The 288,358-nt window shown below is 39.0% G+C and overlaps 4 protein-coding genes across 23 annotated transcripts; 3 read left to right on the top strand and 1 right to left on the bottom strand.

Annotated features, from left to right (window-relative positions):
* Positions 1-45,733: 45,733 nt before the first annotated feature.
* On the bottom strand, positions 45,734-136,344 carry AKAP7 (A-kinase anchoring protein 7). 6 transcript variants are annotated; one of them, XM_075035690.1, is made up of 9 exons: positions 135,895-136,343; positions 132,622-132,771; positions 131,419-131,564; positions 125,881-126,017; positions 120,472-120,632; positions 109,867-109,979; positions 98,375-98,519; positions 47,799-47,997; positions 45,734-47,030 (listed from the first exon to the last, which is right to left on the bottom strand). In XM_075035690.1, exons 1-9 carry the CDS (start codon positions 136,085-136,087, stop codon positions 47,018-47,020), a joined length of 1,257 nt encoding a protein of 418 aa, XP_074891791.1. In that variant the 5' UTR covers positions 136,088-136,343; the 3' UTR covers positions 45,734-47,017. The 6 variants fall into 6 exon arrangements, with proteins under 6 accessions (XP_074891791.1, XP_074891793.1, XP_074891792.1 ...); XM_075035692.1 differs by lacking the exon at positions 47,799-47,997 and having other exon boundaries at positions 135,895-136,344; XM_075035691.1 differs by having other exon boundaries at positions 46,892-47,997; positions 135,895-136,342.
* Positions 103,004-105,452, top strand: MSH5 (mutS homolog 5). Its single transcript, XM_075035689.1, has one exon. It carries the CDS (start codon positions 103,004-103,006, stop codon positions 105,437-105,439), a length of 2,436 nt encoding a protein of 811 aa, XP_074891790.1. The 3' UTR covers positions 105,440-105,452.
* A 28,960-nt stretch (positions 136,345-165,304) lies between the features above and the next one.
* EPB41L2 (erythrocyte membrane protein band 4.1 like 2) lies at positions 165,305-285,636 on the top strand. 15 transcript variants are annotated; one of them, XM_075035701.1, is made up of 25 exons: positions 165,329-165,403; positions 166,351-166,420; positions 169,368-169,449; positions 214,484-214,968; positions 216,337-216,549; positions 231,616-231,720; positions 238,144-238,186; positions 245,183-245,258; positions 246,787-247,005; positions 247,464-247,551; positions 249,089-249,241; positions 250,429-250,526; positions 256,060-256,232; positions 258,057-258,238; positions 262,679-262,741; positions 265,545-265,691; positions 267,081-267,182; positions 270,095-270,241; positions 271,339-271,392; positions 271,601-272,161; positions 274,086-274,208; positions 274,718-274,816; positions 276,914-276,994; positions 279,698-279,836; positions 284,383-285,636. In XM_075035701.1, the coding sequence occupies exons 4-24, from the start codon at positions 214,498-214,500 to the stop codon at positions 279,803-279,805; spliced, it is 3,306 nt and encodes a 1,101-aa protein (XP_074891802.1). In that variant the 5' UTR covers positions 165,329-165,403; positions 166,351-166,420; positions 169,368-169,449; positions 214,484-214,497; the 3' UTR covers positions 279,806-279,836; positions 284,383-285,636. The 15 variants fall into 15 exon arrangements, with proteins under 15 accessions (XP_074891801.1, XP_074891802.1, XP_074891798.1 ...); XM_075035697.1 differs by having other exon boundaries at positions 267,078-267,182; XM_075035699.1 differs by having other exon boundaries at positions 165,342-165,403; positions 166,354-166,420; positions 267,078-267,182.
* On the top strand, positions 259,756-260,779 carry LOC142034847 (uncharacterized; the record flags this gene model as incomplete). Its single annotated transcript, XM_075036671.1, has 1 exon — positions 259,756-260,779. A coding segment is annotated over one exon (699 nt), but the record flags the coding sequence as incomplete, so codon positions are not given.
* Positions 285,637-288,358: the final 2,722 nt, after the last annotated feature.

Raw genomic sequence — 288,358 nt, 5'->3', positions numbered from 1 at the left:
TTCCACCTCTGCTACCTGCCTTCTGCGTTTCCTATCTTCTTTCTTTTTCTGAGCCTGTTCTGCCTTCCCTGCCCAATGCCTACACGTTCTCCAGCAGTAAATATCAGCTGCTCTTTGGAAGTCAGTGACGGATTGGGGGGAAAAAAAGCTGAAGGTAAATTTTCTGTAGCTGTCAAAAGGCACTAAATCTGACCCTGGAGACTCACCCGTTTGAAACCGCAGGGCTCTCTTGTCAAAGCTGGGAGCCAGAAAGAAGTGAAGACTTGCTTTGAAAGCAGTCATCCTTCCCTGTAGACAGCCCAAAGGACACACCTCTTTCTCCCTTGGGAGGTGTGTTAGTGAGGGATGGGACCAGGGCTTCCAGCTCTTTTCCCAAGTTTTGCATCAACAATGTGGTCTTATGAAATTTCCTTAGCTCGAGCAATACAGTGTCTGTAATGGGCCTCAGAAGGGCTTTGGGGAGGAGGTTTTGATGGGGATTAAGCTGTGCAGCATGAAGGAATTGCTTTTCACTTTGGCAGCATGGACAACCTCAGTAGGTATTCCACTCAGCAAGTCCTGTTAGCACTTAAGGATTCAGATAGATACGCAATTGAGATTTATTATTTAGTTGAAAGCAGAGACAAAATTAGGAGGGATAAAACAGAATTTACAACAGCTATGTGTAAACAACTATCAAACATGCTTCTTGCTCAGACCTTAACCTACAAACGTGCCATGTAGTCCTCCTTTTATTGCAGAACAAGCGTATGGTAGCTTTATAGTGGTGAGATCTAGCATAAGAATAAATTCTTTTTTGCATTCATCTTCAATCACACTGATGCAAACATGCAGAGGTGTCTGTAACTGTGCTTTAAGTGAAGAGCTAAGAAAACTGCCATGCATATATTTTTTTCTATACTCCCAGGAGCTGTGAGTCAATCACTGCTGAATATGCATAGAAAGTTCCAGATAACCTTGTTGGAATTTCCTTACAGGCACTGTGTAAAAATTGAGTGAAGTGCAGAAGTTCAGGTAGTATATAGAAATCACAATACAATATTTTAAATGTTTAAAAACTGCTGGTAATTGCAAAGGAGTTCCCAAGCCAGCCTTCATGGTTAAGTTTTCTCCTGATAGTACTATAATGTTTTGTTTTTCCATCTTCATTTGCCCTAATTGTTTCGGTCTTAAACACAACACCAGTGTTAGCAAAACTAGTATTCCCTTGCCATCCTAAGGGATAGCAGTGAGTGTGGTCCCTGAGACCTGGCACACATGGGTACATGAGACCGAGGGTCCCTGTGGGCTCCCCTGCCCTTGTGGGTGCTGCTCACCTCCTCTTGCCGAGCTGTGGTGCTGCAGCTCCTCCTGGGCAGCTCTTCCACCTCCCATGATGGAGACACGTGCAAAAACATGTTGCGGCAAGAAATGGGATGGTGTCCTGGTTTCAGCTGGGATAGAATTAACTGTCTTCCTAGTAGCTGGTACAGTGCTATGTTTTGAGTTCAGTATGTGAAGAATGCTGATAACACTGATGTTTTCAGTTGTTGCTCAGTAGTGTTTAGACTATAGTCAAGGATTTTTCAGCTTCTCATGCCCAGCCAGGGCACCTGACCCAAACTGGCCAACAGTGTATTCCATACCATGTGACGTCCCATCTAGTTTAGGAACTAGGAAGGGGGGGGCAGGGATTTTGGCTGCTCGGGGACGGGCTGGGTGTCGGTCGGCGGGTGGTGAGCAATTGCCCTGCGCATCATTTGTACATTTCAATCCTTTTATTACTACTGCTGTCATTTTGTTAGTGTTATCATTATCATTATTAGTTTCTTCTTTTCTGTTCTATTAAACCGTTCTTATCTCAACCCAGGAGTTTTACTTCTTTTCCTGATTTTCTCCCCCATCCCACTGGGTGGGGGGGAGTGAGTGAGCGGCTGCGTGGTGCTTAGTTGCTGGCTGGGGTTAAACCACGACAGATGGCATTAACCAGGATGATGGCTTCACTGTCTGTAGGGTGGAAAGCTGCGCAAGGAAAAAGGCTTGCACCACCAGCTTCCCAAATGGAGCAAGCAGAGAGTAAGCCCCTCGCTCAGCTGCTCTGGAGCTGGGTTAGAAGGCTGCATGGTGGCTTCCCCAAGCTGTAACCAAATGGAAAGGGACTCAGAAATAGTCAGCCTTGCAGGCTGCTTGGATAACTTTCTCTTTTTTGCTTTTCCTTGGTGCTAAGTACCATCCCTAAACAGCTTAATGAAGCAGAGTCCATAAATTCTGCTATTAATTTAGTTGAAAAACATGCCAGCTTGACAAGCCAATAATATATTAATTGAATAAGTTATTTGGACAGCAAGGCATGTGGATAAATAGATTTATTACTGGGCAAGAATTTAGAAGATATGTTATTCATTATGTTCTGTTCATAGATATTTCTCCTAGCTTGTTATCTACATAGGTATATGTATATATAATAGTTAACATCTTATATATTTTGATATTTGTCCACATGCATATACTTTTGGGGGAAAACAAATGTGTGCAATTAGTTTTTAAGATACTAAGTATGCACTCACTGTAGGTGTTCTGCAACACCTTTTCCATCAAAAGTATGGTTATTTTACATGCTCACTACTGGAAAGGCATCAGCATTTGGCCTACAGTTTTCTAGGCTTGAATAGCCTAACCAAAAATGTTGTTCCTGAAGGAATAAATAAAATTTCTCGAGTTTTTTTTGACCATGGAAAAATAAAACCTGAATAACTCCTGTCTTTGTTCTTTTGAACTGGGATACTGAAATTCAAAAGTTGGAAAAGATACTATTTAATTACTTACTGAGGACTGAGGTGTTAAAAATACAGCATCATAATAATATTAGCTCAGACACGTGTTACAACATGCTGTATAGGAAACGATGCAGTGCAAGGCATGGCTTTGATGGGGAAGCTCCATGACTGCGCTCACGTTGCTTGGCTCAAGGTTGTGCTCTGCCATCTCTTAAAGCTGATTTAAGGGTGGGCTAGTGTCAAAAGAGGTGGTTTTATCTTCCCTCAGTCACCTTCCAGCGTGCCACTAGCCACATGTTGTTGTGGTGTCCCTCAAACAGGTACCAGTGTTCACATGGCCGTGCAACGAGCTGGATCCCACAGTTCATCTGGCTCAGAGCTAATCTTTACTTTTGTAACTGTCATTGACAGGTTAATTTTCAGCAGCCGGCTGGGTGAAGGTAGTGTTTGCTCAAGGGAGGCAGTAAGGAGAGTGAGGAGAAGGTATTGAGGTCCACAGGACCAACCATTTTAGTAAAAAACAGTTCACATATTGATTTTAAGTGACTAAGAGACAATAACACTCTTGCAGAGCATGGTTTGCAATAGGTAGTACCATTAAAGGGCATTTCCTCCCCCTCCCCTCCATTAAATTTGCACTTGCAAAATATGTTATTATATAGACAACTAAATATACTATGAAATCATCAAGTCTGTTTTTCTATGCTTCACTGTTCTTTGATTCTTAAATAAAGCACAGAAAAGAAGGCAGTGAGGGAATTAAGGAAAAGAAAGAGAAGATAAGGGAATTTAAAAATGGGTCTTTGACCTGCAAAGCAGTGATGACAAGAGAATTTTCTCTTTAGTTTATGGAAATTACAGTCTGCTGCTTAGATAGAGATAACTCTGCAGTGCAACTTCATTCTTGCTGAGCTTTTCTTTCCTTTAATCCCGCTGACTAGAAACAGTCTATTTCTGTACTGTAAGCATCATCTACTTCAACTGAAAAGCCTTAATTTAATTTTTCTAGACAGGACTGAGATGTTTCTGTCGTTGCTATTATGAACAGAAGAAAGCTAGGTAAAAACTATTTATTTCTCAAATTAAATATAGTGACTGATGATTTAAATCCTATGAAATTGGGCATAACATTTTTGATTTTTCTGTATAATCTTGAGAGATTCATATATGTAACTACTGTTTTCTGGCTCCATATAGAGAATAAAATGTATAAATCAGGCACTGAAGTTCATCTGCATTTCATCTGCTGGGAAAGGGGGAATAAGAGAGGGAGCCCTTGTGGAGATTCATCTGATAACAAAATTATAAATGAGATGCTTGCATGGCAGCAGCAGTTGTGAGATGAGGAGTGCAAGGCGGAGTACAAAAATGCATAGCTAGCTCATGAACTAGTCATAGCTGGCTTAATTTCACTGAAGCTGCTGGAATTGCACTACTCTTTTTCCAGCTGAAGAGCAGAAAAGTGAAGAGCTTTCATCAGAAACAGTGTAAAAATGTATTTTACAGAGACATAAATATTGGGCTGATGGGCATGAAAGAGGCAAAAGACAAGTCTGTAGTTAGTTTTTCTCATTTGGGAGAGAACTACTGACACGGACTGACACACCACAGACGACTGAATTAATCCCCTCAACACTGCTGTAGGAAAAGATGAAGGAATTGCTAGTGATGGTGGAAAGGCTGGCCAGGCAAAACGCTGCGATGCTGCAAGCAGCACTTCATTATGCAGCCCTACTGCCATGGTCATCCACACAAAACTAAAAACAAGTTGGTTATTTTTCTACTGGTACTGTGGATTTGTGAAGGCTCTGACCATGTCTCACTGGTCCACAAATAAGTCCCAGCAGCTGGGCTCTCCCCACTGCAGCTCCCACGGCTGCACTCACTATACATCCATCCCCCCCCAGAAAATGACCCTGCTTCCCCGCTGATATATTTATCAATTTTTAATCTCTGGTGTTAGCTAGAATTTTTCTCAAGTGTCTGCCAAGTTTTGACATGTGTTTTTTGTCATTGTGGTTGTCTTTCCTGTGTTCCTCACACAGAGGCAGAGTCCCTTCACTCTCTGCAGCACCTGGTGCAGTGCTTTCAGAGCACGTAAATCATGGAGATAGTGACCCATTGCAATATCAGTTATGGATGCCATGGATTTGTCAGCAGCAGGTCACATACCTATTTCTATAACATTTGTTGTAAAATATGGACACTGCTCATGCCATCACAGGAGCCTCATATTTTATGTTTGCTGTCAGAGGTTTTTTTATGAGTGAGAAAGCAGAGCAGCCAGCCATGAGCTCCCACCTGTGCCCGCACCACAAAGCGGGGAAACCCCACAGGAGAACTGAAGTGAGCAGAAAATTATGTCCTGTCTTTACATCATTTGTAAACTTCCACATGCAATGAAACAGAAGGTAATGTCTTAAGAGAGGGCATTTGACAAGAAGCGGAGTGTAGCCACAGCAGCAAGATAGGACCCAAACCAAGACATGGGTTTCCATCTCAGGTAAGCTGCTAGTGCATGGCTGAAGTTAGGTGAGAAGCAGTATTTTAGGACCTCCCTCCCCTAGTATTTTTTGGTGGGAAATTAGACCAGTGGTGTCCAAACTTTTTTGATTGTGCAGTAAAAAATTTTTGAGCATGCACCCCCAATGTATGTATATTTATTTATAAAGTACAACTGTACTAATATAGTATGAACGTCATAAAACATACACAAAAATAGAAGTTAAATAGGATGAGATAAAGGTGAAACAAATGCTATCCTTATTTTATTTTAAAATTTAATTAATTAATGGTACAAAAAGTATGTTCTTCCCTCACCCCAATGGCTTGTCTTGCGCAGCCTTGGTGTGTGCACACCCCACTTTGGAGACCACTGGTTTAGACAGCCCCCATACTCCAGGTGCCCTGAAACCCTCTCTGGACAGCAATGTCTCCCCCTTCCCCACAGGAGGCCCTGGGTGATTGCCTTGCATCTGGCCACCTTCTCCTCCCCACCTGCCCAACTCAGCGTAGAGCTGTCTCCACTCCTGCACCTACTGCTACTCCTGGCAAGCATCATCTTTAGAAATGCCCTGCCCTGAGCACCACTGTTAACCACTCTAATGTTGCTTGTATCAGATTAATACAATCACTAAAGCAGCAGGTGCTCAGCTTTTAATTACATCCATGATATGTTCAGCCTGCGCAGCGCACAGATGTGTTATTCTTCTACTCAATATATCCATCAGTTCTAATTATTCTAAACCATTGGAGTCAGAACAGTGCAAAAATGTCAAGGTATACTCTTCTGACTTTTTGTACGACTAACATTCGGGCAATAAATTTTGGTTCCAAAAATACCAGACCTCCTCATCATTCACTTTATCTTGAAGAAGCAGACCCCCAGCTGTCTTCTGGAAATACTTTCCACGTCCTACTCTAAGCCTCATGCCATCGCTAGTCACAGCTCAACTACAGCCTGCAGAGACCTTCCACAAAATCAAGCAATGGAAAGGCCTAGGCTAACACTTCCATGTACCTTCTCCACCCTCTCCAGCCCTAGGAGGAAATTGGTTTGGTCATCTTCCCAGGTGGGGGAAGCAGGCCCTGCCCTGCAAGGTGGGCAAAGCCCTCGGCTCTCATCAACCCTGCCTCTCTTCCTACATCACCTTGCAGCCTTCTGCCATTCTTCCACCTCCTAACCCTAACCCTAAGGTCACACAGAACCTCAACGACAGCCTGGGCAGACCAGACGCCTGACCATGGCCCAGCTTGCAGCATCGTCCACCCTTTTCTTTGCTCTTGGGCGTATTTTTTGCGTAGGCTTCATGGGAAACCTAATGGCGGTTATTACCTCCGCGAGATGCTAAAGGTGTTTGGCTCTGCTCTGTGCTAGGCCTGTCCTCAGACACCGGGCTCTGGAGGAGGCAGCCCCTGCCATGGCTTGGGGGTGCAGTCTCCCACACCCAGGGGGTGGGAAGCAGCCGGTAATCTTAGGGGCGCAAGAGCTGTGCTTTTCTTTCTCAGTAGAGTTTGTGCCAAGTTATCATTTCTGTGAAGGTTATAAAAACATGGCGCAAAGCCCAGAAATTGTTCATGAGTTTAGTAGGACTTTGACCACCACCAGGGGTGCGGCTGATGGTGATAACTGAGGGGTTTTGTTGCATGTGCCTTTGGGCGGGCTGTCATTCAGTTTAGGGCTAGGGTTTTCTGTGGTGGTTGAATCAAGCAATCCAAAGCTTCCAATGCCCCCGCTGGGGACCTCACTATGCAGGAGGCTGAGGTAGGAAGAAGGCTGGCACAGCTTGGGTCCAAAGCATTTTCTCACCTTTTGCAGACTGAGTCCTGTGGTGTGCCTCAGGGATGGTTCTGTAAGCTGATCACAAATTTAGGGTTGAACCCCATGGGAAAAGAGGACTAATTGCCTCACCAAATAGCCACACCTGCACTCTTCATAGTTGCTCGTGTCCTCTAAAATCTGATAACTAACCAAGGATGTTTACTCAAGTCTGCAGCACCTGAGGGGTTATGAAGGCGGCTGCCTTCAATTACAGCCCATCTTTTCTCTTTTCTCAAGTGCCATTCTCCACCTGGATGAACCTAAGGGCAGGGTACTGACTAGTGCTGGAAAATCAATAGCCTCAAGAATGAAAGTCATTGCTGGCATTTAGATAAACTGGAGTTTACAGGAGTAAAGGAGATGGCAGTATTATCTAAGGGTTTTGTTCTCTTCCTTTCTTGCTGTTCCTCAGTGTGTTACTCAGGCTAGGTTAGGTTTTCTTCTAACTGGGAATTAGGAAACCTGCATCCTTGGGAAGCCAGATTGCTCCTGGGCAGGGCTGGCCAGGGGAAGATTCTCCAAGCTACTTGCAGGAGCCAGAATCCTTCGTCTGTTGGAGTAAGGACCAGTTGCCTCATTAATTACTCCAGATTAGTGTTGGAGTTATTTATGTTTTGCCCTAGAGTCAGGCAAACCTGGAAACATTACAGAACACCCAAGTCCTCCGTACGTGACCTCTTTAAAACAATTTCTGTACCAAGATGACGCTAACGGCTGTGTTGCTCAGCCAATTAGAAAACAACAAGGCAAAGCAAGACCACTGCTGTTGAATTTGAGGTTCAGAAAACATACCTTGAAACAATTTTCCAGGAAAGGTTTCCTTTTTTCTTTCTGAAAAGTATTCGTGACAGGAGTTAAATTTGTAAAAAGAAAAACGTTGATCTCTGGCAGAGCTGTATTCTTTCAGTATCTTAGAAAAGTAGTTTTAGGAGAAGACATTTATATAACGAAACAGTTTGTCTGATTACTTTCCTGAGTACTCGTCTTAATTTCTTGGTCTTGATGGTAAAATGATAAACCTTGTCTCTAGTACATAAGAAGCAGGCATGTTTCAGTCTCTTCAGGCTTCTGAAGTAGCTGTAAAAGAGTAAAACTTTCTATGTTTCACAGCTTTTATGGTTGGCCTTATTTTAATAGCTGTATCATTGAAGAGGGTGGGGTTTTTTCTGGTTTCTAGGGGAAAATATCAAACCCTGAAATTCTCTCAGAATGTCCTGTTTGTCCTCTGCTTATAGCATTTTTATGACACACGTTAATAATTCATGAAGAAAAAAATAATCATGGTTAAAATTCTACTCCTAGCTGCATAAAAGCAGCTTATTGACCTTTCTAAAGGCTTTTCTTTCCATCTTTTTATTGGCTTATCCATACGTTTTTTTGAAAGTTGAGCTTCAGAGGTTCCTCATGCAAAGCACAACTTCTTGTTTGTATGACTCTGGATAACCTTGAAGTGCCCTGAGCCAAATGAAAATTCAGGAGGGAGAAAACAGAAATAGCAAATTGAATGGCATATCATTTCTCAGGTGCATAGAATATGCCTGGACCAGCAAGTTGGGCAGTACACAGTGGGGTATGCTCTGCTATCAAGGATGTTTTGGGACAATTTCCATTATGCAGAGGCCTGTCATCAGAAAAAAGGAAGAGCACTGACTGTGAATACTATCAAAAAATATGTTCTCAATGACACATTACATCCAGATGCACAAATACTTTACGTGCTTCTGTTCTTACAATACTACCTTGAAGTAGTAATATTTTACCTAGCTGCACATAAAGATGGGTAAACTGAGGCATCAAAGAGTTTCCTTGGTTTACACTAAAGCCATTGCTCTGAGTGCCCTGCTCCGAATTCCAGTTTTTGCTCACCCCTCCAGATGTCAAAAAGACAAATGGAAAAGACTGCCTGTAGGCACACAAACAGCATCCTGGTTTTGACAACTGCCATGTGCTGCCAGGCATGCAGACTGATGCATTTTCAACCATCTGATGTGCATGACACAATGCCCATTTTGCAGGTCTGCTCCTGAAGTTACAGCACTAGTCTCTGGAGCATTTAAAGTAATGGGTTATTTGTGACAGCACATGGAGACATAAGCACCAGAAATCTCAGTTTCTGAACTTTTTGGGGGGTGGGAGATGGGAAGAAAGTAGAACAAAGTAGTGATAATCTGGAAGATTTTTTTCCCTTGAACTATCCACACCCTGTGTAAAATCTAAGGTCATTTTCAACACTGCAGTGGCTTAGTTTTGTAGATGGTAAACAAGGACATTTGTATCTTTTTTTCTCTTCTTTACTCTGGCCTATGCCTTAAAAATGGAATAGTTTATGGGCTGACTGTAAGGAATTGGAGAACATGAAAAAAATGTGGGTTTTTTTTTCCTAGAAAACTTCTACCTCCACTTCTACATTATCATGCAGCTCTGTGATTGAATCTAGCCTGCAGTAAACAAGAACTTACTGTAATCAATATTCTGTTCTAGCTGGGTCTGGAGGAAGAAAAAGTCATGATGAGCCATTAACATCCATGGTGCCAGCAGAATTTACACTATCTGATGATCTATCTTCTACAGTCTGCTCTCAGCACTGTTTTATTTCTTATGCTTCCTTCCATTTCCTGTGTTATTGAAGCCTTTCTTGGGAGAGGTCCAGCTCTCCCCTGGGAAGTCAGCTTTATGGTACGAGATACACAAACACAGGCATCAGGCTGCTGTGGATTCAAGTTTTGCATGTAATGAAGCCTCTTCCACTGTTGCATTCATAACACATAGTGAGAGATGTCAGTTAACAAGGACCCCACTGGCGATGCTGGCTGCAGGCTGCTCACACCTGGAGAGTAAATAAAAGCACTGTCTGCCTCCCCAGCCTATAGGTACAGCCGGTTGTTTTCATCACATTCAGCATCTCTCATTAAAAAAAAAATCACACACACACTGCCCCAGGGAATTCAGTTTCATTTGTACGTCTGGGGATTAGCCCACTGTAAATACACCAGACACAGCAGTCAAGCTAAATGCTGAAAGGCAATGCTGTACCATCACTGCATTAATTCACCAGGCTCATCAGTATTTTAATCACAAGATCCAGGTGGCTTTTCTGAACCATGGGATTATTAAAGCACAGTGGGATTTCTTATATCTATTCCCACTTTATTCAGGAAGCAAATATTCTGCAGCAACAATAGATTTACTTCCTACTGCTGTCAAACGTTGCCAGCAATACATACTAATGTTTCCAAGGAGGAGCTATTCCTCCTAGCTGGAGCATGTTGGACCCCAGGGCTGAAATTGCAATGGACTTCTCAGATCTGCAGCCTGCTGTCCAGCAAGGCTGAGAAGTAGATTCTGATATTAAGAAATTAAAAACAAAGTCATGTTTCCTTATGGCCTGGGAAAAAAACCTCCATAGTTCAGTTTCAGTTTCAGCCTCCCTTTAAGCTGAACCTGCTAGCTGAAACAGCTGGGTTTAGCCTAGGGACATGGGGAGGAAAGGGACCAGGCCAGGTCTGTGTGCCCAGCTGCTCCCAGCTGCTCTCCAGTGCCTTGGCACTGCTGCATCCAATGGCACGCAGGTACCATCAGACTGAGGAGGAGGACAGAGAGCAGCAAAGATGCCCCAGGGTGCCAACATTACGTGGTGGCTTGTCCACGCCCTGGACTACAGGACCACGGAGGAAAGGTAAAACACATTAATGTAATGCTGCACATCACATGGACAAAGCCATGGGAATAGACAGGGTGCAGTTGAGGGCAAGTGACAAACACCACCACAAAATTTTACCTAGTCCTCTTTAGATTCAGATCATCAATTAACCTGTTGCTGAGAAGGGTTGTGGACTCCCCATCCTTGGAAATATCCACAACTAGACTAGACAAGGCTCTGAACGACCTGATCTAAGTTACGTTGCTCCAGGAAACTCTTCCAACTTAAATTGTTCTATAACCCAATAGCTCAAGATAATAAGTAGAAAGCAGTTAAAAATAGATAAAATATTTGTAAAGAGACATTGTTATGGTCTCTATGGTTATAGATACTGATGTGAGCCCTGAAAGGTGACAGTGTTCTTCCAGAAAGGAGCTGTCAATTAGCAACACCATTAAAAGGAAAGTTTCACCGTATGGCTTTCTAAAAAGACGTATCCCATACTGCATTTTCCTCTAAGAGGAAAAGCTTTTGTTCACATTTTTATGTGTGTATTTTATGGCTCTTCATCGAGATGCAATATTGCATACTATTACACTAGACTGAGTAAACATGAATTAGTAGTTTGGCAAGACAATAGCAAATCAATGGTCTTAGCATTTGGATTTGCTGGAAAAGTCTTTTCTTAGAGGGAAAGCAACAGCTTTACTGAGTCTAATTAAGCAATAGATGTGAACAGACTAGACTTTCACTCATTTTGACAAAAAAAAAAAGTCGTGATTTTCCTTCTGTGCTACTAAGGGCAGTTCACAGCTTGGCAAGCTACACCAGGTTCATGGTGGATTCCTGAAGTACTTTTTTTTATGCGTCAAAGGTTGGGTTACATATGTCATGTATTCCATTTGCCCCTACTGTTCCTCTTTTAGAATATCCATGGAAATTTTTTATTGACTTTGCAGAGAGGAAAATCATTGCGAGTCAATTGCATGATCATGGGCTGAGCTGGTAAGCTGCACTGGTAGGCACAATGCCTTCATGGACAGACGTGTAGGAACAAGCCCTGTGAAGCCAAGACCTAGTATGGGTCCTATTGCTGTTTCTGAAACTCAGATAATCAATGATCAGGTATCTTTTTATATATGAGAAGTATTTTTCCCACCTAAGACATTTGCAGACCTACTCAATTGCACTTTAGAATAGAATGTCACTTTGGTGACATTTCTCACTCCCTTTCAACAAGATGAATGAATGTCTGACCTGCCTAAAAACTAAAAAAACCACCCCAATATTTTCTCCCCTGTCCTGTTCCTGGTATTAAAGTATTCAGTTTTATACACATTTAATATCCAGAAATCTCATTTCCTTCTTTATTGCACATTTTTTGGCTGCCCTGGAATACCTCAAATGACTGGAGTTTGTTTAGAAGTAGAGAAGCTGAAAATTGGTTATTTTATTTCTCTCTTCTGGCACCAAGAATGCCCCCCTAAAATTCTAACTTCTTCATTGCTGTCACATTCATCTGTCTTAGGCTTTAAAGTGATGCAAAGCCAGGTCCATCAGGGCTGTACTCAAAATCTTACTCTGATCCTCAGCATCACACAGTTTCTCCGCAGAGACAGCTGTACTGTGAGAGGACATAGGCAAGCAGTCACAGTGGTGGTCCTTGCATGTAAGGGGAAAGAGAAGCCAAAAGGCAGCAATGACAACTCGGCTTCCAGAAAACACTAATGGGAAGGTGCAGCCAGCAGCAGTGAGTGACAGCTAGGAAGGCTGCTCAAGCATCCAAGCACTGTAAAAGTGCTTTATAGTTATAGTTACAGTATAGAACTATTCATACAGTTCCAACTATACCTTTGAATGTATGCCATGCTTGTTTCTTCCCATCTTCCCATGCCACATGGAAAGCCTTCAGAATCATTCTGCATCCTCTTCTTCATTGCAAGGTTTGTGGTGGCAGCAGCTTGTCAAATCCCCCCAAAAACAAGGCAGAGAAGGGCAGAGGGGAAGGAAAGGAATAAGTAGTACATTATCATCATAGTAAAAAATGTCTAAAACAACAGCAAAATTTTCTTTAAATAAAAACTTTTCTCTGATCGGATCTGTTTAAAAAATAATGGGAATTGAGCTCCTGTTCTTGTTTCTGCTCCACTCTAATCCCTCCAAGTGTTACAGAAGCCTCCACAGTGCATGTGCCAATGTCCCACACACCTGCTTCCAGAGCAAGGCAGGACAAAGAAAGGTAACACCATGGTTCTGCTTTGGCATCTTCCTGCACTGTCAGTTTATGTCAGATCATGAAATTGATTTCTTTTAATGTGGACTTTTCTATTTAGTTAGTGTAGACAAAGCTAAACTGACCTCAGTCTATTCAGTATGCTAATAAAAGCCAACATAATTGTCCTGAGACAGATTGATTAAAGAAGTACCCATAATTGTTTTTAATAAGGTTAGACCTGCTACAGCTTTAGAAAATCCTTCACTGGAATTAAGCTTCTGTAGAAGAGAAACTCATTCTCCCTGTTTCACAGCTGGCACAACCTGCCAAACGATGCCAGGAGTTTAGAAATACCTGACACCCACCCTAAATCACTTCATTGTATGGAAGGGGTTGAAATGAAAAACAAATACTTCAGTCATCATTTTCCACTGCTCTTTTTATTGATATGAGAAGATTAATTAAAATATCAAACTTATTTTAGATTTGTGTTTGTGTTAAAAATCTTGTCAGTGTTAACAATGGAGAGGTTTTTGTTTTCAGTCAAAACATTGTTTTAAAAAAGAAGGAAGCTGTAAGACAGAGAAAACTTCACACAGTGAAGTCACGGTGACTTTCAATCAGGAACATTTTACAGAAGAGTCGTATAATAAGAAAATCTTAGGCATGTTGATAAGACAAAGTTTGTAGGTAGAGTTGATCTTTTTACTGCATGAAGTAGCTTAGCTGGGAAAAAAATGAGGTTTTGGATACATAAACCCTCTTCCCAGTCTCTGAAGGATCTGGAAATTTGAGGATTGTTTAATTTGTTGCTATCTATTATTTTAAGAGACTGTTGTTGGAGAAGGACCCAGTCTGCCTCCTGTCCTTAAGATGCCTCATCTTGAACATTCAGAAACTCATTTGAAAAACTGGGTTGTGGAAGTTGTAAAATAGGCACAGTAAAAGGGATTAGCCATCAAAATAGCTTAGTTAGAAAGACACAGTTAAGCTAAATTGTGTCTTCTTTAATTTCACGGTCCTTATTAACTTCTGAAGGAGCTTGGCAAATATATCCAAGGGCAGCGTTTGGTTTTTGAAGTGTAAATTGACCCCTCCCCATCACAGTTGAAAGCTCTAGTGTATCAATTTGCAAAACCTAAGAGTATTTTTCTCACACTACTTTGCAGTGTGGATACAAATTGTATTCACAGTGGCAGTGTTATTACGGCTTGGGAGGCAGTTGAACACGCAGCCCCTCAGACACCGGTGTGCAAAATTCATCCCAGCCATTGCCGCACTGGAGGTAATACTGATTCCTTTGAAGTCAGTGGAAAAACTTCAGAAATTCACCTTGAATTTCAGTGGAATCTGTGAAAGGTGGGATGAAAAACATCTAGAAAGATCCTTAGTGCCAAAGGGACTAATAAAGTCTGTTGCTTTTGTAATTGCCACTTCATTAGACATGTAATGATTTCATGCCTGGAGAATTTGAAGGAACAACGTAGCAAATACACATGCAAGCACACACTTTCTTTGCTCTCCTCTGCTAAAACTGCATGTTCTGACAGCACTTCTGAACAGCTGGAAGATTAATAATCACTGCTTTAGTTTATTGAAAGAAATTTAACACCTCCACTGCCGAATCTTTTCTCCACAGCAATCTGCGCTTTAAGCTGTGTGGATGAACATGCTCCAGCATTATAATAACTCCATCGCGATCATTTATAAAAAATCCTTCTACGCTCATCTGAAAAAAAGAAGTGGGCAGGAAATGGAGACAAAAAAAGATACATAATCTACCTCTGCTTAATTCTAATCCTGTTAAAAGAAAAGTTCTTTCATAAGGATCACTTATCACTATTTGAAAATACAGGAGTGACTAAAAAGGCAAAGGTTTATATTATTGCCTCTAACAGTGGGAAAAGAAAGACCAAATATCTAAGATGATCATACCTAAAGCTTCAACACCTGCAATTATCTAAGCTTTTGAGACCATCAGTATTCAATAGCTTTGCTTCTCTTTCCCTTTAGCTGCTCTCAGTTCACCAAGGGCCACCAGCTGGTGACAGTCTTTGTCACCTCTAGCTGCCAGCCCATATTTCTCCTCCACCATCCTCTTGCAGCCAGTGGCTCTCCATGAAGTCTGGGCTGGCCAAGGGAGAGGGGAGGGTGCATGAGCAGAAGAGCTCAACCCACAAAGCCCAAACAGTATTTTTGCTGTACAAATCACCAGCAAGGCACACATTCAGCAGCCAGCTCTGCATGTCAGCTCACATCTACTTGGAGCAGCAGGACTGGCAATGCAGGGGGACAAAAGCCATTCAGGAGATTGAAGGGAATACAGTGTACCGTACGGAGCACAGCAGCACTTTTATGTCCTTGGATAAAAGCATAAAACACTTTCTGACACATACAGCATAGGTCAAGGTGGGGTTAGTCTTGTTTCTCAAAAAGACAACTGGTTACATTTTGATCTTGTGAAAGCAACTTTTTAAATTCACAGATTTTTCTGAATACAGACTGCGTCACTGAGCTTTCCTTACTCATTAGTGTTTTTCAGACTAAAACAGTGTCTTATTTGTCTCACTTTTTCTCCCTGAATGAAACCCAAAATAACCTATTATGAATATGCTCCTAATAGGTAGAAAAAACCCCAAACATGCTCAGTGACCCCCTGATTGACTTTCTGGGGAAGCTAGAAGGGAAAAGGTGGGGGTGGAGAGGGGATGCCTTCCCTGCTCCAGGAGTTAGGAAGCAAGGTTCAATTAGAAAATGCTGAAAGCCTCATGGACAACATCTCTGCTGAAGCTGGTGTCAGTGCACAGTAAGTCCCTGAGGCTGGAGCAGAGTAAGGGAGAAGCAAGTCAGGCTGGCTGTTTTTGTCTCCCTGCAACCTAATTGCATGGAAATGTTTTGGGAACACACAGCTGCCGTTACACATGGCACTGGCCCATATTTGAAAGCAGACAGAAATGCCTGTTTAACCAACCCTAGGATTTCTGTGTGGCTGCAGGAATATGTGCTTTTTCTAACCCCGACAGACAAGCCCTTGGCAATTTATCCATCCACAGGAGCCATCTGTTTCAATAAGGATCATCTGCACCCAAGGACAGGTGGGACCCTAAATCTGCATGGCGAAGTTAATGTTTCCTCTGTGTCTCTTAAGACAGAGAGCTGCCAAGTGATACCTCTGCCATCATCAGCCTTTTAATGAAAAGCAGTGATTGCTGGAGGCGCTTTGGGAGCCCAGTTAACATCTGGCCTTTTCTGCCCCCAAACCAGCACCGTTGCTCACCTGCAAAGCTCTGCTGCTTGGTACTTGACCTGCTGTCTTCTCCACTTGTCTGTCCTGCTCCCACCCCAGAAACACTCTCTCTCCACCAGCACTGTGCCACCCGAAGTGCCGGGTGCCCGCCAGCCCCGTGGGCATGCTGCAGCCTCTCCACGCTCCTGCTCTGGGCAGGGAGGGAGCCCAGGGGCTCCAAGCCACTCCTGACCCTTGGCATCTCTTGCTCAGTGGTTCTCCTCTTCAGGGAGAGGTTACTTTGCTTTTTTGGGGGGAGGAGGTGTCTGTTTGTACTTTGCTTGCTTGGAATTTTCCCCATCAACTTCCCACCAAAGCACTTGAGCAGCAATGCCCTTTTCCCACAGCCCACCTGGAAAAGACACTGGAATTAAGGTGGTGAAAACATGGCCCGATTTTCTCCAGCTTGCTAAGCCCACTGTTACTCTGGAGAGACAGAGCAGTCGCTGGCTGCATGCAAATTTAATTGTGAGGCTTTTTAATGGATTTAAATGGGTTTAGCTATTCCAAAGCAGCTTTCATATGCATCTCTCAGCTGCAGAGTGTTTAGACCTCCATGGAGAATTTGACTTTTCACAAACTAGCTTTGTTTGTTTGTTTATGCAAGGATCTAGGCATTTTGGGTGTTAAAGAAGCTTTAAAACACTATTGGCTGCAAAGCAAAAGGACCTGGTTGTCAGCCCAGGGCAAAGGCAATAGCTGATCTGTCTGATAAGAACAGTTTATTCAAAATGAAATCGGTTGTGCTTCAGGCTTACCACAAAAAGTGTTCTTCCTGATCATCTCCTAAATCTAAAGGAAGGCCTGCCGCTCCAGGATAACAAGTCTGCACAGAAATTAAGTACCTTTTATATGGAGGCAGAGAACAGTTAGATCACAGCCTGCCTCAAGATCTTAAACCAGTTTGGTCCCCTAAAGTTTTCAGCAATGACAAGAGCTGCAGGGAAAATGCCCTTCTTGAATTACAGCCGCTGCCTAAGATGTGCACATGCTACTCAGCCCCTATAAATTGCTGTTTCACACTGGCTGCTCCATTTTCTTCCCAGGATAGCATCTCACTGGATTTGCCCGAGAGGATCATATTATCTTTGTATAACTTCAGTAGTTTTTTCATACCAGGCTTATCGCCCACAGCCACATGGAGTCTGGTGGCTGCACTGACCTTTGATACCTCACCACTGAGGTAGCCCTATAAATCTACATAACATTTTACAAACATAAATACATTGTTCCTGTTCCAAGGAAGGACCATATCAGTTTAAAAAGTGCTGTGCCAGGAGAATACTTAGATCAAGGTTAATGAGCTATTCAAGTATGATCAGAGAGAAGCCACACATGTAAGGATGTAGGTGACATTATTGATCTCAGCCCAGCAGAGCTCAAACTAATGCCACTCTCACCTGGTATCACCAGAAACAAAAGCCAGTTCAGCACTCGAAATGGCAATGGTGAAACGTTGGAGCAGCAAAGTATGCAATACCAAGCATTTTTGAGCTCCGTTCTCCTTCCTAAAACTTGGCTTTGCATGGAGGAGGCTGCATGAGAAGTAAAAGCAGCATGGACAGAAACAGTGATGCAGAGAAGCACCTTCCAGAGCATTTGCAGCTGAGAAAATTGGTTGAAATTCTTGTGTTGCTTCAGTTTGTCAGGACACCCAAACACCCACCCATTGCTGCTACCCAGTTTCCTTGCACCACACCTGCTCTCGCAGCAGAATAGGTTTCTCCATCACCCCCCTGGAGGCTGGGGAAGAGGAAAACGCTCAATAGAAAACCTCTCCAATGTCTCCCAGTTGTATGTGGGAGATGCTGAAACCATGCAAATTAGCCTGAGACAGCCCACATGAGAAAAGCTGAATCTATTTTGAACTTTTTTGTCTTTGGAATAATCTTGATGTAAAAAGCTGCTTGGAGCTGCTGGTGCCCATTTAGTCTTCCTCATACCTTTTTCTGAGCAGAAGAATGAGCATCCTTGTCTGAGACCTTTTCATCTTCTATCCAGAGTTCTAGCATTTGCAGGGTTTCACCTCAGGTTTTAGAAACATGCAATTTTTCTGTGAATATTGAACAAACTGTAGTGCACAATTACCTACAAATTGCCATCGGATGGATGTTGATTACAGTAAATAAGAACTGAAGAGATTGTACAGAAGCAACTTGAAAGCAACAAAAATGAAGCTCATTTATGTTTTCTCAGCCTGCCTTCAGTAGCTTTGTTGCATATACACTACATTTTCTACTCTGATTGAAATTCAAATTACTTTCTCTGTGGGAAGGTCTAGTGAGAACTAAGGATACCCTTCATTTGCAGGTTTGGGAATCTCGTATTTAAAATGTGGTATTTAGCCAAAAGGCAGGTTGTCAAGCCAAGCAGCCTGACCTGAGCAAACAAAGGGGAAGTATTTCACTGAAGGGAAACCTTCACTGAAGGGTTTGGGCAGAGTGAGACCCTTGCCCCCACCCCATCTGTTCCTTCACAAAAATCTCTGTGTTAGCGCTGCTGGAATGGATTAGACATGCACTGCAGCAAGGAATTGCGAGGGAAAAGCACAAGAAATGAACCTCATGTTCAGCATGTGTAGCTCAGCAGGCCTCCTATGTGCAATTAGCCCTTTTATAGCATTGCTACTCTGGCACGGCAGGGCCTGCCTATGAACTGAGAGCCATTAATACAATTTTTTCTCAGTTGCTTGCTGTGAAAATGCAGTGACTTGGTATGAGGGAAGGAAAGGGCTGGTGTCACCAATGAAAGCACCAAGATGCTTCTTCAAAAGAGGATGAAATTTTATGCTTCCAAAAGAGAGGAGGCAAGAGATAAAAAAAGCAATGGCTCTCACCACCTGCTCCCATTTCAGTGGTGAGGGATGTCTGGAGTAAGTGGATGCTTTTTAATATTTACAGTGCTGTACGTGGGAGAAGAGAAAGCCCACTAGCACTTTGCTCTGTGTCACACTCCCAGTTAGCACTAGGGGAAACGTGAAGCGCTCTCTGCCTTCTGAAGTCAAGGGATTGTGTTTGAAAAGCCAATCACCCCTGAAGAGTGCTTACACAACGCAAGCTGAGGGCACTGCTTCAGAAAGTACTCCCTCTCGTCTGACATCAGGATGGTCTCTGAGTGCAGTAACCAACTTTTTGGTTCCATCTTGAGTGTTCATTTGTGAGCAGATCACTTGACTCTTGCAGTGAAGGGTTAGGACTTGCAGAGCCATGTCCTGCACTTGGGTCACAACAGCCCCATGCAACGCTTCAGGCTTGGGGAAGAGTGGCTGGAAAGCTGCCTGGCAGAGGAAGACCTGGGGGTGCTGGTTGACAACCGGCTGAATATGAGCCAGCAGTGTGCCCAGGTGGCCAAGAAGGCCAACGGCATCCTGGCCTGTGTCAGAAATAGTGTGGCCAGCAGGAGTAGGGAGGTGATCGTCCCCCTGTACTGGGCACTGGTGAGGCCGCACCTCGAGTCCTGTGTTCAGTTTTGGGCCCCTCACTACAGGAAAGACATTGAGGTGCTGGAGCGTGCCCAGAGGAGGGCAACCAAGTTGGTGAAGGGTCTAGAGCATGAGTTTATGAGGAGCAGCTGAGGGAACTGGGGCTGTTTAGTCTGGATAAAAGGAGGCTGAGGGGAGACCTTACGGCTCTCTACAACTGTCTGAAAGGAGGTCGTAGTGAGGTGGGGATCGGTCTCTTCTCCCAGGTAACAAGGGATAGCAAAGAGGAAGCAGCCTTAAGTTGCACCAGGGAAGGTTAAGATTGCATATTAGGAAAAATTTCCTCACTGAAAGGGTTGTCAAGCATTGGAACAGGCTGCCCAGGGAAGTGGTTGAGTCGCCATCCCTGGAGGTATTTAAGATGTGTAGACATGGTGCTTAGGAACATGGTTTAGTGGTGGACTTGGCCATGTTGGGTTGGCAGTTGGACTTGATGATCTTGAAGGTCTTTTCCAACCTAATGATTCTATGATTCCATATTTTTGTTTTCAGTACATGTTGGCTGTGTTCTCCTTCCAATACAGAACAAATAAAAGCTGTAATTTGTGGTACTCTAGGCAAGGACCAAAAAAAAAAAAAATTTCACAGGTTCTTGTTCCATTGTCTTCCTGCCTCTAGAAAAAAATTCCAGCTAAACCTACACAGTGGATGCAGGAAAACAGCATGATTAGAGAGTAATGGTGAGAGACTGGATCTGTTTAATTCAATACTTTCCAACTTGCAGAAAAAAAGGTGTATTTTTTTCCTCTTTCACCCTTTGATTTTAAATGATTGATGCAATAAATTAGCAGTAATTAGACTCTCTAGGTTTGCATTCCTCAACAGCCTCTAATCAGCGATGTAGCACACTGCACAACCAGCCTGGCCGCTGAGCCCTGTGTGAGATATTGCTCTTCTGGGGTGTGCTGCATCCTCACCATGTGGGTTGTGGCAGCCATGGCTTTCCCTTTGGGAAGAGGGCACGCCACAGAGGCCGCCTCTCCAGAGCCTGAACTGGCCATTCTTTTTGTCAGAGTTTACAGTTGTGTGTCTTGTCCTCAGTCAGGGCACGGAGCTTTCTGGCCGCTGTGGCTCCCCTGGGCCCTGCTCTCTGCCTCCCTCCTCCTCCTCGTTCACAGCTGTCTGCAGCCAGGGTGGTGGTGAGCAGAAATATTGAAAACATGAGGAAATGTAAGACTGTAGCAGACATCCTTGAGCAAAAAGGCCTCAAAAGCTGTAGATGTGTTTTGACAAATGTTAATTCTCTTTACTGATAACTCCAACTTAAAGTGACAGTTTTTAAAACAGCTTCTGGATCTGATTTTCAAGGTGGCGTGAGCCGTAACTTTTTCCTTTGGGCCATGGCGAGGGTAGGAGCAACCTGGTGAATATGAACTTCAATCCTGACACTGACTCCAGAGCATGGTCACAGTAGAAATGAACAATTAACAAAGCTGGAGGTGTTCAAGATGCCTGCCTATAGATATTCCTGCCCTTCTTCTGAAGGTGAATAGAAGATCTTCATGTATATGAATTAGGGATTTCTTTTTTTTATGATCACTTTCCTAGGCCATAAGTGCCCTGGGAATGTGCAGCTTGTGAAGAAAAGACTTCCGTGAACTCTTTTTAAGTAGGATCACTCCTCCCTTTTAGGTTTAGGGTAGAAGAGAGTGGAAGTCAAATCACCCCATACAGAGAGAGCTCTATGCAATATCCTTTTGCATTTTATATTTGCCAGTTTGGTATTTATTATTTTGCTATTTTCACACATGGATTTTATCCTGTGATTATGACCTTTGTCCCCTAGGTACAAAGATACTCTATCTCGGTTGCAGTTCTGATTTCATCCTTGCTACTTCTTCTGTCAGTGTCCTCCTCCAACACTCCTCAATGTTCCCAACATTTGTTCCCAGCTCATGCTCAGTACATGCCCTTCTCCCTTGGATGCTTCTGCTGTTATTAAGCAACAGAGGTTATACTATCCAGCATTAATAGTACTGCAAGTGTTAGGCAGCCACCGCTGGTCCCCGTCACACCTAATGCTAGCAATAAAGTAAGTACTGCAGCAAGGGCCTCCCTCATGCCACTGCAGGAGGATGAAGTGGTACAGTGGCACAAGGGGCTTGAGCAGCCTGGCTGAAAGACCCAGGCCTGCAGTGTGCAGAGGAACAGGGATAACACAACCAGACAGGTCTCTTTTGGGAAGTGTAACCTTGGGTTCATGCTCCAGCATTATGTTGGCATAGTGCACTGAAAAAAGGTAGCAGAAATATCTAATATAAAAGCAGACTGATTCTGAGCACAAGGAGAATCAGCAAAGAGAGAGGAAGCTTTGTAAGGAAGGGCGATATGATAGGCGGCAGTACTCTTTTAAGTCGTAAGCATGACCCATGTAGCCAAGATGTAGGAGCAGTGATGATTTCAAGCTGGATGGACAGTGCTTTCTTGTGCTGCATCAATGAACTAGCAAGGCATCAGCTGGAGTCAGCCAGGGATAGCAAGCCCAGACCTCCCCTGGCTACAGCAGCCACCCTTCTGTAAGAGGTCTCTTTCCACAATTTTTTTTAGGGGTCAACCATGTAATGCTGATAATGACTACATCTGAGTATTGCTTTGTGAATTTCACAGTCTTCAGGCATTGAGAAAAAAGATCCACCCACTCTGCAGGCTCCATGTGAAAACTCCTAGCATGCTTTAAGAGAGGTATGTATTTGATGCAAATGAATGGCGTATTCAGAACTTAAGAGTTCCACCCAGCATTTGGTTTTGCAAATTACCATAATCATAGCTAACCCACACAAAATATTTCTGAGGTGTTGTGACTGATGGGTAAGCTTTAATATCTCATAATCCCAAGGTCAGAGAACAGATCTGCAGCTTAACTACATGTCTTTGGAAAGTAGTACTTGGAAATGCTCTCCAGTTCATGAGAAGCTCCACAGGTGATCAGCAAGCTGTTTACTTATTTGCAATTATTTAGGTAAGGATTTCAGAGTACATAATGCTTTTATGTTAGCATTGCTGTCCCACAGCATTGATCATGTTATTGTTTTCAGGAAATACAGATGAGGCTTTTTCAGTCTAAAGGCATCAATTTTTTTCCTGCAAAATATAAGGTTTGAAGACCAAATGGTCTTCACAGTTAAGTCCCCAAAGGCCAATGCACACCATAATTGTTGTATGACTACATCTTTGCAACATGCAGCATACAGCTGGAGTGTCCAGGAAAAAGATCTGGTCAGCAAATTCAGCCTGGGAGGGGGCCATGGCAGCAGGCTTCAGTATGGTCAAAGGGACAGATCCAACTGGGGTGGGAGGAGACAAGCCCAGGGTGCTGGGCAAAGCCCCCAAACTCCTCAGGAGTGTGCAGGGTCCCAAGGTCAGGTGAATTTTTTTACTTAGGTAAACAAGCACTTTGCCACCTTGGCCCTGTAGCATCCCTTCCAGCCATGTGCACTCTGCCCAGGACAAGGAAGAGAGATTCCTCTGCTCCTGAACCAGGGCATCCCACCACAATCAACTGCCACAGTCTCCTCAGGGCTACCACCAAGGTGGTTTTCTTTACAATAGAAGCCATTGAATTAGTAACAGCAGGAATCCTGTCAGAGCAAACTCTTTTAATTTATATGTTCATGGCACTGTAATGCAGAAAGGCAGAAATAATCTGACCAATCCTTGGCTAATTTAAGCATCTGGAGCGCTTTAGAAAACTGGCCCAACTGATCTAATCATGCTGTGAGAGTAGGCTAATGAACTATCAGAGGTCAACTGAAAAACAGCAACTACATCTCTTTTTCCCACACTCCCACTGTCTAATAGAGATGCTGGATGTGGCTCTTTGCTCCTATTCCTGGCATCCCCTCTCCACTTGCCAAGAAAGCAGGCATCTTTGCTCTGCCTGCTGGATATATGGGACTCTGGTGTGTGTCTTCGCCAGGCTTTGAACATTACACATCTTCCAGAGCTGTAAAAGCTACATATCTGGGAGAATGGACAGCATGGGAGGAGGTTTCTAATAATAGGACTGCTCCTAGGAAGTTCTGAGCATTTTCTATGCCTGTGGTGTCACCTGCTCACAGAAAGAGCTGGGAGCGCTCCTGGCAAAATGTTTTTTCTTTCCATGTTCAGGATAGAAACCATGTTAGTGAAAGATTACAAAAATCTGACTCGTGTATATTTAGAATACATGATAGCCATGACGAGTGAAAAAGCCTTCCCTTCCTGAATATACAGTCTTTATATTACTTGCATGTGCTGTTCAACTATACAATTGTGTAAACATTGGGTAAGCCTTACATAGCTTTTCTAATGTGTAAAACAGATCGGGGGATGGAAGTGGGGGAATCCAAAGGAAGGCATTGCACAGTGTTCCTGAAACTTACTGTGCTTGCAATATTTTCCTTCTGATGCCCAAAGCAATGGTTTGGTCTAACAGATATGCATATTCAAAGATCTGCCTCTCCGTTTATGTTGTTAAATATGATCTTAAAGTATATCAATGAAATTGTTAAAAGCCTGATTGACTTTTACTGCCAATAGGATCTCTTCATTTTTTCAGTCCTCACATTGGGTCCATATTCCTATTATTATTATCAAAGAAATAGGCTGTTAACGAATGATGCAATAACATTCTAGTTTAGATTTTTGCCATTAAAGCCCCAAAAAACCAACTTCAGTCCAGGTAAGTGATTGAAGCAAAACTGAGACAGCATACTGCAGACCTGTGTTAATGGACACATCTGTATTTTTATTTTATGTTCATGCTCTAGACTGGTAGGACACAAGCTACCTCAAGGCCAGAAGCTGCAGAGCTGTGACTGAACAAATGAGCCACCAGACCAAATTTGTTCACATGGTGTCCAGACTGGACTGGCCTTACATTCAGCCAAGCTGGAGTGTTCAGAGTGGGCTGTGTCTGTAAGCGCACACCTCTTTGCATGTTCTTGTGGATGGGGTCCATTAGTTATAAAATAATCTTAATATTTTTGAAGTATTTTTTGTTTTAAAAGAAAATTGATTATAAATGGATTCATTTACTAAATTAAAAATGTATTACAAACATTATACTGTTATTTATTGAAATCAGAGTTTTAGGAAATAGCTCTGCTTGTTGATTTTTTTAATAATATAATTTCTTTCAAACTTTTTTCCTTCCTGCTTTCCTGCCTATTTTCTTTCCTTCCTTTCTCGCTCTATTTTTTTAATTCTTTTTTTTCCCTTCCAGATTTTATTTGGACAAGATGGCACATTTTTTATCCCTTCCCCTGCCATGCACCATAATCAGCTGGCTGGGGCCATCCAGGGATGCTGTCTTCTGGGGGGCAGCCCCGTTGCTGAGCCAGAGAAGCTGTAGGTACCTCCTACGGGGCAGCACTCTCCACTTTGCCGTTGACATACCCTGTAGGGCCAGTGATACACTCTGAAGTGCATCCTTCAGGAGGGCAACTCAAACATTCAGGTTTGGGTTCATAAGGCCCCAGATTTTTCTTCATGGGATTTTCCATGTCTGTTTCTTGAGCATCTGAATGCCACCAACTGCAGCAAGGCTGCACTGCACCTTCTGGTTTGGTGACCTTGCCTTCCTCTGCGTGCAACCAGCTCACGCTTTCTTCTAATGAGATTCCCCCCCCACCCCGCCCTGCCCCTTTTATGCTGTTCTCAAAACATACTTCCCATAGCAACCACCACATCACATCAATAGCTGTGGATATCATCTCACACAGTGCTGCTGGCTATGAGATCTCCCAGAGTGTTTTTCTTGCAGCTAAAAACCAGCAGGCAGTTCTCACTAACAAATGTTTCTTGTGCCATCCTCTCCCCATGGATCATCCCTCTGACATTTGATGCATTCACCGCTGCTGTGCCATACCTAATTGTTGCAAACCAGATTGAGACTGCGATCCACAAGCGTCAGTATTTGGCTCAGCAGTTACAGCAGGACTATTTGGCTGGCAAGGGATGCTGTCCACAGGTCAGCAATGTAAGCCACATCTCCCAGAGGAATGTAGCTGTAAATGAGTTTTTCTCTTTTCTGAGCACATTGTGCTGACGGCCCTTAGGCTCTCTCAGCTGCAGTAGCATCACTTCTGCTTGGTCTCCCATGCGCTGGCTCTGTTGCTCAAAGTGACACAAATACCAGTGATGGCGTTCAATAAAATTAGTGATTTTAAGCTCTCTGTCTGCTTTTAAAATTTCCACCTAATTCCAAAAAGTAGAGGAACTTATTAACAAAAGTGGTTGCACATGCCTGTGAATCCCACTGACAATTAATCAAATGTTTCACTCCATGAATAATTTAAAAATTCTGCATGTTCAATACAGGTTTTGTTCTGTATTTGAAAATAAGTTAAACTACCTGTAGCCTATTAGGATGCCACTAGTAACTCCTAAAGAGGTTAAACAAATTCAGGGAGTAAGTTCAATTCAGTAGATGTAGCCAATCTATTTCCAACTCCTAAAAGATTTTGCTGAGAAGGCTTTTCCCCATTAACAGCACAGAAGTTCCAGATGACATGCAAGAATGATAATTTAGAGCCAATAGTTTTTAAAAGACCATCAGTGTGAAGAATGCAATGTACAGGTATAGCAGCCTGCCACAAACCCTAGGAAAAATAATGATGGAAAACAAAAACAGAGAATCACTGATGATGATTGCCGCGCTTTCCTGTCGCAACAATCTAGGAGAAATGACGCATCGCCAGGGTCTCGCCCTGGGGAGAAACGGACCAACACAGACACTGTGGATCAAGCGATTTCTCTGTTTATTTGCTGCGTAACATTTGGTTATATACCATAGCCATGCGCAAGCCATCTACTGATTGGTTAACATGTGCTGTTCACACGCCTAAAGCAATAGTTCGATTGGATAAGGTCTTCTGATCACGCGAATGATTCCTCCTGTCTTTGTCTTGCCAGGTGTCCTGCTTTCGGTCACGTAGGCCCATCTTGTTTAGCTTTTTGTGCTTATTTCATCAAACTTTGTAGCAACAGTTAGCCTTCGCTGAGTCCTTGAGGCCTGCTGCTTGCAGGTGCCTCTGGCTCAGATTGGACAGCCCCATTGTGTCTCTTGTTCACTATGTGTCTATTTTTCTAATTATCCCACAGATGATAGGGTTTATTCAGTCCATTTCAGTTATCAGGTGATGAACAGTGGCCTGATCGCACCACGTATGTATCTTTCTAGGTGGAAAATAAAAGATACAAAGAACTTCTTTAGTCTATCAGAAAAAATAATTTAAAAACCATCCTGGAAGGTAAATCCAGAGGAATTCAATTAGAAATTAGGATCACATCCCTACCAGTAAGAGCACTTAGTAGGACAAGTTGCTTACAGAAATGAAGGATTTGCCATCTCTTGATGTTTTCCAGAGAAAGCTGGATGCATTTGTAGGGAGCAGCGCTGGGACCCATGGCAGGTGTTGACCATGTAAAATGAACAGGGCTGCATGGGGCAGGGAGGTAGAATCGATGCTGGCAGTCCTGTCGCACCACACCATCAGGCACAGGCACGCCACCCCTCTACTCTTCGGAGAGTGTCCTAAAATCTGATCTGTTGCCTTTCAGTTCAGATGCTTTAGTCCAGACAGTGGCTGAAATGTAAATGCTTTGAGATATCTGCAGGTGGGTATTTTGGTGAGCTGCTGCTTACTTCAGATAAACAATGTCCCCTTTCTCAGGGGAGAAAGGCAGGACATGGACATCCTGGTACCCCTGGCAGTAACAAATGCCCATGCAGAATTGCATTGGTTTTGTCTGGGGGATCTTTCCTGCATGTCAGTATGCCAGGACTCAGTTGCCTGACTGTTCTGGGCTTGGTTCTCATCTTCCTCTTAGGCATGGTCCGTTTTCTGTGATTGTCCAGGAGTTTCATGTAATGTATTCCTTGCAGAAGTGAACTTAAAACATGGACAATGCCTACGATCCACTGCTCTCCTCTCCAGCACGTTATACTTGCTGGTTTTGACCTTTTGCAGCAGGTTTTAAATTTGCTAAAAGGTACTGGGAATGGCTTCAGTAAATGCCCTTTCTAGCCACCCACTACCTGTGCACAAGCTGGTCCCTTTCAGTTCAGCACTCCTACTAAACTAGTGCTTGTGCACAGTGACTGTAGCATCGTGCCTTCACTGTTGTTTCAGCCTGTTAGAAAACAGTTCCCAAGCTGCCTTTCAGTGCTGCCTCCCAAAAGGTGATGATTTGGGTTCTTTGTTTGGTTTAGTTCTGGTTTTGTCATCCCACTTCCAACCGGCTTGTGGACTAAACAGAAGTAGGAAAACATAACCCACACCATCTGTGGCCCCTGAGGGTCTAATGACACCTTACCTCAGAGCCCAGGTGTTCATCCCGTGCCAAATGAGCCCCGGCAATTTCTTCTGCTCAGTTAGCTGCTTCCCAAACCAACTGTGCAACACTAAACGCTCGCTATGTTTAGTGCCAGGTATCTGGCAAGCCAGGAGCCATGCTGCTTTGGCTAGCCTTTGTCCGCTGGGGCTTTGAGCCCTCGTTTTGTGGAGTGAAGTGAGGATGACAAAAACCAGAGGAGCCCTGAGCAGCCCTGTGATGCAGCGCACACAGTCCAGCTCTGGGTTGGGCAGCTAAGGAAAGGGTTAGGGCTGCAAAAACCTGCGCTCTCACAGAGGTAAAGAGCATGCCATTTTTTTCTCTGGATGCCATTAAAACTTCCTCATGCATGCAAGTTGCAGTAGAGATAATTGTATTTGTTTTAAGGATTGGAAATGCTGAGGATCATGTGGCTGTAACCCACCCTGCTTGTGGCCATCACTTGAAAACGTGCATGTATGTATGCCCAGGAGTATCCCCGTGGGGCCCCAGAGACCACCAAGCACTTGGTTTCTTGGGTACTACTGGCATGTCATTTTGAATGCATGGGACAGCACTAAGGGGCTCTGCAGGGAGGTTCGGGGATGGAGGTGGTGGGTCTGCAACAGGGGCAGGGCTGGAGGGCCCTCAGCCACCCTGGAAATGGCTGTGGCTCACACAGGACACTCGATTTCCCCGAAGGAAGATGAAGAACTTGTCCCCAGACAAGTTCAGTGACTTTGTTTCCATGGGAAAGAGCTTTGCACCAAATTAAGCTATTTCTGGCCTAGCCCAGAGCTGAACATGGGGTGTCTTGGCCTGGTGGGAAGTCTCCTGCTTCCGGGCAGCCTGCTGTCCCCCCGGCCCAGCAGCCACTGCCCTCCCGGCATGGCGACCAAGACACCGGTGGTGTGCTGGCAGGGAAAGGAGACATCCAGTGGCACTGGGTCCGGGGGAAGGAGATGCCTCAAGCACGTTGGGCTGCTCCCTTGTGTCACTGGGGCAAAGCCGAGCCAAAAGGGCCAGGTGCTGGGGGCCGTCCCCGAGGTTCCCGCTGTCATGACTGTCAGCAATGACCTTTACAAAACTGAGATGGAGCAGGACTCTCTCCAGGTGTCTGCCACATGACTTGCACCAGGCAATGGTTTCGTCAGTAATGGCAGCAGCAAGAGTTGTTGTTTCTGTCATGACAGACGCTGGCAGGAGGGGTGCTCGGTGCCCCAGCACGCAAAGCACAGCTCTGCCTGCCTGCCTCACCTTGACCCACGTCAGGCAGGAGGGTGCAGAGGAAAGAGAAGAAATTCATGGGAACAAACCCCGTGGACAAATGTGAAGTGCTGGGAGGTGTGGGCAAGATCCAGAAATAAAACACAGATCAACAGTTTCCATCTTGATGTTAAACTCCCAGCGCTATACCTTCATGACACTTGGGACTTCCATGCTGGAACCTGGGACTTTGGCAGGAGGATTTCTCTGCTGGACCAGGGCAGAAACTTGGCTGATGTGTTCCACTAGCATCAAGAAAGGCCTTTGCAATGGAGAACTTCCCTATCAGAGCTTTTTCATGTCTGCCTTATTACTTTTCTGATAAAAAAAAGTTTGTAATAATTTTAAATTTCAGGGTCTGTTCTTTCATACTATAAATCAATGTCAATGCTTATTGCTTATTCATATTTTTTTCTTAAATAACATCTGGCTGAAGTGGAGTCATTCTGGCAGAAGGATTCAGCACTGATGAAGTGGCATGTTGCCACTTCCAATGACTTTCAGTCCTGCTCTTTGGAGGCTGGGGGACATAAAAAAACAGAGACATGGCAGTTTAGCACAGTTTTTCTTTACTAGCAGGCTCAACTGTCCTCTGTCCCTAAATCTTAGTACACCTTTCAAAGTCTATGTTGCGAGTCCCAGTCTTGCTTCTCACCCGAGAGATATTTAAAGTCACTATGAGAATTATGGGTCTCAGTAACTCATTAAAAACAGTAAATTAATAAATCTGTCAAACAGCCTGAAGACCACAATGCTGTCAAACAACTGCAGCCCTTTTATTTGCTGGCAGTTACCAAGCAGTGACATACTACAGCTCCCCGCTGTCTTGTGATGCATCTGTCATATCAGACTGGGGCAACCACCAGTAACCACTGGCCCCACAGTGGTGTCCCTGTAAAACATGTGTCCATCTCGCAGTGGAGACTGGCTGTGTCTGGCAGCAGCAGCAGCTGCAGGACATGTTGGCAACATCCCATAGGTACCAGCTCATCCCTATCTGCAGTACTTGGTGGTGAGTCACCAAATGGGGCATACTGTGTGTACCAAAACATATGTGTATGTATCTTTAGCTCTTTAAAGGTGGTTTAGTACAATAGATCATTCTCTTTCCCCACTGTTCTCTTTCAACACCAGGTCCACCCTGTCTGGTCCTGGTGGGGCCCTTCCTGGGACCCTCAGCCAGAAGTGAGGTGGCCGCAGGCACTGCCTTCTTCCCTGGGGGAAAACAGCTCCCCAGGGACACCTGAAAGAGGCCTCTGAGGCCACATCACCCCCAGAGACCTCTGTCCCTTGCCACTAACACCAGAGAGAGCATGGAGAGGGAAGGACTTGTGTCTGAAAAGTCCAGACTTTGGGGGATCAGCTGCTCTAAGGGGGCAAGTTGGTTCCTCAGTAGCTACATGGATGTTGGGACCATGCTCAGCTTCTACCTTACAGGTGGTCATTGCTCCAGTAACTCACCTAAAGACTCTTAAATCTGAGTATGAACAATTTAAAAATAAAATGTTTAAAAGACATAGTATGAATTTGTTGGGGTTTACTGTACAAAATGTGAAAGAGGTTTTTAATTTTTCCCCTGTCTTAGTGAGCACCTAAACAACATGTTCTCCTAGACCTTTAGTTGTCTAAACTGTTTCAAAAGCTCAAAACCCAACTAAAACCAAACCAAACCAAACCAATCTCAGAAAAACTGTTGAAGTGAATGAGATTTTTAATTTGAAAACTGAAAACAAAAGACCACAGAATTGGAGCAAAATACAAAACACAAGGTGGAGGCATCCCACCATGACCATGGGGAGCCTGGTGCAGCCCCAGCTGCTGTGAGCACATGGTCTCCAAGGTGTGGACTTTCTTCACCGAGCTGGAGAAGCCCTTTTCCCAGGGGTCAGCAAACATCCTAGAAATAGAGAGGAGGCACCAGCTGAAGACATACCTGGGTGGGCATGCTGTGGCTTTATGCCATAAAAGAAAGCTTATGTCTGTATAAAAGACTGTATTTCAAATTAATGTATGATAGTGATCTCATGTAACACCCTCTGGCTAGAACAAGGCAGGTCAGGGTTTACCCATGGCTGCTCTCTCATCTGGCTCCAATGAGGTGGCATGGTAATCATGGATGCTTCTCTGAGATCTTAGAGGCCCCAGTGTCCCAGCTAACAATACCCGCAGTGTGTTAGGGTGCCGTACTTCCCAGCATACGCTGGACAGTAGCCTTACAAGACACGCTACAATATTAGCTCGTGAATCCTTTCAGCTAGGCAAAGGAAAGCCTCCCACTTTCCAGCCCAGTATTCAGTTTAACAGATGCTGGGAGGAAGTCAGGGAGGACAAGTGATTTACTAAGGGTTGAGAGTAAAAGAACTTGCAGGGCCAGGTAAAATTGCCTAAAAGGTTGCTTTAAATAAAATATTAAATAAAAATGTTACTTTAAGTAGAACTAGGCAAGATTGGCATCAAATATCATCAAAATGCCAAAGAAACAGTTAGAAGGTTTTATTATATAGCAAATAGCAAAAGGAAATGTATCTTTCTTTGCACAGCAGGGAGGAAAAAGAACCGATCAATAGGGGACTAATGAAAGCATTGAACAATTAAATTGCCTCTGGCATTGCAACTGAGAGGTGTAGACAAGTGTACGTATAAAATGTGATTTACACGGTCAGAAGAGGTTTCATGCAGCATGCAAAGAACTGGCATCAGATCACACTTAAGAGATTAAGAATATTTTAACTGAAAAAAGACCCCCAGCAGGAAAAACCTATGGGGAACCTATGTTTGTTTCATGGTGGTTTCAGCATTTCTCCAAGGGAAGAGAGTTCATTCCAAGAAAAGAAAGGTGTGAGAAGGTTTTCCTCAAAGGAAGGTTTCTGCTTCAAAGTTTAATTTCAAAATAATAACTGATGACAAACCTTTATGGGATTTTTAAGACTTTTGCTAATTTTTGTTTTTTAATGTTTTGTCCTCTGTTTCACAGATGCTGCTAGGACTGGAACTGCTGCATAGTTGTGTTAAACTGTTCCCAAGGTGTTTTCAGTGCTAACAGAAACAGGAAACCCCAGTAACCATAACAAAAACTTTGTTCTAATCCAGCCACAAGGTTTAGGTGCTTTTCTAGTTGCTTATCTAAACACCTGCTATTATCTCTAAGCGGATTTTCCAGGATTACTTATCAATGGCAGCTGCGATAGCTGGAGGCATGAGACAGTTGCATTTGTTTTAGATTTATTTTAAATATTAAGACGACATATCCTGTGACCAAAGTTCAAATGTTTGTAGTCTTGCAAATGAGCTGTACGGTGTGAACTGTGTCTAAATATACAAGAAAATTTTGTTTGGATAGATCTGTTTCTCTGTCATTGTGGAAAACGTAATCCTAAAGCTACATATTTAGGTAAGTTTATCCTGATGTACAGAATAAAACTCTATTGACATATGACAAAGAACTTCTCCAGTGCTGAGTTTTGCATTTGAAAATTAAGACTTAAATTGCATTCTTGCACCTGTTACTCTTGCCACATCCCTCAGAAGGCTGATGGGACCTTGAGTCTTTCAAGTTTGCTTTCCATAGCACTGAAATAGCAGGCAGTGTTGCCACTATACTTAGGTTCAGAATCAAACCGTGGGGTGAACTCTGGTTCTGTTTCCAGCACTAGCATAATGGAAAGGGCTGTAACAGGCTCCTTGCAAGAATATAATAACTTGCACGTGGAAGAAATGGAATCTCTGAAGAGAAAATCAATCTAGTATTTGAGGCTCAATATTTAGTCTAACTTATGCAATATTATTATTGTAACTGAGTTTTAGAGATCCCTGCAACTAAGATATGAAGCTTACACAAGAATGAAAATATTTCCTGCCTGAAAACTGGAACAGAAGTCCAGATGGTGCGAAATGGCTTTAGCATGACAGAAAATTGAAAGCAGCTTTCTTTTTGAAGGCCAAAAATAAATTTCATTGTATGAAACATTATTAAATTCAGCATGCAGGGTTTTTCTTTTTGTTGAATTATCTCTCTCTCTCTCTCTCAGATCCTTATTTCCTACCCCTCAGATTGTCTAAATCTAAATACAGTCAAAGGGAAATTAGTCTAGACTAAAGCTATTGCAAATGCCTGGAAGATCTCCCATCTTATCCTTCCTACAATGAATGGCTGTCTGAGTTTGTGCTCTAGTTTCACCAACATGAGCCTTGGCAGAAGGATGAAAGGGGAGGCCCATGCAATTTGACCTCCACCAGTATCTCCATTTTCTCCTCTGAGGTGAGCATGGGCTCACCTCACTTGGGAGCTTTCATTAGCTGAAGTATTTATCTGAAAGATAAGAAATACTCTTTTTGGTTGTGAGGCCATGTATGGTCCAAGGTTCTTCTGGTTATTGTTGAATTGAGAAGTAGGTAGTTGCACATGAGCTCAACTACTTCAGCTTCTCACCCAGCAAAATTGACTAATCCATGCCAGTTTTGTTTAACTTGTTATTATAAAGGATCTAACCTGGTTTTCACAGCATATTTTGACACAAGGACCACTAAAACCTTACCATTGGAAGTGCACTGTACACTCAATTAAGGCCACTGGCAAGAGGTGCCTGTTCTTACTACTTTCTGTTGAGCCTTTATAAGTAGTCTAACAATTCCAAAAAGTCCTGGCGTTAAAAGCAATTGATACAAATGAAAGGTGTGCTCATCTGCAGGTGGATGAGGTGCTAAGCCTGCAGCGTGGCACTGCTTTTCCTCTGAAATTTCCCACAACAATGCAGCAAAACAGACATGGTGAAGTCCAGCTACCAGATCATGAGTAATTTCTGCTTGACTCAGCCCTAGGATGGTTTGAAATGACCAAACTGTACCCTGTTGTTTTAAATTACCTCAGATCCCAAAGACCAGAAAATGGTAAATGTGGCATCAATATTTAATAAGACCCCCGGGGAAATTTGGAGAATTGCAGGGAGATAAGTCTGCTTTATATACTGAGCAGATTAACGGCAAAAATATTAAAAAATAGATAAATATTTTATATACACAATGAATCAACATGGTTTTTAGAGCAAAATCTGTTGGAGTTATTTGAAGATATCAACAAACATACAATTAAGGATAAGCTAATCACCAAATCATTTTAACAATGTCTCTCCTCAAAGTGCATTAAAGAAACTAAGTAATCACGAGTACAAAATTAGTAGAGTAATAGGAAACGGAATAGCTATAGAACTCCATAAATGTTTGTAAGTGATCATGGAAAGAACGTGAAGAATTAGGAGACACTTTTTGCTGGTGATATTGAATTTTTCACAGTAGTCAAAGCTAAGTCCATCAAGAGCTGTAAAAAGATTTTGTGAGAATATCAGTAAATAATGCAATGGCTGAAGAAATTCAATACTGAGAAATACAAAATAATGCAAAACCTACCCTAATTACACATTCATAATAATGGTCTCTATATTACCTATTACTACCCAGGAAAAAAGATCTTGCAATCACTGAATATTTCTCTGAAAATTTCAGCTTAGTTCAGGGCAGTGATCAAAAAGTTAAACTAGGAATTGTTAGGAAAAAAATAGAGAATATAAAAGAAGACTTCATTGTGCCAGACTGTATATGCCTCTGGAATGACAATGGTGTGTCTTCAGTTCTAGTCACATCAGTCCAGAGGGCCTGTGCTAGAGCTAGAGAGGTGTAACAATGACCAACAAGGATAAAAATATAGAATGGTTCCCATATGAGAAGAACGCACAATCCCAAATAAAAGAAAAATAGCAAGTAGATTATTTGTGTTAGTAAGGAGCTCTAAATTGAATGAATTGAATGGCCAAGGGACGAAGGAGGATAACTCTCTGTGCCAGTGGTGGGAAAGGTACTGCTAAAGCATGAAAATCCCCTTGGGCTATAAAAGAGCGATCTGCACATCTTATCACCTCCAATAGGCTGTCCTGAATTTACCAAGTCTATGATTATATTTTTATTCATAATCTGATCGCAGCTTGGTAACAATTTTTTTTCCTGTATATGATCAAATATACAGTACAGCAACTTTCCAAAGCCCAGGGAGTAAGGGTAACAAAGCTCACAGCTTTTACAGACTAGCTGAACTAAAAACTTAAATAATTTCATATTTTAAAAGACGGAAATAGTTTTACACCTGGGGCTTTCCTGAAGTGGATATGCTTTCCATATCAATCCACAATGGATTTCCCTTCCAAGTACTCATCCATTCATCCCCCTGAGCCATGTAAAGATTTTCCACTAACAAGATCCTTCTGCAATAGGTTCCACAGGTCGATAATCTGCTGCATGACAAACCCCTTCTGTTTGTTCTGTGTCCTGCCAGGTTCCTCTGAAGGCCCTTACTGCAACACAGTATATTGAAAGGATCCAGACTGTCGAAGCACCAAATAATAATATGCACCCAGCCTGTTGCCATGTATTTCAGAAGAACCATTATTTAAAAGAACATAATAGGAAAAGAGCATAACAGAAAAAGAATACAAATAATACTTTCTCTCCAGTTAGCAGGTTTGGTGCATTAAGAAGAACCAGACTCTTCTGCTGGGTGTGGTAATGCTATTTCACCCCCAAACTGAGTGGAAAAACAAAAGTGCAATTTCAATTGTAATTATTATTCAGGCAACATTTCTCCTGATCTAATAGCACAGTAAGAACATTTTCTTTCAAAATATGTCTTTAATTTCTGCAGCCACAAATCTATCATACATAGCTATTTTGCCTAATGTGTTGCATTTGACCTTCTGGTCTACTTGAAATACATTTGCCCTGGGAGGGTGTAAATTACCCAAATTGTTTACCTGTGAGAAGGAGATCTTGCTAGCGGCATCACGTCCATGCCAGGCAGAACCCCCTGACTGCTCCTCGGCTGGTGGCCACGGCCTCTGGGCCTCCCAGGTGGCAAGGATTTGCAGTGTCCTGTGTGAAAAACAGAGCTGTCCACCAGCTTGTTGCTGGGAACATCCTCCTTAGCACAACATTTCTGATTCAGCACAGCAATAAAAGGACAGCTGTCAATCTCAGTATTTAAGTGCTTTGGGCAAGGCTTGCTACAGGATGCTAAGAGCCATGGTGTAGTATGTGCTTTGCCATCCCGTGGGCACGCTATGGGTACGGATTCATAGCCGATAGTAGTAGGGCATACGAGCAACCCAAGCCACTCAGCGTTTTGCAGCCCACCTCTACTTCTGTGAGAGCTGGGACTATACCACATAATACTCAGTTCATTATTGTTAAATAGAATTTCTCTCCAGCTCATTAATTCACTTATGACTTCAACTGTCTTTTATTATCGTTGTCTTATGTCTCTGTTCTTTGGAAATAATTTTCATTTTTGGTAATCAGGCTGGTAATCAAAGCCTCGAGTTCCAGACACAAGCTCCCACTCACAAAATCCCTGAAGGGTTGATTGCTGGAAACTGGGAGGATATGCCAGGGAGAGAAACACTCAGCTGCCCCTGTTCAAGCAGACACTGCTGGCTGCTCTGACAAGCCAGCAACATGAATCTTTTCTCTAACTCAGTTCTTATGTTCACATGAGTAAAGTAGATGCGGAAAATTTCTGGTTTGAAAAACTATGTTTATTCATGTAAGCTACAGTTTGATATGTGTAATACCTGTTAAGACAGGGGATAGGTTTCATATTCTCATTCGGCTCTGAAATGCTATGGGAAGGGAAACAGTCAAAAACAGAAAAAAAATGTTGAGTTTCTCTAATGTTTTGTTTGTCATAAAAATGGGCTGATTATTCTTGCATAATTTTATACATAATGATTTTTGAGCCCATAAAAAGCAATAACGTGACTTGTGGAATGAATTTGTAAATATGTTCACAGGTTTACTATGCCATTATTTAACTGTGTTTACCCCAGAGGCTCAGAACAAGAGTTTTAAAAGTATTCACTGTTGGCCTAAGTCTATTTTCATTTCTGTTAAAGTAAATGTCCCGTCCTGGGTATGTTTTTCTTGTAGACTGTTAAGTGAATTTGCCTCAGCTGGGTAGCAATGGCATTGTCAGTTTTTAAACACACTCTAAAGTAGTCTGATTAAAAACAGGGCTACTTTACAGATCATGCCAGCAGCCCAGTCTATAAACAACTGCCTAAGAAATATTTACTGGTCCGGGTTTGGGATTCTACTTCTACATCCGCCCTCTCAATACGGAAATCTGGGTGATGAAAGACCCTCCTGAAGGTTACTTTTTGATTTGAAATTGGTTTGTCGAACTGTGGTGTCTCCTAGCCCAGGCTTGCTTAGCTTCTGGGTGTGCCACCACCCTGAGCTTCTTTTTCTCTCCAGTAAAGCACTTTATGGTGCTCACATGTATGGGCAAAACCCTTCTTGCCATACAGGTAACTTACGTGACATGGCCTTCTGCAGCTGCAGTAGGAAGCGGAGGCAATACAAGTGATGATGTGAGCCGAGGCCCACGTGCGACCGTGCAGGAGTCTCAACCGCAGCGACCAGGTGAGACTCTTTGGCCTGTGCTTTGTGCATAACCTAGCATGCCTGCTTGTACAATTAATAAAATGTCTGGATGGCAGCTAACCCACTGGTAAGCTTTTCTCTCTCTGGTTTAAGAAATGGTTTCTTTTGAAAGCTTCTTCATTTATTTGCACGATTTCCAGGGTAAGCGTTGGTAGGATACGAAGTTTCTTTAATATCGGGGAAGTGTAACTCAGCTGCTGCAACATGTTCACACCAGATTATGCTAGGTCTCCGTTGGGCTCGTGTTTGTTTTTAAACTGGCCTTATACAAACCTACGAATCTAAATAACAGAGAATGAAGGGTGAATTACACAAAATGGCCGAATAGGAGCATTTCCACATGGCGTAGTCCCCACCAGAGGAGCACTGCAAGATGACTCCCAGGCAAACCAGAGAAAGGAAAAGACTATGTGCAATATGGAGATTTCATCTGTGTGTTCACTGTCCGTCTCCCCAGGTTTCCATTTGATTTTGGCCATATGCCTCCTGTGCCTCTGTGACTAACCCTCTGGGGCCAGCCATAGCTAAAGCAATCTTCTCTTTGGATTTCTCTAGAGTGAGAAAAGCAGACAGGGTAAGAAAATGCCAAACATTTTGGTGGAGCCAAGTGCTATGGGATTTCTTTCAAGAATAATGATTAACAAATGTTAGCTAACACTTTTCTGAAACCTCCTTTTTCTAATTCTTGCAAGGACCAGCTTGAGTCTGGACTATTAATAGTAACATTAATCCACTCGTGCATAAGCCAACGTAGTATTTGGATGGAAACGTCTGCTGGCATGAAGAACAACTCACACGACAAGCCTGGACGCGGCTAGGTCGCCGGTCGCGTTGTGGCTATGGGGGTGATGTGGTGCAGGAAGGGCCAGCTGAGGCCACGCGGCACGTGCTGTGACCCGCATGCCGGCGCCGACCCTGCCTGCTCGGGGTCCGGGCCGAACACGCGCCGAGGCACGGCTGGCCTTCCTCAGCACCGGTGCTTGCCCCTGCTCCTCCGGGGAGGAACAACGCGGATGTCCAGCTAGGACTTGGCTCTCCTGCCTGGTACAGGCCACCTACAAGCACGTCTTGGCTCCTCTTCCCTTTCTGTGACTTCGCCTCTGGCTCACGGCAAAGCCAGGCCAGCCCCTGTAATGCGTCTCCCTCCAGGTGGGGGTTAGCTGCTCGCCCACCCTGGAGCCAAGGTCCTGCTCTGATCCGGCCCTCCGGCACAACTCTGACTCAGGCTGCTGAGAAAGATGTGAGACACTGCGGCAGGAGGTCAGCCACGCAAAATTGCCATGCCGGGAATCGCTGGGTCACACGGTCGGTGCACCAGCGTCGGTGGAGGGCAGCAGGTCAGCACTGGGGAGGCTGCGGACCAGGGGACTGTGGAGACCGACCCCTCTCCGCCTGTCCGATGCCCACCTGGCCAGCAGAGAGACCCCGGGGTGGGGAGCATGCTAATGCTTAGCTTAGTAGTTTGTCAAATCCCGTTTTTTTAACGCGTGTTATGTAATAAATGACCACTTCATGCTTCTGAGTTGTGCATGTCCTGTTTGCACGATCTCTTTGTGCCCGGTTAAAGATGCCCAAACAAACTGACCCGCAAGAGAGGCCATAAGGCATTTTGAGCTAGGACCTACTTTTGTTCACCTTCCCAGCCCAGGTTTTCCTCTGCTGGTGGGGTACGTTTTCACCCAGCTTGGTAGAGCACATTGCTTTTCTCCACAAAGACGGGAGACTCCCCACACATGGTCTTTTACTCTCTCCTCATGATGCAGGTGACTTCATTGGCTAGAGAGAAGATCCTTCTTCCCTTTGATCCCATGGCCTCCAGCCTCTGTTACTCCATCAGACTCCCTAGTGTAAATTATTAATGTATATAAATTATTAATTTGCATTGATGGCCCAGAAATGCTACACTAGTAAAAACCCCAGAAGCTTAATAAGTAATTATGAAGGATCAGCTCCACAGTTACCACAGATGAAAGTGGTCTTCCAATAGTCTGAAGTAACAGGATAACAAGACAAAATGATGCAAATTGATCTGTGTCTTCTCTGTGCGTGTCTTTTGTGTGACTCACTAAATCCAGTGATTTCCAGTAACATGTGTTTAGTCTGTGTTATTCTGAAAGTAATAAATCCTCATATACTGAAAATCCAAAAAGTGTCTAGTATATAACTAATTAAGTTAATTTTCAGTCTGTCAAAAAAGGCCATAACTTCATTCCCTTTTTTATAATCTTCTTTTAAGGTACAAATTGTGGTGGTACAAAAAAGTGGGTCCCCTCTGTATTTTGGTGCCTTTCCTGTATTTCTAGAAAAATTATTACCATGTCTACATGGAAAACTATAGAATACATGTGTAACAAAAATGCCAGATAATTTACAATAAATGTTAGCTTGGTGAGCAATGAATCTATTTATATATGTCTGCTACATCTACCACTAGAAGCATTTTCAGTTATGTCTCCTTGATTAACATATTATTTTTAGTTCAAGTGTAATGGAGCTATACATATTAAAGACCTGTCCTGCACTTGAAGTTTTGCTGGGAAGGGTGAAGTTAAGAATATCCAATTTACTAAAAAATTCATCCACTTTTTCCTTTTTGCACCTTCACTTTTGAAATGTCTTCCTTACTTTTGAAGTATTATTCATTTAGGATGTTGGTTTAGCCATTCACCACATATTCCCGTGTTATCAATTTTTCTACAAACAAGAGCATCCACCCCAGTTTAGTGATACATCTCATTTTAGAGCATAATGGCAAAGAGGCTTTTAATTTATTTAGTTATCACATTTGCTTGATGATTCTGCCTGGTTTTGCATTGGACCTTTCTTGGTAATTAACCTAAATAAGTTTGTTGATGTTACCTATATGAAGAATAGACAATTCATTTCCTCTTACCCATTATTTGTATTCTAATTTCCTGTACTTTACAAGCATAAAGTAACACAGCCAGCAGCTTGCTGCTGCAGCCATCGCATTCAGCCATTTGCAAGCATTCAGTCATCTACTGGTTTCTGGAGGAAGGAGGGTTTTTCCCACTCTGCTCTGCTGGCTGGCAGCATGCACACCCCAGAATTTAAGATTATTTGCAATTAACTTCTGTAGCTCTCTATGCACATTTAAGGATTTGACTACTTAGTCCACTTTGATTTCTAAACGCAGAAGTTCAGTGGACCTACACAATGCTAAAATGTATTACTAACAGGAGCTTCAAATGCATGCTTTTGTTCCTTTGCTTCTTCCTGCTCCTCTAGAGATCATCTCCCTGAGCTTTGCCTTGCCTTTGCCTTGACTTAGCCTCTATCCTGCAATATTTCTTGTAGCCGTTCACTTCAGTGCTCTGCCAGAGTGGTATTTCACAGCCGCATGCTCGTTCAGTCTTCCCTCTCAGAGGTATTTGATTGGAAAATGTGACTGGGAAATGGGCCATTTGCCTGTACAGCTGAGTGACAAACACAGGTGAGCACCATTTGACTGACCAGATGCAGAGAACACTATCGTTTTGCTTCGTTTCATCCTTTATTCTTCTAAACATTTGGACTTACTACATCTTTTTTACACTGGCAGCTACGTCTGAATTTTAGCAGTAGCTGCTGGCGTTTCTTCTTGGCTTTGTTTTTCTGTTACGTTTTGGTTGTCTGAGATATGACTGAAGTTATATCGTATCAGCATCTTTTCTTCTTCTTCTTTTCTGAATGTTTCAGTGCCTGAAGTTCTCTGTATGGCTGGGGAAAAAAAGAATTAAAAAGGATTCTGAAAGTGCAATGCTTTCCAACTTTTAATTCAAATTGTAATTTTGCTAAAACCCCCCCACCTGAATCTCTAGAGTCAATCCTGACCTCAAAACATCTCTGCCTTTCTTATCTGAAAGAAAAACTCCTTTTATTTCAAGTAAGCTTCTGCTGAAATCCTCATGTGTCATTTCTTAATCAACTCCTTTTAACTACCCTAATTCTGCATTTTTAATTGGTTTAATCCTTAACCACCAGGAGCAAAAGGGCCCTTTATTTTCCATCAATGAGGAGAGTCCCTTGCAAGAAACAGTTCCATGTCCTGGTCTCTGCTAATGCATTTTGCGTCCAAGAGTCACTAAACAAAGCACATAAACAGCAGTGGGAGCAGAGACCAGAATGCAGCAGTCAAACTCCAGCCTCTTGCTGCAGAAGTATTTGCTTATCAATGCCAGAGTGTCCTTTTTGCTATGTCAGGAATGGCAGGCATATCACTTTTTGTTTTCCTATGTACTGTTCTAATTATTGCTCTACTATGAGTGCGTTTTACTTCTCAGCCCAGCCGTCTCTCAGGACTGATTTTCATTCAGTACAAATGTTCACATTATGAAGACTTAACATGAGGAGAATATAAATGAGCAGATGAGCACACGCTAAGAACTTGCTTATACAGAAACTGTATTGATCAAAGGAACAGCAGAGTAAAACATGTCAGCATTAACGTGCTCCTACTTCCAGGGTTCAAACAGTTTTCTTTCCTGTTAGAATGGTGTGACTCCTCGCCTCTGAAACCAGACCAACGTAATGATTTTTTTTAACTGAAAGTCCAAAGCATTTCTATAGAACATTATGTTATGGCACTAATAAGCTCTTGGAAAGCAAATGCACTTTCACCACTTTCCGAGATTACCCCTTATCACTATGTGAAAACTTATGGGAGAATCAAAATTCCAAAAGGTTTTCACAAATTAAATTACTACATGAGGATGACTTAGAACAATTTTCATCAAGTTAAACCAACACTTACTTTATCCAACTGCCCACTAATCATGCAGCTGACCCACTCACCGTCTGGGTTCTCGGAGGGCATGTCCCTCAGGAACTGCTTCTCTCCGGTGGTTTTGGGCCTTGTCCGCTGCCTCCAGATCAGACAGTAGTCGTCTCTAGATGAAGACTTCAGCTAACAGACACACAGGCCCTCCTCTGACCTCTGGCAGTTCGAGGGAGACCAGAGGTGTCTCTGCAAAGACATCAACCTCTTTGGGATTTCAGTGACAACTTCCCCCCTCCTCCAAAGGGATGGAAACAGCTGAAAGATACAGTACCCATTCAGTCCCTCATTTTCGCAGGCCAAGACAATATGCCATTAACAGCTGAACAGAGGCAGAGGGCATTCACAGATAAAAGACTGCTTTGACAAAGATTGTGCAAAACAAAGTCCCAGGCTAGAAGCAGAGTGAAGCAACTCTTGGGTGTCCAGCTACAAGGTTCCACCTGAGGCAAGCGGATTCCCTCCTGGCTTCCAGGGGGCTGCAGCTGGCTCTGCAGGTAGTATTTCATCTGCAGTGAAACAGTTGTGGTTTACACTTCCTTTCATGAGTATATTCCTGGACATAGCTGAATTTAAAAAGTAAACTAGTGTTTTTACTAAACTTCAACTTACAAGCTCTACTGAGCGCAGTGGCTTTACTCTTCTATTTTTCCTGCTTGCTGACTACATAAACATGTAGGATACCTCTCAAGACTTTTATAAAATCAGAATCCTAACAAGAATATGAGTCATCTCTAGACAGACATAAAAATGAAACAGTATCATTCTTGTCACCAGAATGAAGCAGGGCTGACACTCTTTGATCCATGACACATTCACACGGCCTTTTGGCTAAAATAGCACACACAAAAGTATGCACAGTTATAATCAGAAACTCTATAAATAAAGAACATGAAGTCTCTTGAATCCTAACTTCCAGATTGTATAACCTTGCCATGAAGTAGTAGTTTACCACTCAATGCATCATACTTACTTCAGTAAGACCATTAGTAGCATACAGGGTATTATCCAGTGGGCTCTCAGTATTTGTATATCTGGATACAGTGTCTGAATCTGACCTTAAGCTCCGATCCTTTTTAGATTTATATCACCTTCAGTCAACACAGAAAGACTGTTTAGTTTCCTTTTCACGAAGATCTTGATGCATATTCATCTGCTGCATTACAATCTAGCTACCAGACTGAGCATCCTTATGCCATGTTCACCCATGCTTGGAGACATCGGTTTCTACAACAGTCTCTCTTCCTACATCAGAGAATTGGTGTCTGTTGGTCAGGACTTACAAGGATTTACTGATCCCTCTGGTTACTCTGTCAACTCTTGAACACCTCTGATGCACAGCTCAGCAGTGCAAACAATTTATGGCAAGGGCTGCTCAGGTATCAAGTGTACGGCTTTCTGCAACTTTTGTGCCTACGCTTAGACCAACCATAGATGTCAGGAACAGTTTCTCTGCGGGTCACGGCAATCCAAAGACTTCCAGCTGGCCTAGTCCTGGAAGCTGAGCTACTGCTTCTTCACAGACATCTCTACAATCAGCAGTGTAGAAACACTCTTGAGTATGAACAAGCTAAAAGTTAGAACTGAAAACAAAACATGGACAAACTTGCACCCTCTGTTTTGAAATGCTAACGCTTTCCTGAAATAACCTGTGCATCACTACCTCAAAACATCCCCCAACTGAGTCACTTAATTAAAAAACAGAATTGTTGCCTGAAAATGATTTATGAGTGTGAGGAAGGCAACATATTTGTTCTGTTGTGCGCAGCTCAGAGCTTCACACCTGCCTATATTAGGTTCAGTCTCTATGTACCTGCATTCTTCAGTACTCATCTCACAGCTCCATGCAAGAGATTTATCCTTTAATTTGGCAGCCAGGCTTCACTACCACTGGAAAAAAAAAATAAAAAATAGAGAATGCAAGAAGTAGGGTTGTCATAAGAGAATGGATCCAGATGCAGGATTTTTTTTTACCCTATTTTGTTTTCAATTTTGAGTAAATTAATAGTGGTGTCTTGTCAAAACCAGACATAAAGGCTATGGTTAGCATTTAAAAGAATGAGAATGGCTTAGAAACAAAAGCACTGTTGACCTTCATGGGTCAAAACATCTGAAATCCAAAGATGGGTTTTAGCTGCTTAAACATAGGTATCTAGTTCTTTTGAGGCTCTGGGGTATCCTCTCAGCCACAGTTCCTGACCCAGAAGAATGCATGTCTCATGTAGGGTTTGTATCATATTTGCCGGACCCCTGCCAGGCCCACTCTAGAGCATCTCAAATGATACCGGCTGCCTATGTTCAGGCCATTAAGTCCCCTACACTTTATTTTTTCGAGCTGCTATTCTTGATGCCATCCATAAGAACTGTGAATGAGCGGAGTCCCTAATAACCAGGTCACCTATCAAAGTATCTGGACTTAAATTCGGTGATTAATTTCTACAGTTTTACTTGAAACTGAAGAACAGTGACTGTTAACAAGCTGAACGATATAAAAAGGCACTTAATCATGGTAATGACTTGTATGGAGGAAAGGGGAGATTCAGATAGAATACAATAAATGGTTTTCCTGTTTTCATAGCTGATTGTCTGGTTTTGTGTTGTCATCTGCAAGTTGGATTTAAATTGCTAGATACCATAGGAATAGCTATCTCTGAATGAATTAGTACTCAGTAATGTTTGATATGACAAAGAAACTTCTCTCCTCAGAAGTAGGAGAGAAGATTCTCTCCTAAGCCTATGGAATAAGGGAACAAGCTGGGCTCAGAGCGTCACTGTGCAGGGATATATAGATCCACTTATGAAAGTCTGGGGTTGTTGTTATTTCCACAGATGATTGCAGGTTCAGATTAATTTTTTTTATTATTCTAGAGCAATTTTGAGACTATTTATTAAACTCAAACTCAATTTTTGACATTGAAGAGTCAATATGGAACTCTAGGAAGTTGTACCAGTACTTCCTTCTAAATCCACACTGCCCAGAATATAAATTAATCCCTAGAGTTTCAAAGTTTTGCCATTTAAAACAATAATGACTTGGGACTAGCTTATCTACATGAATTTCTTCACATGATTTCAGCACCCAAGCTCTAGATCAGTATCTTGGCACAACACCCGTAGTCAACTTAATGGTGTGATTCATACAAGTACTGTTTCTGTCAACCCTGTTACTTGCAATTTATTAAAGTCCATTTGGAGATGGGTGAAAACGTACATAGAGTGCAAAGGAAAAAATACTTTATTGTGAACATGGCATGTATGAGACGTATTTCAGAATACACTGTTACATATCAAATGAGAAAAAAAAAAAAGTTCTGACACAAGATAAATGACCAGTGCTTGAGACCAATGAAGAATATGCACACAGCTGTTCTAACAGCACAATTCTGATACCAATCACAATACATATTTATATAGCTTTTATGATCAGAGGCAATTTTAAACAATGTTTATAAAAAACGCAAATATTGGAACTACTCCTGCATTGTTGTACATACAAAGCTTCAGTGAATCTTGCAGGTGTGTGGAGGGAAAAAGGAGAGCAAACTGACACCCCACCTGAGGCAGCAGGAGGAAGAGGTGGAGGAAACATCAAAAACAATCAACAAAACCACCGTTCTACAAAAGTAAAAAGGCAAATATTATCCCAAGGAATATTATTATTTTCACAAGAAATCTTAACTGCAGCATCCTGACTCCATTAAAACCAATGACAGTCTGCCATTGAGATCAGTGGAGCCTGAATTTCATTCTGAAATTTAAAACATTCTTGCATTAGTGTAAACATCAGCAGAAACAACATGTCAGCATCTATCCAAGTATTCAAGTGCTGTTTAAAAAAAAAATAAAAACCAGACAGTGCTAACCCAAAATGGCAGTACATATCCAAAAGGCAGATAATTAAAAGAGGTTTTTTTCAAATATACATTTTAAAGTATTTAAAAGCATCCACTTTTTAATATTTGTATATCATTGCTAGGGAAGGGATCTATGAGAAAAATCTGAATTATCTGCAATGACAAAGGAAGGGCACAGTGTCTGCTCAGATTTATTTGAAACCAGCATTTTTCCACTTTGGAGCCATGACATATACCTGCACATACAAGCGTGTTTCAAAGCAGTGCTGAGGAGTGGCTGTACTTCATCATTATGAAATATAATTCTTCTGTGCAAGTATTTCAGCATGATTCCTCATGAGCCATTTACACCCATTCATATTTTCAGTAAAAAAGAAATAGAAAGGAAAATTTCTTGAAAAATTTTTTTTGTCTTTAAACAACCCAATGAGATTTTACATCATGGCAATTGACAATCATGCATTTGGAGATCCAGAGTCAATACAACTTTTCCATTTACTGTTAGAGTTGTGCCTGTCTTCAAACAGTTCTTTGCTAATTTTCATGCGGATCTCGGGACTGGATAACAGCTCCTTTATCTGATTCAGTCTGGATAACAGGGCCTGTGTTTCTCTGTGCAAAGCTTCCTTTACTAAGTCTGCTTCATGGCTCTTTCCTAGAGGAAAAGAACAATATAATACATTTTATAACAACTTAATGTCATTCAGAATCATTAATGTATGGAGATAAAGAGATCGTATCTGGTTTGGATAGTATTAAGTGCTCAGTCTTTTGCCCATATTGATTTTTTATAAAAAGGTACTTTGTCAAAAAAATATAATTTACACCAACAAATGCTACCAAAAAGTAAAGAACAGTACAGTGTCACATTTAAGAAAAACTCCTGCCATATTACATACTGTGTAACAGTATCTGCGATGAGTATCTGTAGTGGTAATTTTTAGCTTGGGGTTGACTGCTGTTGACTAGGAAACAGCATGTGCTCTCACATGGAGTAAGCAGCCCTGCGGCAGTGCCAAACCCTCGGGCAGAGGGCAGCGCTTCCACTTATGGCAAGGCCTCTTCCATGGCCATTCGTGACAATCCGAAAGGCAAACGCAAAGGGTTCAGTTTCTCTTCAAAAGCAAGGAGGGGACTCCTGGTATCAAGAGCCAGTGAAGACGGGAGCCGCCTGCTTCACCATTCTTGTCTTTTTTCCACTGTCCATCCCTCCCAGCATTCAACAGATTTTCAGCAGTGCAAGCACTTATTAAACCAGTAGACAGTGTCCTTCGACTCAGAACAAACTTTTGATAAGAGACTCACAAAGCAGAGTGCCTGTCACCCAGCACCACTTAGCAAATTTCAGCAGGGAGCTGGGACATGTTTTTGTGGTTATTCTTGGTGGGATATTTGCTCCCAGGCTTTTTTGCACAGTGCTCACTTGCTGTTATCATTGTCGCTGTCATTCTTACTGCCGCTTGCTGCTTCTTCAGTTTTCACAGGGCTTCCATCAGTTTGTCTGGCTTTGTTTTGCGTTTCTTCTAAATATTGCTGTACAGCCTTCAGCACTGCGTTCTCCACCAGCCTTTTGCTGAGGCTCACCAGCTCTGCATCGTCTGGCTCTGCTGCATGTTTTTCACCTATGTGTCACAACAGACAAGAGAAGGAATTCATTGCCACGGAAAGATAGTAGCCATAATTGTATCAGGAGCCTCCGTCTGAGCTGGATTTTAAGTTATTAGCTGCCTCTTCCTGACTGTAAAAAACAATTTCCCCCTCCTCAAGGTCTGAATCAAAAGTGTTTCATAAAGATGTATACAGTATATCAGATCAAAAATATTTCACTGCTCATCTTTATTTTAACACTCCAGTAAAAGCCACTGGCTAACAATATGAGCACCCACTTAGCTTAGAAGAGTAAGCATGCAAATTTAATTTCTTCTAGCCAACGATCACCTGTGCCATCTGGGCAAAGATGAAAAAGATGGCACGTGATGAATTTACATTTTAGCAGCATTCTTAAATTTAGCTGCCCCTGTTTTGTGATTTTGCTTAATAAATCTGAAATGTCTACCTATGTATTCATTGCTTGCAATTCAAGAGTTTGTCACGGGAAAAATGAATAAAATAATCTAAGTGGAGGTTAGAAATTTTTTTCTAAACAAAGTGTAAAACTTAGAAAAACCATATATTCCCTCCCTGTCTCTCTTCTGTCTTCTAACTTAAAGCTCTGACATTGAAGGAATGCAAGTTCCAGCAGTCTATTCTTAGATATCTGCTGATAAAAGCAAGAAGCTGGCATTTCCCTGCTTTGTTAAGAGTTCACGTGAATAAACATATACAACGAAATAACTGTATACATAGTGAGGATTCTCATACATCGTTACATTATTTTGAAATTGTACTTTTCATGAATCATTTTCCTATTAAAGTATATAGCCTACTACAGCATCCTCCTTTTATGAAGAATGCAATCCAGGAAAAGCAGATTTTATTGTCCGATTTCCACTGGCCATGTAATTTGTCAGTTTGCAATTTCTTGCACTAGGTAAATAACTGTTTCCCTCCACCTATATTTAAAGGCCATACTTCTAATGTCCTTTTCTGGAGTTAGTGTTCTGCAATCAGTAATAAGAGGCTGCTTAGTCACACACATCTGGTGAAAGAGATACTGTTGTATGCTCTCAGCACAAAGCTCTGTACTGTTCAATTATCTAAATTTGTTCTTTTTCATATATGTAAATTTATTCAAGTTTGCTAGCACATATAGATTATAGTTCTAAAAGACTTTTATTAGTCTTCCTAGGGGATTGCACAATGCAGGAGTGATTTCACTGATAGAACATAATTCATTTGGGGATTCAAGGGGGAGAGGTAAACAAAACTCTTCATTTTCAGAGGCAGTGCTTTTATTAGCTGTTGATATGAGCATCCCACTCTGGAACAGCAAGACAGATGAAACTGTTCCACTTCTGGGCCCCCACAACACTGTTACTGTAGGGAAGGAAGAACTGTGCTCTCCAGCTGAAGAGTCATCAGACTAGACCTGGGTAAAGCATTTCATTACATTTTGGAAAAATTTTTGAAAAATACTCTAAAAAATATTTTAAAAGGCAGCAATGAGAATATTTTTGGTTAAAACAAAATTTTAAAAATAAGAGAAAACATTAAAAATGGGATTAGCATTTCCAAGAAGAAACATTTTAGGTTAATATGCAAATCCAAGGGAGGCACAGGCACTATTCCCAAGACCACTCAAACAGGTACATACTCCACGTTCTCTGGCCTGCTGCTTACCATGCTCCTTCACTATCTCCAAAACCTGGGCTTAAGCCTATCATTTAACTTACTTAGAGGAGCGACTTAACTCAGGCTCTTATCTCTCAGGGGACCCAAGATGTATATGAGCAGCATCTCCTCCCAGCTTTTATGAATTGATCCCACATGCTCCTTTGAATGCAGCCCTTTGATTCCAAGTTTCCTTTGCTTTTATTAAAGATGCTCGACAAAATATTTTGGTTGTTCCAGTCTATTTATTCACTAGAAATAAAAAATAACACTGTGGCTTCCAGTTGGAGAGTTTCTTATTTTTCAGAATTGCTAGTGAATCACAGAAATTGTTACTCATGCAGCTCTAATGATCTGTCCATGCAACTCTGAACAAAATCAACGGAAAATATGGTGCTCAGCCACTCTGACGCTTGACCCTATAGTACTTAATACGCAGAATATGACTAATCAGTCAGAGGCCTCCAGATACCACAAAACAGTAGTGATTATATTTACTCAGAATGTAATTTTACTTGTAGAACATTATATTATTATTCTGACAGTCTAAAAAAGGACAGAGCTCTTCTTTCATAAATATTTTCTGCAAAACAGTTCTCATTTACATACATATGTATAAAAACCATATATCTACTACTGCATTTAAAATTTCAAATTAAGTAGATAGCTCATTGTGTATGTAATTTCTCAAGCATGAAAAAAAATCAGACTACTTAAAATGAGCCTTTAAAAAGTACAGTTTATATAGCTGCAGAAGAATGGTTCAGGGTTTTTTTTGTTATTTGTTTGCTTTTAATATTTTGAGACATTCATGGCTCACCAGCAGTCTGGAGTCAAGTCTATAGTACCTCCTAAGTAAGCTCTGCATTCCCGCTGGGAAGACGTACATGGCATGTGACTGACGTGTGAATGCAAATGTATGCACAATCCTGTATGAAGAGTGCCCTTGGATTTATCTGTCCGGCCACCTTGGTGGACTGGCACATGGGGCTATATGATTCACTCATGCTCTGTTCATATTCTCAGACTCCCTAAGGAGCAGTTGTGTGAGCGCCTGTGCAATGCCGAGGTTCGTTGGCAAGGTAGTTGTATACTATTGTATCATTCCTATTTGTGACTGTTGTCAAAAAGATATAGGTCACATAACAGGTATTGATCATCTATATTTACTTCAATATTTAACGTAGATATATGTCCTGTTTATCTCTCTCTCTCCATGCTGCATCTGCTGCTTGCCTGCTTCTTAGATGTATACAATTCCTTTGCAGTAGCCAAATGCTTCTTTGTGTAGACTGTCTTACGTTATAGGAATTATCAGAATATCAGTAAAAAGCCGTTGCAAATATGAATGTTCTAGATTTAAAAGGGAGGCTTAAAAATTCAGAATTGCTTTGTTTGTAAACTCTGTTCTGAAAAGGGAACAAATATACCACATACCCTGTATTTGCATCTATGCTATGCCTCTCAGTTTGGACTGTGCCACTACTTTATTTCTGCCTGTGAATAAAAAACTTCCACTGCCGTCTCCTGCATGTGGCTCAGAATAAGAATGAAAAAAACCCCCAACCCCCAAAACCCCTTCCATTTTGTTTATCCCAGAATTCTCGTCTATAATTTTCTAAAGATGAAAACAAATTCATACTCTGTGAATGTATCTCAATGCATCCATGTTAAACAGTGCTTTTTATTACTGAAACTGAAGCACACCTATTGTCCTGAAATGCCCACCATTTTTTACAAAAGGGAACTATCAACTGCACAGAATTATTCAAAAGGGCCTTTATGATCCTGCAGCGTGCTGCTAGCAGTTGCAGACATGAACTGGATCCCTGCAACCAAATCCAAGTTTGGATTCAAATTCACTGCTGTATCCCTCTGCTGGACTAGGTTTACTCTCCAAGTCTACAACCCTTTACACTTTTGCAGGACTGTGATCTGGATTTTGAAATACTGCATTGGAACAAAACAGATTTTGTGGTCCTGGTACAGCATTTTCAAGGTCCTGACAGCCTGTTTTAGAGGCCATGTGGGTATCTCAGGTTTGGAGAGAGGCAGGACAGTTACTTAAATCCCTCTCCTGTTTATACTACTAGTCCTTTTTTTGTGAGAGATTTAATTGAAGGAACCAATAGTGGATCCCTTTTACAGGAAAAGCCAGTTTTACAAACTTTTACCAGCTGCACTCCAAGACAACGTTCTGCAATCCTTGCCTCATGACCTCCACACACTGGGTTTTGTTTTTCCTTCCAACAACCTTTCATCACAACAAAATGATGCCAACATGGGGCAAACTATAAAGCAGACCCTTGGTATTTTGAATAGGTGACTGAGACCAGCTGGGAAGCCTGTACTCTGGCAGCAGAGGTTACAGTCTGCATCCTGGGGAGGGCTGTGGTAACAGACATGCCTTTGTCTACCTTTTGGTTCACCAGTTTTCTAACACTGTTTTTACAAACTCTAGAAACAAAAAACCTATGAGGGACTCATGCAATCTTTCACAAACCAAACGTTAAGAAATTCCTTCTGAATGCTGGAAAACTTCATTTTTCTACTTACACTGTGCCTCTTACTGACACCAAGAGGGCGACCCAAGTTGCTCTTGCATACATGCAAAGCTTTCAACACAGGACTCCCTTTCTGTGGTGACTCCTCAGTGGCTCCTACTCATAACAATCCCTCACTATAAGATAATTGATTATTATCAATTATTATATTCTTATATTATATCAATTATCAATTATTATAATCCCCTCCATATAGGGGAAAAAGCTTTGCTGGTGTGCAGTATAGTGCGACAAGAAGGAAGGAGACAACTACCTTAACTATTGATGGACTAAGAAACCTTCAGCAGATAACTATCAATTATTTCTGCATATGGTGGGGTGTGAGAAAACAAAGGAAGGCCAATAAAACAAATACCAGACAGATTTCAGCATGTGAATTCATACAGTTTGCTATGTCAGTGGTTGTGTCTTTATCATGGATCACCATCTCCACGTGAGCAGAAAAAGAGCTAAGACTGAAGACATCATTTATATTCACAACGCCCAGGCAGATGTAGGCTATTGCAAGGCTGCCATGCACAGCTGCAGCCTGTGGAAACATCTAGGTTTTGCTACACTAGACTTTTGTGTCTACAGAATCTGATTCAAAATTAAATTAAATCTCATTGACTTCTGTGGGAATTGGATGGAGTCCCACATCTACATACTGAACTGCAATGTCCTATGCATCAGACCAATGTGTTGAACATTTTCTTTACTGGGGACTTTCAGATAAATTTGGTAGGCCATATATATTAACAGCACTATAGCATTAGAGAAATACCACCCCAGTTCACCCTGCAAAGACAGTGAGTCCACAGTCCATAATAAATTGAATAACAAACTATAACCAAGCATCAGACTGTATGCTTCCCACCCTTGCAAGAGACTGTGAATGAGCCAGCACATTCAAGATCATGGTTTTGAAGTAATGAACACAAACATCGGCATGTGCCCATATCTAATCAACACAATAAGCATAGACAGGAAAGTCACAATTCTGAACATTTCCTCGTTAATTAGGAAGGACTTCCCTGAAATGTCTCGAGTGGTCACTTAAGGAATTGGCACAAATAAGGCATTGAGAGGAAGGGTGAAATTATAATCTCATTATGACATGATGGTGATGACATTTGTTTTGCTGGATGTTCCCACCTGATGTTAAACAGCATGTGCAGTTTAGCTCTCCTCTTGGAAATCTAACAAACTTTAGTTTTATGTATGTTGCTCTGTAAATACAGGACTGTCTAACAAGGCCATAGAGGCAATACCAATCTGTCCTTCATGCTGAATACATGGGTTTCTAGTTTGCTGGAAAGATTTTTTCATTTGATTTGGCCCACTGAGGAACAAACCAAACAGAATTAGTAATTTCTAGTAAAGAGAAAAATAAGGATGTTGCAGCTATTCAAGGAAAATGGTCCTCTTGCCAGTTTCAGTGATGACAGCAGGAATACCTGCAGCTCCCTTTGAGCTGGAGGCTTGGCAAACGTGGCAAAAGTTTGTTTTGTTTCAGACAAAACCCTTTGAAGCTCAGCAATCTAAAATTTCTGACCACCTCTAACTATAACTGGAGAAACAGGATGTGCTCTCCTAAACCTACTCTTCCTTCTATGAGCACTGAAGGATGCGATGCCACAGGCACAAGCCTTCAAAACAAACAACCAAGAAAAGACTCTACTCCTGGCATACCAGGAGTTCTGTTAAATATCTTGGTTTTGTTTTCCTATTAAAAGAGACCTGCTGACAGAGAAATTTCCTGGTTCCTTTAATGTAGTTTAATGCTTAAACTTAATGAATTTATAAGAAGTCTAGTGTAACAGGAAAAAAATATAACACAATGGCTGAAGGAAAGAAGATGGTTTAAAAAGCTGCAAGTTTTACTTGATTTTCTCACCGATACTCAGGTAGAGAAAACAGTCCAAGTTATACAAGTGGTTTTACATAACCACAGGAACATCCACTGTGCACACTGATAATGGGAGAACCAAAACATCCAGGCAGAATTATTCACCCCCTCCTTCACCATCCACAGCACTGCCTGGTGCTAGCAGCTCAAGGGAAACCGTGAACAGGAGCTGCCTGGGCTGGCAGGGCTAGCAGAGAGAGCAGGAGATTTCCTCCCCCCTCCAGGATGCAGCCAAGGGGGAGCTTCCCACTGTTTTCAGAGCCTGAGAGAGATACCAGGCTGAATTCTGGGACAGGACAGTCCCTCATCTTCAATGGCCCTCCAGAAATAATACTGAGAATGTAATGCGCCATGGGAGACAGTGTAGGTTGCTTCCCCATCAACCCGGATCACCAGTGACCACAGACAGAGCTGGATGGTCTTGAAGGCAGAGAATCACCCTGCTAGGTCACTAAGCTGAGGGAGGTATAGGCACAAGAAATGCAGCAGCTAACCAAAACAGGATACATACAGATTTTAATTGCCAAACTCCAAACATGTTGCCAAATCCTACAAGCCCCTGCTTACGGACCAGTCAACCACGAAAATCGTATGTTTGCTCAGAAGCGTGATAAGGGAAGTCATTTAATATACATTCACCTCGTTACTGCTTTCCATCCTTCTTATATTCTTTGCAAATTTCAATTTAATTTCTTTAGGATTCATTTGTTACTATACAGCTTCCAATGGGACACTATTTAGGCTGAGACTTCTTCGTGCTACTGTCAAGTAGACTGAGAAAAGCAACCTTTTTTGGACTAAGACAGATGTTAAACAAGTGTTAATAAGTGAATTTAACAAGCTGATCCTGCGCTGTTGCTCCTCCTGAGTTCAGAAAAAGACTCCATACAAACTCACACTATCAAATAGTCTCTCACATATTACATGTCTTTCCTCAGGGAAAGCAATTCTGAATATATTTGTAAATTATGGAGAGAATAGTCAAATTTTAATCAACACACATTTTCATTTAATTATTTCAATTGCAGTAACATGAGTTGTGAAACACAGGTGCATACTGCTTGAACTGCAAAAAGAAGATGAAATCTTGTCCAAAAAAGATTAAGATGTAAGTATAATTACAATTCAAGAGGATGTCCAACAGTGTCCATAAAATACTGTAATAAGGTGCAATTTTTATGGAAAAATGTCATTTTCAAGGTGTTTTTAATATCTCTGTAATCATACTTAATTAGACCCTAAACCTAATGGAAGAAGGTTAGAGTGACCTCTTTTGGCAGGAGCATCTTCCATAGGTTTGAACTGGTAGTGTAACTACATCCTAAGGTTGTCAAAACAGATGGGTCTAACCCTTTTCCCCCAGGATCTTGCATGGAAGAACTAAACCCACTTCATCAGCTTTGTGGATAAACCCTGAAGTTATTTATTTTTTAACGTAAGAGCAGCATTGTAGCTGTCTTCCGTTTCATGGATCAAGCCTACTGAATCTGACCAAATTTATTAATAGCTTTGGGAAAACTAACATAACACTCTTAAGTCAATTTGAGTGTCATTAAAAAAACAAAAAAACATTACATACTTATCAAGGCATTGCCTATCTTAATCCGCTTTATCTATTATATATTTTGCCTTAAGTATTTAGCAGTATTCTTTCTTCCCTCCCTTTTGTTTGCCATAACCTCCACTTCAAATGTGGTTTTTTAAAGCTAGAATTTGACATTTTCACTCTGATTTTGTGACATATAGCTGTAAATATGTTCACTGCTCTACCACATATAGGTTTATGAAAGGTTTGTAAATATGAAATTTATCTCTGACACTTGGAAAAATTAGTTAATAAAAATTTAGACTTCTCTTTAAATGCTCTGGCTTTGAACCCATAAAACTACTGCTCATGATCTTCTTCAGGACAAGCTCTTCCTCAACTTTATTCTCTCTCTAAAAGCCCAAATATACTCACTTGCAAGAACAGTGAATCTTGATGTCCAAAGAAAAATATTCAAGTAAGATAAGCAACAAATTCAGACCCTGTTTGGTCATAATAAATTGCTTTGTGTCATTGGGTTTTTGGTCACCTCAGCCATATGAAATCAGCATAGCTGCAGTGAAAGAATTAAGAATGCTGAAGGTATGACTACAGCTCACTTAATTTAATTCACAGGAATCTAAAAATTATTACTAGAGTACAGCGTAAAGAGAGATCACTTAATGAGATCTGTGGATGAAAAAAATTGAAATATTACCATGTCATAAAACTAAATTTAATGCAATCAATCCTTCACATAAAATAAGCAGCTAATCTAGGACAAGAAAAAAAAAAGAAAGAATAAGAATATTAGAGGACAACACTTATTTTTTTTCCTATTTTCTTTATGAATAGTGCATATAATATAAGTTGATGAGCAAGCACCTAGTAATCGAAATTAACATTATTCTTGAGTCTGCTTCACCATTAGAAACCAAGAATAATTAAGTCCTGATTATTTGTTTAAACCAGTGGGCCTTACTTTCACACCCTTCCTATGCTAAGTACCAAATAGCTGTAAAAGCATTTTCTTTGTGAAACAACATAAAACTCCTTAAGAACACGACCAACATTTCCCTACCTAATAGCAACACTTCTTTCATGTGTTACAGCTCTTACACTGCACACTAGCAAAAGAGTAACTCCCTCTCTCTCTCTTCCCCCATATTTCTACTTCCTCAAACTCAGTGAGTCAAAGCCTATTCTAGCAGCACTTCAATGAAGTCAATCCAGAAAAATACATCAGCTATGCCAAAAAACTGAACTAATCCTCACAACTTTTACCAGCTTACACTCTGTACCATAACAGATTGCCCATCACCATGCCTTAAAATTGATGGTTCTCTTCTCTTTCCACTCCTTTTTCCATTCGCAAATTGTATCTCTACCTACACAGTACACGCAATTCTATCCCTTCCTCTTCAGCATCCTAATAATTCTAATTCTGTCCCATTAACATCAATGGAGAACTGCTTATTTATGCCAGCTGGTCTTCTGGTCCTTTATTTCTATCAGGCTAAACAGTTCTAATTTGGAGTTTCATCTTTGTTTCTTCATCCTTTCTTATTTTAAAGTAATATTTTTCTCAGTCTTCCTCCAACTCAGAGTAAAAGAATAAAGGTTGGGTATTCATGCCAAAAATTTTTTGCATTTCTCTTCACTACATTCATAACCAACTATGAAATCAAAAGCGGGTATTTTTTCTTCACTCCAGCTAAACAGCATTGCATTTAATTCCATAGTTACCTTTGCCTTTATGTTTTACACATAGAAAAGTTCTCCTGCTTCTATGTTTGGCTACAGGGGCCAAGAAGAGTTCATTAAGGATGAGGAGAAGGAAAGAGATGGGCAATGCTTCCCTTCAAAAGTGAATTGTATCATTCATGATTTTGAGACTTCTGAGATGGGTAAATGCATACAAGAGTTGCATGGCACAATGCAATGTGGTTTTAACTCCAAGAATGTAGGTATAGCTATACATCAGAGGGTTATGCGCTGTTACCATGTAGGGCACCAGAAGCAGTAACCTAGAGCATTTGAGAATTAGCCTGTCCTCACAGCCTGGGTGCTGCCCCACATCGATCCAGATATTCCACTGCTGATGTAGGAGCTTATACTTGGACACATCTTACCACATAACATGTTTCTATCCAAAGTCTAATCCTGTAATCTCTTCTTATTTTATGCCTTCTATAGAGATTACGGCTAAAAAAGGACCGAGGGAATGAAATCAATCTTTCAAAGGAAAATTATGCACTTCATTTGGAATGGAGTTATTATTACTATTATTCACTTGTGCTGAAGCAGGGATTACAGGTAATGCCTCCATGATCTGGGCTGTGTTACACCAAGCCCTCTATCCTTACTACACCTGGCACTCCTTCCAAATGTTTCAGTCTAATTATAACAGAGAACACACACGATGTGTGAACAGGGCACACAGATGGGGTCAACAGAAAGTAACATTTATTTCATTAAATCAGAGAATCAAGTGTTTCAAAACATGCAAACACTACACCAGATTTCATTTTAACAAAAGAAAGGTAATCGCAGACTTTAGGAGGGCGTTCAATCACTAGAACTCACCTTAGTCTCAGGCTATATTTTGTAGAACTACAAGAATAAACTTTTCATTTTGTGCTGGAAAAACCTCTCGCATTCTATTAACGATGTGTATGTGAAAAGTAAAAGGGGAGCTGAGAGAAGAGAGGAAGAAAAGAAAACCTTTTTGATTGCATTAGGCTATACTGCATGGTAATGGATTTTTAAGACAGGAAAAAAATGTTACTCATTTGCTGATTCTCCTCAGCCACAGTAAGTGCTGCAGAAAACACGCCTGATACTTAATATGTTTTTGTTCAATCCTCATGCTTTGCACTAAAGTGGAAAATTGAATAAAATGCCATTTAAAAAAATTATTGCTATAATGTAAAACAGAATGAGTAACACAATAATAGACCATGGCGTAAGACATTTCTCCTCTTAGCAAAAGGATACAAGTTCTCTGGCAAGAGCAAATGAATTAGCCACGCCTGAGGATTTTAACTCACAGGAAACTCAGCAAGTGCCCAGATGAAGTTCACCTGAGACTGGCAGATACTCAAAGGGATTAAGTTATCATCAGCAAGGATAAAGTTAATGGTGGATTTTGAGGACTGGGATCCCGAGGAGATATCTAATAAGGAGTGAATTTTCTCTGTACCAATTTAGGACAGCAATTCCTAAGGTTCATAAGAGTTAGAGGCAGGGTCGAGAGCCTGACAAAAGTTCAGCTGTGTATGCTAACATCAGAATTACAAGTCTAAAAGCACCGACTATTGTAAAGGTTTGACAGTGCCAAATCTATCGCTAGTATGGTGTACTTTTAGCTACTTAAGGCCCAAGGACTTAGCCTGTAGTCAAATGTTTATCAATTGAAGGCATCTAAATTTTACACAATGTTTGTGGCATCCAGTCCATTTTCCTTTTATTGAGGCAGTATAATTTCCTAGCCCTTTCTCCATGCTAACTTCCATGGCATATAATTTCCATAGCATATATGGCCCTATACCCCAAATTCCTCTAAATCCTAGTCTCTTCTGTCAGTTCTACACTTCAAGCTTATGGAAACAGAATCACTCAAATTTTAGGAATGGCAAAAATGATTAGGTATGAAACATTACTAAACCAGCAGTAATCAGCTGCTGAACAAGGTGCCAGTATGCTTTACTACAATACTTTTCAAGATACCTTATTTTCCACTTTGCCTATAATAATTCCACAAATAATAACAGACCAGTGTCATCTAAAGGACAACCCCTCACTGGACCAAGGACCTTTGTTTGCCTTGTTTTCTTTGTTTGTCTGCATTAATCTGAAAATCTTGGTCACAACATTGCAAAATGTAGAGACGCTCTGCAGTCCAGTATCTGTCACTGACAGGAAGCTTTTCCTGAAATATATGCAAAATGTTCTCTCTTGTTCTTATTTCACGTGATGCAATAGAAGTAATCCTGTGCTATCTTAATAGTTGCTTAAACGTGTTGACTAGTTCCTCCTCCTGCCTTCTGGCTTTGTAGCTTTTTTTTTTTTCCAAAACTAGCTAGTTCCTACTCTAAGAGCACATGGGCTGACCCCAAGATGCAGCTCTACAGCTCCCCAGGCATTTTCTGGAAGTGCAGCTTGGGCTCCTACTTTGCATTTGGAGCAGTATCTTCTTTTGAAAACATAACCCTTCCTCCAAACTTCTTCCTCTTCTGCTCCACGATTGTGCCTCTTGAGCTTCTAGGACAAAAGTTACACTGATCTTTCCAGTGCAGATTTAGCTAGCAGTGCATGCGTGCCATTTCTGCTAAAAGGTTGTAGGTCTGGTGGCACATGATCTTGCTTAAGAGGAAAAAGAGATAGGGTTTGGGGTGTTTTTTTTAAATTCCCAGAGGTGAACCTTTTCCATAGATGAAACCTGTTTTCCCCCCTTTTTCAGAGGTCTGAGTACAGCCTCCTAATCATTCCAGGTCAGTATAGAAATGTAAAATTTGAGAGTCTGATTATTTGTCCAGATTTTGGTTTTGAGAGACCTTTAATGAAATAAAATAAAATAACTTATTTTGTCTTTCTTAATTATACAGTATCTTTAAGAGAGGCTGTGCAGACCGATTTTATAATTTTTTAAAATTTCAATATTTTAATGGTTTCTGGAATAAAGATTAAAACAGGCCAGCCTGCTTCCAGGAACAGCACTCTCCAGTAGAAAACAAAGCACTCAATTAGCTAGCATTAAGCATCACAAATAAGACAGTATAAGAGGAAAAAAAAGCACATTTAAAACATCAGATTAGGAAGAAGTAGACAACTACCACATTTTGGTTGTATAACACTTTCCTACTCCCAAGTATGGCTATTCTATTTCTGTAATAGATGTTTTTTCCATATGTTACAATTTCTACATTGTGAGCAGCTCCTCTCTAAGCTTACAGAGATTAGGTTACAGTAGGACTTGTCATACAGCAATACAATAGGTCAAAGCAAATGAGTATCTAAATTGGGGCAGCTGTTCATATATAGTAACAGAGAATGGCATTTCATGTTTAGCATGTCACACTTCTTATTTGGCTGTAATATGGATTTGCTCATGCATCACTTTTAAGTAGAGAAGGAAAATTCAACTTGGGTTCTATGTTGACATTAGACAAAACTCCTGTCCTCACAGTAACACGAAAAGCACCTCTGAAACCCAGTGTTTCATTCAGAGGTACCTGGCTATGTTTACACAGGTGAGCTCCACAATGCCAGTACTTGTTCTTTGGCTATGAGGCCAATTAGCACAGAGCAGCTCAGGTCCAGCCCATCCAGCTCTGCTAGCCTCTGAAACGGTGTGGCTGCATCCAAACTGCCTGCTGGGAATGGACTTTGGTTGGTGCCAACTCCTAACCAGCGCCCCGGAGTTGCTGCAGAAGGTGCCCTTTTGCCAGGGCTAGAACTATGACAGGGTCATAGCACGGACAAGGCAGTCCCAGCGCCCAGGCGCATCCCCGGACACCCCGCCGTGCAGTACACAGGAGCCCAAGACACGTAGAGTGGTTTGCAGAGCCAGGGTGTGTCTGTAGGTAGCAAAGCTGAGAAGTACATTGGGCCAAATTTGCATTCATAAAACACTTACTTCTGTGGATTTCTACTGGCAGAGGTTTTGACTTGTAACTCCGAAGCAGCCCAGCACAAATTAAAACAGAAATATGGACTAAGAACAGGTTCAGAGAGTAGTGCAGTAGTAGCTAGAGTAACACGTGTGCCAGACGATAGGATTTGGCTTGTGACTCCAGTAAAGCTGTGGGAACACCACAAATTCCATTTCCTCTTCCACTGCAATGACATCCTACTGCTGTAGTGCTGATTTAATCTCCCGAAGTAAGGAAATGGAAAGGTAAAATTCATAACTCTAAATATTTAGACTTTCCAATCCTTTATACTTTTCAGGGCAGGTCTTACAGCACTTCAGAAAACCATGCTGCTCCTTCTACTGTTTCATGAGTAACAAGCAGCACAATTTGTATAGTGAGTTGAGAGGCATTGTGCCAGAGTATATATAAAACTCAGTAAACTGAGAAGAGAGTATATAATAATGAATATGAGAAACAGTACTAAGGGGATTTACATTATACAGAATAAGGTATTTGGATGTTTTTCACTGGGAATATAGGGCAGCTTTTAATATTATCCGATAGCAACAGTCTGTAATTTACCCTTTAGAAATCAATAAAAACATAATGTTGTAGGCTTTGCCTTGTTCAATAGTATGCTAGGGTAAAGCAAGCAGAGTTCCTCTGAGAAACCGTCTTCCTTTTGCTGTGGCAATGGTGTTACAAGCTAATCTTTAAATCATCTGAACAGCTTAAAAGACAGAATATCTCATATCTAGCTGTATATGGGGTGAATACAAAACATATTTTCCACTAATGAGCAATAAAGTTTAACTGGCGTACTCATAAAGTATGAGAAATCCAATACAACACATGGAACATCTGCATACAGGACAATCGGTGAAGCTACTCTCTTCAGTTCACCAAGACATGTTTATGTACGTTTACTTTGTCTTTTGCCCCTTATTCTCCCTTTCAAACCCAAAAGGATATGGGATAGCAGCAGACACACTGCTAAAGCAAACTACTGTAAATGCAGAAAATTTAAAAGTGATCTTATTTTCCTTCCAGGCTCACTCTTGCATTAAGAAATCATGTTGGAAGTCTCCTGCAAGAGCCACGGGAGCAGACTACCAGCCTCGTTTTCAATGCCCAGGGCTGCAAGAACAGTATTTTACCCAGGCTCCTTCCCCTGCTATGTACATACTTACAAAGAGGATTCCAGGTGGGGTTGGCAATTTGTTGGCTTGCCATCTGAACCAGTCTCTCTGATATTATTTATAGAAGGTCTGCTTTTAAATGGGCTAGCTGATATTCTCATCCATCTCACTGCAGCCCTTGACTCCTGGGACTGCCAGCGGACTGTCACAGCCATGACACTTGGCAGGCTGGGTCCTCGGTTGGTATAAATCAGCACTATTCTTGCTTACTGCTGCTAAGTGTTTCACTTGACATTTTCACTACCACTTGATTCATGCCCCAGATAATCTGTCTCACTTTCATGGTTTTACTTGCGCATTTAGCAAAAATCCTCAAAAGCTGTTAGCTAGCTTCTAACTGAATATTCCAAATGAAGTGTCCTTTTAGACAGCTTCCAAGCACTGCAGTACTAAATGGTATATTATTATTAAAATTATTATTTTTAATGAATATAACCATTATTAAAACTCCCGATTCAATTACTGTACATTGGAAACTTTTCTGAGATTTATCACTACCAGAAAAGTGTAATTTTTATTATACAGAAATAAATTAGTGGGCAAAAGCAACGTGTATTCTTATTTATGCTATGTTGCAAATTGATAGACAATAGTTAACTGTCAATTATTTCCCCCTTACAAAAGATGAAAAGCTATTACCCATTACAGTATATTTAAACAGAGTCATTAATTTCTAGTCAAGTTTTTGCTCTAACTTAATGCTGGAGATTTACAAAACAAACTAATTGCATTTGAAAGATTTGGCCCCATGAAAAATGGCATTCACCATTCTTTGTTCTGGACTACTGTTTGGTTTTTTGAACCAAGAAGCAGAACAATTTTGAATATTAAATGCAATTTTCAGCTGTAATCTGCCACTACAGCTGGTGGCCCACAGAAATGCCCAGGGCTATTTGAATGCTATTGCGGCAGAACTCACGCATATTCCAAATCATTGTAAAGCTTCCTTTTTCCTAGACTGCCATACAGTGTTTTGGATACATTCTTGGGCCTTCCCCCCGCAACAGGGCAAGGAAATGACCTATGGTGGAAGGAATTTAAACTGATACCTACATAACCTAAGAAATGCAGGGCTCAATTCTGTATCTGCTGAAGCTTCCTGTCTCCCCAAACATTTGCCAATCAATTTAACTGAAGGAGCATCAGTGTGCTCAGTAAGATGATCAAGAAAATACTACTTTTCCTTTGGAATGTGCTCTTCTATTCATGTGGTTCTTTGTATGAAATACCTTCCAGAAACACTAAAACATCTGGCTAATGTCACAGTTAGAAACTTCTCCACATAAGCAAGTTTCCAGTGCATTACTTCTCCACACAAGTGCCTGACCTTGTACCAAAGCGTACTAAAAATTTTCTTGGCCATAAATTTTAAAATAGAGAGCAAAAGCAAGAAAACAAATGACAGAAATAATTCATTGCATCAATGTGCAGTAAAATAAATATTTTAAGGAAGGTCCCTCTCCTTGACAGAGGATTATTTTTTTTTACTTCCTTTACAGTGCTATACATACAATAGCAGCAATACTGCATGGTACTGATCATCATCTCTTACTGTATTTTATTTCCACCCAGAAAGAATTGCATAACCATAGTATAACTGCTAGTGTATTTCTCACAACCCCCTCAACCAGCAGCCTCTGTTAGCCTGAGAAGCGTGCTGACTGGTTCCAGCAGTGGTGACTTTTGTATGGGCTCACTGAGATCACAGACTCAGTTCACATAATCTGCAAAGAAGCCTTCAGCTGTAAACAAAACAATTTTAATGCTGTCTCTCATCTTTCCTCAATGAAAAATCTCATAACAGAGTTATCCACTGCACTACTAACATGACTAAACAGTGAAGAAACTGCTCTGGCATAATCAAATCGATTATTTTACCTAAAAATCCACAAATGGCTCATACAATGCACTTCACAGCAGAAATGAGGTATGAACTTGCAACAGTTGTTTCATTTTCTTCCATGGCTCTTAACATTCCCAGACTGGCATTAACGAACTATCACTTCTTTGTCAATAAACTCATTTCTGTAATCCCCAGAGAATTCTGGTTTTGCAGATCAGAAGAGGATGGGGAAGTATACAAATATGAAGATAACCTTCTTGTAAAATATAAGTATGATAAACGCTACAGCACCTTGGAAGTTAGCCAACCAACAAGAAGTACAGCACTTTATCCTGTGAGGCAGCAACCATATGAGGCAATACAACTGGGAGGGATGGCAAAAGGGAGATACATAGTCCACACACCTCTCAGAGGTTTGCCTTTTCCACTATTCTTGCTGCAGCTCCTGAAAAGCATTGGACTACAACCAGGCAGGTCCTCCTTGTTCTCTCTACCTGAGTGCAGGGTAGGCAGAGAGACACCATTTCACTGTCCTGAGAACACTGAACTTAGCAGGAAGGCTGACCCATCTGATGTCTACATGATTTAATGTTTGATCCACAAGTATCAAAACCAGAAATTTTCATTATACAGAAATAAATTAGTGGGCAAAAGCAACATGTATTCTTATTTATGCTATGTTGCAAATTGATAGACAATAGTTAACTGTCCATTATTTCCCCCTTACAAAAGATGAAAAGCTATTACCCATTACAGTATATTTAAACAGAGTTTAAATCTGCACAGAAACAGAGCTTATTTCTTTCGACACAGTAAAATCCCTTTCATTGCACCAAGGGAGTAGTACAGTTTTACTTTATCTCAATATAAATGTTACTAATGGAGTCTGTTGAGAAAGACACTGTAATCAACCTATTCTGGTCAACGTCCCCCTCCCCGCACCGCTAATCCTTCCCATGTGCAAGGAAAGCTTCAGCTCTGTGCCACCCCAGCACCACCACGTGTGCACATGTTCAGAAGGTATCGAGGCTGCTCAGCACTTTGCAAGACTGAGCCTGTGTATTTCTCAAGCAACAGATACTCTTCACTAGATCCAGTCACACAGTGGAAGAAGTTAGTGTGGTTAGGTGATGCTTACCATCATCTGTCCCAGGGTTTTGAGGATTCCTTGATTCACTTCAAGCAAAATTAGCCAGGTTAGTCAGCCAATGATGGCGAAGTGTTTAACCTCACTCGGGTGATTTTGCCTTAAAGGGGTGCTCACATAAGCTGCTCTGCTATGGATCAGTGTACACAGCATGTATCACCAGTGCACGGTGCACATGAGCGGGGATGGTGGCAGCAATGACTACGTGGGATCAGCAACCTCTTCTGTCAGCACTTTTGAATCTAGAAGAGGATGGGGTTTTGGGGTTTTAGGGTTGTTGAGCCATTATTGTTTTGCTTATCTAACAACTGCCTGCATAGTTACTTTGTCTGTATCAACATTTATTTGTAACAAGTGAGGTTAATTAGTACTGTGTATCATCACGTACCTCTTGCTAGAACTCACTACGAAAGATGACAGCTTGTAGCAACCCACTGCAAAGTACAGGCAGGGTTACCAAAAGCACGGCCAGTTTTCACCTGGATCGTCTTATTGGGGAAGCAGGCATGCCAAAGATCACGCAACTCCCACAGAGGGGTAGAAAGGACTGTGATCGTAGTGAAGGTGATCACACAAGGAAAGCAAAAGACAAGAGTTATTTTATGCCCCCTCTGCCAGTCATTTAAATGGATGTAAAAGATATATATAATTCTCTCTCTCCCAATGTGTTTGGGACCCAATACAGTTGCAGAGGTACTGACAATAAAGTAACAGTAGCATGTGAAAAGGACGGCGCACTTGGCGTCAATATGGAAAATAAATGCAATTTCAACAATATAAGAGGAATCTATGCAAATACGTCTGCAAAATACTATGTGTCACCTGATAGCCAAAAAGGTCCTTATTTTTTCCACCTATGCAAAGTGATGGTTTGGCAATTGCGCTGACCATAAGATGGACATTAAGCTATTTACCCTTGAATACTTAAATTAATGGACAGTCTAGATACAACAGACAGGAACAAACTGCCCACAAAAATATCCAGGAGGGAAGTTTTAAGAGGGTCTTAACCATCAGTGCAGACATCTTCTGCAACTGGCTCCTGGTGGCATCGGTGAAGACAGAAAACAACCAATATATTGCAGTAACAGGAGGCTGCACTTGGGGCAGCTCTCATCTTGCTACACAGTCACAAATCACTGGAGGCTGGTTCTCTGCTGACACACTTTTTGAAAAGTGATCATTAAATTCATTAAATTTCCAACTCCGTCAACATGAAGCCATTTCAAAGCTCCTCATCAGGGTCTTCTGAACTTTTTTTATTACTCTTTTTCTTTCTCATCTTCTCTTAGTGCGGTCAAGAAGTGTTGGTACCTGTTCCATCATGAAACTAGTCACCTATACCAATTAGCTAATCCTGGTTTTTTGCTTGCTACAACTGAACTGAAATGAAATCTCTTCCTAGCTTCTCATGGGTAATTCTTCAAACCTTTTAATACAAACAGGTTTGGTTAAGGGCTTTGCTCAAGTTTCTCAGTGTACTGTAGTTATGGATCGCTGTGGTCCAAAGTACTCCCAAATAAGGCCTTTGGCCCCACATATCTTCATTTCATACATAAGTGCACATTACATAAAGATTAGACTTTTAACCAAACTTAAAATTTTCACTATTTTAGAACAGTTACAAGTTAACCTGGACATTTTTTGATTATGAACCAAAGAACTCCCTGTCTTTGCTCATGTTTTCTTTCAGGGCAAAAAGCAGTTCTGCCACTTCTCTAAATAAATTATATAACAAACACTGATGCTTTTTCCCTGCATCCATAACATAACTTAATAGCAAGGCAATCACATTTGACTTGATTCATCTCCAGAATTTCTAGTTGCAATTCATTTTACACAAAACATCCTGCCAGGAAGGTGGAAGGGAGCCTAACATCTGCAGTCTAATAGATTATAGAGCAAGACAGTCTGCTGCATACTCGTGAAATAGTAAAACGTAGCCTAGTTTTAAAAATGATGTAATACTGTGCTTCAAAATTCCCTATACCCAAATAAAAACTGGTACAAAAATTAAATTCAATAAGCTAATTTAATTTCTTTTCATGGGCCATATATGTTGATAGGATTTAAATTTGGACTTGCATATGTTTGTATTAAATATAAAGGGAGAATAAAAATTGAATTTCACTTCTCAATTAAAAGCCAAATGCCACCTGAAATGACTGGAGAAAATTCAGCAAAACGTGTTCATACCATGTAGGACTATTTTCTAAAAGTAGTTATTAATTAAAAATAAAACAAACCAACAAATGAACAAAAAAATCCAACCAAAAACATAGAGACATTTTACTTTCAGGAAGGATTGCCTAAGGCATATGGATACATCTAACATCGTTCTAAAAACTCCCCATTTTTACAGTCACCATTATTTTTATTCTCTTTACTTCAAGATGACTATATTCTCCATTTTCTGAGACCACAGATAGGCATACACTGCTGAAGGCTTTTTTACATCTCCTTCCTCCTATTTAAAAGCCGGTTCTTCTATCATGCCCTCCTAGATACCTTGCAATGAAGTTAACTTAACAGTTCATTTAAACCCCCTATTTTCTTTCCCAGATTTCCCTTAAATCTCTACCTTCTCTTGGTCTTCATTGGTGTGTACAATTCTTCCAGCTGTCTAGCTTCATTACTGAGCAATTATTTTCAACAGCCATTGTCAGTCCCAAGAATGGACACACAAGTACAGATAGTCATGATTCACAAACACTAACGACAGTCTTGGCTGTCATCAGGCCTTGGCTAGGCTTATTGTCTCGGTCATCAAACCTAATGTTGTTGGTTGCAGGACTTGTATAACTTTCAACTTTGACATGGTAAGTATTAAACATTTAGTTTTGGCTGGGACCACTAAATTTTCTTTCTTCCAGTAGTGAATGGAAGCAATCTTAGCAACCCAATCATGGGTACTCTGAAGTTCTGAGGGAAGAACACTTAGTTGTTATTCCAAACGTCATTCTGAGGAATGCACCTTTCCTTCAAGGTGTTTTTTGTTTTTTCATCCACATCACACACCTCTTTGTGCAGATCTTGTGCGTATGAGTGAACGTATGCCTAGCAGCAAAGAAACAACATTACACAGGGAGATTGGCAAGACAGGAAACAATACAAGCACTGGAGAATAGAGTGTATATAGGACTTGCCAAGCTCAGCTGACAAGTGTGTTTTCACATTTAGGGAAGAAGAAGGGAAAAGGATAGTGTCTTCATAGTACCAGGGCAGGTGTCACTTCAATCAGCTAGGAGTAAAAACGTCACAAAACGAAAGTGGAAAGGACACACAACCTGCAGGACAGGGAGCCATCAGTATCAGAAACTAGTTAGCCTGGCAAACGTACAAGGGCTGTTTAACAACAGGGATTGACCTACTACTTGTGTTAGGCAAACCTATCCTGTGTCTCATGACTGAAAGCCAGACAATGCATCTTTTGTACTGTAGCCACATAAATGCAAAATAATTCATGATAACTTATAACAAACTGCAAATTTGACCAAGTAATTGATTTGCAAATGTAACTTGCAGGATTTTCAAAATCAGCTTAAGACCTAAATAAAATAGTTGTATTTCATTCACTGAACTTTCCTTTACCCTCAAAAGCAATCCCTAGTTTGATACAGTTGGGCAATTTTTGGTCAGGCCCAAAAGAGCGAGATCTGGACTGAATGTCGCTGGCCTGGCTGTGTGTTGGAACTTGCCTGCTTCCTGGGCACTGAGTATGTAGCCCCAGGCCCTGTGTTCATTTCCTTATTTCCACAACTATTTGCATGTGTTATAGTCAATATGCACCATAAGTAATAGTGTATAATAGCTATCAAACAACAAATTAAGTGCTTAATCTCATTAAATCAAAACATGTAAAAGTGTTCACATTGCTATGCTCCACCCTCTCAAGTTGTCAATCACATCTTTTAGAATGCAAATAAGTTTCATGTTCTATTTTGATGTGACCAGCCTTATCCCACATCAGTAATTGTCTGACACAGTAATTTTGTATGTGTTCAATATTTCACAGCCTTTTTTAACAATTTCTGGCCGGTACAATGAAGACTCTAATCCTTGGTTTCCTATCAGGTAGCAAATGGGCTAACACACATACAGCTAAAATGAAGTGTAATAATGCTTATTTTGAAAAATGCTTTCTTCTATGCCACATTAAAAAGTGTCACACTATGAAGTTAAAATAAACAAACATACAACTTTAGACCAGAAATAAGCTTCCAATGAGGTCACTTCAAAAAGCAGTTAAAGATCATTTGAGATAATTTCCAAAATGAAAAAGCACTTATTTAGCACTGACATCAACAAATCAATAAGAGGTCTAACTCCAGGGTTATCATACAGGGAATTCCCTCATGATCTCAGAAATACGAAGAATTAATCGTTAGACTATACACTAGCCTTTTTTTGGAATATACACTCTCTCAAAAGCCCCTCCTTAAACATAGCAAGCCAAATTTCAAAACCCCCATCGACTTCAATGGAATTTAACATTGTTGAATGAGCGAAGAAATAACATTGGGGTTTTTTTGTTTTAAATAAACAGATTTCCACCCCGAGACTTTTAATTTAGAAACAAAGTCTTCACAAATTTTATCAAAATTTATGCAACCTCTAAAACTATTATTTCCATTTGCAAACATAACTTCCTTCAAATTTATAGGAACCTGAGAGATCTCTTGCGTGAGATCAGGATAATAATATCAATATGGTTTCATTTTATGTACCTAAAACCAAAGAAAAAACTAGTTAAGCCACTGGTTATTTAAAAGGTGTCGTCTGGTAAAGGACTCAACATAGGATGCATAGATGAATATACATAAAGGCAGCATTTGGAGATGCTGAATCAGGCATCTGCATCCCTGTAGAAAGCTCCCCAGCCTTAGAGTGGTTACATGATCGTTCACCAAAACAACTGAAAGAATAGGTTGTGAAGGTCCTAAATGCCTAAGTTATAACAGCTTCTACTCATGCTTTACTTGTATATCTATCTGTCCCACAACCAGTGGTGAGGACACATACTTCTTTATTTCCCTTCTCTGCAGAATACTCTAGCTCTTTGCTCCCCAGAGTACATTCTGGGAATTGATTTCTATCAGGTGTGGCAGAAGAACTGTTTATTTAGATAGTACTCACTAAACCAAATTGTATTTGTTGGCGTGGCTAACAAGGTTCTTCAAAAAAATACATATTTAAGCTGTAAAGCTCCTTGCCAAAAGATAGTACAGATACCAAAAGTTTACATGGATTCAAAAGGTGACTGGAAAAAATTACTGGAAGAAAAATTTATTGAAGACTTCTAATCATCAAGGATGCCAACCCGCTTCACAAAGTCCACAAGCCTTGAACTGCTGCAGCATTGGAGCTGTATTTTGAGGAATCACATTCTTACACCTGCCCTTTTCTAGTGGTTTTGTTAGGCACCCTGTGCCTATGATGCTGAGGAGAGGGATCTTAAGTCTGGTCCAGAACAATCACTCTTATGATCTTACTGTAACCATAAAACTTGGGGAAATGTTTTCCAAGGTTACACCTGTATTTGAAGAGAATAGAGAGGGATGTGAAATACATACTGTGTGTAGATATAAGATGTAAGCAAGTGGCTGTTCAAACTTAATAACACAACTCAGCATTCACTTGTCAGTACTTTGTGCATTTCAGTTATAGGCATCTCTTAATTTCTAAGGTTAAATTTCTCCTAATGCAGATCTCTCAACAATGCAGATTAGGCAATGGGTTGAAGCTAAATTCAATTCAGACTTGATATGAAATAGATCTAAACTCCAATTTTAAAAAGCACGCCACAAAAGCAGTGAGCTTTCACCTCACTCAACACAAGTATGTACTATGTAACAGTACCAGATAAGATAGTCTACAACAGCTTTTGAAACTATGCTATACACGAAATGGAAACATTTCCTTACTAAGTAATGAATTCTCAGCAATTCAGTAACTGGCATTTGTCAGCTGTGTTTAAGTTGAGGCACCTCAGCTGAAACAAAACTTATAGGAATACAATAATGAAGTTTGGGCATTTTCATGTTTACTGTGATTGACGTGAGTCAAGTAGCATGGTGAGCTGCTGTTTACTGCAAATGCTTGCCTTTATTTAATGTACTTTTTGTTTCTCATATGCAACAGTCATATGATCATGATTTGCACCTACATGTTTGCTAACCAGGATAATTTAGGGGCAATAAAAGCCCAGGTTACTTTCCCAGCACAACTAGTTTAAAGGCCATCATGATAATACGCTAGGAAGATGAAAAAATGGATGTGAAAGTCATCCCCTTCTGCCTGTTCCGTGTGCCCAGCTTCAAACCATCCGCCTAGCTGGGGCATGGCCAGGCTGGAGAGATACAGGGCAGCGCTTCCTCCCAGCCAGCACCCAGAGGAAGAACCAGGCGTGGCAGAAGAGAGGGAGGGAGGCCAAGGGACCCCTTGAAAGGAAAGCCCTCTCTCTTCTCTCTCTTTTCTCCGGACTGTGCTGGACTAAGGAAAAGCCAATCATATCCACTATGCTTATCACATTCTTCCCATGTCTTTCCCTTTTTAAGATGTCTCAGTCTATCTTACTCCCCCATAAACACTGGTAAGACACTGCCACATCTATTTTTTTCTCCTCATTTCAGACACCGCCCTCTTACCTCATCCATAGCCAGACCTCCTTGCTTCAGATTCCCATCGTCCTATAACTATGCTTTTTGTTCCTTCCTCATTCTCAGGGGTTTGTACCGCACCTTTCAGTTGCTACATGCCAAAAGCCCACCTCTTTCAAAAACCTTTGTGACTTTGCAAGCAATGACATCTCCTGAATGATTTTTTTTGACTACAAGCAGTTTGAGGTCATGCTATGCTAAATGGTACATTCAGTGTATGTTCCATTCACTCACGGGAGCACATATGAAGAAAGCTGGTGCATGACAGGTAATGCCAGCAGAAAAGTCGAAAAGCAGGGAAGTGAGGGGACTGAGAGAAGCAAGACGCAGAAGAATTTATCACTTTTTTGTATCTTTTGTTCTGTGTCAACAGAAAAATCTTAAAAACAATTTGTATTTGCTGTCTGTCTTCACCTATTCTGTGTATGAGAAGAAAGATGCACTAGCTACTTGCTTTTCACATAAAGACATTCTGTACTGACTATATGATAAAAAAGTTTTGAAATATAAAATATTCCTAGGCATTTTCCCCAAGCAAAATTTACAACATTTACCCTCATACCATGACCTGTGACGGAAAAATATTTTAAAACAGCCAGCTCATTTTCTTGAGGCTGTATTCTAGATTTCTTGCACTATTGGTGTACACATTTTTTTAATTGATGGTATAAACTCTCATTTTATTTATGCCTAGACAGCTTCCTGAGTAACAAGAATGAAACATAAACCAGATCAGAAAACTGGATTTTTCTAACCTACAGCTAATGAATTATGTGAATTTAGTCAAAACTGATTTCAGACACAATATGACAGAAATCTGGCTGTATCTTCCAGAATAAAGGTTGAAAATATTTCACTGAGCAAAAAGTCAAGAGTAAATATTTTATTGTGTAACCAAACTTAGGACAAACATAATTTTCAGCATATAATTTAACAGAAACAACATTCCAGTCAAATTAGCTAGCTTGACTCAGTGCACCAAAGGATAAGGCAATCAGAATTGCTTCCTCTATTCAACTTATATTTGCTCAACTAAAAGCAAAACCAGAGATATACTTGATAGTCACTCCAGACACTACCAGATGAATACATAAAGTGCAACTATTCCCTCACTCGGTCAGCTTAAAACTACACATCCAACCAACACCCAAATGGAAAATGAACGGATGATCTCCTTCATCATCCATCAACATTGCCATCAACAAAATCTCTATTCTTTCTATTATTGCTAATAAGCATTACCATCAACATGTGTACGCTATCAACATCAAAACCTCTTACTCTAAATTGCATGTTAAAATTGCACCTGCTTTTCATCCTTTTTCATGTCTTACTCTAAATCACACTTGCCAAAAAGGAAAATTAAAATACTCACTTTAGCTACATTTGTGTAGAGAAACTGACTGCTAGAATGCTCATAAAAAAAAAATCAGACATAATTACTTGTCTCTATTCCAAAGAAATCTTAATCTACTCAGCGGAAATACTGCTCAATTTGTCTCCACCTCTCCCCATCCTTTCTCGAAAAAGCAATCAGTTAATTTTCCAAAAGGAAAAAAAAAAAAGGCAAAACCAAACCCCAGCGAATGCCCGCCTGCTTCCCGCGGCTTCCCCCTCCCCGAGGCGACAGCAGGCAGCGCTGCACCCTGCTGCCCACTTACTGATTTTTTCCTCCCCTCTGGAGAAAGGAAAGCAGCAGAGCTGGCCCATGGCATCTACCGCTTTATCTTCCTCCTCGTCCTCTCTGCGTGCACCTCAAGCAAAAGCTGTAGCTCAGGCTGCAGTCCCTGAAGAAACTGCTTATTCCGCTCTGGGAGCGAGCGGGAGACGGGGAGTGAGCGGCAGGCTCCGCCTCCGCCCCCGGCCCCGCCCCCCAGCCCCGCCCCGCCACCGCCCCGCGGCCCCGGCCCCGGCCCCGGCCCCCGCGGCCCCGGCCCGCGGGTAACCGGGGACCGCTCGCACGCTGCGCTTCTCCTCCCTGCCCTGCAATTTGTCTTAGAGACCGCTGCCCGATCTTCCCTTTCTCGTCCTTACGTCGAAGGAGGGATGGGCACTGAAAAAAATCGGCACCATTTGGCCACCTTAAATAAGGCACCGGTTGTTTAAAAAGCCTAAGTGTGGCTGCGCGCCCTCTGCCACCACAGCTCCCCTCCGCTTCACAAAAGCGTGCTGAGAAAGGGGAGAAAATACGGTTAAGTATATCTATTAAGTATTTATACTTAATAAATGGGCTCCCCTTCTCTCCTCCAGAAGCAAACCCCAGGTTCTAAGACTAAGCAAGGAAAAAAGCCGGTCGAGCTGCTGGAGGAGTGGCAGGCCCAGCAAGAGATGCTGAGAAACAAACTGGGATTATCGCCCTCAGCTCCGTGGGGATTCGCTACCCACTGCAGTAGGAACAGAGCTGGTCACCTTCACTCCGGGTTACCGGCCTTCCTTCTCAAGAGGGTATGTACTCATTACAAGTGCGGGTGAGGAAGGTCACCTGGTGGATGTAATAAACTTAGGCTTTTCTACGGTAATAAAAAGCTAACGAGATGCAACATCAGTAAAGAGTAAGTTAGTGATTAAAGATGAACAATAATCAAAGGCAGTCCTACAGGGATTAGTACTAGTCCCAACATTACTCAACACAATCATTAATTAATTGAAAGTAAATAAGTAATAAAACACCTAAGAGTGGAAGTTTGGCATGCACAGTGAGACAGGATAGTAAATGAGCACAGCCTGCGTGGCTTTGGCAAACAGTCTATTCATCCAAAGTATGTAAATAAAACCAAATGTAAAGACATATATTTTGTTGAAGTATTCTTGTGTTCATCAGAACATAAAACACCCAGCTTCCTACCTATTTTGTCTTGTGGTTCACTGAATTTTTAAAAGAATTAGACAAACGCTATTGGGGTGCTCACACACTGTTAGCTATCAAAGCACCCTTGCAGGCTAAGTATATTGTGAATATCCAAGCTTTTGCTGCAAATAGCTGTCATCACAAACTGTTCTGTTAGACAACAGAGAATGTACATGAGATACGTGGCTGAGAAGTAGCTCTTTGGTGCCCAGTGAACTCATATTGAAGACTGACCCATGGTAAGCCATTCATGACAACAGTCCCTGGATGCCTCATGGGTCTTAAAAGTTGAGCTCATACTGCCTTTTTTCCTTCATTGTGGGAATTAATAAAATATCTCTCTTTTATCTGGATGTGTATTTCTCCTAACATGTAGACATTTAATATTTTGAGATTTCTACATCTGTTTAATTTACCAGAAATTTCCCAACAACTTTTAAAGTTATTGTTGTAATGGACAGATAACACACACACACATCCATACACAAAGCATGACCCCACAAGCCTTCTATCATTAGGCTGATAATGAAGGAACACAGGTATACATAGAAATTGTGGGATTACAGTCTAGAAAGTCTGCACAGAATTTCCTGTCCAGGACACCCAGCAAAACCACGGTGTTTCACTGAAAGATCATCTGTGTGCACAGGAAAAGCAGCCTTTCATGGCTGCAGTCGCTCTGCTTTTGAAAGTAATTTTTTTACATTCAGAACATAAAAAAAAAATTCAGAAGAAACCAAATCCACAAATACTTTCTGTTAAAAGACCTAATCTTGCACACCTCCTCTGGCAATACTTGCAGTCACTAATACATTTTGAGCACCCATTGAATAAAACAGAGAGCCTGTGATAGCAATGGTTCTTAGCATTTAATATTAGTTTGAAGGATGGATAAAGCATGCACTTGTTTTCCTTATCCCACCGATAAAATACATAAGGCTTAGATGACTTTTTTTAATATTCTTGTTTATATTCTAAAGACTAATATTTACAGTTGAAAAAAGAATCCATTTACCACAAAATGAAGGTACGAATTCTGCCACTATTAACCTGCACTTTTAAAGTGTTCTAGTTCATATGACTCGCTTTCCAGAAAACCAGTAATTTAATCAGGGGCATAAATCCTCCACAAAAATTTCTAGTGTTTGATATTCAAACTACTATTTGATTCACAAAATTATATGTTTGTTTTCCTGGATGTAAGAATCTCAGACTGGAGAATCCTATGAATATTTTGTATTTCTTACAGAGATAAGTCAGCTTATCTGAGAAGAACAAGTGTAATATAGTTAACATATTTGTAAGGCATGGTTCCTTATGAAAATAGAATTGTCTTTAAGCTAAGTACTATTGCAAAACTAATATGCATTAAAATAAGATTGCCAGCTTGTAATTTTTTTTATTCTTTTCCATCACCACTCTGTTATTAACAATAATTAAATCATATACTGTTTTAAGAATTATTATCTGCCAGTAGCAGAAAGAAAAAATCAGGATGCTATGCAAGTTTTTAAAAGAACTGTAACAGTTATTAAATTCTATACTCATAGAAATTAATTTCAGATGTGCAGTTGCCTCACTTGCGGAGATGCTGTCAGCCTAACCAAGAGCAAAAAGAAAAGAACATGACCCATATTCTACAATGTAAGTGAATTAAACATGAATACTACAGGGCATAAGTGAAGCCAGTCATCACAGCACAGAGAGACTATTTCTAGGAGTGAGCAGTATCTTCCATTCTGCTCAGGATCAAAACAGTAACACAGACAATATTTTAGACAAGAAAACAAACATTCTCCACCAGGAAAAGTTAAAAAAAAATCAGAACTGTTGAAGTAATAAACTGAACAATAACATATATTTTTCAGTTTTATGTAGGCATAATCTCCTTCCATATAGACAGATCACATCTACATAGTACCTAAATTAATACAAAACTCCCAGTGCTGTCATCTTTTGACAAGTATGTTTAACAAAGCAGCATATGATGCACAAAGTCCTCTTGAACTTAAAACCAAGCATCCTTCTGTTAAAACATGCAATAACCATAGTTCTTACTGATCAATTTCTAAGCAGTCCTGGCAATCCATGGATGTCAGGCTGACAATATTCTATTATGCAGTACTGGAATTGTCACAACCAGTGACAGACCTCTTTCATCCATCTACGAGCCACCTTTTAGCCAAAACTAACAAAGCACATAAGCACAAATGTGGATACAGAGAAGAAACAGGATTTGAGGAGGGCCCTGGCCTTTCAACACTGGCCAGATCAGCCTACGTCTTCTAACTTGCAAGATGAGTGTAGGGACCAGGAACCTCCAGAGCTGGATATGGTCCATCTTAAGTATTTGGGCATATATTCAGTAACAAAAGTGGGCCTGATCACTTTTTCAGTGCTTTGCTAGCTCAAGGCCTGTAGTCTGTTCTGTTTTGACATCTCTTGAAATTCTGGTGAGATATACGAAGGACATTTTGACAGAAGTTACAGCACAGCAGCAAAGCATTCAGCTGTTTCAGGCACGTAAATGTGACTGGATATAGAATTATAATAACTCTAGCCTTATGAGGCCTAAACAGCCAAAGTATTATTAAAAATTAACAAGCCCCAAAAGACACTGGTATGTATTTTGTTGGGAGGCAGGGAAGCTGGAGGACACCTTGGGATTGAAACTGAGGGGTGGAATTTTTCCAGGTAAGGCAAAGTGCCATCCTTTACCAAGGGTGATTGCCTAGATTAGCCAAGGCAAACTGGTGCAAAACCAGCAAACAGAACTACTGGCTTCCACCAAGCAGAAATTACAATTTTGAATCTTGGAAAGTATCTCTCTTCAGAACAGAAAAAGACTAAGAGAAACTAAAAGGTATTCATTCTACTCAGAGGCAATTTCAGCCTTCTTAATGCTCCTGAATACTGTTCAGCTGATCCAGAAGGAACCTAGCAAAGCTTTTTTTAGGTGATGCTTGTGGTGCAAATTATGTAAAAAGTGGGTAAGGAAGAAAAGTTGATCTGCAGTTCAACTTAGAAGTATTTCTGCACTCAGAACCTAAGCTGTTCCCAAGCCTATGTATATAAACACACAAACACACACACACACACACACACACACACACACAGAGTGCAGAAGAGCGTTTCACTGTAAGTGTTGTTTTGGGAGCACCTACCAAATCAGAATTACAATCCCCATCTAGAAGAAAAACCAGGGATAAACAAATCATCTGTTGAACTTCCCAAAATGCAAACATTTTCCTACTGTGTTTGACAGTGCAGACTATGCTTCTATTTCTTTCTGATACTTGGTTTGTAATGCAGTGTGTAATTCTATCAAATTTTCAATTGTGTCCTTCTGAAAACACTTCCAATTCAATTTTTCTGGAGAAAAACCTTAAATGACTAGACTAAATTAGTTTTAAAGTATTTGATTTTCTTACTCTTCAATGGCTTAAGAATATTCCTGCAAACATGTTCTATACAGAAAAAAATGATACTGAGTTGGCATTTGCATTCTAAAACAGAAGTGACTATTTTAGCTATGCTTTTTAAAACCACATTAAAATACTTCCAGGGAAATCTCACCACTAATATGTGTTTTACAACACTGCCTTCTAGAGAGAGAATCTTGCTCCTATTCACTGTAAATCACTATTTCTGCAAGTTCCATTTGCTGAATGCACTGTACCTTTTCAGCAAAGGCTGGGATGCCAGCCACTGCTATGCCTGCCTTCTATTTTAAGTGCAACCTCAGGGCAAGGCTCAAGACCAAATCTGCCAACTGTCCAGATTGTTTACCCTCAGGAATACATTCGGAGCCATGTTTAGAATAAGCCATACAGCACTTCTGGGTGAAAACCCCGAATATATTCAAGCTCTGCAGAGTACTCACAGCACTCTTCTTTGCAGAGTGCATGTGTCTATCTGTGGTGTGTATGCCCCGAGGTATCCCATCTATTCCTGCAGTGATTTTGCCTGACTGAGAGCAGATATATGAGATGGACTTTATAGTGAATGCCAGCATATAAGAATGTGTCCCCCTTGACATATGAGACTTGTAGATAAGCCCCAAGACAATGACAATGTGAAAAGCTGGGGCAAGGTACACTTCACACTTCAGGGTCTTCTCAAGGCTCACCTTACAAGCCTAAGCCTCTGAGACCTATCAAGCATTCATTTAATTCTACATTCAGCTAGTTCCTGCTGTTGTGGAAAAGAAAGATTAAGGAAGGTATAAAAGCAGGGTGACCGGAAACTGAAGAATATGTTAGTTTTGGCTGGGGGGGGAAACTCCTTCAAAATCACAAAAAGAAATTTAATCTCTTAGCTTAATACATATTACTAAATGCCACGTGTGAAAAAACAGTGCAATTTAAGTCAAGGCAAAAATTTTGGTACCTATATACTTCTTCCTTCTAAAACTTCAAAGATGAACTGAACAGTTGAGATGAAGCCTGAAAAGAGTTATGTTCATAGCCTTGCACTCTCTCAATGATTCTGCCAAGCAGTAAGTAGCCAGGGACAGCTGTTATTGTCCAATGATGGTTTACTGAGAGTTAACCTGACTGTGAGGACACCAAAAAAGTTTTAAGGAGAATATAAAAACTTTGCCTTATTTTCAACTTATTTAGTATAGCAAAACAATGAAATTTTTTTTTCTTATGTGTATAAAAATTAAACAAGAAAAGATATGTCAATAGCAAGGCTCTAATGACTATGTTCTGATAGCTAAATTGGTAAACCTTAATTTCCAACAAATTATCCCTACGCTGTTTGCCTTTTTTTAAGAGGACTTCCATTATTTACCCAAATGTTGTTTTGAATATTTTCTTTACTTTTCTGATTTACATTTAGCATTTTTAAATGCTTATTTTGAAGAACAGGAAAACCTGGCTAGCAAGAAAAAAGAAGTTAGATGCCTGTTCTTGTACTTCCTTCCCTTTTTCTCCATTCAAACATGACAAATTTTTATACTTAAAATAAAATGCAATATGAACACAGTGAGATATTTTTTGCAATGTACATATATTATCAATTACATTATGTCAAAACTTGCTTTCTGGAACACTGAGTGTTATGTATAGTCTAGAAGAACAATTCCCATTAAAAAAAAATCGAAATGAATTTTTCACAAGAACAAGTAAATTGAATAAACTTTTTAAAAAGGAAAAAACAAAATAAATGGCGACTACTAATATTCTTCCCCTTCAAAGTTTGTCAAGAAAGTCAGTGAAATGCACTGACACTGTATCATAGTTTTGTGTGTCAGATCTGCTAATGCCACTGATCCCAGTCAGTATTTTATTGCTGATGTATTGCTCTTCATTATCGTTCTATACTAGAATTCTCCTGGGATTTGGAACACTTACATAAATAAGCTCACTGAATGTGCCCAAAATTTAGCTGGCATAAGGTTGCATGATTGGTAAGGCCCTGATTACAGCCCCCTTTCCACTCCTATTGCAATACTCCTCAGTATTGCAACATTTCCCTGATCTACATTTGGAGCTCCAGAGCCCAGATTTGTTAACTTTCTGAGAATATTACAAAGTTCCTTTTCTCCTGCTTGTTAAAGCTGTTGGTAAGAATGCAAGTCAGGACAGAGTTGACATTCAAGGTCCTTTCTGTAAAATTTTCATTTATTTAAGAGGTACTTAACAGTACAAGAGCAGAAGGCTCCTTAAATATGTAATTTTACAGTCTGAAGAAAAAGTAAATGTTGAATAGACAGATGCCCTGTGCTCTTTGAAGTTCTGGAAATCAGTAGTAATAGGTTATTTCTGCTGACTCTCTGGTGAGAACAAAACCCCAGCATTTTCAGTACTTTTTCAATCTTTTGCCATATTATTCTGGCATGCCAGTGAAAATGTGGTATTTGGTGCTGTGCAAATAAATACTTAGCATTAAAGAACAGAAATGAAGGGACCAATGCTAGTTACTGTGCATTACAGCTATGTTTTTAAGATTGTATCAAAGGCTTTTCATGATTCATGGGAGGAAAAAAGGAAAATAGCATAAACTCAACAAAGGAATCCATGTAAAACTTCTATTTAAAAAAAAAATTAATAAGGATTTGATGTTGTCAGCTGATAGCACTTGCTAGATTGCTGCACCTTAACATGGTTCACTGAAATCTGCCTGCGTGCTGTCATTTGCTTTGGTAAACTGTATAGCTAACCAAGGAAGACACCTTAACCAATCTGTTTGTTCAGATTATAAAGAAAAAAAAATGTTTTGAAAGAAAAGGATTAACCCTTGATTCTCTTTCCTTTGAAATAACATATTTCACCTCAAAGCCTTCCAGAAAAGGAATCTCTAGATCTGAATATATCCTTAAATACCGCCTTTTCTTTCACAGCCAACAGTCCTTTGAAAAGATCAGCCACAGTGGGAAGAAGATCTGTGAATGGAGCAGGGAGAAAGAAGGATGCTCTGACCAGTGAGTAGGTTCAGTACAAAGAATCCTCAATTTTAAGTGCCTGACTGGCACACATATACAAAACATGCAGGAAGTCAGACTGATGACCAAGATTGATGCCCAGTTAGGAATTCTAGCTTCCTCCAGGCCATTGAAATGAGAAAGCAGCTTAGTCTTCCAAGTAGTTAATTCTTCACCATTGCCAGGGCTTTGACCACTGGCAGCTGGCAAAACATCCTTGTTCCAGGCCTGTACCACACACTTGTGAGACTCCATAGGACCATCATCTTTTCAGCTTACCTAAACCCATTCAGCTCAGCGAAGGGCCAGGTGGGCTAACAGTCCATGCTATAGCAGAGATCAGGCTGGACTACGGAACCATCTCTGGCTTTATACTTCATGCAGCTTCAACAGCTGTTTTTCAGAAATTCAGCGGTCTCCACCTTGAGTTTCAAACAGAAGTCAAGTATGGACCCTTCAGGCAGCCCTCTTGTTTGAATTGTTTTATCTGCTTTATGTGCAGCACCGTGACTTTCATCTGAGATGCACAATGTAATTTAAAGCAGTATGTATAAGGTTAAGCCCGTATCTACGCCAGCTAAAACTGATACACAGAGTACAATCTTTTGCAGATAGCAAACACGCTAACAAAGTTATTTCAGGAACAACTTTGCTCTCAGTCCTTCCTAAAAAGACAGAAATGGGGCAAAGGAAAATATTTCAGGATCTAGCCCACATATTCTATAATATTGTAAACTTATTGACTGTAATTTTAAAAAGCTGTTTCTCTCCTTTTACAATTTTTTTCTTGCTGTTTTAATTTAGACTGTTAAAAGGAAGGGGAAAACAGCATGGAATTTGAAATGTTCATTCTCACAAACAGGCACAAAAAATGCATTCATTATTAATGCATCTTTGCAGCAAGTGTACTGAATAATCTGCATTTACCACTTGCAGGTGACCCTGTAGAATATGGCCAACCAACACATCATAAACACATTACCAAAGCATTGAAAGCTGGATAACTATTGGTGTAATTTTAACCAGTAGGTATTAACATTGCCATGGCTGCCTGTGTGTGAATCTATCAGGTTCACCATCATGAACAGAAGTGCCAGATAGTCTCTTCTAAAGGATCAGGACAGGCAGTAACTCTGACTCATTTCTTATGGTATTCTGCTCCAAAGTTTTCTTGAGACGAAAGCAGAAAAGTCATTCTAAATGGAAAGGAAAGGAGAACTGGGAATGCCAGCCAGCTTTTGCTATCTCAGATGACTGTGAACTAAACTCCTTTTGCTTAGTCATACACAGATTCTTGTTATTCCCTTCATACATTCTTCTCAGAAAAACCTAAGTAACACAAAATTCATATCCTGCCCCAAAGTTAACAGAAACTTCTGCTGGAACCCACTCATTGTTTTGCTACAACCCACACGTTCTTTTGCTACATATCAACAGCCTCCTAATTTTAATACTGATTTAAACAAATAATTCTGCCAGTTTTCCATTGGCCTCCAATTACAGATGAGATAAAATATTAGAGTTCATTGAAATAAACCTAATTATACTACTTACCCAAGAGACTCAAACATTAACAGAATATACTCACAGACTTAAAATTAAAATACATGCATTTTCAAATAAACTCAAATCAATAAATTATGTTGTAAGTCATTATGTATAAGAGTATTGACAACAATTAATCTGAATGCTATGTATACCTGGAAGAAGTAAAAAGTAAAGTAAGAACAAGTGAAGCAATGCTTGTGCATTATGATTTTCTATCACATCTCTATAAAAAGGTGTAGAAGTGATATCTACTTAATATAAAGTTGGTAACACTGAAGCTGCATCATCTAAAAATCCTCCTGGAAATCTATGGAGTCAAAAGTGAGCTAACAGCTAGGAGTGATTTATTGGAAGGTTTTCAAAAAAAGCCAGCCAGCACTACACCTAGAAGACTTCCTTGTATCTTTATCTAGAAAGATGCTTACTGTCTTTCAATCTCAGTTTTTAAGATTTATAGCTATGAGGGAAGTGTGTTCTGGAATTCTGGTTTCATATATGAACACCTATTCTATTTGAACAAAAATTATATCATTTTGAGAAAAATGTTTTCATTCTGAATAAGAAAATCAAGAATTGGGAGCTTTGACTAAGATGTCTATATTAACCAAGTACAACATAAGTAACTGAGTGGGCATTCCTACATATTTCTTTACGCCAAGGACACAGTGATATTTATAAAGGTCAAAAAAAAAGGGAATGTGATTCTGCATTTGCTGTCAGAACAAGGAGAGGATACAGTATCTACTAAGTGGAATAAGAAATTCTTTCTCCTTTCCTCAGTGTATTGAAAAATATTTCTTTACAAAGTGTATTCATGTACAAACAGACTTTAAAAGAAGTAAAATGGTTTCCTTTGTTTGCTCTGGATTCTGTTTATGTCCATAAAATTTCTGTTTACTGTACAAACTACAACTGTGTTTCCCTCCTAGAGAAGGAAGAGAGACATTTGTTTTCATCCTTAGCAATGATAAATATGTTCTGGAGATAGGAGAAATCACTCGTTAAACCTTCAGTATCTGCTCTGATTTTTAAATTGCTGGTTTATACTAATTGATAAAATAGGATTTATCTATCTATTTTAATTACAATGTTAAACATGAACTTTTTACTTAAGTACTAATGAAGCTTTTATGTAAGAATACAAAAGATAGCATAGCTTGAAAAATAAGCTCACATACAAAAGATAACAACATGGAACAATCAAAAAAGATGCTCCTTGAAATGGACATTCATAAACATGACAGTGTATGAGACTCTCCGAACTGTTTCCAAAGAAAATCAACATTTCAATGAATCATGTACTAACAATACATGTGCAAACAAACATCTGGGCTGTACTCAGTCCAAAGCCTATCATGGGGAATCTAATGTGCAACTGATAAGACGCAGCTTTGATATATGTCAAGGTACCATAAGAATCCCATAGTCAAAGGCTGTCCAAACCCACATTTATTCTATGCTTTTCTGGTGTGCTTTTTCTTAACCTCCTCCATGTGAACACCACCCACTTCTGTGGCTAAATTGATTAAAAGGTTTCCAGCAAGAAAAGAGCTGCTTAAAAGGAACATTTTGCATTACCTCACAGTAAAATAAATACCAGGAGTTATGCTATGTAGACGTGCATGCATGTGCATATACACAAACATGCAAACACACACACACACAGACATATATATATGTATATGTATGTATCAACCCTAGACACTGATAATTTGTCTCTAATGAATACTAAGAACAGACAAGCACCAAACAAAGCATTTAGACAGGAGTGATGTGTCTGCATCTAAAAGCTGAATAAAACCCAATTATTCTACTATTGTCCAGCAGAAGAAGTAGTCATGTTCAGAACTGGCTCAGTTTGAACAGCCTAGGCTCCATCTGCTTAGGATCCAGAAACTGGATGCTCCCTTTGCTAAATCAGCCAGAAGATTAAGAGTCCAGTGAGCATTTTAACATTCTGCCTGTGACCTCCATAAGGCTAGACACTCCAAGAAACAATCACAGGATTAGCGTCTGACTTGGGGCAGGGGCAGGGCTCTTTGGCCCTATGAGATCTGAATTCTTTGCTACTCTGGGGAAGCTCCTTGAAGAACACTGGTGCATCATTCAGCTTCCACGCTAAGCTGCCAGTTGTGGCTTTTCCAGCCTTCAGGGGCTTGAATTCGCCCAAGCTGGGGAAAGAAAAAAGCCTTGATATCCAATTTGAGTGGCAATTGTAACCAAACTATGTATGTAATAAGTATTTCCTCTTTAAAATAAAAAAAAGTGAAAGCTGACTTAAGTACCCATGTAACATCAGCAAAGGATACTGGGCTTTGTGTCCCAGTAGGGTGAGATGCCTGACTCAAAACTCAAAGAAAGAAGAGAGGTGCTGACACAGTCCTTTGTTGGGTGTTTCCCCCTGGCTTGTTCAATGTTCCACTCAGTTCAGCCTGCAATTTCTTGACTCTGCTCTGAGATACTGGACTCTGCACAGAATTGGAAATGGAGGCATCTCATTCTGGGGTCAAATTCCTACAAAAGACATTTACCTAAAACCTTCCTTTGACTTGTAAGTTTTGTTTATACACAAAGACATAAAAGAAACCCCTCCTTTAATACAAAACAGCAGAACTTGTTAACATAATACACTTATCAAATGCACTTTTCAGTCAGGTAGGTAACATACATTCAGTCCATGTGTTATATTTCATGGTGCAAAAGACTGTGGACCGGGACTCTGGACCAAAATCTGTGTGGAAAATAGCCCTTAAAAGAGAGTCTGTAGAGAGAATTCTTACTATAATTGCACTAATACCACAAAGTTATTAATATAATTGCACTGATGGACCATTACATTTGAATTAGCACAAATGCAAATTTACGTTGAAAAAATGTATACATGTGACAGAATGCAACCCCTTACAGATTCTTCCATTAAATAAACCAATAGACAAAAGTGTTCAAATAAAAAAGCAATAGTCCCAATAGCTACCACTATAAAAGAAAAACTTATTAAATATATGCAGCTGACTAATTCCATGCATTTGAGCACTGCAACTCATCTAGAGTCTGTACAAGAGGGATGCTAAGTAGAAGCTCGAAAATATTCAAATATTCAAAAATATTTTGTACTCGACTGTTGCACTCTACTGTATAACTCTTACCTTTAAATCTACCCTACCATGGAGCAATATTATCCCAAAATAATGTTCTTTTCCTTAGAATTTCATTATGTAAGCCTCACCACCACTGGCCCTGTACCACTGAAGTCCGAAACTGAGAAAGAAGTGAAAAAAAGGACTGAAAGTGATTGGAGAGTTTAAAATTGAAAGGGCAGATAAACAATCACAAAGAACTCAATTTTTAAAACATCTTAGCCCTTGCTCCTCATAAGGAACCTGAATAATTACAGCATCATGCTGAAAACTGGTAATAAGCCAAAAAAGGCCCCATGATACAGAGAAGCAGTAAAAATACAGATGATTGTTTATCAGGAAATTATTTACAATAGTTTAAAAATAACTAAGGCATTAGGATTTACACATCTGAATTTCAAATTATGGATTTAGGTTTACTTTGAAATATGTGTTTGTTATGCCTATATAGAAAAAATTGTACTATAATATTTTAAACTCCATTTGGAGAAACAGTATGCCTTCATGTGTTTTGTGTTCTTCAAAATTAAGAAAAGCTATCCCTAAGAATATAAATAACCACTAAGTACATTCAAACTAATCCAGGTAATTATGAAGAAAGATAAACCAGATGTTCCGTATATTCTGAAAAGAAAAAATATATATGAGAGGCTCTGACTAGGTGACTAGATAACTGCAAGACAATTGGAAGATGTAAATGACTGAGGGAACAGCTCATCTGGATTATGGATGGTAACTGAGATATTTCGAGATTAGCACTTCCACATCTTGGGTAATACATTAGGAAAGGAAATTACAATGTATAGAAAACTGAATTCACTAATAATAAAGATCACAAAGAATTCAATATATGCTTCTAAAAGAGTACATCCATGAGTAGGTGCATTTGCAATGTAAAATAATGATTGCTTTTACTTGCTTTCATGTGAAAATAACATTTCTAATCTTAAAGATACACTAAGAAGTCTCCGCTTCTGCCAAAGGTTGTATAATATCCTAATCAAGTGATGTAAATTTTTAACATCCAATGTGTTTTGTGTTTGCAATACAATAGATAGGAATGGGGAAGGAAAACTATTGGGCTTGCCTGCATTTGCAAGATAAGACATTAACACTGGCTGGGAATTTTAAAGTACTAAGAGCTGTTTCTGAATAATTCCATATGTGAAAGTTCTTATTTTGGAATAAGAGTGCTTTGTTCCTGTTCAGCTTGACCCACTTTCCAAGTGTATTTAATTAGGAACAGTTTTATGTGTAAGAAAGCCTTTTGTTTGTTCTCTTGATTAAAGCAATAAAGTTGAGTATCTAGGGTTTCTGATTCAAAACATCTTAAACATTTTAAAAAAATAAACAAGCTACAGAAACAGTGCCTAGGTGTCAAAATGCAACTGTGGCATTTTCACTGTTTCCCTAAATAGTGATTTCAAAGGTAAAAGGTTTTTTAAACAGTCGTCAGTCAGCAATTACTTTCTGCTGTAATCTGTAGGCTGTGGATGGTTACTCAAAATTCTTTAAGACAAATCTGCTCTTTGCAAAACATGAAGTTACAGCAGAGGTTTTTAAAACTATATGCCAAAAGGTCAACTGTAGTGTCTCAGGACTTCAGAAATCATGCAGTCTAGAGAGGACAAGAGGAGCTCGCTCTTCCCCTACTCACAGCTGACCCAAATCCAGGCGAACAGAATCTGTGGCACCAACTCAAGCTGTCATGCTCAGCACTGTGCCAATCACATACACCCAGATACCTGCTCAGAATTCAAGCTGTGTGCATCCATCCTGACTCAGAAAATACAGTGCAGACATGTTTAGAAACGTAAAAATTGGAAGCCTAACTTCAGGTGCCTGCAAGTATGTCTAATAAGTAAGAGTATGTATGTATGTTTGACCTAGGCCTGGTACCACAACTTTGGCCACATTAAGTCTCCTGAGCTACTGATGCTTGTGTAGAAATTAGTACATAGTTAAACACTATAGCATCAGCCTGCAGATGGCAGCCAACACTTGAGAAGCAGGAAGAACAGCTTCTTTAAGCACTGTCATCTCCAACTGATCCCAAGTGCTCCTTGTCTGGTCCACAGCACAAGCATGCGGGGTGGCTTAAACCACTAAAGTAATATCAGTTTATGTCATGAGTGGTTAACACATTTAATCTTGCAATGGAACACAGGAACGTTCACATAGCATGAAAAGCAGTGTAAAAAAGTTGTATCTTATGTATTGCTCAGACATTTATTATTAGCTGTAAATGGCAAGGTTTGGCACTGTTCTGCCTACAGTGGTTCTATTCTAACCCAAGTCCCCTGGTAAATCTTCAAGCTGTGGGGCAGGGGGATTAAGCCCAATGCTGGACTGTCCCCCAGCTGGATGGCTGAAAAATAAGGGCCCACAGGCAGACTCTGACATACTTCACTGAGAAGAAATGGAAATTCCTCACCTATGTAATAAAGCAACATGTTTATGAATTGTATGTTGCACCCTCCCAGAAAGTTCTCTAAACTGCATGAGTGACACCCTCCAACCATTCGTACCCAACAGATCTTTGTAACTGTCCTATAAACAGAAGCAGGGTGGTTCAGATTTCTCTCCTGTCATTAAATCTTAATTCAGATCTTAAAAGTTTGATCATCATTTGAAAAATAGAAGATCGCATACTATGTATTCAGCAGGTACTGTGATGGCCCTTTCTGATGTGCTGAAGAACAGATTAAAACTTCAAGTAAATTGGCAGGCTACTGTTAAGACAATGATGTCATGTTTTAGCTTGTGGTTGATGAAATCTTGCTCTTATGTTCTATGGCTTCCGTGAGAAACAAGAAATGACACTATATGCCACATTAACAATGCCTCTTTAAAATCTGTCACATTTTATCTTGAATTTATTTCCACTGAAAAGAAACCACTTTTACAAATACCAGGAGCCTCAAAAAAAATTTATATACAGTCTAGAATAAAATTAAATTATCACCTGTATCTATTCATTGCTGAGTACTGTTCTGAAAGAGAAATGTAAGTTGCGGTATTAAGCAAAACAAGCCCTTTTCCTCAACAACTACATTTTTATGTCAGTGTTTGTATTATCCCTGAAGTACAGATATCTATTGGTCTGTAACTATGTCTTATTTTAGAATACCTCACAGGGATTATGTAGGAAGCATAGCAGACTCTCTCTGTGTAACCATGCAGCACACTGGGTAAGCTCTTCAGATCTACACTAACCATCAACAGCTGAAAAATGGTGACATTTGAACAATGGAAAACTGGTTTTCCTTTCACTCCATGTCCTTCAAAGTACTGAAAAACACTCCTCACAGGAATTGCAACCTTCCGTTTGATGTTAAGACTATACAATAAATACATATCAACAAAAGCAACATCCTAGCTAGGAAAATTTTAAGAATAAAAACTAATTATCTTTCACTGTTCTACTCAATGACAGAATATTACATATTTAATTTGTTCCTCATGTCCTAGGCAGTCTGTTTACTTTTTGCAATTAACATATCTTGAAATTAATGTTTTCATATTTTCAATTATTTTGAATATATTAAAATTAGGAATAAATTAGTTGTTTGGACACCAAAGTCTGCTTGAGGAAAAATGTCTTTAAAGCAGAAATACTTACGATACAAAAAACCTGCTGCATATTATTAAATTGTGTTTTATAGCTTAGTATGTTATGTTGTAAAAAATCAATTCTGTCTTTTTTATATACTCAACTAAATTTTCAGTCATGAATCACATTCTTACTGATGTCAAATATGCTTTTGTGCTTTCCTGTCAGATTTACTTCATCAGTTTTATCCCATTGTCTGCACATATTTTTGAAAGTCATTTATCGAAAATCTTATTTTTGCTTATTTTCAGCTACTAATAACAGCTCTCCACGAAAACACATCACTACTTCAAACACCATGTTGTTGAAAAATAAAAGGACAATAGCCTTTTGAATAGAATTACATTATGGTATTTTTAAAAGAAAATTGCAAAAATTATCCTGTACAATAAAGCAAATAATACATACTTCATAATCACAGAATCACGAATCACAGAATCACACAAGGTGATGAGAAGGTTTTACTTACTTTCAGTATTAGGAGATGAATGACTGAATTCTAAACACCATGTTCCTGTCCTTAAAGCTCCCCGTCACTTTCTAATGAAAAGTTTGTTACACATTTCCCAATATTAAAGCTCAAAGTCAGGGATGTTAGAATTTGCCCTCAAAACAATGAAATATTATTCTGAAATGAAAATTTCCACTTTCGAACCATATTTACATAGGTTATTTCCCTCTCAGTCAGCTTGTTCTCCTCCTTATCCACACACAGAATGTATCAATATCGATTTTCAGCTATAACTGGTACTACAAAATTAATGTAAAAATGCTATCTCATTATGAAGAATGCTGTACTAATGGTCAATGTTTCAACAGCATAAGAATACCAAATACAGAAGAAACTGCCCAATGTAGTGATATGTGATGAGATATGCTGCTAGAACTAAAGAGAACATCCCATCAAGTTCTAATGTAAGACTAGTGAAAAGGAATCAACAGGGGACCACTCTGTTCTTGGTAGTGAATGGAAAATATTTGATGTGTGTAAGAAACCACTGGATCATCACTTTCTAGTCACTGTCCATAAAGAGCTTGGCTTCTAGGTTAATAACTAAAATGTGAGTGTTTCTCTGCCATGTTTAAAAGAATCATTTTTATAAGTCAATATTCTACCACATGACTCTGCTAAGAAATAGTGCTTCAGGGAAAGACTTTGCTGATTAGCACACAATACCTGTTGCTTTTTATGTAGGCAAAGAGTTATTAAGCATACTGCATGCATAAAATTGCAGCAGCTGTGGATAAACTCAACACAAACAGTGAATTAATTACTAATTTGAAATGTTAAGAAATAGCTCCTGAGAAGCTGCCCAAGACATTTTTATCCAAAAGCAGTATGACTGCCATATTATTAATTAAGATTTGGGAAGAGTGCCACAGATATGCAAGAAACTCAAGAGCAGTAACTCACAACCTAATAGAGTGGAGAAAGTAGAGGCTAGCTTACAAATAGTCTTTCAAGGAAATTAAAATAAGAAATGAAACAGACCTAGAGGTATTTTGAAATTATAGGAAAAGAAGAAAGACAGACAGATAACAGATAAAATCAAAGAATGATTCCTTATTTTAGAAGAAGTGATTCACTGTCGTGCAAGTAAGAAGGAGTTGTAAAAGAAACCGACACACGGTGTGTTTAATTTTGCAGGATGTAGAATCTGGACAATTAAAGCAGCATTTACTTGGTTACCATTGCTGTTTCCAATGTGAGAAAATGTTTAAATGCTGTATGAATAAAATCAATCACATTTAGGTCAAACCATCTGTGAACAGAGAAGCAGGAGAGTATCTAAAGGAGACAAGTGCCAGTCTTCCTCTTCATTTAAGCCAGTGTCACTTTAAAAACATTTCAGACAAACTGGCCAAACTCCATATTTCAGACTGTATTTGAACCCTCTTCTTCCCTGATGATGGAGTAATATTACTGTATTTTTTGCCTGACACTGTAAGTGCATTTTTTAAAAAGAGCAAACCAAGGGATGTTGACCATCTATCCAACTATCAATTGGTTTCCAATTTTACTTTCAGTCTTCTATTTCTTCTCAGTATTATTTTGAGTTCATAGAGTGACGCTATCATATCTGGTTTCTATTTCAGATACAGATGAGTCCCTTCCTCTGTTCTTCTTCCTTCTGTAATTCCTTCTTCTTTGTGGGTATCCCCCAAACCTGTTGCTGACAAACTTATCTTCAGTCTTACACAACATAGCACCAGGAGCACCTTGTTCTTTGTTTGAGACATGGGTGTTGAGTAGCTGCCTGGCTAACATTGTAAAATGTAATGTGGAAGCATAAACTGCAGCACTAAATCCTAACTCAAGGTTATTAAAGTTTAAGTAACTAAAAGGTTACTTAAATGATTCAAATAATTTAAGCCTAACAGCAGCAATCTACAAGAATCAATTTTTTTTGTAACATGTTCCATTCATAAAGTTACTGATCTCCCTCAGAAATGTGAAGCTTGCAAATATAATGCATCTTTTTGTCATTAAGTTGAAACTTTTTATCTATATATATATATATAAAAATTAGCAAGCAAGCTAATTAACAAATATTAACAACTATTCAAGTAGTGTATCTTAGACTCACATCTTGCCTTAGACACCTCTTAGAGCTTGCCTGTCTTACACACACATTTTAGGACAGGATGAACACCTTTCTTTAAGTGTCTCCCATTTCAGAGAGACTGTAGAAGGTACCTTGATGACAAGGTCAGACTGGACACCGAACCTGTACACAGTTCCACTGAAATGTAAATCAGCCCACTAATGTTCTGCTACTTAAAAAGACATCTGTTTGAGGTATTATTTGAGCAGCAAGGAGCATTACCTTTTACCATATTATTATACTTTTCTCCAGATAAAATAGATGTTTGTAGTCTGATATTTCAATTTCCACATTGCTACTGCTAGATTGCAGGGCAACTGTAATGGCACTTTAACCTCCAACTTGGCATGTATTCCAGATATATGAGTTCTGGCTGTGCAAAAAGTAAGAGTAACCTGCTGGGTGGTTTCCACCAAGGAACAGACTTTTTGAAGTTTTTCTACCTCAGAGATAGCACAGGGAAGTCTGATATATAAACTTCTTACTAGACACTCAGGAGAATCTTATTTTTTTATTCAGTTTACAGGCTGAATACAGCTTGGCGTGTGATAACTTTCTTTAATGTATATATAATATCATACAAAATTAGATTACTATAAACAAATTCTCCTTGAAACAAGTCTACAAAAATATTCATGAATGGATCCTAAAAATATTTAGGTGAAATACTTAATGTTAAAGGCATATTTAACGTAAGAAGATTTACATAATGCTCCCTTTGATGTTCAGAGGGTCTACTGAATATCTGCACCGTGATATAAAGAATTGACCAATCATTCAGGTGAAGGTGTATATATTGAGAAGCTCAACTCATTCCAGCATTCTCTGGTCTTCTGTGGGATTTGAGGTGACATGCAACAGCTGCCATGAGGTGGGGGGTCTGAAGAAGCACAATTTGTTGGTTTGCTGTTTTGTTTGCTTTAAAGAATAAACTGGACTCTACTTTGAGAATGAAGCTTCAACATTATTGTCACTGTCATGTCAAATATTAACTCCTGAATACATACCCTGTGGGGCTAGCATGCAGATGCAGAGAAATCTTCTGGTGCAGATGTCTGTAGGATCTGCTGAAGATAGTGGATGCTGCTCTGTAACATACTGTCAAAGCCTGTTTACCTGCTGTGCATATTGCTGCAGCTCAGTAGGTGTTTTGCCTCTGCCTTTATTCATATTGATCTTTTATGCTTCTCATATTTTTAAACATGCTTTTAAAATGTGCAGCTACCAAGCTGCTATGTGTTGTGGCACTTATTAGCCATGGTAATATGCAATTCTTTGTTGTGTATGGATTTCTGTTTCTAACATTAGTTCTGATCCTTTTTTAGATCTTTTCATCTTATTAGATGCATAACACTCCAGTCTGGCCCAAACTCTAGGTAACAAAAAGTAAATACTGTTTTTGTATTTTCTGTGCACTTCAGGGAAAGAAGATAACTGCTTGAATACACATACACATAGAAAGAACTACAGCTGGATACAGTGTTTTGTCTGTATCAAGTAATTTTCAAATTCACTGTTTCTGATGTATTAGTAGAACTGCATTAACTCCCTCCCGTGTTTATTGTGATGTCCTAGCTACCTATAGTTACTAAAAACCCTATTGAAATCACATTTTAAAACATTTTAAAAAGAGTTTTTCAAAATTCATTAAAACACAGTTTCTTCTCTGAAACTAAAAAATAAGTTATTTAAACTCTGTTCCAATATAGCTGTTTTCCTTCTCCTATTGGCTTTAGATAAATATATATTAACATGTACAAACCCAGAAAATTAAATGCATGTATTTGGCCAAGATGCATCTGTGTCCACATAGGACTGAGAAAAGTGGGCATAATAATACTACACTTTCTTAATGTGGTATCAGTGAAGAACATCCATTCAAATACTATGGCTACAGAAAGCCAGATGTAGCACTCATGTAAAAATAATTCAGAAGAGAATTCTGTTCGGACTGTGAAAATGACACTTCCCATAAATTCTTTACGCATTGTCACACCAGGATTGAGTTGAAGCCAAACAGGCATCTGATTCTTGCTTTGAATACCAGTTGATTGACTGCTGTTATAAACCATTTAATGGGACTCATATTCAAAAGACAGCTGAAAGAATAACTGTCTCGTTTTAGCATTCTGAGATGTCAGTAACATAGCAAGTTCAAGAAGAGAGATTTAAACAAATATTTTGAAAAAACATTGTCAATATCTACCAAATATACTACTAAACAGCTTTCATTTGTAATGAGTTATTTACCAAATTCCTTAATCAGATACATATTCCAAAATATTCTGAAGTGTATTTGTGAAAAGTGGAGCCTCAATTTTACCTAAATGAAAAATTTCATAGCATGTTAAATAATCTTGTAATTTCTCTTTAAGCATTTGGATGCACATAAATAATATTTGAATGTACATACATGTACAGAAGACATTAGATATATAATTATATACACAGATGTAAACATAACTATGAGACATGCATAACACAAGGCAGTAAGTATAATATATTTAGATAGATAAATAGATAGATAGATAGATATGTATAAATATATCTCACTTTGATTTTGACTGCTCTGGATTTTGCAATAGTGGTGTCACTAATTTAAACAGACATCCTACACTTCCTTTCCTCTGTACTGCCTTTGATTTGTTTTGTAACAGCCTACCTAAGCTAAATAAAGGTGGCCCTAAGAGCAAACAAAAACATTAACAGCAAATGGCATTTGTGAAGTGCCTGACGTGTTTAAAGTATGGCGTAAGTATTTGTTATGTGTTTGTGTGGCGCGGGTTTTTTTGGTGGCGGGGGAGGGGCCGCAGGGACGGCTCCCGTGAGAAGCTTCTAGAAGCTCCCCCGGCTCCAAGTCGGACCCGCCTCTGGCCCAGGCCGACCCAATCGGCAACAGTGGGATAGCACCTCTGGGAGAACAGGTTTAAGAAGGGGAACCGGCAGTGAGCGGGGGGATCGGAATGGGAGAGGACCCCTCTGCAGATCCTGAGGCCAGTGAGGAAGGAGGGGGAGGAGGGGCGCCTGAGGAGGTGGATGTCCCTGCCGCCCGCGGTCAGACGGCAGGATGTGTCCCTGCAGCCCGTGGAGGTCCACGCTGGAGCGGAGGCCCCCAAGATGGCCGTGACTCCATGGGAAAGCCCACGCTGGAGCAGTTGGGACTGTCTCCTGTGGGAGGGACCCCACGGTGGAGCAGGGGACAAGTGAGGAGTCCTCCCCCCGAGGAGGAAGGACCAGCAGAGACAAGGTGTGGCGAGCTGACCCCAACCTCCATTCCCCGTCCCTCTGTGCCGCCAGGGGGAGGAGGTGGAGAGAACTGGGAGTGGAGTTGAGCCGGGAAGGAGGGAGGGGTGGGGGGAAGGCGTTTTAAGATTTGGGGTTTACTTCTCATTATCCTTGTTTTGATTTGATTGGTAGTAAATTAAATTGATTCTGTTTCTTCCCTGAGTTGAACCTGTCTTTTGCCTGTGACCATAAGTGGTGAGTGATCCCTCCCAGTCCTTATCTCGACCCACGAGCCTGCCTTTAGATTTTCTTCTCACCCCACCATGGCTGGAGGAGGGAGGGAGTGAGCGGCTGCGTGGTGCTTTGTTACCGGCTGGGCTTAAACCACAACAGTATTTAATCATAAGTCCTCAAAACAGTCCTCCAGACCAGTGAGCACTTCCACCAGCAGTGCTGCAGCACAGGGAAACAAGTTACCACAAGGCAGAAACCAGGTTGTCACCAAAGCCATACCCAGAGTCCTGGAACCAGCACTAACTTTTAATAGTGCTGTTTATGTAAAGCTAGGCCAAACAACAGAAATTTAGAAGTAGTACTAACTGTTCATGAACAACCTTTGTCTCCAACACAGTGTTAGTTTTATAGCATTAAGAATGAAACAATCCAGCTTGAAAAGTGGCTGAAAACCAGCAGATGAGGCACCAGGTATAACCTGCCTATTAACCAGGTATAGTTTTTATGATTATAAAAAAACCAATATGTGCTTAGGAAAAATGAAGTATAATGCATTATTCACATGTATTTCTGTCAATGATAAGCCTTTGAAAGATGGATCTTTCCATCAAAATTAGGTCAACTGGAAGAGGTGCCTGGATCAGAAGTTTTCCTTTTATTTTATGCTCATCATACCTTTAAAGGTTTTGCAGAATCTGGGGGTGGACACGGTACCTTCATAAAGTCTTCAAATTCTTGAGATTTCTTAGTCCTTAACAATGTATCTTCATAACAAACAGAAGTTTTCATCTTTTTGAGATTCCTTATTACTTAAGGATGAAGACAGGGCTTTCCTTTAAAACTGTCCACACAAGAAAAGATTCCAGTGAAGATGTTTCTATTCAGCTAGTTGGGATGGCAATGGTCTTGGAAGATTTCCCTGATGTTGCATGTTTCGTTCTTTCTTTCTGAGGATATGATCATTCCTTGGTCATGAACATTTTCATTACTAAGGCTAGTATGTTTTGGAGTGGGAAATGTTAGATCCACTGAATAATTTGTTTGCTGGAATGATTTCTGGTCAATTTTTTTTTTTTATTTTTCTGTGTATTACCAGAAATCTCGAAAATGTTACAAGGTATATGAGAACAAATCTATCATAGTCTTCAAGTAAACATTATATTGCTGAGGCTCCTTGTAAAAGATTTTTCACATTTCTTTCCTGTTATTAGAGGATCCATTCAAGAACAGATACTCTCTTTTCCTTAAGTAGGTCAAAGTTAAGACTTTGCTTTATTAAGATTTATTAAGACTGTCCATATTCTTGCTGAGATGGAGCTATTGCTCATTGACAACATGCCAAATAGAGATTTGCTCTATTTCTAAATTTCTATTTCTAAAGAAAAAAGACAAAGTTAAGTCTTCACTGAACTTTTAGTATGAATTTCAGTATCCCATGCCTTCTAACATCACTACATTCAACCTTTGACATGACTGCAACAAAGAAAAAATAATCCCAAAAACATAAAAACAAAGCTGTACCAGTCCAAAGAAGAAAAAATATAACCTGACCTCCAAAGACCATGACCTGTTCCCTGCTATAAACCTGCCTTTTGAGACTCACCTCTAACATGACATATATAAAAAATCAGCCTAATTAGGAGAGGTGAAAAAAGCAATTAATATAAAAAATTTTGCATTTTGCTGTACTACTACTCGACCATCTTCCCATGTCATCTGATTTCTTAGAGATCTGCAGGTGCAGGAATGGTATTTTTAAAGATATTCCCAACACATCACACAATACATTCCTAGATTTAAAGGGGTGGCTGCATTTAAGAAAAAATCCTCAACGTTCTCCAGTTATTCCACTTAGAGTGTTTTAACTCATGTTCTTAATATAACTAATAGCAGTCCTAAGATCCATTATCAGCTACTGGGAACTAAGCAGCACAGAGAGTTTTACTGTACAAGCCATTTAGTCTCTCACTCCATAGACCTTCCATGTATACCATCTGAAGTTCCAGCTATACATGACGTGTGGCAGAAATGAGAAGACAAGCCTAGAATATTAATCATGGGGATGTGAAGCTTCTGTTCAGATAAAGCAGGAGGACACAACTGTGATTTCTAACATTGTAATGATCTAGGCAAGGTGTCTGTACAATGTTTGAAGTCTTGATGGTATTCTGAACAGTTATTATGAAATCTGTTGTACCACTGAAATGCTCTCTGTATATGAATATAGTTCAAGTAAGGTCATATCTCTGCCAAACCACAGACGTTTCACTGAGCTTTAATCATCTATTATTACCACATCTAATCTAACTTAGTCACACAGGCTGTCTTTATAGTCAACAGAGAGATGACCAGCTCTGGAGAGTGATACATCTCACTTATCTTAAACAGTCATTTCAGGATGAGAAATGGAACTGGATTCTGGGAATGGACAGTTGAACACAAACTTTAGCTGTCAGCAAGAAACACTGCACAGTGTTCCTGGAGAGTCAGGGTTGAAGGACAGACTTCTGTCAGATTCCATGGATATTATTAGAAGAACTGCCTAATATACACTCCAGAAAAAAAAAGGCTTTTCAGACATATAACTTATAGACACAATTGATATAAGAGGAAAATGATGTACTTACCAAAAACAATAGAGGACTCACAGTAGTAGTAACCATTTGGTTGCTTTTTTTTCAACATGGAGCAAAGATCTAGGCGGTGCAGGATTTCAACTCCAAAATAATGGCTTTTAAAATCTTCGTACAAGCTTGAGTCAATTTTTTTCACCTTTAAACAGCAACATAATATTCAATTAGCCATTCTACTAGAAGACTGAATTTTCATATTTAATTTCTATAGTTTTCATTTTAACCAGAGGTATAGTTAGGATGGAAAACTACTTCAAGATGCAAAAAGAATACTGAAACAATAATGTGCCAAATCTTCTGTTTTAGTTAAGCACTGTCTGCTGCAGAACTTAAACAAGGAAATAAAAGTGTCGTTACTTCTCCTTTCTACCCCTCCCTCTTCAGTCCTGTAGGAAACAGTTCGACATACACAATGCTACAACTGCTTTAACTTCCAATGGTTTGCAACAGTCTTCATGGAACATGCAACTGGAAATTATTCTTGCTGTCATCACTGAGCATGCTACTACAAGGAAGAATCTCAAATGTTTGTCCAGGGCAGTTTTCTGGGTCTTTAAAATCACCAAACAGGAAAATGTGGTTGTATTTAACTAGCACTAGACTTTTTATCTCAGTAAATCTAAAAACTTACAGTGATTTATAGTATCGGTATCATTATGTAGTTTTGCATATATGAAGTGGAACATAATAAATATTCTATCAGGCTGTTTTCAGAAAACCTCATTTCAGTAGTTATTTTAAGAGTTTAGGGCTCCTTGTTCCATCATATTTTCAATAAAGATAGATGATCTCTGTAGAAATTCAGTATTTTCTCCTTCAATCTACCTCACAATAATGCTGTTTGCTTTTTAAAAATTGTTGCTATATGCTAAGGGATGTTACGAGCGACTGCTGCCTCCAGCAGCTCCAGCCCAGGGCTCCCTATTGCCTGGCTGCTGGAGCCCAGCCCCACGCCCCAGGGAACCAGGGTCTCTTATGGATGTACCTGCTGCTTTCATGTCCCAGAGACATGTGTATCATGCTCAGGGGACATGGGGACAGCTGGCTACACAGGCTGCCACAGACAAGGTGCTGTCTTCAACAGCACCCACATACATGGCTCACATGAGACAGAAGTGTGGACAGCTCCCAGCAGAGACAGAAGGTCACTGCTGCAGGCACACATATGACTCTCTCCAGGTTCACAAGCACATGCACGTTTGTGCATCTCCCAAGCACTGTCACAGCCCCTCTGTCCGCCTGGCACCCCTGCCCAGATCCCAGGCCTCCTTACCCACCCCACGGGTCCCCTACTTGCCGGCTGGTCTAGCTCAAGGTTTGGCAGTGAACACCCGCACCTCTCACACACACACCGTTTGGGGAAGATATAGACATCTGCCCCCAGCAGTCAGCACCCAGTACACTGGCGTGGTCAGACAAGCGCACCCACCAGCCCCATTTTACACACGACTGACCCCTTTTACACCCCGTTCTGTCCAGTCCTCCTTCTTTCCTCCCCATCCCCTTCCCCTGCACGTCCCCCATCCGTTCGCACAGTCCCACCAACACCCTGGACCCTCAGCTTTACATCCCCAAGAGCTGCAAAGTTCCAGTTTACCTGCAGTTTCTTGACAGGCCATCAATTAATGTGACTGACAAGGTTTGTTTCTTGATTTTGTGTACTATGTTTGACAGGTTTGTGTCTCTGTGTATTTTGTTTACAGCTTCTCCCTTTCCCTTACTCTTCCATTTGACAAAGTCCTCAACCAGACAATCCTATTGAAATAAACATCCCCACACTCCACATGCCCTTATCAGTCCGTGTGGCTGACCAGCTTTGGCTCTTGTTACTGCCTCCCTTATCACACACTGGTCAAATTTGTGTCTCTGTGTGTGTTGTTTAGAGCCTCCTCCTTTCGTTACTATCCCCTTCTGCACTGAAAGGGTCCTTCACCAGACACCCTAAAGGAGACAGATGTTGTCTCCTTCCTCGCACCCTGACACTATATCCGTTCATGTGAGCATGACGCTCATGCACTTCTTGTGGTGCTTCATTCACAATTACTCATATGCAAGATGGGCTTTCTCTAATTTAGAGACTTTTGGTCGTCTTTAGTAACTTAGACTTTTGGTCCCCTAAAGTCTAATTTCGAGAAGGTCAGAAATGTCTATTTCCTTAATCTCTGAAATAATGACATCTAGTGGTGGATGTTTTTCATTTTGTGTACACAATCTTCTTGGAAGTCTAAATTTATTCCAGCCTCACTGTCATTATTCAAAATTTGATATTCTATGGCTAGTTTAGTCTTACGTACTAAGGTTATTTTGAAATTAAATCATCATTCTTTGCTTTTTGGCTGACAGTTCTTTGAAATACATTTAGACATCAATCAGTAATAAAAAAAGACCTTTTGAGCCAGGAGAACACTTGTCAATAATATGAAGCCTTGAGTACTTGTGGAACAAAATGAAGAAAAGATCAAAATCACTACTTCACACTCCAATAAAAAAATACCATTTACAAGAGGTTGGGATGTTGCTTATCAAAAACAGATTGGTAAGGTGTGAATCAAATGTTGAATGCTCAGGAATTGAGTTATGCTTGTGATGCACTACTGAAAGATATTTGGAAAAGCAGCCATGGAAAAACTGTATGATATTTTTAGTAACTCGGAGCAATTTCTGGAGCAGTTTGCAATGGTTGCAATGAGATGTGAAAGGATGAAACAATGCAGGTGCATGGGAAGGTCATAGTTCATTTCTTAATTGAAAGGCTCTGGAGCAGTGGAGATGAAAGAGAGGAGTTGTTCCCACATGGGAAAGTTATTGATGCTGATTATAGAGATACGCTATAATTGCGGGAGGGTGAGAATCAGAGTACTTGAGGCCATTTTGAAGCATTTGGTGCTAGAAGGGGAGAAGGAAGACACCTGCTTCTTGAGGAAGCACTGTAGAGGATGCCTGTAAAGGAACATGCTTGTGTAACGTGAGCTGGGAGAGGTGTTGCACGTGGAGCTTTTGCAAGACCAGCAGGACACCAAGGAGACAGCATGCAGCAGCCCTGTCATGTCTGTGCCTCCTCTGTATGCAGGCAGGGAAGGTGCGACCTGCCGTCCCCAGCCTGCAGTTAAACCCTCCAGCTGCATGGAGTCCCCGTGGCTGTCAGCAGGCAGCCGGGCAGCGTTTGCCCCTTTGTGGGAGCAGGGGCATGAAAGCTCAGGTGGTGGCAGGCCTTAACACGGCTGCAAAGCGAGGTGCCCAACGCCCCTGGCAAGCGGCTTCAGTTTCCATGTACCAGACCCAAAGCCAAAATGCCCATCTCCCAGCACCACATGTCCAGCTCTCTAAAGGTAAGGGCTGCATATCTAGATTCATTTACAGCTGCTTGAAGTAGCTCATTAAGTGAACTGCAGAAGCCTCAACGGGTGAAAGAGGTGGGCAGCGGGGAGCCGGGCAGTGGGTAGGGATGGCCATGGGTCCCACTGGAGCACTGGCAGAACGTGCAGGGGCAGGTCATGGAGACGCAGATACTTGGCAACCCTTGCCGGCTGGCAGGTTGGGCTGCTCAGGGGGCTTCTTCCAGCCACCTCCTCTCCCTCCACCTCAGCCCGGGGCTCCGAGGAAGCCGGGGAGGGAGGTAGTGAGAGCCGCTCCCGGGGACGGGGCAGGGGCTGGCGGGAGGACCTCGAGCCCCGAGGCGAGGGGTGCTCCCATTCAGCCGGGAGACCGCAAGGGAGGCTGAGGGTCCATTCCCCGCATGACGGCAGGGACCTGCTGCCGGGAGAGGGCTGCCGCAGGCCCCGGCAGCGGGGGGCGACCGGCGGTTCGGGGCAGGGGCGGGGCGGGCTGGCGGCCGCGGGCTGGCCGCGGAGGCGGGCTTCAGCGCCACCGCGCGGCGCCTTCCTGACAGGAGCCGGCGGCGGCGGGGGCTGAGCGCAGGGAGCGCCACGCACCTGCCCGGAGAAGGAGGGGAAGGGGGTCAAGATAAAACTTTTGGGCTGCAAGGAGCCGGAGCAGCCGAGACGAGCTGCCCGTCTGTGGTGAGGAGGGTGAGTAGAGGGGGGAAGAAGCGGGAGAGGGTTGGAAGTGGGTTGCTGACAGCGACTGTGGACTCTGTAGGGGAAACTGGTATGGTTGACCCCTGCAGCAGTGTGTTCTGTACTTGTATAGAAACCGGCACTATGTGATGGTGCTGCGTAAATACCGGGGTAGGACCCTGAAACGGTGACCGGTTTATGTGGCTGCATTGTTGTGAGGATCTGTGGTCAGTGCACGTGGGTGTCCCATACCTCTGAGGGAGGATGATTTTGTACGGGTATATACATGTGCATGTACGTTACTGTATTTATGGGTATTTGGGCTTACATATATACTTACTAAAATAAAGGATACAAATTAAAACTGTAAAACTATTCCAGCGTTGCTGGTAGTTAGCTCAGTTACACCTTGCTTGGAAGCAAGATGGCGGCTGTAGTTATTGGCTGCATCTCTTCACTTGAACAGGCAACAGCTGTCTTTAATTCCTGGTAGCTTCTTAGTTTCTCCAGGGTTGGAACAATGAGTGTTAACCTGCTGTTGTCAGTTCCAGTTACTTCTCAGGACTTTTTGGATGAGTTCTGAATAAAAATATCTTCCTCCAACAGAATGAGTGCCACACCAGCCACGAGTTGTGCTCTGCCACCACCACTTGGGCCTGAACAAGAGGAAGAAGAGTGCTCTGAGGCACACATGTCTGTTTTGTGGTATGCAGGGCAGCTTGCAATTACTTATTACAATACAGACGATTGCTCAGTCTACTTTATGCCTGATATACCTGATAATGAAGACCTCAAACTACTGCATAAAGTGATTGGGGAAGTTAATCCTCAATGCATAGTGACCAGTGCAAAACAGGACCAGAACATTGCCAAATTTCTGTCCAACCTAACAGCTACTGCTGGTGATAAAGATATAAGAAAACCAGAAATTGTCCTGTTTCCTAACTTGGATTTTGGCCTAGAAGTCAGCAAGCAACGGATCCTATCCAGGCAATTTCCATTTATCCCATCTCATATGACTGCAACAGAGAAAATTCTCTACTTGTCCTCAATCATCCCTTTTGAGAGCACGCTCATGATACGAGCCCTAGGGGGACTCCTTAAGTTCCTAGACAGGAGAAGGGTTGGAGTTGAGCTCGAAGAAAGCACTATTGCAGTTCCTATTTTGGCCTTCAAAAAGTTTGTGTTGTCAGATATTGTGAATATGGACCAAGACACTTACTGTGTCCTGCAGATATTTAAAAGTGATATCCATCCTTCTGTGTACAAGCTGTCCAGTGGATTAAAAGAAGGATTCAGTTTATATGGAATTTTAAACCGGTGCAGGTGCAAATGGGGAGAAAAACTCCTGAGGCTGTGGCTCACACGACCTACTCGGAACTTGACAGAGCTGAACAAACGGCTAGATGTTATCCACTTCTTCCTGCTGGCTCAGAACCACGAAACAGTCCTCACCCTTCAAGGTTGCCTCAAGAATATTAAAAATGTGCCTCTTATTCTAAAAAGAATGACTCTTTCCCACACAAAAGTTAGTGACTGGCAAGCACTCTATAAGACAGTGTACAGTGCAGTGTGCCTTAGGAACACATGTCGTTCCCTGCCCAACAGTATTGAACTCTTCCAGACTATTTCACGGGTCTTCACTGATGATCTGCACTACATTGCTAGTCTAATCAGCAAAGTGGTCGACTTTGAAGGCAGCATCTCAGAGGACCGCTTCACTGTTAGACCCAATGTGGACCCCACCATCGATGAGAAGAAACGGAAGCTGATGGGACTGTCAGACTTCCTTACAGAAGTGGCACGAAAAGAATTGGAGACCTTGGACAATCATATTCCCTCCTGTTGTGTGATCTACATTCCTTTGATTGGGTTCCTTCTCTCCATTCCACGGCTACCAACTATGGTGGATAAGAGTGACTTTGAAATCGAAGGCCTGGACTTCATGTTCTTGTCAGAGGACAAACTGCACTACAGAAGTGCTAGGACTAAGGAGCTAGACAGCCTACTGGGTGACTTGCACTGTGAGATCAGAGACCAGGAAACACTTATTATGCACCAGCTGCAGACAAAGATCTTGGAGAAATCTGAAGTGCTTAGCAGTGTGATTGAGTATACTGCACACCTAGATGTGCTACTAGCTTTGGCAATGATGGCCCGGGAGAATGCCTACTGCCGGCCACGTTTTACTCACCGCCATGGCTTCTACATCAAGGATGGAAGACATCCACTCATGGAACTATGTGCAAAGACTTTTGTTGCCAATCCTGTGAACAGTGGCGAGGCTACCAGGCGAATAAAGATCATCACAGGGCCCAATTCATCTGGAAAGAGCGTCTACTTAAAGCAAGTAGGTCTTATAGTATTCATGGCTCTAATTGGCAGTTACGTCCCTGCCACAGAGGCAGTGATTGGAGTAATTGATGGGATTTACACAAGAATCCACAGTAGGGAATCAGTTTCTGTAGGGCTCTCCACTTTCATGATTGATCTTAACCAGGTTGCCAAGGCAGTAAACAATGCTACTGAGAGGTCCTTGGTACTTATTGATGAGTTTGGTAAAGGGACCAACACACTCGACGGCCTGTCCCTTCTGGCTGCTGTCCTGAGATATTGGATCAGTCAAGGAACACAGTGTCCGCAGGTCTTTGTCTCCACTAATTTTCACAGTTTAATGCAGCTAGAACTCCTGCCTGACACACCGCTTCTGGAGTACCTGACCATGGAGACCCACCAAGATGGAGATGAGTTGATATTTTTCTATCAGATCAAAGAGGGCATTTCCACTGTTAGTCATGCTGCCAACATCGCTGCATTAGCAGGAATGCCAGCCAAAATTATTGAAAGAGGAGTGGAAGTGTCAGAACTGATTCGCAATGGAAAAGCTATCAAACGTATTGATCATCCTTCAAAAGGAGATCGAATGGAAAAATGCAAGTCTGTTGTGGAAAAATTTCTTTGCCTAGACCTTGATGATCCCCATGTGGACTTAGAAGAGTTCATGCATAAAGAGGTGCTGCCTTCTGCAGCCTCAGTCCTGTAACAGGGGCTATGTGTAAAAGCATAGATTACATCGTATCTACCATGTTCAGTAGGAGAGTTTGGTAATTTAAAGAATGATCACTGTGACTTAACACCTCACAATACATTCAGCTGTAGCAAACTGTCTATAGTTATCTCCTTTCTTCTTTTTGTTTAAAACAAGTACTGTAGTTACATACCTCTGCAATATGGTGTATGATATGAAAGCAGGAAGACTGAAAGAAGAGAATTTAAGAACCTCTTCCAGCTGTTGGGTCGCTCTGTGCATTTTCTGCCCCTGTTGCTAGATCTTCAGATTAAAAAAATATAGTACAAAAATCACAAAATATTTCTGCTGGTCTCATAAGACTGTGAAAGCAAAGTGTTTATTATTTTGTATTGTGCCAAAGTGATCATTTCAGCCATTTTAGGATCAGTATCAAAGATGCCAAGTAAGTGTGTGCTTCAGACTCCCATATCAGCAAGTGACAGTTGTCACAATACAAACCACTGACATAGAGGCTGATAACGGGAAATACAGAGGGATTTAATGAGCTCTGCAGCTTTTCTTATACCAGCATTTCTGTCCAAAATACCAGAGATCCTAGGAGTTACTATAAAGAGAATGCTGGAGGTCAGAATCAGCAGGGACTGATAAACGGGAGAAGTGCTTTGGTTTTACTGAGAATCCCTCTCTTCTCATAAGGTCCCATAAGGTACAATTATGTATCTATGCCATATGGGTATAAATAAAAGCAAAATTACAAATCTAGGAAACTGAAAACTATACTAGGGATGTAAGACAGAAATTCACATTTTATACTCTCTTTTCAAGGATTGAGTAAAACTTAACATTAAAGGAATAATACCAGAAGGGGAGGATTCCTTTTCACTTCCCTTGTCATGCAGAGCATTGTCACTGAACACAGTATTTGATGTATGCATATGCAACAAAAATTCATTAACAAATTAATGAAGCAGGACACATGATATGTAAGTACTAAAGAAGTAATAACCTTTCCTGCAACGAGATAAGTGACTGAGATTCCTTAGAATCAGAAGAGAAACAGAAGAGACATTAAATAGCTTGTCTGACTGCCCAAACTTGCTGTAACTTATAGTATGGCTAATAAAAGACATCAGCAGATATACTACATCTCTCTTCAGCTACATTTGATTTCAAGAAGCCGAAAATATTAATGTCACATAAATTGAGAGAAAATTTACATGAAAAAAAGTAATTAGCTTCATAATTATCAGTATTAAACATCTTATCTGGTATGTCTCGCTGAAGATAGTGAAAAGATAAATGTGAGTGCACATCAAAAAGATTTTAATTTGGAGACACTGCTTTGGGTTTGATTCAGTGTGGAATTTCCTCCTTTATGATGAAGGAATTATTATTATTATTACTAAAGAAGTACCTTATGTTATCTCTATATGAAATTAGGATAGTGGCGAAAGTTTAACTTAATTTACATTAAAAAATACAAGAATAAATTACTGAATCATGCAGTTACTGCTATTTCCAATGCAATCATAATAATACTTTCTGCAAAATAATATCTAGCATCTGGACAATGTTACCATTGAAGTTGAATGGTAACAGTGAATCAGGCCTTGTACAACACTTGCAAGTGTTGTGAATACAAATGGATTTTTCTCACTAATAAATTCTCTTTTACTAATACATACAGCATTCTAAAGATATACTGTACAGAAGAATATAATTTATTAAATACTCCTAAATTATATTTTGGGCATTTTTTCTTGTCAACCACTGTCTAGGCTAAGGATATACTTGTTACTAATTAAGCAGATGCCATCAGAGCAATTCAGCTGTCAGTCATCTTCTACTTATGAAATTCATTTCACAGTATTTGCAGTTCAAGCAGCACTAGGCATCAAAGGATCTCCAAATGTCACACAGCATTTATCAAGTGTGCCTCACAATGCGCTCTGAAATAAACAGCAGTCTGGACAAATTAAAAACAGAGGGGTTGCGACTAACCTGTGGCAACATAGCGAGCTAGCAAGGGAAGCAGGAATAGAAATGCTGTCTTCAAGTGTAGAACTCCAGTTGCTTCTTTCATTGTGTTTGATCGGGTTCTTTGTGTAGAAGATAATGATACTAACCCAAGATCTTTATCATTCAAACAACTGTGGAAATAGCTAAACATGTGCAAGTAAATCACGTCCCTTTATCTCCTTCCACAAGGACATCTAGAGGCACATTGTACCTCCTTATTTTGGGGAAGTTTTCAGTGGCACATTTGATCTCAGAATTGTCCAACTAAGCACGAAGAATAAGTTGCTCCCACTTCTGAGTAGGTAAGATCTTTAACCTGAGAAGTTGAAGAGGGTACAGTAACCCAGATAGCTCTTTTCTAACCCACTTTATCTCACATTTTTATCCTTTATTAATGTCTGTTTCCAAGTTTTTTGCATTTACCATTTTTAGCTTAATGTTGTGCCTTCAAAGTGGAAAGCTGATTTCTTGAGATCTTTATTAATTTTGAATTCTCAAACTCTTTGCTTTGTAAATATCAGCAACAATTTGGGAGAGTTAAAATCTTTTCAGAATATATGCATTTCAAAAATGTCTGTAGCTATATTAAGGTTTGAAAAACAGGTTTATTTATTTTTTCCCAAAATATAACTTTAGTGGAATTTAGATGTCATTATGAGGAGAGTGGCTTAACAGAGTATTGCTTCAAATAAGGAAACTTATATTTAAAAAAATATTAATAAAGTTATAAAGCTATAGCTGTGAACTATACTCAACTACTTTAGTTCTATTTTCTCTTTTATATGCTTTCTCATGTAATCTTCATCCACTCCCTCTTTCTTGTTTTTAATACTGTTGTATGATCTGAAAATGCAGTTAGACATCATATTAAAACGTACTACAAAATAGTTATTCCTTTTATGTTTCATGTTTTCATTTATTGTTTTCAGTAAGTGCATGGACACAATGAAACAAAAAATGATAGTAAAGACCGATGTTTATGCCTGACAGTGGATTGACAGAGAAAAATGTACAGATTTTTAATATATAGTATCTTTCTATACAGTGTATCTTTAGAATACCATATGCATTATCGAGCATTATGGAGGACTAAGGAAGATCATTTGGAATGACACTGACCTGGTTCTGTCAGCAGCAGTATCAGAACACAGAAAGTATGCATCCTGGCTAATAGTTCATATAAGGTAGATAAATGTAAACAAAACAAACAACCAGCCAAAAAACAACCAAAAAACAGAATGGCAAAAAACCCACCCTGATTGTCTCAGATGTTTTAACTGAAGAGTTAAATTACTGAACAGCTGATATTCTAGAAGAGCTGTGAATTTTTAACATGAATGTTTTAAAAAACAACTGTTAATACAAGCAAAAGCTTATGTGAGCTTACAAATTTAATAGTTGTAATATACCACCTACAACCTGTGGACAAGTCCTTATTTCTGTTTCAGAGCAAGTATGTGTGCCCTTGAGGTTTCTTAATGTATGTCAAATCTCACTGCCTTCTTCCAACTGATTTCACAATACAACTTAATTAAAATATGCATCTTCAGCATTTTTTAGAGTTATTTCTAATGAAATTTTGAAGTATTTTTCTTTAATGCTTACTATTAAGGATAAGAATCAACTTAAAATATTTATATTATGTACTTTAATTCTTACTTAAAAATATAATTTTTCAATTATTTTCCTGGTTAATGTTAAAGGATCATGTAAAACATTCTATACAATGTCAGCAAAATAATATATGGAGATACACCTTATGTTAAATAATACAATATTACTGTTAAATTAGTATGAAACAAAAAATGAGATACACTAGTATTGCTTCTATATATCACCACAGCTATAACCTACTTTTATGTATTTGTGTATTTTGTCAAAAAAGCTAATAAATAGGCAAGAAATAACTAACTGCCTGCAAGAGAGATTATAGAAGATGTGTTTCATCACTACTTTGAAATTCACCAAAGCCTATTCAATAGAGGGAACTGACAGTCTGCCTATTATGCATAATCCAAATATAAATGCCACTGCTATTTGCTTATTTGCTCCTATACAGTAACAAAACAAAACTATCCAAACAAACTGCATGCATATAATCTATACCCTAATAATTATTCTGTAATTTTGAACAAGTACTTTCATCCTTTGGTCTTGCCTAGTTTCACAAAAGAAAATAGACCATGATATTACTGTACTGAGAATATCAAGAGTGGCAACTTAAAGTACAGTACAGGACTACTGTTTATATGGTGGATGTACTAATTATTTTTTTCTAAAACAAAAAATCAGTATTTTAAAGTCTTACCTCTTCAGCTGGTTACACAGTGGAAAGTATGATGCTATAGCATAAGCAACTCCTTTGTTCTCCAAATTAAACTTTCTAGACTGCTGCTGAGCTATGTGAAATGTGAGCTCACCTGCTTACGTAGCTGTGTTGATTTTGACAACTTCATGAAGGTCAGATGTGGTTTAAAAGCTCTTTCTTCTCCTGCAAAGATGCCCTTTTCTTGAAATATCTTCTTCATAGTCTCTGAGGGAGGAGAAAAATGTAGAGGTACAAAGATATTACATGATAGAATGCCTAAAAATGTACTTTCAACTGAGTCACAGCTGCTCCACATGGAAGAAACAAGATGATGAGTACTAAAAGGCAGAGAGATTTCTAGTTAACTTCAAAGGTACATATTATTTCATGTGGAAATAGTCTTATATTTGCAGTTAATATGGGTCACAAATTTGGCTTTACTAAAATAATGGCAACTAGAAAGCTGTCCATGCTGTCTGCTTTTGCTGTCAAAATAGGAACTTGACATTAGAACTGTTCAAGAGTTACTCTCCCTGCAAGTTTTAGAAACTTCAGGAAAACTCTGAGTATGTAACAGAATTGTCTCTCTTCAAAAACACTATTCTGTTGTGAGTTCTACTATATGTATTTGGGTAATCTCCCACTCAGGCCAAAGGAAATCTGAAATTGAAAGCTCCAAGTTCTGGCACTGGATTTGCATGGTGGAATAAGAGAATATATCAGGTACACTGATGATTTTTATTTGTTTTTTTAAGCTACACTGTTGCCTTCCAAGCTAATTTCCTATTTTTAATGTACACTTTTACCTGTCTACAGTCCAGGCCAAAGAAACTCTACTACACTGACCTAGTTGACTATTTTCCAACTCATCTGCCCAATGTAATGTTTCATTTCTTGGAAATAAATTTCAGTATAACTTTTGAATTATGTTCCATATTTCTTTTAGCTGAAATACTTTACATGAAAAATTTCTGTTATAATTCTGAAAAAAAGTTTAGACAAAATTGATAAAATCAAAATAGAGGAAAAAAAAAATCAATCCTATCACATGAATTTAATCAACCCTTACCATAACGATGTATTTGCATTTAACAACTGTAACAGAAAGATCCAGTGCTTTATTCTCCCACCTGGAAGAAAATGCATTACACTGGGAAGCAAATAGCACAGCTGGCTGAAAAAAATAGGGAAGACCCAAGGAAGAGGAATAGGCATATAAAGCTGGCTAGCATAAGTCTGCCAGTTCACGTTCCTGTAACACGTCATTGCAGAGTTCTTACTCTTACCATTTTTTTGTTTTCTATACTATTTGTGAGCTACTTTGAAATCACACTTAAGAAGAGATTTTACAAGTTTTTGCATTACTTTGCAATAGAAAAGTTCTAGAAGAAGCTCAGAGGATTCACTTGGGACCTGGAGATCAAAATTCACTTCTCTTTCTCTGCTGCATAGGATTTATAACCTTAGGCTCCACAGTCTATGCAAAAGTTGGGATTTTGAAAGAAGCCATGGAAATCCAAGACCCAAATGCCATCTCTTAAACAGGCCCACTTGAAAATTCTCTTTCAACCTTCACTCCCCACTTATAAGATGCTGATGCATTTTACAAGAAAGAATTAGCCCAACCTTTTATTCTAACTCACAGGATGCCGAAAGCAAAACCAGATTAAAACTTGTAAAGCATTTACACAATGGTAGTAGGGGTGATATTACTATGGCAGATGCTGAAAATAACCTACCACAATGGTTGAGGTAGGAAGGGACCTCCAGAGGTCCTTTGGTCCAACCCCCCTGATCAAGCAGGGCAACCTAGAGCCAGTTGCCCAGGACCGTGTCCAGCCAGTTTCCGAATAACCCCAAGGAGGGAGATTCCACAACCTCCCTGGGCAACCTGTGTCAGCATTTGGTTACCCTCAGAGTAAAAGAGTGTTATCTGAAGTTCAGAGGGACCCTCCTGTGTTTCAGTTTGTCCCCATTCTCTTTCTGTCTACCTTGCCCCATTTATGTATATCTGTATATACAAGCATAACTGCTGTATAGATCTATAAATCTATGTATCTAAATCTATACAGCTATGTATCTATAGACCTACTATATAGCTATGTATCTATATACAAGTACAGCTTACCTACTTGTATTATTTTAAATTGTGTCTGGGGGAAACATTTCTATATTTACACTGAATCCCCACTAAGCTATTGTGCAGCTGTGCACACAAATGCTGCTGAACAACAGATTAATGTATCAAAACAGAAGGCTACAAATAAATGTTTGCTGCTTCTTCGAACTGAGATATGAAAGTTCAAATTAAGTCATTTAGTTATGCTGTGCATGTATTTCCATGCATCCAACGGCCTGCTTATTTTCTGATGTTAGCAAGCTAATAAAATGTTACATTTATTTAAAACTGAAATTATCTGCAACAAACCCATTTTCTGGTTCCTGTGTTTGGTTCTCTGAACTGCATCATTTGGGGACTCATTGACTTTGATGTTTCAGCAAAGGATTTGTCTTATCAAAACCAGGTTTACGCTACCTTGTGATATTCTGACTCAGTCTTCTGGATTGTAGTCTTTTTACTCCCCTAAAAGCTCAAATTCTTTCTGCCATCATATCTTATGCCAAGCAGTGTCTTATCTCCCACTCTGCAATTAAGATCTCTGCTGGTGAAGATCTGCACCTCTAAGGGTGTCCCCCTAACTCCAGTAAGAGCTTACTGTCAGACCAGTGGTTTGCGAATGTGCATCTGATCACAGAATTTTAAACCCAGTGTTTTCAACAGGGTAGACTGATCATATGGCATTATAAATGTGTGTTACAGTGGGATAGCAGGGCACCTACACTTTACACTGCTGAACAGCAACCACATGGCCTGCATGTCTTCATTTTGTGCTAAAGAGCTTTGTTCAATATCTGCTTGTATTTATCTTTCTAAATTCATCTTTTTTTCATACCTGGCAATTCTAATCAGGAAAAAACATAATGAAAAACTGGGTCAGAGGAAAGAAAGCATAACTTCAGCAAGAGATTGCAGTTTTAACTTTAACAGATTTACATGTGTGTATGTGTGTGTGTCCATGCATGTTCTTATGGTGATCAGACTTCTCACGCAGCTTTGTCATGGCATAGACGTATGAAACATCACAGGCTCAAGAGACTGGCCACACTTGCTGGTACTACAGATAGCCCCAGTTTTGCAGTAATTGACGCTTAGGGAAAGTGTGACATTTTACTGGTTAAGGTGACTTACGAACATAATTAGCACAAAATTTCCTTCTTCAAAGACAATGAAAACAGAAAGAAATCTGAGTAGATGGAAGGGGTAAAAAAAGAAACAAAGGGAAATGTTTTCCTGAGAGCACAGGAAGGTTAAAAGATAATGTAATGCTATTAATATCCATGCAGCTCTTTGAAGAAGTGGCCACAGAAGGGTTTTAAAAGAAATAGGGAAGAAAGCATGGATGCTGTGGGCGAGAGAAAGTTCCAGCCTTATGGGACAGCATGAAAGTGGATTTGAAGACTGAGCAAATACACGAAGGTTTTAGTTTATGATGGGGATTGCCTGAACTGAAAGAAATCAGAGGCCAGTGACAAGAATCATAGACAGACAATGCCCATGGGTCTTAACAAATGAGGATCTGCCATCTTTCCCCCAGACATCAACATTACTAGCTAGACTGAAAAATCAAACAAGTTCTGTGTTTTCCCTTATTAGTCTCAAGCTGACCAGTGTTTGCAGCTTCAAAGTATACCCTTGAGATGGGTTAACCCTGGCTGGATGCCAGGCGCCCACCAAAGCCATTCTATCACTCCTCCATCCTCACCTGGACAGGGGAGAGAAAATATAACAAAGGGCTTGTGGGTCGAGATAAGGACAGGAGAGATCACTCACCAATTACTGTCACGGGCAAAACAGACTCAGCTTGGGGAAAATTAACTCCATTTATTACAAATCAACCAGAGTAAGGTAATGAGAAATAAAACCACATCTCAGAACACCTTCCCTCCACCCCTCCCTTCTTCCCGGGCACAACTTCACTCCCGGATTTCTCCATCAAGCCCCCCCAGTGGCACAGGGGGATGGGGTTTATGGTCATTTTATCACACGTTATTTTCTGCCGCTTCATCCTCCTCAGAGGCAGGACTCCTCACGCTCTTCCTCTGCTCCAGCGTGGGGTCCCACCCACAGGAGACAGTCCTCCACGAACTTCTCCAACGTAGGTCCTTCCCACAGGCTGCAGTTCTTCACAAACTGCTCCAGCATGGGTCCTTTCCACGGCGTGCAGTCCTTCAGGAGCACACTGCTCCAGCGTGGGTCCCCCACAGGGTCACAAGTCCTGCCAGAAAACCTGCTCTGTGGGCTCCTCTCTCCTCAGATCCACAGGTCCTGCCAGGAGCCTGCTCCAGTGCGGGGTTCCCACGGGGTCACAGCCTCCTTCAGGAACCCACCTGCTCCGGCGTGGGGTCCTCCACGGGCTGCAGGTGGATATCTGCTCCACCGTGGACCTCCATGGACTGCAGGGGGACAGCCTGCCTCACCATGGTCTTCACCACGGGCTGCAGGGGAATCTCTGCTCTGGCACCTGGAGCATCTCCTCCCCCTCCTCCTTTTTCTCTGACCTTGGTGTCCGCAGGGTTGTTTCTCTTACATGTTCTCACTCCTCTCTCCAGCGGCTGTTTCCGTCTGTCCCAACTTTTTTTTTCCTTCTTAAAAATGTTATCACAGAGGCGTTACCACTATCGCTGATTGGCTCAGCCTTGGCCGGCGGCGGGTCCGTCTTAGAGCCGGCTGGTACAGGCTCTCTCAAACACACGGGAAGCTTCCAGCAGCTTCTTACAGAAGCCACCCTTATAGCCCCCCCCCCCCCGCTACCAAAACCTTGCCACACAAAACCAATACAACCCTAGAAAAGTTAAGGCTAATTTTTACAAGCTCAGTGACTTCCTGGAACAAATTTTTGGAGAGCTTTCAGACCCTCTTTCACGCAATTTGAAGTACTCTGCAATACCATTTTGTACCTTACTTTTATAATGCCAAAATTGCTGAATGTCATCTGCCTCTCTTACATTGGATGTGGGTGAATCCATTAGACAACTGTTTCCCCATAATTAGACTTGAAATGTGATATATGAAACTTACTCAGAACCACTATATACTGGAAAGGCTCAAAAATTCAACAGCTCGATCAATACAGAATGTTTCATAGAAAATGGCACACTGAGACATATTCTGTAATAAAAATGGCCCTCTTCTTTTCCAAGATTTTATTAGATATGGAAAACTGCTACATATGTAAATTTTCTTGCAGTCTATTGATTTCTGCTTGTCTCTAAACCATGTTCCAAGAAAAGAATCATTGGTGTTTTTTTCTGCTGGTTATATTCATCACTCAATAGAGCATATATATATTTGCTGACATAGGTAATTATATTGTTGAGACAGTAGAACATTGCCACTTCCAAGTTTAGAGCATGCTTTGCTTCCTGCTGTGGATGAGCCAAGTTTCTACACAGCCCAGTATCTGCCACACACATTAGTAGGCACTATAACTAATGGCACATGGTCTAGAAGAGAACCTAATGTCACAGCAGTACATTTTCAATGCAACTGTTATGGATTTGGAGTAACAGCTTTTTGTTCACTTTGTACAAATCAGTTGTTTTAATGGAAAATTCCAAGAGTAATTTTGAGTTCTCAATTTTTACATCATGTGAAATGACTTAAGAATAACTGAGAAGAGGCAAAATTAATTTATCTTAGCTTCAGCCATCTGGAACTAAAGTGAACTAAATTAACTGAATTAAACTATTTCCCTAGGCTCTCTGAAGTCAGGGCAATGTAACACACCCTAAAATAGATGCTAAATGTGTGGTTTCATAATCTTTAAAGCTCATAAACCACCATCCTTGCCACAACAGACTGTTCTCCACCTCCATGCTTGCCACTGCTTCTATCTTTTGTGCTGACAGTCATGTAAGTAAACAGTAAACTGCACTGGCAAACCGAATAGGTTAAAAATTAGCTGGCAAAGGTAAAACATTAATTTAACCACAGTTGAATTCACCATGTGGCTGCACAAATCCCCAGCACAACAAAAGGGGCCAAACTACTTTTGTATCGTGGCAATGCCAGCTTATGCTTGAGTAAAGCTGTAATGTACCTAGAGAAGATGGTGGGCAGTATGACTCCCTTTCCATTTCTCTCTCTCTCTAGTGCGGACTGTTAGGAAAATCAATTTAGTGAGATTAGACTAAATGTCCTTTATATAAAACTAAAGTTAAAGGAAATGACTAGTTAGGTGTACTATGTGTCTGTCTAGTACAGTCCTAACTGTATTAAAATATTCAACCCAACAAATCAACATTTCTTAAAAACAAAGGACCAAAAGGAAATGAAATAGTTATCTGCATAAACAGAAAAGTAACTTTTTTGTTCATGAAATACAAGCTCCCCCTCATGGCCAGACCATAACATGCATCATTCATCCATAAAACCAAAATCTGCAAATCCTGTGGGTAAAAAGGAGGATTCACTTATTCACTTTTATCAGCTTCAAATAGCATTCGCAATATAATTATAAAAATGAAAATCAAAGCCAAACAATTCATTACATTTTCCAAATTCACTTAGTACTTCAAATATTCTGTAGTGTATGTAGCAAAGCACAAGAAATGGATTTTTTAAAAGTCATTGTAAGTGTCTATGACACTTTTAGCTCAGGATTTCTAAAAAGACTTGGACAAAGAGTGATTAAAATACTCCTCAAACTTCTGTCATAACAGTTTAGCACTATTCCTGGAAGATAATTACATGATGTTAATGTATTTTAATGGATTATTGGGAAATAACTAGGAAATCACAACAAACAGAAGATCCATATTAGCTCTGCTCTTCCTAAACTTTTGTCGCTGGCAAACTTATATTTACATAGGTATTAGCAAACATACACTTACCATTATAATGCTGTACCACATTCAGATGTTATTGGTATCAAACAAATTTCCATATAATTTATGGAAGTAAATGGACTCTTACAAGAAGCTAATTTAACTTCATATATTTTCTATTGCTTGTGTTATCAATATTTCTCCTTCAACATTCATGCAGAACACAAAATAACACAGAAAGTCAAAATTCACCTTAGAGCATAGCAGAAACCAAACAATCTTGAAGTAGCAAACCAGTAATTCTGTAATAAACTAAACTTAGGTCTTGCAAAAACAAACCAGCTACAGAATCTCTCTTAACTGTTCCACAGACAACAACAGAATGATTAACATCCTGCAGGCAATACTGTGTATTTTTTTTTCTTTCTGCCAGCTTCAGTTCTAAAATTGCAGTTTTCTAGGGACACAAGTTGTATCACAGACAAGCTGTACTGGGAGCCAGAATAAACTTGTGACAATTAATTCTGTCAAACATATATAACCTTACAGCAGTATATATGAAGAGTTGATAGCAATCTTCACACAGATCCTGACAATAGCAGCCCAGCAGAAAAGAGTTTCCAATATTTTCTCTTGTGGCTGTCTCTCTAAAATTGTGTATTCAGGATACTATCCACAAAGCAGGAATACTAGCCATAATTTTGACATACAGCCTTTTTTGAATTAAAATACGAAATGTATTACAGAAAATAAACTCAACAGCACATTTCTGCTAATATGATTCTTTACATTAGAAGGTGTATTTATTGTGTGAAGTACAGCCCAGAAAGTACTACATGGGTCTTTTCCCCAAAATGCCTTCAGTAGGAGGTTTGGCCCTTAGAGGACTGTCTGCTAATGTTTTGTAAAAACTGTATGCAAACTAAAATGTGTTGCAATTAACTCTGTAAGTGTACTCTTAAGTTAAAGGAAATATACATGTGATACACTTGGGGGAGGGGGGAGAATCCTAATGACTCTCTTGTTTACCTCATCAGTTCTGAAGAGTTTACATGGATTCTTTTGTTTAGTATTATTTCATATTTCAAATTGCACTGCCCTGAAGGACATTTGTGTAATAAGAAATAATCTATTTTTATCAGGTTATTTATAGGAAGTTCTTTGCGATTTAATCTAATGAAGACATACATAGAAACTACTTAGTATATTCATTTTCTTCCTACTCACACCTGGCCTTTCCCCTAATTTAATATGTAACTAAGCTAACTTTTGAAACATACTTTATAATCTTCAGTGTTACATAATTACAGACCTAAAGACTTTTTTTTCTGGCACAAGCCTCAATACAAAAACTAAATTTGTTTTCATGAATTATAGGTTACCTGTTATGAAATAATAATAGCAATTCCAGGAAGGCACAAAAACATACTCTGAAATCAGCAGCAATTCAGAAGTTATGGCTATGACAGTCGCTAAGAAGTGTTAAGACAGCATGTTTCAGAACTAAACCCAGACAAAACAAACATCACTTTATAAGTCTAGAGAATGAACGACAGGCCTAAGGCCAAAAAATGATCCACTGAGTTGGCAAAAGTAAGCACTGAAATATGAGACACTTTTACTAAACAGCAGTGTTAAGTGCAAATAATAATATACAGCTGTAGTTCTAATATAAATGAAGAATGCTCACTAGTGAGTATCAGTAGTAACGCTTTACAAAGAAAACATAGGTTTGCTTGTTTGCTAAATTTGACTGTACTATGCAGTTTGCCTACTAGGAAGGACTATCAAACTGAAAAACAAAGGTCGAAATCTGATCTCATCATTACTTGTCTAATCCTGATTAAAATCTGGTTCACTAGTCTAAGATGTGTAGAAAATCACTTAAAATGAACTCCTTTATTTCCTGTACTTAAAATATATTTGGCTCTCCACGTCTAGCAACTTCAATTATTTTGGAGTTCTTAACCATAAACCTCTCAAAATCCTAAGTTACTGTCACTAACAGGAGCCATTCATCTCCTTTCACAAGAGGTATTGAAAGGGAATACAGTTTATGACTTATCTCACTATTTATAAAACAGGATACTTACAATATTCTGTCACCTTTAAAAGAAATCTAACGACAAACTCGAAGACAAGTATGAGGAAGCATATCATCCAAAGAACTGAAGAAATACTTGGTAGATTCAATCTTTGAAATAATTATGGGATTATTTGACAGCCAAAGCCTCCCTAGAACTGTAAGAACTGTTCAATTTCTACCATACTGAATGTTAGAAATACTTCTCTATCGAGCACTGCTTAAAATAATAAAGCATTGCCCAATAACAGCATAAGCAATTTGGTAAGCTGAAAAGTTCACAGTCTTCTATTCAACCTTTCTTTAAAACGCAAGTAAAAAAATACTAAACATTTTCTAAAGGCACTTCAGAAATTCAACTAATGAAATGCTAGAGAAAGCACTGTATAAAGACTTTTTCCATTTTTTCTCTGTACTGGACTGCAAAGAGGTAGCGTGACAGCAGCAGTCTTTGCTACTCTGCAAAATGTCCTATATGGGTTATTGCACTATTAAAAAATGATGTGACTTCACATTCCTCAGAGCACAAAAGATAATTCATCAATACTGAAAAACTCTTTTAAAGAGTCTTTCCAAGGAATAGTTGGAATTGCCAGGATAGTTTTAAAGGACACCAATGAATTACAGACAGTACTGTTCTCTGAAAATTTTTATTTACTATCTGTAAACAACATAGTTTAAGTATAGACTCAGAGACAAAAAACTCCACTCTACCTTGTTTTGGTCCAGGTACTGACTGCTGTTTCTCAGCTGGTATTTATACTGCTTTTAATTTATAAATTCCTACTGACTTGAACTGCATCTTTAGATGCATTTTATCTGACTGGCAAAGGCAGTGGCCTTAGCTCCACTGTTAAGACAGAACTGAGAGTTTTGCTCTTGAAGTGAACATGTGGGTGCACATTCATAGTAGCATGTACCTGCTACATCTTTCAGTAACTTCCTAATTGCTAAAGGCATTTAACATTGAACAAGCCACAGACTGGTTCCACAACTGCTCCAAAACAAATTTCAGGTTAAAGCAGCATGGAATCCAACTCCATTACTCTGGCAAATGAGTCATGTCCTTCTCCTGAATTCCCCTTATCCTCCAGGGGTGCAGAGAAAGTCCAGATTTACTTTATACATATATGGAAGTGTATGTATAAAGTACATATACATACCTATACATACGTGTGTGTGTGTATAGGCACTTATACATGTGGGAGTGGTAAGTTACAGTTAATTCACTGATATGTAAGAGTGATACATATAACATACAGGAAACACAAAACTTAAAGACCCCCAGACCACGGAAGAGGAAAGCACATCACTGTCTCTCAGTGTGAACAGCATGAACACAAAGGAGAGAACTATGTAACTCTGCAAGTCAGGTAAATACATCACAGATACAGTTCTTAAAGTCAGTAAGTATGAATATACAAATCAAAAGGGGTATAAATATCAGCTGAGAAACAGCAGACAGTACTTGGACTAAAACAAGGGAGAACAGAATCTTTATATCCATCTACAAGCCTGCACTATGTCTTTTTACATATATTAAATAAAAAGAGATCAGAGAACAGCACTGGCTGTAATTAATTAATATCCTTTGAACTATGCTGGGAAATTTGTTATGTAGCCTTTGCAGTTGTTAAAGGTAAATTAATGTTGACTAAATTAGCACCAACTTATCTTTGTGCCCCATTCTCATCTACTTTGTCAAAAAGTCTTTAAAAGCACTTAAACTAGATTGACAAGTTATACCTGCTATTTCCGCAAGTATAGTGGTATGATCATTTTCTGCCAGCTTCACAAATCCAACTTCATTTTTGAAGTGATCAATTCCTTGGAAAGACAAATGCACGGTTTTTCCTTTCAGGCGATCTTCTACAAAATCCTTGCTATCTGAAAGAGCACCAACTGCTCTGTGAAGAGGAAAGAAAATATCTATGTGAAAGTCAAATATATTAATACTGTTTACATTGCTGTTAATCTTTATATCAAAAAATCTCACAAAGTTTTATTAGTATCAATTTATTATCTACTTAGGTACTTTTGCACTACTTCCTATCAATGCAGTCAGTATTATTATTACCATTTTATAAAGGTAAACTGGTTCATGCACCCTGCTGTAAAACCACAGATATAATAAGGCAGACCTAGCAGCAGGTGTAATTCATCAAAAGAGTTTATCTCAGTCCTCATGGTGACTAGATATTAACATGATACTGCGCATCCCATTCAAATAAGATACTTACTCAGAAGCATTTGGTTTTCCATTCTTAATTAATTTTTTTAATCTCCTGATAGCTCAACTGAACACTCTAAGATTCTGCTTAATTCAAAGTTACTACAGAGTGTTACTTAATATTATAAACAGAGGTTAGTGACATTATATACATATAATGATAAAATTATATGGAAATTACTATTAAGATCATTGAGAACTGTTATTAAGTAAGTACTATCTAAATTGATGCTTACTTTCTTTAAGAGATAAGTAGCATGCACACATAATCTACATGTAAGTTAAGAAACAGGAGCAAGCCTGGTAACCTTTTAATAATAATTTTAATTAGCCACATTAAGTGTATGTACGATTACATGAAATATTTAGTTTGACTTGCACTTGAAGTGATTCACATGCTAGACAAAAACTATGTAAACATTCTTAGTGTCTTCTAAAATATCTCTCACATGCTCACAGTTTTTAATTCTATTCAACGAATACGAATTTAAACTTTTCACTAAACCAATGTTGACTTCATAAACGCTAGATGGCAGTAATAGGTTAAAAACTCCAACAGAGTTTATTTTACTTTTTCTGTCCTAGCTGGATGAAAGCCATCACCACGATTTCTAAAGTAGGTTAAATTATATTCTTTAAGCCTGTACAATTACAAACAACTCTACACATGTTTCCATTGTGTTTAACAAAATGGACTCTTGATGATATGCATTTAATTGAAACCTAGGCCAGGTTAAGAAAGACGTTAAGGTTGATTACATGACAAAATATCCTTGATTGATATAGTCCACCTGTGGGTTTTTTATAGGACTTTAATCTACAGCCTAGATGTACTTTAGCTCCTATATAACCAGTTTAAACAATAATGCCATTACTTGTTCCTTGACAAAGATACTTTTTTTTGAGCATAGTCTCTGCCACTTACCTACCTTTTTATCACCATTAGACAAGCCCATTCCTGTGTCTTTCCTAAGTGCTATACTTCAAGATCTTTCAAAACCACCATCTAATACTGACTATACCTGTCAGATTACTTCACAGGTAATCATGTGTAGATTTATTTACCAACAAGAACCTGGAAATTGTTCCAAGACAAGTACAGATATTTCAAATACACTGTGTCAAAGATTGCAGTGGGCTTTCAAGTAGTGAATCATGCACATACCTAAAACCCAACTCGGGATTTTTTTGCATCTGAGAACTGGTACACAGAGAGTCATGGGAAGCTCTGTTCCCCAGCTGAACAAAGATTTGTATTGCCATACTGTAGGGTGTGCTGCAGAACACACTGACCAGCTTAACTCTACCTGATGAGGTCTATGAAAGGTCAATTCAAACAGTACAGTGTGTTTTCAGTTTAGCACTGTGTCACTGAAGATTTAGTTGTACTTTTATATATAATCTTGTAAACACTAAAATATTTAGAAAAATAATTGTCATCTCACTCTAGCATACTTTGTATTTTCATATTCTGTCAATCACTTTATAACGTTTAACAATTGCTTTGTAAGACTAATGCACAAGGACAAACATTTCCACTGAAGCCAATAGCAAAAAACACAACAGTGGTATTATCTTGTTATTCCATATCAAACAGCATTTACAATGCCAAATAGTAGTTACATTCAGTGCAGCTAACCCACAGGGATAACAAAAAGTTTACCAGCATTTTGGTCCAAAGTGGAGAAAGGAAATAAAAAAGAGAATTAAGCAGCATATTCTAAGTGAATACAAACGAGGATTATAGAAGCAATCCCTGGTCTTTTTCTATGTTGTTGTAAAGTAAATTTTAAAGCACTTAAAATTGATGTAGTTTCTTTTCAGAAATTTCTGAACTTTTAATTTTGATTACTTGTTAGAAAAAGCAACCTTGCAAAAAAAGCCAAACTGAACCCTTTCAGCTCTCACATGTATAATGAAAAGGTTAGGTTCACAGTCTTTGACAGATAACAAGCAAGAAGAACTTGACACTATAGTCTGGTAATGAAGGCATTTACTGCGAAGGCAGGCATCCTGATTTCTAGTACCTGATCCCATGACTATGCATACAGTTAGCAAGGACTAGAACTCCTCTGCTTGAAAGGAGTGCTGTCATGACTCTTTCTTGCTTGCTTTCTTTATGGTTTTTAAAATATCACATTCTTGATTTCATATAGTCCTACAAAAAGAGATGTAAAGCACATTCATGAAGGCTAGACCGCAGCCAACAGTTAGGAAACTTGCATGGGAATTACAGGTCTGCATTCCCTTAGAAAGAGTGGCCTAGAATACAGATCTTCCATTTTCAGGGTGAAAGCTGTATGTACTAATACCATACAAAGGGCTTTGTGCTGAATTGAATGTTACGTTTAGCACATTCTTATCACGCATTTTGACTTCAAATAGTGTTCAACACATTTCATTTCTGTATAGACAGAGGCACTATTGTGCAAATACAGTAGAAAAACTGTAGATATCTAAACAACTTAATGGATCCAAACCTAAGGATCTGTGAACTCTCACATGCCCAGTTGACTAGCTGCACTTTATTTGAGGGATTACTCTCACCCTGTTACACACAGGTTCTTTTGCCAGCTTGGATCTTGGTTTCTTTCCATTAACCTGGTATCCAAAATTGGTGAAGCAAAGAAAGAAAAATTCAACTTTTTACCTTCAAGTTCTCCCAAAAGATTAAACAGAAAACACCAGTTATGAAAAAAAAAATAAGAATCCCATATAATAGAAAATGCGATCTAGAATACCTGAGGATAGCTGAGCTAGATACCTGTAGGAGGCATCTGGCCAGGGAAGGGGTGAATCACTGGGGAAGCTGCTGCTGACTAGAGGACAGCTCCTGGGTGCCTGGACTGTGGAGTTCTGCTGGGAGAGGCAGAGAAGAACTCCGTAAGTAAGTGCTTGGCTGGCAGTCGGACAGTGAGAGCCAAGAAGGAGCTCAAGGAGTAGCAGAAGATACTGAATTTGAGAATATTTGTTTTGATATACAGTTTAGGACTCTAAAAAATATTCATGAGAAGGCATACTTGTCTTTGAGATATCCTCTCACATTCCCTTTTTAAAAAGTTTGTACTTCAAACCCTTTTTAAAAAAATCTTGCACACACAGTCAGTGGTTGTTCTCACCGATTTTCAGGTGCTACCACAGTCTGCTCATCAACCAGGGCAGGAGGAAGCTGGTGTGCCTACTCCAGGAGACAAAAGGCACATGGGGAGGAGAGGGAGTCCAGCAGATCTAGTATCCTTTTCTTTCCTTTCTAGTCTCTGTTCCTGGCTATCTGTTTCTCTCCCTTTAGATCAGGCTGTTGAAGACGAGGATGCTGACAGACTCACATCCTCACGGGAGAGGTAAGAGCGTAGAGGCCTCAAAGATATAGCATTCAAGGAAACAAGTGTGAAAAACAAGCAGGGCAATTGATTTAGATATACCGATAAGTCACTATTTTTAGGTGTGTTAAATGTTTTTAGCCAAAATACTTCTACTTATTAGAAGCATGCCCTTGACTATCAAACGGTTCCTAGAGTCTACCTTGGATTCTTGCTTTCTTGTGAGCAATCTGCACTTTAACCTTCTGGGGGAAAAAGGTATTCAACACACACTTATTAGCCACATTATTTTGTAACTGTATTACCACAGCCAAAGCAATGTCTCATTGCACTTATTCATTATTTGATCTAGACAATTCAGTACTGGACTGCATGCCTGCTAAGACTGCAGAGGAAACCAGTAAGATAGATAGATATACATATATGACAGAGGGCCCCTGAAAGAACTCATCTGGGGAAGATGAAACCGTGAGGCTTCTCTTTCACAAAATTATAAGGACCTGATGAATTTTGATTCATTAGCAATTCACTACAAAATTGACACATAAGCAATGGAGGATTCCCAGATGTTCATATAATGCCAGTAGGCCATTTATCAGCATTTTACATAATACTCTATTACCAAAGAGTTTGCAATCTCAATTCTGCAATTATAACATGTGAATACAGAGACATCACATATGCAGGCCATTGGGCACCACATCTAAAAAGAAACTATTGAGAAAGTCTGTGTAAAGCAGGACTATAAAATACAATGTACGTTTTCACTCAAAGTCAAAATTACAGCTAGACAACACAAATTATTATTCCGAACATTCATAAATTACAGCTGTATAGATAGACTTAAAAAGTCTGAACATCTTCGTATTAACCATTGAATGTTAAAGTAGGCTTGTCAGATAGCAGTACAGCATGTGATGAACAGTAAAAAACACCAGAGAACTGCATTTTTATAAAGCAAGTAGTTGCATCTAACATTTAGACATATGATGTCATCGTATAACATATATGCCTTTCCACAACTTTTCTACCTTTTATATGATCAAAAAAATCAGCTACATCACTGAAGCAACATAAAAATTATACTTTTGATAAGGCTTAATAGCCCCCTCTCTTTTAGTGTACTTAAATTCACTTAGGGATATTAAAAAAAAACTGTAACTGCATGAGACATTAGCTTGGAGCTAAGGTTTATTCCATTAAAGCCTTTCAGTGGCAATTACTAATTTGGCTTATAACATTTGCTAAGCTATGAAATTCTGAAAATTCCGTTGTTAATCTGTTCAGTGTCCCCTATATAAAAACATTGTTTTAAAATAATTACTTTAGCAAACATGAGATTTGTGCGTGCAAGCTCAGCAGACAGTAAGAAAAACGCAAGGGAGAAAGCATACTTTGTTCAGAGCTCATGGCATACCATAAGTTATGAAAATGGCTAATATTAAGATTAGCATTTTAAGAACAACATGAATTAAATATTCAGTAACCCTAGTAATTTTGGGCTGTGTATTGCAAAAAATAAGCATCAGCTACCCCTTCTAGTCTTTTTATGAACTCCACCAGCAAAAATACTTTCATATCCTTAATTTAACACCAAATACCTACATGCTAATTTCTTCTTCATTGGATAAATGCATCACTAGCATGGTGACATGCAACGAGCCAGAGTGAACCATTGCTTTGGAAAGCCTTTGATCCTTTTGTATTATTGCATCTTGGACAGCCTGAATACTGCCAGTAATCTGGGAAGAAAGACAGACACAGAAACAACAGTTAGCAATTACAATTACTGTATCCCATCATGCAAGTGAACAAGAAAGTGCACAAACTGAAATCAAATGTTTATGTAAAAACCATTCTAGCAGAAGAAAGTTTTATCCTCTGACAAAGCTGTGCTAATTGACCTGAGTAAACCCAAAGTGGGTACGAAGAGAGTGATTAATAAAGCACTGGACACCCCCCATCACATCTTCATAGCAGTTTGCTTCCATAAGTATGATAAATTCCTGGAGCAGATTAAGATCATCCAGTTTCACACTGCCAGTAAGCCAAATAAAAGGCTTCTTCAAGGACTTTCTCTGCCCGCTTTGCTAAACTTGTATGTTGCTATGTGCAGATGAGTGTCCAGAAAAAGAAGAGATCTTTGCAGGATTGGACACATACAAAACAAGAATATTCAGTAAATAATTTGTAGAGATATCCGATTTACAATTCTGATTATACTGCCCAGTAGACATATAATTTATATACTCTCTTCAAACTTATTTTAATGAATTTCCATGGAACATGTATACAGTTCTAACTTCATCAGTCTTTTTCTTTAAAATTATTTGAATTACATTTTCTTCATTGAAAATTATTTGTATGGTTATACATGCTTTATAAATTGTACCCAAAATGTTTTCTGTGCTTGCCATTATGATCATTGTATTGTACTTATTTAAAAAACCAAAACAAAAACAAAACCCAAAAAACTCTGCAAGTATTCTTGAATATGTTAGTTGAAATGAAATCAAATCCAATAGCCTTGACCATCTGACAAAATTATTTATTTTTTAAAGCATTGTAAGCAAAGACATTACAGACAAATTAGCTTTGGTGTATAAAGTCAAAACAAAGCATGTAGAAAACTTCAATCTGATCTTTTTCTTTATTTGAAACTCAGTGGTGAATGCTTCACACATATACTATACATATTGACTTTTATAACATAAGCACATGTAGCTCTTAGGTTAAAAAAAAAAAAAGGCATTGATATATTTTGGTAGCTCTGTTAATCATAAGGAACATATAAATCTCCTGAAAAAACACCATCTAATGGGAGTGGTCAGTATTTTTCTGATTGAATTTTTTAAGATGAGTTTTGCCATGTAAGAGTTTTACCTAATCATAGATATCTAGTAGTGCTATATAAATAAAACCAAATTATAACTGAAAGAAACCAACTCTAGAGAGGGTAGGGAGGAGGAAAGAAGGTAAAAGCCACTTGCCAGAAAGAGGTGATATGGCATCTACAAAACCACAAGCGTCTTAGGTAGTGTAAGACATATGAAGAAAATTGCACCAATATTTTGGTCATAAATCATGTTGTAATAAAACCACTTTCCTTCATATGTCAGAACTGATCTTATCCTGGATAAATAACACTTTTATTGTCTCAGATGTAGGAGAAATTTAACCAACATTTAAACAAAAACCAGATAAACACAATCCTTGGTAATTACAATGTACTGACTGCATAATTATTCAAGTTTATGAACTAAAGCAAATGAAGTTATCCCCGTAAAGAAAAAAAAAACAAACCTCAAAAATGAAATCACCTACCATATGAATTACAATTTTATTCCATTTTCACCTATTGCTTCTAAATTTAATATGTACCTGACAGCTGGTGAAGAAAAAAAATATAAATGTAAGCACACAAGCCCTTCAGAATACAGAAGACAGGTGTGGAACTGTGTTATCATAGGGGTAAAACCACCCTAGCTCTGAAAAAGATCAGTGATGTTATTCAGCATTCAGATTAGCAGCCAATACCCCACATCCCCTTACCCATAAAGCTTCCTCCTGCAGTACTTCTGAGTCCCTTCCTGCTCATGTCCTAAACTACCTCCAGCTCCCTCATAAAGTTCAGTTCTGGCTTGGGCAAGAAGCAACACATGCTGTGGCTGATTTTCAGCTCTAAGGGGTTGACTGGCTAACAAACATGCAGATATTCATTCATCATCTGGCAGGTCTAGAAGAACAGGTAATTGCCACAGTCACACTACAGTCTTCAACACAAGCATGTTCTTTCATGGCTCTCTCTTTTATGCAAGCACCGACTCCACAAAAAATTGCAGGAAATTAGTACCTCCGAGATGTCAATTTTTTTATCCAAATTCGGACAACAGGTTGAAAACCCACAGCAGGTTCAAAACCCACAAAAACCCAATGGGCTTATAACAAGGCAAACAGATAGGCAGGCTCACACCTGTATAAACTCCATTAGGAAACCAAGCTAAAAACCTAATGAATAACATACCTTTGGGAAGAGGATTAATTCCAAAGATGGCCAGTTAGCAGTTCCAGAGACAAGCTATTGCTGAACCCACCAGGAAAGTATGAAATGAGCTGCCTTTTTGATAAAGGCAAAATAGAAAGCAGACTGAGCACGTTCTCTCTCTCTGGCTAAGCGACAACATTCTACACAATCTACACTATTTGGAAAGAAGAAAAAGTTTTCAAGTACATTTTTGTGAATTTCAAGAATTTATTTTTAATATGTTTTCCCAGACGTTATGTGATCAAATCATAACACAATAGCTGTAGCATAGCTATGCCATCACAATGCATAATATAACTTCAGATTCGTTCTGTTTTCTTCAATAAATCTAAGGTGCAATTAACATTTGAGTGTGCTGAATTTCGATTAAGCGAACCAGGACTCTTCCTACATCTCTGTACAACTAGCTATGACCCACTGCATAAATAAAAAATTTAAAATGCTATTTAACCTGCTATTTACATTACCTTACAAAGTTTTATGTTACATTTGAACTGCTATCATGCAATTTCTTTTGAGATTTCTTAACTTAACTGAAAGAAATGTCTGAAGGCAGATCATACTCAACCATTGCCCCCTCAGATTATTTTAAAAAGTGCTCCAAAATAAGGCCTCAAATACTGATTTCAAGGTCCCTTATCCCATTACTTGGATTATGTTTTTCTGAAGAATAATAAAATAACATAGCTTTGCTTATTGCAAGGATACTACTAGGAAGTGAATACAAAGACTGTAAGCTTTAAAGATTTAGCAGATTAATTATAATCAAGACTGGAGGACCCTGAAAGGCTAACCTACCAAGTGATAACACATCAGATGAAACACAACTTAAAAAAAATTTACCAGAAAGGGATACAATGATAATCATCCATTTAACTATTTTTGCACAAGTAATAATGCAAAGTTCAATATAAATCCAAAATTAATGGAACACCACATTTTATTTCTGAAGATTCAAAACACAATTAAAATGAAAACGAGGAAACTGTTTCATTTCCAAGAGGAACAGTTCATTAAATGTTCTAGAAATCTCTCTTATTACAAAATGGTTCTCTGTGTAAAGCTTAAAACACCACAGAAAATATGAAGAAAAAGTACCAATGCCTAAAACACTTCACTGGAATAAAATCAGATCCTTAAAAAGAGAAAGGTCTCTCATTACTAACTGAAATACTACCAGCAATTACCAGATTCCCTCTGGCTATCAAGAATCCAGGTGTCTTAAGTCTAAATTTTGGCTAATGTTGCCTATACAAATTCCAACGTGTATTTTCTACTTTCAGAACAACTCTACATCTAAGACAAGTATAAACAAAACTTTCTAGCAAAGTCCTGGAATTCCCAAATGCTCTGAGATTTAATATAGTTGTTCCCTTACCTCAGTAAATTATATAAGACTAAATACATGACATAAAAAAGCATGCATAGTTAAGACTTTTCCAATCAACCAGCCATTCAACGTAAGAACAAACATGAGCAGAAATTCTCAATTATCAGATTATATAACCCCTACATTATTCTTGTACTTGTTAAATCATGGAACAGACAGGAAAAAAAAGATATTTCAGGGTAAGATGACACAAAAGATCCCCCACAATATTCGTGTCAGGATATCCTGGATCTTACAAAACCAGCCTCTACAATCTCTTCTTCACACAGTATGTTTTGAAGAATCAAAGTCTGCACTGTAATTTTCAAACCTACTTCGGTTTATTTTCATTTTGGATTCTCTTAATCTTTGACTTTCTCAGAGAACAGATAGTACAGATGTAGGATGAGTTAAAATTCACCTGAGATAGCTCCTGGTATTAAAAAATAAACCCAAATTTGGAGATGGTGGTAAACTGTTGGGTTTAACTTTTTAAACATAATGCATTTACTTTCCTTGTTTGCAGATGTCGTGGTTTAACCCCAGCCAGCAACTAAGCACCACGCAGCCGCTCACTCACTCCCCCCCCCCCCCCCATCCAGTGGGATGGGGGAGAAAATCAGGAAAAGAAGTAAAACTCCTGGGTTGAGATAAGAACGGTTTAATAGAACAGAAAAGAAGAAACTAATAATGATAACACTAATAAAATGACAACAGTAAGTAATAAAAGGATTGAAATGTACAAATGATGCGCAGGGCAATTGCTCACCACCCGCCGACCGACACCCAGCCAGTCCCCGAGCGGCGAATCCCTGCCCCCCCCCCCCTTCCCAGTTCCTGAACTAGATGGGACGTCCCATGGTATGGAATACACCGTTGGCCAGTTTGGGTCAGGTGCCCTGGCTGGGCATGAGAAGCTGAAAAATCCCTGACCATAGTCTAAACACTACTGAGCAACAACTGAAAACATCAGTGTTATCAACATTCTTCACATACTGAACTCAAAACATAGCACTGTACCAGCTACTAGGAAGACAGTTAACTCCATCCCGGCTGAAACCAGGACAGCAGACACAAAAGGTATCGAAGCTGTACCAGAAACATCGCACAGCATGAAAGAAATCATTCTCATTCACTGCCTGAGACAACACATGCTAACTACAAGAAAATACATTTTCTTAAAGAGCTCTCTGCACTTCTTGAATCCATTTGAACAACATCTCACTAAAATAATAGGTTGTTTGAATTTTAAATAAGATTATCAATTTTACTGGAAAATGTTAAACTACAAACTGCTTAGTTAAAACAGCAATATATCCAACTTTAAATTCCTAACTAAGGAGAGCTAAAAATATTGCTAGTGATTTTCTTATTAAATTAAATAGGAATGTCTCTCTTCCTTATTCTAAGTGAATGACAAAATAAGCAATACTGGAACAGTACAGAGGGGAAATTTAAGCCAGCTTCAGTCAAAATCATGTGAAATCCGTAAGACTGAAAAACTGAACAAAAAGATAATATTTTTCCTCTAGTCTTTTCCAGAAAAGCAATTTTATTCACAAAAGTGTTACTTAAAATAAAGTTACTCTCTGATTAGGCTGCTAATGTTCCTTTAAAAAATCTGAAAAAAAATTATTTTGCTCAAGATCAAACACTGTTCTTCTTATAAACACATGCAGCTGTTGAAGTAATTCTGGTTATACCAAATTAGTATAATAAAGAATATCACCTCTGGATTGGTAATTGGAAGAGAAATGAAATAATTTGGTTGATACTGTTTTTTCTTTTTCTTCTTTCTCTCACTGCCTTCTTCAATTTCCCTTCCAGTAGTCCTCTTTCTTTTCTTTTTTGTATTTATTTCAGAGGTTGCATGCACTGAAGAGAAAAAAAAATTACTTTCAGCATACAGACAAATCAAAATGAAGATACACTTAATATCATGCCAACAGGAGCTGGACTTCGGTCAACTGACTGGAGCATGTCTTCCCAGTCATCAGATCTGCCCATGCTCTGAACTGTTTGATTGGGATCCTACTCCAACCTGAATTAATATAGTCATACAAGTGGAGTACCATACTTCAACTAAGAGCCTACACCTCTAAGCAGGGCTTATAAACTGCTAACATAGACATGCAGCTTCCAAACTACTGTGTTTCATTTAGCCAACTCACACTGCAGCGTAATAGGCCTGCAAATTGTCTACACTTGAATATGGACATGACTTCAGAGCAAAAGGACCAACATTAAGTTTCAAAAATCCCATGCATGCTGCATTTTGAAATATAAAACATGGTAATACATAGGATTATTAAGGGAAAAGGTTGTATTAGACTAGGACTGGCCAACCTATAGTTCAAGGACCAAACTCAGCCCAGAAGAAAATTTAATCCAAGCCAGATCTACTGTCTAACTCCTCCTTTGCCAAAGACACATTCCCACATAGCAAATGAAAAGTGCATGTCCTCAATTCTTCCTTTGCACCATAAATTATTTTTCTCCTAGCTTATTTCCTCAGGACTTTGCAGACCCTCTCCCACCATGTGGCCTGATACATACACATAAACTGACCAGACTGCAGAAATCCACTGTCCAATTAAAGGTGCACTTCTAGCCCCATGCTTGGATACACATATTGGAAGATAGCTCATAAAAGCCACCACTTGAGAAGCTCATATACAGTAATGTGAACTGACATATGAGATGTCTTTATTCTGTGACTCATTGCTGCAATGGATCACAAAGTGGTAAATTTTTAATATGTTCAAGTATTTGCAAGACTGAGTACTAATAAGAGAGGCTCTGGGCTGGATCCTGCTTGCAGGGAGACTCTGCTCCATGTGCTAGGCCCACTTGTACATGCCAACAGGCAGGACCAAGAACTGAGTGCGTGATGTGTCTATGCTTCCACACTACTTCTCTTTAATATACTTACTAACAAATTCATCTTCAATATCTGTGTCGACAAACGGCATTTCTGCCATCAGAGATTCTACCGAATCAGCATGACATGGCTCTTTTCTCTGTTGTGTCCTTTTCTTATTCTCCTTAAAGATTTTCTTTTGCTGTACATTTTCCAGCCCATCTGTAATATATTTAAAACAACACACTGGATCTTAGTTTTTTATGTAACCAGCCAAGAGACATCATACACAAGCAATATATCAAGTATACATTACTCTAATTATCAGCAAAAGGATATTGACATATAACCCCCTTAAGAATACTGTTCTTCTTCCTTGTCAACGTATCAGCAAAAATACTTCCATGCTTTATGTGGAATAGCAAAAAAAGGGGGCTCAGCCTTCTGTATTTAATAACTTATGGTCTTGTTTGGTTCTAAGTAAATGCAATTATGTGCCAAAAAAAAGGGATACTTATAATTAAGCATGAAAAAATAAACATCACGTAAAGTTCACTTTAGATAATAATAATGGCATATGAAATTCAGTGTGGACAAACACTGGCAAATTAATTCCAGTGTAAACACACTGAAAATGAGGCACAGGAAGGGAATCCTACCATTTCACATATAGCAAAGAGCTCTCATCTGACTATATCATTCAGGAATGAGATGATTATTCTACTCCTGCATCTCCCACACAGTATAGCATGTTATAGACAGTAATGATCTGAACTTCTTATTCTAAAAACTGACTTTTAGTATTTAAGCTAAAGAAGGAATCAATATAACTCAAAGGAGGAATCAAAATAAAAAACTCATCTTGCATGTATAAAGATATACAAGAAGTTCTATCTCAGAGTAATACCAGAAAAACAGAATAATCTCCTCTAACAAGTCTTTAAAAATGTCTTTTTCCCCAAGAGTACTAAGCATGAGTCATTTCCTTATGTCTGCTTCATGTTTCTGCATCAGTAAACTCTAATATTTGCATATTAAGTTATACCTTAAAAAAAATGAAAAAGTAAAACCTTATCTAGCAGCAAAAAATGTGCACATAACCAGGCATCCAGCAATATTCTTTTGGGACAACTCCACAATGAGATTACTGTAGTGGAAGAAGCCTTATGTCAGAATTGCAGTTTATCCCAGGACAGCTCATTACTACAGACAACACACTTTCAAAGCTCCTCTTGTGACCAGTGCAGATAGTCCAAATCTGGCCCAAGGGGAAAATTTGGCAGCAGAAGTGCATATTATGTTCTTGTGGCATGCAAAGCTATACTACATGTATAAAATCAATATTACAGACCCAGTCTGGCTTATTATCACCCTGTGGAGTGTGCATATATCACTTTATGCTAAGGAAGATAAGTAAAAGAACAACCTGATCAAATGCTAATTCACTCTAACCTAAAGTAGGGAGGCATAAATCACTCTGTGGTTGTGGTCTGACACCTAACTTTAACCCACAGGCTATTAAAAAGAAACAAAGTATTTAGATTTGTTGCTTGTTCCCCCTGTAGACACTAAAGAACTATGCACAGCAAACAGATGTTAAAGCAATGATAAAATTATTACTTAACGCTTAGATTGAAGTAAAGGTCATACAGAACAGATTGTTGCTGGTGATCCACAAGCATACCGCAAACAACAATCCTTCCTTCAAAGAGATCTCAAAGTGAAGGACAAGACAGAAAGCCATGAAACCGACAAACAAGTAGGCCAGTCTGGGTCAGTAACGTTATCAACAAGATTCAGAAATGCAGAATCATAACCAGCTGGGATCAAAAAGGATTTGTTAAGGCAGAATCAGCTGCAGAACAAGGACTCACATAAATCTGAGGGGTGTACATTGCAGATTATGCGTTTCCTTTGCTCTATCTGCTCAAAAAGCAACATACTTGTGCCACTTTGAAAAATTCTGTCTGCTCACAGTAGCAGATGGGCACAGTAAAGGCACAGCTAGTGACTAACAATGTCCCTTCTCAAATCAATTAGCTGAACCGAACAGGCACTGCTTCTAAACTCTACAGGTTGTGCCCCAAGCAAAAAAACTCCATCCCTCACCTTTTCTGAAATATTTATTAAAGAAATCAGCAACAAAATTCAAGAATCATATTCTAGTCACTAAACCAACCTGAAAACAAGATTTTTCAAAACTCTTGACATAATGCTGATAATCTGAGACCTAAGAAACAAAACCAGCTTCCATGGGAACTCCTCAACCACCAAGCTGTTATAGGATAAACTCTTTTTTCTTAATTGCATGCTTAATTATATTAGACTGAATTTCATACATGAACAGGTGTATACACTATTCCTGTATCTGTATTTGTTTAAGTGGCTGCTGCTTTTCACCACTATTTAAGTCATCTGTTCCAGCAGAAAAAAATATCATGATACACCTAGCTCATAGAGGAGAGAATACAAAAACAAGGAGCAATAAAACATATTTGGTTGCATTCTGTTCCCAGCCCTCTTCTCTCCATACTCAGATTATAGTTTCAGATAGAATAATCTTCTATTATTTGACACCTACACATCACAGATCACAGTGAGATTAGGTCTCCAGGCACTGTTCCCTGTTTAATATGTTCATGTTAATATGTTTAATATGCTTATGTTCATATGTTTAATGAAAAATGAATCCTTTGGAGACAATTTAACTGAAAGCTGCTGTAGAAATAGATGGTCTTACTCTTCAGGCATTTTGAACTTCCAGGGCTGGCACTAGTGTTTACACAGTCAGGGAACTGAAAAAGCTTTAAAAAAACCCAAACAACCAAACACAAAAACCAAACCCTGGGGAAAAAAAATGGTAGATTTAGTATTCAGCCAGGTCAGATGCTTACACTGACCGCAGGCCTGGGGACAGAGCCGGGGCAGGCGGAGAAAAGAAAAGACGACTTTTTAGCAACAACCCACAATTAGGTTGAATCATCTTCTCCTACTACCTTCCACGACCCCTCCTGTGAAATCCACCTCTTTGCCATTTGATCTCTGAATACGTGTGCACAAGCCAGAGTTTTCCCAGCCTCTCTGCCCAACGTGACCGTTTTAACGCCTAACGGACATCAGCAACGACGGGCCTCTCCCCCCTCCCGCCCCCCCACCTCAGCAAGACCCACACCCTGCCCGTCGGCAGCGGAGGGCGCCGGGCCAGCGCTGAGGTGACTGCGAGGCCCCGCGACCGCCTCCCCCGCCGGCTGCGGGCGCCTGCGGCCGCAGGCGCCCGCAGCCGGCGGGGGAGGCGGTCGCGGAGCCTCGCAGGCGCCTGCCCTCTTCCCCCCGCCGCCTCCTCACCGTGCTCCGCTGTCGCGCCGGCTGCGCGGGAAAGGTCCCCGCCGCCATCGCCCCCCTCCGCTCCCGCCGCCGGCCGCAGCGCCATGAGGCGCGAGAGGGCGGGCGCAGCCCGCCGGGCGAGGAGGAGATCGCGGGCCGCCGCCGGCCGCGCCGAGTAAAGCGCGGGGAGAAGCCGCCGCAGCAGCCGCTGCATGCCCGGTTAGGGCGAGTAAGGCTGCCCGCCGGCAGACAGCGGGTCGGAGGGAAGCCGGCGGAGCCGCCGCGGCCTTCGGGCAAAGGCCGGCGGTAAGCGGCGGCAGCGCGGGGCGGAGGGAGGCCGTGCGCCCGCCGGACTACAGCTCCCAGCGTGCTCCGCGGCGGGCATGGCGGGAAGCGAGTCGTGCCCGTTCTCCCCGCCGCCTAACGCCCTGTGATGGCAGTGTTCCGCTGAGGCGTCCAGTTCGGAGTGAAAGCACCTAGATAGCGTGTCCCGAAACGTGAAATCCGCATTTGCGTCCGTTGCTTTCACTCAGTGTTTTCACGAAATGCCGCTGCCCGAGCGCTCGTCCCACAGAAGGGCTGCAACTAACGGGAGTGGTTTGGGCCGGTGTCTCCCCAAAATAACCGGTTGTAGCTTAGGGCTGCGGAGCAATAATTAACATCTTTAGCTGCGGTCTGGGGGAGAATAGATCGTATTGCTCTAAATTTGCTCTAAACTCCTTCCTTTGTGCAGCCTTCCCGGACCCCTCTGACCGACGGCACCAACGCCTCCTCTGCGGCCGAGCAGTTGGGAATCCGCCTCGGGAATGAGCGGGAGAGGCTGCCTCTCTGAAGGGAGGAGTGGGAGAAGCTCTTTTCCTGCTTAAAAAAACCCAGACTTGGTGCCTCTTGGAAGCCGTATCCTGTCATTGCGTTCTGTGGGAGAAGCCAAGCCAAATGTCGCCTGGTGCTTTTGCAGATCGGTCTGTGCATATAGACCAGATCTGAGGGAGCTGGCTGTTTATATAAAGATTCCTACTTTCATTTTTAAAGAGAGATGGCAAAAGCAAATAAATAAAACAGGATAGTCATGACAGGGAGGAAGCTGTGTGGCTGCCGGATGTTAGAAGCTGAGAGACGAGTGAAAAATGAGGCCAATTTCTGTGTTTGGCTCCTCTGTGCTCTCCCTTTGTGGGAGATAAAATCTGTTTGGAAATATTTACCACTATTTTGAACCATTTTGTGCTGTGTTTGCCTTCACTGTCTTTCACGCAGTATTTTTATGTGGTCTGCACAGTCCTGTGGAGACCAAAGGCTGGATGTGACACAGAAGTCCAAGTTCTGTGGAATCCAAGAGAAGCTTTAGGATGAGGCTGCTGGCAGTTTTTCTTACTATATGCATTTCATCTGACTATCAGCTGTCGTTTGGAGACTAAATACATCAGTGGCCACCTCTTCCTAGCCTGTTAGCATTGGCAAGTAAGATACTTCCATGAAAATTTGATTCCATTGATTATAGATCAAATTCTGGGAGAAAATCTTTTGGTATCAAGTGTCTCTCTTAAAATACGAATTTAAAATGCAGTTTGGGGTCTGAAACTTCTCCAAGTCAATTCATTAGGTGTTTTGCAGCAATCTTCAGCAAGAAAACTCTAGAAAAAACATTTCTGTTTGTACAGTTGACAGGGGATTCCAATGCAATGTTTAAATAAGTTAGCATTTAATAGTCCTCTTAACAATTGAAAACATAATGCATTTTTAGTGGAGCTAAAATTGTATCTAACCAATTCCCACTAGCCTGGCACTAATACTTAGATGTATTCTTTATGTTCAGGACGTGCCTGAATATACTATCTCCAGCATGAGGGGAAGTGAGAAACTGAAAACACCTTAGCTGGAGCTGGTAACAGTTACCATGAATTGTCCCTACAAGTCCTAAAAGTGGTGTTAGAGGGAAATGTTCAATTGAGGACTAGAAAGCTGAAGTAACAAGTTGTGATTTTTCTGCCTGACAAAATAATACTGCACAAGTTTCATAGAGGTCACTGACCTGGTGCCTGGCAGAAATTGGTTTTCACTATTGCTTACGTTTGGGCTAAAGCCAGCACTTTATCAATTTGCTGTGGCCTTGCCTTTATTAAAGAGAGTTTCTGATTAACCTCTCAGCCATACAGTTGTCCCTTTGAGAAAAAAAAAAAACAACCACATAATGACAGCTGAGTGACTCTAACAGAAAGAGGAAGCAGAGTCGGCTCTAGAAATGTATTTGCTTATACAGCTGCACTGCCCATGCCTGTTAGCCTCTCACCCACCTTACCATCTCTTAATCCACCCACTAACTTCAGTCAATTCAGTAGAGAGTAAGAGGAGTCAGAGGTATGATATTCCTACACCTTTCCTGAAAATGAGTGGTTTGGGAGAAAAGAGAGACTCATTTAACTCCCAAATGAGGCAAAGAAGAAACAATGCTGTGCATATGTTTTTCCACAAAACAGTGTCTGGCCATGAGTACTGGTCAGCTCATTACACAATAGGTCACGGTACATGTGATCAATACATATTATGTCTTATCTTAGTCAAGCAAGAGATATGGGGGAGCTATGAGATTTGGGGTGTGACTCACTGTGGGAGGTTAGGAAATAAAGGGGCAGGAATGGGATGTGTTACAGGGAGGCCTAAATATCAGAAGAGGACATTGGGCTATTGTGTAGGACGTGCGAGGGAGTTGAAGGTATTGTAATGAGAGGGCATGGGGACTATAGGGGAAGCTTGGGTTATTGTGACAAGAAGGGAAAACATAACAGATACAAAACAAGGCTTCATGACTGACTGCTGATACAGCAACTTGTTTTCTGACAAGTGAAGAACAGACCATGATCTGATAGTAATAAAAAATTTGCTAGAGAAACAAAGAGGAGTGTGAGTTGCAGAACTACAGATAATGCAAAGTGAGAGGTAGAGGAGTGCCTGAGATGAAGTAATTTAATGCAAAGATCAGAAAGCAAATAGGCTAGAGTTTCTACATAACTGGTATAAAAGGAAGAAGTGCATGAAGGTGCTATCAGTTGTATTTAATGAATAGAAACTATCTTTGATTGACATCTAGAATGAATATGAAGATTAATGCGAAAAGGAATAATGTAAATGGATATTTTCATGATCTGTTGATCACAGGTAGTTCATTTACATTGCAGGAGGAGGGAGCAGTACAGTGGGAATCAGCTGAAAAATTAACTGATTACCCAGAGCAGCAATTCTTCACTTGCTACCCTCTGGATAGGGACCTGTCATGAGGGACACTGGCTAAAGATCACCATAGACACTCAAATGCTATTCATGTCAAGGTATTGTTTCAGACACTTCCAGGTTCCTCCAGGCTTTTTGAGGAACGATGACTGTTGGGTAGAGGATTCACCTAACAAAGTGGGGCATGAATGTCTTTGCCAACAGACTTGCCAGCCTCATAAGGAGGGCTTTAAACTAGGTTATTGAAGGATGGAGAAGCAGTCCCACCAGACCTAAGCTGGAATAAAACTGGAAGAGCTAGAAGAGATGTGCTGACAGAGAGGTAGTGGTAGATAATGGGAAAGTGGATGCAGGACAGCATGATGGCAGAGACTATCCCTCTCTGCCTGAGCAAGCAGCATGCTTGGGGACCCATCCCATGTTCCTGCACACAGACTAGCATTTAGGGGGACCTCAACAGGCTGGAGAGGTGGAACAACAGATGGTTGCTACATGAAATTCAACAAAGACAAATGTAAAATCTTGCATCTAGGGCAGATGAGTTTTGGCAGAAGCAGCTGGATGCACATCTGCACTAACTTACATTCCATGACATTTTTTACTAACTGGGACTCTGCACTGGGTGTTATTATTAGGGCGTAATCTCTAGCTTGAACTCCTACAACCCTTGCTCCCTGAAAAAAAGTAATTATTAGATCTAGTTCCTTTACCCATTTGCCCTGCAAATTGTATCTGATTGGCTAGTTTTAATATTTCCTCTTAAATACTTGAAGCAGCAGGGGTAGAATATGCTTTCTTAATCTAATTTTTCTTTCACTTGTCAGCACAGAAAATCCACCAGAAGTCATCTAGGTAAATCCTTATTCTGCAACAGAGTTACGTCATCCTTCTATAGTCATCAAAACCAGTCTTCCCTATGTTGCTCCACCATCAAGTACAAGAAGCTATTAATTTCTTTACCTTTGTCTCAGAAGCACAAATTCCATCAAACGATGTGGTATACATAACTTAAGTTTCCAAAATATAGGGTAACTAGAATACAAATAATATTATGGAATACTTCTACTACTTCATATTTTGTGATGAGAGTAGATAGCTTTCTTTTTACCAAATATTTATACACGCACAAACAAAACTATAAAATAGAAAATAACTTTAATTTATTTTGATTACTACAATCTTGTTTCTCTTATTCTTGATATGTATAATTTGGATTTGAGCAAAAAGTTGCATGTTCTGGAGACCATTACGAATGGCAGTTTGCAAAGTGAAGACACCATTCAGTTTGACAGGAAGCCTTCATAGATCTGCAATGTGAGAGACTGTACACTGAAATAAAAAAACATTTCTCTTTTAGGAACTTTACTAAACCCACTGGACTTTTTTAGCTCCAGAAGTCAAGTTAGGTTTGATCTGGAATCTCCAGCTTCCTGAGCTGTTCTTGTTTTCTGACTGATATAGAGATTTTAGAAAAGTATGTGCAGGGGAAAAGTGGAAGGAAAGTGTTTTATTTAAAAAGAAGACACTGCCTGCAATTAAAAACCAGTTTGATTTTGAATGCAGTGAATATTGCCAACTACATGCAGAAGTCATACAGCTGAGACGCTAGATCCTGCATTCCTTGAGTGAAAGACACTTTACTGGGAGTCTTAGGCAAGTAAAGAATGCAGTTCTGAATCCAAAATTCATATTATTCCAGATGTGGGTGGTGGAAATACGTATTTACTGACTAAACTGAAAAATCTTGATTCTCAGCTGCCTATCTGTTGTGTTTCTTGCTCTCCTCTCCCCTCTTGCTCTTCTGTCTGTCTTTCCCTTCAGCCACAAGCTTCTTTTTAAGCTCTGGCTTCCTTACCTTCCCAAGTTCCAGGTATTGCAGAAACATGCCCTGTGTTTGTCACCACTGTGCAGGCTTCGTGTGTGGCCTTGTATCTCTTTTCCTCTTTTATCTATGGACTTTTTGTGAAGTTACGATGTCTGTGGAATAGGGGCAGGATCTTTCATGCACATTTGCAGAGCACAAAGTCCAATTAAAAAGAAACAAATCTAAGCTTCTTATTGCTAGAACACAGTACAGTCCTTCCTGAAGTTCAGATCATCACTCTTACCTCCACATGCATTTCTGGTGCGTGCCTGCCTTTGTTCCTAAGAGCAGCTGAGACGTTAGTTCACAAGCGCTACCAGAGCTTCAGCCAGTTGCTCATTTAGCCTAAGATGTGAATGTACCTGCCCTGGGATTCTTCACTAGTCAATCAAGTCAGAGGCTTCTCCAGAGGGAAATTGTAATTCACATAGTAAGAGTTGTTATAGAGACGCTGTCCTCTCTCCACGGACAACAGAGATGGCCAGGACAACTAGGCTTGTGTCCTGCTTAAGCATATTGGTTAGAAGGCTCAAGTTCAGTGAAATAGATCAAGGCCTGAATTTTGTGATTTCCTGGCTCAGAATTAGGAAAAAACTTTGTGCTCTGGCCCAATATTTCAGGCTCTGGCAAAGCCTCTTGGAGCCCAGACAATTAAATTCAACATCTACTGTCTAACTGGAAAGACTTGTCTCAAAACAGCCTTTCTCAAATGTTATACTAACCCTCATACAATTGGAAGAACCTGATGATGGCTATGGCTAATGCTGCAAAGCTCAAGTGCTCAGAAAACTTCAAGCAATGTAGGTTTTGGGACTCTGCCAAGTTAGAGCCTACCTAGGAAGAAATAATTAAGCGGTGTTGTTTTATGTTTCACATGAATTTTGAAATTGATTTACCCCTGGTGTTACTGGGCCTAACTGCACAAAAAATCCCACCCACTGCTTTCACATCAGCAGTCTCTTAAGATGTCTGTTTATATTTAACCAGAAGTATAAAACAAAAAAACCCAGTGATGTTCAAAATACCTTTCTTACGAGCAATTCAGGGAAACAGTAACTTATTGTTTGAAAGAGAAGAGGGTCCCTGACTTAAACAGAAATGAGACATCTCAGTTCTAACATCATTTTAGCCACCACTCACACCAGGAGCAATGTGATCTGGCATCCAGTTTCTGTCAGTGAAATGTCTTACAGTTATTGGATCAGTCTGTATGCATTGCTCTGAGGGTATTCACCATCTCTTTGCTGACAGTGGAGTTTCCTGATCCTCTTCTTGAGGCTCAAAGTTTTAATGTATCAGGTCACAAGGACGAACCAATTTATAACTCCCTTATTTACAATCATTATTTTAACTTACATTAAGTGAAAGACTTAACTTGTCTGCATTCTAGTATTATGACAAAGCATGAAAAAGGAAATTAAATACAAATTAAACAAATACAATTAATACAATTAAACAAAAACACTTAAATGCATTCTGGCTAATGGGGAAAGAGACAGATCTTAGTTCTCCAGCTTAGCACATTGCTATGTCTTTAATAGTCAATCTCTTACAGTTCTTATTCAGTCCTGCAGGCTTTTGCTGAGCCACTTTCAATTCACATTCACTTATACAGTAGCACTAAACATGCTGCAATAACTGAAAGGGAGGAAACCATTTACATTTGTCCTGGTTTCAGCTAGGGTAGAGTTAATTTTCTTCCTAGTAGCTGGTACAGTGCTGTCATTTGGATTTGGTATGAGAATAATGTTAATAACACACTGATGTTTTCAGTTGTTGCTAAGTAGTGTTTATACTAAGTCAAGGATTTTGCAACTTCTCATGGCCAGCCAGCAAGAAGGCTGGAGGGGCACAAGAGGTTGGGAGGGGACACAGCCAGGACAGCTGACCCAAAGTGGCCAAAGGGGTATTCTATACCATGTGATGTCATGCCCAGTTTATAAACTGGGGGGAGTAGGCCAGGAGGGGTGGATTGCTGCTCAGGGCCTGGCTGAGCATCAGTCAGTGGGTGGTGAGCAGTTGCATTGTGCATCACTTGTCTCTCTTGGGTTATATTTCACTCTCTTTTTGTTATCTTCCCTTTCATTACAATTATTATTACTATTATATTTTAATTTTTATTTCAATTATTAAACTGTTCTTATCTCAACCCAGAAGTTTTACTTGTTTTCCATTCTCCTTCCCATCCCACTGCAGGCAGGGGAGGAGTGAGTGAGCGGCTGCATAGTGCTTAGTTGCTGGCTGGGCTTAAGCCATGATAACATTTCCACTGGTAAATCTGACTTTCAGTCTAGGTTAGAACAGTGTTTTCAGCACCCCTATTGAAAGGACCAGATTTTGGTCATTTTGTCAGGCATCCATCCAGTCTGTCTCCATAAGCCAGCATGTGCCCATTACCATGTATCTGTGAAAGTGGACTAACAGATGCTTAATACAGTTAGTATAAAGTGAGGAGAGGGTGGGGGAAAGCATCTCCCCAGGGCTCCAGAAGAACAGTAGTCCATTTGGTCTGATCACAACAGCTATTTGGTCTTACCACAAGAACTTGTACCCATTGTAAGAGAGAAAAAGTTTTATTTTTAATCAGTTTCTGGGGGATTTTCATTTTAAGAGTAGAATTTTCTATATAAGAAAACCAATCCACAGCTTAAAAGTCATGAAAGGTGGCTTACACATGTTTTGAAACACTGAAAGGAAGGAGCTCAGGCATACATTAAAATGCAGTCTGTCAAGAACTCTACTTTTGGTGGGCAGCCAGAGAATCAATGCATTTTTTTGACACCTAATTCATATTCATTTTAAAATATTTCAGTATCAGACATACTTGCATTCAGTTTTGACCAAATGGTACGATAACTTCCCATGTAACATTGCATTGTGACATGACTGCTCTCTTTCTAATTTTCACTGGGTCCTAAAAACTTCATCATCATTATATTGAGCAAAACAGATAAGCATCAAAATTGCAAATAACAGGCAAATTGAAAATAGCAGACAAATAATACTATGGGATATATAGTTGTCTTTCTGCTGTCTTGGCACAATGGTATCTACAATCCTAAGAACAGCCTTCCCTACAGAGTAGCTGGCTGAGACAGGTAAGCTGCATGGAGACTTTCAAACAGGGTGAAATCATACCCAGAAAAAGGTTTCTTTATGCTTTTGGGATGGCTAAGAAGGCAATAATAGGATCCCTTACTTGAGGGGCATTCAGTGAAAGAAGTCATGTTTTCCTGCAGTGGTGTAATATGGCCAGGACCTGTTCCCTTAATTGGAGAGGAGCAGGACCAGCAGAAGAACAAGGAGGGGAAAAAGCAAACTGAATTGCCAAAGGAAATGTTGAGCTGCATTTTTGTCAAATCTATGTGTGGATCTACAGCAGATGTTACCAATTATGTACTGTATTTGGAGAACTCTGGAGACTCATGGGAAGTACCACTAATGACAGTTGATTTGTCATATCCATGTCATTAGAATGATAATTAGGGAGACTTCAGAGCAAGAGAGTATGATTAGATAGAGCCCACTGACTTCCCATGAGAATTGGCAACCTAAGGGGCCTTTGTCCCTTTGATAATAAGTCTGTATGTACTTGCTTTTCTAGATATTACATGTCTTACCCATTTAGCTCCAGGCTCAGTCAATACGCTGTTTACATTTGTCATCTAAATTTTTCTAAAATTGCGTGTTCTACAGTCCAGTTTCTGCCTTACAGCTGAAACTGTTTTCACCCAAGTCTCAAATGACCCAAGTCCCAGAAACAACACTCCATCATTATTCTTAGTGGCTAGTTGACATCTTTCAAATCATATGGTCAGATTTCTCTCACTGAAATCTTGTCTCACTTGGGTTTTTATGACAACATTGATTCTCTCTTTTTTCAGCATTGCCTTTGGAGGATTTGTCTTACTCCTTCACCCCTTTCTGTATATATACCCTCCACTTCTTATCCTCTTTCATCTAAAGCACAAGTTACCATCTTTATCAAAATCACTCCCAGGTCTTCCTCTCCTTCTTATGTGTTTCCTTCTTTTCAAATTAAGATCTTAGCCTGTCTTTAACTGTCAATCTGCCCGTGGCTTTTGGCCTGCATGCAACATCACTAAACACAGTTCGTCCTCCCTCTCTATATTCCTTCAGTCACCAGGAGCCACAGCTTCCTGCCCGTCAGTTAGTACCTGTCACATAGACATTATGTTAGTCTCAAACCTCTCAAAGCTTTTCTCTCAATCTGTCATAAGATTAGTTAACTTTTTATCTAAGATAGAGTCTTGTCAATGTAACCTATAGTGCTTACTGTTGAAATTCTTGTCCAGATCTTCACCTTACATCTCAAGTACTGAAACATCCTTTTTTGTGGCCTTGACAAATACAATTTAATTCCCCTATTCAGTAATTTCAAAAGTCTTTGGAAAGGTAATTCTTCTAGAATTTCAACTTTGGCAATGTCACCTATCTTTAATATCTTTATCTATTCCTCCACAGCTTCTGTATTTTAGCAAACAATTTAGGTGTCATAACTTTCATTTTTTATGGTTGATGCCTGCCTTAATTATCTTTTAATGCTATGAAGGTTGATTTTTCTTTCTGAAATGTTTGTAACTTAATTTCTAAACAGGAGCTATCAGTTGTGCATGCATAGCTCAAGAGAAACACTGTCCAGATCTTAACAACCAGCCTTGGTACTGGAAAAGAGACAGCTGTGTTACTGTGGCTGTACATCTGGATAAATATATTGTGCTTCTTAGCCAGGTAAACAGCCCAAAGAGAATACTGCACTAATGAATTTGTTCTGCTTCCAGTGCAATGTTAACTCATTCAGAAGCAGTTCAAATATCTGTGTACATCATTACATTAGTACTGTCCAGACACAGAATCCATGTTTCTTCCTATGATCCTTCTGTTTGGAAAAAATTTGCTGTTAGCACCAGCAAAACTACTTTGTTGTTCTCCTTTAAACTGTTATTTGCTATGATATTGCCAGAAAAAAATCCCAGACAACAACAACAATAATCCTTACAACTGCTGAGCTAGTAATGCACTAAGACAATCTTCTAAGCTGTTTAATGCTTGTCTTATGGCTCCCTTGTATATATTCCAGGCTATCTATCTCAGATGGAGCTTGTCTGCTTTAAAACTAAAAAAAAAACACCAACAAAAATCTGTCTAATGAAAACTGTACAAGAAAACTTCTTGTTTGTGTGATAAGTACCATCAGTTCAAGCCTTGACAAAAGAGCTGATATACCTTTGTAAACTTTATTTTAAATCTCATTTTAAATTGCTAGTAGATCACTTCAAAAAGAACCCATAAGAATTCCAGTAAATTGTATGTCATAAAAGACACGTCTTTGTGCAAATACCTATTCCTGAATCTAATAATATTATTATTACTTGAAAAGTTTACCTTCCTCCAAGTGTATTTCCTAATATTGATTTCTGAGTGATTCATTGCATCCAATACTGTTGAAAGTGATCCAGTTTAATTACATGAGATGACATCTATGTTGGTGGAAATCCAGGATGTAAAGCTGTAATACAATCTATACCAGAAGGAATTATCTAAAGAATGATAAAGTCATTTATATTTTATTTAAATCTGCTTTTTTGAAAGTGGCATTTTTATATTCTTACCCTGATTTACATCATAAAAAAGGATATGTGTCTATTGCCTCTCTACAATGAGGACACTAGAACATTTAATAAGTCCTGTGCAGACAAAAGGGGTATATGTGTACTGTGATTATGCTGGACACAGAATTTTTTGTGTGTGATTCTCCTCTTGCTGGCAAAGGGTGGTTAAATCCCCCTGCTTCTTGCTAAACAGTTACTACGAGACTACTAGCACACTGAAAGGAGACAGTAGCTTTTGGAATACCAGGGCAATTTCTGCCAAAAATACTGTCCCCTTAGGACCAGAAAAAAAACACTGTTACTGTTGTGTTCCTGCTTTCAGCCATAGACTGTACATGCTTAACAATGAGTAAAAGTTGAGCATAAATACATTTAAGTGAGTTAGTTTATTACAGTTTCTTGACTATATTGAAATATCTGGGTATAAAGTGGAAGATATAGTTATCTAAATAAGTTGTTTGGAAAATGTATTTAATGTATTTTTCCTTACCAAAATCTATCTTGTGCTAGTTCTTACATGCCTTGTTACTGAGTGTTCACTGTCAGGGTTGCTTTATTCTACTTACTCAGTGAAAAGGAATTTTTGCCAGAATTAGGACTTCATGAGCAGGTCCTGTACATTATGAACCAGCACATGGAAGGTCATTAGGAACTGGCTGAACACTGTGCACAGAGGCTGACAATTCTTTTTCTCTCTCCTTGTGTATCCTGCCAGCACCTGATTTTTTTCTCATGTATCTGAAAATCATATTTTTAATACTGCCAAACCATTTACATTTCTGATGTTTGTATCTCTGGCTGCACTGTTCATGCCAGTTTTATGAAAACGGATCACCATCTGTATTAATTGACACTGATTTTTAAAAAAAATCACACCAGGAAAGTTTAAATACTTGCACGAAATATTTGCCTAAACTGTGAAAGTAAATGTAGGCACAGTAGAATTAAAAGTTTTTTGTATCCTAACTAATTTCTGAAAAGATCAGGACAGTTATGTCTGGAGTAATATTAATTTTATCTTTTGGTCCTTTAATAATTCTTTTTCCATAGTTATGATTGGAATTCGTAATGGCAGGGGAGATTCTAACCACTGATAATGTTTCACAGGTTTTATTGCTGCCCTAGCACAGAGTCACAACTATTGGAGTTCATTCAGTGCCAAGATGTTGAATTCATGGGATATTTTACTCCTGATGTTGTTAAGGCCTGGATTCTTGCCCTTGTGCTGTGGCTGCACAAGATGAAATTCTATCCACTCTGCAGTAAAAGACAAACTTTCTAGTATCTTCAGTCAGGACAGATTTTCACACTTCAGGGCTAACTCAAAATTAATTCCCCTTTGGTAGCACATCCACTTTAAGACTCATCTGCTAGCTCCTTTCCCCACTGCAACTGTGCACATTTGTCCCTGCACCACTAAAGTGGAAAAGATGAGAATGAGAACATTGGAAAAATTTGGATTAACAATACATTAAAAAATTTAATTTTAGTTTTTTCTAGTGCCGGTCATTTTAGCAAGCCACCTTACCCTAGGGTCCACAGACAGTTCTGTTCACACAACTGATGTGGATGCAAAGCACAATGCAGATTTGATCAGATCGGGAGCAGCAGAACAGAGCTCATCGACTTGACTTGAGCTGGTTTTGCTGCCAAAAGCAGCGCTACATGGATCTGCAGACTTCATGTGTAAAGTAGCTTATACACAGTGGGAAAAGATGCTATGTTCTTTTCATGATATATGGAGAAGAAAGAGAAGTTGAAATTTTGGGTAAGAAGATGGTGCTTGTTGGGTTTTTACTTATTACACTCTCTGGCTATCATGGACAACATAACTAATGATCAGAGAACTGTGGTCAAAAGTACTGAGAATATAAAATATAAAAAAACATATTAGAAGTGATTTGATAGCTGACTTTCCTAAGGCGCATGTGACTGCTGTCAGCCATTGCCCTTTAGCTTTTGAAGTCAGTGACCAATTTCAGCCATATGTGCGAGAGGAGAGTGATCTTAAAGACAATTAACGTCTTACAAGCTTTGTAAAAAATCCCCACAGTTGGCTAGAAGAGAAAGGAAAATAATTCTTTAGCAGAGGGAAAGGTAGGCTCAGCTCCGCTACCGTCCTTTCTCCAGGTTAGCTGCGGTCCACACTTTCTTTTGTCTAGGGCAGGTGCCATAGAAGACAGTGGAGGACCTGAGATCACTGCAGTGGGGAAGGAGATTTCAGGACCGAAAGACACAGATCTTCACCAAACCAGACTCTAGTAGTTGTGCTGCTCAGCGAAACATTTGTTGTTTCCTCATTAACAGCTACTGAACTTTTCTGACATAAGCGCAGTTGAAAGCCCACTAGCTCAGGATTCTCTGGCAATGCAAAGAACTTGTTTGATTTTCATTATGAGGTAAAAATAAAACTATTAAAAAGAAGTAAAAAATAGCTTCCTAAACTGCTTGAAGGAAACAGGAGAAAAGACCTCCCTTTTTTCTGCTTTCCTCTTTACCAGATACAGGGCTCCTAATACCCTGGAGCATAACACCTATGAATGAGTGGAATCTGATAGCCCATTTTTAATTACTGCCTTTATCTGCACTTCTGCAAAACAAACAAACTAATTAAAAAGCCTAAAGCTGGGCTTGCACAGGGAAAACCTAGGTGTTCGTAGGACTGAATTCACCACACTTCTCTCTGCACTGTTTCTCTTTTCTTCATTCTGACTTTTGAATCTGCCCTGATGCCCTCATCTGACACAGCAACTACATCAGGGAGAGAGAAAACAGGATAGGCTTTCACTTTTGTCTGGCAGCACAGGCTTGCATTCTGTGCTTTGGAGGTTTTCAGAGGCTCTTTATTCCATGTAATGTTCCTGGAGTAGAGAAGCGTATCTTTTGTTCTTCCTTATAAAGGGATATTTTTATACACAAAGATATACAGTACACTGAATTACAAGAGTTTTTATGTATTGAATTGTGAGGCTTTAACACATAAATTTCTGATGATTCTTTAATTCCGCCTTATCCAAAACATTTAACTTCAAAACCTTTAAAGCATAGATGAATCAAAGCCTCAGAACCCATCCAACATATCAACTAATTGTAGTGACATCAAAACCAGAATGAGACTCTTAATTTAAACAGATTTCACTCCTAGCATGCTAAACATGCAACCCGTGTATATGTGCTAAGCTGTATTATCTCAGTATACATATGTATGGCTTTATATACTTGCAAGTACTTAAAATGAGGGAGGACAGACGTGTATCTTCTCTGTAAATAGAAATAATTTTATGTTTAAGCATATCTTTTGGTTTTTTAAACGCAGCTTCCACAGTTTTGCTGTGAAACACTGTATGCCCAAAGTGTCAAAGCCTGTATAGGTCTTCTGATTCCTTTAATATCGTTTCCATATTAGATAGCCAGATGGTGGAAAGCGATAATACTCTGTACTAATCACTTAGGAAGTCTACAGAGTGGTGCTTTGAGATTTAGACCCACAGCTACTGCCATCACTCTTTCGATGGGAAGCTGCAGATACTATTCCAACCAATTGAATGTTTTTAAATATATCAACACTGAACAAATTATCTAAACAGGAAAAAGACTGATAAATACCATTCAGTGCTAATGAACAGAGGGATGTGTCCAAAGGAAATAATTGCTTTTACAACGATCAGAGATCAACATGGCATTATGCAATAGTATTTATACACACCTAAAAAAATATTTTTGCTTCTTTATAGCCATCACAAGCAGGAGAGAGATATGCATTACTAGGTTACTTTACAAAGAAAAAAAAAAAAGCCTAAGAAGCAGAATAATTTTCTCAATGAGTTCCTTAGGGTTTGATTTTTAATTCCATACCAATCTACTGTTCTGCCAATTTTAAGATTTTGTAATTCCAACAGATTAATCAGCAGAAACCTTTTTTCCTACAGCAATATCGATTTATGTACAAGAATACTTTTTTGGTTTGTGTTTCTACCTTGAAAACACTTGGTTTCCTTTCTGAATGATGCATTGTTTATCTGTGGGTGCACTTTATAGGAATGAAATGTCAGATGTGCCCATTCCTAATGTCATAGATTTTTTCATATGCTTTATTGCTGCAATTTCTACATTAAAAAAGGGAAAATATTTCTCTGTGAATTTTACTTTTATTGTTAAGCCTTTTATAAAAACCCACACTGTAGGCTCTACTCCAGGCTGGCAACTAGAGGCTCTGGAAAAAGAGACTGAGGCAGCACTAATCAGTGCTCAAATATGATAAGCAAGCAGACTAAACATGTAAACAAGTCCTGTGCTGAGTGCTTTGTTTTGGTAGCACCAATTGTCATTTCAGTAGAGGAACAAACAACTCACTTCAGCCTATCTGGGTTATTAATTGTGGAACAGTTTAAATAGTAAAGAGAAAACACAAAATAATGTTAAGCAAAAAGGTTTGTAAGCCACTTCTCAGAACTGGGCTGCTCTAGCAACAATTTTCAAACAGTAGCAATGTTTTACTGCATCCTTAGGGTAAAACGAGCATCTTCATTGTCTTAATATTTGTACAAGATTGTACTAATGTTGCAAAGATGGTGGACTTCATAGAATCTACCTTTTCAGGATTACTTTTTCAGCACTACTGAACAAATATTTGCTCAGCTTTTCTGAAAATCAGGCTGTTCAACACCTGAGAACAGAAAACTAAAGATAAAGTCATTATTTAAAAAATAATAATGCAAATTCTTAATTCAATGTGTAGTTTTCCTCTTTCTATGCTTAGTAAAAATATATTAATGTTTTGAATGCCACTATTGAATTGCTAATTTTAATTAGATTTTTTTCTCCTATCCTAAATCCCTTACTTTGTATTATAGTATGTATCATTGTAGATTCATTAGTTACATTACCATGCAATGTGGTATTTCGCGATGCTGCCCAGCCAGCCTGAAGCCAGAAAGCCTGATTTTAACCTTGAGTGACTTCATGGAGTTATTCTTAATGCACACTGATATAATAAAAAAAACAAACACTGGGTCATAAATTGTATAAAACTAGCACTCAACACACACTACTGTTACAGCATGCAGTTGTGAAATATATGTGGGAAATAAACAAAGCATTAAGGAATGTCTTTAAAATGAGGATGGTGCAGGCACATGGAGGGGAAGAGCATGTAAACAAGTGGTGGAAAAGAACAGATGTGTGCTGTTTAGACACACAGGCAGCTTGCCTGAGGGAAGTTTGGATTATTGAGCTAACACGGCAAAGATACATAGTCTGTTCACATTTAAATCATAAGAGGTTTTGTGCATGTTGTGTAGTGTTCCTGCTACTTCTCTAGAGAAGTATGTGATTTCTTAGAGTATGCCACAGTCATACATATAGCCAATTTACAGTTCAGTTTGCCTAGAAATTTCCTCAGAAACACTGGTAAATGCTGCATCTAGTACAAAATTCAACAGAGATGCAAGTTACAGAAGCCTCTCCAAGATTGCTTCAAGTCAACAGAAAAAAATGCTTCAGTAAGGATAATAACTTCAATAGGTGTTACTGGTTTTGCTTCCACAGATACAGCATCCCTGTACTAAACCTGTACATTTTTCAGAGAGTAGAGAATACAGTTCAGTACTGTCATTACTGCATGAAGGTTGTCCTGGATATATTTTTTCTTTATGAGGTCAGCTTTCCATGACAGTTGTGCTCCATAAAACAACCAACTGATGGAGCAGGGAGGGGAGAAGAGAGAGACAGGTAAAATCTCCAGACACTCTGGTGGAAGTAGTCCAGAGATTCACAGACCATGAAACTTTCCTGCCTTCACAGTAGTTACAATCCTAGTAAAAAAAATAAAATGGACCAAAGAGGAAACTTACAATTTCATCCACATTAGGAGAGAAAGACATAATTTTTTTGGCTCTATTTTAAGTCTGTTTGCAAAGTATGGTACACAAAGTATGGCAAGCCACCAGATTACCTAGAGAAGGAGAAAATATATTCTATAGGAATAGCAGCAATTTGTCCATAGTGAAATTAGTGTTAGAGCTGAAGACTGTACAGCTATAATCAGCAGTTCATTGTCACATAAATTACTCTTCCATATGACTCAGGCTTGCACCTTCTCATCAGCATCAGAATCTTCCCCACCCCTTGTCCCTGCCACCTGGCACACATCTCATCACTCTGCTGAAGCTTCAACAGAGAGTAGCAATTGAATACAGGGTCCTGCAGCAAGTCAGACAGGGAGAGAGGGAATAGTCTGCAGATGGGATAGGTGATGCTGAGTGAGGTGCAAGTTTTAAAAGGAAAACTGTTTCATACAGGGTGCCCTGCCTGGGCCCTGAAGGAGTGGGCAAACATAACTTTCCCCAGCAACTCCAGCTATAGTATTTTCTCCTCTGAAAGAAGGAGAACTTAAGAGGATTTGTAATGTGTTTGTGAGGTATGCAGAACTGTTTGTGTGCATCTCTACACGCTGTTAGTAGACTCAGGAAGGCATTTGGTTACCCTTTCTCCCTGCATGGTCATCCCCCGTCCTTCCACAGCACCCCATTACTCCTCTCTGGGTCTTGAACTTTGCACCCCATTGCTTGGCTCCAGCCCTTCTTACTGAACAAGAGCAAAATAGTTCAGTGCCGACATCCTTCTGTAGGGCCTGTGGGTATATTTTTGCATTTCTGACAGTGGCTTCCCATGTCAGCTATGCACAGTGAGACTGCGGACTAATGGAGTGGAAGGGGCAGGAGAGGGGCCGCCGCCATCCTGGGGGCTGGGCACCTTGCACAGTAAGACCAGAAGAAGCTGAGGAGGCTGGCAATGGATTCTCCCAATTTTCCTAATCTTGCCCACAGCAACTTGCCCTCTGGCTCACCACAGAAAAGTGGAGGAAAAGAGGTAGTATGATGGTAATGGGTAGGGAAGAGAGCCAACAAATGGTGAGATTAAAGGAACTCAGTGGGTCCTGTAAATTGTTCCTCCTTTTGAATTAGTCAGGACCACTTTTCAACAGAGCCATGCTTGCCAGAGGACTACTAGTAGACCTTACAGAAACAGGGTGACTGAAACCTGCAGGAGTGGGAAGGCAAAGACTGTCAGGCTTCCTGTAGGATAGAGGCTTCTTGATTTTTTTTTTTTGAGAGAGGGACAACAAGTAACGCTGCTAGGCTGGAAGCCAAGCCGCTAGAAAAGAGCTGTGGAGTGAAGGGGAATCCAGGCAAAGTCCCTGACCACCACCGCCTCCTGACAGATTCGAGAGGCTGCCATTGTGCAAAGGAACAGCTGAATGCGCCAAGAGATAGTTAACCTCCCTTTGCAAGGCTGTGAAAAACTGTTTGGCTATGAGGTAAGCATGCAGTATGCTGTGTAAAACTCTACCATAAAGTAAGCCTAACATGATTTATACATCTTTTTTAATATCCATTTTTTTTATACCTGCACTAAACAAGGTTGACAGTACATGAGATTACAGACCAATGCCTGCCATGAGTTAAATTGCATAGGGTCTGCAAACAGTGCGCAAATACACTATATGATAGAGCAGAACGTCACTAATCCACAATAATGCAGGGAAGCCCCAGTGCAGATTAGTGGGGTTTGTGGATTAGGGACTGGGAGGGCACTTGAGGGGAAGTCAGCCATGTCACACTCCGGACTCCCCTTCCCTCTCCGTTGTGCAGTAAGCCAGTGGAAGGAGCTGCGAGGGGCACCGCTATTCTGCTCGGCCCCAAAGGACATTACCAGCAACGCTGATGCTGCTACCGCTTCTTTTTCAAAAGCTGTAGCAGGCCTACTCCGAAGAGAGAATTGCACTCCTGGTCTCCCTGAAATCAGTTTAAACACTTAGCACACACCTGCTGTGCAGACACATTAAATCAATTTGAAGTGAGGTTACTTTGTGCATATGGAATTGACAAGAAAGTCTAAGCTGCCCTGAGCACTGCTTGCGTGACCACTCGTTGGGGTGTGTGTGTCTAAGTCAGACCGTGAATGCAACAGTTAGTTTCTGAGACTTTCTGGGCAAAACAGTAGTGACGTAAATAAGTATGTTTTGTGACTATTAAGTCTTTGGTTTTGTACATATAATGGCTATTGCCACTCACCCAAAGGACAATAATGCTGCCTAATTCATGTGAATCTAAAACTGCATACAGGATAACAGTGTTTCCCACTAACGATACAACTAGCCACGTAAATTTTTAACAGCGAAGGGTGCTTTTACTTGTATAAAACTGAAATACTGCTAAATGTCATATGGATAATAATCACAGTTAGTATCATGATAAAGTATCAGTACCGTAACCATTTTGATTAAACATTTTATAAATACTTGCAATAGTAAAGAATTTGAAATTGAATAACTGGGCCCAATATTGATATTCGTTGTCATTTCTTCCTTTCAAGAAACAAAATTAATAATCCATATTGAAAAAAGAAGAGTGTGAAGCTTTTGGTCTTGGGTCAAGCAAATTTTAAATTATCTGAAAATCAGGACATTAATTAGTTTTGATACAAGACATCACAGATGTCTTGGCAAGGTCATGGCTATACATGGTATGCTTTTTTAATGCTAAAAAATGACCTGAGGCCAGCACTTGAGATAGATTATTTTAAAAAGATTAGCTCTTCATGATGCACATTTTCCCCTCAGCACTCTGTAGGTTCAAACAATGAGTCTGTGCATTTTGAGTTTATTGACCTTTGTGAATATAGTACTTGAAAACTGGTGACAGATTTCTTTGAAAATCAATGCCAATTGTGAAGCTGTTTGTTATCCACTGTTTCTTCTTGAGTCTGATTAATAAAAAAAAATCATATAAGTGAAATTGGAAACTGAAACTAATTAAAAATGAAATATTCATTCCATTCTTCCTGGGAAAAGCAAAATGCAAAAGAGGTGGATGTTTTATCTGGATGTCTCTCAGACAGATATACTAATGTAATTCATCACAGACCAAGAAAACTGCTAAGAGTTAATCCTGATCTTTCCATGAGGAAAGAAAACACTGTGTGGAAGTTTAGTGTTACGGTCAAATGCCCATATAGTAGTAGGAAAAAAACAGCAAGCTAATTTGCTTCTTCAACTTATTTTGATCTAAGCTCTCAAAAGTAAAAGAGTTGATTCACACTGCTGGCCATATTTCAGTGTAAAACATACAGGATAAAATTCAGGCCCTGTTGCTGTCAAGAGAGGTTGTTTTTAGTGATGTGGTGAAGCCAGGATTTGACCTTGGTTTCTCTTATCACCATTAAAGTCTTGCATGGAATAGCGAGAATTAGAGACATCAACATAAGTACCGATTTTTTCTTTAAAATATGTTTTTCTGGCACATTTTCTGACAACAGCACACATGGCCTTTTCTCAAGGAATTTGCTGTAAAGGTATCTAAGCCTAACTGGCTGCATGGGACATCTCTTGTGGGCAAAACTAGTTTCTAGTTCTGCAAACAGACAAAAAATATGAACTATGTACCTAAATGTCTGCAGGTCTGAGGTCTTAGCAACCTTGGGCCAATCAATACAAATGTTAAAACCCAGTTATAGGGTAACTTGTCAATAGCCCAGTTCCCTGAATCAGCCGTGGTTGCAATATAAATGGGGCCCTACAAACTATTCAAAGAAAACATTGCAAAAGCTGCATGCCATTTAATGATTGCATTAACAGCATTATCTACCACCTAATCGATGCTGTGATTGACAACTTTGCAAATCAGATTAGCTTTCAGTCTGTGTATGTGAGTAGTGTGGCTAGGAATGGAAAATTGCGTGGGCCCCAATTTATGGCAGATGAACAACAGTCAAAGGTATAAAACAAAAAAATCACTGATAATGCAGATTAGTTGTAACAACTAACCCCCAGAATATATTAAAATCACCCCTGTGTTTTTATTCACATCTTGCATCACATCACTCCAATGCTGCTCGCATACAGTGAAGGGAAGTTCCCACCCAATGACATCATAGTTTGTCTTTGGCTACAGCCAGCTACATATTTTTAAAGAGGTCCTGTTTGTTCCATAACTGAACTCTTCACCTTTTGATTATATGTTTTGTTGGGGAGGGGTTAAAGGGAAAAAGCCTGCTAGTAAATGTGCTTAAACTTGGCATTCACAGGCTCAGACTTGGGTGGGCTGCATTCCCTCCTCTGGTTACACCCTACCTGAAATCCTTGTATGTTAAATCACTTGACTAGTTCAGCCTTAATGATTGGGTCATACCCTGGGAAGCAAGTTCAGAGATACTGGAGATGTGTGCTTACAAAAACACACTTAATTGTAGAAAAACAATGGATAAACTAAGAGAGGAACACTGGGAGAGTACTGAGAAAAAAATGTTATTTGGAAGAAAAAATTATCTCTTACTGGTGATAAAGTGTCACAAAACACACATAACATGCTACACTTCCAGTGACACATTTTCATGAATAAAAATAAACCCCTTGCTAATCAGGAAACTTTAAGTTATTTTTACCTACTAACACCAACATGAATATTCCTTTTTTCTTCAGGTGCTACAAATGCATTCCCTCTTAATTATATTTTCTTTGCTCTGTGAAAAGCTTACACAAATGTGGGAACACAGTCACATCATGTGGAGGAGTTGGGTTGTCACACAACTACTAGTATGAGAAAAAGATATTTCTGTAAATATCCGGATCTTCATAGCAGTGCAGTGAGCTACTGATAAACTTGAACTATTGGAGAAGTTTTAAGTCACGATGAAGTGAAGTGGATTTATTATTACAGTTGCAGCCACACAACTTCTTCGTGTTTTCCATAGTAGCAACCTCCAAGATGGGATCAGCAGGCAATTTTCTAATGGTCTGTAGATAATTGATAGGATGCAGAGTGCTGCTTTCTTGCTTCCAGATACTTGGAGGAGCAACCAGGAAAAGAAAAGTCAGGAATCTTATTTAAGCACTTGGAATGGGACAGAAATAAGTATCTTAACTGCCCCTTGTATGCACTGTCCTCGCAGAGAAAGTGAAGGCCAGAACCACAGCTGGAACAGTTAGGAATGACTAAATATTTCCTTAACATTACTTTTCCATTGGAGCAGCTGCTGTGGTTGTCCCTGTTCTTTCCACAAATGAAATGGGAGGTGACCCACACCACCAATGTTCTGTGGTCCTCACACGGCCTGCAAAAGCTTGCTTTAGAGGATCCTCAGCACAGATCCCGAAGAAGAGAAGCAGAGAGGATGCTGGATACATTTTTTTATTTTGAAAAAGTTTTAGCTTTCAGGAAACAGGTAAGTGGTTGGATATGGTATCAGATTTGTGGTTTTCCCCACTTTACTAAAATTGTGAGGAGAAGAAATGGATAAGTATCATTGCTACTTGGGTTTTTTGGTGGTTGTTTTTTAGGGGCGGTGGGTTTCTGATTTGATTTTGTGCCTATGTTGGGAATTCCTGTTTTTAACTTTTTGCCATTGGGAAGTTTGAAAACTCAGCAGGAAAATTAAGTCAGTGAGTGGTAGAAACTTAAAACATTTTAGAAAGCAGTAGGGAATGTAAAGAAATACTTTGTTCAAAGCTCTAGCAGGAATTTGACTTTATTCCTCTATAAGTATTCTGATACATATTCTGATTTTCTTTGTTGGAGTAATGAGGCTGACTCCCATGCAGAGTTGTGGGGTTAACATGTAACTTATCTAATTAACCAATGTAATCTTCTCTCATTGTGTGATCTGTCACATTACGATATGCTCTTTCCAAAACATTCTTAGTGAATGGTTTGTCTTCCTACCATAGGACATGATGATACAAGAACTTCTTTAAAGAATTTTGGTGAGTCTGTTCCTATGAGGTGTTAAGTGATTTACATGGAGTTATAATCAGTGTCAGTTTCTTTGAACATTGTGAAGAGGTAAGGTTGCTCACAGGTTGGTCTCAGGTTCTTTAGCTAGATGATTCTAGGAGCATGTATGGTAGATACTATGCTGGTGACATAAATATCCATTTTACCATTGAGGATAATGGCACCAGGGTGGGACCTTAGCCTATTTGACACAGCTCTCATGGGACTCCAATGTAAGTAAAAACATCCCTTCCAGCCTACGTTTTTTTCCAAGATTCTATTTATCAGCGCCATGAAAATGCCTTTCAAATGTGATAATTACCCATAGCTTTTGTCAGCTAAGTGAGAGCCCTCTCTCACACAACCCCATCCACTCACTCTGAAATTGCAAACTAAAAGTCAAAACAAGAAAAACTTTACCCTCGGGAGGAAAACATTAGCATGATCAGCCTTTTATAGCAACAATTCTTCAAGTAGGAGTAGAGATCAGAGCTTATACAGGCACACAGGAATCTCCTGTTGAGGCAATAGCACCTATGCACATCCCTGCACAAAGAAGTTGTAGGCTACTTCCTTGAATTATCTTAATGGGATAGCTACAGGATGTGCTTCTGCAAGTCAGATTATCATTATTAGTAGTATTAATGCACATGTATCCATTTTATCTAATCCTTTCTACACTAACATCGGTATCTTAGACAGAGAACATTTTTTTCCAGTTCTCTCTATTATATGCAGCTTCTTTCTTCTACACTGGGCGACTGAGCCAGCTGGTTTGGCCTTTTTACAAGGTGTTCATTTTCTCATCCCAAATGTTTTTCACTTTATGGCCTTACACCTAAAAGTTGTAGCTAGTGTGCATGTGCCAGATTTATCCATCACAGCTTTTGACTTGATGAAGAGAAGCTCTCTCCAACCAGAGTCCAGAAGCTTTCATCAGTACTTAAATAAATTAGAATCAGAAACATTTTAGAGAGATGTTAACAGAGATTGTATATGAATTGAGAATTACCAGCTTTGCAACTGAAATCCCAGATATGCAGCAATCGTGTTTTCACTAAGTTACAAAAGACATGCATCCTCTGCTTTTCTTAAAATTTTTTTTTCCCCTGGAGTCTCCACTGGTTGGTATGGTGCAGCTGTGAAATAAGCAAATTATTTTCTTTCTTAATGACTTCCATCCTCTACTTTATTACCGCACAATGATGTTTCAACTACATTTCTTTTGGCAGAACTGGCTTCAAGCCCTGGTTCGCCTGCCAGGTTGGATCTTTCCGTCTGTTGTGGACGTTTGCTCTACAAACAAAATCTAGGTCTTCAGCGACACTTGCCACTTACCCATGCCAATATTTGTTATCCGCTTCACTACCCAGTCGGTAGCAATGCCAAGCAGCAACATCAAGAGCATACAGGCTTTTCACATCAGCAGTCACTTTGAACTACTAGTTGTTTTTTGCTGTTCAGGGGAATTTATGTTGTGGCATGGATTTTGACACTTAACAACACTACAGAATCAAACAAATGGGGAAGCTAAAGATAGAATAGACAAATTTCACCTACGGGTATCAATTTCACGACCAACATGGTATACTTCCCATGCAATTCTCTCCCCCCATCTTATCTCCAGTTGAATAAAGATTTTAAATTCATTGCATGTTTACCTTACATCACATACTGCTCATCTTCTGGATTTTTTGTTATTTTGTGTTTTGCCTTTAACACTCTTAACTCTACAACTTCTATTGCTATAAAAGGTGCAAAGGCCCTTAAGGTGTGCCTTTTCTCACAGAGATAAAAGCAAGCTTCTTTTCTGTAATGGTATGGTCTGACAATCAACATCTTCTACAGAGGCAACATGTCCTAACTTGAGGACAATCCTCAAGTCAGTATAGCAGTAACCAGGAAGAATTTTTTCAATTCAGAAGGTGCACTCAGAAGAAAGAGTACTTTAACCAGTAGTGTCTGCAAGATTGGAATCTTAGTAATTCCAAAACCCCACAATTACATTTATCAGCTTATAATCACCATATAAGAGCTGTCAGAGGGGGATTGCTGCATTTGTCCGCCCTGTCAGCACCACAGCTGGGGTGTGAGAAAACTCATGCCTTCACACTGCAGCAATATAACTTGTCTCGGGCTGTGTCTGATGTGTCAAAATCCGAGGCCAGAGGGAATCCACTGTGCTGTTCTACTGCCAGAAATGCAAAGCAGAATCACACATTAAAAAGTAGCCAACTGGAAGGGGCATTCCTTGACCAGCAATCAAATGTAGTAGCAACATCCACTCCTGCGATGTGCCTAAGTCATGCAACCCTGAGACACTGCATACAAATCATACTACTGGGTACATGAAGCCTCATGTGCCAATAGATTGAAAATACTGTCCATGATGAGTGTCTTGATCAATAATGCATTTTTATCACAGTAAAATTTCAGGTACAATGAACTTCTTTTCCTAGTGCACATTTTTATGCTGTATCACATTTTCTATTAATTATGGAAGATATTTTCACCCACTTTTCCAATGCCTTGGAACCTTGCTGAATGCCAGCAGACATGCCAGCAGATGGACCTCTGGACAAAAAAAGGAGATACATTTCTTTTTCAGAAAGGAGTCTTCCAGAAGCTTATTACCATCTATAAGAAAACTTTATGGCAGAAGGAGACATACACTCTTTCAGGACCAGTTTCTAGACCACTCAGGATTTTACTCATTAAAAACCACGAGGGTGGTGCTGAATAACTGAAGTCAAAGTAACTAAAAATTAAGTTTAACAGTAGTTATATTATTGTACTAGGAATAGATTATGCAGTTTTATTGTGTTTACTTCAGCCATTTCTTGGAACCTCTTTCATTTGTTTTTTTCTTCAAAATCTCTAAAATGGATAAATCCTTACATACAGGAAGGCAGCATGAGTATTTTTCCTTATGCCTTGTTGTGTTTTAACATCAAATAGTTTATAAATTGGACATGGGTATTTTTTTCCTCATTTTCTTTTGTAACAGACACTGCTGATGGCTGTGCTGCCAGGTTAATGTGGAGACTGCAGGATGAACATTATAAAGGAGGAGTTACATGAGTGTCATTTAGGTAAAGCCAAGAAACCAACTGGCACAAGAGTTGAGCAAAGAGCCATTTTGACTATAAACTTATAACCTGTACAGACAGCAGCTCCAATATGAGGTTCAAAATTTTATGTGTTTACATTCAGTTGTATTGCTGCAATCTTTATTTCTGTTGAACAGTGCTTTGGTTGGATCAGCACTTTCAAGAAATTTTGCATATTGAGTGCAACAACAGATTGGTAACAGTTCTTATCACTGTGGCACCTCCACAAAATGTAGATATAAACTCAGAAAAGAGGAGAGAGGGTGGAGAAGAATATTTAAAACCAGATTAATGGCATTTCTCTAGTGCTAGTGCAGCAGCAGTACATCTCCTAAAAATTAGCAGACTATGAAAATCACCACCTGACATGCTATAGACAGAATGGCACAGACTTCATTTGGCGTTTCATTACTCTGCTTATGAAATTGTCTACATCATTCTACTCCTTAGGCCATGCATGTCGCACAATAAAAGAGTTAAGGAAAAGCATACACCAAAAATTGTATTATATTTTATATTTTCTAAAACATAGCTTCCAATGAAACTGCTAGACTTTACTTTTCCAAAGTTGTACATCAGAGGAGAAGAAAAGTTTGTCATAAGTCAGCAGATTTTTCCAGAAAAAAATAGCCTAAAACAAACATGAGAAGAAACATCAGCATAAATAAACATCTCTGGGAGGGACTGCTAACTAAGGTTCTCAGCAGAAGTGTCTGAGTCCCTCTGAGGAAAGGAGTAAATAGAGGGAAGTCTGAAGCGGTTTCTTTTAAAATCTTCCTGAATTTTCTAATCTAGGGAAATTTCACTGCAGGAATTTCCACTGGTTTTAGCAACATTTGGAACCTTATTGAAGACAAGATTGTTGCAGGTGCAGCTGTTTTTTAGTACTGTGACCATTAAACTTGCTCAGGCCAATGGTATTAAATACTGGCAGCCACAAAAGTGCTAGCAATAAGAAAAAGCAGTTTGGATGGTGCAAACTCAGGTAGCCTCCAAAAGCTGCAGAGACCAAGTGTCTCCCATTTTGTCTGTAAATTAAGCCTTTAAAAGTTGTAGTTACTGTTTTTTTAAGAAGGTATGTGAAGCTGCTGTGTTATTTTCTTGAGGAACTGGAGTATACACTGCTATCATTTCTTCATGCTTAGAGATGTTAAAGCATCTGAGAAATGAACCCAGGAAGATCATACATAAAGTTCTAGAGACCATTCTGCATACAAAAAGTATCTAGAGGTAAAATTCTAACCCGGTTGGTGTTGTGGTGATTTTAGCATCTGCTATATCAAAGAAAGAACCGCAGTGATCTGTTTTCCTGAAAAAGAAAAATGATACTGCATCTCTTTGAAAGAGTTGTAAGCTTTTTTAATGCTGTTCTTGAATGTGGAGCAAGAGATACCGAAAATACTTCATTAGCTTTATTTAAATTATATGCTATAATAAAAAAATTTAATATTATAACATCAAACAATATAGCTAGTAAGAATTAAAACTGCTTGTGCACGTGCACTGTAATTCCTTCTTTAATTATTGGTTCCTACCCTCTTTCACTGGATGCAGAATGAACAATGCTGAATTAAGCACAGATATCTAATACTGCTTGCTCTCTATTCATTGCCAACTCATTGCTTCCCTGTGTGCTTACATTAATTTCCTTTAACAGCACTCCCATGAGCTGCAGGCTTGCTTTTACTTCTGAAGCACCAAAATTAAAGAAAAGATACTAATCAGTGTCTGACAGGACTTCATTTCTCGATCTTATGCATTATGAAATACTCAGAATATTTACGGTATATTGCCCGCTGACTTAATTTTCAGTAGTAAGCTACTCTAAATGAGACCCCAGCATCTTAAGTTTGGCATTGTGAAAACACATCCCTCAACACCTTCACAAAATCAGATTCACGCGATGTGGCACATAGCATCACACAGAAATTTTTGATAAAGAAAATACCTTACAATTGCTTTAGAATTCTGTGAAGAATACTCAGCAACTTCAGAGATCCTGCTCTTCCTCCCCCCCCCTTCTAATTTTCCTAGAAGTGACATAAGGATTACATAGAAAATAACTTATTTTATTGCACAGCTCTGCTCCAAAGTAGAAAAATCTATTCTGTGCACTAAAAAAAGGCATGGCTCGGCATGCCTATGAGGGTGAGGTGGGAACTCTGTAGTTAACTTCAGGTTGTAATGCATAAAAGGGATGAACTGAAGTTGTGCAGGCAATGTATACTGTGTGCTGGATTTTGCAATTTCAGTATGACTGTATGTAATGTACATAATTTTCTTAATGAGAAAAGAAAAAGATCAAAGCTAAAAGAGGCCTTGCCTTCTTAACCAGACAGTTGTTTTATTGTTTTTTTACACCTGTTAGTACTACATTTCTCCCCCAGCTCTTTCTTTTCTTCTTGTACATACATGAACAAATTGCAGGCTAGACCATCACCTCTTGGTCCAAGATTTGACACACCTTTCATATGCTGGAAGAAAAATTATACGGAGAATGAAAAGGCTAATACATGGTTTAAAGGAGAGCCCAAAGGGCTAGGGTAAGAGACTTGCCCTTAGGTGGGGAAGGTGCCAAGGGCAGACTGCCCACAGCACTCCTGGGGCCTGCAGCCCGTACAGCACAGCAGCTGCCCTTGCACTCCATCAGGTCTTTCACATACAGGCCTTTCAGCAGTCAGCATCCACAAAGGCATGTGAAAGATCTTTAGCTAAGGGGAGGACAACCCCCCCCAAGGCCGTAGATCATTAGAAAATTCAGGTTGTAAGGAGGTCTCCAGCCCAACCTCCTGCTCACAGCAGGGCCAGCTGCGCGGTCAGACCAGGTTGCTCAGGGCTGCGTCCACTCGGGTGCGGGAGACCCCCAGGGAAACCCCTCCACCGCCCGGCTGTCCTCGGCGTGAAAAAGCTTCTCCCTACGCCCAGCCCGAAGCTCTCATTCCAGCTCGGGCCCGTCGCCCCTCAGCCTCCCGCCCCGCAGCGCGGCGAAGAGCCTGGCTGCGTCTTCTCAGCCACCTCCCCCGGCGGGAGTGCGGGGGGGGCCGCTGTCAGCCCCCCATCGCCATCTCTTCCCCGGGCTGAGCCGGCCTCGTCCCTCAGCCGCCCCGCACGGGAGGGGTGCTCCAGCCCGGGGACCCCCCCTGAGCTCCCTCCGCTGTGCGTGAATCCCTTTCCCGCGCGGGGGGCCCGCCCGGAGGCAGCACCTACGCGGGGCTCTGAGGAGCGCTGAGCCTAGAGGGGCAACCGCCTCCCTCCGGCTGCCGCCGCGCTCCCCGCCCGCACAGCCCGCGGTGCCGCCGCCCTCCTCCGCAGCCTGGTAAGAGCTCACTCCGCCTGACAGCGGCGGACCGCGAGCCTGCGCGGAAACACCGCTGCGGCAGGCGCTGCGGGACAGCGGCACCTCACACCCGCGCGGCCGGCGCCGCGCCCGGCGAGGGGCGAGGCGGCGCCTGCGGGGCGCCGCGCCGCGCCGCGCCGCTCGCCCAGGGCCCTGGCCCGCCAGCCGCGCTCCGAGGCTGCCGTCCCTCCGATGCGAGTGTCCACGCTGCAGCAGCGGTCCCGAAGCCCACCCCGACACTTGGCTACAGCTGCCGGCCGGGCCGCGCCAGACCCTCGGCAGTCCTGAGGGGCAGCGGCCGCTGGAGGTGGCCCAGGAAGGGGGGGCGGGGGCGAAGCTCCCGCTCTGGCGATTGACGGCCGCCGCAGCCAATGGCGGCGGGGCGGGGCGGGCAGGGGGCGGGCAGGCGGCCGGGGGCTCGGCTGAGGAGGGGCGGGGGCGGGGCGCGGGGGCGGGGCGCGGGGGCGGGCGGAGCGCGGATTGGCCGTGGGGCGGGGCCGGCGGGGGTTTCTCCCGGGCTGGGCTGACGGCAGCGGTTGGGGAACTTCAATTTCGTATGTGAGCGCGAGCGGCGGCCGTTTGGGCGGCAGGTACCGGCGGGAGCGGGAGGGGGAGAGCGAGTCCCGGGGGGAGCGCGGCCTCCCGCCGGCGATGGGGGGCGGCGGGGAGGAGGGCAGCCGCAGCGCTGCGGGGAGGGGGGCGGGCGGCCGCCCTGCGCCTAGAGGCCGGTTTGCCCCGGCTCCGCCGGCGTTTTCCCCCGCTCCGCTCCGCTCCGTCCGCCGCGGGCGGGGCCGGGCCGGGCCGGGCGCTCGTCCTCCGGGCAGAGCTGCCCCTTCCCTCCCTCCCGGCGTCGAGCGGCTGCTGGGCGGGCGGGAGGCCGGCCGGTCGGTCAGGGGGCTGTCAGAGCCGGGGCCGGCCGTGGGAGGAGCGGGGACGGCAGGGGGCGGCAGCGGCCCCGAGGAAGCGTGTCCGGTGGGACGGCCGCGGCGGGGGAGATCCCCCTGCTTGCCGCAGCCCCTCCGCGCGGCGGGGCCTCTTCCCCGCTCCTCGGGCGGGCAGGAGTCTCTGAGCGGGGCCGGCTTCTCCCTCGCTCCCTTCCTCCCTCCCTCCCTCCCTCCTTTCCCCGGCGGTCTGGGCGCTGGCCGCAGCGTGCGGAGCCGCTCCTCACCGCTCGGTTTCAAATCTCCGTCGGGGGGCTGCCGCCGCCGGCACTGCCCGCGGCCTCCGGCCGTCCGCCAGCCCGCCCCGGCGGCGGGCGGCACGTCTGGGCGGCCCGGCCGGGGCTGGGGGTGCTGCCGCGGGGGTCTGCTGCGCTTTTTGGGTCTCCCGCTTCCTGGTGTGAGGCAAGAAAAGAGAGGGCCGGTTTTCCCCGAAAGTCTGTCCTCATCCCTGTCGGTTACTCTCCCGCGCCCGCCGTACGAATACTGCGCGAGGAGAGGAGATTTTTAATTTTTTTTTTTTTTTTTTCCTCCTAGAGCACCACTCCCCATTCCGATAACTTAATCTGTTTGCATCTTGGGCTGTTTCTTTCTTTCAGCAGTAAGTGAGCAGCTGCAGCAAAATGAGCTAAACAGGACCGGGCGCTGAAGCTGTTTGTCAATAATTAGGTAGGGAATGAAATTGAGGAGGGCTGTACATGCCTAACTTCCTTTCTCTTCAGGGTTAGAATGAACATCAGTGTAGAATCCTATTGTATGTTCTTTATCTGCTATTTTAAAACAAAGTAGTCTGCCTTTCAAGATGTGATGACCCAGCCTCTGTGTAACTATTATGCACGGAGGTTTTTAAAAAAACATTGAGATATTATTTATAAATTTAAGTCCAGAGTTCTTTTCCTATTATTGTTCTTTTGCAAGGCTTTGATTACAGTACCGTGAAGTCTGAATACTCTCAAAAGAGCTATTAACACTCTGGTAACGTTTTTAGTGCAGCATTTTTCCACAGGTGAAGAGCCCACTGAGTTGAAGTTAATCCCTTTTGATGTTAATAGTATTGTGCATGCATGTGTATGGCTAGAATGGACTTAAAGGAGGTTACTCTATGAATGATTGCTGATTGACATGAAGGGAGTTGGTTTGAGGGTTTGTCATCTGAATGATTATGATTTCCAGAAAGAGCTTCTGAAATAAATCACTGCCAAGGAACAAGTAATAGCCAACTAGGGAGTAAACTTAGGTTAAGGTGCTTTGATACCGGTAATGACTAGCAAACAGTTCAATTAGGATGTTTTTTCTTATTGTGAAGCTGTCTAAGATCCATTTTTAATTAAAAACATGTAATTTATAGCTTTTTCATTGACATATAGTGCTTTGCTTAGCTTTACTGCCTCATTTTCCTGTCTGCTAGCATGGGTGCTTCTGGAGTGTTAGTGAAATGCAACAAGCACATAGTTCTGCAAAACTTAGTCTTCAGCAAATTCTCATAAACTTGCATATTTCCAGACCTGGAGAGTTTGAAATGGCAAACTACTTTTTATACAGGAACTATCTAAAAATTAAAGCCACATCCTTTGGCGTGATGTTTTTAAGTTTCAAACAGCAGATAAATTTGATCCCTAAGCTGCAGAACCAATCTGTTACAGAACAGACCCAGTTCAGAACCAGTTTCGTGGCATCCTGGGTTACGCAGCAGTGGCCCTGAAAGGGTATTCAGCCAAAGCGTTCTGCTTCAGCTGCTACTCTCCTCCCTTCCAACAAGTTTCCATTTCTGCTTGCCATGGTGTTTTCTATCTGTTGTTAACCTCCATGGTAGGAAGTTGAGCTGCTTTCTCTTGCTTAAATTGCAGTGGTCTGCTGAGTTTGTTTCCCTTTGGGCTTTGTCTATGACCTTCCCTTCCGCGTTTCCATAGGTTATGGTTCTCCACGTTTATATCAACAATTTGTACCTGTGGCAGATGATCTTCCATTGTAGCAATGTCATTTAGAATGGTCTAGACAAGACTTTCAGAAATATGCATATTCTGTGTGCACACATATTGAAATTGGAGTAGAGGGAGAGTTCAAACTTATTAACAGCCAGGGCCATGTGGAATGGACTTCCAGGATTCATTCCTTTGGAAATATACCTTTTGTTCCTCTTCTGATTTGATAAGCCTCCAACGATTGCAGTCAATTCATACTAGGTTTCTGATTTTATTACTGCCTTTTGATATAACTTAAAAAGTAGGAGCAAACAAAGTCAGCTCTCTGAAGCCAGTCTGACTTGTTGATGTCTGTTAATGGGGTTTCAGTAACAACACTAAATAGCTCTCATTTAGAGAGGGTAACCTGAAGAATAATTGTATTACTTATTGTATTCAGTATGATCTGAATCATTTAGCGAGTGTGCATATAGGCAAAAATATGCATTTTTCATGTGGCCAGCTCCTGAGTCATATGTTTCAGGGTGAAGAATGTGGGTCGTAAGTGGAGAATGGAAAAGTGTTCTGGGAAGTATAGACATTTAAAGGAAGTATTGTGGGTTGTGATTAATAATAATTTGAACATAAGTTCTCTAAGTTATTGTTCAAAAAATGAGACTAGGTATATAAACAACACATATGACAAGGTAATAAAATCTCTCTTTAGTTGGTGCTTATAGGATTCCGTTTTGACTTCTGCATTTGCTTTTGGCATTAAACTTTAGAAAGTTGATAGTAATAACCTGAAAGAATTTAAAAAGTTACAAGAACTGGGAAGCATGTTTCAGTACAAAAGATTGATCTATTTAAGGATTAAAAAGGGAGGGAACAACATAAAATGGTGATAGATGTACCTGTAATGTGGACGAGAGCAGATAATAGTGGATAAGAAAAGATTCAGTGGCAGGAAAAGAATCTAAATGGCTTACATTTTTAATAATTATGTCTGTAGTATACAGCATTACTCTAATTATTGAAAGAGCCAAAGTTTTCTACATTTTAGCTTACAATGTGTAAATTTCAGTAGGGTAAAAATGATTTTTACCAGAGGTTGTAGTGTATAGTGTATTTGCCATTAGATATTTTTAAAGCAAGATTGAATGCTTTCCTGAGAAAGATGTACTAATTCAAATGGCGGTTTCATTCTGAAACTGATCTTAAGTTGGGGGGGGAGCAAGAAGAGGGAGGTGGGCTTTATTTCTCATTGCAGACAAAATGAACCCAAGAAAAGCAGTGTTGGAAAACCCTTCATTGTATACTTATACAATGGTTGGACACAAGAAGGGGAATGGGAGCAAGGAAAGGGGATGTGGGAGTGTGTAATTGTTATAACCTGGGTTATACAAAAAGTCAAACTGCATTGTAAGGGGCTGTTTCTGGCCTTCTAAATTGAAAGAAAAGACTCCTCTTGACTTTGAGTGTTAGATTTATAATAAACTGCCACACTTCCTGGTTTGTTTTTTTTTAAGATAAAATCAAAGTGCAGGTTAAATGATTGTGTATTTTTCTTTTCCTGTTTGGAAGGGTGTTCACATTTTAAAAATACATTTCTCATTTAAGAACAGTTCAATTTCACTTACCTGGTTTTCTAATTAACTTGGTTGGTGGGATAATTTTTGGTGTAATTTGACTCCAAATTTAACTTTCTCTTATAGGTAAAGAAGATATTGTGCTGTTATCCAGTTGTCATAGTTGATTGCATTCTACTAATCTTCAAGGCTTGTATTGGAGTTAGAGGTAACTTGTGGTTTTTTTTTTTTAATATCAGAAAATTCATTGTTGGAATTAACTAAATAGGTGAAGTTCTGTGTTCTGTTTCAACTTCTCAAATACTTTTGCTGTTGATGTGAGAAATTTACATGGTTTAAGTTGTCAGTTTTGTGATATTATACAGGGAAGAATGTATTAATGAAACAGTAAAAATCTTTACTTTTAGCAAGTCTTAAATTCTTAATTAAAAAGTTTGCGATGTAAACTCTTCTGTGGTAATTTTGCTAGTGACTTATTTCCTCCGCAGACTTCACCTTGTCTTTGAGTACTTTGTAAAGATTTACAGTCTTAAGTGAAGGCCATATCAACAAAATATTGATTAATTACTACTGGCTCATCCAAAAATAGCCATTCTGTTTGGCTAGTGAAATGAGAAAAGTATGTTCTGTGTATGGTATGAGATTATAGACCTGCATATAATGCAGGTGGGACAGCTCAGCAAGAATACATGCTTGTTTATTTTAACAGACTTGGGGGGGGGGGGGAGGGAATGTTTGTTTCCATTGCAGTAGTGTCTGATGTTTTAGTGGCACTGTGCAAACACTGTGTTATAGCAACTCTGTAAGTGCTGCTACCTGCCCAGCAAAATGTATAGGCATTGCTGACAATAATGCTGAACAGCATTCTCGAATTTCAGTTTACATCTCGTGGCTTGGTTTCTCCATTTTATATTCATGTAGTTCCTTACATCTGACATACTACCTTGAAAGTAGAAACAATCAGAAGAAATCTATGGACTTGATATGTAAACTTCAAACCCCAACAAAACAAAACACAAGTCGCGTTTCCCTTCTCAAGTAATTCTCTTTACCTTCTTGCCTTCTACACTCCTGTACCCTGGGTTTTTTCCTAGTTCTCGAGAAAAGCTAGGGCTGCATCTTTTCTCATTCTTATGAAAGTAGAGGACTCAATTATAGGTAATATTTATGACATCTCATAAATGAGAATTTCAGATGTCTACCCTTTGCTCTGCACATCACAACTTTCTTTGATGGTGGCATGATGTTTCATGACTGGACTCAAGTATGAGATGCTCTGAAGGCTGGACTTCTGTTAAGTTGGCCTCTTTTATAAATACTGATTGGCTGGCTCTGAAGCAGGTAGTAGTGTTTTGTTTGGGTTTTTTTTGTTTGTTTGGGTTTTTCCTGGTGGTGATAAGGTACCATTGCCATTCATCTATGTAGTGCTTTTATTAATAGTAGCTTGGCTCTTCAGAGACCTTGTTGTGAAGGAGCATTGCAAGAGGATCCTCTCTTTAAAACTGGAGACTTCTTTGTTGGTGTCTAGAAGGTTAACTGAGTGTTTTACTTGATATTATATCTACCACGGTGCTCATATTTGTCTGTGTCTTGGTTTCTCCTCCCTGGATTTTCTCTTTTAACTTGCCTTGCTGCTACTAAGTGATACAGCCTGTGTGCTCTGTAAGGTCATTGTTAGAAGACTTTGGCATTGAGTATTAAAATAGGGTTAGCTAAGGACAGTTTAAAGGGAACTATATAGTGTCCTGGTGCTCTAGGTTTGAATCTTCCCTTTTGCTTCTAACATTGTCTGTGTGGTTTTCTGTTTGCAAAGCACTAGTTCTGGAGAAATGTTCTGTAGGGAAAGATGTTCAGTTACCAGAAAATAAAAATAGACTCTAAAAAAGAAGTGTGGACTCTCTGAAAGATCAGTTTCATCTTAAATTGCTTGCACTGATGACAAAGCAGAGTTTAACCGAATATTTATTGTTGAAATTGCTCTGTAATTAGTAGTGTTGTACAGCTAAATGTAACACCAGATTTTACTGTAAATTACTGCTATCCCATTACTGTGGCTTGAGAAGTATAGACTATAACTGTGGTATTCTTTTTAGTGGCCTGGATAAGAATTTGACTACAACATTTTAAGAACATAGTTTTTGTATTTTTAATAACGTTCTTCAGTATGTATTTAAACTGCATGATGTGATCTCTTACCACAATGGAAAATTAGAACAGCTTTTTCTAATTTGAAATACTCAGTTATCCTGTATATGGGATTTAAAATGTATATTCTTATTGCGAGTTTTTGAATTGGTAATAGGCAGACCTTTAAATTCTGAGAGACTCAGCATGTATCCTACTTCTGAAAATCAAACCAAAATTAAAATCTGATGATAAAAATACACACTTGGGTTTCACATTTGTGGAAACATTTTTATTGCTTCCAGTTACTCACAAAAGCAAGGACTCATTAATAAAATGTTTCAGGATATACTGAGTATGCCCTGCAAACTTCTTTCAGTTTGAATATTTCAATTTTGAATCTGCAAGTTCTTGTTCAATTTCCAAATATGGTGTTTTGTACTTAGTTCATTTACAAATAGTGTCTACAATTTGCTGCTTCCTTGATTGAAAGAAGCTGTTTTATGCCTTGTTTGGCTTCCTCATTTTGAAGTTGTACTTAAATGCTGTACTTAAATAATGCTGTAACTGCTGTTGTTCCATCATCAATCAAAGAAATGTGGCAAAAGAGTAAGCCTGTGTATCATTAATCTTTTCTTAGAGGACTGGATCCTTTTTTCTTGTATAGCTTTTTGGATACTTCTGGTAGGATATTGCATTATTGGACCATGAATCTGAAGCAAATCTAATGTCTGGAGGAAAAGGGTGGAGGAGAACCCACAACCAAAACCCAAAGAATGTCATAGTGTAACTTTGATACTGAAGTCCATGTTTGGTCTTAAGGCTGCTTTGTCCCCTCTGTAGGCAACACTTTTGTATTGCAGTAATCTTTGGCAAGAGGTTAGCTACAATGGCCGGAGGCAGCTGCTCAGATCAAGCCTGGGATTGCTACATATCAGTGCTACTACTCCTTCTTTACAAGCCCCAATTGCAAGTGATTTTAGTATTAAACCTGTTTTGGACCTCTAATTATCTCATGTTAATTAACTTAAGCTGTTGGATTTTGGGGCTCACTTTCACAGTGTGCTTTATCTACTCTTTGTGTGCTTGAGGATGTGTCTTGTAGAAAGCAGTTAATGTTTAATGACATCTGTGCACTTACAGATTTATTTATTTTTCCTATCTTGCTGGCCCTTGAGTACAATATTTGCTTACAACATGAGACCATTGTAACTTTTTCCAAATACACTGAAATATTTTCATTTCAGAAGGGTAAGACACATTTCTGAAGACTGAAATCCATATTCTCAGTTTTTATCTCTTAATTCCATTCAGTAGAAAAGGTAAAACACATAGCATATTAAAACAGTACTTTTTTTTTTTTTTTTTTTTTTTTTGCCACAGTTGAATTTAGTCCCAGTGTCATTTCAGAAAGTAAGGATGCTATTTAAGTTCCATGGGATAACTGCAGAAGAGAATAATGACACAGTAGAGACCAAATACTTGAGGTATTGGGGGAAGAAAAAGTTTACACTATTACCAGCATTGTTCTTTTACTGTAGCAGAAATGAAACTATATAAGTGAATTTGGCAATACTTCAGTCCTGTGTTTGTAGGTGAGAAAATGCTTAGAGAAAAGGTGCCTTCTCCATAGAAATGCTCTGTAAAATGACTTGTATTGCCAGAGAGCTGTGAGTTTAAAAACCTCATCCAAAACCAAAGAACACAGTAGTGAACGACAATGTTCTAACTTGGGGAGAGTGCCAGTGTGATATATTCAAATAATCAAGTTTTAGGAAAACATATATAACAAATTTAACTGGATATTTCTGCTTTTTGAAGACCTGAGGGGGCTGAAGACAGAAACTTCCTTTACTGCTGCCCCCCCCATACATACCCATGCACACTTGTTTTAGCAAATTTAGTAAAACATACATAACCCTACATTTTACTTTCCTCCTTAGACCATTACAAGCTCAATAATCTCGATGGAATATTTGCAGTCTTAACCAGAAACTAGGTATTAAATGTGAGACAGTTCTTGCTGGTCGAAAAGTTTGTGCAATTTTAGCTCTGATATGAAAGGTTGATGCTAGAAGCTGCATTACTTCTTGTCTCCATTACGTATTATGTATGTTTCTTGTATCTCAGAAAGCATAATGAAGCTTTATAAAATTACCCATACATTAGCTGAAGTATATTTTACTGTGCTGACTTGTTCAAAAGTCTAAATAATTTAACTCTGTCTTGAGGAATCATGAGACTTTTGAAGTACTGGGCTAAGAATTAAGTGTTTTATTTACTGCCTGCAAATGGACTTTTAAAAGACAATATGAAAAACACAAAACATGCTCCCGATATGTTGGGAGCAGATTCACTTCAGCCATTTTTTGCTTTTATAAAAATGCAGCTTCTTTGCATTTTTCAGATCTTTTGTTCAGTTTTCTCTGATTTTTAATAATTTTTTTTTAGTCTCTTAACTTGCATTCCAAGGCAGTACATACTGTGAAGATGATTGGTTTACCATAAAATTCCCCAGCTGTTGGTGCTGTTTTAGGGTATATCATATGCCTTGGATAAAGGGCAAGATGTACGCCATACATAGCAGCATTAAAACTTTGGAGTGGGACCAGATGAAAGCAGTTTTTATTGGCTGAACTGTTTAGTCACTGTCATGAGCCCTGATTTTCTGGCTTGAAACATCTTGTATTCATAAACTGTTAAATGATGTGGGAAGATTAATTTGCCTGGTGAAGTGTTTTGTTTGTTTGTTTGTTTGTTTTTTTCTCCTTTTAAAAACCAAACCAAAAAAGCTAGTATGTTGCAGTTTAGATGTCAAGCTTATTGAAGTTAAAATCAACCTGCTGCTTTCTTGTACTGCTGAATGATCTTTGCTTGCTTTGCAAAGTATACTCACTAAAAATCCATGGATCCTTTCTGTTCAAAAGCTTATGAGGGTGAGCTTAAAAACAAGTTAGTTTTTCTTTAACTTTTTTGGTTAAATATTTTAAGACTCTAAGTAGTTACATTGAAGAAACTTTTCTTCAAGTGTTAGAATTTGAAAACTAAGTGGGCTTTTATGATGTATTGTTCCTAAGGTTAACAACAGTATATGATGCTGGCTATAAGGAGCATTATATAAGCAGTTAAATTAACTGTACAAGACACAACAAATGATTTTATATTCTGTGAATGTTTTCAGACCTTTGGTTATGTCAAGAAGGTGAAAGCATAGGCATTTATTTTGGAAGAATGCAGTTTTCCTCTGGCTGATTCTTTTTGGTGGTTTTGGTGGCGTTTTCTTTTTTCCTTCCTTCCCGAAGCTTTGTTTCAGATAACTCAGGCAGTGTGTCCATAGGTGTGTCTTGGTCAACTGATCATGTAGGTAGCAACTCAAATTAAAGGAAAATAAAAGCTCGGGTTCTCAGAGATCCTATTCAATGTAACATTACTTGTTGCTTGAAAAAACCCCAAACAACCCAACAGACAAAACCAAAACTAGCTTCCTCCAGGGCTATGGATAGGCTAGGACAGTAGAGTTAAGTGATGCTTAGTGCTGTTCCTGGCTGTAGGTTTCTAGGAGACATTGTTCGTGACAAATGCTTTTAAATTTTGAGTTGTCAGGAAGTTTTTGGTGAAAACTCAGAAAAATTGTAGAGGAAAAAATTGTCATTTAGGTGTGGGGCAAACAACTTTCCCGCAATTCAGAGTGAACAGGGACCTAACAAAAACAAGTAGATTAAGCTATTGTAAATCTTCCGTATTGTCTATTTCATGGGCCACCATTAGGAGAGATGGTTAACTAATACTTTCATTTAAGAACTTAAAGGTAGGCTTGTTGATGTGAAAATGGTGTTGATAAAGTTCTTATAGAAGATACAGGAAATTTTATAAAGTTTGGGGGTTTGGGTTTTTTTGTTGTTGTTTACTTCACATGTTCATGTTGGAGGTGAATTCTTTGCTATGACCATACTCCTCCAATATTGCACTGTGCTTTTGATCCAACTACCGCTGTAGAGCTGAAATTGCTGTATATTCAGCAGTGATAAAAATCAGAGCAGGACGGAAGTACTTGGATTTTGCATATTAGAATTTGTACTACATAGTATATGAAGAAGTTATCCTTGTTCTTGTAATAGGGAAAATGCTTTAAGTTTTAAGCATCAGGAGCTGGTGCAAGACAGTATTATAAAATACATTGATGTCTTTATGGGATTTTTTGGTTGCTTCTAACCTTAGTAAAGACATATGTCTTTTTTTTTTTTAGGAATCCATTGTATTTTGCCTGAGTGGTATTTTCTTTTGGTCTACCTTCTGTTTGTTACTGGATGCTGTTCTCTCTTAAATTTGAATCTATTTTTAATTAAATTTTGCAGTTTTCTCTCCTTTTAAGGTAACTTTCTAGTGGAAAAACTTGTTTATTTAATTTTAGTAAAGATAGATGACTTTTAATATGTAATTAGTTGAGTTGAAACTTAGTAGTGCAACAGGCATATAGAGCTTCTTTTAGAAGGATATCCTGCTTTATCAACCCTTTTGAATTACACTTGTGTTGGGTAGTACTTATGTGTTGCCCATGGTTTCTGCAGCTTGTCAAATTTTGCTTGTTCTTCCCTCACCCTCATTTTTTTAGTATCAAATGGAACAAAGACAATCCCGCTTTTTGGGGGAAACAAAGTGTTGTTTGGGTTTTTTTGTTTGTTTGTTTTCATGGGTATGGAGTTTTTAATTTCTCTTGGAGAAGAGCAGCTTCTGCTGGCTAGCTTCAGGTTCTGCCTCGCATCGACATGTTGGAGCCAGTCGCTTACCTTTAAGTCTGTTGCTGCTGTGTGTGTGGGGGGAATCCATGGGACAGCGTTGTGTTGTGATGGCATTGGTCTGCTGTCAGATGACACTAATTCTTGAAAATACCGCATCCTGATTTGAGGAAGAGGGCTCCTAAATACTTAGCATTGCAATGGTGGTTCATGGCAAATATGACTCTCGGATTGGTGTAGTTTTGTTACACAAATGCAAAAATGTCACATTTTGTGCAATTAAGTCTTTTTTTCCCAGATGTGTTCAGGTGTAGTATAATTCTTTGATAGTTCAAGAATGTAACTGATACTTGAATAATTGTGTGGAAATTCTCTTCTTGAAGTTTCTTAGTATGGTAGAGGCTTGAGTAACTTTCTCACATGACAGAACAATGTTTGATTTCTATACAGAAACAAAATTGGAAGGCTGTGCAGTGTATGCTTCTTTTATAAAATGAAAGAGAAACAAAATCATAAAATAGCAACTTTGACATATGTCAGAACAAACTTCATGAGTTTTAAGTATTGTTATTAGAACAGTAAGTTTCTGCTGTAATGGGAATTCCACCTGTACCATTTTTCTGGTAGTTTGTTTGCTATTTTTAGGGTATTAGCATTTATCTTTTTTAATGGAAGACAAACCATGTTTTGCCTTCAGATTTTTGCAAACTTAATATTATAATTATTTCAACTTTTCAGTAGCATAAAGTAAAATTACAGAAATTTGTTTTCTTTAAACATATTTTTGTAGAGCATTTTTAGTCTGTAATGGTATGTGAACTATGATGGCATGGAGGGAAAATGTACCGCTGTGTAGGAGTGAATTGGAGCTGGACGCACTTGAGACATTTCTGACTATGATTCATTATTTCTTTGTCTGGTTTAGTGAGCTTAGAGAGGAGAGTGTGACTTTTGTACCTTTGATCATATGTATCTTGTATGTGCAAGCATTTGAACAGCAAATTTGGCCACTAACTGGATTGTAATTTTTTTCTTCAATACTAAATTTGAGCTTATTAAAGTAGCGATATCAGTGGGCAACTATGTGTCCATGGATCATTCAAGGACAGTACTTTTGAACTATTGCTCCTGTCATGAGACCTTTAAAACAAGAATGTAGTTACAGAGATGCCTTTAAAGTAAGAGTCTGAGTATCTGTAGTCTGTATGGAGGTTGCATTAAGCAACTGCTGTTGGGCTTCCATTTGCAGTAGTAGATGTACTATTTTGAGTATGATTTCTTTTCCCTCTATTTTGGTTTATCCTCTTAAAGGCATGGTTCCCAGTATTTTCTGTCCCCTTCATCCTTTCAGCTTCAAGCCCTTTGTAACCTTCTCCTCCCTACTTCATTTTCTTCTGTTCTCTTGTCTTTTTTTCTTTTTTTTTTTTTTTGTTTCCCCCTTGAATTAACTCTAAAGTAAACATTACTGTTGTTTATGAAGTCCTGTACTACTGAAGAATTGAAGACAGCCTTTGCTCTGCTAATTATTCCTAAAGAAACATTTGTAATGAGTTGGGAGGGGTCTGATGGTGATATGCTGCAAAGGTATGCAAAACTTTTTGTCTCTGCTGTGAGCAGTAAAATATTACCTGATACACAGCTGTGATTTTTAAATGCTACACTACTTTAATATGGAAGGCTTCTTGTTGCTTTAATATGAAGGTGATCACATTCTGGGCTTTAGCTGAAATTGAAGCAGCCACTTCAGAATTGTTTGTTTAAAAATAGGCAACATAACCATTGCTGCAAATGAGGTAATCTAATATAGACCTTACATCAACATGATTACAATATAAAGGCTCTTCTACTGCAAAATCAAACTAAGCTGAATATGCTCCCATGCAGCACTTCCAACCTTTCGTTCTGAAAACAGTTGTTGCTCCTTTGACCCTGCTAGACTAAGGAAGATGCTTTGTTATCTTTTGCGGTGTATCTTCCTTTGTGTGAAAAACTGTTCAATTTACTGACCTGTCTCTATGCTTGAGAAGCACTGCCATAGGCTACGCTTACTTTTCAAGAGTATGCAGTCTTTCACGTGACAAAACTGTCTTTGATGCTGATACCCTGAAGGGCTGGTAATTCTGCACAGGTATAAAATATTCTGCAATAGTTTTGCCAGCAGTTCAGTGCTTTTCAGCCATGAGAGCATGTGTACTATATTCAGTTTTCCAGCTTGAACCACTGATTTGGTTGTCGTTACTTTTTTGAATCATTTGTATGCTTTGTTGTTTTGCTGTTATTCTTCAAAACACACTTGCAAATTTTAGTTTAGAAGTTTTGAGCAGAAAGATCAAACTCTTCTTTAAATTCTTGGCTGGCTGCTGCACAGGGAGATGTGATAGAAAGAGAAAAGTCATTAGTGCACGTGGAGTGCGTATGTGCAAACTCCTGGGCTTTGACTTCCACTAGCTTTCCATTCCTGATTGCTGTGCTGAAGAGGGCATAACTTGGGGTGAGAAGTGAGAGAAAAGGAGGAATCTCAAGTTGCGTGATTATTTTTTTTTCTGTTTTTTTTGTTGTTGTTGGGATTTTGTTCACAAGTCACCTATGTTTTTTGTTCTGCAGCCTTTTGTACCCTGTTGGGATAAGCTGTAATTATTCTACCTCATGCTAGTCTTTTTCTTCTTAGAGCTAGTAGGACTTGTGGCTGTTTGTCTAACATCATAGTGCAAATGGTGATATTCAGAGGTCTGACTAGCAGCTAGTTCTTAAATAGCATGAAGTAGAAAAAGTGAGAAGTAAAGAGACTTGCAGTCTGATGTAGTGCAATGACTCTGCATTATTGTGGTTTTGTGCTCACGAGATTTTTGAGTCCGCATAGCAATGTATGATCAGTAAGATGCTGCTTTGTTTCCTGTGGATGGTTTTGTTTCCTCTTATGTAGGGAATTTTGACTTAAATGTTTAACTCAGTCTATAAAGCTAAAATATTTCTAAAACATCTTCACTCACTGTTGTTGCTGTTGACTAAAGAATGTGTAAGAAACACAGGAGTGTTAATTAGCAGAACCAATCTCTTCTGATTATGATAGACTGTCACTTCCTACAATAATATCATATTTTTAAACTGTGTGACTTCTCAGTTAAAAAAGTTCTTGCATCAAAATGGTTATAGTGACTTTCTAAAAACACTACTAGCAGTTTGCACAAGAGAGGTTGTTGACATACACCACTTGATAGGCAGGCAGAAGGTACCTTTTTGGAAGGGATTTTTTGTAGTGAAAATTATGATTCTTTTACCCCCAAAATGCAAAGATGGATGCATTAAGAGATTTCTTAATGTTTTCTAATAATTTTTTTTTTGGTGGTCTTATGACTATTGTATCTATGTAGTTCTGTAGCTTACATAAGCATTAGGAGACTAGAGTGTTATTAAATATGAGGTATCTCCTGACCTTTCAGAAAAGGTTGAGATGCCATTATGAGAGTTCTAAATTGGATCTGCTGAGTTCTTGTAATAAGATGCCTAAGACCCTTCACTTTTTTCTCTTCCCCATAGAGTCTTAAGAGTATTGTAACTTGATTTATACTTTTGTTTTCTCTTCTTCCAAGTTAAGAAACTTAATTAAGCAGCTTAAGCTCTACACAGACTGCAAATGAACTTCGCTGATGTATTTTATGGTAGATACCTCTAACATAGCCTACTGAACTTGGTATATTCTTCAAAAAAAAACGTATGGAAGTTAGTATAGTCAGTTCCCTGGGTGGGACCAAAGTGCTTTATATATTGTCTATGTGTGAAGATGTGTCTGTGTCTAAACTATCATTACAGCTTTGAAACTGTCCATTAGTGCTTAGATCAGAAATAGATGGACTACCCAGCTGTGAGTAAAGGTAACCTTTTGATTCAGGTGATGACACTTCTGTTTCCATATGCAGTGGTTGTGCTCTCTGCTTCCAGTCTAAGAGGTGACTGTGCCCAATAAAGTAAACTGCAACAAATTCTGTGCCCTTGTGACAGGGGTACAGAAATGATGCCATGAGTTAACTGTAGTCTGAGGAATTGCTGCTGCCGAAATTCCAGGATGACTGTCTAAAGTTTTGTTTTCTCAGATTTGTCAGCTGCAACAGTTGAGGTACATTGATAATCAGTGTGAACTAACTCAGTTTGAATACTTGCAAAGCCATGGTGAATATTTGACCGAAACTATCAAACTAGCAATTCAGGAGACAGATTTTTTTTTTTTTTTTTTTTTTTTTTTTTAAAATCTACATTCTCTCTGCATTATCAGTTCAAGTACCTGTAGGAGGCAGAGCTTTGCAGCTCTCTGTGCTTTTATAATCAGCTAATTGTCCACGTGTTTCTAAGTGCAGATCCTTTGGGTTTAAGGCACAAATTAGTTTGCGTTCTGAGTGTAATGGTGGTGGATGGGGAGGGAAGAAACCCAGAGTGCAGAACTCATGATGAGAGTCCTGCAAGCTGAATAAACTGAATTTAGGGATTCCATCTCTCTAATATCAGCTGAAATTGGCTTATATTGCTGGATTTGCTTCTGCTAACTTCTTTCAGAAACTTTCTAATGAATATGGTAGTAGTGTGGTAAAAGCAGGACATGAGCAGTAGAATTTTTAGGTAATAATTGTTTTTTCATATATTTGAAATATTGCTCTACTCACATTCTTTTTCCTTTTGCCTCCCTTCATGCTCTGATGCTCCACTATGCAATATTCAGTAATAGTTGGAAGTAGTAATATGGGAATACTGAAATACTAGCCTCTCTTAGCTAGTGGTGACAGATATGTTGTTGACCTTCTTGTAATCCTCAGAATTCATTTCAGGTTTACCTGAAAGCGTCAGGACTTAAATATTTAAAACTGAGTACTAATGGAAGAACTTGTGAAGCGTAGTGTTCTATGACTTTGACTTGCTTTCCTTGATAACAATGTCAGCTTTCTTCCTGTCACAATGCATTGGCTTTGTGTGGCAAGGTTTTGGTAGCGGGGGGGGGGTTACAGGGGTGGCTTCTGTAAGAAGCTGCTGGAAGTTTCCCCTGTGTCCGACAGAGCCCATACCAGCTGGCTCTAAGACGGACCTGCTGCCGGCCAAGGCTGAGCCAATCAGCGATAGTGGTAACACCTCTGTGATAACATTTTTAAGAAGGAAAAAAAAGTTGGGACAGTCGGAAACAGCTGCTGGAGAGAGGAGTGAGAACATGTAAGAGAAACAACCCTGCGGACACCAAGGTCAGAGAAAAAGGAGGAGGGGGAGGAGATGCTCCAGGTGCCAGAGCAGAGATTCCCCTGCAGCCCATGGTGAAGACCATGGTGAGGCAGGCTGTCCCCCTGCAGCCCAGGGAGGTCCACGGCGGAGCAGATCTCCACCTGCAGCCTGGGGAGGACCCCACGTCGGAGCAGGTGGGTGCCCAAAGGAGGCTGTGACCCCATGGGAACCCCGCACTGGAGCAGGCTTCTGGCAGGACCTGCGGATCTGTGGAGAGAGGAGCCCACGGAGCAGGTTTTCTGGCAGGACTTGTGACCCCATGGGGGACCCACGCTGGAGCAGTGTACTTCTGAAGGACTGCACGCCGTGGAAAGGACCCATGCTGGAGCAGTTCGTGAAGAACTGCAGCCTGTGGGAAGGACCCACATTGGAGAAGTTCGTGGAGGACTGTCTCCCGTGGGAGGGACCCCATGCTGGAGCGGGGGAGGAGTGTGATGAGTCCTCCCCCTGAGGAGGTTGAAGCAGCAGAAAAAAACGTGTGATGAACTGACCCTAAACCCCATTCCCCGTCCCCCTCTGCCACTGGGGGGGGGGTGGTGGTGGTGGTAGAGAATCCGGGAGTGAAGTTGTGCCTGGGAAGAAGGGAGGGGTGGAGGGAAGGTGTTCTGAGATGTGGTTTTATTTCTCATTACCCTACTCTGGTTGATTGGTAATAAATGGATTTAATTTTCCTCAAGTTGAGTCTGTTTTGGCTGTGACAGTAATTGGTGAGTGATCTGTCCTGTCCTTATCTTGACCCATGAGCCCTTTGTTATATTTTCTCTCCCTTGTCCAGCTGAGGAGGGGGGAGTGATAGAATGGCTTTGGTGGGCATGTGAAGTCCAGCCAGGGTCAACCTACCACACACAAATAAATGTTTCTGTGCTGTCAGTACCTCTTCCATTATCCCCTAAATACAGGGGGGATGCAGAACCATCCAAATATCACAAGGTAAGTAGGTGTTTTGGCTGGTAAGTGCTGACTGTAAGGCTAGTAAGCCAAATGGAATAGGTTACTTACGGGTTCATACTAGACACTCTTAACTAATCTGGATTTCTTTCCTGCCAAACTGGTTTTGTGAGTCCTGTAGAAATTAAGTATTATTGAGACCTCTGGACCACTCCTAAATTTGGTTAAAATTGACCATTGAAGTTAAACATTCCTAGAGAAGGATAACAAACAGATGAACAGGCAGTATGATTACACAGGTCTTATTTCTGCAGGAAGTCAGGCCAACAATTGTAACGTTTCAAACAGTGTTCTTGTTCAAAATAGTCTTTGTTATCGTATTCCTAACACATCTGATGATGGTTGGTATCTCTTGGTCTCTGTTTGGTTAGATTAGTAGCTGCTTTGAGGTGTGGATTCTAGTTTCATTTTTGTGATGTACTTGGCATCTGTCATAGGAGAACATAAAGGCATTCTTGTCTTAACTTTACTTTTTTTTTCCTGCCTCCCTTGAAGAACATGACTAGTCATTTTATTTGTGTCAGGAGTTACAGAATTGTTGAGGTTGGAAGGGACGTCTGGATATTGCCCAGTCGAACCACTTCTGCTCAATGCAGGGTCACAGAACCTTGTCCAGTCAGGTTTGAATACTTCCGAGAATGGAGACTCCACAACTTCTTTGGGCAACTTGTTCCAGTGTTTGATGACCCTCAGAGTAAAAAAGATATTATTTTCCCCTCCCCTTATGTTTAAGTAGAATTTCCTGCATTTTGATTTGTCCTCACTGCCTCATCATTTAACTAGGTACTACTGTGTAGAGCCTGGCTCTGTTTTCTTTACTACTGCCATCAGGTATTTATACACTGTGATAAGATCCCCTGACTCCAGGTCTTCTCCTTCCCAGACTAAACAATCCCAGCTTTCTCAGCCTCTCCTCATACGGCAGGTGCTGTAAGTCTTTAACCATCTTTGCTGGACTTGCTCTAGTATGTCCTCAGCTCTCTCATACTGGGGAGCCTAAAACTGGATGAACCTGGAAACCATAATATGCAGCAGGGACATGGTGCCAGGCAACAGTCTACTATGAATCCATAGGCATCTATTGGATATGGGAGAGGATTCTACTAGTTTGTCTTGTAATGCTCCATCATGTATGTCTGTGTACGTTTGGCCAGTAATTACCTTGGCACTCCTTATAAGAGCATAGAGTTCATATTCGGTGCTGAAGACCAGCTTCCAGGCTTGTATAAGGTATTTCAGATGGTGGTAATAGGGTAGGAGAGGATTAGTCAAAAGAGGTTCAATACAGAGAATGATTTACTTTGAAGTATGTATGTATATGTATACATAAAAAGTTTGCCTAGCTTGTGATTTATAAACTAATGGTTAAAACTAGGATGTTACATGCTTTAGCTTCTAAAGCAAAGGCAAGAGATTTCTTCTTTTGATCTTTATTTATTTGTATAGTTATGTCTTGAGGAGATTTCAGATGGGGCTTGAACTCTGTATGTGAGGCACAGTAATTGGACTTACAGCAGTTGTGGAAATCTTACAACTGGGAGACAGAAGTTAATGTTTCAAATTTCAGTTGAGAATTCTGATTTACTTCAGCAGGCTTTTTCCCCTCTGAAATCTTCTACCCTTTTGCCTGCTTTTTGCTTCAAGAATGGTTAATACTTCTGGTAAAACTGAGTATTTGTAGATTGCCTTTTGCTGTCAGGCAAATCTTGCTGTTATACAAACTCACTCTGTGTGTTGTTGACTTTTGTTCCAAAACCCATGTCAACTGTTTTGCTGTATCATCTGTAAGCTTTTAAGTTCACTCAGCTGAATGTATCTTATTTAGCAACTGAAATCTCTGACAGCCTGTTATGAGTAAAAGGTCTTATTTCCTCCTTTTTTGCAAGTAGGAAAAGATGTTAACTAGCAGAAGGATGTTGCAAGTTAGGGAAAAGACAGTCATGATTGTTACCTTAGTAACACTTAAGTCATTTGCTGGGCATCTTTCAGTATGTGGACAACTTTTCTCTGTTAGATGTAAATGCCAACTGATTCTACTTCTTTGGAAGCCTTTTTATGAAAGTAAGAATTTTCTTAAATGCGTTAAGATTATTTCTGATGCAGGGTTTTAACATAGTTATTAATACCTCCTTCACATTTGTTCAACAGGTTCTTTTAAATTTATTTTTAGCTATGCTTAGTTTTTCCTTAATGACAACTCTTTGAAATCCTAGCCTTGGTTTGCCTAGTAATTTACTAGTATCACTCATATGGCATTATACTAAATTAATTACTAGAACATCGCCGTGCTATAGTAATGAAGCAAACGGAGTGCCTCAGCACTGTAATGCTGGTTTTTATTTGATTCCCTGACCTGTGTATTTTGCTTTTCTACTTACTATCTTTCTGTGGCCTTTTTAAGTATCAGAAGCTATCAATCAACCTGTATGTGTCCTGTTTCTTAATTAAATTGTCTGGCAATGGAAAGTTTGTAGCAAACTTCCCTCCTCCTGATTTTAACCAAGGGCATGCCATGACTCAAGTACAAAACCCATAGTCCTTCACAGGTATTCCTTTACTGTTTCAGACCAGGAGAGAACCTACTAGTAGACCACACGGTATAGTGGGCCTGGCAACAACTGAGGCCATGTTCACCAGATAAATCTAACCTTCCAACATGTTTGGAAGTGTTTCATGAGTAATGGGAGACGGAGACTCTGTGTGAAATTCCAAAACTTGTCCTGGTGGTTGTCATCTGAGTTGTTTAAGAAAATATGAAATATGCTTGATCAAATGAAGCTGAGTATTCCAGGGAGAGAATTTAACTGAGCTTCTTTTAAATGTGAAAGCTGTGCCATTTCTTCTTTTCTGACCTTAAGCACATGGGAAAGAAGATAGCTTCCAGCAAAGGGAAAAGGAAATTGTCTCATATTTATTAAATCCTTTTCCTATCAGGAAGTATGCATCAGGATTATATGCTTGGCAAGCAAGAGTACATATTTTGGCACATACTTCTCTCTTTGTAACTTTTAACAGCCTGCCAGCATTGCAGGCAACACTAGCATCAGTCTGTGTCCCAGACAGTTTTGATTATAAATCCCAGTGCCTGCAGCAGGGGAGAAAGTACCCATCCCCATGGAGCTATTTGGTCTCCTTGGCTCCTTTTCCTTCCCTAGTGCACTGGGGAAAGAGAGGTTAAGAGATAGCTGGAGAAGGCAAGTAGATGGTCATGCTGGTTAGTAACTCCTTCTGAATCCTAGTTAAATATCCTGTGAATAATGCCTAAATTTGAGGATGTGCCAGGCCTGTTGTGATGGAACCAATGGTCTGCAATCTAATTGTATCTGAAAGTTCTTCTATAAACCATTGTTTGAGAGCAGCGGCCCCCAGAATTACAAATGGCATTGCCCACACAGGCATTCCCGCAATTTTGTATGCAGACTTTTCTTGCTTATCAAATGCAAAGTTGATAGTTATTTCCAATTTTTAAATATATGGCTAAATCTTGTAAAGTTCATCTGGTGCCAGACATAGTGTCATGAACTTCAGTCCTCAGTCAGTGATCAGATCTGTATTGATAACTGTGCCATTTGATGTGACAGTGGCTTCCCCATTTGCATAAGAACAGGGGCAAAAATAGTTGAGTACAGTTCTTTTCTCTTAAGACTTTGCGTGATAGCGATGACCATGCTATTAAAATAGCTTAGATATTTTAAATGAAGTAAAACTTCTGAAGTGTGAAGAGAGGCAGATGAAGAGAGTAGGTGCACTTGTATGGGAAAGATTCTGAGGGAAAGACTGGATGCTCAGTATCCTTTGGTTTTCAAGAAGAGTTTAGTACCTATTTTAATGCATGGATTTTTTGGAAACTCCAAATTGTTAATATAAATAGGTCTAATAAGGCTTAATAAGGTAGCTAAAGTGTTACATTAACAGAGTTTGAGTATTTTATGTAAACTTGTTCTTCTAAATCATTTGAATAGAATGCAGTTCTGAAATTTTATGGGAACATTCCATCTACAAATACATTTTATCATCATTCTGTTGAATGGATATGAAAAGTACCAAATCACATATGTCTTTTCAACTTATGTCTTCAAGCAGGTTTTATTGTATTTAAAACTTGCTTTAAAATGTGTAAAGCTTACGTCTTAAAATCTAGGATATTCCGTTTAACATTAAAGTTAATTCTTTAGGGGACTGGAGACAAATGTGTAAGGAATATTTTGAATAACTTGTTTGACTATAAACTGTTTTTATGGAGCAGTTAAATACATATTCTGGTTTTGGTTAAAATGTGGGGGGGATTTTTTTTGTTGTTGTTGTTTTGTTTTTTTAAGAAAGATTTTTAAAGCCAGTCAGTTTTCTCAAATACTAAGGAGGTATTTAGGTTTTGAATAGCATCCTAACATAAAATGGAAACTTATTTACTGACATTCTTTTTAACTTCATATAAGCTATGCATTGTGGTAGATTTTTGTGGCATGTAAATTCCTTATCTACATAGTTGGTTGTGCGAAGTGTCTGACAATAACAAATTGTTGGTGCTCTTAGCTCAGTTTTATCACATATCTGTCTGTGGTTTGATCTCAAATGTAGCTTTTAAAGTCTGCAACAAGGAAAGCTGAAGCTACGAAGAGTAAAAACTTTGGTTACTGTGCATATGGAAGCTACTCTCCATAATTCTAAGGAATTGGATCAACACAACAATGTATTTGTTTTCTTCAAGGGAGCACTGGAGTGCTGCCAATACAAGTACTGCTGAAATTACTGCACTCTTCCATAGTTTCAATTATATCTGCCACATGCGAAGTGTTTTGTATCTTACTAGAATCAAGGTATTGAATGCGACTTAGTCGTGAAGATAAAGGAGGGTTGTTTTTTTTATCTAGTGTGAAATCTGAAAATTGAGTTCATAACATCACTAATGTGTCTATGCTGCTTCCTGAAAATATTCTAAACACTAGATTTCTCTGTACAGAGATTGAAAAAGTGGATTCCCACAGCCAGTATCACAGCTTGTAAAGCTTGATCTTTACCTCTAGATAACTATCTTGAGTCAAGGATCCTGAATCTCATTTTTGAGAACTTGGTATTTCGCAAGAGGTTGTAGCCATAGGCAAGACAAAAAATACATTACTATTACGATTTGCCTTAACTATATCATATAGTTAATTCATTAAGTTAGTATTAATTAGCTGAAAAAGGGTTATTGTTGACTTTGCACCTTAAGTCTCTGTTTTTATGCTATAAAGACAACAGAAAGGTTTGATTACTTGTTATAATTCCTTTGGCAGCAGTTCTCATTTAGGAAACTTCTGCCACTGTACACACTTTTTCCCCCTGTATCTCCCCTTTCCTTTACCACATAAGAGACTTCTGCTTCAACTTTCTCTACACATCCTATGAAGACAGAGATACTGTCCCTTGTTTATTTTAGTTAGCTGTTTATGTGGCTTCTCCCTAAACCAGGTATGTGAAACAGTTCATTTTAGACATCAGCTGGGGAGACGCATCTTAAACCAAAATCGTAATAAGTAATTGTAGCCTTACTAGATGGGACCTAACATCCTTCTTCCAAGTATGGAACTGCTGTTCATTCAACTTGTTAAAATTTAACTTGGGATGGACACACTTGATGTGCACTGCAATGAAAAGTTGAATGAAAGAGCATTGTATATTTTTTGGGGGGGCGGGGTATCCGATGTTGCAAGACTTAACTGGATGGATATCATATTTTAGAAAATGGTGCTATCTTACCTACCAGTGCAATCAGACATGTTTGGTATTCCTGAATGAACATAACAAAGCTTCTTACTTTAATAAAACATAAAAATAACTCTTTTAAATTACTATTGAAAATACTTCGTGCCTATGACATAATTCTGACTAAACTGCAAAGCTCTTCATGAGTGAGAGATTGTGGAGAATAGTTTTAAACACTTAAGAATGAGCCTGTGGCTGAGAAGTGCTAGCAAGTTGCAGGTATTGCAGATATCAAAAGCAGTATTGAATAGCCTGAGTGTGTAAAATGCAGGTAGCTGATGGCAGCACTTCAGTTAAGTGTAACTGTAAACAGAGGGACAGCTGTAAGGGAATGAAGAATTTATACTATAGCTTTGTAGAGTAATTGCAAGCTTGAACACAGAAGAATGTCTCCTGAGGCACTTCAGGGGGTTCCACTGAAATAATTCATAGTGAATTTAGCTGTAGCTGAAAACAAACTCATTTATTTTTGTTTTGTTTCAGTAGCAGTATTAGCCTGATTTCTTCTACCCACCCTCACCCCCTGAAAAATGAAGTTGAACCTAAATGCTTAGTTTAAAGTGAACACCTATGAGAGCTGATAGGAATGATTATACAAATGTTTGCCAAACAGCTGCTTTTCTTTAACCAAAAGTTAATGTTGGGGGCAAAGTAGTAGTTTTAATGTTTTTGGAAGGAGAAGGTATAGACCAAGATTGCCTTCGTTATATGCTTTGCTTAACTGTCTTTTGTCACAGAATTGATATGTAGAGTGGGGGCTGATAAGGGCAGCAAAACCTCAGCCTAAAACCAAAGGATGAGATTCTCAAAGCGGAGGCTCTGTGCTTTGCCTGCTTTAGCACAAGATCTGCTTGAAAGGCTCAGGGTGCTGAGTGAGGTCTGCAGCCCACTTCTCTGCCTCTGCACCTTGGCCCACCCTGTACTGGCATTTATGAGCTCCTTGTTGTGAGAGGCAGAGGCAAGCTAAAGTGAAGCTTGATTCTTGCAGTATCCTTACCTCTGTTTCTGTTCGCTTGGTTGAAACTGGAAGATTTCTGGGAAGCTGTCAAAGATTGGAAATTTGGACAGAGAGGAACCAGGAACACAGTTATGAGGGCAGCGGGACTGGAGTTACTGTGCAGTGAGGTCACTGGGGCTCCTAAACTGTGGGAGGAAAGATGGAAGTGGGAGCTAGTGCTGCTGCTGCAGCAAAAATGAATTGGGCTAGAAAGTTAGTCTTGTCAGTACCACTGAGAAGCCTTGAATTTGTGCTGCTCTGTCCCTGAACTTTCAGATTAACTAAATGGTTAATAGCCTTACTCAGTCGCGTGACTGATGCTTTTTAACAGAAGAGATAAATCTTGAAAAACTAAACATCAGCTATGTTTAAAAGTGTCTTTGTGATTTGCTTTTGAAAATGCATTTGTAATAAGTGATATCACGCTTCTCCTCTGATAGCTTTGCTTTTCTTTAAAATGTTCCCCTTTAATTCTTTCACTTACCGAGATGCTAGAAATAGGATAAAAGGCTGAAGGAATCTTGAAAAGCTTTAGTGTTTCAGTAATGTGTACAAAACGTAAAGCTAAGGTAATTTGAGAAATGTGGTGCTTGACCTATGATAGTGCTCTAGCTTGCTGTTGGAGTTGGATGAACTAGCTAAACCAGAAAATCCACTGTGTAGAAAACAGTATTCTGGAAAAAGACCTCCTTCAACAAATACTTTATAAATCAAATAAATATGTTAACTAGTTTGAAAGTCTTTAGTTTCTTGAAAAAAGTCAGTGCAGAATAACTAGTTTAATACTGGAATAAAGATGGTTGTGTCATGACAATAGAAAACTTTTTAGTACAAAAAATTTCACTTGTCAAATTTGCTTCTTCCTGATATTCCTGGAGGTACTAAATCGTCACCTTTAAAACAGTTTTCTTCTTGTTCTATAGTATAACTATTTCAAGAGAATTTATCATTAGTATTTGTTGTGCCTGACATATTACTTGCATGTCAGTCTTGGGGTTGCCCTGGCAATGGATTCTGAAATGATCAAATGCATCCACTGTAACTTTTAATGCATGTAGTACCATAGAAAGATATTTCTCAGTTTCAGCAATACAGTATACTTCAAACTGGAACCGATTATATACTTACACTATATTCCAAAGGCAGCCTCAGGTTAGAGATATTGAAAAGTCTGTCATTGCAAAGTAAGGTGCTATGTGTTCCAGGATAAAGTAAGTTTTCCTTGAAAATTTTATTTCTGTGGAATAATTTGCTTATTGTTCTTTGGAGTGTAATGCAAACACTTGCATTGTGTCAGTCTATTAGAATTTTGAAAAGTAGATTAGGAGAATCTATCTTGCTTTCAATACGGCTCTAGTAACTTCTTTTTTTTTCCTTATAGTAAATATTCTTTTAATTATTTTGAAAATTTCAGAAATACCCTTCACTTTAAATAGACATTGAAACAGGTCTGGTTTAACAGTCAGTAGAAAACTGAATTGTTCACAGTTGTCTAGGGCCATTCTGAAGCAACAGTAAACTTCTGTGCCCTGTGAGTTCACACCAAAATTTTTGTCTGGCTGAGAATCCAGGAGTCGCACATTGTTTCTCAGAAGGAAAGAGAAGCATTAGTTATGGGGTGGGAGTGCTGAGTGCAGTGGATCCACACAGACCCACTGCGCCATTGCTGAGTTTCAGGATGATGTTACGATGTGCCTGTGACTAGTGGGGATTTCAGGTGACTGTGTTTGCCCCCTGATACTGGTAATTAACTCAGAAGGGGAGCCACTTCTAGGTTGCCAGAAGCTGCGTTTGCTTTAGTTGCAGACTGGCTGGGACCACGTTGTTGCTCAAGGGTTAAAGTGGAGTTAATTAGTTAGGATTTTATAAGTCTTATATAAATATGTTTGTCTTATGCTTAAGTCCACAGAGACATTTCTGAAAAACAACACATTTCAGATTTAATTCTGAAACTGAAGACTTCTGAAGTGACAACTGACAGTTTTTGGGAGTTTATAGATAATCTATATTAAATATCCGTATAAGATGTATATAGTGAGCTACACAGTCTGGTTGCCATCAGTGTGTTCTGATAGGAAACAACTTGTAGATCAGGGAGGTAGCAGGGGCACAAAGTTAAAAAGTTAACAAACAACCAAAACCCACTTTTTTTTTTTTTTTTCAGAGAAGCCTTGATTGATAGCCTAATTTTGTGGATGAGATTGTTGGGTGGATTTTTGTGTTGCTTTGTCTTGTTCAGAATTTACATCTATTAATTGACAAGTGGCAGAGTTACATTTTCAGTGCATGAGTCCCAAACATGAGTGCTACTGAATTAAAGATTCTAACCATGGCAAAGACTTGGTGTATTTGCTAGTGTTTGCTTATTGAGGCGCTAGTGTGTCTGACCTCATTGGGTAGTAAATTCCAGCTTTTGTTCTCAGCCGTTTTCTGAGTGCTCGGCAGACTTTGAAACTGAATGCTGCATGAAAAATTGCTTCTCATCGACTCCTTTAGAAAATTCAACAATAGTAACCTTTGGAGCCTGAAAAGGTTTCCTGTAAAGTATTGGCTTGAATGAAAGTTACTTCAGTTCCTTCAGGTGATTGCAGTGCTGCTCTGTTGCTTTACAGTTTTGACACCTAAACATTGAATGTTATGGTGATTTGTAGCTTCATGAGAAAGTAATCAGGAGTTTTGCTATATTAGTCTCTTTTTGCTAATAAAGAAATGACTCAAAGTATATAATTTTCAGTTAACTGGAAAAAGTCATATTTTATGATACCAAACACTTCTAGAGGTTAAATTGAATCTCTTTAAATGGGGGAATAGGCATGATGCTCTTGATACCAGTTTTGATGTGTATATATACTTTCTTAGACATCTCTGATACACTGTGGATTTCTTATGGAAGTCACTTACTAACTTTTATTCTGAAAGCAGTCACATTCAAAGCAGGTTTTCTTCTAGGAGCCAAAAATATACTTTAAGAAAAGAAATACCTAAGCAGCTGCTTAGTACATTGGCTCTATTAATTAACTGGAGTGCATTGTATTAAGTGATGGAGTGTCCATGTGGAGGATTAATTATACTCTGACTCATAGTCAGATTTTATTGCAATAAAAAAGAAACTTCCTCTGATTTGTGTGGGAATCTTTTCTGGCAAAGTTAGAGAAATACCTAATCTCTATACATTGTGAGAATTGCATTGCTGTTTTGGTCAGGTACATTATGGAACACAGCATAATACAAACCAGAGAGCATTCCAAATTATCAGCATCTGCAGTTCTGCAATTTTTCTCCAGATAAATATGTGGGGCTCTGGCAGGATGGACAGTGATGTCTGCCATGTCTCTCACATAAGTTACCCTGTAGCATCATACTACTGCCAAAAGGATGGGTAGGTGAGGCTTCGGTAGTTTGCCAAGGACCCTCAGTGTCTGAGCACTCACAGTGATGCTTCTTTAGTTGGGTTTCTTTTTAAATTCAGTGGTAGACCACGTCTAGATTTATCTGCATATCCTGACTGAAAAATGTTAACACTGGAAATTTGGGCTTTTTTTACCACTATGTTTTTAATTCTATCCTGTTTTTAAAATGGAAGAGATGAGAACTTTAAGGAGCAGGGAACTGTGCGGGTGTTCTGCATATGGCACAAAAAAAAGGCAGGATTGAATGAGTTACTCTATGTAAAAAAATTTTTTTTTCCAACCATTCAATTTCAACAAGTATCAGTTGAAAATTCTTACAAAGCTTTAGGATTTATAATAATCTGAATGATTTTCTGACCAATCTTTATTATAATTGAAATTTGCATGACTTCTCATAAGAGGATATTTCCTGAGGAATCCCTGGCTGGTTGAGAGAGACAAGACTATAGTATACATACATATGTGTGCAAACAGTAAAATAAAAGAAAGTGTGTGTGTTTCTTGTGTGTGTAGCTTCTGTGGAACTACTAACACATAATGATGATTCTTGGATTACCAATGCCTGGATTTCTTAGTGCTATCTCATAGCTGTTACTGATATTACTTGCAGGACTTCATTAACCTGACTGTGTGAGGAGGGCTTGTTAAATGTGTGCAGGTGTATTGGTCTCACTGCTATTTTGAAACTCCTGATAGTTGCGCAGCGTGGTAGCTCCCAAGCCTTAGTGTACCTTCTGCACCTCCAGACAACTCCTACACTTCCAATGGCGGCTATGCTTTTGGTCTCTCAGCATGAACAGCTGTGCTGCTTATATCAGATGTCTTGTGAGCTACTATGATGATATTAAGATGATATTTTCTTCCATGAGCACCTGATTTGAATGAGATATTATTACTGTAATTTAATATTAAAATTTGAAGTTGTAATTAGCCTACTGTCTGTGTGAGCATGTGTTGAAGTAAACACTAGAACTATCGCTTGAAGGCGTCCTTTGTTTCTCCTGTGAAAATAGTATGAAAGACTGTGAGCCTTCTAGATTTAGCCTATGGATAATCAGAGGAAAGCAACTTCTTTGTTCACAAACTTTCCAGCAGCTCTGTAATGGATCTCTCATGGCTGATACATGTGACTATGTTGCTTGTAAATTGACCATGCTTGAGTGCACTGATGATAAAATAAATGAGTGGATTATTTTTCATAATAGGCTGTTATGACTGACAGTGATTAAATTATGAGAGATTGCAGAACACATTCTTTGAGTGGCTACAAAAAGAGTTGTCTGTTCAAAGCAGCAGAGAAAGTACATTGTGTTTCTGTGTTCCTATTCTGAAAGAGTAAAGTGGTGCATAAAGGAGATGCTGAGCACTATGACAGCAATGTAAGTCAGGTCCTAGTTTCAGTTTTGGTGAGTGTTCGGATGTTTGAATTGTTAGCTATTAAAGACTTGGAATAGGTTCCCTGGGCCATCAAGAATTGAAAGTAAACTTATCACCTGTTGTGTGGGAGTCAGTATCTCAAGGTGCTGAGGTGACACGAATGGAGGAAGGGAGTATAGTAAGGAGAAAGGGACACTCGCCTTAACTAACTTTGTCTAAAATGTTTAATGTTATTGACAGATCTGGTGGTTTTGAAATGTATTTTGATGCAACTGTTGGGAAAGATGTAAATTGTATTGCACACTGCTAGTAAACGGGGACTAATATGTGTGGTCTTCTGCACTGTGCAGAGCACTAAAACAGCTATGTTGTTGATTCTTTTAGCTGCAACTATTTGGTCTACAAAAAATCCCAAGAAATCTTAATGGATAGTGAGAGGTTGAGAATATACCAGCTTAAAGAAAGGGTTCTTGGTGTTCAATTTTAAGTTCATCCTATAGTTACACAGCTCCAATACAAAGGGAGTCACTTGTTTCTGAAGTCTTCTGGCAAGATGGAACTACCATACACACTTGCTTGTGGACAGAAGTGTTCCTGTTTTACTCCTATGCTATTCAGTTGCAGAATTTGTATGAAAAGTTTCCTTGGAGGGCTCATGGTCCTGAAGTAGCAAAACACACTGGATTTTCATGTGGGATTTGCACGAAGGGCACTAACAGGGAAATAAGAGTTAACAATTTTATTGAAACTCCACCCTGCTCATTGAGACACTTGCAGAATAGAGAATCTGGTTCTGTAATGGTCTGGTCATTATTTTTCCTTTCACATTTCACCCACTAAGAGTACATACATGATTTCAAGTATGAAAAGAAATCCCTGTATTTAAGGAAAAATCCGTGGTGCTGCTCAATTTATTAGACTTATCTAAGATACGAATAGGATAATGCATATTAGAGCCTTGTTCAATTAATGTTTGGATTAGAACAATATGGAGATTTGATAACGTATCCTGTAGGGATCAGAACTCACTGTATCTCTTTTGGCATATGTAATTTCCTACTGGTCATACCTAGGTTAAAGCTAGGGAGGGTGCATTACCAGTATAGCAGTCGTGCTTCTTGTTCATGCTGGAAACAAATCTGTTGGCTCACTAAGAGCATCTTTTACTCAAGATTTGAGTTGAAATACTATTATTTCTGCCTAGAGTTATTCTCATTGCCTGTTTGCTGATCACATATTTGTAACTTCAGAACTTTAAGGAATATAGTTGTGTAAGGGGAGAGAAGTTTGACAGAGCTTCTTTCCAATGGCCAAGTATACACTACTTTTGGATGTTTTTAGAATGTGTTTATTCTACAGTCAAAAATGTGACTGCAGCTGCTATTGATGTAGCTAAGTGAATTGGCTGAAATACCAAAAATGTTGCAACTCAGGTTACCAGCCCCAAAACGTAATGGTTGTGTCCGAGTCTTACAGTTCTTCCTTTATAACCATTGTTAGTTTCTGAAGTAGTTTGGGTGTATACAGGCATGCATTTGCTACTTTGAGACACTGGAGAAAGGCAGCTATGAGAACATATGTTTTCTAGAGAGATGTGATTTTAAAAAGGGAAATCTAGCATAAGGAAATCAATGTTTTTAACTTATTTTCAACAGTACATTTTTTGAGATGTGGCTAGATCAACAAAAATGTATGTCAAGTATTGATGCTGTTCATTAGGTACCAATCCAAATACAAGTGCATGTGCTGATGTATGTGTTCAGAATAGCACTGCGAATTGTGATATAGCATAATCTCGAGGTGTATGCAGTTTTGTTTGGGAACTAAATGCTACTTGTTAAGTATTGACATGAATACAGATATTTGGGCACAAAAATTCAGAAGAGGGGTAGCTCAAACTTCTGTTGGATACATCTGTACTAACAAACTAACCCATGTCAAACTTCTACCAAGCCTGGTAGAATCTATGATACATCTTCTTACCCTTCAAAATAGGGTGACAGACTGTGCAGTGCAGTGCCAGAGCTGTAAAGGACCAATGGAATTATCTGATAGGTGTGCAAGACACTGGGGACTGGGAGTGGGGAAGAGACCTTGCTACTTCTTATACAGTAAGTGACCATATGCTAAAACACTATTAGCACTTTCAGTGTTGAAAATTTTTAAAAGCATACTGAAAAGCAGGCAGAAGAAAAACTCAGCAGGTCAAAATCCTTAAAAACTATTATGTAAGAGCTTTAAAATGAGTTATCAGAACTAGTTTACCAATAAGAGGTTGAGGTGAGATGATTTAATATAGAAGTACATTAACAGGGGAAAAACAGTAAGGACCTATGGGCTGCCTAATTCCTGAAAAGGAACATTGTCTTTGGAGTCTGGTTAGAAGCTGGGCCTGACACACTTAAATTAAAAAGCCGGTCACTATTTCTTAGCAAGCATGATTTGTTTTGAAATCAGATTTGAGAATAGCAATGCATTCTTTACACACCAAGTTTCCAATCAAACTGAGTATCTTTGCAAAATTTTTATCTCGCTGATGTAGTTTTAGTGTTCTATGCTGTGTTTTGAAAACAAATTTCAACTTCATTCTAAATAGTATGATGTATTAATCACAAATAAAAAATTATAATTCAACATCATACAGTGAAGTTAAGAATAAAAGTAAGTATATATTAAGGTAAATAGTAACTTGAATGTGTGGGTAATTGTTTGATTATCACAATAGCAATGCCAAATATAATGTTAGTGTTGCATTTTCCTGAAACAGCTCAATTTTAACAACAACTGAACAAAAAGAAATGGGTGTTTCTTGAGAAAAATAATGAAAACATCTATGTGCAGGTATATGCACACAGTTTGATAGAGCATTACTGCCAACCAGTTGAAATCAGGGGATGTATTTGTTTAAGATAGTTTTATCTTCAAATTAGTACAACCTGTGTGCATAGTCAATCCTGAGAAATAATGCTCTTCCACAGGCTGTGCTGACCTTAGAGATAACAAGTTTTTCACCCCCCTATTGATGAACTTGATCAATGAATACTGGCTACAGAGCAATTGATTTAAAAGCAGGATGTATAATATATTGAGATACTTATTCTAGTTGTTTAAGTTAAGAAATATGACAATAAATTCAGTCCATAAAGTAGTCACTTCTAGCTCTATTTAGAATATACCTTAAAGTTGGCATCTAACCCCGAGGTTTTTTATTGCTTTGCCATACATAGAACTTCATGGTTCCTGGTTATCCTTTTCAGAAAAAAAATCCATTTATTCGTGAAAGATTAGACTGAATACTTTAGAAGGGCTTCACAGAAGTCTCAGATGACAACTTTGAATATCTTTAGAATGTGGCTTTACGGAGTCTTATGGTAATTTCATTAATGAACTTGGAGATTTTAATATTTTAAAACTAGCTGTCAGATCTGTTTGAGCACCTGTGACTAAAGCAACCTAAAAGAATTTTAAAAACACAGAAATACAAACAGAGCTATTTCTTTACAAAATGACTGGTTTTTTCCAAACAGCATTTACAAATATTAGCTTTTCCCCATCAATTTAATTTTTAAACATTAAGGGCTTTTCTTGGATCACTCTCAACAAAGTGCTCAGAACTAGAAGAAGAAAAACTTGCTTCAACACAGCTTCTTAAAATTTGTTTGCATTTCTCTTATTCTTGCTATGTTTCCTGAAGGGATTAAACACTAAGTAGAAGAAATATTGCACAGCTTCCAAGAGACTTCAGTATTCTTTCTTCTTCCACAGGCCCGTAATGCTAGGAATTAGTGAAAAGACAAATGGCATCTCTCCCTCTTACAGTTTTTCTTTTGATAATTGATTTTCGTTCCTGCTGGGTTTATTTTCATTTACTAAAGGATATACCAAGGATTACTTAGAGCCAATTCTTGAGATAGCATCATGTTCAAAATTGAGAATAAAAAGAATGTGATATTTCTACCATCTCTGCATGAGGTCTGCAAACAATAAAACCTGCTCTGAGTAATGCAGAATATAAATTTTTCCTGAAACTTTTACATTCATTGTTTGAACTGGAAAATTTACTCCTTAAATAAATGCAGTCCTCAATTAGAGCGAAGATGAGGGAGATTCTTTGTCTGCTGGGCAAGAGCAGATTGCAGCTCTACGTGGATCTTAACTTGTAGACAGATTAACACAGCCTGTGCAGCGCAGCACAGCATGCTGCTTAAACCCTGGCTCAGATTGAGCAGTCATAAAATGGATTGGTGACTTAGGCTATTCATCCCATCCATGACAGTTTAAAGGAGGTCACTGATAACGTCAACAGAGCGTACAAACCTTTTCTTCTAGATAGGCTTTGCCTTGGTTTTTTTGTCAGGCAGATTCTTTCAGAAGTATTAGGCCTTCCCCTTTCATCTCCATTAATCAGGGGCTGTTCTGGAAGAGATTCCCTATGAAAGGAGCTCTAGTGTTGGTTTTTGATGCCTGTAATCCCTTCAGTTAGGGAATGCAGAGGTCTTCATAGACTATGGATCAAGAACGTAATCAATCCATGTTTTTCAGAACAAGATACTTTGGGAGATTAGAGCAGAAAAATCTGGAGATTTGGACTGTTCTCAGATTTGATTATCTCTTTGTTTTAAGAGGATTTCAGCCATTTCCCCAATTATTGGGGATGTTGGGAACACTAACTGGAACATATGTTGTGATGCACAGAAAAGGAAGAACAGAATTCCTTTTGTTTCAGCATCCCAGGACATCTTTGATATATTGGCTATATTGGTTTCCAGTTGCTTCAGGCAGAACCAAATCCCCAATACTAGGTTGTAGTATAGTTCTCATTAAAAAATTAGCTGCAGAAACGCATTCTTTATTTCTGAAGCTGTTTCATTCGTATTATATATTTGCCTGTGGCATAATTTCTGATTAGGTTGAACAGCTTTTAAGTACTAAATTTGATTTGTTTTAATTTTTTTTTGTTGGGTGAGGTTTTTGGGGGGTTTTGATCAGTTGGCAAATAAGGGCATTCACAATTTCATGAACAGCTTCATTTTGCTTGTTCTCTTGTGGATATGATTTGAAAGAAAAATCCAGCTTGCATACTGAATCGCTTATGTTCTGTTTGTTCAGGTGAGATGCTAAACTGACTGGATGTAAGCCAGGCTTTTGACACAGTTTGGCACCCTGGCTTTCTAGCAATGGTGATGGAATTAAGAGTGGAAGGCATAGGACTTAATTGATAATCAGGAAGATTCTAAAAAAAGCAAATAAGATTAAGTGAAGGTACAAGAGGGGAGGGAGAAGAAAAGAGGATGAAAGATGTTTATACATTAAACTAATATGGAGTGAGAAAGGTGTCTGTGTGTTGCAAATGGTGAAGCTCACACATCACAGCTTAAAACATCCTTGTTGCTATGTCTTGGGAATTTTAGGGACTCTGTTTCCCATTACAGGATTATGGAACTTTGTGCTCCAACACAATTCTTTTTTTGCCATTTCCATCTAAATGTATCTGTCATATGGCTATATATATATATATATTTAAAAGGCTTATCTGTGCATCTTAGCATGGGGTAACACAAGCTGGTAATACATTTTCAGAATAAGAATTATGTAAATCACTTCTCAACTTTTTTGAACTCTCTTTGGGTAGCTTAGCATACTTTACATTTTATGTGAAGTATGGTACAATGTTTTGGCTCATATAACCTTTGTGGGATGAAAAATTGTTTTGTCTTTTCAACAATTTGAAACTCTTATTTGGAAGTCACACCAAGCATGCTATATTACTTATCTGTATATCTTAAAAGGAATGCCTTCAGTTTCATTTCTGTTTCCTTTTTTCAGTAAGCTTACTTTAATCTTTACAATTTTTATCTCAAGTGTTGCAGTATGTTTTGTAGATGTGTGCAGTCTAAAATCCATTCTCCTTTGTTAAAGAAGACAATGAAACTTTGTTTTAATTGGCATAAGAAATGCATGAGAAATGCTGCAATTTTTCTTTGCAGAAGAAAGACTGCGTATTCATTTTGCTTCAAGTATTGAATTGTTTCTGTGTAAATGTGGTCATAGCGATTAATGAAGTTGCAGGGAATCACTTGATGACAGCAGTACCTCAAAAGGAATCTCCCAACACAAAATTCTTCACCTGATACAGATGAGAATTTGGTTCATTTGTGCATAACTGTGGTGAATTCCAATTCTGTTGAACTGGAATGTATAATTAGTGGTGTCTGCCTCCTCCAGACTCTAATTTGACCTCAGATTTTTAGTGATGTCATACAAACACAAATTAGCTTGGATTGTTCAACAGGAAAATGTTTTATCACTTGATGAGAACAAATTTTTAGCTTGTATAATAGTTATTTCAGTGGAAACTGAGCTGGGAATACTTCTGTTCCAGGTTATAATTTTAAAACAAAAAAAGCTCATTTCAACTTTTTGTAGGTTTTGTAACTCCCACAGAACCCAGTAACGACACTTCATATGTAGTACAATTTTTGTGTGGATCTAGAGGATCTAATAAAGTAAACAGATTAAAAAGACTTGTCTCCACTTTCTCTTTTCTATATGAAGTTTGGAAGTATTACTATTGTCTAAGCAAAACTAAACTTCTCCTTTGGGCTGTCACCCTTATATATTTTGGAGAGAAGCGACATCCGAGTTTCAGCTGAAAATAAATGAAAGACTATAATGCCTGTATGTAAGAGAGGAGGCCTTGAGACCTATTTTTGCTTTGGTTCTACTACTGTCCTAGTGAGTGTGTCTTGCAAGTCACTTTCTCCTCATAGTGCCCAAGTTTCTCTATCTGTAAAATTATTTTTTGCCAAAATCAGTAATATTTTTATAGATTAGCCAATCTTGTAACTACCACAAAACATGTCTTCAGATAGATATTTTAGACAGGTATTTGATCTTTGAGCTCTTCAACAAAGGGTAAAGGGGATATAATTCATGATGTGTTTTAAAACCAGAAAGAAGCTTACTATGTAGGAACTGGTGAGCTGAAGATGTAGTTAAATTGTTGAAATATTATGCCTCAAATCTTGGTATTGAATGGAACTGAAACACTTAAGGATGTGTAGATATGCCTGAAAAACAGAAGTGAACTAATCAGAATTGTGTCATTTTAGGGATTTGGGGATAAAGTAACCCAGTTTTTCCAGGAAGTACAACTTTTCACTTAATCCATTAGACAATCCAAAGGAAAGAATTTGCAGTTTAAAAATAAATACATAATTACAAGTGCAAAGGAAGGAGCACTCTGTTTTATATCTTAGAATAGAGGAACACATCTTGAAAAGTCATGAAATTAATGTACAAAAATGAAGAAGCTTCTGGAAAAGTCTTAAAGTATTGCCTCGTGTGAGGCATTTAGAGATTTTAGGCTCTTGAAAAGAAATTCTTCTGTGGAAACAGCATAGCATAAGGGCAGCAGATTTAAGGGGTTTACATTTCCCAGTCCTATAGGTGTGCATTTGCCCTTTCTTACACAAATTCTTTTGTAGCTAAATGACTTTACTGGGCAGGATTTTATATGTGAGGGTGAAATGACAGTTGCTGGATCTCCTGTGACCTAGCACTTGAAGGACCAACACTTGGAGATCTTGTGGTCTGTCCAGTAGCCTCTACAATGTAACTTAGCCCATACCAGGATTCTGGTGTCTTCCCACCCTGCCCCCCTCTCTGGCCTCACTGCATTTTTTTGGCTATTACACAAATCATGACCTTTTTTCCTGTTTTGTCTTCAGTGTCTGTTTCCTGTTTTCTCCTTCCCTCCCCCATCCCACTTTTTACTCCTGACTTTCTCTCCAGTGGTATCTTTTTACTGTTAGCTTGTTTTTTCCAAAGTTTTTTGTTCACAATAAAAGAAAGAGAGAATTGAGAGCTACAGTATCAGTCCTACCCTTTTACCGTGTTTCTGTATCCACAGTTGTTACTGAATTTTTTTAACGTTAATATGCATGTTCATACTGTTTCCCAAAACTCAAGTCTATCATATAGATGTATTTCTCTCATCTTAACACAGACACAGAAATGTACACATTTTCTAAGTGCTAGAACTTTTCAGTCTTATATTTGCTGAAGCCCATATGTTTAGGCAGACTTCTTGGACTAGCACATCCCAGACTTCATCTGGACCAGAGCTCCAGTTCTTTGTCTCTGACATCTCACTTTGGAAACTATTGTTCAAGTGATCTTGATTTCTGAGAGAACATGATGTAATTTTAAACAAGAGTCTGAGTCTCTTATCCTTTTTGTTAGTATGTGCTTTGTATAGCTTCCACACAGGAATATGCTCTTGCAAAAAAAGAACAGTTGTTAATCAGTATACTATGGTCAAGAAAAATTTGAAATTAGTTTGGTCTGTTTATATGCTTATACCAATTTTCTCTTTCTCATTGCTTTATATTTCAAAGTACTTCACAGTTAAGAAAAATTTAGATAAAATAGGGGAAATCCATGCTTGAACATGGTCTTGGATATAAGATTAAATGCAAGAGAAGTGTACCTATAGAGAACAGCAGGGTAAATATGCTTTCGAGCATTTTTTCAGTAAGTACCTAAACTGATGAGCCCAAAGGGAAGCAAAGAAACCCCCAAACTGATGCAGATCGGGAGTTTCATTCAAACAAGTCTTTTTGATGTGGAGCTCATAATATTGTGCTATGTATGTTTGTGTAATAAAACTGTTAGATGATAAATTGCTGTCAACTTGGATTTGTGTTTGCCTAGGACTGTTTCAAAGCTTTGAAACTTCTCTGGATATATAGAATGAGAACTGAAAATGTGACCTAAGAAGGCAGAATAAAGCCTCTACTTAATTTGGACTGAAAGCTTACTGTAATAACACACCATTGTCATTTGTATGTGGTCATTAAAAAACTTTTCTGCAATGGGTGAGGCTGCTTTGGTAAACTGCAGTTTGTGATGTATATTTATATGAGAATGTCATTGCAGTCATGGTTTGGCAAGTCACTGTCTGGTTTTTTTCCTTCTCTACAGGACAGTTCTAAATAGTCCTCCCCACCTTGTTCTTAGTATTGACAAATGAATTATTCTTTTAAATCTTTCTTATCTGTCATCTTTCCCTAACTCTCCAAAGAAAACTTTGTTTGAATAGTTAGTCCCTTGGGACTTTCATGCATATCCTGTTATCTGTTTTATATTACGATCTTTCATGCTGGGAATGTCCTTCCAAAAAGCACAAAACAGCTAAAGCACTTAGATGACTAATAAGCATGTTAAGTGCTGAAGTCCAGGCACAAAACCAGCATTATTGGCATAATTTTATCTTTCGCTTTTTTTCCCTGTTAGTATTATTAGCCTTGTTTCTGACCTCCAGGGCATCATTTCACTTCGTCTAGCCCAGAGATATTGCAGTGGTCGAAATGTTGTTGGCAGTGAAGCCATTACCATGAAAAGTGGGAAACTTTGTAAAAGTTGCTGGTGTTTTCAGTCTTCTAATCAAATACCAGCATTCAGAAAAGCCTATGGGAGTGATGAAGATTTGGCTGCCAATTTTATTTGCTCAGCTAAGAGGCATCTCTCCTTCACTGCTTTTTGTTGCTTGTGATTGGCAATGTTATGCTCCCACAAGAGCAGTAGATGCGTACTTTCCTGAAGAGCAGCATTATCTGTAGTTTCAATAGTTCATTACATATGCTAGTAAACTTAAGTATGTAGGAATATGTTTGCAGTGTTCTGCTTTACATATATCATTTTAGGCGCATTACAATTATTTGGGGCAGGAGGGGGGACACCACTAAGCAAATTGGTTCTGCTCTTTCAAGGGAATACTTCTGTTCCAGTAGCACATGAAAGACTCTGCTAGCTTGTGCTAGTTGCAAACATAAAAATTAAAACACCAACACAAGATATCTCGGGTGGCTAACCTCTGACATTTGGGGAATGTGGGATAGCTGGCAGGGAATGTGGGATAGCTGGCAGAGAATATGGAATAGCATTTATTCATTGCAGCAGCACTTGTGAATTATCATGTTTTTAACTATTCTATTATTTGTTTGTTTTTTATAAAATATGCTATACAATTAGTAGCCTGGGTTTGTTTACTTGCATGTGTGTCAAGATCTTTGCAGGTCCTTCAACAGCTCATTCACATACTGGTAGCAACATACCCAGCAAAGAGACAGCTGCAACTTACCTGCAGAAATCCAGAAATAATTCACCATATAGTTTGAAATTTTGCAATTATTTGGCATTTGGATTAAGCTTGTTTAAGATTAATTGCTAGGGATGCCTTTTAACCAAGTATTTGAAATGGACTTCAGTATTGGTAGGAAGTGGTGGCAGTATCAATTTTTGTATTTCAACTTGCATCCTGGTTCAGGAAAATTGACATTAAAAAAATAGTAGCAGGTGAAGATTCTACACCTGTCACCTACATAAAATAATTTATAATTTTAATGTCACTTTTTTCCAAGTTTTTGTCTCCTCAGTAATGTGCAGACACCAACCAGTATTGTTAAACCGGCTTGTCAAAGCTGGAGTTCTCTCTCTAGTGCTTATGTTTGATAGTAGCAAAAATGAAGTGCACTTTAAAGTTGAAATACTGAACTGGTGTGGCTGCCAAAAAAGGCACTTCTGTGGCTATGTTTACACCCTGAAGCTTTGTAAACAACTTTTGTCTATTGAACTCTATTCTTGTACATGACAGAGCAAACTGTCTTAATGCATTTGTCAGTTGGTTTCTGGCCATTGTTCCTAAGTTGGATTAGCTGAAATAAAAAGCTAACAGGCATTTTCAATGTGATCTCAGTAGTGTCTGCATCTGTATGACATTTAGCCTTGACATACTGATGAAATAAAGTTACCTGCTTATGAAAATTATTTGCAATTGTGTGCTTCTTGTAGGGGTCTGTCACTAGTGTTCTACCAAAAGCACAGATTAGCTGCTTCTCATTTCTTTTTCCTGACCTTGAATCCTGGTATTGTGATCATTTCCCTCTTTTGCATGCTGTTGTACATTTCCTAAATATGCGAGATGGTAATAATTCTCTATATGACTTCCACTGAAGAGGAAATGCATACTTGTCAAAACAATGATGTGCGTCTGGGATTCTAGTGTCCAGAAGCTTTATTACACTGGGGCCTCTCAGTTTGCAGTAAAAAAAATTCTCAGGTGCTAGTACATTATTTTTCAACCGGAGCTGGAAAGTGCTTTGATTAACCATGTTATTCTAAGTGCTTTGGAAGCATACTTTATGCAAGAGTAAACTTAATGTTGCAAGTATAAAAAGAAACCGTTTTTAAACTTGACAAAGCATTATAAATAGAAAGAATGAAAGTTGGAAATGAAAAATTTATTGTATATCTAGAAATCAATCACCTCCAAATCAGAACAAGCTAAATAATTTACAGAACCCAAATAGATCTCCCCCTCCCCCCCAAGAAGAATTGGAAAAAATGAAATATTTGCCTGTGCTTCAGTGGAATTATGGCACTGTTATAGAAACAACCATTTGGTGAGGTGGAATGGCGTGAAGGGAAGGGAAGGGAATGGAGATTGGAGGGACAACATTGCTCAGAACAAATGAATGCTCACTGCTTTTTTTTAATCTCTAAAATTGTGGTTATCGTGAGGGTTTAATGTGAACAGTCAAAACCCACTGTAAACTTGCAATGTTGATTTTTAAAGACAGGGCAGAGATTTTTCTAAAACTGTGGTGTTAGTTTGTTGGACAGATAACAGGAAAACAGAGCTGTCTCTTGACCCATGTTCATTTTCTGGCTGCTGGAATGAATTTGGAACTAAATCCCAGTTTTCCACTGAGCATGTCCTTCTCTAGCAGTGTCAGGGCTTGGGTGGGGTCATTCTTGTTCAGTACAGCTTTTCAAAAAGACTGTTGGAATCTCATCAGCTTACAACATTTTTTCGGTGCTGGGGAACAGCACAAAACTAGCTTGATAAACAGATTATATATGCACATATGTACTCTGGCAAAGAGAGATTTCTTGATTTGAATTAAGTTGCTTTTTGAGATTTATTATTTTGCCTTGATATATCAGAGTATTTGTAGCTTAAAAGTAGAAAAGGAACAGTTTCCTGTTATCCCTGGGTATGGTATAGATAGCACTGAGAGCTGCAAGATGTATACTTTCTTAAATGTAATATCAAAGAAATTTTGATGTGGGCATCGCCACTGGGCTACGTGTAGCACTTGAAAGGTATTTATGTACTGATCTTGTTGAAGGTTTTGGGGTTGTTATTTTTATGATGAGCTTTATATGTTGTATGGGTGCTATTACGTAGATGATGCAGTTCTCTATGCATTTCATTTAGTTTGGGAAACAGCACATTCTAATATTATTTTCTATGTTTTATTATAAATTTTTAGGCTGCTACCTAGTGTCAGGAGACAAATTTTAACAAAATAGTGTTTAAAGAATTCTCACTTGTTTTCATGTCTCTCAGTATTATCTTTCCTTTCTGGAGAGTTGTATCCCTTCAACTGAATTATCCTTTAAAACGAATTGTTTTAAGTTGTATATGGATTGTATTAACCAAGTTATTCACCAGGCAAAATAGAGATGGCCTGCAGCAGGTGTTTTATGAAAGTTGGGAGCACTTGAGTGATAGGGAATAGATATGTAGTCTTGTGCTGCTTTAAGGGGAAAAAGATTTTGAGAAATAGTAATGTTCCTGAATTCTGTTTTGACTTTACAAAGAGTTGAGGTAATTTCCCTAGAGTTGCTTTACAGAAATGTGTCAGCATAATAGAATATTTTCACAATAAAACTATCTAGACTGCAGATACTCACTTTGCAATTTTAGACAGAAACAGCTTTCTCTGTCTCATTTCATTCATTTGCTGTCTATATCGAGATTTATTTTTTTTTTTGGACTTCACAGTGGTCTTCAGAATTAATCTAGTACTTGTCTTATATGATTGTTTCAGCAGTATCTTTTAAGTTCACACCATTCTATGTAGGGACTTGTCAGTGTTTTTCTGGCGAGTCCTGTGTATTCATTGTATTGCAAGGAATGATGACACATCATCAATAATTTTGTAGCACTACAGAAATTGGTTCTAGAGACTTAATGATATTTCAGTATTTATGTAAGTACAAAAATGTTTTCCTAGTAATACAGGTAGGCTACTGTATTTAGGGGGCAAACATTGTATGCTTGCAAATATTCAGCTGTATGATGGCATGGATGTAAACAAGAAGGCTAACAAAATACCTGTTACTTTGAATAGTGACTTCACTATCTGGGTAAAAGGATGCTTATGAGTATAGTTGCCATTAACTCTGTCTGGGGCTGCTAGCCACCATGACGCGCCTGGAATTTTCTGGAAACTGGATTAGATAGAAATGAGTTCCTTTGCAAAGATACCATTTTGTGCCAGTTCTGCTCTTGGAGATAAGCTTAGATGCTACGTGAATATGTGTGTATACTTAGACACACACATGTTCACGTATACATGTAACTAATTTTTATTGTCATGGAGTAGTAATTCATCATCTGGCTCTCAAGTTATATTTATTAAAATAAGTTATGTAAATATTTCTATGAAAACATTCAATTACTTGTCATAATTTGGGAATTACACTTGAAATTGGAATATTTTTACTCTTTTAAAGTTTGAGCTTTGAAATGTGCTACTGATTTTTAGAACTATTATGGCACCATCTGCTGACCAATGTACAGACTGGCAATGACAGCTCACCTGGTTATCTCCTTGCAGATAAGCTCCCAGTTTAGCAGACAGAGCAGAATTGTAAGGAGGAAAGGTGATTTTTAGTTGGCTTATGTTTGGGATAAATATTTGTAGCAGGAGGTATTATTACGATGGCAAAAGTCTGAATCATAACACACCTTTAGTTGTCTAGTCACCTGGATTACTGCATAAGGCTCCTCCATGAACTGTAAAGCTTTAAAAGAAATAATTTTGGGGTTGTTTTTGGCTATATGTGGCATAGGATTGTTCTTGGTAGTCTGTTTATCAATGCATTACCTTCTAAGCCTACAAAGAAGAGCCGTGACAGCATGAGATCAGTTCATGCCCCAGCTCCGGTGGTCTTGTCACAGCGTGGGAAACTGATGGACTCTGACAGGCTTCTGCCCTGTGGCTACTGCTGAGACTCAACTAAAAAGCAGAGTCTGCAGCCTGTCTCTTCAGGCTCTGCAGTTAACCTTGATTTTTGTGCACAGTGATCAACAGGGAAGGAGCGAACGGAAACAGTCCTTCAGTGTGTAAATACTTAGGTTTGGGTTCAATCACTAGAGGTCATATTAATTTGAAAATAGCTGATTAGATTTTGTACATGCAAAACGTTTTCCTCTGGGTTCTCTGTTGTAACTTTTTAAAACATGTTCAGTAGTTTGCTAAACTGCTGATCTTTGACTTTAGTCTCATCTGTTTTTTTCAGGAATGTGCTTAAAAATGAACTTAATCCAAATTATTAGATTCAGTAGTCAAAGTATGTCTGTTTGTATGTATATACACTCCTGTGTATGTATAAATACTGAGACAGATGCAAGTTCCTGTGGGAGAACTGGGGCTTTTTTGAGTTGGTGTTTGACTGCAGATCAGTATTTTATTGGAAGCTGTACAATGTCAATGTTGTGGATTGATGTAACTAAGCCAGTTTTAGGGATTTTTTTCTTCCTTAAGGATCTCAAAGTTGAAGATTGTATTCTTTAGTTGTTAACTTATTCCTTTGCATTCAGAGAGCTCCATGTCTTTGTAATTGTAGTAATCCACCTAAATAATGACTAAATGGTAAAACTGGATTTACATTTTGCTTTGTCTCCTAATAGAATGTGTACAGGTTATACTGGCACCTTCAGCAAAATGATGCAGCACAGTGGTGTGCTGCAGAGAACCATGTGATGCTGTGAGTTTTCGTGTTTACTTGCATGATAAAATACAAGTTTTAAAATTTAACAGAAATGCAAGAGAAAGTTTAGTTAATACTTTCAGCCTGATTTGGAGTATAAATTATTGTACTCCACAGAAAATAATTGATTTATGCTTTTGAAAAGTCTTCTGGGTGTATTACCAAGTTGCTCAGGTATTACCTACTGGTTAAACCAGACCCTTTTACTCTCTGTAAAATTTGAATGACTATTCCAGCTAGGATTTTAGTTCTTTTATGGCTTTTATGTCAACAAATTTTATGTGTTGAAATGAGCAATCATGTTGTTCCTAAATGACCTGTCCTAACCAACTGTGAAATACAGAGCAGTCTTCTATTGTGCTTCAAATCAAGTAATATGACAAGAAATAAAACTTTCATTAAAACAAAACAAAAAAACCTCCCAAATAAGCAGTTGAAATACATATGACCTTGTTTCAGGTTTTTGTGTACACTTTTCAGACATTAGAAATTTTCTTTGCTCTCTTTTTGTTTTTATGTGCACCCCATGTGAGCTTCAATATTTGGAAGTGCAAGTGTGCAATTAGTTTATATTTATAAAGGTAATGATTTTAAAAAGGAATTATTAATAATATAGTGATCCAGAAAATTGCATGACTTGTGCAGACACCCATGCGGCTTTTAGTGCACTGACTTGTAATTTATTTCAATGGAAGTAGGATGAATATTTTTTTTTTCTTCTACAACATGATGGTTTCTATGTGAATCCTTGTAGACTGGTGGAGATATAATATCAAAGCAATTTTGATTTCTTGAGTTTGCTATGAATTTCAGTGACAAACTGAAAAAGAAAAAACAAGTTTAGGACTACCATTTCCTACTTTTATATACTCAGAAAAATGAGTAAAATGACATCCAGAGATGCAAGGAAAAAGGATTTGTATTTGTTCATCTGTGCTGTTGAATAAGAAATACCATAATGGAAGCAGTGAATTAAGATGCAAATTATCAACTACAGTGAAAGGAAACTTTCAGGGGTTTTAGTTTTTTAGTTCAATGTTGTCTGTGATCTTTGAGCCACTTTTTTTGTTTGTTTGTTTTTTTTGTTTTTGTTTTAATAAAATTAATGTTATACTCGATATGTCTTCTGGTTTATCTATGGTGGCAGGAATCCTTCTGGTCAGACAACTACATTTCAAGAATTTATGCTAGCAGCTGGAAGAAAGGTATCGGCCAACTGACAAATCTGTATATTTGAGAGGAAAGACAGTGCTAAGGAAAGAATATAGTGTTCTGCCCTGCTTTCAGGTGTGAATGCTGGCCAGCATTAATTTCTCCTCAGTGGAATAAAAAGGGAGAGGAAGGGATGAATGGAGAAGGGAGAGAATACCTGTTGTCTTCAGTTGCTTCCTGGGCAGCACTCTTGCTTGGGGAAGTTGGCAGAGTTAAGATTAGGGCAGGATATCTGCTCCCCATAAAAGTGGGACCTGTTTTAACAAACTTAATTCCTTTTCAGAAGTTATGAGGTGGTTTCCAATGCTTTTTGCCCTCCCACCTTGGTCCTTGGAGTTTGCGTAGACATTCAATCTGCATGAGCCAGGTTTTCAGGAGGATTACAAAAGATAAAGATGTTATCACTAGTAGTTTAATGCCAATTACAAAATCTATGAAGATTTTTTTTTTCTTTGCTCAGACCTTGGTAATCCTTCCATTTGAGCATCTCCCTAAGGTTCGTTCTCTGTTCTCCACTCTTGGTGCAAGTCTTACTCTTATTTTCCTTTCTCATTTAAAAATGAAATATGGATTTAATGTTACCTTGCAATATGAAAGAGGTGAGATAAGGAACACCCTATCCTGCTGCAGCTGTTACAGAGCTTGAAAACACTAAAGGGGCAAAAATGTGTAGGGTGCTTATGTTACACAGTAAGAGCAAATGAGAGTTTACTTGGGGACAGGAGGGGAAGAAAAAATGCAGTTAAAGTTTAGAGCTGTAAATTTTCAACCTAACTTATTTTATTTCTTCCTGATCTTACTTCTGAGACAAATGCTGTCTGCTTCTTATTTCCATTTTCTTTCTGACACATTGTTGGCTGTTAAGACACAGGGCTAGGTGGGATCTTGCAAGGTCTTTCCTGTCAGTACAGGAGGGGATCAGGAAAAAGCCATTTCCAGATAACTTGGTTACTTGATCTGCTTGACTGTAGTCAAGTCATCAGAAACTTTACAAGTTGCAAAGTTGGCTCTGATTGCAAAAGTCCAATGTTTTGTGCCTCACCACCTGTTTTTCCTGTGAACCACAAAACTGGAGGATCTGACAGAGCATTGAAACAGTGAGTACAAGGGAAGGGAGCGCAGGGAAGGGCAGATAAACCTGACTTTCTGTTTCTCAAGGGATGCCTGATTATTGTGCCAAAATGAAACTCTAGAAAAAAGAAATACATAAAGCTTGTGGTAGAGAAGGTGGATATTTTGAGAAGACTATCCCTTACACTCTTGGTCAGTGCCCTTGTTCAGTAGATTCATCCATCTCTTAACAGCTCATTCAGAGACTACTGGGAGTATAAAGAAATCCACAGGCTTAGGGAAGAGGTGTGTTTTGTTTTGTAGGTTTTTCCTCTCTATTCCTCTTTTATTTTTTTCCCCCAGAAAAGCACTGAAGTTACAAGCTTATATGAAGTTGAGCTCCTGAAAGAAATCACCTCTTGCATCAAATGAAGGCATTCAATGAATGTGGACAGACCTATTCAGACAGGGGCTGTAACAAGTTTCCCTTGCTTCTGCAGTATAAAGCCAAGTTCTCTTTTTAGCTATAACTTCAGTTATGAAAACCTGGACACTTGGAGATGCAGAACCTTTCTTGCTTCACACTGAGCAAGTTTATACCACCTACTGCTATCCTGTCTAAATTTAATGAGTTAAGATGTGTAATTTGGTATTCTCAGTCCCTTTTATTGTTAGAACAATATCATAGGAACATGTTTACAGGGTGATTTATTTTGCTCAGTTCTAAGGAATTTTCTGGAGATGTCTCCTGTTTGACTATATAAGCAGAATATGATCTTAATTTGGAGAATGGTATAACATGACTTTTTTTGTGTGCATATATTTAATGCATTTCTGTATATTTTGAAAATTAAAAGAAGCATGCATGAAATACAGTGATTTTCCTTTTCCTGTAGCTTCTTTAAAGATTTGTTTATCAAGTTCTCTAAAATTTTTTAGCTACTTTCTGAGAAGAAATTGGCTCTTTCTTAGAGATGCATGAGAAAAAAATCACCACTGTCTCTGTTAATAATGAAACCTCCATTTTGACTTTATTAAGCAGAGTAGATTGCTACTCTCTGATCAGCAAAAGTTTGGATTTTTCTCTCAGGGAAAGTTGATTTTGGTTTTCTATATATTGTTCATCTTGATAATAAACTTTCACATTATTCTTTTTATTAAGATTGATACCTACCATTAGGAAAGAACAGTAGCAATTCTGTGTAAGGTATGAAGATGATAGCAAAATGTAATTTGACTAGTAGTAGCTTTAAAGCTAGCATACTAATATGTGCCTTTAAATAGCAAGTTCTTTAATCTCAACAGCTAGTCAAATGGAAACCTGCCTTTCGGAGGCCTGTTACCTCTGAGATAAATAATACTTACATAAAGCTTGTTGTGATAAAGTATTAATATTTATTAGTAGTATTAAAACTTGAAGGGTTTTATAAAAAGTGAAAATAATGGCCACATAACTGTAATATTTAAGCTTGAAATGTATTCATAAGTTTCTAGTATAGCAGTAAAGGTACTAACTTTTCCTTTCATTTCCCCATTGGTGAATGCTTTGTTTTAGATAGTGAAGTTTAAAGTAACAAAGAAGCACCCACAACATGTAGTTACTTTTGGTCTCAAGGTAGTTGCTTAATATGAATTTGCCTGTAGATAGTTCAAGGCTCCTATGTCTAAGCTGCTTACTAAGATAACTGTCAAGTTTGTTTCCTTTGGCTCAATATTTATTGTCCATCTCTTTTGCCAGAAGGGCTTCTCTCTTGTATATTTGGGCATCTTTTAGCTTCTGTTTTTTTGGTTTGGGTTTTGTTTTGGTTTTTTTTTTCCCCTTCCTTCTTCTTCTTCTCCTTGGGCATGGCATAGTTTAACTTCACTTCTGACTACTTGTGAACATGATTAGAAACCCAGAGGCAAAATGTTGCTGTAGCCTTGTGACCTAAACTAGTTTCCAGTTGGCTTCAAGTGCGGTTTAAAGTGTTGTGCAAGTTAACTGCATCAAGATGAAACTAGATTACCTTCTCCTTGACTCTTTTTTGGGCAGGGACGGAGGCAGCAGCTGTTGAGTTCAGCAGGAGTCCTGGACCTATAGCGTTCTGACTCTAATGGCAGGCATTGATGGCAGTCAATTTTAATTGAGAGGGCCCAATATTTTAAAGTTATAAATGTGATTGTAACTAACCTGCTAACCTTCAGGCCAGACAAACAGACCATCAGTTTGAAACTAATTGTTTTAAGAAGGTTGTAGATAAATACCAGTGAGTTCTAATGCAATCTAACCATTTTAAACTTTGCTGGACCCTGGTGTGCTTATTTTTGTTGGCTCACTTCAATAAATTGGAAAAAATAATTATATTGTTTTCAAAGTAACACAGCAAAATCCAGTGCCACACAGCTAACAAAATTTGTTTATTCTAGTTAGTATTTTTTCAAGAAATACCAATAATGTTGAGATTAAAGATTATTATCACATATCCTGTTGTTATAGTATTATGATTTGTCTTTAATTTCACTGAAGGAAGAGCAGGCAGAAGTGATGAGAGAGTATAAGAGTACGTATGATTTTATGTTGGTTGGTATGAACTCGTGATTAAGAACCCAATCTTACTTTAAAAAAAAAAAAAAGCTTCCAAGTGTTATTAGTAATCAGTATCACTGACTTACAATTTCTAATTTGTTTTATACTCAATATTGAGCTCACCATCCTTTTTTCCTATTCTTTGGTAAGCTAGCTCTTTCATTTTCTTCCATCCCCACCACTGGCTTACCATGGACAGAGATAAAGAAATTGTGAAAGTACACCCTTAACTTCAAATGCAACAGATTTAACTATAAACTGAAACTTAAATACTAAAGCTGTGACTTCCCATCTAAAGTCAGTGTCTCCTGATAATGTCAACTGTAAGCCTACTGGTTGCTTCTTTGCTGAAAAGGTATGGATGATAAGGAGGATGGAAGAGTTATATGAGGCCTAATTGAGTCTCTTTTAAGGCAAGAATGGCTTTTCTTAATGTAAAAGGGAACAACTGGAAGCATGCACTCTTTCTTGATTTAAAAAGACTTTCTGTATAAAACTTGTGGTGTATTGATAAGTGTCACTGAATAGTAAGGGGGTTGTATATACCAGTTCAACTAGAGAAGGTGGATGCTCTTCTGAAATTTGAGCTTCTGGGTCAACCAAGGAGCCTAGTAGAAAGAGAACTGAAGTTATTCATGAAATAATCTTGGCCGATAACATTAGGAGTAGCTTATAATAAAACAAATGCATTTCAGTGAGCATACTTAAATTTTTATCAAGAAGAAGGAAACTATTGGTAGATCTATCTCTCTAGAATAGTATTTTTGAAAATCTTTATCTGCAGAGCACTAAGTTTTAGCTTACTGGTTTTATTTCTGAGCTGAGAATTTGAAAAGAAGTATTTCTTTAACCCAAATAAGTTTAATTTAGACACTCTTGTAGATTATTACTGCAAATTACTGAAAATAACGTAAGAGTCAGTAAAAGTAGTGATGCTACATAACAAAACTTCTTATTGTTGCTTCTTTTAGTGTAAGCTGTGACAATGACAACTGAAGTTGGCTCAGAGACTGAAGTAAAGAAAGATTCTGAGCAGCTGGGACCAGACAAAGCCAAGGACAACCCTGAAGAAGCATCAGAGACTCCAGAAAATCAAAAGTCTGGGGAAACACCCTCTGAAGAAGCTCAAGATTCTTCCTCTGTCCCAGCACCCACTAGCCAAAGTAGTCCAAGTAGCCAGAAGAAGGAGAAAGCTTCACCTGAAAGCAAGGGTATTTCTCGTTTCCTCCCACCCTGGCTTAAAAAACAAAAATCATACACCTTGGCAGAGCCCAAAGATGAGACCAAGAAAAGGACCACAGGGGAACAACAAGTAGTTGAAGAAAGTGAATGCCAGGCACCAGACCGCATAGCTCAGCCACAAAAGAGCTTAGAAGAAGCAGCGGCTGAAAATCAGCATAATGCTAAAGCAGAAGACAAAGAAGAAAAACACTCTGTTAGTAGTGCTGAAACACAGGTACATGTGGAAAGGCTAATAGATGCTTTGGAGTAATTTTAATGAGACCTGATTCATGATTTCTGTAATTCATGTAAAATTTTGTTAGGATCGTATCGGGGAAAAAATGACAGCTACTATCTGGCCTTTTGTGCAGTTGGGTTGATGTAGTTACAAGTAGCATAGCTTGTTTTAAAGGTTCCTGCTCTCTGGCAGACCATTTTTTACTCTAGTCACTCTAGATGTCTAATTTTAGTGTAAACTCATGCTTTGGCATACTTCAAAGGAACATTGAACTGTATCATTGTGGTAGAAATGAGCAGGGATAAGAGGAGAAGCTTCTTAAGTTGGCTTTGTCTCTGAAGCCATTGCATCACAGAAATACCTCCTTACTGACTTTAACCACAACAAATAACAAATGGATTATCTCTGACTCCTTATAATCTCAATTTTTGTTATCCTTTACCTAGAAACCGTGTCACTGTCCTTATTGATTCATTCTGGGAGGTTGGTGCTGATTTCCAAGCCAAATGGCACCTTCTGCAGTACTCCAGAGTCTTGCTTTTTGAAAAGCTGCATGTCAGTTCTTAACACTCAAACCTCGCATTCTAGGGTGATGAAGATGACTAAGGGCATAGAGAGTCTTCCATATGAGGAGAGGCTGAGAGAGCTGGTACTGTTCAGCCTGGAGAAGGGAAGGGTCAAGGGGAATCTTATCAATGTGTATGAATACCTGAAGGGAGGGAATGAAAAGGAGCCGGACTCTTCTCAGTGGTATGCAGTTAAATGACAAAAGGCAATGGACACAAATTAAAACCATGAAATTTTATCTCAAATCACAAAAATATCTTTTTTACTGTGATGGTGGGTCTAACACTGGAACAGGTTGCCCAGGGAAGTTGTGGAGTCTCCATCTGTGAAGATACACAAAACCCAACTGGATATGGTCCTGGGAAAACTGCTCTAGATGACCCTAGAGGCATTGGATGAGATGATCTCAAGAGGTCCCTTCCAACCTCAACCTCTCCGTGACTCAGTATAACTTGACTTTCATAAACACTGTTTTTTAGTTTTGTATAATTCCTGGAGCTTCTTTTTAAGTTAGTTTCTGTTAGGAAAAAAAAAGTTCCAATAAAACACTAAAAGAATTATCTCATTTCAAGGAAAGGAAAAAAAAAAAAAAAGGTACCTTCTGTGGTTTGAGAGCAAGAATATCTGGTCCCCAAAGGAAGACCTGAATGCTTACACTGGTTATTGTGCTTCCAGTATGTGCATAACTTTAATGAAAGCTCAATGTTTCATTTATTAGTAGCTTATAAAATAAATGAACAAGTTGAAAAATATTCACCTTCCTGAGTTTCAATCATTGTTTAACTGTATTTTATATAGCCTGCCAAAGAAGATGGTAAAGAAACAGAAGTAGAGAAAGTTGCAAAGGAAAAGGAAGAAAAACAAGCAGAAAAAGAAAAAAGGGAGACAAAAGAAGTGCAGACAGCTGAAATTAAAACAGAAAGCATTCCTCAGAAGTCTCCCAAGAAAATTAAAACTGTGCAGTGTAAAGTGATGCTTCTGGATGGCACGGAATACAGCTGTGACCTAGAGGTAAGGCATGAAGTCTCTATATAAAGAGCTCTTTTTTCTATAGAGAAAAAGAAATTTTGCTTTCATTGCACTGAGAGTTTAACAAATACATTTTTGTATATTTAGTGAGCTCATTAAAATATTACATTCACATTGCTATCATTAGGAGCCAGTTAACATTTCATTTTAAATCTCCATCTTTAAGACCTTATCAGTTTATCCTTAAAAATGGACTCTGAGGTACACTAGCAAGTAAGATAAAATGCAATATCCAAATCCTTTCAATGGTGATAGTTTGACAGCTCAAACTTGAATTTTTTGCAAAAGATTAAGGTTTTCCTGAAGGTAGTGTCACATGTACTAATAAAGTTGTCTTGTTCGTTAATTTTTTTTTTTAAGTTATCTCACTGGAGAGCCAATGTTTAAAAAAGTTTGCTTCAAATGAAAATTCTGTTACAGGTATAAAATACATATTTGTATTTAAAGTTATGTTCTAGTTCCACATTTTCATGGCTGCATGGATTGCTTGTTTACAGCTGTAAATCCCTGGGTTAGATATTGTGTATATTTGTCTGTTAAATCTGACTTAAGATCACTAACAGAAGTAGGGACTATGAGCTAAATGGAAAAATAGCTTTTTGGGGTTTATGGCTTTAATATCCTTTGAATATATATATGTGCGTGTGTGTGTATGTGTATATACATATATACACATACACTCTCTTTCAGTCTGACCACAGTGTCCAAGTTCTAACTCAAATAGTAGTTGTTTAATATTTTAGATCAAGATTAAATTATGAGACATGTAATTGCATGAAAGGAAGAAAAAAGTTGCATTCCAAATGTTATTTTGGTGAAATAACCTTTGGTTTGATTTATTATGAAAATTTTTATATGAGTAAGGTAGTAAGTAGATCTTGTCAGCAGATTACTTCAGGCTGGTACTGTCTCCCAAAAAATGCCAGTCACTTCAGTACAAAGGTGTGAGAGGCTGTTCTCTATTAGAAAGTTCAATTGTAATCACTTTTGCCAGTAGAAGATGCAACCCTGACTACTATAAACTGCATGACTTCTCCAGGCACACTTTCTGAAGGGTTGGGAATTGTTTTAACTAGAAACTTCCTACTTCATGCTGGATTGATGGATACCCCAGAAATAAGCTCATTTATTTAATGCTGGGATATTGTGACCCCTTGGAAAGAAGACAGTGCTCCTTGTAGGACAGTTTATATTTAGAAACCATACTTCCAGCCAGTCAGTTGTAAAACAGATTACAATTTGCTTAGTTCTATTTTGTAATTCCAATAAACTTTGCAAACACTTAAAAACCATGTTGATAGTACCTGAAGACTTCAGCTTTGTATCTCAAAGGTTGTGTAGGTGACATTTTCAAAAGTTCTTCCAGCTAGTAGCACTAAAGGCAGGCTCTAATAATGAAGCTTGGTTCTTTTGCACAGCTGCATCCCAATCCTAAAAACCCCTCTGCTCTTCAGCAGTTGCTTTCGCAGGACAGGAGCTCTAAGCTGTTCTTGGGTTCAATTATTTGTAAACTTCTGTGAAAAAGAGGAATCCAGTGAATTAAACAGCTGGTGAAGTCTGTTTGGCTTTCTGATGCTTCACTTCTACTTTTTGCTTCCAGTCATAGTCATTTCTCTTTGTGAGTCATATGGGATGGCCATAAGGTGATAAGAAGTTTCTATGGCCATATAAGCTGCTAGTTCAGAATATCATAATTTTCATTTATGGGTTCAGTAAGCTAAAGATGTAACCAAGCAACATGATATGACTCAGCATGTTCTGCAAGATCATACCTAATATGACACCCACAGCAACTAGGCTTTTAAGTGAGTATTAGAAGCACAATGCATTGGTAGTTATGTGGAGAATTAATATTTGTTATAGAAGGTCATAGGTTTCCTCACTAAAGTCAACTCCTCCTTTATGTTTCTGTCTTATGCTTTGCACTGGACTGTCCATTTGTTTGGAATGGGGGAAAAATACTTGTTCTGGACTAAACTTGTGAAGGTAGTTGTTACATTTTGCATGATGTAACTAACTGATGAGCTGTGGTGCCTAGACTGAATATCTGAGTTATGAAGAGTAGTTAAAATTTGCATCTAGATATATCTTTCAGATTCATCTAAGGACAAAATAATGGCGATGTTATGGCATTTCCTAGACCCGGCTGATTCCTTGAAAATATTCCCATTTTTGTCTAACGTAAATTGTTCAATTTTTGATGTAGCACGTACATTACAAGTCATGTGGTGGTGCAGGCTTCTGCTTGAAGCCTTTTTTCTTCTCTTGTGCTGTTTCATTTTCCAGTGTCCATCAGTCAGTCCCTACACTGTTTGATTGTGGATTTTAGTAGGCTTCCTGGTAGTTTAATTGCTTATCGCGTACAAGTCCTTTTGTGTACTATAGTATAATACTGGATGGATATTGCTCACTTGTCCTTTGAGATCTTGCAAAACTAATAGTTAGTTAGATAACTATAAGTTAGATAAGTTAGTTCTTACTTCTGTTATTTTACACATGTGCCGGAGTTCCTTGCTTCTCTATGCACCTGGTGAGTCTGGAAGAGGAAGTCATGGGACTCTGAAGAGTGCACATAATAGATGTGATAAGTGGGGGAGGATAGAAAATAAATTTGCTGCCAACTCCAGGTCCAGTTTACACACAAAACTATTCCAAGCCTCTTTTTTTGTGGTACTAGAGACTCAGAAGTGGTCTGAGTACATTCCGCATCCTTTTTTAAGATTTCTGTTACAGACTTTCTTGATACCATCACTTGGAGAGAGTAATGAAGAAGCCTAGGAACTCTTTGGAAGTTCTGTCTTCAGCCTGTTGCCTCTTGAAGGGCTCCGTCATGATCAGCTGTGTTGTGTGCTATGTGAGCTTTCCTTATGTCTCTGGTAACACATGCTTCTTAAAGTGGCTGGTGTTACTTCTTCCAACTTTCTGGGCTATTACCTATAAATAATGGTGAATTGCAAAAGTTTTTCCTTCAGAGATGGTGTTTGATATTGAAGTGCTTGACACTGAGTGGTGGGCTGACACACATCTAAGCTATTTTTCTTTGAGTGCTTCTTAACTTGTTTTATGCACAGGATATTGAATTATATGCAGTAGAAATGGTATTTCCATGTAGTTGCCACTGCTTGGACACAGCATCATAGGTAATCGTTTCTGAGAAGCTGACAGTTCTTCACGGAAGAAAAAGCTGGCTGTTAGTCTGTCCACAGATTAATGAAGAAGTTGACTTTTTTTTGAATGGCCTGATTTAGCTGCTCTAGGTTAAGAGTTCTGCACTTAAATATTAAAAGACAAAGCCATCTTTTGCATTAAATTTAGGGAAAAAATACAAGGTTTATCTGCAGATGATTCACATGAATCTTTTTTCTCAAGAATCTTCCTCCCCCACCCCAGCACAATTAGTCAGGTTGACTTTCAAGGGCTGGAATAAGAGGCATATAGTTTGCTGAGGTGAAAATGCAGTATGTCTGTGACAGTAACTAATAGACAGGGACAGAAAGTAGATTGTGGTGTCTTGCTAGCTCTTCTGTTCTTTGATTTTTTTGTTGGGTTTTTTGTTGTTGGTTTGGTTTTGTAGCTGAGCAACAATTGTGAAGATGATCTGGGATTTGGTTTGATCATGCTGTTTCACAAGTGCATTGTGAAATACCAATGTAAAACTTTTTTTTTTTTTTTCCCCCTGGAATCTTCAGAAGGGACTTGAATTTGGGGAACAAATATTTATAAGGAACTCTGAATCTATGTACTATTAAAAAAAAAAAGATAAACCATTACAAATTGCAATGCAATTAGAAACTTAGTTATATCAGTAAAAATTTGCATGGATGTACGCTTTGTTCTAACTGCAATTGTTTTAGTTTATTTTGAATGGATTAGGTATATGTGCAAACTTAGCCTGTATTATATGATTAAAATCAGGATTTATTACAATTTAAAGTCTAGTTAAATTGATGCAACTTGTGCATAACAGGACATTTTGTTAGAACATATATTGAGTCAAAGGACTTTTTAGGAAAAAAAAGTATATTTAAATGTGACATGCAGAATGCATTGAGAGATATTTCACAGTAAACAAAAATTGGTTTCTGTGACAAAATGTTTCTGAAAGACAATTCCTGTGTGTGTGTCTTCTCTCTAATACATTGTGTCATTTGTTATTGAGTGCCTCAGAATAGAAGCTGATAGGATGATGCTCAGTTAGTAAAAAATAGATTTAACATGTTGAGATAGTAAGCTTATATAAATTTGTTTGTGGGGGGAAAAAACCCCCATGCACTCATTGTGAATCAGCAGGTTTTTACTGTGATATAGAGACATCTTTGCAAATGACTATAAATTGATGCTGTTCTTTCGTAGTTCAGAATTTGTCATCAAATATTGCTGTAGGAATACAGGTATATTTGCACCCTTCTTGTTTCTTTACCGTTAGTTTGTTTTGTATATTGATAATCAAGTTCCTTTCTGCAGCCACCTAGTATTGTTTGACAATGGAATTATTTCTCCTGGCTTGTTTTTGCATGTCTTTCAAGTTGCCCTGGGCATACCTGACATGGTTGATGTTTGGCTTCCGACACAAAGCACATCTCAGATATTTCTCTTTTTTGAGGGTTGCTTTGTAAATTAATTTATCACCTCAGACAGTGATCTGTTTGTTCTTTTGCCTTTAGAACTCTTTATTTTGCCTTAATAGGTCTTCTGAATGGTGTCAACTTGCCAGTTTGAACTTTAAGTCAATAATTCTTTTTCTACAGAACTGTTTAAACAGATATTTCAGCTTCTTTTGTGATGATTTCTTTCAGGTTTTTTTTCTCATCTATTGTTGTACTTCTATTACTTTGCTTTTGTAGATGCAAATTTGAAGGACCTGGTTTATAGTTGTCTTGAATATAGTATCAAATATGCTTGTCTGAATGCCAGTGTAGATACAACATTTAAGGTACTCCACTATTGCTCAGTAAAGTCCATGACCTGTCAGCATAATGAAGATAAGCCTTGTACCATGTGAAACCTATTCCTCAGTTCATTGTAATTTGAAATTATTACTGTAGTGTTTTGTGGTCTTTGATTTTTCCCAGAAATGAACTGTAGTCAATTCTGCCATCAGCCTCTCTGCATTGGTATCTGTCATGGTTTAACCCCAGCCAGCAACTAAGCACCACGCAGCCGCTCACTCACTCCACCCCCCCCTGCTCCCCCCCCCCAGTGGGATGGGGGAGAAAATTGGGAAAAGGAAGCAAAACCCACGGGTTGAGATAAGAAGGGTTTAACAGAACAGAAAAGAAGAAACTAATAATGATAATGATAACACTAATAAAATGACAACAGTAGTAATAAAAGGATTGGAATGTATAAATGATGCGCAGGGCAATTGCTCACCACCCGCCGACCGACACCCAGTCAGTCCCCCAGCGGCGATTCCCCGCCCCCGCTCCCCAGTTCCTAAACTAGATGAGACGTCCCATGGTATGGAATACACCGTTGGCCAGTTTGGGTCAGGTGCCCTGGCTGTGTCCCCTCCCAACTTCTTGTGCCCCTCCAGCTTTCTTGCTGTCTGGGGATGAGAAGCTGAAAAATCCTTGACTTTAGACTAAACACTACTTGGCAACAACTGAAAACATCAGTGTGTTATCAACATTATTCTCACACTGAACTCAAAACATAGCCCTGTACCAGCTACTAGGAAGACAGTTAACTCTATCCCAGCTGAAACCAGGACAGTATCTTGGATAGTTGATAAAATACGTCTTTGTGGTCTGTAAATGATTACTCTGTATCTTGGCTACTTGCTCTGAGGAATTAAAAACTTTAAGTGGGAGTAGTGTTATGAACTTTGATACCAGCCACTCTTCAAACTTGCTTTATTTTGGTTTTTAGAAACCAGGAAAGTTTCATAAGGAAGCAAAATAACCTCCACTGAAATGTTATATTTAAGCCCTTTAGCTTTTATTCTAAAATATGTAAAGTTCCTTAAGTCCCCAGGTTCCATATTAACAAAATACATTGATTTTCTGCATTCTCTAGCTTTAAAGTAAAACTGTCCAAAGCCCTTTATCTCTAGGAAACTTCTGAAATAGATCATGAAATAATATTGTATGGAAGGATTATACTAAAGAAGATGTTATGTGTACACCATATGTGCATACATAGAGCATGAGCCATTAAGTCAATTAATTTATTTCAACCTTAAAACCATTGTAATTCTCAGAGATAACATCAACGTAGCCTCAGATTCTTTAGAGTAATGTATGAATGCCTGGAGAGGAGGAAAGAGGAAGAAACTATTGTTTGAATAGTTCTGGAGGAGCAGGAGTTAAAACAACTTTCACAGGCTGTGAAGTGTTAGGAACTTTCAGTTACCTTTTATTGCTTTCTTTAAAGAGAGTTCAATTCACTTGTAGGGATAACACACGTAAGTGTATCAGAGAGACTTGTCAAAGTATGTGAGGATGAAAGATATTGAGTGGTATTTGCCAAAAATTGTAAAGGACTGGCTGAATCTTTGTGTTTACTTGAAATGACAGAAGCATATTAAAGGATAAAATAACTTAGGTTCATGATTCAATAGTGTAATATTTGAGATGTAATGGCAATTGAGTTTTAATAGCTTGAGTGAGCAGACTGTTGGAATGTTTGAGATTTAATTTCTAGAAGCAATTTATTTTTTTAGCACAGTGCAAATGACGTACTTTTGACCTATTCCCTTCCTGGTAATTGACATCTGTGGGAGCAGGTGTAAGTTATTAATCTTTTAGGGTGATCTATATATGTCTTTTGCTTTCATGGGGGGGAATCAACTTGCTTTTTTTTCCTCTTGTTCTGTGGTTTCTTAGGTAGTTGAGAGAAAATTTCATCATTAAATTTGGGATCTGCAATAAAGACTTAAGCAGAAAATCTGAGCTAAATGTAATCTTGGTTTTAGTAGAGGATAACACAATTTAAACAAAAAGAAGTGCTAACTGCATAATGATTACTAGTTAGAAGCAAATGAAGATCCTGTTGGGTTTGTTTACTGCATTCAGTCAGTGGTCTAATTAAATATTTATAACAAAAGGCATTTAAAGGATGCCAGCATTGGCTGTATTTTATGCACGTATGAACAACTGAAATATATGAGAGTTGACATAGGTTCTGTGGTTACCTACTCTTTGCTAATACAAAGTAAAAATATGTGTGCTTAATGTACAATTAAGATCAGGTTTTAACCCTGAATTAAGAAAAGTCTGAATGACCTTGATGTGGAACAGATGTTTAGTTGTAGTTGAGTTTTGATTTGCAAATCTTTATTTTCTGACTGCTCAGATGTGTAAACTAGTGTTTGAATAAACTTAACTGGTCTGTCTAAAGTATGAAATCTTTTATTTAGAAAAAGAAAAATAGGGAGGACAATAAATTTGACACATTTTAAAAATACTGGTCCAGATTCAACAGGTACCACTGAAAGTTATGTTTATGTGTGAAGTCATCTTGAAGCTGAAAGATGCTCTCTACATCTCTGCAAAGTTCATGTAGAGGGAATCAAAACCTTTTCTTTCACCTCTGGCATCACCACAACCAAATGAATATGTATGGTATAAATGCCCTTATTTACGTAGTCTGAATGTACATACCAATTTTGGCACCAACATACAAAATGACAAGAATAATACCTTCCTTACTCTTTCAATACTCAAAATAGTAAATCCTGAAGGAAAAAGAGATTTGCCGGGGTTTTCATAAGATCTGAACATCTTCACACAAATCGAAGTAGGCAAATAACTCTTGGAAAGGTTAAAGTCATGAGCTCAAAGTTTTACCCCGTGGCTGAAGTGAGTTTTGTATCCTGTATAAACACAGCCAACTGCGCAGCTTGGTTTCAGTGGGAAAAGGGGATGTCACAGTGATAGCAGTAATGGGCTATATTTATGGTTTGGAAGAGTCATCATTTGCCTTGCTCTGCTTTGGGCACAGATCTAAGTGTTCTAGGTCTGAAACCAACCTTTCCCCCCCACCAGTGTAATTTCTGCTCCCTTGTTTTTTTAAAGCCTGTGTTCATTCTATGGAAGTCTAATGGCACTGTCCATCCCAACCTATGGCTCTGGTTACACTTTGGCTTTCCTCCAGGCTGCAGCTGCCAAAATCACCCCCCTTATGCCTCCTGAAAAGGGTCTGTCCAGCCAGATCAAGTCCCTGGTCCTCCTCACCGCATGGCAGTGACGGATGTAAGCTCTGGTGCAGAGAGGGGATGGCTGATAAGGATGGTCTCTGGGCTGCGTGGTTAGTTTCTACTGTGGCCTGAGAGAAGAGTGACAACACTAGGTTTGTCCTTGGGAGCTGAGTGGCAGAGCTTACTGAGCCCAGTGCATGGCCACCAAGGGCAGGGACAGCCCCCTGGGCCTCCTGGGCACAAGGGACTGTCTCGGGGCCAGCACCCCAAAGGCCATCTTCCAAAGGATGCTAGGTGGAGGGGTGGCGGGCAGGGCTGTGGGGGGCCCCATCAGCCCCATATCACAGTGCCACCACCCAGCAGCACAGCAGTCACAATGCCCTGGGACAGGGTAGAGAGGGCATCCTCCTGTGTCCCGGTGCCAGCCTGCCTGGCTTCACCATTGGAACAGAGCTGGCCTACGGGCAGCCTGGAGACATCCAAGAGGAAGTCCTTGGGGAACCGGTGGAATTACTTGGAGGGAGCTGAGGGAGGAACAGTGGAAGCTGGACAAGGCTGCTGGAGGTTCTCTACTGCAAGGCCAGCTCCTGGTGGGGCCACATTCAAAGCTCATGTGATAGACTGAAATCCTGCCTCAGTCTCTGGGGAACAGGCTCCAGCTCCTCAGGATCTGAGAACCACCACCACCTAGAGGTGCCCAAGGCTATCAGACCTTTTCAGCTGGACAGCAATGGCAAGACCAAGGGAACGCCTGCTTGAGAAGCACTGCAGAGCTTGCTGTCCTCATCCTCTGCAGAGCCAGGGGCAGCAGCTGTAAGAAATGGGATGCATAAATGTTGCAAGGGGTCTCAGTGCTTTGGAGCACCCACTGGTGTCCTGCCAGGCATGGGAAGTATTCTTGCCCCCAAGGTTGATTGAGCCAGGGCCATTTTGCTGCTCTTGGAAGCCCCTGGGCTGGCTCTAGGTTGCCTGCTACTCTTGCACCTCCAAGGTGCCAAAAAGTATGCTTATCATCAATATGTGTTAACTTTTCAAAATACCCTAGGGTACCACACACCACCTCCTCTTCTTTTGTGTGTAATTGGTACCAATCCTCATTCTTCAAGTGCTTGCTCTTCAGGAAACAGGGGCTGCTTGCCCTTTATTCCTGCTTCTACTTGCTGTGCTTTGCCTTTGCCAGACTGCAAGGGATGTTTTTTTCAAGCTGAGCTGAAGAATGTATCAGCCTGCTCCTGGCTGCACCTGTGCATTGTGTTAATGCTTGTGAGCATTGCCTCTTAAACAGATTCAGAAAAATAAATTCAAATCCTGTTTCCACTTGTAACTTTTGTGATATGTGTCCTTGAAAGTGTTTTTGGAGCTGAAAACCCCCTGGCACTTCAGGCAAATAACAGTCTCATCATTATTCAACTCATGGTGAGCACAGGGAATAGAATAGTTAGGCTATGTTATGCATATAGTTATGCATGACAAGCTATGACCTAGGTCTGAGGGGTCCATCCAGGAAAGCAGCTCTCTTCCGTGCAGGTCCCAGGCCCATCCAGGAGGCAAGGTCAGAGACAGGCACACCTACAACATCTTTCAGGCAGGGACTGAAGGTCCCAGGCTGAGCTGAGACATGTCCCCTGGGCCCTTAGCAGGAGATGGTGTAGGTGGGGGTCCCAGGGCAGGCTACTCCCAGCCATTGAAGCCTATGAGCATCCCCAGGACCCTGGTAGAAGGGGGCTTGCACTGCTCATGTGCTTTCCTTTAGACATTTACAGTTGGCCACTTTGGAGACAGAATATTGGGCTAGATGGACCTTCGCTCTGATGGAGTGCTGTTGTTCTGAGGCTTTTCTGTTTTATTATGTTTTTCCAAGGGAAATGGCTCAGACATTTCTAAAAATGAGTACAAGGAGAAAAAAAAAAATTCACAGGGAAATAACAGGTATTGCTCACTTCAGAAAGGTTTGTAACCATTTAGTTCAGGAGCATGTCCTGCTTCAGACTGAGGGCTTGATCTTTGAGCCTCACTAGCATCACTAGGGGTTTTGCCATCCTGAGGAAACTCAGCTAAACTGGATGAGCGCAGAAGACTCAAAAACTGTACTTCACACATGCTTTTTTCACATTTGTTCAGGTGGTTAAATTATCTTGAGACAATCTGCAGCTCTCACACCTATCAGAAGGTACGTGCCTCCTTCCCACAGAAGGACAGAGCCAATGCCTAGTCTGGGGTGTGATTACCCATTCAGTTCCTTCTGCTAGTGCAGGGCTGGGAAGAAACATCATCAGAGATTTCCTCAGCATGTACTGCCAGGGAAAGGAGGAGGTAAGAAGCAGAATAGAATAGACTATTTTTCAGTTGGAAGTGACCTACAATGATCATCTAGCCCAACTGCCTGACCAATTCAGGGCTGGCCAAAAGGTAAAGCATGTTGTTAAAGGTGTTGTCCAAATGCCTCTTAAACACTGGCCGGCCTGGGGCTTCAACCACCTCTCTAGGAAGCCTGTTCCAGTGTTTGACCACCTTCTCGGTAAAGAAATGCTTCCTAATGTCTAATTGGAACCTCCCCTGGTGCAGCTTTGAACCGTTCCCACGTGTCCTATCACTGGATCCCATGGAGAAGAGATCAGCACCTCCCTCTCCACTTCCCCTCCTCAGGAAGCTGTAGAGGGCAATGAGGTCGCTCCTCAGCCTCCTTTTCTCCAAACTAGAAAAACCCGGAGACCTCAGCTGCTCCTCACAGGACATTCCTTCCAGCCCTTTCACCAGCTTTGTTGCCCTCCTCCGGATGCATTCAAGGACCTTCACATCCTTAAATTGTGGGGCCCAGAACTGCACGTAGTATTCGAGGTGAGGCTGCCCCAGCGCTGAATGCAGTGGGATAATCCCCTCTTTTGACCAGCTGGTTAGGCTGTGTTTGATGCACCCCCGGACGGGGTTTGCCCTCTCGGCTCCAGGGCACACTGCTGACTCCTATTGAGCCTGCTGCTGACCAGCACCCCCAGATCCCTTTCTGCAGGGCTGCTCTGCAGCCACTTCTCTCCCAGTTTATACTTGTGCCTGGTGTTACTCTGTCGTAGGTGCAGAATCCAGCACTTGTTCTTATGAAATTCCGTGCCACTGATGATTGCCTGATGCTCCAATCTAAATGCTTCTGCAAGGCGTCTTGTCCTTTGAGAGAGTCAACAGCACCTCCCAGTTTGGTATCATCAGCAGACTTGTTAATGGTGCATTCAACTCCTGCATCCAGATAGTTGATAAAAATATTGAACAGAACTGGTAGCTGTGAGGAACATTACTAGTGTTCGTATTGCATTTGTAGCTGGTAATTCTTTTATAGCCAAATGGATCCATAATACCCTATTCTAATTCCCAACTGCACAGAAATTTCCGTTCTGTATGTCTGCTGCAATTGCCTTGCTCTGGTTTGCTCTCCTTGTGAGAAGGAGGTAGAAGACCGAAACCTTGTTACCCCTGGATTTATGAAGTGGTTGTATTATGAGTTGACATCTGTGGTGTCTAAATACAGGCTTGGAATCGGTACTGGAATAACCTTGGTTACATACATTCTTTCTATGTTCTCACTTTAAAAAAAGCATAACTTGGGGGCAATACAGAATACTGCTGTTCTGAGTATTGTCATGTTTTAAACTACTGGCTCTGTGAGCCTGTCCTCACTTCTCAGCCTTTTTGTATAGCTAGGCTGAATATGCTCCCCTTCTTGTGGGGGCTGAGTATGGACTTAGGCTTTTACTGCCATTTCAGCATTAGAATCTGGAATAAAGAGATTTTCTTGTTTTCAGTGCTAATGTTTGCTGTGCTGTATACCCATATATGTCTGTGTGTGTATACCTATGCATAAATGCATATACATACATATACAAGGTTAGCGATTATCATTTTACATACTGGTTGTGATTGTCACTTGACAGCTAAACCAACTGGTAGAAAAAGAAATATAATCCAGTTTAAAGAGTAATATTAAACAGTGCAAACCATGATGCTGCCTTCTTAGAGTCCCCTGCTCTTCTATTTAAAAGTTTCTGACTTCTGAAATGACTGGATCACAACAGTTGTCTTCTCTATGTAACTTCAGTTCTTGTTTAGAGACACTCTCCTAGGAGCATGGGGTTTTTCAGAAAAATGTTATCATGTAATTTAAACTGTAAATAATGTAAATCATGTAAATTAAACTGTAGTAATGCCTGTCCCCAAAGGAATTACAAAGAAATTGCACTTGAAAAGTTTGGGTTTGCAAATTAAATACTTTTGCAGATTTTTTAAAACTATATCACAATATTAAAAAAATTATTAAAGAACTAGGAGTCTTTTAATTTTACAAGTAGGATTTTATAATGAGAACCATTGCTGATACTGAGGCTTCTTATGCTTTTGAATCCACAATGGAGCTCTATAAATCTCACTTTCTGATGCTATTACTTCCTTGTTTCATGCTGCTGTCTAGAACATAGACTAACATAACTTGGCCTTCATGGCATGGTGCTGTTTTTCTGTATGTGGAAGAGCTATAAACTTACAAAAAGATCTTTAAAGATACAGTGCACATTTCCAGTGTATCCAAGTTCTGTGTTGACTATGACTTCCTAAGAAGAAACTGTGCAATATTCTGCTGGTATACTTGCAATATATTTCCTGTAAATTTGGCTGCTTTATGTTTCTGTTTGTCAAAGACTTGATATTAACTGTGGTTTTTAGTTTATGAAGTTTATAAAAAGCTACATAATTAGTAACTGACTCCAGATATTGACTTAATGATAGCATATAATATTTCTGCCCTAATCTGGAGATTTCCTTTACGGAAGTATGTATATGTGGAACATGCCTTTGCAAGGTGTGATCACTGATGTGCACAATGATTTAGGGAGCAAAATTATATCTATTACACGCATCTGTAGCGGACTAAGATTCTTCAAACCCTCTCTCGCTTATACTTTTCCTGCTTTCGATTTAGCTCTTCTCTATATTGCTGATTTTTTTATTAAGCTGAAGGTGAGGCTGTCAGGAAAACTAAGTGGTTACATCAGACTCTTAGGGGAGATAAGTAATCTGTCTTTCTGAAGAGTAAAATTTTTGAAAGTACCAAACAGACTCTAAGATTGCCAGCTCCCTGTTTCAAAAGTGACTCTGACTTCTAAGTTGCGCTGCCTCGCTGTGATGCTTGTGCTACTAAATGTGCTCATTTTATAAGTCTGTTTCTTTGAAAATTTTCTGATCTTCGGGACTGTAACGTCTGCTGAACAATGCGATCTTGAATAAATAAAGCTTTGGATTCTTGGGGAATAGAACAACAATGCCTTCACTATTTGCTCAGTGCATACCTTCTTTTCGCCCCCCTCCCTCCCCTCCTGGCCTTGATGTTTTGTGCTGTGGAGCTGAGCTGCAGGCAAGTGCCGCGCCGGGGCATATCGTCAGTGCTCTGCCACTGTCTGCGGGGGACAATGGCTGCAGTGTCGCCAGGGCCTACACAGGGGCAGTTGATGGCGTTTCTCTGGAATTGCAGTGGTGTATGGCATCTACTGAAATCTGTAGGACTGGCAAATGCAAAAATTCCTTTAAGCTGCCAGGCCTCTGTAAATGCCATGTTGTGGCCTCATTGATAAATGCCACAAATAGCAGAACAGTCATGATGGAGTCAGTTCAAACCGGGAGACTGCATGCCATTCATGTTCAAATTTTAACTGTGGAAAGAAAGTCTCGTCTTCCTCACCCCTGAGTATGTGTTGTGAGCCGTCTGCTCTGAAACTTTGTCTGCTGTCAGCTGCTGTCTCCAGTACCACAAATCTTTTCCCTAAAACCTGGAGCACAGAAGTAGGGCCTGGGCCTGCTTTTCATTACCAGCACTAGGGAGATATGGGATGCCCTTGTTGATGTTCCTGGTTCCAGTTACAAGAAGAACAGATAGAACTTCAGGACTAATTGCCATTTGCTTAAGCTGTAGTAATACTGAGCTGCAGCAAGCAGCCTTTTTAAGAGTGTGTTAAAATGATGATCAGTCTTCGATTACTATTACAATGTAGCAGACTACGGTATTGAAACTAACGTCAAATAAAAATGTGGTCTTTGTTATTTTTTTCTTTGTTACTGACTTCCACAACTATTGCTTTTAGGAAGAATAAACTTCTTCAAGAGTGGGGTTTTCTTTGGGGTTATCTAATGGATTTGTTGGGTACTGAGAGAGTTCATAGATCCACAATAAAAGGCAGCCCTCATTTCTTATTTTCTGCCCCTCAAAACCTCTGCAGTATAGACAGCTAGACTTGTTGCTTATGTTCTGCTTACACTTGTATGCTACTTCTGTTGGTCTGATCACTGACTTTTAGTGGTCTACTTGTTCTTTTTTTCTTTCGAAGATGATGATGTGCCTCATTTTTCTTGGGAGTTCATATCATGTGATTCATAAAAGTCTTTGAGATGTACGCCAAAATGCTAGACATGCAGGTTAACAGAAATTAACGCTGTAGGAAGTATATTAATTTTTAGAAGATAATAATATAGAAAAAGTTGGCTCACATGAAGAAGTCTTACGTTATTTTAAAAATAAAAATCCAGAAAAAACTAAGAACTATTTAGTGACACTTAATGGTACAAAATATGTAAATCAGTTTAGATACTGAATTTTCCTTGTGCATTCAGGTAAATTTTTTTTATTAATTGAAAAAAATTGAAATGTCTTTATTTTTGTCGGTGATATGTGTAGCTTTCAAAATATGATGAACAGTGTATCATAAGAAAGCTACAGCTTTATAGTCTATTTTATTGATATTTTAAATTTTCCTGACTAATATCATTGAATAACAGTACCCGTAATTAAGGACTTTACTGATTTACTGATAGTACTTTTCTCTTTTTTTTCTTATTTTTTCTTTTTTTCTTTTTTTCTTTTTTTTTTTTTTTTCCAGAAAAGAGCAAAAGGCCAAGTGCTGTTTGACAAAGTGTGTGAACATCTCAATTTACTGGAAAAGGACTATTTTGGGCTGTTGTTTTATGAGAATTCAGATCAGAAGGTAAGCTTGTATGAGGGTTTTGTTAGTTTGTTTTTCTACATTGCTAATGACTTCAATAGTTTAGTGAGGTATATAGTATTAAATGTATACCATTACAAATATTTGAGTAAACTGTTGCAAAATGTCAATTCTAGTCTGCTGTAAACTTGTAACATGTGCAAGATACAGATGTGGATGTTGATACCTAACAAAGTGCCCATTTATTATTTAGAGTGAGGGCATATTTAAAATATCTGTATTTTTGAGAAAAGCAATTGAGTAACTGATAGGCTTTATAGTAAAACAGTAAAATAGTACACTAAAACAGTATGCCAGCCTTGCACGTGAAGATAGGAAATTTTAACTAATATCTTTGCCTTAACACTCTGAAAACTGCCCACATTTCTGAAAACTTTAATTATTTACATTTTTTTCTAAAAACAAGAAAACAAAACTTTGGATGATAAATAATTCAAAAAAATTAATCTTCTACCTGACTTTCCAGTAATTTTGCAGCCTTTTCTCATGTATGTTTAATAATGCTTGGAACAGGAACATGAAGGAAATCTTGCCCCTAAGTCTGTAACTATTAGACTTTTGAGTTCCTTTATTATTAATTTTAAACTTAAAGAAAATTGTGGCATTTGTGAAGATGAGACTGGAGCTTGCCCATCACCAGTATTGGGTGCTAATTTTACAAATGAATGGTGTTTTGATATGACTACATTCAAAACTATCTCTTAAATACCGTTTGGTAACTTATTTTCAGTCCTCTTTTGCACTTGCTTACATGTTGGATGGTTGAGCACATCTAGATTGCTGAGCTGAGGAAAACTTTAATCAGTTGGTGGCATGCATTCCGCTAATTACCAAAAGCCTGTTTAGCTTTTCCTAGCATCTGAACATTTACAGTTAGTTATGAGCCAGCTGTCGCTTTGTCCATGAACTAAAGATATACCTGAGGGAGGTCATATTTTCCCTCATGAAGAAAACAGACTAATAATTACAAATTGAAGTGCAAAAAATTGTATTTCTTTTAAATCTCTGTATTTGTAGCAGGAAACATCATTACAGGAGTACTATACTTAGTCTAGAAGCTTTTCCATTTTTTTTGTCATCTTTCTCATCCTACTACTGTGTTTGAAATGAAGTCTAATTTAGTAGTCTGATTAAATCTGAATTTCTGACAACTTCCATTCAAATACAGTTGTTTCTGCGAGGCTTTCTCTGCAGCATTGAGCAAAATACTCAATCTCTCTGTATTAAAGATCCCCATATATAAAATGGGCTTGATGTATTCTTACTTCGATATTTTATTTTTGTTCTTGATTTGTAAACCATTTATAGAAAATGAGAACTTCTTTGGTGTAGCAATGAAGAGCATCTCAGTTGATTTTCTGAATACTATCATAATCTTAATTATTATTTATTATTATCATGTTATCCCTTTATTTGTGCTACTCACTACTGAAAATCTATACTGTACACACAGAGCAAAATAACACAAAAAACCAGTCTGATCTCTGGCAAGAGAGGAAAGAGCTAATAGCAGACCTGGGATCCTTGAACTACACCAGGAAATAGCCCACTTCAGTAGATCCTGGGAAGTGGAATAGGGAGCCTTTGGCTTTTGAAAGTAGAGCAGGAAAGTCTGGATTGGTGTAGAGTTGTGTCTTTTTTAATTTCATTTTATTTTATTTTATTTCATTGTATTTCATTGTATTTCATTTTATTTTATAATGTGCTTCTAGTTGGACTAAGAGATTTCTTGGTATTCCTCAGTCATGTGAATGGAGGAACAGAGTACCACACCTTTAAAAGATCTCATCTGTTTTTTCATAAGTCTTTATCCTTGGAGATATTAAAAACTTGACTGGATATGAGCCTGGGCAACCTGATCTAATTCAAAGCTGACTCTGCCTTGAATCACAGTTGGACCAGTTATCTCCAGAAGTCCCTTTCAGCCTGAATAAGTCCTTGAGCTCCCTGTTCATTGACTATGGAGGTGCTACTGTAGCAACACTCATAAATGAAGTATTAATTAAGCAAGAAATATCTGGATAGTGGAGTCCCTGTGGTTCAATTATTTATATGCCCAGACTAAGTCTAGCACTTTATTCAAAAGAAAAGTAGACCATTTGTCACCTGAATTATGGACAGCAGCAGGCTTTTATTTAAAAACTTCTGGAGAAATCTGTTCCAATTTGTTATGAAGACTAAAAAAACCAGAGTTGTTGGATTTTGTCATCTTCATGAAAGTAAGTTCATAGTGTTATTTGGAGAAACTTAAAAAGGAGTCTTCCCTAGCAGATTTGCATTTCCCACCTCCTACTTTCTATTGCAGGATTAAGCTTAATTTATGGTGAACTGCGGGAACTACAAAATTTTGAATGCCAGCAAGTAACAGTGAAGGAGGGGGTTTAGATATTTTCTAGAGCCCATATGCTCTAGATTGTACCCAAAGTGCCATTATGTGGATGGTACTATGCCTCTGGTGCAGCTCTAAGTTGTGATTACCAGGTGAGTGGGAATACCTGGAATACTCAAAGAAGAATTTGAAAACGTGGGCTTTGGCATGAATTAATCACTTGGCTAAGTGCTCACAGTCTTTTATGGGTTGGACAGTCTGTACTGTAACATGCACATTTATATAGGCTTGCTTATTTTTACTGCTATTGTCATTCAAGTTACCTAATTCAAAGCTACCGCTTTTGTACAACATTGTGTTTGGTGGTTCTTACACCAGTTATGGCACAAACTTCATGTGAAGGGTAGCTACTGTAGTGTCTTAATACAGCAAAATTACTGGTTTTGTGCTGAGAAAGTTCCCCCTCGCCAACTGCCATTTCTTTCATGCTGGTAAGATTGGAATTGTATAGCTACACAGAATGTGGTCAGTAAGATTGTAGCACTCATTTTTGTTATTAAAGGGATTTTTTAAATACATGGATGAAGACCATTTAAATTGCTTTCAGTATGTTAAATATTTGTGGTGTGTTTTTAATGAATATTTCTGTCTTAAGACTTTTAAGAGTCTCAACTTTTTTTCATTCTCCTAAAAAAAGAAAAAAACATTTAACATTTTATGTTTTGATTTAATTAATAGATGGAAGTGTGGGGGGCTGATGAGTTGTGTTCAGGAACGGCTGCCAAAGAAAGCTTGGGGACTTGGAACTTTTACTGGGTTTAGGGTCTTCTCTTTTGTTCACCTCTGTAGTAAGTTTGAATTCTTTTTTCATCTCAGTACCAGTTCTTTCTGATGCATTTTTTTCTCCTGTTATGACTGTTGCCTCTTCAGATTAAAATGCCACAAATCTTTGACCTCGAGGCCAGTCAGTACTAAATGCTGAATGAGTTTTTTTCTCATTCTTGTGCACTCATCACAGCCAGCCATTTATGAGCCAGCTGTTGAACTTGACAGCAGCTGTGGGGTGTGGAAACTGAATGCCAGGCACTCTTTTGAATTAGAGCTGCTCCCTAATGCACCATCAGGGTACCATTGGAGGAGTCGTCCCATTAACTTTTCTATATGGGTGTTCTATGCAGCTGAGAGAGATGTTATGTCTTCAAATCAGACTGATTTTTGTTAGCTTTAATACACATTTTAAAAATATTTAGGTCAAATTACTCATTAATGATTTCTTTCGTTGTTTTGCAAATGTTAAATTTATTGGTCTAAAGTTTAGTTAGTGATTTCATTGCATTACACCCTCAAAAGTTCATGAATGCTCCATTCACCCTGTAATTGGCCTGCAGAAGTGTTAGAAAGCTTCTGCTCTTATGTTCTGGGCACCAGCTGGAAATGCTGCTTTTCTGGATTTGTACAAAATAACTTTTGTACTGGTAGAGAACATTTTGTTGTTCTTTGACAATTCATTACTTTGTCTCATCTATAACCTTAGCATTCACAAATCAAACAAATAGATTTCTGCCTACTGGAGCAAAGTAGTGTGCATACACTTTGTCTTTTGTTTTGAAAGACAGACCTGTCTATTCTGCATTAAGAGGTCTATTTCAGGGTAGATTCTTTCAATAGTGTTTGTTTTATCCATAACAAATGGCACAGATGCAAAAAACCCACCCCTGTAATTATGCATATATATGGAATATAAGCATCTGATTTTATTTGACAGAACAGTAATGAAAGTTGGTGGCAAAGTCTGCTTCCAATAAACTTACTCCAGGTTTGGAAAATCAGAAAATGAACTGTATAACTTCTGTAAAGAAAGGATTATTCTTCTCATCCTGCAGCATATTCTGTATTATATGCTCTTTTCTCCTACTTTATAGAGATAAAAGATAAAGCACTGAAATTAACATATACTCAGGAATCCTAGTTTTCTGCTATAGTTATGCCATGCTATATTCTATACTTATTTACTTTATTTACTTTATACTGTACATTTTCTAAAATTTAAGAGTTTAAGCTACTTCTGGTGATATTTGTAATTAGAATATGGCTGTGTATCATTTTGGAATGGAATTCATGCCAAAACTGAAAACCAAGGATGATAACTGTAGCTGAAGTGATTCTCAGCTAAAATTATTTGAAGCCTTCTGTTGTCTTCCAAGGCCTTTCCATGTCAAGGCTCTTCCAACAAATAGCAGTTTTTCTGACTTAAGCAGAATAAATGGTATCCAGATTTTTTGGAGGAGTGTTTTATATCTATTCCTTTGTAACGGTGTTATGGACTGTGCATCTCTGGAAGAATTATAGTAGCTATGAAATGTAGAGGTTGCAGACTTCTTAAAGCAAGAAATGTGAAATTATTCCTTTTTTTTTAATTACATCTGTAAAAATGATAAAAAGTGGGGTTTGCATTTAATTTGTAAACAGTATTTGTCTAATATATACATGCTGCATTTGTGATGAAATCAACTTGGACGAAGGTCATTTACAACATGGAGCTTAGTATTCATAGAAGCCACATCCTTCATCAGCAGAGGTGATCTACATTAAGGATTTGCACCAGTGCAAAAACATACAGTTCCACATTCTCCTAATCCATACAGTCCCGTAGAACTGTAGCCTAGCATGTTTTGTCTCCTTGAAGTTAATTTGACTTTGGGTGGAAAAGCCTGTAATAAAGACTGAGGGATATGGTATTGGAAAACAATTGTTGATTCTGGAGTTTGGTACCATAGACTGAAAGGTGAGTCACATTATACCCAGTATCCACTACTTGACTAGGTTAGGCAAGAAACATTGGTAGAGATACGCCTTTAGCAACATTTGTGCTGACGCTGAGGTCCCCTCTGACTTTAAAGCTGCTAATATGTGCAGTGGTTTGTGAAAATGAAAATGTTGTCCTTGGCCTTACAAGTCATTTGCTAATTCTTCCCTACATTGCACATCTCTGTCTTTGAAATGTGCTAAGTCCTGCTGGCAGGCTGGTTGTGTGCATGTGTGTTTCTTCCATGTATATGCTTGTGTATGCGTGTCTGGCCCTGGGAAATAAAGGTTCAAACACTGTATAAAGTAAATTCTCAGTGACTGTAACTGCATTTAAAAGGCTTATGTTTCTAGTCTCTCACTCAATCTATTTTCTAACATCTATGGGTAAAATTATTAAACAGGATTGTCTGACTTACTGATGAATAAATGTTACTGATTTCTTAGTCTCACTTCCCAAAGTTGTATATTTGGACAATCAGTCACAAAAAAAATCTCTTTCCCCATACTGATAGTAACTGAAATGCTACGAGCTATTTAATAGGTTTCACAGATTCTATAAAAATATTTTTGGTATTGAGGATAGAACACATTTAATAGTGAGGCATCTAAATATGAAAAACTGACTTTATCTGCATTGCCTAAAATAGAGCTGAGTATCTAGACTTGAACCTTGCCAGTGTATCAGTGTTAACATAATACATGTTCATAGAGAACTTTGCCTTGGGGGAGGTCAGAAAAAAAGCATGGAATTTGATTAGGTTTTTCCAAGCACCTTTGAATGTTATCAGAACTAAAATGTATACACCTTAAGACAAATGATGGGAATAATCAGTCTCTGGAGATCAAGAGAAATATCATCTTAAGTATAACACTACATAGGTGTGTAAGCACAGATGTGTAGAGATTACATAGCCATTCCTGAAAAGTCTGCTTATGTCAATAAAAGGAGTATGAGAGAAAATTGCATTTGTCAAATGTAATTTGCTAGACCACCTCTACTGTAAGACTATCCACTCTTTAAAATTAAAGGGTATAAATAGTCTAAAGCAGTAAGACAACCATGAAGGGAGTGGCATTATGCAGTTTCATTTATGTGCTCGGGTGGGGAGACTTGCTAGCAAATCGCAAGTTCAATTTTAGAATTCTCTGGGTTATTTAAAAATAGAACAGATGTCTGAACAATACAAACTTTAACTGCACTGTATGAAATTACTTCACCATCTTCAGTCTCAAGTGATTTTAAATGCTGGTTGTGTGTTTTTTTTCAGAACTGGCTAGATTCTTCAAAGGAAATTAAGAGACAAATTCGAAGTAAGTACTTCTGTATCCAGATCTTACGCTCCTTTTATTTCCTCACAGAAATATTCTTCATAAACTTAGTAGCCTGGATATTGACTAAAATGTATCCTTACAGCATTCAAACAATTTACATCTGATAGTCATGTATTCAGCCTTAGAACAGAAAGCAAAGCTTCTATTTCTGTCCACTGTCCAAGGAGAGAAAGAATCACTCAGCCTTGTGCTGTAGAAGTTAACCGTTGTACTGGCTGCTGCCCCCAAATATTCCTGTATTGTATGTGACTAATAGTTGATCTTTTTGCATCCTGAAACAGTAGATGGTTTTCAACATTGTGCTGATATTTGGGTTATGGGATGGAGAATGTCATCTTGCAAAGACGGTCATGGTTGCTGCTATAGGACTTTCTAACTCCAAAGACTCACCAGAAGAATATGAAACTATAAAAAGAGAATCAATACGTCTTACAGAAAATGTATATTCTTCAATACTGCTCAGTCCACCATTGGCTTTTCTGATATGTCCATCATTTCCAGAATGGAAATGGAGTAGAGCATAATCTTGGAATGTCTCACTACAGTGCTTTTCAGACTCAATCCATGTGAAAAGTCTTTCTACTTCCTATCCTCAATACACAATGAGGAATTTATTTCACTCTGCATAAAACTCTGTCAAAACTCTTCACTAGCCAGGTAGATTTTATAAAGCTCTTTATAAAAAATATTTTAAGGGGATGTGATTTTTCATATAACATGAAGATCTACATTTTAAGTGGAGATCAAGTCCAGTTTCTTGAATTAGACATCATGACTGGAATTTTTTTTCTCTGGTCCATAGCACTTCCGAGTTTATAGGCATAGTGTATAAGGCAAACAACCAAGTAAGAACACCATTGTAAGCATTTTAAAATGAAACTTGCTTACACCAATTTGCAAGTAATCAGCATACTATCAGCTGTGTTCCTCATAATCAGTGGATTAAAGTTTCCACATATTGGAATGTACTGCAAAGATAAATTTTATCCCCCAGCTACATGAGTATCAAGTAACAAGACCTTTTTTTTTTGTTTCTGGTTTAGTTCTAAATATATTTGTCTTTGAATCAAGAATGGAAAACTTATGTACAAAAATACTCAATTATAATAAATTTAAGGTACCTGTAAAACCTACTAGTCCATTTGAAATGAAGAAACTAATTTCTTATTCTCTTGTACAGCACAAACTGAAGCACTAGTGTGCTAGATAAGCATATCTGGACATACACATTGATCTGAACACACAAAGGTGACAAATTTGGAAGTGGAGCTCAGCACATCAGTTTGCAACTTAATATTTATAACAATCTTTGTCTCTCTCTTACAAGTGAACAATACCAATACTCTGCACATTGGGCATGTATGTGCCACCTGTGACTGGGGAAGACAAAATAAGAATCCTTTAATCTCCCCCAAATAATGTTCTGCATCAGGCTGTCTCTTGCTAAGCCAGGGTCCTCAGGCCTTTTATGTGATCTCTTATTTGTTCGGGTTGGCCTTTGGCTGGGCAATAATGTCAGATCTCAGCAATTACTGATGTTACTTAGGCTAATGAATGTGATCCACAAATTACTAGCTCTGTTCTCAGGACTACAAAGGTGGCAAAAAGCTTGTTTGCTTTTAGCCAGCCTGATCTCTTCAGGAAGATTAATTCTTGACTTTTTTTAATTCATGTAATTGGGTATCCACTGGCATGTGTTAAAACCTCTAATTAATTTAATCAGGGACAGGTGGGGTAATTACAATTCTGTCACAGTCGTCTTGAAAATTGCTACATCTAAAGTGGGTTCAGGCTTTTGCAAAATGGAGAACTTCAGCTTGAATATTGTGATGCTACAAGCAGTAGCAACTGATCTTGGAATAGTCAAATTGAGATTTTGCAGAGGGTAGGGAGGTTCACCCTTATATAAAATTTAATTTGAGAATTTATCTGTGTGAGATGTACATGCAGTTAGTATAGAACACATGATATTCTACTCAGTTTTGTTTATAGGTATTTTCATAACTCTCCTTCTCAGTATAACAGAATTGAATGAGTAAACTATATGAACCTTGTTTAATCGTAGTGTTTATTGCAATTGAAGATCAAGAATTTGTCTGCAGTTTAAATGTTTACAGCTATGGGTAAAGATTAGAGATGTGAATGTTTAAACCATCTGTCTTGGTAAGCCTGATTATTTGTTTTTATTGTTTGTGTAATTAAAGTATATGAAACTGAGTTATAGACCTGGTTATCTTTCTCTTCACACAAATTTTGAAACTATTTTTGGGATATATCCTGTTCTTAGTGTGCATGTAAGTCATTCTCTTCCAAAAGGAAATTAGATTTGTATGCTGTGTGGAATAGTTTAAATCCAAGGTAATGTTATGTCAATTAAATCTATCTCTAGTCTGCAGCACAATTAGTGTTTTTACTGGAAAAAAACCCTTCCATATTGCATATCCTGTATTGTATATCTTGTAAGAAATGGAGAGGAATTGGATGTTCTGAGGGCAGAATACACTGGTATAGGGGAGGGTTATGCATTCTCACCACATAAAGGGTACATTTAACTGATTTTGCTCTTGAAATTAACTGTAAAATTGTCTTACTGTCTTTTGTCAAGAGAATACTTATTTAGCCAGAAAGATTGTAGAAACTCATCACTGTACCCAGGAAATGACTAATTTGATCTAATTTAGGTTAACTGTGTCCACCTCAGGTAAATGCACTTGTTTTTGAAGGAACAGGCACTTTCAGGAGGTGAGTGAATGCATTCTGAAATAGGTGCCTGAGAGGGGAACCAAACCACATGCCACTCTTCTTCCATTAGCTATGAAGGGAGTCAGTGGTGTCTTATGTATATAATTACATCTCAGCAGTGTAGGGCTGAACGAAACTAGTGTCAAAAGAGAATGGTTATGGGGATAGAAAAGTTGTTTTCTTTTTAGAAAGGAGTGATTAACTGAAGGACTGAAGACAGCATACTTAATTTGCTTGTTGATTCAGTTTGTTGTTTGATTCAGTTTAATTACTGAGGAGGGTGAGGGAAATCCTTTGTAATTCTATGGAAGTGGATTAGGACAGATGAAATAGTACAATAGGTAAGGCAGCTGGGTGACAAATCTTGGGCTATATGTTTAAACCATTCTCTTAATTCATGCTGAAGATTGTTCTCAACATCCTTTTGTTAATGGGCATCCAGTCATTCAGATTGGGGAACTTAAAACCAGCCAAATCCAATACTGGCCTAGTCTTTGAGATGTACTTAGCCAACAGTTAAGGTAGTTCTGGGAATGTCATGGATTTGAAATGGATTTTTTTACATTCTTGGTTCTATGGTATATTCTGCAACACAGCTTAAACAACTGCTCAGGGAAGAGGATAATATAGAAGAATAAAGATATGGTTAAATAGGTATATTTTTAAATTACACAGTAGACCAAATGGTGATAAATTCATAAATACAATTCTGTGAGAATAACATTATCACAAGTTTAGAATTTTGCAGCACAGTGTTCTAAAATACTTAAGAAATCTAAAGTTTGTATTTAAAGTGCTAAGGGAAGTTAGAATTAATTAAGGAAAGGTCTTGCATTTTAAAGATACAGTTCTGGCTGTCTGATTTTAATGCTAACAAAACGTATGGTTATGCTCAGGCATCAAAATACGGGGGTCACTATTTTATATCCATCTATTTTATGTAAATAACTATATATCTGTAGAAGTTGTAGCTAATTTTTATCTGAGCTAATTACACTAGAGTCCAGCTTATAGGTGGTGAAGACAGCTAAGTATCTGTGCCAAGGCAAGAGCTGTCCTGCAGAAGTGCTTCTGTGTGTCTGCTAATTATAAAGAAAGGTTTTGCTGTTTGGAGATGTCTGAGTTTGTGAGCTGAATCTCATCAGTCCAACCAGGACTGTCTGACTGTCTGTACTCTGCTTTTTATGCATTTTTGAAAATGTGGACTAGCTGTAGATCTTCCTAATTTCTTTTATTTTCTTGACAGTAATTTAAGAAAAATTATAGAAGTAATTTTCTTAATTTTATGGGGCATTTTTACATCTGCCTGTGAGTAGTGTATCTGTCTTAGTCACACAGTACCGTAAAAATCTTAGCTGAGACACAAGAGATATCATGAGTAAAAGCTAGAAGAAGCTTTTACTGGAAAAAAACCCTCACTGATTTCCCAGTTTAAATGGGATGAATCATGTTAATTGTATGCTGCTAGCTGGTTGGTTATATTGCATTCTTTTTCTCTAAGAATGTGCCTAAAGTTGCCACAGAAGCATTTTTGAGGTAACGAGCTGGCTAGAAATATTTTTGACATTTCTATAGCCCATATTATTAAACATCAAAACAGAGAGCCTTATCAGGGACAGAATGCTAAATAGCATTTTAAATATCAGATTTATTTATTTTTTTGTCTTGGCCACCAATTGAAAGCGGCAGTAATAGTGTGCATTATTGTGTGAAGACAATTATGTTTGTATGCCTTGGTTATGCGGCTATAAACAGTATGCTGTAGTGAGAAGTACAAATATAGACTGTGCACATTGTAATACACTTGCTAGTCTATATTCAGGGGATAAACGTGCTTTCAGTAATCAGGCAAAATATAAAGTCATGAACTGTCCAGAAAATATTTAGTACAAAGTCAACTACAACATTTTTTCAATGGATTAGCTATGGTATTAGTATGAGTAGACATCTGAAATTTTTCATAGTCTATACATTCAAAGGATTTATGCTCTTTTTAGCTTTTTATAGAGAATGTAGATGATTTTTTTTTTTCCCTTCTTCAAACAGTGTCTAGCTCCTCTGGCTACAGTGCTTTCTGAAAGCTAACTGTAGAAATGCTGACAAGAAAGAGAAATAGGTTAAGCAGGAATTAATCTGTGACTAGTTTAACTGCAATTTTAGATGAGGAAAAATTGCCTTATTCCAGGAAAACTTGAAGACTGGTTTAGTACCTGTGTGGAAGGACACATCCTTCATCCATTTCTCCCCATCCCACAGCCCTGTTAACATGACAACTCTCCCTGAACACTTTCTGCATAGATATTTTTGGCCCAATTGCTTCTCTTCATCAGTTTGGCTTACTCAATATCAGCAGCTTTTCATTAAATTATACTAATTCCCTGAGAGAGAAATGATGGAAGTGGGCTAATCTATTCCAGCTTTAATTCTGTTTGTCATGCTATATGTATTAGTGTTAGACATTTTTTTAAAGGTATTTTTGTCTTAATTCTCTCTTGCACGGATTGCAGTAGATGATGCAATGAGCCATATTTTACCAGTTCAGTACTACATGTACCTCCAATAAATTTGGCTTTCTCATTTAAGGAGTACTGCCTTATTTTGTAAGCAAAGTTATCATTGTTCTAACAAATAATTGATAACTGGGAACATTAAGATACACCAAAATTCTGAGCTCTCAAAAAGAAATAATAACTTAGCAGCAAGGTGGAGAATGAAGTTCACATTTAAGCAGAAATTGAAGTGCTCCAATGAATAGTCATGTCTGAAAAACTGAAATAATTTTTGAAATGTTGAAAGACATAAGAAATTTTGGCACAAAATACCTCTTCACCTTTAACAGCTGTGAAATTTCAAAACAGGATTTTTTTAAAGAAAATAATCTTAAAAATGTCAGCACTCTTTTCTAGCATTATGTTGGAAATGGCATTTCAGTCTTATTTTTAATAACAACAACAAAAAAACATTTTTTCAAAGCATGATTTCAGATTTTTAAAATAGTTTACTGTCCAAAATTAATCATTAACAAGCTTTATAAAATTATTACCTTTTTTTAACCAAAGATTAGTTTTTCTAGGTCTTTTGCCAGAATATTATTTGCATTAGGAGAAAAGGGGCGAGAGAAAGACAAAAATGGCTACTTAATTGTTTCAATAATATTTTGATTTCTTTTCTTATCTTTCTTCATTATTTTTAGCAGATCTACATTGTAGTTTTACTTTCTTTATGTTTGGCAAGATATGATAAATCTCAACTGCATTTGCTTTCAAGCAGCATGCAAAACCAAACTATTAAATTCTTTTCCTAGACTCCTATTTTGTGATTTTCTAGTACATATATATGTCTGCATTGTACTTAATAAAATCTGTTTGACTAGGAAAGTTCTACGTTTTGTCAAGTTATTAGTACTTTCCAATGAACGTATTCCTCTTGTACATAGTGTTATAATACTGGTAGAGTAACATTCTGAGAATGTATTTTAATTATTGATGAGTGACTTCAGCTTTCAAATCCTAAAAATTTATTTAAAATTAGAGCTATGACTAAAGGCAACATTTTATGCTTTGTCAAATTATTAATCTAGTTTTAAGCATGCTTTTGCTTAAAAAATGCATGTGGTATTAACAATTCTAACATGAGAATTTAAACTTAAAATATCATTGCTATTATAGTTGCTAAAGATATTGTTTCTCAAAAAATATTTTAAAGGAGGAATGGCTAATGTTTTTTCTTCCATGCATTCTGTACGAATATGAATAATTTACTTATCTTTCTGTTGTATACAACGCAGACCTCATTTTGACATCTCATGTTCATAGTTGCTGTACAGTCTCTCAGTCAGTTTAAACAGGAGGAAACTGTTAGCCTTGGAGGAGTTGGAAACAAACACAAATTCAGTGCAAGTGTCTTTGAACACAGAATACTTTAAAAGTGTTTAATATATTATGGTAGTTTTCAAATTAAAAATGTCTTCTGATCTTTATATAACTTACAGCAAAACATTCTTTGAAAATAATTTTTAACATGCTAATCTTTCACTGTATGTGTATATGAGTTACTACCTGATAAAGAAAATAATCTATGCTTCATACTAATATACTGTAAAAAAGGGAAAAACTCTTCTCATGATTGCAGTGATCTAACATTTATATGATTGCCTAACATTTTTCAGTGAGGTTCTTTCTTTGCTTGCCTCAACTTGTTTAAGATTAACAATTGGACATTTCCCATGTTTAGGTTTACCTTGGATATTCACCTTTAATGTGAAGTTTTATCCCCCTGATCCTTCACAGTTGACTGAAGACATCACTAGGTATGCATAGTTCCTAATTTTAAACTTAAAAATTACTGTTAGTCTAATTTGAAGGCCATATACAATTTCTTCAGTTTCTGGATGCTCTAACAGGTTTGGCTATTACTGTAGAACGCTATAAATGTTCTTACATCAACTGCTTTTTGGAACAAGGTTGAAAAGGCAAAGTGAAAACTTCAGGAAGACACCTGAGAGAGAAGAATTTAATGATAAGTGGGGATATGATTTGAGCGGGAGGTAAGATGCCAGTGATCATATTTGAAAGAAGCCAGCGGTTTATTGTCAGGCTGCTGCTTTATTATATCATAACTGAAGGTGTGGGTGTATTAATATTAAGAGCAAAGCTCGAGGCATCCAAGATACTTCAGTAATAATCTAGGCTAGGTTGGTGAAAACATAGTTTTATACATATCCATTAAATAAAACCATAAAACTTAATAAAACCTGAAAATACTTCTCTTCTAAAGTTCTTAGACAGAAAATACTTGGAAAGCAGTGGATTCTAGGCACCTAAAAAGTAGCACTGCAAGACTAAAATAACCAGTGGGTAGAGTGCAAGGAATTGACACTCATTTTTTCAGGAGTTATGGAAAACCTGAACACTTAGTTTTGTTTTGGAGTTAGCTGACACTGCTGAGGCAGGATATATGTTACTACACATCGCATCGGATGAGTCTTCTGCACAAAATAAGAGTGTTATACAAGTGTGTAGCTGATATATTACTAGAAATAGTCTAAGACATGTATTACGCAGTGTATTTAAAAGAAGCCGTCTGTGTTTTGTTTGAAAATTTTCAGCAAGCTTGTTGACTTTTCAATTGTGTGTTCAACTGATAAAAGCATTTTTTATACTTATAGCTTAAAGCTAAATTCCTTAAAATTTAAGCTTCACTTGTAAAACTTTTTTTTTTATTTGCATTAAAAGTCTGTGCTAGGGTAGGATGTCTACTGATTGCTAACTTGTTAAATTTGGTAGAAGACTGTATGCAGTACCTGAAGTATTACATTCTAATACATCCATGGTTTAAGGAAGGCAATTATGGGTTCAGTACTAAACCGGATTTCTTTTGTGTATTACATAACTTGATTAGCTCATGAACTGCAAGGGATATAAAAGTTAGAATTTTAAAGCCAAAGGGAAATGTCAAAGGAAATGCATGGGGCTTTATTTGTAAACTTTAGATACCTGCAGGCTACAGAGTGAAATGAAGTCAGCTTTTGTTACAAACTAAATACAGTTTTTCATTCATTTATGTTGGAAATCAGAATTTTTCCTGCTCTTCACCTTATTTATGAAAGTAATATCGACTCTTACAAACGGAAGTGAAATTTACTGTGTAGCAATAATGCTCAAATAACGTAAGGTGTAACAAATTATTAATGCATTGACTTATTTTAAAATATGCTTGTATGATTACATGCATCTTGATAAATTCTGCCATATCTCTCATAAATTTGCCATTGGTAACACTTTCTCTGTTCTCGTGTGTGTGTGTTTGTTTTTTCCCCCCTTTTCTTTGTCTTGCAGATATTTCTTGTGCCTACAGCTTCGTCAGGATATTGCTTCTGGTCGACTGCCATGTTCTTTTGTGACTCACGCCCTCCTTGGTTCATATACCCTGCAGGCTGAGCTGGGTGATCATGACCCAGAGGAGCACCGCAGCGACTATATCAGTGAATTCCAGTTTGCACCCAATCAAACTCAAGAAATGGAAGAAAAAGTAGCTGAGCTACACAAAACACACAGGTTTGTCAGACACAGTGGGATTAAAGGAAATCATCACGCTTTGTCATGTTTATGTCAATTCTCTTAAAAGTCTGTGTAAAACTGCGAAGCTGAAGTTATTGTTAATTTGGAAATCATTTGTTATGTAACTAGAGCCTCTTCCTTTCATGTATTTAAAAATTTCAGTTTGAAAATAGTAGCTTCGCTAATATCTCTGAAGAGAACTTTTGGAGAAAATTTTTATCTGAGCATATGAATTACTTTAAGCAACATGCAGCTAGACTATTTTGAAAGACTGAAGGTGGAAATCTCTACTAAAGGAATATAATATGCTCTGAAAGAACGCTTTCCCTTTAGGGCAAAAATGCTATTGATACCTTACAAACTTAGTTTTTTCTGTGTCTGAATTCCAGGATTCCACTAAGTTTTGATTCTTGCTTCTTTTGTCAATAAACTCAAGGTTTATTCAATGATTTTAGGGGCTTGACTCCAGCACAGGCGGATTCCCAGTTCCTAGAAAATGCGAAGAGACTCTCCATGTATGGAGTGGATTTACATCATGCCAAGGTATTGGGGAATTGGATTGGATTGGTTTGGTTTGGTTTTAGGATAGACATGCTTAGTATTAAAGAACATAGTATATATAGCTTATTTAAAAAATTTCATACCTCAGTTCTTAGGTATAAGCCTTTTATCTCTTGGTCTTGATAACTACTCAGTTTACAGCTCTAACATCCTTAGAATTTATTTTAAATCTAAGTTTATTTTATGCATAGGTGTATGTGCAGCTTAGAAATAATATGTTATTCATAAGAGTGGCTAAATACCTTTTTAAAATGTCAGATTTTTGATGCCAAGGAGACATGGGGCCATAAAGTAAAGCCTAAAAGAAGATGTAATTGTTTTAGTAATACAATGAAAGTTAAAAACAGAGGGGGAGGAGGTCTTGTGGGAGGGTGGGTTTTGGTGCTTTTTCCACTCCTCTGGGTAGGTCAAATAAAATTTGCATTTCTAGGGGGATTTTTTTTTTAGTTACCCTCCTCCCCCCAACCAGCTAACTAACCCCCTCCCACTACCAAGACTTTTAAGTACTGGAGAAACATTATTTAATTCTGTTTCATATGGAAACAATGTGCACTTGTTTTTGCAATTTTCCATAGACTTCTTCCTATGTTCTGTCAGAAGCACTTGAAAGAAATATACTTAAATTTTTATTCATGTACATTAACTATGTCTGTAACATTTATTCATTTTTTAATACAAGTGCAGTGTGGCAGTTCGCTTGGTCTGTAGTGTTTTAAGAAACTTAGAATTTTAGAGTTTTATGGGAACTTTCTTTTCTCATGGTGAAGTAACTGCAAACATTAGAGCTGCTGTTTGCCAGGATTCGCTTGCAGCTGTTACTTATGCCAGTGAAGCAACTTTTTAATGTCAGCATTGGCATTTGATGTAGTTGATTTGTTGTTGAGGAGGACAAGAGATTCTGCTGTATTGTGCAGTGGTACAGTGTATAAAACCCTTATCGGTAAGTGATTAGTTTTGTAGCCTGTAAAACTTGCATCAAACACTGTCAGTGGAACAGAATGCTCAGAAACCCAGCCCACCAGCACTCTGAAATTATTGTGTTGACATTTTCAGCCAACTATCCGTTACTTCCTATATCTTTACTGGAATAGTAGGTGACTGTAAAAGATGACCACGATCACCAGCTTCAGACTTTCACTGACTGTTTTAAGTTGGAAAGGCCTGTTTTAAATTTTTCTTCTTTTAATATTTGTTGAAACTATTGGTAGCACACCCACCATACCTTTCCTTGCTTGTAAGTTGTTGACTTAGTCCCTATTGCTAGAATACTGAAGAATTTCCCAGAACTGTGACATATGCAATGGCATATGAGTGCCAAAGCCATTACTTAGAGTCCAAAGTTTCCTGTAAAATGAATATACTTGGCTATTTCTGCTTTAAGAATCTCATTGTCAGGATCTTTCAGGTTTGAATATGAAACAAGTCCCAGTTGCATTATTCCCTCAAGGTATGCCAGCGATAATTACTTCTTTGGAATGTTATTAAACTGATTTTGTTAAAATTGTCTCATACATGATAGGATTCTGAAGGTGTGGATATCATGCTGGGTGTATGTGCTAACGGACTGCTCATTTACAAAGATAGACTCCGGATCAACCGCTTTGCTTGGCCAAAAATTCTAAAGATTTCCTATAAGCGAAGTAATTTCTACATCAAAGTCAGGCCAGCAGAAGTAAGTAGCACCTTTCTGTCTTGTTTCTTTTCTGAAATCATTTCTATCCAGCAACAAGAAAACATCCTTATTTTTTCCCCAGATGTCCTCACAAGCTTATATTGGGTTCAAGCAAAACTCAACAGCATTTTCTTTTCCTCTTCAGATTCTACTGATTGTATTAAACACTTGTCTTGATTAGTGAATGCAAACCAAGAAGAAAATCTATTTTCTTTTTTGATAGATGCCATCTTGTAACTTATTTTTTTTTAAAGGGAAAGCTAGTTACTCTGGCCATGTTCTTACTGTCTATACAAACTTGCAGTCCTGGGAGAGAGCCAGCTTCTCTTCCTCTTTGGATATAATTGTTCACTAAATGTCAATGCATTTAGTTTACAGCTGTAACCGAAGGTTTGAGTTGTCCTGTAGGATGTTATAACTCTTTCTGTTAGCTGCTGTGGAAATAGTGGATTCAGCCTTCTTTTCAGATACCGTTATAAGTTTGTGGGAGTTGCTGAAGGAGGGGGAGTTACATTCTGATCACATTGTAACTGGAAATCTAACAAAAACCAAAATGCCAAACACTGTAATGCTTTTTTTAGATTATACTTTAAAATGTTTAAGGTAGCTTTTACTGTGTGAATAAATAAAACAAAACAGAAGTCTAAATACCAATAGTACAATACTAACATTGTAGTTTTGTAAGTTTTGGAACACAGATGTATTGTTCTTGCACTCACTGATGGTGCATAGATGTAATGTTTTTGCTAAGAAACTATTATATAGTGAAACAGATGAGGTAAGCTTAACACTGCAGTATAGATTTCAGACTTTTATTAAATCCAAGGAAAGTGTGCAGCACAACCTGCAGTACAATTACTTCATGCAGTTTAAAAATAAATACATTGGGCAGCTATTCAGAAAATCAGCAAGGAACACTGAAGTACTATTGGATTTCTCAATAGAGTCATTAGTACAGATAGGAAGTGATAATGTGATTATTACCCATCATGACTAGCCCACCAAGTATAATTTTATTAAAAGGCTAGAAATTCTGATTTTTTTTAATTTTTTTTTTTTTTAAATCTTATGAAGTCTTATGACAGGAGAATTACAGCTTGTTACAGTAATGGAACTATCTGAGCTCTGCCTGTTAGTTAATAGCCAGCTTAGTGAAATGCATTAATTTATTTATGGATTCTTTCCAGCTGGAACAGTTCGAGAGTACTATTGGGTTCAAACTGCCAAACCATCGGGCTGCTAAAAGGTTATGGAAGGTTTGTGTGGAGCATCATACTTTCTTCAGGTAAATGATAATTCTCTGCTTCCCCCACTTTGCTAGGTGTGCTCATATCCTTCTTTTAAAGGATATGAGGAAAGTAGAGAAGATTTCCCTCCTCTTTGTCCCCAATTTCTCAGTCCAGTAACACCTCTTAGACAGAAGACACCCTAACAATCACTACCCCAAATTACCAATTCTGAAAGTCTCAAGTACAATTAGCTGCTTTATTTAAACTCTCGGAGTGCTAACAGGATGGAACTAAACTAGTGATCATATGTAAGACTTCCTGAGAGATTGACTCTTCAGAGTGGCCATCTAGAAAGCCATTGTACACCTTCACAAGAAGTTCTTGGGGCTTGACAGTAGTATTCATTCACTTCACTTTTCAGAACATTCTGCTGAGTGTAATGCTTACAGCTGAATTTTTCCTTATTTATAAACTGGCCTGAGTTCACCGTCATTCTTTAAAGAACAGAGAATCACTTTAAAAACAGACTACTATTCATTTATGTAATAATCCATAACTTTCTCTGCATTTTTTTTCCCCAGCAACTGATAAACATAAAATTCTGAATCGGTCATTGAAACTACAGTCTATTTGTAAATGAGCACTTCAACAATAGGCCACAGAGTTGTTTCTCTTTCTACTTCCTCCATTGAAAAGGAATTTGAAAAATCTTCATTTGATTTTTATAATAGCACAAACTCCATGATGGAGTGCATGTGCCCCATGCAGCTTAGGAGTCACAGATTTAGGTTGAATCTCTTATGCATTGAATAGGCATTGAATCTGAGTTTCTTGTTTCAAATGAGCACAGTAACTAGGGTATGTAAAAGGTAAGTTTTCTCCTTCAGTAGTCTGTTTTTTATTTTAAAAAAGCAATTGTGTTTAAGGTAGGTGCAATCCTTTTGCTGAATACTAGTCTAAGCTGAATATATTTGCTAGACTGAGACCTTCAGAGAACTTGGGGACCACAAGACCTAATCAGTTCATTACTGGAACTGTCTCATTGGATGGTTTTCAGTATTCAGATTTTCAATGAATATAGAATGTTCTTGAATGCAATGTTAGAATTTGTGCTAAGATTGGCAATCAGTCTCCAAATGCTTAATTTAGAAGCACTTCTTTTTTAAATCCTAAATTTTTTTCATGTTTGATAGAATTCATTAGTTAAGTTTTTAAGATACGTAGTCCACCATTCTATCCTTCTTTAAAATTTGAAGTCTGCTTTGGCTGGTGATATCTGTTACCACAATATCATGCAGTTCTGTCTGCAATGAAAAGTTAATAAAAAAGAAACATAATAAAATGAACCTGAATAGGGAAAAAACCAAACCTTAGGGAAGTGAAAAATCCTAAACTGAGAACTACCATTTGCAAATAGAAAAGTTTTCAGGAGTGTTAATATGTATTAGATAATCTTACTACAGAAATTCTGACATAATAAAAATAATTGGATTTTATTCCAATCAGAAGTGGCTTTTTCTAACCAGGAATGACATTATAATGAGAATTATGTAACAAATACTTGAACCATTCTGTAAAATCCATATACTCCACTGATGTCATCAGAGAGAAAATCCTCAGAACCTCTCATCCTGATTTAAAAATAGTAAAATAAATCCAGCTCTGTTTTTTTCCAATGATAAAAAGCAGAAAGCAGTTGCTACAGTCCAAGAGACTGTATGTAGCTCCTTCAGAGCATGTGTAAAATTTGTGTATGATACCACAGTAAATTGTATTCAATCTAGATATACATTTTTAGCTTCCAGATCTCTTAGCATGCCCTATATAACATTGTAAGATTCATTGTGTTGTCTTTTGCAATGTTTCAGTTTTTCTCAAATAATTACAATAAGGTCCATCTTCTTATAATGTATGGGAAATTCAGCCAGCATATGAAGTTATTTATAAAAATTTGTAATGAACTATATTGAAAATGACAACCAAAAGGCATTGGATTCACTTGTTTCAGCTCAACTTTATAGGATTCCAGTACCGTTTTCAAAGTGCAACAATCTACTTTAAGAAATACAGTCAGACTATGTATCTACGTTAATCTTTTGAGGTAACTTAGTCTGCAACTCTGGATCTTATGCAATGGCTGCAGAAACATGCTTATAATTCTGCTTTATGATGTTTTAGTTGAAATTTTCATGATTGTTTCAGTGCCTCCCCAGAATGTCCTAAAATGGTAGAAGCATAGTCTTCAGTTATTTTATGTAATTAAGCTTGTAATACAAAAAATTCCATTCAAATGCTCTTAATCAGGAAGTAATTAGTTCCCTTGTTTTTTCCACATTAAAAGATTAAAAGTTTATCTCAGCAGGGTGGAAGATAAAAATGGCAGTTAATGCTGTAGCCTTGCCAAGACTGGAAAATAAAGAACAGAAAGAACCTCGGAAAAACCCTCTTAGCCTTCGTTCTCTTAACGCATAATGCACTCTCTCTTGGAAATAAGGTGGAGAAATAAATTGTCACAAAGATTGCATGGGATGTCCCATCCAGTTTAGGAACTGGGAAGGGGGGGGCGGGGATTTGCCGCTGGGGGACTGGCTGGGTGTCGGTCGGCGGGTGGTGAGCAATTGCCCTGCGCATCATTTGTACATTCCAATCCTTTTATTACTACTGTTGTCATTTTATTAGTGTTATCATTATCATTATTAGTTTCTTCTTTTCTGTTCTATTAAACCGTTCTTATCTCAACCCACAGGTTTTGCTTCTTTTCCCAATTTTCTCCCCCATCCCACTGCGGGGGCGGTGGGGGGGGAGGGGGAGTAAGTGAGCGGCTGCGTGGTGCTTAGTTGCTGGCTGGGGTTAAACCACAACAGGCTGTTTTATAGAAGCAATGAAAGTGAAGCTCCAGATACTTGTGATTTTATCACATAAGTGGCCTTAGTGCAGAAGTGTGGTTTAGTCTGTCTTGAATTCTGTTTTCTTTAAAAATGTGCTGGAACAGATTAGGATTCAGGTGCATGCATATGCATCTTAGGCATGGAGGACTGGATCCTTCTGGCTAGCACTCTGACAAAGCCATAAAGATCCTCTCTTAGAGAAAGTGGTAACCTTCTACCTAGCTATATTGGGGTTGTGTGGCAAGATTTTGGTAGTGGGGGGGGCTACATGAGTGGCTTCTGTGAGAAGCTGCTAGAAGCTTCCCCTAAGTCCAATAGAGCCAGTGCCAGCCACCTCCAAGATAGACCCGCTGCTGGCCAAGGCTGGCCCACCAGTGATGGTAGTAGCGCCTCTGAGTTGCAACAGCAAGTGGAGAGAAGAGTGAGAATGTGTGAGAGAAACAACGCTGCAGACACCAAGGTCAGTGCAGAAGGAGGGGGAGGAGATGCTCCAGGTGCTGGAGCAGAGATTCCCCTGTGGCCCATGGTGAAGACCATGGTGAGGCAGGCTGTCCCCCTGCAGCCCATGGAGGTCCACGGTGGAGCAGGGGAATACCCGAAGGAGGCTGTGACCATGTGGGAAGCCCACTCTGGAGCAGGCTCCTGGCAGGACCTGTGGACCCATGGGGGACCACACTGGAGCAATCTGTGCTTGAAGGACTGCAGCCTGTGGAAGGGACCCATGCTGGAGCGGTTCGTAAAGAATTGCAGCCCATAGGAAGAACCCATGTTGGAGAAGTTTGTGGAGGACTGTCTTCTGTGTGAGGGACCCCACGCTGGAGCAGGGGAAGAGTGAGAAGTCCTTCCCTTGAGGAGGATGAAGCAGCAGAGACAATGTGTGATGAACTGACCCCAACCCCTGTTCCCCGTCCCCCTGCACTGCTGGGGGTGAGGAGGAGGTAGAGAAAATCAGGAGTGAGGTTAAGCCCAGGACGAAGGGTGGGGTGGGGGGAAGGTGTTTTTTTAAGATTTGGTTTTATTTCTCATTACCCTACTCTGATTTGATTGGTAATTAATTAAATTAATTTTTTCCCCAAGTCAAGTCTGTTTTGCCCATGACAGTAATTGGTGAGTGACCCCTACCTATCCTTGTCTCGACCCACGAGCTTTTTGTTTTATTTTTTTCTCTCCTCTGTCCAGCTGAGGAAGGGGAGTTATAGAGTGGCTTTGGTGGGCACCTGGCATCCAGCCAGGGTCAGCCCACCACACTAGCTCACCATTGGTTTTGCTAAGGATCTGAAAATTCTTCAGTTCTGCTGAAATATATTTAGAATGACTGTCAGTTTTCAGAACCCACCACTGGATACTGTCTTAACATATGCTGGATCGGATTCCACTGACACAGCTATTCCCTGTGCAAATGCTTCAAACAAGGAGAAAAAAGTCAGCATACTTTTAAGTCTCACTCGCCCATCCGTGCCATCCTAAGTACAAAGGGCACAGTAGTTGCTGGTTTTGCTTGAAAGAAGCTGATGTGCAGTGAGCTTCTCATTCTTTGCAGATCCTCAAATCAAAAGGCTCCATCTGGAATAGTCTGTTGGTTTTATACAGAGGGAGAATAGGCCATGGAGACTGCCATACTGGGTAAGCATGTATTTGCAGCACTATATTGATCCAGGAAGCAACATCAAAGACCTTTCTAGGGAAGTGGAGTCTGAGAAGAGTTACTGCAGTGATGACTGTTTATCCTATCGGCAAAGATGACACTGGAACAAACAATACTCTCAGTGTTGAAGCCCACGGCTCAGATTTCAAAAACAAAGTACAAGCAATGACGGTCAGATGAATAAGAGCTTAAAGTCCTCATACTGAAGGAAATTTAGGGAGGTATAGAGGACCTGTCTCTTCAAACCCATGTGATGTCAAAAACTGGTGGAACAAAGTGGAATCCCTCATAGCAAATTCTGCCACGTTGTTACCTGGACTTTCTGACATTGACTCTAACACTTAGGTACAAACATACATACCCAGCACAAAACCCAGTATTAATAGCACTCGTAACTGAATCTCTTTTTCACCCTTTTCATTATATTCTTTTTTCCCCTCCTTATATCCAGCAAACATCAACTTATAAAAATCTATATATGACATTGTAAAGAAACTGGAGTCTGAATATAGCTTGTTAAACTTCTTTACTGTTAGGTCACAACTCTCCAGCCCAATCAATCTTTTTTTTCACTTGATACAGCTTTCTGCATAGAAGGCAGAGATGCCATTCCCTAACTTTGAAGAATAGTAGCTGCTGTATTGGTATCTTGGAACATAGGAAGGACAGTGGAAGTGGGATGTATAGTTTCCACTATCAGTAACATTCTAAAGAGAGAGATCTGATAGGTATTCTACGTGAACCTATAATGGCCTCAGCTTTCTACAAAAAATGCAATTTAACCAAGATGGCACCAAAAGATAAGGATCCCAGATGCTTAGTCATACTGTGGAAAAAGTGATGGTTATCAGCATCACTTCAACTCCAACTCTAAATAATAAGTAATATGCATTGGTTTAGAAGTTTTTCTCAGAGCTTATGGTAGAATCCTTTCTTGGAGTGCACAAATCATGCACGGTGAACTGAAGTTGAAATATAATAAGTAGCTTTATAGTACCTCATTAAATACATAAAATAAAGCCTTTTTAACTGACTTTCTTCATATTTACTTTTTAGACTTGTATCACCAGAACAGCCTCCAAAAGCAAAGTTTCTAACCTTGGGTTCCAAGTTCCGCTACAGTGGACGTACGCAAGCACAGACACGACAGGCTAGCAACCTCATAGACAGACCAGCTCCATACTTTGAACGCACTTCAAGCAAACGCGTTTCCAGAAGCCTTGATGGAGGTACGAAATTTGACTTATTTCTTCAGTGTAATGATTACATCATGTGTTGTCACTCCGATCTGACCAACATTCAAAAATGTTGACATTGTGGATGGCCAGAATGTCAATTGACAAATTTATGGATTTCAGTTTCTGATGGGTGATGTGAGGAATAGCCACTTCGGTTACTTGTCGATTTTAGGTGACCTAAATAGTAAGTTAAGTCACTGCCTACATCGTATGGCACTGCTGTGAATATATGCTGTTGATTAGAATTGTTTGGTCAGCAGCATCTTTTGGGCTGTGGGTTGGCCTGAGTGTTTCTCCCTACACCAAAGAGAAAAGGCAGAACAAGTTGTTTCTTCTAGTTTTGTATCATTTTGTTCAGTATACTGCTATCCTATTATATTTATTAGGTACTTCTGTGTTTAGTTAACAAATTTTATGTTGAGGTTGTTTGAATAGCTAAAAATTTTTTTTGTCATTTACTGGTGTTTGATATCTGAGCAGAAATATCTTCTGGTTTCCTTTATTGAAAACAGGTATGCTTTCCAAAGGCAGGTATAGCAGCAGTATGTGTGAGAGATGCAGAAGCATATGTTTTACTCTAAATCACTTCTGAAATAATACAGAGTAGAAAAATTCTTCAGAAAAAATGACATGAAGCTTGACTTAGATTCAGGCATACACAACTTCACTGGAATAAAAATGAACTGTGACAATGATGTGAGTTTAGCTACAATTCAGCTGTTAACTTTACCTTATTTTCTCCAAAAATCTTTTACTTAGAAGACTTACTTCTGCAAATAGTCATTCTTCTATACTGGGACAAATAAGCAAACTGTGATACTTGATTGGGAAACCTTACCTTCTGAGAACCAAAGCAAAAATAAGAGGCAAAAGTGCTTTCACTGCTATGAGTCCTTGTGGCAACCAAAAGACTTATTGCCACATTAGTGTTACTGTCTGAGTCTGGTTTAGTTCCTGTACTACTTTTGGTTAGAAACAATTTGAATTCTTCCCAGCTCTCTGAGATTGTATCATCAAGCCTTTCTGGGATCCCTTGTGCATCATCTGCAGAACACAGATGTGTATGTATGTGTGTTCAGGCCCAAACTTTCAGTCTTACAGAACCATCACAGTCAAAATTTTGAGCATGATGAAACATTGCTCTTGTGTTTTCCTTTTAAAAAAAGAAAAAAAAAATCCATCCTGCTCATAAATCCTATTATGCTTAATCAAATAAGAGAAATAAACTAATTTAAGGCCTTTCAGTCTCTTGTGCTTTAACTATATTCAAGTATACATATTCAGTATTTCCCCCTTCCATTTTTTGCAAGCATAAGGGAGGAAAAGTCTTACTTTCACTGAGCTGTTGTTTCTGCAGTTTTGCTAAGGTTCCAGGATAAAAATACTGTGACAGTTATATGCATAGCTATTTCTTTATTGCATTAAAACAGTCCTCTCAAAATAGTGAATTTTCACAAGACACTCTTGCCTATTTCTCTCTTCTGTTATGGTGATTTACACAGTCACAAGAACAGTACCTTGAATTTGTCTTCCAAGACTAATCAAAAAATTGATAAATACCTACCTGATACTGTGAGTTTTTTTTACCTTGCATAGTAAGTGCACATTATGTAACAAGGGTACGTTGCTGTTCATATCAGTGCAATGAGAACCATAGACTTTTTGCAAAGCCAAGAAGCTGAAAAATATTGTATCACGCAGTAACTAGCCTGTATTGCTCATTGCTGACATCACCATAAAATCATTTTGTTAAGAAGTCTTAAAAACAAAATGTTCCAACTTACCCCACTTAATCAAAATTTTGTTCTCTAATAGCTCCCATGGGTATCTCAGACCAAGGTCTGCTAAGAGACTTCCCTGCTACTGGAGGGCAGGCTGCTGGAGATAAAATCATTGACATTGAAGCTGCTGGTCAGGCCAAGTTGAAAGAAGGTGGCAGAGAAGAAGATGGAAGCCCAGTCAAAACTCCACAATTAGAATTGACTCAGGATGGAAAGGTATGGCTGACTTTCACACCAAAATTATTTGTTCATGTGGTATGTGTTCATGTGTGGTTATTTAGTGCCTGTCACTTCTGAGCGTCATACAGAACACCATATTAAAATACTAAAGAAAAACTGTCAAGTGCTTTCTGTAGGTTTAACTTAATGTAAACATACGTAAGCAAAAGAAAATACAAACTTCTGAATGGCATTGACCTAGGGTTTCTTTTATTGCTATAAATTTAATTTGAATTCTCAGTAAGTTTGCATGAGTTCTTGAAAAAAATGTTTCAAAGTATAAATAATGTTTTATTCATTTCCTTAGTTTCAGACTTTAAAAAAAAATTGTTAGTATATCCACAGTTCTGTACATTCTACGGAGCTGGGTGTATTATGACTGTGTTTAATTACCATAGGTAACAGTATTGTTTTAGTAGCCATTGCAGAAGTATTTCACACTTTAAAAACTTTTATGTTGACTGAGGTGTAGATTTCTGTGAAAAGTTGAGTTCTTTCATCTGTTCCTGTTGCAAACAACCATTTACTTGTCTTGTTTGTTTGAGCTACTGGGGGAATAGGTCAAAAAATTAGATTTAGATCTTGTATGATTTGATGTAAAGATTTCCTTCCAAAGTGTCAGCTAAAATCTGTTCTTCTCTCTTGAAGATCGTTTCTTTTTTGGGCAGTTCTCCAGAACTTTCTTTCATATTTAAAGAGTAATTTTGTTTTCAAACATTTTTGCAAGTTAGCTACCCATTTGATTCCTAGGGGGACTGCTGAGTTTCTCTGTGTGGTTCACATGTTCCCGCTGCATTCAAGTGTAGGAAGGGAACAAATACGGACAGTTGCATTTTTTTTCTTTGCTGGTAAGTTAAAATAATTTTGAATTAGCCTAGGAAAAAGGCACACACAGATTTTCTTTATGAGAGAAAACTGGTAAATTACTATGTTTTGACTTTGGTCTTGGTAAAATGGTGATATTCCCTTGTTTTCAAAGTGGCAGTATCTTTCACTATTTTAACCAAGAGAATAAAAAAAAAAAAAAGCAGTATTTTGGAATGTTGTTCCAGGAAGCTGTTCAGTAAGGTTTTGTTACACATGCCAATTCTGTGAACAGCTTTCTTTCCCCCCTAGCTCAGACACTTCTTTTCCTTTCTGACTCTCTTTAATTCTTAGAGGAAATCGTTACAAACCCAAGAATCAAAGTGCCAACTTGTCTTTCCTGTACTGCACTGTCCCCTGACCTTTCTGCCAAAGCTTTGAATGTCTGTCCTCTTCCATCTGTTGTAAGTGACTATTACAGTTCAAAAGTGCACAGCTTTTTACAGCCTGAGAACAAAACATTCGTAATCGGTTCCTTTCATAATCCAGAGAAGTAAACAAGTTGGCTGCTTGTAAAACACAAGGGGATTTCTATTTTTATTTGGCATTTCTATTGCGTTAGTAGAGCTATCCCTGCTTCTAAGTAAAATTTTTCACTAACTAATAATTTCTTTTTTTTTCTCTCTTCTTGTGCCTTCAAACTTGCATTTTTTTGTGCTTTCATTTTCCACTGTGCACAGAATTTTTTTCTTCGGCTCACTCACATACACCCATCATCACTACCCGTCCATTCCGTGTCATCCCATCTCACAAACCTGTCGCCTGTCCCTGAGATGGACACGCTTTCAGATATTTCAGAGGAAGATCCCTTTGGAGAGCCCCTCCTTACCATCCCAGACATCTCAGAGTCCAATTCCATGAAAGAAACACCAGATCATAAAAAAAATGAAATAGCTTTACCAAATAATACCTTTGAATCTATGAGACCCCTAGCTAGTCGAGGCTCCCTTGCTGTGGAGGGAAAAATCCATACAAATGACTACAAAAGCACTGAGTTGTGTGTCTCGTTCAGCTTTATCAGATGCTTTTCTTTTAGTTTCCATTCACTGCTTGATGAGGATGGTTATATTACTTTTCCTAGCCTTCCTGATATTTGCATCTCTTTCCTCCCACCTGGCCTTCAGCACTATATTCCTATTACGTCTCCTTCCTTCATTCCCTCTTTTCTCCTTATCTTTGTGCTGCTGCTGTCTGCTTTCCAGTCTATTCCCTTTTCACTCACACTTTCCCTTCCTCTCGCTCTGTCCCTCTGCTACCTGGAGCCTAAGGTGACTTCCTTTAGTGCCTCTAATGACAATGACCTGAATGACAAAGCAGAGGAGGAGGAGGTGTGTAATCTTGTTGCTTAAATGTTGACACTTGCATATAGCTTTTATGCTTGTTCTCCCAGAGGCTTGCTCAGTTTTGCACACTTGCTGGTATAGGCATATGTCTATGTCCATGCCTGTATATGTATAAATACACACACACACGGGGGCGGGTGTGTATCTGCATCTTTCTAACTTTACTTATTTGTGAAAAATTGCCACTGTAGGATTTTTTAGTCAATAGATAGCTGTTGTTTTTTCTGCCTAAATTTCTACAGCATGCATAATTTCATTAGATTCCACAGACACTGAGCTGCAGATAGAGTTGCTTTGTAGTTCAAAATGTTTATGAGCACATAAATCTGAATACTGAAAGTGCTGTGTAATAATAAATATATTATTACTTGATACTATTTGCAAGTTGTGTTACTTGCACTATCAGTTTATGTTAAAATGCTTATCTCCTGTGTGCATTGACTGGAATGCACATCTCCAAAGTTCTGTTTAGATCTGAAAAGTGAAATTCCTAAAAGCTGAATTCAGAAAACTGTGAATGCTTTAAAATCAGCTTTTTTGTTACTCCAGATTTCAGATGTTTCTGCTCTACAGTGGTGTGTGCAAAGTTGAGTCTGTTCAAGGCCCTTTTTTTTTTTTGTAAGTCCTTTGATTAATCTTTAGCAGCAGTTATGGTGGAGACTGATTTCATTCATTAGCTGGGATTGCAGGTTGTGTCAGACTTGAATCACTGGAGTCTGAACATTCTTTGAAATACACTGTTAAAATTGCCATACAGGAGCCTCAGTCACACTAATAATGTTGCTCTGATCATCTGGAGTGGTTGACAAAATGCCTCCTTTCCTTATATCTGCTGTGTGTGTTACAGCAATATGACTAGAAAAAGGTATTTATTTTGACCTTCACAGGAAATATGAAACTAAATATTGTAGAATCAAAAAGGGGGAAGGCCTGTTCAATGTTACAGTTAAAAAAGTTTGTTAAACCAATTAAATCAATACAAGGTACATACTAAAAACATGCTAAATACAACATAATGTCATTAAAAACACTAATCTAAGTTCAAAATAATGAAAAACATGACTTTAAAGACTTTCTCAATTTTTCTGTAACCGGATTCAATCCATCATTTGTAACATAAAGTTGCAGAAAATAGAACTGCAGATAAATAAGAAATGAATAAAAATGTGGTATGTACCACATCATGTGTGCATTCACACAGAATCCAAAATGCAACACTGTACAGTAAGTAAACCCCTCTTCAAATTTATGTACTTGCACAGTGTTGACTTCTAAATGCATCTTTTCCTAAGATTAGCAGTTGATATTTGTACCTGTGGAAAGACTGGGAAGTGGTTTGCTTTGTAAAAAACACTGTTCCTTAACACATTCAGAATACTCGTAGGTGAGATAAGATTAGGTATCATTTCCAACAGAGTGCATTGCAGTTTGAAGAAGAATATATTCACCTAAAAAGGAGGGAGGTGTGCAAGTAACTCATCCCAAGACAGCAACATTCTTAAAATAACTAAGACAGTTTGTAAATACAGTATTTAGATGTTTGACTTGAATCATAGTTTGTCTTAGCAAAAGAACTCATGCATTAGATTCCATTTTCCCATCAACTTGTTGCAAAGTTTAAGGTGCTTACCATAGATATTACGCACGTCATGTTTTTTTCTTTACTCATTCTTAAATTTCCATCTGGGAAAACACTGACAAGTACAGCAAGAGAGGGACACAGTGTGAAACTTCCATTTTTCATGTCACTTATGCCAAATAACTACTTCAGCCATTCTACAACAATGTAGGTGAAGGAAGACCAAAGTCGCTTAATAATTTCAACATCTGGGGCCGAAACAGTAAAGGTCTGTAAATATAGCACGCTTTGCAGCATTTACAAAGAGATGAAGCCTCTGTGTTAGTCTATAAGCGTATGTTAACAGTTCCTTTTCTTGATAATTTGCCACGTGCTCACATAGGTGGAATCTGAAGAGGAGGAAGCACAGCAGAAGGTGCATGGTTGGTTTTTTTAACAATTAAATCTGGCTGTATCTGCCTGCCTTATTAGCACCCTAAACTTAATGTGAATTTAGTCTGAATTGTGCCTTTTCACCTTACCATTTTATTTCCTTTATTTAACTGTCTGATTCTAAGGGCCTTTTTTATTTACTTGCTGGTACATTTTATGTTTGTTTTTTTGTTGGTTTTTTTTTTTTTGTGTGTGTGTGTGTGTGGCTTAACTTCACAGAGCAATTCCTTGAGAGTAGACGGGGAAAATATTTATGTCAGACATAGCAATTTAATGTTGGAGGTTTGTATATAATATAAGAAACACTTTCCCTTCTCACGGGCTGCCAGGCTGCATGGGATGGGAGGTCACTTGCAGGCTGTTACAGACACAGTGCATGAAGTGCATGGGGTAAAAACAGCTTGGAAATGTTGCATGTTATCATTCTAGTTTCTGAGTTTAAATTTAAAAGGAAAAAAACCCAAAAACCAACAACAACAAAACCCTAACAAATCCAAACAAACAAAAAAAACCCTCAGCTTGAATGTTGAATGTACATTTTATGTATTTTTGCTAGATGTTTTCAAGGTGGCAACTGGGAATAATAGCCCTATTTAGATAAAGCAAACACATGGGTCCAATTCATAATCCTAAATGGGATTTTTATACATTGCTCCTCAATGTGTGCATCTTCTGTTGTGCATGGTTGCTAGTTTTCACCAGTTTAATCAACCTTTATCAAATACATTGTCTGAATAAATGGAGTTAGTAAGGCACAAGCAGTGGTACAAGTGTGGAAAAACTAATTCTGGTTCTGATGCTCATTGATTTGGGGAGCTTTGAGAAATGTATGTGAGGATCAGATTTTTAAAGGGCATGTTTAGATATGTTTCTGAATCTTTGCTTTATTTTTTCACTTTTCAAATGGAAGTAATTCTTGCTTCCTAAAGGTTGGTTTTCATTGAAGATGAGCAACAGCAAAGAGCTTTGAACAGTATGTTAATGTGTAGTGTTTTGTCACCAAAGCAGAGATTTTTATCATAAGAATTTCCATATAGTCTGTTAATCTGGATTATTTTATCAAAGACTATCTGTAGTTATAATCAGTATTCTTTAACTTGTGGTTAATAACATAAGCTAGTAACTGAAGAAATTTTAGAAAATCCTACTGCTGTCTTTAATTTTTTTCCTTATTATTCATCCAGATGGGGCTATAAATAATTCCCTTTGTCACAAAAACTGTCTTTTAAAAAATCATTGGTTTTGTTCAGTAATAAGGAGATATATGAATCGCAGTAACCCAACTAATATGTTTTTTGGCTTTTTGCAGCTTTTGCTCACTATTGAAACTTTGCTTGTGTATAACTTACTAAAGCACTGGAAGTGCCTTGCATAATTGTGCTTTGATCAAGTCCAAGAAACGTGCCTTGTGTCAAGCCAAGACAGGTTTTTAAATGATGACATGATTGTTATGACCTTATTTGTGTCATAGAATGCCTTTGACATAAGGTTTTACTTCAGTCAGAAAATACATACTTTAGGGGGACATATTTAATGTCTTGTTTGTTACTCCTAGATTAAAGGTGAAGCATTGGTCCTGTGACAATATGAACCTACTGAGTTGCCAGAAGGGGAGAGGTCTTAGTGTTCAAAGCGCATGTGTGAATATTTGCAGAATTAGGAAATAGAAGTGCAGCACTGAACTGTTACCGGGTCTGAACATGCAAGTGAAAAGGAATTAGAAACTAATGAGTTTGTACTGGATTTGGATTTTTCATGACTTAAGAAAAAGCATCTTTGCAGTGTGAGCACTGACTATAAAAACCCTAACCAAAACGTTAAGTAAAATTTCAGAATGTTCTGTTACAAGGTATATAAAATCTCTTTACAAAAACCCAGATGCTTTGCCTAAATTATTGTATCTGATTACATTCTTTTGATAAAACTTCATTAATAATTATGTCTACATTGATATTATTCCATTTTAATCTTCAGTCTTTTAATTCTGTACTAAAAATGGATCTGAGGCTTAAACTTGAATTTCACCACAGAATACTGAAAAAATATTCTTGTGTTAGAGTGTACATAACCAACATAGGCTTTTCTCAAAACCTGGCATGTTGGAAGGAGGACAAATTATGACAGCAGAGAGAAACCTGCTCTTCCCACCAAAGCCAATCATTGTATTTAAAGGATAATGTATTTCCAAGGTAGCTAAGTAGATAGATTTTTGCCTACTTAACCACAACAGTTATGTTTCTGCATAGCTCCTGATCCTTATGTCTGCTACTGTATCTGGTATAAAGTGAAAGACTATCTTGTAGTTATTTCATCCAAGGTGCTGCAGCTTAGCCTTAATGGGTCATCACAAAATCTAACTCAATATTCACATTGTGGTGTCCCCTTTGGCACTTGCCTATGTAGGTGCAATTTAGGGAGAACATCTCTTTGGTACTGATGTGCACAAAAACTATCCCTACTGGAGTGCTGTGTCTGCTGTCAGGTTCTTAATTGTGGAATTGGCAGATAGCAGGCTTTAAATCTGATTCTTCCAGTAAGTTTAAGCCTACATGACGGGCACAATGAGTATTGCTTGCATATTTGGCCCTGTAGTATTGTCTTCACAGAAGTATTTTTCATGGAGCTTTTATATCAAGAAAGATGCATTTTTATAATGCCTCTTGGGTTAGACTATTCTTTCTTACAGCTACCTTCAGTAACGTTAGTTGTGCAATAAATAGCCCAAAACGTTTGCTTCTGTGCTTACAAATTTTAGATGAAAGCAAGCAACTCATCATGTTTTTGATGAAAATAGCCCTCTGTTAAATAACCATGCACAGCATTATTTTTCCTTTGCCTGAAAATACGGAAGAAACAGTGTATGAGTGGCCCTTTGTTACAAAAACAGAACCAAAAACTCTTGGTTCCCTTTAGCCTTGAACTTTTTTATTTTAAGGTGCTCCAAAGAAGAATAGCTCTTCAGACACAAGGCACTTTCCTTGGTTTGGTTTCTTTTTTTTTCTTTTCTTTTTTTTTTTTTTTTCCAGTTAAGTTTGCTTTTGTTGTCGTGTTTTGTCCTACTTTGTTTTACATTGCGGGTTGCTAGGACCTGGATAAGACCCAGGACGACTTACTGAAACACCAGGCTAGCATTAGTGAGCTCAAGCGCAATTTCATGGAATCCACACCTGAACCACGCCCAAATGAGTGGGAAAAGCGGCGTATCACAACTCTGTCCCTACAGACACAAGGGGTATGTCACTGCAGACACTCGTCCATATGCGTTTCGATACAACCCTGTATGTAATACAGTAAATGCAGTTTGTCCTTTAGAGTAACACTTTCTTTGGCTAATGTAATATTTGTTTATACTAAGTGTACATTAACTTTTTACCACTTACCATTGGACCTGACTTTAAATAATGTGTAGAATTTTATTCTTTTACAAGAACAACTGAATTAGAATCACTAGAAAAAAATGGAAGTGATGGCAGTATTTTCCTGTGTGTTAAGGACAGCTTAAATTTCATTCTGATTTACACAGATTGATGGAGATAACTTTTCAGTGACAATAGAACTTTTCCCTCCTTTTCCCTCTATAACTCTTCATAGACAGCTTGTGCATAAACACACACACAGCCTGTGTGTTGTTGCAGAAGGACCTTACATGATCAGTTAATTTACAGTGTTGACTTCTTCGGGACGTATTTAATGTAGTTATTAAAATTTACTCACCTTAATCTCCAAAAGTCTGTATAATGAATTTATCTACTTTTTCTCTATACCTCCTTCCTGACTGAACCTTAAAACAGCAGTTTAGAAAACGATTCTCTACCAACATCATCCTGAAAGCTTGTGGCAAGAAAACTACCCAGATAAATATATCTTGCTGTTGTGAAACTTTTAGTTTTATGGGGTGTTATTTGCTGCTGCTTTTATAGAGTAGAAGAGCAAATCAGTCTTTGAAAGCAATCAGTTTATCTTCTGTTGTTATCCTTTTCTTTCACCATTGTTCCTACTCTTCCCTCCTAAGTATACTGTTGTCCTATCGCATTCAATTCTTAAGTATTCATTCCCCAGAGAGGTGAACTTTAAATTAAGCTTGCTCAATGCTACCAAATGATTTTTGTTAATAAGACATTATTTCAATAAGATACTTAAGAAATCTGAACTGTGAGTGTGTGCATACAGATAATACAGTCACTGACTGTATGGATCACTTCTTTAATGACTGTTTTGTTAATTTATGGTTACTGCCAAGAAATGATTCCCCAAGTTTCTGAGTAGTACCTGAATATTTCTACACCTAGTGGTATATGCATAGGTACAAATGCTGGTCAAATTTTCAAATGTCCATGACACATTGGTTCATTTAATAGCTCTAAATATCTTTTTAGTTAAAATAGACATTTATATAAAAGTGTAACTTAATTTTTGTTATGTGGTTGTGTGTATTTTCTGTGTTGACTTCTTTGTATTGAAGTTGAGGCCCTGCCAAGTTCTTTTATCTCTGTATTTTTTTTCCTCATCTAGTATGTTCTGTCACTTTAAGATGGTTTGGTTTTATGTTTATGTATAGTGTGTGTCTGTCTTATTGCTTGTTGATTTAAACTGGTTTTATAAAATGAAAACCAAATAGAAGAAAGGAGACCACATTTTCCAAGTGAAAACACTGCCTGGGAAGGAGAAGCAATGGACTGCAATGCCATGGATTGCTGGAGCAAAACCAGAGGAGACCAATAAGGTGGCTGCCCTGAAACCTACTGCCTTTTTGCTGTATCTGCTGTGGGCTAGCTTGGGCACTTCTTTCTTTTCTTCCCCCCCCCCCGATGGAGATAACTTTTTTAAGCCAGTACTGAAAGGAGAAGGTTGAGTTGTAAACCAGGATCCGTGTGTGTGTGTGTGTATATGTATATATATTTTTATATATATATATACACACATGAATGCCAGCAACATTCTGCTTAGAGCACCGAACTAGCTGTGAAGTTCTGAATGGCTGCTGTTTGAAAAGAAAACCAATTTTTCACCAGAAAATTACCGTATTTTATGTGACTAGGATGACAGCAAAACATGTATTTCCATTCTATATGGAAATAATTGTCTGCAGTTATTTGACACTTCACACAAGAACTTTTGCTTTACGTGTTCACTATGTAATCATTATTCAAATCAATAACGCTGTAGAAGCAGCTTCATTTCAAAGGCAACCTGGTTCTGAGTACCTCCACACTTCCATACCTCTCCTTTCACCCAGAGAAAGAGGGAAGTTTTCTCCCCTATAAGCTGATTTAACATCTATGCAGTGAAAAATGCTATATAACCAGTGGGACTACTAGCAGTGTGATAGTGATGATGGGTAGCAATTATGATGTTGCTTTTTTACATCACTTTTGGACTATTTTCCACCACCTAGGAATTGGGACAGAGGTAGGTTAATGTAAAGCTGTCAGTCCTAGTTCAGTAACATATATAAATATGAATATTGGGAAACAGTATATTTCCATCCTAAATTATTTGTTGATGGATAGTAGTTTGTGTTCAAGTGTTTTGCTACCCCCAATTTATAAACTTGCTGGTATTAGTAGACTAATACATTGCTCAGTCCTATTCCTGGACTGTATGTTTCCTTGCCTATCTTTTAAGATAGTTGGACAACAGACGAGAATAAAGCAGGGATACCACTGCTAATAGTCTTTCTTTTCTTCTTTCTTTTGCTCCAGTGACAATACTTGCAAATTGGTCATTTTCTGTGTATGAGAAATGTTATTTTGGGTACATCTCGTCTGTGCCACTATACTTCTGTATGACTGTACTCCCACAAATGCACAGCATCTGTGACTTAATTATAACAGAAATTGTGACACTTTGATATGTATGTCACAAATATGTGAAATGTTGTTATGTTATGGATACCCACAATATTTTTTTTTTTTTTAATCCATCCCTCCCACTTGTAATCAGTATTTCATGTTAGTGTATATGACTATGTACCAGAAGGAATTTGCCAGGAATTTAAACATCTGCACAGGCTGATACATTATTGTAACTACAGTACTTTGATGAAAAGTGCCAATTCTATGCATTTAATCATTTTTACTAAATGCCTCCTGAGGGAACAGGGGTTACGTTATCAAACAAATTGTGTAATTAGAGTTTTCCTTCTAAAAGATTAGAAGACCTAAAAATTTGAAGGTGGTAAAACGCAAAAAGATGGGTTGTATGTGCCTGTCTTTAATTACATACATATGTGGGAAGAGAGGGAGAGAGATAGACACAGTCTGATCACATGCCACATAAAGATGCCCCCCTCCCCCCCTTTTTTTTTTTTTACTGCTTTGAGTGATTAGAAAACATGTGGTACCAGAGTACAGTAGGAGTATCATGAACATTTTTGCCTTTTGATGTAATCTATTAATAGATAAACATTTATTGGGCATGGTAAACTACGGAAAGAAAGTAGGAGTGAGGAACACTTTGCCCGGATGGATATTGGATGTTGCATGAGAGCAGATTTAATAACTTGCATTCACATTAACTTTTCTTAACCACCTTTGAAATCTACTTAAAAATTCATTGTAGGGAAAAAATATAGGTGTTCTTTTTCTTTTCCTTCTCTGTTCTTCTGCATGCTATATGTGTTGTAGTATATGCACAGTAGCATGGTGTAGCTTACATCAGTTCAGATTCTACACTGCTACTCACAGAGTCCACACGGACTGCGGTTGTCTGCATGGCACCTTGGCTTTCCTCTGGCTTGTGCTTCTGCTGCAATTCTCTGTAGTGCCGTTCTCTAAGACAGAAGTGTATCTTACTGAATGTTGTCAAAATGTGTGTTATGTCCATGTTAGGTATTTGTTAGATTATTGGCTTTTTATTTTAACTGGTTTTACTTCTACCTTAGTACAAGAGCTCATGGAAGGAAAACTGGAATAAAGACTTTTTAGCCTTTTCAGAGGCTTGTACCCACATGAATTTTAAGTTTGCTTTACCATACAGATTTATTGTACTACAGAAAATAAGCCAGACTATGAACGTAATTTATGCTTTAAAGCAACATACCCTTTTACGTATGTTTGAATAAAACAAGTTTTCCCGGTAGGATGGGAGAGGCTTTTTGAAAACAGATTCTTTAACAGAAACCATTTGCTTAGTTTACTTAAGCATTTGCAAAACAGATATGTAACATATAAAGAAAACCTCGTTTCAGCGTTGTGGGTGTGTATTGTTCAGAGCAAACGTATCTGACTGCCCTGAAGCTCTGAGCCAATTAGGCATTAGAAGGTGTTAAAAATGGATTTTTAAAAGGGAAAGATCCCGGGAATAAATACAGAATTACTGCCTAAGCAAAGTGTTCTCTTTGGAAAATCCACGGCAGTGTTAATGTTTTTAACTTTTATAGCATGATGTGCGTGGTGGAGAGATGCAGTATTGGAGCACGAGCGCGTGGTGTGGGGACAGCGGCGTTCTGTCCCGTCTGTTGGCATGTCACCTTTCGGGGAGTCCGTGCGTCCCCCGTCCGCGCTCCTACAGCGTCCTCCCAGCCGAGTCCTGTTCCTCGTCGCGTTTCTCTCTTGCCAGACCTTTCCTTTGTAGGTGGCTGCCGCTCCTCCGTCACTGTTTAATTCTGTCCTTTCCCTTTTCTAACTCGTCTAGAGCCTAGAAGAGGAGATAACGTCCATTTTGTTTAGTAAGGAGGGCTTCCGCGCTGGCACCGGAGGGCCCTTCGCCGCCGCCAGCGTGGGGCCAGCAGAGGGCGCTGCGGGGGAAGAGACCGCCGCCTCGGCCGCGCCGCCGCCCCAGGTGCTCCCCCCCGCCCCGCCGCCGCGCTCCTCCCGCCTGCGCCGCCGCCGCCGGCTTCGGAACGGTGGGGGCCGGGCGGGTGACCTGCCCGCGGGGTCGGGCTCCGGCCCCTCTGCGGGGGACCGGCCGACCCCCAAGCCTTAGAGAGGCCGGAGCGGCGGCCTGCAGCCTGCTTCTCGCGTGTCGGAGCCGGTAAGCTGGTCGCTTCTTTGAAGAGGGGAGAGCGAGCCGGCTAGCGAGCTCGGTTCTAAGGACGAGCTGGTGCCTGGCTAAGCTTCACCGGGAAGGCTGGCTCACGCCGGGTAGCTGCTGTCCTTGGTCAACAGCAGTAAAAGCTAGGATTAAGTCACAGATGATGTGTCAGCTTTTGCGTTCTTACTGTTCGAGCTCAAATTTTGCTGCAGACTGGTCACTAAAAATACGTCAGATCGAAAAACCTACCTAACACGTAATTTACGGGGGGCTGTCTGGGATAGCCATCACAGATCATTTTGTTACGGAACGAGTACTAATAAAACTGCTTTAATCTCATCAGTTGGCCTCCAAACTGCATCCTCATGGGATCATCTTGGTAATCACGTGTTGCCGTTCTGACGACACACCACCCTAAACAGTCTCCCGCTTGTTACCTATTAAGTTTCATAAAGTAACAGACCGAAGATGAACAACTAATAAAAATCTTACAATAAAGTCTCTTTTTATTCTGTGTGATGATAAACTGATAGCAGAGTACTAAACAGGTTTGTTTCGGTTTTGGTTTTTTTACTGCCCCTTAATATTATTTATTCTTAATTCCTGATTTAACTGAGAGAAATAACTGCCTCAGTAGCATCATTGCCCAGTGCATTCATGCTTTTATTTTCAGTCTTTCATAATTATCCCAATTAATAATGTCCATAATTCTTACCTACTTTTGAATGGAATATTTCAATGAAGTGGAAGGAAATTAGCATAGTCCTATGTGAATCTTGCAGTGAATGCACAGTGTCTGTCTAGTATCACGGATATACATTCTTAAAAGCTTGCTTGGAGGGTGTTGCGCTGTTGAAAAGGGTTATGCATTGATTTTTGTCCTCTGATTGCTTTTTGTTTCACAGAGACATGCTACCAGAGCAGAAGGGCCTTGTACTGGAGTCAGCGATGCTGATAAGGTTCTACTGATTTTTTCCATAGTTAAATTTGGCTCTAACTCTTCCAATCCATCTTCATTCTTTCTTTCCTTCCCTTTTCAGTTAACCATCACAACCATCTTTTGTCTCCTACATGACATGAACCAGCCATCAGCTAATTTTGTTTCCATCATTTTAATTTATTCATATACTCTACTTTTGTTTTTCCTCATCCGTGTTTTTTGTGCAGAGTTCACATGAGACTCTGGACATAGTGGAGGAGAAGAAGCAGGCAGAGGTTGGGATAGAAGAAACACTAGTCGTAGATGAAACCAACAAAGGGAAAATGCAAGTTGCCACTGATGCTGGGGAAACATGTAAGGTGGAGCATCTGTCAAAAAAGGACTCTTCATCATTGCCATCAGATAGTAGCAGCAGCAGCAGTAGTAGTGAGAGTGAGGATGAAGAGGTGGGAGAATACCAGCCACATCATAGGGCAATTGAGGAAGTCATCAGGGAAGAACAGGAAGAAGAGGAAGACATGAAAAAGAAAGAACAGGAAGAAAAAATACAGCATGTGGAAGCCACACCAGAAGGCAGTAAACTAAATGTACCAGTTGAGCACACACAAGTTACAGCTGAAGATTTGGTCCAGGAAAATGCAGTTACCGTAGCTACAGAAGAGAAGAATTTGTCAGAGGAAATTAAGCAAGATTTAGGTGAAGAAAAAGAGGAAGAACAGCTCAAACTCAATGGAGATGTGTCTCATGTTGACATTGATGTTGCACCACAAATAATTTGTTGTTCTGAGGTAAATGGTAGAACAGTTTGACAACTAGATTAAGCAGAGATCTTTCTTGGGGTGAAAATATACCTGCCTTTCTTCTTCTCCTATTTCTCCAGCTCTTCAGGCATCCAACAAGATTCAGATCATTTGGAAGGGGAAACCATTGATGAGCAGTGAAATTCTGTCTCCTTCAGTTATGGTTTCTGACTTTTTGCTAGAACTGAGTGAGAATCACCAGTAAGGCAAACCTTCCGAAGACTGACATCTCCTTTTTATCTCTCCCTTATTTTATATGCACATACATAATGTACATTTATTATTTACATGTTTCCAATGTTTTAAGTCTCGTCTTGTCTATTTGTCAATTGTTTTTGACACGTCCATGACATGTAATTGTGATTGGAAAACTATTGGCAATTGAAATTAGAAAACACCCGTCACAAATTTTTGTTCCCCTCCCCCCCTTACTCACTGCTTTTCTTGCCTTTTTTTTTCTTTTTAAAAATGTTGGGGATTTATAGACTAGAATAAGTATGGCTAGAAATCGCATAGGTGAGAGCACTGCATTGTAAAGGGGTGAGGCATATATCACAATCTTACTGTGAAGTCTTCTAGTGAAGTAGGTATTTAGGGAAGCATGCATGGGTTCCAGTCACTATGACTTGTTTTAAGCCAAACAAGGTCGAAGGGCTCGTTACTGGCCAAACTTTATAAAGAAGCAGAAGGGGAAAAAATGAAGCACAGGGATGCATCTCTTTGTAATGTTGTCATGATCTTCTGCTAGGTTTTTCAACAATTGGGTGGTGTTTTTTCCTAGTTGATCTACCTGCTTGTTTTTGTAATGTTGGGAATATTTTTTTTCTTTGCACTTAAATGCAAACAACTTTCTTTCTTTTGTTGTCTTTTGCATACACAGGTGGTCTGATTAATGATGTGAAAGAATTAGTTTATAAGATATAACTGTAGAAGTTGCAGAGACCCACACTTCCTAAAAATATAGCTAGTTTGGAGGAAGGGGAGAAAGGCTGCTGTGTGTGCAAGTGTGTGTGAGGGAAAGGAAGGATTTTTTTTTTTCTTTCCCTTGGGATTTCCCCCCATGTGCATCCAAAACCAGTGGGAGATAGCCACTGATGCCTCTATAAAAACATCAAAAGGCTTTTACTATATTTTTTTTTTTTTAAAGTTCCTAAATATATTGAAAATTTGCTCCAATAAGTTAAGTCACAAATTCATTGGCTTACAGACCCCTGGTTAATTGCTTTCTTTGCAATATTGCAGAGAACACCACTAGCTAACTCTAAATGGTTAAAATGGCTTTTTAGAATTGTTGTCAAAAGAAGCCATTGATTTCCAGAATTATTACATTGACTGTAGACTGCTTAAAAGCCAGTTGTCAAAGCTGCTTTTCTGTTCCAGAAGTAGTATGTATTAAAAAGACAAACTTTTACGTAATTTCCTTGGAATTTCTAGTCCTTATTTGCAGTTTGACTGAGCAATGATAGGTATTTTCCCAGATTAGTTCTAATATGAAGCTTATCCAGCTGAGCTAGCTATCAGCTTCTTTATGCAAACTAAGATATTATTATTATTATTATTATTATTATTTTATTTTCCCCTAGTGGTGCTCTTTTACACATTTTCAGTACAAGTGTTGCAGCTTGGTTTTAGCAGTTGCCTTCTGTAATATGTCCTGTTGGCTGAAACACAGAACTTTGGCAAGGTTATTAGGAGAGATTAAATTTTTCTACCATGTTATGTAGATACTAGAGGTCTCCTGTATTAGCCTTCATTTCATTTTGCTTATTTTTTGCATGCTTTTTGATTGGGAAGACAGTCAAATACTTACCTTACTGTTACTATTTTCTTGCGGTTTTGGTTGTGTTTTCTTGGTCCACTTTACAAACATTCTTCTGTCTTTTGAATTGATTGGTTATTTCTTGCACCACAGCCTCCAGTAGTGAAAACAGAGATGGTAACCATTTCAGATGCCACACAGAGAACTGAAATCTCCACTAAAGAAGTTCCAATTGTTCAAACAGAAACTAAAACTATCACATATGAATCTCCACAGGTATGGTGACTGGGTTATTATATTGTTTGCAAGCTGGTTTTTATTCCTGTTAGTGTAGATCAAAATAGATAATGTCCAAAAAATGCTTTTCAAAAAACTATACTTTTTTCCTAGCAGCTAAGATTATACTTTGGCTATGAATTAGGTAAGTGAAATGTTTGTAGACAAAGCAGTGTTACTTCTGAAGTTCTCAGTGTTTTTTTTAATATAAGGACTTAACTGCTGTCTGCAAATGTATAACTCATTTTTAGTTTTGGAAACTTGTTTAAAACATGTCATTGCTCCTGGAAGGAACGTGTAACTTTATTCATAAATTTTCCACAAGAATGAACCATAACAGTCTTACATGACTCAGTAAACTTGGATAGTTTCTATTTAGATTTCAGTTCTAACTGAACTAAAGAATGTGTGTAGTAAGAAAACCAGCTTTTTCTCCTGTGAAAACAAAGCTTTTAAATGCCAAAATACAAAAATACTTTTTTTTTTTTTTTTTTTTTTTTGCCTTACAGTTTGATGGCAGTGCTGGCGGCAATGCTGGTGTGCTGCTGAGTGCACAGACAATTACATCAGAGTCAATTTCTACTACCACAACTACACACATCACAAAGGTAAAACAGAATAATGTTTCTCTGAACTAAAATAACCCAAACCCTCAAAATAAAGTCTTACATGAAGCTTTTCATATATCTGCTAATTTATTGAAGAAAACTGACTGACTTGAAATGGATTGGATTAATCCCAGGCATGTGTGAGAGTTAATCCTTCTGCGCACAGATTTTGAACAGAGAAGCCCTAATGAATAAGCAGGAATATCTAGTAACAGGACATGGAAAGGGAGAAAAATATGATTAAGTTTTCAGTACTTCATATAGGTCTTATTTCTGTGTTTGACAAATGGGTATGTACCTAAATTTCTACAGTTTTGGTCCTGTCATCACTCTTTGTTTAATGTAACTGATTTGTCTGAGGTCTGCAGGAGCCGTGCTAAAGGCGTCAGTTATAAGGATGAAGTGAAACAATGTTTTCTCAGCCTTTGTGTTGATGATCCTTGTGTTGCTAGGTTTAGAGCATATTTAAAAACAGATCATACAACTAGATTACTTTGCAAGCATATTTTGATGCTGAATTATGTGCTCTGCAGTCCATGCTTGAAAAGGAAAGGAAAACTCAGTGTTAACAGGACATCACATCTGTTTCAGTCTCATGTAATGTTTCATGCCAGAGCATTTTCGAACTACCAAAGCATGATGATGCTGATGATTATTCTTATTATTAATTTATGTAAATATTTATAAAATTTCAGGTGTGTCCCAGCAACACAGTTTTGAATGCTTATCTTTGAACTCTTCACATAATTTTCCAAGAAAATTACAGAAAGCATTGTTTAGGGTAAAGCAGAAGGGAAGAGGGAAACGTAAGGTGTGAGTTCGGGATTTTCCCCCCCCCCAAGACAAGGAAGCTTCACATCATCATAGAGTGGAACAATAATTCACTGCTCATTGGGTATATATTCAATATATGTATTCTAAAGGTTGAAATATCCTTAAGATTGAAAGTTGTATTCACAGAGTGACAGTGGAAGCATTATGTTGGAAAGTTGTCAGATAAGTCACATGAAATAGAGTAAGCTCAGAATTTAAAATGTGTATGTTTTGTTATACAGACTAGTCAACAGGTCCTTTTCAGTTTCCTGTTCCCTTTTGGAATCATTAAGCCACCACCATTTTAGGAAAAAGTCTTTATTCAATAAATTGTGCTACCACAGCTAGAGGGGGGAGGGTTAAAAAAGTGTGCATTCACTTGTCAAGTTCAGATGTCAAACAATGCTGCTTTTTGGAAAGAGCCACTAAAGAAAATGGTTTCAGTAGTGTCTTTTACTTAAAAAAAATACTGGGATTACCATAATGCACCAGATCCTTATCTTTTCTTACCAACTGCTTATCGTCAATTTAAAAGACACTCTAAATTTTCTAAACTTTCTGTTTTACATCCCAAACTGGTCATTATTGATAAAGTGACCTGCCAAAATAGTTTTAATATTCTAATGGTGTTCTTAACATTTGAATCTTTCCTAGTACGGTCAGTATATCTTTAGTAGTATATTCTTTTCTCTTATACAGGCTGATTTTTTTTTTTTTTTAAAAGCATATAATGTGATTTCTGTGAGAGTTTTTCTGTAAGCTAAAATGTTTCAATCATGAGAGTAAGAAATAAAGCACAAGATTATTTCCATTGGCAATGTGAAATATGTTGAAAATATCTCACTAAGGTCCATGAACAGCAGAACTGAAAACCAAATTGTTTTCGTATTTAATGGTATAGGATTCTTCAGAGACTGAGAAGAGGCCCATGATAGATGGGTTGAAATCAAAGAAAAGACTCCTAGAATTTTCATGTTGCCAGATTTATGTGGTGGAAGAAGCTGGAATTCCAGTTTGTCTGCATATCTAGATCTGTTCAAACTTGGGCTCCAGTAACAGAAAGAATTCTCTATTGCTTGGTTTTTATCAAGTTTAGCAATTGCTAGAATGTGACTAACTGCATAACTGAAAAAGGAAAGGATGATTTAGCACCGAGAATATTTACTACTAATTGCAACTCAGTCACAGGAATTTATTTGTTTCAGTGCAACAGAAAGGAGTGCTTTGTGGCAATATGGAATAATTACAATGATGTTTTCTTACCTTTTTTTGTGCCAACTGTAGATGGTAAAAGGTGGGGTATCAGAAACAAGAATTGAGAAGCGCATTGTCATTACTGGAGATGCAGATATTGACCATGATGAGGTGAGTATGTAAGCTGTTAACACTTACAATGCGCTTTTGTAGTCCAGTGAGATCTAGATGATATTTCAGAAACCTAAAATAAGAGAAAGGTAGAGAAGTTGAATAAGAGGACATAGAAAGATCCTGAGACTGTTAATTGTGGCAAACTTGTTAAGCAATCACATTTTGTGAATAAGGAGCCTTTAGAATGCAACTCAAAGAAAAACAGCATTCGTAACTCTGCATCATAGATGATGTGAATGGATTTCTTACTCTTTCTAAAGGGATTGCTTTCTTTGGAAGAGACAGTTTGTTTAGTGCTGCTTTTGCCATTTGGGAGGAAAAGCATTACTAAAATAATCTTATTTCGATACATTAATCTGGATAGATGGGAGTCTCTACTGAATTGTGTCAGCAACATCTGAGTGCAGCACTCGTTTTGATTGAAGGCTTTGAAATATATGAAAGCATAAACTGCTCAAATTTAAAAAATAGTGTTTGACTTGTATTTATAGAATTCTGTATAACAAAAGTAATTGTTGATATTCTGGAATCTTATGTAAGTACCTTTCATCTCTATTGGTACCAAAGCAGTATTTTACAATGCCTTAGAAACTAAGGTTAAAATCTACCTGCCCAATTAAGAAGGCTGAATTCGAGCAGTACACAGAAAAATAATTGAGAAAGTGCAATTATCTTTGTAGCGATGATGACACAATTTTTATTGGTTTTGATCTAAGAAACTATAGTAACAAAGTCAATCAACAGTCACTGGATAATACAAATGGAAAAGCCTAGCTTCTGCATAAAGTTGCAGTGAATCCAATTCTAACTTTATGAAAGCTACACAAATCAACATAACAGGATTTAATTTAACTTCTTAATTGTAATATACTGAGAGCTCTCAGGGAATTTAATTTCACATTTTGATTTGCCTCCAGAAAGTGGCTCTTGACAGGTTGAATCTCTTCTTGAAACTCATAATTAAATGACAGGTCTGTTCAACGTCAGGCATGGCTCTTGTTTGCCTTGACGCACGTTCAGTGCACTTCAGACATCTGGAAAGGTCACACAATACCTTTAGTATACCAGACAATTCTCTAAGCCCTTCTTTGTTTTGAAATAAGTGGGTAATAAAGTAAAAAATGAAATTATGAAAAAGGAAGTACAAAATACAATTTTAATCACTGAAGTTTAAAGCAACAGTGAGCAGCTTTTAAGAGATTTAAGAAATCTCTACCCCTTTTTCTTCAGTGGATATGGAGCTCTTTAAATGCACAAACTACATGCTGTATGTTTATTCTTTTGTCTTTTAGCTCCCTACATCACTAAAACTTTTTTCAACAGGAAAATAATATTTTAATTTGGAGTTTCAGAATACAGATGCTTGTATTACTTGTTGTAATTTAACAGTTAGAGACGTAAGGTTTTTTCATTGTTTATGATTTGATTAAAACCACTAATTCTTAAATCTCAGCAGCCACTTTCTTTTAAATCCTCATTTGTACTACAGAGATTACACTTGGCTTATTGTAAAAGATGAACTAATAAAAAATTGTTAGGATTAATACATCAGCAAATGTCTGTATTGTACCAATGCACACTGTGTATTCTTCTGTACATATTTCCTTAATAGGATTTCAGATTCATTATGATATAATAGTTAAGGTGGCTAATGGTGGTGTTTCCAGTCTCTCTTCAGAGTTAGTTATTTCGTCTCCCACTTACCACCAATGGCTCAGGAAATTGTAGCTTTTCTAAATTAAGATAAACTTTTTTGTTGCATTATATTTTTCTTGCTCTTTCTAGTATATTTGGGATTTTTTAGTTGTGGTTGATACTAAGGTGAACAGTGAGCTTGCTGTTGCCTCAGAATGCCTTCCAGTTTCTTTTTTTTTTTTTTTTTTTTTCCTTGTGTTGGGTTCCAACATTAGTACAGCTCACTGAAATAAGATTTAGATCAGAGGAAGGTTCCAGGTGCTTTTTTGCATGTTCTGCCTCAGAGGGTGCTTTTATGTGGTTGACTGTAAAGCCTTGTGTAGAATAGAACAGAATAGAATATTTCAGTTGGACTCGTCCAACTGCCAGCTGTGTATATTGGTACATCTCTTAAGAAGATAAAATTTCTTAAGATGTGGAGGGGGGATTATAAGAAACTGAATAATACTTGTATTTACACTTCCCTGAGTTAAGCTAGAGAGAGTTCTCTTAAACTAGAAAAAGGAGAAAAAGGAGATTTTTGTAATGAGAAAGAAATTTCTGTTACGATCTTCTTCCAGAGTTTCAGTACCATATTTAGTACACATTCCAAAGTATCTTTCCATTTTGTTCAGGAAACTGGAGGGCACTCTTATTTTTTGGTCCTGTGTACATTCTTGTGAAATCTGTTTGCTAGATGTGTTACAGAAGTTCAAAAACTTCTGGGGTATAAGAATACTTTTTGTCTCCTGGAATGAGCTAGGAGAGGTACAGGATAACTTTATGGTTATTGGTTACTTCCTGGAAATTTTGGTGAATTTTTAGCATAGTGTTTGGGGGGGGGATGTTTGGGGGTTGGTTGGTTTTGGGTTTGGGGGTTTTTTTTACCCCTGAGCCCTCTCAAGTTCAGGAATTTAGAGTTCTGAACAATTATAACTAAAATTCCAATGCTTCTTTCCCATTCTGTGGTTCCACATGAATGTCCTTTTGCTGTTATTGAGTTACATATTTCAAATACATTTGCAGGCCCTGGCACAGGCAATCAAAGAAGCCAAAGAACAGCACCCTGATATGTCTGTCACAAGAGTGGTGGTGCACAAAGAAACTGAACTTGCTGAGGAAGATGAAGAGTAAGATCAAAAATGCCCTCAAGCAAATACTTCAGGTAAGCTTATGTATATAGTTAACTGTCGTGGTTTAACCTCAGCCAGGAACTAAGCACCACGCAGCTGCTCACTCACTCCCCGTCCCCCGTCCCCCCCCCAGAGGGATGGGGGAGAGAATCGGGGAAAAAAAAAAAGTAGAACTTGTGGGTTGAGATAAGAACAGTTTAATAGGACAGAAAGGAAGAAAATAATAATGATAATAAAAACAATAATGAAATTACAATAGTAATAAAAAGGATTGGAATATACAAAACAAGAGATGCACAATGCAATTGCTCGCCACTCACCAATGATGCCCAGTTAGTTCCCCAGCAGTGATCCCACCATGCCTACTCCCCCCAGTTTATATACTGGGCATGACGTCACATGGTATGGAATACCCCTTTGGCCAGTTTGGGTCAGCTGTCCTGGCTGTGTCCCCTCCCAACTTCTTGTGCCCCTCCAGCCTTCTTGCTGGCTGGGCGTGAGAAGCTGCAAAATCCTTGACTTGCTCTAACCAGTACTTAGCAACAACTGAAAACATCAGTGTGTTATTAACATTATTGTCACACTAAATCCAAAACACAACACTGTACGAGCTACTAGGAAGAAAATTAACTCTATCCCAGCCAAAACCAGGACATTAACATAGGAAAATGTAGCAACAGTTTTCTGTTGCATTCCGTAATAAAAGGCTTGAAATATATGGGGTGTCTTTGATATATGCTATCACAAAATGGTGAGTTGAAACAGGCAGTAATAGTAGACTGTTAGAATAAGAATTTTTATCTTAAGTCCAATCTGACATTAATTGTAATTATATCTTGGTTGTTTAGCGGGAAGACTACGTGCAGTTCCCAGTAGTGAAAGGGCACACCTGGACATTTTAATTTAGTCAGCTAATTCTTAGTCCTGAGCACACTGCAATATTTAACCTTTTATCGTTTTCCCAGGCAGGGAGGTAAATACCTTGCAAACTCAAGTTTTAAAGACTCTTACCAGTTGAAAGAGGTATTTGAAGGAATGTCAGTTTATTAGGCCCTCATTTCTAGGAATGAAAAAAAGAAAAACAAAAAAAACCCCTGCTTTCCTTGATGTATTCAATAGAAGGATCAGAATGAACACTGAATAAACCTGCTGCTGCACTAGTTATAGGCTAAGGTCTTAAAGCTCAGTAACCATTTGGGTGTATAAAGCTTCAGATTTCCTTTGCTTGTCACGCTGGTTGATGTAATGAAACTGCAGCTTCAGATTTTTCAAACTTGATGGTTTTGTTAATTGTAGATTCAGATTCAGGGGAAAGGTTTCATTTGGCATGGTTAAATAACAATGGGAGAGATTTAAAAATAAATGATGTTTAAAAAGCAATGTTTTGAGCCTTCGTTGGGAGACATCTTAGTTTCTACTGATGAGTCTCTGTATTTAGCTAGAAGAGCACAGGTGTTATTGGCACATCTCAAGGGAAAACTGGTTTAGTACAACTTTAAGTTTTTAATATGTGTTTAGATCAATGTTAATGTAGGGGGAGACCAGGTAAAATAAATAGATTTTGTATTTTTTAAAGAAATTACATGATTCTTATTTCCTCAGTTCAGTAACTTATACAACGGCAGTGGTGGCCAATGGAAAAGAATCCTAGGTCCTGTACAGGCATGCATTCCCTTAGTATTGTATGAAATTTTTTACCAAAGGAAACTACCTATCATAAACTTCATCCTGCAGCTTCAGGAGACTTCTAGATATCATGAGCACTGTTCATGAAGTATTCATGAAGGAATACATGAAAAATGAGACACTGACTTGATTCCAAATTTGATGTAAACTACTATAAAGAGAGGAGGATGTATTTCACACATCCTGATAATTTCTCATGTTGAGAAGATCAGTTTTATTCTTGTGCCTGAGTTTCCTAAGAGCTGAAGATTTCATTGTCAGGTATCACTTCTGTGATCCAGAGGAGAAAAGATGCAAGCTTCAAGGATATGAAGTGCACCTACTGAATGCTACTCTATGAAAGATGACCATTATCAAGGAATCCGAGTCTTCTGAACAAGTCACTGATCACAGATGCGTATTTTCAGCTGAAAGACATAGGCTAAAGCCCTAGTTTATTTCATCTACCCACAAGTGTCTTGCTTTTCTTTCATCTGGATAGGAGTGGAGGGGCCTGTGTGGCCGAGGAAATACACGTTGCCAGCTGTTGTCATGTATATGATCAGTTGGAGGCTTCATGTTGTGAGGTATTGGGGAGAAAGTGCTGGGGCCTATGTGGCTGAGGAAATACACATTGCCAGCTGTTGACATGTATATGATCAGTTGGAGGCTTCATGTTGTGAGGTATTGGGGAGAGAGTGTTTCTCATCTGTTGGCAGAATCGTTGGTTCCTATCACTGCACACATCAACTCTTCTGGGAGTTGGTCCTGAACTCCTGCTACCTGCAGCACTGCATAGAGCAAATGCTGAATGCCGTGGAGAAGTCCATGAGGACAACAGTAGGATGCCTGCCCTCTGCCTGCAGACAGAAAGTTTATCCACCTTCTCTATCAAAGTGGTTCCGGTTGCCTTTTCTGGCCCTATACAGATTGTGCTAGAACTACAATGTTTGTTTTGATTATATGAGTTCATAAATTACCTTTTGGCCAGCTTTCCTCTGAGCTTGGTGAGAAGCTGGAGGTTTTACATCCCAGTGGAGCTAAATTTGAGCTGCCCTCTGACAATTTCTTCAGTTTTGGTGAGATTATTGTGTGTTTGAAAAAGGAATGAAAAATTTTTGCTCATAACTGTGCAAACCAGGAAAACAACATGGATCAAGGAATTGCTTGGTCAACACTCACCAGGACATTAATGCTATAACATTAATACTTTTTTAATTTTTATAACATTATATAATGTTATAAACTGTGGAGATAACAAAGGGGGGTTGCTTGTGAGGGAGGATTGGGGAAAAGTTACCAAAAATTAGGAACTCTGCACAAATCTCTATGTTTTTTCACTGTACCTTTATTTCAGTGTTCAGTGGGATTTGTTTTGTAGCTTTATTGCTTAGTGTCACTGAAAATGGGTATAGCCTGTATGCTCCAGCTTTGTTTTGAAAGCACAGGAAAGGACATTGAACTGTACTGAACTGTAAGATAGGGATGTGTGGATGAATCCTCACATCACATAAATGCTCCAGAAGGGCTTGGAAAAATCCACATCACTTTTGAGAGCTATTAGTTTGTAGCAAGGAGAATGCCTGTGATTTTAGCTAATTTCAGTGGTCCATTGGTACACAGCAACATGAAACATGCACGCTCAAACCATCCATCTTGTATTTTCAGCATTTGCATAGCAGGATCTGAGGTAGAAAGATACACTGAGACAGCAGAAGAGCTAATTTTGATTTACAAGAATTTACTATTATAATATGTGCTACCATCACATTTTTCATTTGTTATTAATCAGTGTGAAATGTGCCAGTTTCTTCATGCTACCTTAATCCAGAAAAGTATCTTTCAAATCAGTGTTCAACATAATCTATCCCATATAAGTAATTACAATATCTTTTTTGAAGGGACTGTGTCATGGGAGGAAGAAACAATCTTGGCAGATTTGCACCACATTATACATTAGTGACCAGCTGCAAAGTTGATTCTGATCCTTCATCAAATATTAAACTACTTTGTAAAAATTTTATTCAGAAAAAACTTTCAAAGAATTCCTTCCATCTGCTGAGGGTGGTTTTTTGCTTTTTTGAGAAATATATACATTGTGGAACGGTGCTTGCAGTGTATCGGAGAGCATCAGATGTTCTTGTCTGAGTTTGCCAATTGCTTTACAGTTCTTGGTCCGAAATGCTTGTGAGAGAGTAAAAGAGGACTAATATGAAGACATTTCACCATTTGGCTCTTGTATTTGAGACCTGGTGATTTGACTGATGATGCCTTTCAGTTAAACATGAAGGAAAAAATTTAGTTGTCTAAACACAGGCCACCTGAATTGCCTTGAATATGTCTGCGGCTTGACCATCAAGAGCCCTATGCCCTCCTGTAGCAGCAACTGAAGGGCTGGTGGGACTGCGGAAACAGCTCTAGACAATTGTGTTTAGGCCTTGGAGTCATGCCACAAATTTTGATTAGTTGTTTCTAAGGTGATGAAAGCTCTGCCCCGATGACTATGGCAGTATTGTTTTTGTAGACTTGTTTTCTGTAATAAAACTGAGAGAGATTACACTGATTCAGAGGGATTATTAATCGAACAAATATCTTCCTTTTTTTATTTTATTTATGAACTAGAATGTGGATTAAAATTTTCAGTAAACTGTGCAAGAGGTGACTATTAAAATACCATGAGAATTTTGGGGAGGGAGAAGATACACTAAAGCAGGAGAAGTATTGATGGAAACTGAATTACTGTTTACCTCATGAACAAAGGGGGCTTTAGTTGATGCAACATTTTTTTTATGAAATAACCTTCCCTCCAAATAACCTATATGGAAAAAATGACTTTTTGACTCTGCTGATGTGACATTCACATAGTATCCATTATGAATGCTTGTGTAATCTTCCCCCTCCTTTTTCTTCCAGAAGTAAAAATGATACTGACGGTGAACGTGATCATGAAGAACTGTAATCATTCCAAGTCATCACTACTCTACTGAATTCACCAAGCCTAGCAATGATGACCAGATGTTCAAGACTTAAATGCCAATACCAAACTCCATTTTAACATCTTTGGTCTATATTCCCTTACAATCTTTCTTGTTTATTTTTTATAACCACTTCTTAACACTCTTAGATTTTTATTTTTTTTTAAATGAAGTTTTAGAGGATATGATCTTCTTTTGCACAAATACTTGTATTTTTGAAGCTGATTCTTAATCATATGAAAGTGAACAAAAAAGAAGTCTGGAAAGCATTGTTCACTGGAGCAGGTAGTAATTGTGCAGGAAGGGGGATCTTTACTAATTTAGATATAGTTTTTTCCAAATATTTCAAGTGAAATCTCTTACTGGAGTAATTTACAGATTTTTTTTTCAGATTATTCAGGTAAATATATGGTATCACATAACAAAGATTTTTATAAAAATACATCATTTCCTAAAATTTGAAAAAATATATTTCTTTGCATAAATTTTATACTGATATCTCTGTAACTCTTTCTGTTCTAAGGTTCTCCTCTCTGTGGAGCAGAGATGGTGTGGCAGTCTATAGAGGAGAAGGAGTTGCAGACACATTTCTTCTGACTGAGCACTGTGTCGTTTTTGCACTTTGGTGCCAATGCTCAACTTTTTGCAGATGTTTTGCTGTCTGCAGCATTCCAGATAAGGAAAGAAGGAAGAACAAAATAGCTTTCTCTTCTTCCAACAAAAGATGATCTAGGCAGCTTAAAACCTTAGTGCTTTTTTTCTTACTGTGTCCAAATTTCAACACTTCCATTATTTGAATACATGTGTAGAATGCTCACTTTCTATTAAACCTCACTGTCTCCATGTTAGAACTGACATTTCTGTTATTGAGAAGGTATACGTTTCACATGCTTCATCTAATGGTTGATGCAGGTTTTTGGGATACTGAGTAAAAGTGTAAGATGGACTCCATTCATAAAGTAGTAAGACAGTACCATCATTTGAGACTGCCATTGAGAAAACCTGTTAATTATTTTGGATTTTATTTTTATTTTGTTCTTGCAGGGGAGTTGTTTGTTTCGGGGGGGGGGGGGGGTTGCTGTTGACTCTGTGTATAGTTAAAATGCCAAATTAGATTTATAGCAGCTTGAAGTTGTATTAAGTGATATTTTGCTTTCTGTAATTCTGTTATAAAATAAAGTTGTTTATTCTCTGTATGACTTTTGGCACTCAGACATAAACTTGGAAGATATTTAAGGTGAGAGAGTCAGTTATGAGAACTGCAATTCTAGCTGCCACAGAACCTTGAAAAGCAGGGATTAGTACAAGTAGTTTCCAGGGTTACCAGAAGGGTGGCACAATTGTCTGGCTCCTAAAACTGATACTAAAGTATCAGTGGTTTTTAGACCTGTTCCAACAAGCATCCTGGTTTCTGTGGTTCGGAGAAGAAATGTTCAGGTGCCAGAACAGGCAAGATTTGGACAGCACAGTGCAAGTTAAAATGCCTTTCGATCTGCAAGTGGTTCTACTGAGTTCATTGAGTTAGGATGTACTATGATCTTCAAGTAACAAAACAAATCATAAGACTTATCACTGCGTTCTTTTTCACTTCCGAGCAATGTATTTTTGGTGCTATTCTCAGTTTAGATTGCTGCCATCTGTCAGCATGCTTGCTTAACAGAAATTCCTATTAGTTTTGGCTTTGTATAATTTGGATAACATAAGACAACAGTAACCAAGATGTTGATTTCTATATGCGTATAGGCATTCTCAATTACATCCCACATTACCCAGAAAAATAGCAGATAACAATGTTACCTGCTTTTCTTCAAAAACAGAGACATTCGGCCTTTGAAAAAGGGGAGGAGAACCCCACCCAGCCTAGTAACATAAGAACACTGCCATAACAGCGTGCATGACTAGGGAGGCTGTCAAGCAAGTAGCAAGTTTGGGATATGTAAGGGAAGGTCAAAATGGAGATATATGCATTTAGGGAGATGTCTTAATGGATTTTTCATACAAAAGTACGTAAGAAAAAGCTCTATAAAATCTTTTAGGTATTTTTGATACGGTGTAGTATTGGTTGCAGAACTCGTTTGGTGGGAAGAAAGCATATTGCTTCAATTCCTTATTGATTTGGATCTTTCTGATTTGTTAGACACTAAATCAATATTGGTTTTTATTGTCATTGTATTTAATCCTTAAAACCACAAATATAATATTCTTGAAAACAATATTACTTTCACTGAGAGCTGTATTTCTTCAAATACTAATCAGAACCTTTTTTCAGGGAAAAATTAATAGTGCTTTCAGATCACCATAGCTTGTGCATAGCTGTTACTTCCATTGATTAAACATGTACTAATTAAACAACCATTGTTATTTAGAAAAACATAAGCCCCAAGTGTGATCAATCCTAAAAATAGTCACATTTTACAGATTCTGGCTGTATGTAATTATTCAAATGTTCTGGAATATTTTGCAATACTGATGAGTTTCCATTGCTACTATATAATATATCTGTAGAAAAAACTGCAACATGCAAAAAAAGAAATTGTTCTCAAGGCACTTCACAAGCTGGCTTTATAATAAATAGGCAATTTCAAATACAATTACAGGCCCATTTAATGAAGATAGTTCAGTAATTAATTCTGCTCAAATACTTAGAAAGGTAAGTCATGTGGGCCCTACACAAAAATACTTAATATGTCTTTCTTTTTAATCATTATCACCTAAGGGTTAATAATAAATGTTGGAATTGTTCTACAGATTGTTTCCTAGATTAAGGTTTCATAAAGGACGAGCAAGCAACTCTGGTGGCAGACTGTTTAAAAAAAAAAAAAAAAAGATTTATTGCTCAAAGTGATTAGCAACTACAATACAAAGTGTTTCTTGAAGTATTCTTCTATTTGACAGCTCAAGCCGATTGGCAACTTGTAGTTTGGCCACAGAAGAAATCAAATAGATGGAATAAAATATATGAAATACTGTCACGGGGAGGGGGGATGAGAGAGAGAAGAGGGGTTCAGATTGCTTGAAGAATCATCTCCAATTGTATTAGCAATAGAAAAATGATTTAATAGAAATTTATATAAAACTGTGGCTTCACAGAATTCAATGGCAAGGTTCATTCTATTACTTAGTACATGGATGAAGTGCACTCAGGAAAATTAAGTTAGAATCGGACTAAACTTACGTGTATAAAGACTGAAAATGTAATAAGTTAAAAAGAGGAATATTACAAAGAAAAATCAAGTTCGAATTAAGTTCTTGTGATTTGTGCAAAGATAGGGAGGTGGAAAACTAGGGGAGACCCTCCCATTGAGTCACAAGGTTCAGAGAAGACCCCCTTGCTTTCTAAACTGCTGTCGGAGTCTAGGTGTGTCTGGATCGGCTCCTAGTCCCAGACTTGGTCAACAGTTTGTATCTAAAGGGATTATGAGTATAATAGCAGCCTAAAATTCATTCACAGTTTAATAAAGTTTATGATAGTATAAATTTGAAAGTATCAGCCCAGGTTGTGTCCTGCTCAGAGGGAGATGCTGGCCACAGCCCGCTGCGGTCCAGGACAGCTCAAAGGGCCTCACTCAGTACTGTGCCGGTACCATTTCACGTGCAGGTAATGAAAGCTCTGAGGCTGGCTGAGAATAACTCAAAATATAGATACAGGATGCTCCAGGATTGGCAGGGGAGGACTGAAATGTCTCAAGAACTGGCTGTCTCTGCTCCCGTGCCCCCGCTCTTGCTGGGCAGCGGGAGTCCCTGAGACACACAGCGTATCTCCCTGTCTTAGCTGTGTACGAGTTCCTGGCGCAGCCTAGCAAGACTTCCCGGGTTCGTAAATCAGCCTGGAGAGGGGGAGGGAAATACGCCACCAAGAATACTATGCAGGGATGCAGTGGGAGCTTCTCAGCTTTTAGGCACACTAACTGTGG

This window comes from Buteo buteo, chromosome 9 (genome assembly GCF_964188355.1).
Source record: "Buteo buteo chromosome 9, bButBut1.hap1.1, whole genome shotgun sequence".
NCBI lineage: Eukaryota > Metazoa > Chordata > Aves > Accipitriformes > Accipitridae > Buteo > Buteo buteo.
The sequence above is the reverse complement of the archived record's forward strand: the minus strand, read 5'-3'. Positions and strand labels throughout refer to the sequence as shown.

Bases quoted from the DNA above. Each gene is read 5' to 3' on its own strand.
- MSH5 (XM_075035689.1), top strand. From the start codon at position 103,004: ATGAGTGCCACACCAGCCACGAGTTGTGCTCTGCCACCACCACTTGGG.
- AKAP7 (XM_075035690.1), bottom strand. From the start codon at position 136,087: ATGCAGCGGCTGCTGCGGCGGCTTCTCCCCGCGCTTTACTCGGCGCGG. The intron at 131,565-132,621 runs GTAAGTATATTA...TTTTCTCTTCAG, and splicing joins TATTGAAGATGAATTTGTTA to TGCATGCAACCTCTGAAATA. The intron at 98,520-109,866 runs GTGAGCTCACAT...TGCTGTTTAAAG, and splicing joins CAACACAGCTACGTAAGCAG to GTGAAAAAAATTGACTCAAG.
- EPB41L2 (XM_075035700.1), top strand. From the start codon at position 214,498: ATGACAACTGAAGTTGGCTCAGAGACTGAAGTAAAGAAAGATTCTGAG. The intron at 258,239-262,678 runs GTATGGCTGACT...TTAACTTCACAG, and splicing joins AATTGACTCAGGATGGAAAG to AGCAATTCCTTGAGAGTAGA. The intron at 270,242-271,338 runs GTGCTCCCCCCC...TTTGTTTCACAG, and splicing joins CGGCCGCGCCGCCGCCCCAG to AGACATGCTACCAGAGCAGA.